General features: G+C 40.9%; 3 protein-coding genes and 1 long non-coding RNA gene across 26 annotated transcripts; 1 reads left to right on the top strand and 3 right to left on the bottom strand.

Moving 5' to 3' along the window:
* Positions 1–8,038: 8,038 nt before the first annotated feature.
* LOC119502769 (doublesex- and mab-3-related transcription factor B1-like) lies at positions 8,039–12,735 on the bottom strand. Its single transcript, XM_037793966.1, has 3 exons — positions 12,110–12,735; positions 8,579–8,826; positions 8,039–8,490 (listed from the first exon to the last, which is right to left on the bottom strand). The coding sequence occupies exons 1-3, from the start codon at positions 12,579–12,581 to the stop codon at positions 8,356–8,358; spliced, it is 855 nt and encodes a 284-aa protein (XP_037649894.1). The 5' UTR covers positions 12,582–12,735; the 3' UTR covers positions 8,039–8,355.
* A 1,596-nt stretch (positions 12,736–14,331) lies between these two features.
* Positions 14,332–167,882, bottom strand: pleca (plectin a). 21 transcript variants are annotated; one of them, XM_037794814.1, is made up of 38 exons: positions 167,868–167,882; positions 167,170–167,340; positions 157,424–157,637; positions 63,392–63,453; positions 60,931–60,945; positions 58,802–58,891; positions 58,257–58,292; positions 54,924–55,001; positions 54,190–54,282; positions 50,334–50,500; positions 47,540–47,655; positions 47,330–47,436; positions 45,623–45,742; positions 45,075–45,170; positions 43,602–43,729; positions 42,869–42,962; positions 42,626–42,780; positions 41,309–41,651; positions 40,869–40,946; positions 40,457–40,618; positions 40,257–40,361; positions 40,057–40,152; positions 39,336–39,461; positions 38,920–39,072; positions 37,379–37,533; positions 37,155–37,281; positions 33,927–34,110; positions 33,721–33,741; positions 32,974–33,131; positions 32,512–32,690; positions 32,282–32,420; positions 31,777–32,133; positions 31,451–31,534; positions 31,270–31,374; positions 30,181–30,279; positions 23,523–26,870; positions 15,392–22,425; positions 14,332–15,261 (listed from the first exon to the last, which is right to left on the bottom strand). In XM_037794814.1, exons 2-37 carry the CDS (start codon positions 167,200–167,202, stop codon positions 16,225–16,227), a joined length of 13,824 nt encoding a protein of 4,607 aa, XP_037650742.1. In that variant the 5' UTR covers positions 167,203–167,340; positions 167,868–167,882; the 3' UTR covers positions 14,332–15,261; positions 15,392–16,224. The 21 variants fall into 21 exon arrangements, with proteins under 21 accessions (XP_037650742.1, XP_037650743.1, XP_037650745.1 ...); XM_037794815.1 differs by lacking the exon at positions 167,868–167,882 and having other exon boundaries at positions 167,170–167,349; XM_037794817.1 differs by lacking the exons at positions 167,170–167,340; positions 167,868–167,882 and adding an exon at positions 162,932–163,328.
* Positions 162,043–164,231, top strand: LOC119503201. Of its 2 annotated transcripts, XR_005210276.1 has the most exons (3): positions 162,043–162,453; positions 162,583–162,748; positions 163,548–164,231. It is a non-coding gene; the product is annotated as an uncharacterized LOC119503201 (long non-coding RNA). The 2 variants fall into 2 exon arrangements; XR_005210275.1 differs by lacking the exon at positions 162,043–162,453 and having other exon boundaries at positions 162,471–162,748.
* A 10,715-nt stretch (positions 167,883–178,597) lies between the features above and the next one.
* Positions 178,598–191,843, bottom strand: eif3eb (eukaryotic translation initiation factor 3, subunit E, b). Of its 2 annotated transcripts, XM_037796100.1 has the most exons (13): positions 191,487–191,837; positions 190,740–190,857; positions 190,174–190,291; positions 189,978–190,020; positions 189,142–189,246; positions 188,045–188,170; positions 187,438–187,562; positions 185,766–185,892; positions 184,627–184,728; positions 181,407–181,516; positions 181,020–181,122; positions 180,649–180,783; positions 178,598–178,969 (listed from the first exon to the last, which is right to left on the bottom strand). In XM_037796100.1, exons 1-13 carry the CDS (start codon positions 191,574–191,576, stop codon positions 178,931–178,933), a joined length of 1,341 nt encoding a protein of 446 aa, XP_037652028.1. In that variant the 5' UTR covers positions 191,577–191,837; the 3' UTR covers positions 178,598–178,930. The 2 variants fall into 2 exon arrangements, with proteins under 2 accessions (XP_037652028.1, XP_037652029.1); XM_037796101.1 differs by lacking the exons at positions 178,598–178,969; positions 180,649–180,783 and having other exon boundaries at positions 181,075–181,210; positions 191,487–191,843.
* Positions 191,844–221,457: the final 29,614 nt, after the last annotated feature.

The raw sequence follows: 221,457 nt of genomic DNA, 5'->3' as shown, positions 1-221,457 counted from the left end.
TTCATTTAAAGCTGTTGTGTCTTTATTTAGAGATTGCGACTACACCTTACCATATTTAAAAAAGAAACTAAAGTTCTTGTTATACAGCCACAGTTGCTCAGATTATAATTGCTGTTGTTGATATAAATTTCTTGTCAATCGTTTCCTGCAACAGCATGTTTTCTTCAGGAGAAGCTGTGATTTGATTCTCACCTAAATCCCCTTTTCGATTCACCGAGAACAACTTTCACTTGATTTCCCACGAGCCTGTTGGTGGATGGTGGCTGGTCGGCACCATCTTAACTAACTAACCGACTTAACTAAACCCTAGGTGTATTATGGGAGCTGTAGTTCTATCCTTTATATACATTTTTCTTTTTTTCGTGGTCTTTTCTTTTTGGGAATATGTTTAAAACTGATCCACAGACACAAACGTTTGAATTTAAATCCCTGGAAGAAAAGTCTCAGAGCTTCTTACACATCCGTCCGTCAATGGAAGAAGAAAGCCATGTGTTTTGTGTTTTTTTTTTTATATCTGGGATTGTTGGATTTCTTCACAGACGTTTCAGAAACTTTTTGACAGTGCTATTTTTCTATGTAACTGTGTTGTTGAGCGTGTTAAAACTTTTTCCGTGCGACTCTTCGGCGGCAGTGACAGTTTTCAGCTGTACGATGAAACAGCATTGCGGGTAATAATGATAACAAAAATAATGATAATAATAATGTACACAGCTTTGTTAGTTCTCCTTCAATTTTGTGGATACTCAGCTAACTTCTCCATGTTGTGACTGACTGTTATGAACTACAAGTCCCATGAGCGCAGCACTGCACAGACTCCTCACCAGTATTGTGTGCTGTCCACACAGGGATGACGGCATTATGTGGTCTGGCTTTTTTCCCTCCAAACACCAATAAAGGCTTATCCTTACTCACCGACAGAGCTTTTCTGGTGTCTTGCTTTGTGATGGTTTTGGTCTTTTCATGGAATTTGTTGACAATAAGCAAAATATAGAGCCTTGATTGGCATCTCAGCCTATCACAGTCAGCCGACGTGGTCGCCGCCTGCTTTTCACTCCTTTGCTCCATCCAGGTTGCACACTGTTTTCAAAAACTGGATTTTCTGGCTCTAGACAGCTGTGATTATGGTGCAGGGTGGTGAATCCTAAATCCCTCAGAAACCAGAAAACAGGTAACAACACAAACTCCACATTCATGTTTATCCTACACCCTGAAATGTAAATAATGTAAACACTGGAGCCTTTACTGTTTGATCTTAGATAGATAGATAGATAGATAGATAGATAGTACCTTTATTGATCCCGAGGGAAATTCAAGTTTCAAGCATCACAGTTCCATAGTGCAAAACATATTAGTAAAAAAAAAGACACAAGTAGTACACATATTAGTAAAAAGACACAAGTAAGTAATACAGAGTATAAAAAAATATACCAGATATCAAAATAACAGGAGATGAAGAAATTGTTAAAAATGAATATAGTGCAGGGTAAAAACTGAGATACAGGACTATTAAAAATGTGAATATAGTGCAGAAAGTGATATAGTGCTGGATAATAAAAATATAGGAGAAATAGATATTAAAGGTCCCATATTGTAAAAAAGTAGATTTTCAGGTCTTTTACATTAAAGCAGGTTTAAGTGCTATATAAATACTGTTAAACTATCAAAACGCTCAATATACGGAGAAATACACACAGCTCGTATTCAGAAATTGTGGATTTGAAACAAGCCGTTAGGATTTCCGTCTATTTGTGATGTCACAAATATGCAATATTTAGACCATTACGCGGTTTTAAACGTAAACATTCTAAATGTGTCCCAGTTTATTTCCTGTTGCAGTGTATGTAAATAACATCAGCTTACAGGAAGTAAACATGGACCCAAACTGTTGCCTAGCAACTTAATTCCTTTGCAATTCCGTTGAAATGGGCTAAAACGGAGCGTTTCAGACAGAGAGTAAATACAAGTATATTAAGACAGACAGTATGAGGAAAATAATGTGTTTTTTGAACATTACAGCATGTAAACATGATCTATTAGAAACACAAAATACAAGTATGAACCTGAAAATGGGCATGATATGGGACCTTTAAGAAATATCAAATATGGAATATGATGTGGGATAACAACCGAGGTAGACTAAAAAATAGACTAAAGTGCAGAATAAAGCCGTACATTGTTTGTAGAATACAGTAAGACCAGTCTATAAAGGTGCAGGGTAGAGCTGTTTGTGGTGTGCAGAATTAAAAATGTAGCTCAGTCTATTAAAGTGCACTCTGTGTATTAAGTATCAGTCGCAATTTATTCACATTATATATAGTTCCTCACTTTAATAATTTCCCTCTTCTCTCTGCATGTGTGAGATATTGTATAATAAATTTAATCTTTTACACAGAAAGTGCAGCAGCAGACCATTGGGAGGCACTCGGACCCTTCTGACAGCTTTTCTGTTGACACATCAGATCACAAAGAGTGAGTGTGTGTGTGTGTGTGTGTGTTTGTATAACTCATCATGTCCATGTGCAGTTACATGTGTGTCGGCATGGATGCATGTCCTAATGTGTGTGTTTCCATGACTACTGCTATGAATTGTAGGCTCCCTGGACAGACAGAGAAGCCCCTCAACCTCAGTTACGTAACACACACCATCCCTTTGTGTGTGTGTGTGTGTGTATGTGGGAGTGGATCGTCTCACCACCTGTATCTGGTGGGTTGTTTCAGCTGTTCGGTGATGTTTGCGTCACCGGCTCCCCCTCGTCACGCCGCAGACCATCTGCCCAAGCTGGTGCCGATGGTCCGAGCCAAAGCGTGCTACGCAGGCCCGCTCTGAGCCACACTGTGCCGAGCGGCGCCAGGTGGTGCCAGGCCATGTAACCCGGCTGCTGAAGTTTACAGTCAGACTGGGGGAGTCCCAGACAACAAGCTTTGAAATCAACATGCAGATACATTTTTCAGCTGATTTGTTTCAAGGTAAATTCACACAAATCGCCGGACAAGACATTATAAACATCTATAAACTGATTTTATGATGCCTTTTGTGTCATTGTGTTGCTTTAAGGTTCTCTATACAGCATGCAGAGCATTATTATAACAGCAAAAAACTATTTGCTGTAAAGATATAGAGGAGAATGAGGTCACTGTCTGTGTGTTGTAATACGAGTTTCTCTGTGCTTTGTTTACATAGCCAGGCCAGCCACGTGTGCGTGTTTGTGCATGTGAGCGTGCTCCACTGGCTAGCTCACGACCGCCGCTCTGCACTACACTCATATGATGGCTAAAGCTTATAACGCCACCCCGACCCATGGCGTCATTGCGGAAGCGTAGCGCACACCCTCCGGCTCCCCCTATAGGTAAACATTATTAAAGCAGCAGTAGGCAGTATGTTTTTGACATCATTGGGCAAAAAATCCATTTTAACTTTTCAGTATATTGTAATTCAAGTGTTCTGAGAGGAAACTATACTTCTGCTCCTCCTCATGGCTCTGTTTTCAGGCTTTAGAAAATCTCTCCCGTGACGGGAGACTTTGACCAATCACAGGTCATTTCATTGAGAGAGCGTTCCTATTGGCTGTGCTCCGGTCATGTGACCGGAACTTGGCGTTCCTTCAACAGATTTCACAATGGCGGCGGCGTCACAAACTTTCTAATTTTACAGCTAAACCGTGCACTACAAGATGATTCTGAAAACATCTGAGGAGAGAAATAGACATTAACGTAATATAATATTGATTCATATTTGATCAGCGCTGCCTAGTTTGACCGTTTAGTCGGAGTTTGTGAGTGATTGACAGCCGGCTCTCATAGACAGCAGCTGGACAGCGGACCTCAGATCAGCTCTTACTGCTTGTTTTCCTCCGGTCTGTGAAATCTTGCAGATGCCGTTAGGAGCACCGGAGGACACAGAGGCACATGATTTTTTTCAGGTTACCTGTTTCATGTACTACTGTCACGATATAGCGACTGTTTTATAAAAATAAAATCATATTTGCTCCAATCTCGCCTACTTCAGCTTTAACTCTGTCAGCACCGTTGCTGTTGCCATGTTGAGAGCCATTGAGAGGCAATAGATATGCTCTCAATTTTGCGTTTAGCACCTTTAAAGTTAGACCTTCATTTTCTTTGTTCAGACATCGTTCATATCACTGCTCATGTTAACTCTCCAATCAATCAGAAATTCCATTGAATATTAAGGCTTTAATCACATCTTTATAGGCTAATTGAGAAGTAGCCATTACTGTGGTGGCATCTCAGTTGTAAACCCATGCAATAATGTTGCTGTGTATACCCTTCCCCCCCACCCATCATGTCTGATACTTAAACTTACTTTAAAAAAGTGGAATGAGAAATTCACAGGATATTAAAAAAACAAAAAAAATGCATCTACGTGAGATATGGCACTATTTATACAAAAGTTTGCAAGCTTTTCAAGGAAAGGTGTAGAAAACTTCTTGTCTAAGACCATGAGAGAATTCCACCTTCAGATTTCATGTTTTGATTAAATAAATAAATAAATAATAATTTCCCCACAATTTAATATTCACACATGTACAAGTCTGCCGGAGGATGAATTCAGACTCTGTGTATGTGCACGAGACAGAAAGGAAAGAAGAAATCCACCAAAAGAGAAGTGCATGTGAAGTAATGAGAGAAAAGTACAGAGTCAGTGTGAGTAAAGATTAGTATCACACTACAGATACATGTGGAGGATTCATGGTACCATGAAAGTTTGTCCACCAGGAGAATTGGGTGAAAGGTGAGTTAAATGTTCCACCTCGAGTCTCAATGGGAACCAGATGGCTGACCTCCACACACATGCGCTCACACACACATGCACTCACACACACATGCACTCAAACACACATGCACATGCCTTTCTTCCAATTTGCCTAGTTAGTTCAATTTAAGATTGACCTTTCACTAACAGGCTGTAACTCCATTACATTCACTTCACAAGTTCATTAGAATCATCAAATCAATTTAGGGAAAACAAACAAGTTTTAATTACAAATTTGGACGCACAAAATCTAAATAAAAGTCACTAATAAACTCATTAAAGTCAGTTAATTATTGATTGTAGCTGAGACTCTGCAATCACACACTTCCCTCCTCCTGCCTAAAGAAAGATCTTATCCTCTTTTTACACTCTGCTGTCATCCCTTTAGCCTCATTGGTTGCCTTGAGAACCACACACGTGTATGTGTGTCCCTGGAGTTCTAAGAAATGTCCCCCATTTTCCATGCACTAGCACCATATAGGAAAGTCTCATCAGTGTAGATGTGCATTGAAGTCATGCAGGGGGAAGCTGCAGCGCCTCCTGGTGGCCGGCTGTAAAGACAAAACACACAGTTCTGTATAATGATGAAATGAGATGACACTTCATCATCATAGTGGAGAAATTAAGAACATGACAGAGCTAACCATTATTAGGAAATTGCAGGAGATTAAAGGCCTAATCTGTATAAATTATAGATATTTTTCCACAACTGAGATATGGGACTATTAAAAATGTGAATATAGTGCAGAAAGTGATATAGTGCTGGATAATAAAATATAGGAGATATAGATATTAAAGTTCCCATATTGTAAAAAGTGAGATTTTCAGGTCTTTAACATCATAAAGCAGGTTTAAGTGCTATATAAATACTGTTAAACTATCAAAACGTTCAATATAAGGAGAAATACACACAGCCCGTATTCAGAAATTGTGCGTTTGAAACAAGCCGTTAGGATTTCTGTCCATTTGTGAACCTGACAGGTAGGGAGGTCATGTCTATAATGTTAAATCCAGCGGGACATGTCCACCAGGTCTGGTGAGGACCAGGGTTGCGTTCGAAAAGTCAAAACATTACGTCCTAACGTCGTTTCCTAACCACTTTTCCTTGACCTCGATGGAAAACGTCATGAGGTCAAGGAAAGGTGAGAAGGAGAATTCAGATGGATTTAGGAAAAGACAACCGTGGTGTTCAGAGAATCCGACTGCTCTTTCACTATAAGCTCCGTCATTATGATGCAACGGCGACGGATGTTGGTCCGCGGTGTGTGAAAGAGAGATACCACAGGCCTTCCTGCTGCTGGAACACTCTATCAACATATAATGAAGATCATCTGACCTAACGAGGACAACCGGTGAAAAATATCACTTCATTACCGAGGTTGGAACTGAAATAAACAAAGGAATATATGATAAATATTGAGTTAATTGTTGGAGTTATGGAGAAGGTGTAGGACCATATACTTCTTCCAACTTCTTTTGGGACATGTAATATTTATTTATGATTATTTGTTAATTTATTGCTTACTGTTCATTTTATTTGTTGTTCTTGTTTTATTTTTTACTTGTTACACGTTCCAAATAGTGGAAGTGAAACGAAATGGTTGTCACTGTCCACTCATATTAAACATGAATCCCAATTACTATATGAGCGTATGAAAATAATATGAAAGACAAGCATATCGTTTGTTATTATTAACGGCCGAATGGTGCGTCGCTTTAAATGCTGCGGCCGCAAGGAATTATGGGATGTCATTCTCTCCTTTCCTTTGGTAAAGGATGCTCCAGTGTATCCTCTGCTAAAGGAGATAATAAAGGAAGCATTGAAGCTCCTTTCCTTAACTTTTGGTGAATTCGAACAGCTCTTGTCACGGCTGCTACTCAGGTTCTTCCGGGTCATTTCACTCAGTTAGGAACCTTCCTAAGCAAAAAGGACTATTCGAACGCAGCCATGGTCCAGTGTATCCTCTACTAAAGGAGATAATAAAGGATGCATTGAAGCTCCTTTCCTTAGCATTTAGAGAATCCGAATAGCTCTTATCATGGCTGTATCTGAGGTACTTCCGGGTCATTTCACTCCGTTCGGTACCGCAGCCCAGGCTGCTCCACTCAACTGGCCGTTCAGGGATGCTCCTGATTGGTTCCTGGTTGGTTCTGATTGGTTCCTGGTTTTCTGCTCACTGTCTCAAACAGGAAACAACATGGCGGCCTGCTCGTAAACTTTCTGTTATTCCGTCTAAACAATCCACCTAAATCTACTTCTGGAAACATTTTAATCCAGAAATAGATAAATGTTAACTGTTAAATGTAGTTTAATTTAGAACTATCGCCTAATTTCACAGCTCGGTCCAAGTCTCGTGAGCTGGACGCATCACGCTGGACGGGCTCATTTGCATAAAGGACTGTTCCCTCTTTTTCATTTTGAGGATCAGCCAATGAGGAAACTCCAACACTGTGCCGACCAATCGTGTGACGTCATCACTCAGTCAGTGACTGAACTGACTTTATTACCACTGGAACCTGTTGTTACTGGTGTTGGATCTGTCTCCTCTAAAAAGAACAATAATAACTGTGATATACTGTACATGCTTTATTTCAAAAAGAAATGGTCTGGTTCCAAATGCTGTTTCCTACTAAAATAAGCTCACATCAGACCTGGATTGCAAGAAAATATGGTGCCTACCTTCTAAATATCTGATTTTTAAATAAGGTTAAGGAAGTGACTTCATCACTTTAATCCCTCAAAGGCATTCCTACAAAGATATAAAAAGGATATTGTTGTGGACTGCTCATTTTGTCAACTTGTTCCAAAAGATTTATGTCACCTATTTCGGTCTTGTCCCCACTTTTATATTTTTTGACAACACATTTGCACTTTGATTTCCCAATAGACTACAGTATATTGATTCTGAATGTTCCCTCTCCTATGAAAATGTATTGTTTGGCTTCTTTTCCTACCCTTCTACCAAAGCAAATCAATATTATATTATATATATTATTATTATCAAACAATACACGGCTTCAATCGTATATTCTAAAAATAGAAAGTCTATCAAAACCATAAATCTTTTTACCCTGTATAAAATTATTATTAATTGCTGTATGTTTTCTGTCAGTGCTCTGATGCCCTGGCATCATCTGTGTTTGTATTTGTTCTATTTTCACTTTGCTATTTGTTAATGAAAGGTTTATTAAAAATAAAAAAAGAAGAATAAATAGACCTTTGTGTTCGTAGTGCTGGCCTGTGGTCCAGCCAAAAAAAGATGGATATTAAAAGATAAACCCAACCAACTTTTATTTTTCTTAGTAAACAAGCATATTACAAATTATAAAACTAGAAATACAAAATAATTCTAATCTTCAGCTAGCTTCTTTTATCAACAATGCCACGCCGTTATCATATCAATATATTACAACCAACAGTGTGCAGAAATGCCAGCAATTTTAACAGAACTGTTGTCAATCCATGTGTGTTTTAATACAAAACAGGAGAAAATAAGCAGGTTTGCCGACAAACTGCAACAAAACCTAAAGGAAGTAGCTCAGTTCTTATAGTCTAGTTCCTCTGTTATCTGGCTCATGGTGCTTTAATCCAGCTCTTCAATGTCTCGCTCCGTGTGTTTGAACCGAGGAGGCTGTGGGAGCTGCCTGGACATCAGCTCCTCCTGGAAGGACTGTGGGAACAGGGGTGGTTGAAGGGTGAAGAAGACCCGTCTGCAATCCTGACGTGTTGAAACAAATGCATGTATTTTTATTAGGTCATAATAGCAGTTTATTTTCACTCTACAGCAAAGAGGAACAGCCACTTACAGCAGGAGGTCCAGGCTCAGGTGGAGGTGGGTGATGATGCGCAGCACCCAGCTGGAAGTGGGGGAACATCAGGGGTCCACGGAGGACGTCGTTGTAAAGCCCAACAGGCACGGGCGGGAACCACGGCACGTTGAGCAGGAGGTTCGGATACGGCACGTAACCGCTGGGGTGATGAGCTGACATCCTAAATGGGAAGTGAATAACGGGCAGAGGTGGAGCCTGGACAAATTCACCAGAGTGAGGGGTGTCTGAAAGGAAAGGTAAGACATTATGAGATACATTTTCCTTTCATTTTAGACTGGTGTTTCAGGGTGAGGGAGGAGGTTTCTCCATGTCCAACAACATACCAAAATTCAGTCTAAACTGGCAAGAATATAAACATGATAACATTACTAGGGCTGCAACTAATGACTTTAATCTATTAATTGATTGTTTTGTATATGAAATGAAAAAAAGTGAAAGAAAATACCATCAAAATGTCTCAGAGCTCATGGTGACATCTTCAAATTGTTTGTTTTGTCGATCAAATAGTCCAAAACCCATCTAAACTATCATACTCTATGTGGTGGAAGAAGTATTTACATCCTTTACTTAAAGGTCCCATATTGTAAAAAGTGACATTTTCATGGCTTATAAAGCAGGTTTAAGTTCTATATAAATACTGTGAAAGTATCGAAACGCTGAATCCACAGAGAAATACACACAGCCCTTATTCAGAAATTGTGTGTTTGAAACAAGCCGTCAGGATTTCTGTCCATTTGTGATGTCACAAATCTACAATATTTAGACTATTTCAAAGTTTTAAACGTAAACATTCTAAATGGGTCCCAGTTTATTTCCTGTTGCTGTGTATGTGAATGACAACAGCTAACAGGAAGTAAACATGCACCCAATCTGTTGCCTAGCAACTCAATTCTGTTGCAATTCCATTGAAATGTACTAAAACGGAGCGTTTCAGACAGAGGGTAAATACAGGTATATTCAAGCAGACGGCATGAGGAAAATAAAGTGTTTTTTAAACATTAAAGTATGTAAACATGTTCTAGTAGAAACCTAAAATACAAGTATGAACCTGAAAATGAACACGATATGGGACCTTTAAGTAAAAGTAGCAATAACACACAGGGGAAAATACTCCACCACAAGTAAAAGTGTGCAAGTATTATCAGCAAAAAGTACTTGTAAAGTAGACTACATGTAGGTATGAAAAGTGAAAGTAGTCATTATGCAGTAAAATGTTCCCTGTCAGTGTTTTACTATTATATCTGATGTTTCTGTATTAATATTCCTGCTGCATTCATGTGCATGTTGGATTTTACTGCTGTTGATGTTTATGGTTGTGCTGTTTTTAACTCTTTATATACTGTTGGGTAGTCTAATCTACAGTAATGCATCATATTCTATAAGATCATCATATGTTTGTAGCGTCGCTGTCCTATGAGAACCATGTATCTCTAAAAAGTCATAAAAACAGCCTGTTTCCAGCTTTGTGACAATGCGTTTACAGCTGATCCAAAGAGGCTTTGTAAATTGTCTATTTAAAAATCACCAAATTGAGATACATGGTTTTCACTGGACAGGAAGGGTATGAAAAAATGAAATCTGAAAAGTAACCTGTGACTAATGCTGTCACACAAATGTAGTGGAGAGTAGACATATATATGTTTTATAATGGAAATACTCAAGTACAAGTACTGTACTTTGTAATTAGTTACATTCGACCACTGTATAATATGAGCAAGAAAAGCAGCAGCACATCCTCACATGTCAGAAGTGGTAACCACAGAATGTTTGGCTTCTTTTGTTTGAAAAATGACTGAAACTATTTGATTTATCATAGCTGCTGATTCATTTTTGGTTTGATAATCTAATCGATTATTTGTCTTGAATTGTTTCAGCTCTAAACATTCAGTATTATTTTAATTAGATTACATATATTTTTTAAACATAATTTACTATTCTATTATCTTAATGATGATAATAATTAATTGAATCTGTTCTCCATTTGCATGACCTGTGCTATGTAAATATGAATTAGTATTACTATGAAGTCTCAAGAATAATAGTATCTCCATGTGATTTATAGGTCATTATTTTTATTAAAATACAAATGGAGTCAGGGAGTCCAAAGTCTAATCATTTTAAGTCCTTTCAGAGTAAAAATAAAACGTACAGTATTTCCGTTAAAATATTGAAAGTGAGCTGCAGGTGTTGATGGCATGATGTGGCTCAGAGGGTAGAGCAGGTCGTCCACCAATAGGAAGGTCGTGGTTCGATCCCTGGCTGCTCCGGGTCACATGTCGATGTGACTTGAGTAAGACACTTGACCCCAAATTCGGTGTGTGAATGAGTATTTAGATTAGATCCTGATGGGCCTTGCATGGTTTATAGATCAGTTCATACATCAGTGATGAGTGAATGTGTCATGTAGTGTAAAGCGCTTTGAGTTGTCGGAAGACTAGAAAGCTATAATATAATATATAAACTATATAAATACAAGTCCATTTACCATTAATGAACACTTGGCCGTTAGTGTTTTCTTTTAAATAAATTTCAATAAAACCCATCTTGTGCTATATAATGAAAGAACATGGTCTCTATAAAGTTTATAAATTACAAAACTGTTTATTTAGCGTTAGATAGAAAATCCCAAATTGTAAGGTTATAGTTTTAGTATGACTTTTTTAATGGCATATTATAACCTACTATGATGACATACTATACTATGACTTTTTATGACTATATACTATATACTGTGGCATTTTTATGACATTTTTATGACATACTATACTATGACTTTTCCATGACATAATATACTCTGACTTTTTGACGGTATTTTTTTGACATTTTAATGGCATACAATACCGACTTCTTATTATTTTTCTTTACTGACACACTATACTATGACTTTTTTTATGACATTTATGGCAACCAATATTGACTTTTTTAAATTTAAATTTTTAAATGACTTTTTATGACATTTTTGTGGCATACTGTACTATCACTTTTATGAGATAATATACTAGGACTGTTTTATGATATTTTTTATGACATAATAAACTGACATACATACTATGACATTTTTATGGCATACTATATTATGACTTTTTCATGACATCTTTTGACAATTTTATGGCATATTAGAGGCTACTATGACTTTTCCATTTTTTTTATGACATATCATACTATGACTTTTTATGGCCCAGTAGCACTCACTCATTCCCTGCCAGGCTCTCCATCTGATCCATGGACTGCTGATTCTCTGGATGTAACTTGTGAACTTCTCTTAATAACTTTTGTCAGCCAGTTTTGTTTTCACTTGTTTGTGATGCTCTAAAAGTGGATCATAATTCATTGTTTTGTTGTTATTTTAGAAAGTTGATCTATATCATAACAGCTCTGCTTATTGTAACCCAAGATCTATATTTATCTGTATAAACGTCCTCAATGTAACGATATAGCTAATGTGGAGTTGTTTCAATCTACACTTTAAACACATTATAAATAACGTTAACTGATCAAATAACTTACTGTAACGTGTAACGTTAGCTGGTCCTTCCTCTCTGGAAGTGAAGGGCAGCATCTTCCCGCTGTCCAGGCCGGCCTCAGTGTCTCCTCCCGCCGCAGGTCTCCTCCGCAGGTCGTGAGGGCTCCAGGTGGTGGTAGTGGCGGGTCGCTCCAGGGCCGCATCACGACGAGCGTCTCCATCCGCGGCCAACAAGACGCTACATGTACCCTCAGCCGGGGGTTTGTCCCCGCTGTCCCCGGTGTGGACAGTCGTTCTCTGCTCTTTATTTCTGTCTTTCTTCAGACTCCTCTGGAGGCTCGTGGTCCTCGTCCGCTCTGAGATCAGAAAGCACTTCCAGCAGTCACAGTGGAGGAAGGGACAGTACCTGATGTGGCCCTTCAGCGGGACGAGGATGCCGTGATGGCGGCACCGGGTGCATTTGGGCTGCTGGCGGGGCCGCTCGGCCACCAAGGACGGTTCTTTGGACAAGGACATTGTTTGATAACTAAATGATCAGGTTTGAATCAGGTTTGAACCGCCTGATGCCTTTTTAACACAGAAGCCCCCTCCTCTCACACCCGTTGGGACTTGTCACTACTACTACTACTCATTATGACCCAGGGGGAACTTTGTATAAAATGTATCATTTTCATGCGTCCATGCGTGGGAACATGACTTTAATAGCCCAGATACCCACAGAGACCAATCAGAGACCAATGAGTGACCAATAAGAGACCAATAGGAGACCACTCAGAGCCGATTGGTCTGACCCCAGGCTTTGCCAAGACACCTGGCCTTCACTAATACATCCATGGGCCCACACCATCTGCTAACAGCAGAGAGATGCTGCTGTGGGATGGGAGGATAGGCTGTATAAAATTTATATCAAATATAATAGGATGCACTACCAACAGGGTCAAGAACCATGGATGTATTAAGAGAACCAGAACTAAGTTTTCAGCTAGCTGCCTAAAAGTGAGCCATCAGCTGGGAGAATGGGGACACTGGGAGTATGTGTGCACCAAGCATTTTGGCATATTGTATATATATATATTGTATTATAACTTTTCGTGGCATTTATTGATGACGTTTTTATGACATGCTATGCCTTTTTTATGACACAATACTGACTTTTTAAGTAATTTATTATGAAATACTATACTATGACTGTTTATGACATTTTATAACATGCAATATTATAACTTTTTTTATGACATTTTTATGACTATTATTACTATAGCCTACTGTCACTTTTTAAGGCATTTTTTATGACATACTGTTGTATGGCTTTTTTCATATTTTTTCATGGCGTGCTATACCATGACATTTTATGCTATTATTATGACCTACTATCCTACGACTTTTTTTGATGGTATTCTTGGGACAGTACATGAAACCTGCCTTGGCGGAGGTCTGCGCTCTCCGAGTGCGCTTCGACATACAATGCTATGACTTTTTTTTCGATATACTATACTATGACTTTTATTTTTGCGACATACTATACTATGACTTTTTTCGACATACTATTCTATGACTCTTTAAAAAAATTTCGACATACTATAATATTACTTTTTTAATTTTTTCGACAAACAATACTATGACTTCTTTATTTTTGCAACATACTATACAATGACTTTAATTTTTTCAGATTACTGACTTTTTTTCGCCATACTATACTAGGACTTTTGTTATTTCTTCAAAATACTATACTATCACTTTTTTTCGACATACTATATTTGACTTTTTTCGACAAACTATACTATGACTTTTTTTTCTGTTTTTCGACATACTATGACTATTTTTTATTTTTTTTTAATTTTCACGACATACAATGCTATGACTTTTTTTCCGACATACTATACTATAACTTTCTTTTTTTTAATACTATACACAGTGGTTCAGTGGTTGGTTGGAGTTGAACTGTACAGCCACTAGATGTCAGTCTTCTATGGCCTTCCAAAACCATACTTCCCCCCCATTACCTGTAACATAACATCACTAAATTGGATACATTCATATTGGATTTTTGTGTGCTGTAATTTGTGGTGTAAAGTTATAGCTGTGCTAGGTAATTAAACATAGAAAATGTGTCTATAGTAATCCATGTTGATTCAAATCTGCTGCTATCTGATACAAATCATTTTGGCTTTAAATTTGATGAAAATTGGTCTTTAAAGACCTCATCAGATTTAAAGCCAACATTATTGTCAAAATTTAAAAATGAATAAACTTGAGAGAGAAAAAATTAATTTCCATGTTTATTTACATAGCGTAAGGTGTTACAATAAAATTCCTTGTCACCATTTTATTATAAATACACCCTTTTCAACAAGGCTTGACAACCCTCATTAAAATACATCCTTCAAACCTTTTGAAACATAATAAAACAAATGCTTTAATGGATACAACTATTTCGTTTTTGCACCTTTTTAAATGTTAGTAAATCATGCAAAGCAGAAATATAGAATATGAAAATAAAATGATATAGATCATATGTGTTGCTTTACAAAGGAGAATTCAAATCAAAACAAGTATATGTGTGGAAAATACAAATACTGGGTCTGGTGGCAAAGCTTAAAGATCTTCTCAAAGAAATGTTAATTCATGGCTTTTAGCAATAGTGCTCTACATATTCATCAATGTACAGTACATATATTACATTACTTGTGTAGGGGGACAAATTCAAATGTAAAATCTTAGCTATTAAATATTCAAACCATACATTTTTAGCCCGGTGTGGCTACCAGATCTATGACACTGAAATGAACTGTTAGACTGTGACATACTGTAGTTGGACTGTAAAAAGGCTTACCTGATAACACAGTAATCATACCATTATGGGTAGCATTGCTCTCTCAGTCATGCATCAGCCAGTTTACAGCGTAACCACTGCACCATGTTATACTGTAATACTCAACATCCCATTTAAGTGTTTGAGTATTTTGCAGGCACTTACAAAGCATGGTTTAGGCCTTTAAATGAGTTCAAGGTTAAATGCAAGTTTCAAAATGGTCCACAGTTAAAAGAATCTGATGAAACGTCGTATGAGCAAGTGTGTTTCTGTAGTGTTTGCATAAAGTTCTTGATTACAGTGAAGGCCACAGACCACATTAATGCCACAGGTCTCTGGAAGACATCTGAGCAAAGAGCTGGAGACGAACTGTGGAGAGAATATCTGAAACAGAAAAAAAATCCACATTGAACAACATTAGACTTTAGAAATTCAGAACCTAAATGACACAAACATAACCATGAAATTGCACTAAATTGAAGCATGATTAAATGCAAGTGTTCTCATAACGTACCTCTTTAAAGTGTTCAGAAAGGCAGGGACTTGTACAGTATGTGTTGGTCTTGAGGTTGGTTGTTTAAAGTCCAGAAGTGTCAGTTTGGTGCTGATGGTCATAATAGGCTACATAATCCTTCCATTTATGGGAGCTTGCTCTTTGAGGTTCACTTTACAAGGTTAGCATGTTGCTGTAACTCCAGGTTATAGGACAGACAACTGGGAATGGAGTAGATATTGGGAGAGTATATGCGGCAGTGTAGCCCAGGAGAAAAAAGATCTTGAAGCTTGGCATTCTTAAAGCAGACACTCTTAGTGTTTATTCCTCTTCAGGAGAGACTCCTTATTCTGCTCTGCAAAGTGGCATTTATCGTTCTTTAGCTAACTTTTCTTTTTTTTTCCAATATTCAGAAATATACACATATACAGAAAGTTTTGTTTGGTTCAATCAGGCTAATGGTAATGAACAGTTTCGGTTATAGTGTAACACGCACAATATTGCAACTAGAATCTTGTTTGTAGAACAGCAAGTTCTTATGATCTTAAACTTTAAAAAACAAAAAAATATCATGTACACTTGAAACTTTTGGGATAGATATTGGAAATAATAAACAGCTTTAGCGTATGCTGCAGTACGCTAATCAGAAAGTCTGATAAGATAGCAGAAACGTAACTAAAAGTAAATGTGACGCATACGATAATCAAAATTATTCAACTTGTATAAAATTAAATATTAAAAGTCCTGTAACGACCACATGCAGAGCAGAATAAAGGCAGTCCTTATTCCACTGAGAAGTAGGCATCTGGTGAGCACTGTGGCTTTATAGTGTATCCTTCCCTTAGAAAATCTCATCAGTATCGGCGGCCATAGCTTGGTGAACTGTAGGAAGTGGAAGAGAAGGTTGTTGTGAAACTTGATCCCGTGGCATCAATGCTGCCTCTTCTGGAGCCGGACCTGGAACCAGATCTTGAGCCGGAACGTGACCCAGAAGCGGAGCCTGAGCCGCTGACGCTGTAGGGGCTGTAGAGGCCTTTGCTTGATTGGGATGATGCTTCAAGTAGTCGCAGACCAGTCCCCTCCTCTATCATGCTTCTTTCCATCGCATCCTTGTAAGAGATCTTAAGCTTGGTTTTAGGGCATGTGAGGTATTTCGAGTATGCGCTAACATCTCGTAACTTCTGCGCAGTGCGTGCATCTAAAGTGCCCTTCTTCACAGCCTCGTCTATGGAGACTCTGCTAGTAGCATCTGGTTCAATTAATCCGCCAGTGAGATACTGGACCTCAAGGAACCGCTGCCCGGCCTCATAGTACAGCCAGCCTTTCTTTAGAGCTTGGGCCGCTGACATTTTGGTTTTGGTTCTGGGATCCTCAAATCCATTGCAAGCCTTCTGGGCTAGACTGATGCGGTCCACCATGATTTTATCCACGAGCCCTTTGTTCATGGCATCTGCAACAGCGAATTTCTCTCCAGTATTTGGGTCGAGAATACCTCCTGTGCAGGCCTGAGCTTCCAGCAACCTTTGACCTGTTATATTGTCCACAAGGTTTCTGTGTATGGCCTCTGTGATGGACACCTTCTCCAGTGTTTCTGTGTCCAAGATTCCAGCCACGGGGCCAGTTTCCTCAGTTGGGTCGTTCCATGTGGTTGCTGGTGTTTTTATAGAAGGTATTGGGCTCATGGTGTAAGAGGAAGAGGAGCCAAAGGAGGATGAGCGTGATCTGCTGCCGCTCATGTTTCCAGACAGCATGTCTGCAAACTCTGTGATGGACAGAGTTCCTGCACGGTACTGATCCAGAGCCGACTTGTCAATCAGGCCCTTTGAGATTGCATCATCGATGTCGTACTGCCGACCAGACCTTCTGTCAATGATCATGGATTTCACAACTCCATCAGAGGAAGTGATGGTGATTTCCTCCCATTCGCACTCCTGCTCTGCGAGCTCCTGATAGGTCTGGTGGTCAATGAGCCCCTTCTGGTACGCCTCATACACGGACATCTCTTTGCCTGTCTCTGGATCGACGATGACGACCCTACGTTTGCGAACGGAGGACTTGGATGACGTCTTCCTCTCGCGCTTCTTCTCTTTGAGCAGCAGAAGAGCGAGGCCCGTTTCTGGGTCTATCATACATCTCTCCATCAGCTGCAGGTAGGTGAGGTTTTCCTCAGTGTTGGGGTCAAAGAAGCCCTTTGTGTCATCAGATGGGTCAGTGAGGATTTCATTCATTTCCTCATCAAAGAGGCCACGTTCATATGCTCCTTCAACAGGCAAGCGATGGCTCTCCTGTGGGTCAATGATTCCACCAGTAGCAATTTGAGCCTCTAGCAGACGAATGCCGTGGTCTTTCAGGATGAGGCCCTTTTTCATAGCCTGGAACAGTGAGATAACCTTGCCAGAATAAGGGTCCTTGTAGCCTGTGACTGCCCGTTCAGCTGAGTGGAGTTTATCTTTAAACTCTGGGCCAACAACGCCCATCTGAACAGCTTCGGTGACGTTTAGTTTCAAGTTCTTAATAGGATCAATTACATACCCTGTGGCAGCTTGAGCCTCAAGGAGCTCAAAGGCAGTCCCTGGTCTGATCATGTTCTTCTTCATTGCTTGGTAAATAGACAGTCGGTCTTTGCTAGACTCCACATACACACCAGCAATACAGCTGGTACCCTCCAGGTATTTCTTCACGTCTCTGCTGACCTCCTCCACTGAAATGCTACCCTCAGTGAGTTCGTCGTACGTCTTTTGGCTGATAATCTGTGAACGGAGCAGCTGGTCCACGGTGATTTGCTTCCTGAGACCCTTGAAGAGAAGTCTTCTATCTGCCAGCGAAAGTAGCCGCAAACCACTTTCTTTATCAACTCTGCATCTTTTCAGTAGCTGGGCGTACGACTGTTTTTCATCCGTCGTTGGATCAGTGTAACCTCGCACATCCTCAGTAGGTTCAGATATTCTGTCAAGCGTCTCCTTGTTGATGTATCCGCGCTGCATGGTAACGTCTGTTGGGAGGCGGAAGTAGTACTCTGGATCAATTAATCCACCGGTGGCATTCTGGGCCTCCAAAAGCCTCAAGGCATAATCCTCAGGAACAAGGTCTTTTTTCATTGCTTGGAAGAGAGAGATCACTTTCCCGCTGTAGGGATCCTTGTACCCTGTAACTGCTCTTTCAGCAGAGAGAAGCTTGTCATGAAGTTCAGGGCCCACGAGTCCCTTGCGCACAGCTTCATCAACTGTTAGAAGTTCATCTTTTACTGGATCGATCATGAAACCTGTCGCCGCTTGGGCCTCGAGGAGATTCAGAGCAACTTCAGGCTTAATCTTTCCGGTCTTCATAGCCTGGTAAATGCTGATCTTTGGAGGGTTGTCTGACATGATTCCAGCAATGCAACCAGTACCAAAGAGGTACTGTTTGACTGACGGCATTTCCATTACCTCACGAATCGTCATCTTTTCTTGTTTCAAAAGGTTGTATGTGTGCAAGTCGATAATTCGTGCACTGTATAGCTCCTCAATAGTGATCCTTCTTCTGATAACATCACATGACATGCTCTGCTCTGACTTGAGAGTCTCCCTTTGTTCAACGATTTCAATGATGATGATTAGCATTCTTTCCTTTGTGATTTGCCCCGAGCGATACTGCTCCATGAGGCGCAGCCTCTCCTCCTCTGGAAGCATATTTGAGTTCATGATTTCCCAAATGGTCATAGTCTTTCCTGCGAAACTCTTATGAGGAATCTCAATCTGAGTGCTGGCTAGATCTGTTTGGGCTTGCTCCTCTGTGTACTGATAAGATTTCTCAACTGGAGCAGGAGCTTCAACCTTTGACAGAGGCAGGTAGCACAGGCCAGAGTTGGCATCTCTCACACATTTCTCCACCAACTCTTTGTAAGTGACACTTTCATTGGTGTTGGGATTGGTGAAGCCTTTAACGTCGCCTGAGGGTTCATTGAAGGACTTGGACATTTGTTTACTGCAAAAGCCGCGCTGAATGGCCACGTCATTGGGAACACGATGGCTGCTGACTGGATCAATGATCCCTCCTGTAGTAAACTGAGCCTCCAGGAGAGGAATCGCATGCTCCCTCAGGACGAGCTCTTTCTTCATGGCTTGGAATAGAGAAATCTTATTGCCTGTATACGGATCTTTGTATCCAGTCACTGCTTTTTCAGCAGAGAGAAGTTTCTCATGAAGTTCTGGACCAACAACTCCAACCTTCACAGCGTCATCCACGGAGTATTTCAGATTTTTGACCGGATCAATTATGAAACCAGTTCCAGCTTGGGCCTCGAGTAGGGCTAGCCCAGTGTTTTGCTGCAAAACATTCTTCTTCATTGCTTGGTATATGCTTAACTTCTCATTTGAATCTTCCATAGTGATGCCATCAATGCTGTCTGTGCCCTGCAAGTACTTCCGTACCTTATCAGTTTCACTAACTTCTTTCGCCGTCTTTTTGCCCTGTTGGATTTGGTCAAATGTAGCCTTATCGATGATGTTGGAATCAAGCAAAGAGCTGGCAGTGACTGGTGCTCTGAGGCCTTCAAAACAGGCCTCTTCCTTTGTTTTTTCCTCTCTTTCCTCAACCATCGTTATCACGATCGTTATCAGCTTTTCAATTGTCACCTGCCCCATTCTGTACTGGCGAATCAGCTCAATTCTTTGCACCTCAGTGATGTATTCAGAGTGTATGATCTCCCAAATTGTGACTTTTCTGCCTTTGAAAGGGCCATACTCCAGCTCCATAGTTGAATGGTTCAAAGCCTCTTTTGTCTTAGCTTCTGTAATCCGTTTGTCTTCTTTTGGCTTTGCAGCCTTCTTTGAAAGAGAAAGCAATGGGAGTCCAGTTTCTTTGTCCGTGACACATTTGTTCATGAGCTGAGCATAGGTTGAATCCTCTTGTGTGTTCGGATCATAAAACACCTTTGTGTCAGCAGTGTTTTTGTTCAAGGTCTTGCTGATTTCCTCATCAAAATATCCACGCTTGCAGGCAACTTCATGTGGGATGCGATAGCTGTTAACAGGGTCAATAATTCCACCTGTTGAGAGTTGTGCCTCAAGCAGGCGGATGCCATGGTCTTTCTTGATAAGGCCTTTGTTCATAGCTTCAAAGAGAGACACCTTCTTTCCTGTATATGGGTCTCTGTAGCCGCTGACAGCTCTCTCTGCTGACAGAAGTCGCTCATGGAGTTCTGGGCCCACAAGACCCGACTTAACAGCTTCATCAACGGGAACCCTCTCATTTTTGATGGGATCGATAACAAACCCAGTCGCTGCTTGAGCTTCAAGAAGGTTCATAGCAGTTTCTGGCGACAGCAATTCTTTCTTCATAGCTTGGTAGAAAGGCATTTTCTCCTTGGTTGGTTCATCCAACAATCCAGCAATGCTCGGCGTTCCTTGCAGTGCCTTCTTCACAGGCTCCATCTCAGAGATCTCTTTCACCGTTACCTTTCCGTTACTCAATTTGTTGAACAAGTCTTTGTTTATAATCTTAGACTCTAACAGTTCACTGGCAGACACCGGAGCCCTCAAACCACTAAACACATTTTCCTTATCCTTCTCCTTGTCTTCCACAACAGTGATGACAATCTTGATAATCTTCTCTACTGTGATCTTGCCAGTCTTGTACTGGCGAATCAGTTCTCTTCTTTGCACCTCGGTGAAATATTCTGAATTGATGACTTCCCAAATGGTGACAGTTTTGCCTTTGAACCTTCCAAAAGGCACGATGACGTTTGATGTGCTGAACACTTCTTTAGTCTCCATATCCGTGTATGTTCTCTCACTCTGAGCAGCTTTCTCTGTTACTGGTAATACCAGCAGTCCTGTTTCTGGATCTTTGGTGCATTTCTCCAGCAACTGTTTGTAGGTGAGTTGCTCCTGAGTGCTGGGCTCAATGAATAACTTGCAATCATCGCTGGGATCAGTGAGTTTCTTGTTCATGTCTGCATCAAACTGCCCTTGCTTGTAGGCGGTCTGAAGTGGCACTCTATGGCTATTGATGGGGTCAACGATGCCACCAGTTGCAAGCTGCACATCTAGGAATTTGGTGGCCTGCTCCTTTTCAATAAGTCCCTTCTTCATGGCCTCAAAGAGAGAGATTTTGGCTCCAGTGTAGGGATCCTTGAAGCCAGTGGCTGCTCGCTCTGCGGAGAGCATCCTGTCATGGAGCTCAGGGCCGATTATCTCCTCTTTAACAGCCTCATCTACAGAGAGGAGTTTATTTTTCACTGGATCAACGATGTAACCAGAAGCTGCTTGAGCTTCAAGGAGCATTGTGGCAGTGTTAGGAGTGATCTTGTTCTCTGTCATAGCCTGATAGACACTCATTGTCTTTTTGGATGGAGTCAACACACCTCCGACACAGCTCTGACCCTGAAGACATGCTTTAACTTTATCTGTCTTCCCGAGGTCTTGCAGAGAGACTTTGCCCTTTTTCAATTTGTCTAATTCCTTTTTGGTCAGGACACCAATGCTGTGAAGCCTTTCAGCAGGAACTTTCTCTCTGATTCCATCAAATGCAAACGGTGACATTGCATCTTTCTTCGCTCCGTCCACTTCCACAGAGCCATTGAAAACTTTCTTTGTTGTTTCCACCGTCGTCATGGTAACTACCTGCTCTTCAGGAACCTCATCAGTCTGGACATTAATGTCCTTCGTATTGGAGGCGGCCTGTTTGGAGGCGACCTCAAGACTCTGAAGTTTCTCTCTGAGCTTTTTGTTTTCCTCTCCCAGGAGCTTTTCTTGTTCAAGCCTTTTCTTTTCAAGCACTTCCATTTCTTTCTGCTTGTTTTTCATGTCTGCTTCAGCCCCCTTTTGCTTCTTTACAGCTTCATCCAAAACGGCCTGAAGTTTCTTCTTCTCCTCTTCCATTAGCTTCTGCTGACGTTCTTGTTCATCTTTGAGAGCTTTGGCCTTGTTCACTTCACCCTCAAACTGTTTCTCAAGCTTCTTCTTCTCATCTTCAACAGCCTTTTCTCTTTTCAACAACAGCTCCTTCTCTGTGAGGAAGGTCTGCTGAAGAATGGCCTTCTGTTGCTCAATTTGTTCTTGCTGTGCATTTGCCATCTATTTGGAAAAAAAGAACAAAATCAGTGAAATGTCAGTCATTGCATGTAAGTCATTAATATTCAGAGTAATAGTGAAACAATTTTTGAAATATTCTTTCTTGCTGAGAGTTGGATGAGAAAACTGACACCCCTCTGTATGCTGTAAGAATGAAAACATTAAATTCACTCCTGAGAAGTTTTGAGGCGAAAAATCAATGGTGTAGATTTCAAATATTGGCAGTTGTACGAAAACTTATGGACGTTTTTGGAGTTGAGAAGCTCCACAAACTGGTGCGGCAGCAAGCTCGAGCCTGCGGGGAATGTCAGTCAGCCATCCGAGCAGGCACGCTCACAGAACCCGCTGTAAGCTGGCCAGCTAGCTAGCCAACGTAGGTGCATCTACGAGACCGGTCTCTTGAGAGAGCTCCAGCCAGCTCAGCTCCCAGTGGGTTTTGTGAGCGTGCCTGGCCGCTTGGCCGCCTACCAGCAGCTCTAAAGGTCTTTATACACAGGCGTTGTTGTTTTCTTTGTGTGCGAAGATATATATTTTTTCAAACTGTTGTTTTTTCTCGTGAACACTTCCCACAGAACACAATTATTACGTGGCAAAAAAAGCATCACTTTTTTCCGGAACATGGCAGGTCTTTTGGAGCTTTTGCACCATGAATAAAGGCATCAACCAATTATATTGTTCGAAACGGGTTGAGTTGCGCCTTTATTTATGAAACATTGTTTGTTTAATCCGTACAAAAACTGAAGTGAACTTGACAGAGCTAGCCGTTTGCAGTCTTTATGCTAAGCTAACGTCTCCTCACAGTAGTTTCATATTCAGCTTACAGACACGAGGGCGATATCAATTTTTTTAATTTAACTCTCGGCAAGAAAGTAGTATTTCCTAATAAGTCGTTCAATGTCTTCCTAGTGACCATTTGGACTCTGCAGTATTATGTTTTGAATGACATTCATATAAATTGCTGGATGTTACTTGAAGTCTCTGCAATTTACATGAAATGTTACATGTCTTTCTACAAATACTGTAGTTAGTGTGTTTAACAGGACTATGTTAATTGGAGGGGTTGTGTAAATTGACTATTGGCGTTAATTATGTCAAAATACCTCTTTAGAGTTTTTCTGAAGATCGTCCGCCTGTTTTTTCAGTTTCTCCCTCTCTTTTTCGAGGTTAGCGATGGCTTCCTTCAGGTCACCAGCCTCTCTGGTGCTCTGCAGCCTCTGTGTCTCCAACTTCTGCACAACAGTTACTGTGGTTTGTTTTTCTGTCTCTTCAAGACGCACTTTGGCTTCATCTGCTTGTTGCTTGAATTTCTTAGCCTCCTTTTCAGCTTTGGACTGAGCGTCACTGAGCTCTTTCACCCTTAATTTCAGTTTCTCTGCTTCAGCTGAAACTTCAAGCTGCCTCTTTCGCTCAGCCTCTAATGATTTTTGGAAGCCCTCTGTCTCCTTATCAAGGCGCTGCTGGATCTGCTGTTTGTCCTCCAGTAATTTTTTAGCCTTTTCCTGTGCCTGGTTCTTCTGTTTCTGGAGCTCCTCTGCCTCAGCTTTTAATTTTGTAGCCTCCTGGATGGCCTGCATTTTCTCCTTTAGCATTTTCTCTGCAAGAGCCCTCTGCTCAGTCAAGTCCGACTCGGCGATCTGTCTCTGTCTGGCTGCCTCCTCAGCTTCCACACTAAGTCTGGCAGCATCCTCCGCCAGGCTCTTCATTTTCCCTGCTTCTTCCGCGAGTAATTTCTGTGTGTTATCTTTGTCTTTCTTCATGAGGCGCTTGTTTTCTCCCTCAATCTTAAGCTTGAGTTTCAGGAGCTCATCCATCTGGATCTTGACTTTGGACAGTTCATCCTCCACCTGCGCCTTTTGCTTGACGGCATCATTCACTTCACCTTTAACTCGCTGAAGCTCCTCATCCAACACAGCTTTCTGCTTATCAGTTTCATCCAGCCGCAGTTTGACCATTGTAAGCTCCTTCTCAACCTGAGACTTCTGCTTCAGTGCTTGCTCTGCTTCTTTTTTGTGCTTGGCCATCTCTGCATCAGCCTGCTTTTTCTGCTTTAGAGCCGTCGCTTCAGCCGCCGTTCGCTTTTCAGCCTCCTCCTCTGCCTCCTTCCGCAGCTTCTCTGCATCTTTTTGAGCTTTGGCCTGTTTCGCAGCTTCATCCTCTGCAGATTTTTTCTGCTTTTCAGCCTCCGCGGCTTTTTGTCGGAGCAGGGCAGCCTCTTTCTCCGCTTTCTCTTTGGCTTTCTCGGCCGCTTGTGCAAGTTTCTTAGCGTTTTCAAACTCAGCTTTCAGCTTTTCCTGAGCAAGGCCGTCCTCTTTGTTCTTGCTGAGAACGTCTTGGGCTTTCTGCTCTGCCGAACTGCATTTCTGTGCTGCCTCTTTGGCCAGAACCACCTGCTTCTCTGCATCTTTCTCGGCCTTGTCTTTCTGTTTGTTTGCCTCGGCAGCTTTCTTCTTGAGGCGTTCAACTTCCTCCTGAGCAGCTTTGCATTGTCGAGCTGCCTCTTCTTCCGCTGCAGTAATCCTCTTCACCTTCTCCTCTGATTCTTTCCTTTTCTTCTCTTCCTCTGCAGCAAGCTTTTTCAGTTTCTCAGCCTCTGCCTCGGCTTTGAGTTTGCTCTTCTGCGTCTCCTCTGCAATAACCTTCAACTTCTTTAACTCCACCTCCAAATCCGACTTGCCTTTTGATGCTTTCTCAAAGTTGATCTTAATGATGTGAATTTCTTCTTCAACCACCTTCTTTTGCCTCAGAGTTTCTTCAACGATTGTTTTTTGTCTCACTAACTCAGAATCAGATGAGCTCTTCAGGTGTGTGATCTTCTCTTGGATGTCTTGTTTATGCTGAGCGGCCTGATCCTCCAGCAGCTTCCTCTGATAAGCCTCGTCCTCGGCTTTTCTTTTCAGTCGTTCGTTTTCTGCTTCTTTAGCTTTCAGAGCGATCTCAGCTTCCGTCTTCAGACGAGTTGCCTCGTTGATGGCGGCCAGTTTTTCTTTGAGTATTTTCTCAGCCTCAGCTCTCTGCCGAGCTGCTTCTTCCTCTGCGGTCTGCCTCTGCTTCTTCGCCTCTTCAGCGACTGATCTCAGTCTAGTTGCTTCGTCGGCGAGTTGTTTCATTTTCAATGCTTCAGACTCGAGAAGCTGCTTGCTCTTTTCGGTGTTGGACTGCGTCTTTTTCTCAGCTTGTTTCTTCATCTGCAGAAGAGCGTCCATTTCACTTCTGACTTTGGCCAGCTCGTCCTCCAGTTGTTTCCTCTGCTTCTCTGCGGCATTCACCTCATTCTTTAGACGCTGGAGCTCGTTATCCAGCAGGCCCCTTTGTTGTTCAGCATGGTCAAAGTCAGCCTTCAGCCGTATGCATTCCTGCTCTGCAGACAGCTTTTGCTGAGCTACCTGTTCTGCAAAGTTCTTCTGTTTTTCTAACTCTTTCTCTGCATTCTCCTTCTGTTTAAGAGCAACGTCTTCAGCTTTAGCCCTTTTCTTGGCATCACGCTCTGCCTCAACTTTCTGCCTCTCTGCTTCCTCTTGAGTCAGACTCTTCTTTTGGGCCTCCTCTTCAGCTTGCAGCCTCAGGCGGAGCGCCTCGTTGGCCTTCTGTCTCCACATTTCAAGCTGTATCTCCGCTTGCTCCCTGGCTTTGTTAGCTTCCTCTTGTTGCTTCCTGAGTTTTTCAGCTTCCTCCTGCAACTGAAGAACAGTGCCCTGCTCCCTCTTCAGGGATGCCTCCAGTTTGGTTGCCTTCTCGTTGAATGACTGGGAATGGCTTTGCAGCTGTGTGGTGGCACTCTTTTGTGCCACCTCCTCTACCACCTTGATCTGCCTCAGTTTCTCCTCCTCCGCCTGTTTCATGCGCCTCTCTGCCTCCTCGGCTTGCATTTTGAATTTCTGCAGGTCATCCAGTGCTTTCTGCTTCTGCTTGGCAGCCTCTTTTTCTGCCTCGGATTTACGTTTCAGCTCATCTTCTGCATTTTTCTTTTTCTGAGTCTCTTCAGTCACCTGCTTGCGGAGCCTTTCTGCGTCCTCCTGTGCGGCTTTCCTGAGCTTCTCGGCCTCGGCGGCCGTGTCTCTGAGCTGCTGCAGCTCAACCTCAGCCGTGCGTTTCTGTGTTATTGTCGTCTCTAACTGGACTCTAATTATGTGGATCTCCTCCTCGATTCTGGTCCGACTGACTAGCGCCTCTTCCAGCTGGTGACTCTTGGACTTGATCTCCTGCTCGGACAGATTCTTGAGATGATGCAGCTCATGTTGTATGTTCTGCTTCTGTTTCTCAGCGTCCACCGCAACATCTTGCCTTTTGCTGGCTTCTTCTTTCATCTGCAGCTTCAGCTGCTGGGCTTCTTGTTCTGCTTTGGCCACAGATTTAGCATGAGCCTCAGCCAACTGTTTCTGTTTATCTAACTCAGCCTGTATCTCTGCCATCCTTCTCCTCTCCTCTTCTTTCAGTTTCTCAGAAGCTTTCTGTATTAGTAGAAGCAAAGAGGGAGCAAAGGGAAATGTTAGGTGTTAGACTACAAAGTAAAACTTCAATATGAAAGTAGTTCTAAACCATGTAGGTACATGAAAATGTAAATACATGACAATATGTTATAGTTAATTATCTACAACAGTTCTGTTAACTAGAGGGAAAATACTGTATTGGGAAATGCTTGTCATGTTCATTTAATGTGTGGCACACAGAATGACACCTTACTTCACAACACCACAGCACGAAACTACACTTTACTTTCATGCAGTTGAAGTATTTCATTTGATCGATGTTTTAAATAATCTGTATTAAAGCCTGATCGGTACTGTATATCATAGGCTTGTTACAAATATAAAAAATAACATGTATGTAGTAGTGATGATAGCAAACTCAGTGTAAGTATTGTCACGTTGTGATGAGTGTGATGTTGCTGCTATAAAAGGTAACACTTGATAATATCCATCATTTCCAAATGGTTTATAGATGCTTTACAGTGTATTTATAAACAGTTTAACAAGGTATTATAATCAAAAAACAATTATTAACCATTAACAAAGTGTTACAAACATCTGTCTATGTAATGTTTATAGATGTTTTACAAACTTAAAGGTTTACAAATAATATCTTAATCATTAACAAATATCTATATATATATAAAATGTTATGTGTGCAACAATAAACTGTTAAAATAACATCAATTATATAATTACTAATAATTAGTAAACATGAATTAATCATTTCATTGTCTGCAGTAAAATAACTATTAACTAAGTTTAATTAACAATAATTTTACCATTTAGAAGAAGAAGGCATATGTTATGCTGATGATGGTTATTATAAAGTGTTACCCGATAAAATACTTAATATTTTGGTTTCTAAAGGAACGTTTCTGCTTAATTGAATCACCATTCAATATTTAAATGTTAGAGTTGTTCTCTCCTCAATCTTTACATTCTTAAAATATAAACAGCTTTTTGTAAAATGTTTAAAGTCATTAATCCTTGTGCATCACTAGGGACATGTTGGCTTTATATTTTTTTAATAATTTTGACTGTGTTAATGCATATGTCATAAATCTTGGCAAGGGTGTGAGTTTTTATTTTATTTTGGAAGTTCATCTTCAGCTCCTATAATAAGTTTATAATAAACTGTAACCCATTACAACCACAATGTTTGATCCCACAGCCACTACAGCATAAAATCAAGCATTCTGTTATTTCAAGTTTTCAATCTAGAGCCCTGGCTTTAAAATAGTAGCTTATATTATGTTCCACCAGATTGAGACATTTTCTCATGTTTACCCTATGGGACAAAACCATGCTATTCTCCTGGTTTCCACTAGGGGCATCGCTGCTGTATTATGGAGCACTGCAGTGTTTGATGCAATGCATCCAAATCAATGTTGTTGCTAATCATTGATGTATCCCAGACTATGGAAAAAAAAATCCTCCTAGCATTTAAAATATATAATTTTTTCAAAAAAACAACAACAGTGGCATTATGTAAACAAACATTTGGCATTGGCTTTTGAAGGGTTAAAATTCTGAAAATGAATAAATATTTGGTAGTTATGATTTAACTCTGTGAAAGTGGAAAATAATACATGTTTAATTTTATGGCAGTTTTTTGACATAGGACATCAGAGCAATTATTTTAAAGGGATGCACAAGGGTTAAGAAGAAATAATCAGGGAATAAATAATTAGCAGCATGCAAAAAGTATGAAGCACAGTGGGAAAGATACCAAACACAGGAAGTCAGAATTCAATTAGAATAGCATAGTGATGCAGCAAACACAGCATGATCGGATGTAACGCAGAACACAAAGTCAGCTTGGATTGAAATGGAAGTGACAGGACGTAAATCCAAGATCGAGGCACACTTAACTCTGACCACAGATAGGCGAACATCAAGAGATGAGTTATATTCTGTAGTAACACGGGCGATTGCATTGTGTAATTGTACAGGTGATTTGACACCTAAAAGAGGAAGGTCCAACACTTTAGAAACCTGTCATTATTGAGCTCTAATTAAGCTCTGGTTTAGGACGGTTACATTTCTGGTACATTTGCATCAACCTTCTATATTTATTTGCTAGTGCAAATCAGAAAAAAAAAAAAAAGTATTAGAGCTGAAACAAGTAGTCAATTAGACAGAAAAATAACTTGCGACTATTTTGACAATCGAGAGCAGAAATCGGGTAAAATATTTAAGATTTTCTGAAATGAGAGGATCTGCTGCTTTTCTTTGTTATATATCTTTGGGTTTTGGGCTTTTGTTCGAACAAAACAAGACATTTAAAGAAAGCTCTGCAAAGTTGTGATGGGGATTTTTCAAAACTATATTTCATTTCATTCAGACTAAAAGATTAACTAAAAAAAAAGAAATAAATAGTTGCAACCCTAAACACTGCTGATACAAATCCCAATAAGTGTTTTATGTCACATTATTATATAAAGACAATATAAATAATAGCTTGCATTAAAAGTTGATATTTCCACTAGCAAAGCAAAACATGTTTACAGGAACCTGATGCCAATAGATCAGAGACACGAGACTTCTTAATGTACTGTGAACGGGTTCAATTATGAAAGGTCTCCAAAAAATGCTGAACCTTCCCTTCACTACAGACAAGGGTCTGATGTAGAGACGAATGACATGAGCTGAGAGGGTCTTTCTCTTTAAATACCTGGTGCTTTGGGGGTTAATTCATCTCTTAAGCGTGTGATTAATATTCATCATGCCAAAGCACTGGCGAGCAGGTTCAAAAGGATCAAACACAATAGAAAGTTAGAAAAGAAGAAAAAAGGGAGGGAAAGTAAAAAGGTAGATTGAAAAATAATAGATCTGAGAAGGCAGGTAGTGTGGGTGATTTCAAGAGGAAATAAAGAAGCAAATACTGAATCAAGCAGTTGGAAAATGCGATCTGAGGTCAGGGCTGATGCCTGCAGCCAAATCAGAGTCATATGTACAGACTATGTGACATGATTTGACTAAATACACAGTGTAGGGGAATGACAGACATATACCGTAGTGGGGATGTGATGTGCTGAAACCGTTTGCTTCACCACTGAACGCTGTTCTATCACTCTAAACAGACTGAGTAATCATATGTTTTGAGTGCCAACATTTTGGTAGCAATCGATGACAAATGATTCAATTTATAAAAATAAATTGAATTGAAATGATTTCCCATACATCAATCAGTTAACAAGGTAAGGGTGGCGTTGTTTGTGTTAGTGGGACTTTAGGGTTTTTGACAGAAGCCTGCTGCTGCATGTCTTCAGAATTTGTGTGTAATTACCTCTTCATCTCCTAGGCGGCGTTGCGTTTCCGTGATGAACCTAATGTACTGGCTGGTGAGAGTCATCAGCTCACTGTAGCGGGTTCTCAGAGTAACATACTGAAAGAAATGCAGTGGATGTACTTGACTTCAAAAAACATTCATTTTCTATCAATTTCTCTCACTCTTTATACTCACTCTTTATAATACAGTTAGTTCCCCAGGATTACGTATAGAATAGCTAAAGGGGATAGTTCGCATTTTTGAAGTGTGGTTGTATGAAGCCCCCAGCAGACAGGAATACCAGCACCGACTGCTGTGGATGGAGGCAGCATCAAAACGTATTTAAAAAAAAATCGATATCAGTTTACGTTATATTTAGAATGTTTTCACCGCTTCACCTTGCCGTCAGACAGCCCTTTCTGATGGGGAACTGAAGCTGTTGTCTTTGCTCTCTTCAAAGCCACCAGACTCCATTGACATAAACAGTAATTTTACCTCTCAGAACACAGGAGCTGCTGGTCTACCATAGCCTCAGTCAGTCAGTTAGTTTGTTTGTGTTATTGTGTGACTTTGGTGAATCCAAACTAACCCTTTAAAACACCAAAGTCACACAATAACACAAACAGATTTACCAATGGAGGCAAAACCATGTTCTACAAAGTAAAGTTAATGTTTTTCAAAGGACTATGGTGGCTTTGAAGAGAGCATAGATGGATACAACGGCTTCAGTTCCCCGTCAGAAAGGGCTGTCTGACGGCAAGGTAAAGCTATGAAAATATTCTAAATATAGCATAAACTGATATTTTTTTTTAGTTGTCTAAAATACGTCTTGCTGCTGCCCCCGTCCACAGCAGTACATGGATTTGCTCCCATTCTGGTACTCTTATCTGTTTCTCCAAACTGGGGGCGTGCTGACCGTCATCTACTGTAGGTAATACACTGACTATGGATAAATACCTCATACAACCCCACTTCAAAACACCCAAACTATCCATTTAAGGCCTTTTTTTTATCACAGTAATGATAAAACAGGTAACAGAAAGTCCTACTCAACCAAACCTGGATGTATGCACTCTGCTCTCCTCAGGTGACATGGGATAAACCTACCTCTTGAATGATATCATCAGATGCGCACTCGATCTTGAGTTTCTTTAAAGGAGATGCTATGGGATCCTGGAGGGCTTTGTAAGTCAAAATCTGGAGCTCGTAATCCTACAAAAAGAAGAAAATAATTTTAAATCAAGCCAGAAAAAAACTTGTTTGTTAAACTAAAAATATCAGTACGTACCTTGACTGAGTCGATGTAAGCCTTTGCATTATTCTGACAATTTTCAATCTTGTCCTTGTTTTTCTCAATCTCATCCAGGAGTTTCTATAAGTATAAATGAAAACATTAAAAACAGACATTTCACTATTCAAAATGCCTTTTTTTTTTTTAATAAAAAGGAACAGCCACAGTGACTACTCTTATTATCATTACTATAACAGCAGGTAAGTCATTCAAATCAGTAAAGTTCACTCTTACTAAATCTGTACCATCAGTGTGACCAGCAGAGGGCATAATGACTTTACTTCCTTTTGCCTCATACAGCTCATTCTTTTCTTTTACAATACCTTCTCCTCTGCCAGTTGCTCCTTGAGAGCCTCGCCGTCACCGATGGGCACGGCTTGAATTTTCTCCTGCCTCTTCCTCGCTTCTCCGAGCCAGTGGATGAGCCACTCGTAGCTTACGTTGTAGGAGTTCATGTGGCGCTCGAGGAGGTCGAGCTCCCGCTTCCTCAGGTCGACCTGAGCGAACACGGCCTGCCAGCGCTCCAGGAGGCTGTTGACCAGCTGACGGTAATGCTCCAGCTCAGCATCGCGCTCGCTGTGGAGCCTTGTCATCTTGTCGTTGATAGCCGTCGCCTTCTTCAACTCGTCCTGCAGGCGGTCGAACACCGCCTGGTCGGTCTCTGCTTCGGCACGCATCGACTGTCGGACGAAAAAAACAAAGACATTACCTTTAATATGAAAGAAAAGCAGTCCAGTTTGGGAATAAGCATGACGCAGGTTAAGAGTTTAATCACAGCAAAATATAAAACTAAATATGTACATTGATTGTAGATATCGGTGAATATACCTTCAGCTGACTACGCTGGTCCTCCACCTCCTTATCGTTTGCTGGCACTTTGTTAACATCACGCAGACGAGTCTCATAACTCTTCAGTGTGTCTTCTGCGTCTTTAGTGTTTCTGATCACGACATCGATGGTCTTCAGCCTGAAATCAAAAGAGGTTTACGCTTCATAAAAAAGCACAGTGCCAGCCGGAAATTTATCGAGAAGAGTTCAGAGAGTCACAAAAGCCTCACTTGTCCAGATAGACGGTGGAGAGGCCGTAGACATGGTCCATCTTCCTCAGCGTGACGTCCAGTTCGGAGCGCAGCATCGGGGCGGAGCTGGTCTGCTGAGGAGACGCCAGAACCTCCTCCGTCTTCTCAGTGATGGAGTTCAAATCTTTCTTTAAGCCCTCCAACTCAGTCTGGACTTTCTGTCATTGGAAAAAAGGGAAATTGGTTTAGGGCAGGGGTCAGCAACCTAAAATGGCTCTTTTGATTGTAAAGGTTGCTGACCCCTGGTTTAGGGGAATAATGGGATATGCAACAGGATACCTACTGGGTTTTAAACACAACATAACTAACTTTATGAAGCACTGCTAATCTAACAAACTGTGGCACGTTGGAAGGGACACTGTTTTAATTGAGGTAATTCCCTTTCCTTCCTGACTTTGTGTTCAGGTTTTGTATCTCAGTTTTTCGTTCTCATATCGTTACCATTTGCTCCGCCGTCTTCAGGGCGCAGGCTTTGAGTGGCTCCCTGTCCACGGGCTGGCGGAGGCGGGTTACTGTTCGATTCTCACAACCCTCCAGCCTCAGGCGAAGATCCTTGATATTCGTCAGGTACGTCTTGCACACCGTCTCGTCTTGCTCTCCTGGTTGGATTGAAATAAATAAAAAAAAAGAGCATAGATATTATTAGTTTGCAGAGAACACAATCTCTGGATAATAAGCCGGTTGTTAGTCCAAGACTAAGTCCGACTTTGCATCGTGTGTAAGATATAGGTTTTAATATCAAACAGTACAGTATTAGTTACAGGATCTTAAACTTATTTACTTCTACTACTTTAAATACTTTGGGGAAAAAATCATCTTAATAAACTACAGGGGTTTTAGTACAATTACTGTCTATGATTTGTGAATGTATTCATGTGCACAATAATTGACTTGTTCATGCTTGATTGGTTCCATGTTGATTATCCATTATAGCGGTTAATTTATCAGTTAATTGATTTAATCATTCAGTGGTAAAGGTTGGAAATCAGCTGTTGTTAAACCCATGCACTGAGACAAGAATGCAACGATGAGTGGAGTTAGGAGGGATTCCAGTATCAGTGAGGATCACGAAGCTGATTGAGTTAATGGATGGAATGAATCATGACAACACACACACACACACACAGTCCTGATCAGCCAATCACAAGCTACTACTGCACGTCTGCCACTGTAACTGAAGCACCTTACCTGCTCTGGGTGGCACATAGCCTGTAATGTGAATCCAACAGTCAACTTACACTCAAATGACCATGACTGAATTTCAACACAAATGTCTGAGGAATGATTCAATGAGAAAATGTTTTGTCCAACTGAAAAGTGAATACACGTCTTATAATCAATATCAGACCATGTTCGGGGGAATAAATGAAATATGACAACCAAACAGTTCACACCTTGCTCTGCAGAGCTGACCATTGTGTTGTAGTGCTGGTTGGCTCTGTTGTAGTTGGACTCGACCTGCATACGGTCCTCTGCCCCGAACGTCTGGGAGTCCTGGCTGTCTCTCAAGAAGTCCTGGTAGTGCAGCTCCAGGTTCCTCAGCGCTAGACGGTACTCCTCCACCCTCAGGGTCTTAAACTACAAGGGTGGGACAGGGATGATGGATATTAAACGGAAACGCTGTGCCTTTATTTAGATGAAGTCTTTACAGTACAACAAGTACAGTGTAATCTACGTATGTGTTAAGGAAAGTATTTTCTCCCTCTGTAGCGAGAGAAGATGACAAACCAAGTGAAGATAACATAACATTTATCCACCAGCATTGTTAATTTGAGGTCAGATTAATGTTTGCATAGCGATTATGAAAACTACATGTAACAAATACATGTTTCAAAAATGAGGTGAAACAACTAAACTAGGCTTCATTTGAATTTAAGTTAACTTACACGGAAGCCCTGAGAGGCAAGTGATAAAGAACAAATTCTGGTGATCCATTTTCTGAGTATAATTAGGGTTATAGCCCCAAAGGGGCATAACCCTATTGAGTTTGCGTGAATTTGATATTATTATTATTATTTGTTGTCTTATGCTGCGGCTCAATTTGCCGTGAGCTGGAATGAGCGAGAAAAATGAAACTTGGCACAATAACTGCAAATGATGTGCATGTGCTTCTCAAGAACTATGACCCCAATCGGCCACATGGTGGCGCTGTAATTAACGACCAAACACGCGACATTGGAAAGGCCACGCCCCGCACACCGTAAGTCCGATTGACTTGAAACTTGACAGACATGTCCAGCTCCGTGTGATCTACAATAAAGCCTCTGGGACCACTAAAGTCCGCCTAACTAGATTTTCCGCCATATTGGATTTTTTGAAAAACACATTTTTGACATCTCCTCCTAAACCGTTGGTCCGATTGCTACCAAATTTTCTGTGGATCATTATTGGGCTAATGTCATCTAAAGTTGCATAAAGCGTGTTGATACCTCATTGCGTTATGAATCTGTTGACCAACAAACTTTTCAATTGGAGGGGCTTAGCAGGAAATTGGCCATAATTCATAGACCATTAGTCAAATCATCATAAATCTTGGTAGATATCTTCAATACGTGTTTGGGAATAGGCGTACCAAAGCATTGTCCGCTTGACCCATAGGGGGCGCCACTAATATCAAAAACTTGTACCTCACGATCCGGTGGACAGAATTTTATCAAATTTGGTGCACATACTCTGGGGGCAAGTATTAACACAGATCTGAAGTGTGATATTGATCGGTGCATGTGGGCGTGGCCTATTCAGCATTTTATGCTAAATTATGCCTTTGCTCAATTTGCTGTGAGCTGGAACGACCTAGAGACATGAGACTTGGTACCATAACTGTACATGATGTCATAATGCTTCACATAAAATATGAAAACAATTGGCCACATGGTGGCGCTATAAAATTTTTCAAGGCCAGCCCCCTCACACCATAAGTCCTATCAATTTGAAATTTGACAGACATGTGCTGCTGAATGTGATCTACAAAAAAGTCTCTTGGACCACGAAAGTCCACCAACTAAATTTTCCGCCATGTTGAATTTTTTGAAAAACACATTTTTGACATCTCCTCCTAAACCGTAGGTCTGATTGCTGGCATATTTTCTGCGAATCATTATTGGACCAGGCTCATCAAAGTTTGCATAAAGCTTGTTGATATGTTATTGTGTTGTGAAGATATTGACCAATTCATTTTTAAGGGGCGGGCTCAGCACATCAATAGACCTAACTTCACAAGCCTTTGGCCCATCATCTCCAAACTAGCAGCATATGTTCACAAGAGTAGCTGAAACATCTGCTGAAAGTTTCATTCAAATCGGCCACATGGTGGCGCTGTAATTAACGCCCAAACATGCGATTTTGGAAAGGCCACGCCCCTCAAACTGTAAGTCCGATTGACTTGAAATGTTACACATATGTTCAACTCCGTGTGACCTACAATAAAGCCTCTTGGACCTCCAAAGTGCACCTGGAAATATTTTCCGCCATATTGGATTTTTTGAAAAACACATTTTTGACATCTCCTCATAAGCCGTTGGTCTGACTGCTACCAAATTTTCAATGGATCATTATTGGACTAATGTCATCTAAAGTTGCATAAAGCGTGTTGATACCTCATTGCGTTATGAATCTGTTGACCAATGAACTTTAAGAGGGCAGGGCTCAGCACATCAGTAGACCTAACTTCACAAGCCTTTGGCCCATCGTCTCCAAACTTGCAGCATATGTTCACAAGAGTAGCTGAAACATCCACTGGAAGTTTCATTTAAATCGGCCGCTAGGGGGGCGCTTTGAGCGATAAAGGCTATAACCCGCGAAATGCCGCTTGCGGCTTTAATCTAAATTGTTTTCTCTCCTGAATTTTTGACTTAAGAACAGGTGAAAAAAGAGTTTTTTTGCATTCATGTTTTCTTCCAGGTGAGTTTTAATTTCTCCATGCACTCTAAACACAACGTTCATATATTGTGTGTTAGCAAGTTATGTAAATAAAACTGAAAGAAAACATGAATGCTTTCAGTCCTGTTTAGAACATACAGTAGGGTGGTGGTGCACTTCAGCCTCTTGTGGCCATAATGAGTAATACAACAACAAACACTTAGAAAAAGGATCCTGACACAAATAATCACCTGCCCACCTGTTTTCACAGGTGAAAAATTGCCAACTTAGATCCTGGCAAAACTTTTTTTTTGCACCTGTTCATTAGTTATAAACACGGGAGAGAAAACAATTTAGATAATACAATATAGAAAATGGGTAACCAGAATTTTCTTTTTCTCACTTGCCTCTCCAGGCTTCCGTATTAACTTGAGAGTAACTGAAGGTGAACTAATCTGTTTCCACATAATGATTAAATGCTCCAGGTATTAATGCAGCAACTATAAAATGACCAGGTATACTGGCACAACTAATATCATGATTAGCAGACAATGTTAAACTACTCTTCAGCAAGTCTCTGGGTTTAATGACTATGTAGATATTAATGCTGAATATTTAAAAGTAAAAAGATATTGAGTTATATTTTCCTCCTGTCTTTGGTAACAAGTTCATGCTTAAACAAATCTGTCACTGTGCTTATAACAACTTACAGGCTCTGTTAGCGCATTAGCCTTTCTCTAATACAGTATATCCTGTGTTGTTACCATAGTGACGTTCCAGGTCTTGATGATGTGGATGTCTCTCATGAGGTACTGCCAGGACAGCATGCTCTTCATGTCCACAAACATTGTCTGCCACATCGCCTGCAGCCTCTGGAGGTTCCCATCCAGTCTGAGGAAGGTTAAGTGGACGTTAGCACTCGCGGACTGTGTGCATGTGAATTTGAGTTAATCTAAGACACTTTGGGGGGGGGAGACTTTTAGCTCACCCGGCAACACTGTTCACAGCGTCTTTATTGGTGGGTGGAACCAGGAAGCAGATAGACGGTACAAGCGCCTCGCTGCCTTTATCGTTGAGCACCCTCCACTTGAACGGCTGCGAGTTGTTCAACAGAGCGCACTCATCTCCTCTGTGAACTGTGATCTGGAGGAACAGAAACATAGATGCTTATGTCTGACTGACTCAATCTACTACTTGATATTCCTGTAACTTACTGGTGTTTATTAAGAAAACTATTTCACTTCATTAAAGGGATAGTTTGGGTGTTTTAAAATGGGGTTGTATGAGGTACTCATCCATAGTCTGTGTATAGACAAATCCAGCGATTGCTTTATGTGTTCCGCAAGCTTGCGGCGGCGCCATTACTGCGGTTGCAAGTCGTAGTGACTGTACTGTCTGCTAACCGTGTTAACTGGTGACTTTCAGCAGAAAGCTTCTGTGGTTGCTCGTAGTAACTTATGTAAATGGTCGCCGTAGATAATAAACGCAGATGAGTCTGTATCTAAAATGGATTAAAGTCAAATTGAAGGCTTTTACGAGTACACCCACATGTTGTCTTCGTGTTTTCAACAGCTGCTGTCACTACGAGCAACAACGACACATTTGGCTGAGAGTCACCAGTTACCACGGTTAGCAGACATTTTGCACGTGTTCTGTTTGTGATGCCGACCGATTAATGATGTTCGCTTTGTGCTCATTAGGTTACCCTAGTTACGAGCGTTATATTTTACAATAACACCACAGTTAGCTGATTGAGTTAATTTATTCTGTGGGACCACAGCAGCCCGTAGACAGTGCCTTTAACCCACTATCATTAGCTACGCTAGCTAAGCAGTGTTAAATTAGCAGACGCTTCACCATGTTAGGCTAACGTTCTTCTCAAACTACTAGACTTCGTTGTCAAAAGCAATGTTACATAAAAGTGAAAGTAAAAAATTGTACGCATCTTTAAGGATAGTTTTTTGTGTTATTGTGTGACTTTGGTTCAGATTCACCAAAGTCACACAATAACACAAACATCGAGGCAGCGGTCGACCAGCAGCAAGTTCTGCAAGGTAAAATTACTGTTTTTGTCAAAGGAGTCTGGTGGCTTTGAAGAGAGCATAGATAACGGCTTCAGTACCCTGACGGAAAGGGCTGTCTAACGGCAAGGTAAAGTGGTGAAAATATTCTGGTGTACACTTGGTGTGTCTAAAATCTGTTTTGCTGCTGCTATTTTGCCCCGTCCACAGCGGTACACTGCTTTGCGCCCGTTCTGGTATTCCTGTCTGTTTCTCCAAACTGGGGGCGTGCCGACCGCCATCTACTGTAGGTAATCCAAACTATCCCTTTTAATAGTGAACTGAAAGTTGGGCGCAGCTTTTGAACTCTTTGGTATTCCATTAAGAATTTGGCAACTATAACTATATTTATGAATATTTAAGAATTGAACGATTTCTGTGATTTTTATGCATGCAGCAGCAATTCTGGGTGTGTCCGAAAATATTTAAAATAATTAATGTGTTCAGAATAATAATAATAGAATCATACCTCCATCTGCTTGAAGTCGCAGACGGCCTGGACAGGCTGTTTGCCCTTTATTGCGGTAGCAGGGTTACGTGGTTTTAGCTGGACGATGGTCTTGGCCCTTCGCTTCAGGCCTTCCAGGTGAGTTTTGAACTCAGTCAGTTGCTCTTTCTCATCCTGTGAAAAACACAAGAAATTTATGTTTTATAGTGTTTCATGCACAATTATTACCGTTAAGCTTCACTAAGAAAGCATTTAGCAGGAGTACAAACTCGTATCTCTCCTCACCACAGTGCTGTAGTGCCTCGTGCAGCTTTAAATCAACAGGTATATATCGTATAATTCCACAGCACACAGAACAAGTTGTACCCTTCCACAGACTAATAACAGCGTCTTGATTGTGTTTGGTAAGTAAACAACAGAACGGTGAATAAACCCACAGCTGCGTCCTGCAGTAGGTCTTCCAGCCGTGTGACTGTGACGGAGCGGTCACAGGTGTACTTCCTCTTCATCGTGTCTTGCATCTTTTTGAACTTGTCCTCCGCCTCCTTCACGTCAGAGAAAAACTAGACGAGGAAAAAAGTGGATGAGAGAACTTAACTTACATAAAACAGGCATCAACAGTAGGACAAAGTTAACACTTTATTGATAAAATAAACAGGGCACAGATAGTTTTTAAGTAAGGAAGTCTTGTGATGTGAGCAGAGGGCAACTCCGGGGTCTGAAAAGTGAAGCCAATGCTGAAGTGCCTTAAACTTGCATTCTTTCTTATAGCCAGCAGGGGGCGACTCCTCTGGTTGCTAAAAGAAGTCTGATTGTTTGAGAAAATGAGCCTACTTCTCACTTGATTTATTACCTCAGTAAACATTGTAGACGTGAGTTTATGGTCTCAATCTCTAGTTTCAAGTCTTCTTCAATACAGCATGATGTTCATTTAGTAAATTATGGTCCCATTTAGAGTCAAATAGACCATAAATAAAGCAGGGGATGCTTTAGGGCGCTACCACTGTTGGTGTCCGGTCTGGTAATTGTGCGTGTGTTCTTCGTAGATTTTTAACCCTTTCACAGTGTGTTTTCAGTTCATGCAAACCAACGGGTGATGTCACGGTGACTATGTCCACTTCTTATATACAGTCTATGGATGTAAGTTAGTAAACATACCTGGTAGTAGGCAGTGTTTTCTTTCAGGTGGGTTTCGACGCAGCAGCACAGCTGGAGGATCCAACTCCACTGAGTCTGCAGAGCTGCAGTGAAGGCCTGAGCAGGGAGGGTAGTGAGGAAGAAAAGGTGTTTTGATGAGGAGGGTACGGTCTATAGACTGTAGTAGTCAAGTAAGTCCTTCTCCATCTTAATAATTTTACCTCTATAGTCTTCCTGGCTGGGTGTCCGTCCCTCAGCAGTTTGTCTCCTGTGGTCTGGACAACGTTCATCTTTTGCTCCCTGAGCTCCAGATCTCTCATCAAACCCTACTCACAAACAACGACAACGATCAGAATCACATCACGGTCATCATCACTAGAAAGCACTGTGGGTAAACCTCGTTAGAACATCGTCACTCTACCGAGTAGTTGTCTTTCTTGACCGTCATGTTGGTGTTCCGTTCGCTCCAGTCGTAGTTGACCTCCTCCTCCTCTTTGTCATTCAGCCACATCAGCTCTTTGGTGGCTGCAATGACGAAGGCGTGAAGCTGGTCCAGGTAGTGCAGACGGGCCTTAGAGGCGTTCTGCAAAGGGGTAGATGACAAAAATGTTATAATACATTATGAGGGACTGAAAGACTGGTTCAGAAGATACTGAAGGGGAACAGACGGCTAAAAAGTGACATCAAGGTATATTTTCAATGCTGAGATTGCTGGAAGATTACCATTCCAACAGCTCAGTCTCTACTTGTTGCTGAAGTTGGAAAATAAATTCTTTATCCAGGTTTTCTGCAGGTTTCTGAAATTTATTTTAGTGTCTTTTTTTGTAACTTACCAGGAGTTTGCCGTACTGCAGCTCCAGTTTTCCCAGATACTCGCGATAGGCAGCTTTACTGGCAGGTGAGACCTGACTCTGGAGCAGGAAGAGGCAATAAGAAACATTAGAAACTATCCGTGGTAACAAATAAAAAAAACAACACATTTTTTTCTGTTCTGAAGAGACTACTTTATTCTAATGTTGATATATTCTTTATTTTATTTGAGATTTATTTAACTAGGTTAATCTGTTCAAATCTAAACCTCTGTTTGGAGAAATAAATACCATTTTGTGTCACTTTACTCATTCATATATACAAATCACTGAACAAATGTGAGGTGTTAGCGGTGATTCTTGAACCATGTTGACCATGTTACACCCAATGATCCAGTTTTCCTTCCCAGATAAAATATCTCTCTGCTCTATCGGAAATATATCCTCATGTCAGCAGCTTGTACCTCATCGGCCTTCGCCCTCTCGATCTTGGAGCGGAACTCCTCCACAGACTGATGCAGGCCGCGGTGGCTGCCCAGCTGGGACTCCACGGTGGGCAGGTCGGAGCCCCACTCCCCGTCATCGACCCGCCGCTGGTTCTCGTCCACCCAGCCCAGCAGATCTTGGATGTAACGCATGGTGACTTCATCCAGCTCGGGCCGCACCCTCATGGGGGCCTGCTGCAGGGTGGTGACCTGGGCGGTGTGGATCTGAGTCATGGGGATCTGGGTGGTGGTCACACCGGACTTGAGGCGCAGGTTGTACTCGCTGCGGAGGTTCACCAGCCTCTCGTGGAGACGATAGACTCTAAAGCCAGAATAAGAAAACAGAATGTCAATTAACTAGGACTGTCAAATTTGTTTTAACCCCACTAATTTAATTAACGCATTAATGCAACTTGCAATTTTTAGGGTGTAGTGAGCTTAGTTTTAAAGTTAGAGTGATGATACCAGCATCACATAAAACTAGAAAACCTGAGGATCCATTGGTACCGACCATGTTGTACTAGCTTGGCATGGCCATGTTCAAAGCGGTCCCTTGACCTCTGACCTCAAGATATGTGAATGTAAATGGGTTCTATGGGTACCCACGAGTCTCCCCTTTACAGACATGCCCACTTTATGATAATCACATGCGGTTTGGGGCAAGTCATAGTCAAGTCAGCACACTGACAGCTGTTGTTGCCTGTTGGACTGTAGTTTGCCATGTTATGATTTGAATGCAGTAGCTGTGAGGGTTTCTGTTTTGTGTTGTTAATTGATTTCTAATAATAAATACTGTATATACATGCATTTGCATAAAGCAGCATATTTTCCGACTCCCATGTTGATAAGAGTATTGAATACTTGACAAATCTCCCTTTGAGGTACATTTTGAACAGATAAAAAATGTATGATTAATCGCGAATAACTATGGACAATCATAGGATTAATCAAGATTAAGTATTTTAATCGATTGACAAGTGTAAAATTAATTCTTTGAATCAACTGTATTTTATAATTGGTTAATTGTTTAAGTCAACAAGAACAACTGCCAATTATTCACTGACTCAAATTTGAGAATTTTCAAATTTTTTCTGCTTTACATTTTTGTAAATTATTAACTTTTGTGTTTTAGATTGTTGGTTCTACAAATTTCACTATAGTCACATTTGATCATATTAACAATTAATTGATTAATACAAAAAAAAGAGATTTGCAGGAAAATGAATAATGAAAATAATCCGTAGTTGCAGCCCTAATGTCAAAGTTTGTGTCATTTTAAGAGTTTGATCTTTGCACCTGCGGTACATCTGCTCAGCCTGAAGGTGGCGTCCATCTTTGAGCAGCTGAACATCATTGAAGAGGAAGCGGATCATTCCTTCTGCTTTCTCCAGATCTGCCTCCATCTCTGCAGTGTGCTGAGCAGGTCTCCCTGAGCTCAGCATCCTCACATCCTGCAGCGCAGAGACAGACAGACGAGTTACAGCGCTGCTGCATGTGGCGGCAATGATTTCTGGTGAAATAGTAAAGATTTGGTCTCACCGTCTGCAGCAGAGTTTCCACCTGGTTGAGCTGCTCCTCACACACCCCCGACTCCATCTGGACCTTACTGACGACCCTCTGAAGTCGCTCCAGCCTGCGGAGGGAGAGGACAAAGGTCAAAAAGCACTTTAGACAAAGTAAACTACCTTCTACTTTTTTTGTTTTGTCTGATGTGATTAACTAAAGTAAAAACAATCCGTTGACAAAGTGAAACTAAACGAGTGAAAAAAACTGAAAGCACTCACTCCATCTTCCGGCGGAACAAATACTTTAACTCGTATCCTTGATGCATGAAAGCCATGTTGGAGCCCTGCGTGCCCACTAAAGTACAGATGATGTTTTTAAAACTTTCCACAGCACTTTCTCAAGTCCTGGAAGATCCAAAACCAAAAGCTACGCCCTAACAACTTGTTATGAAAGAAAGTTTATGACTATCAGATGATCAGATTATATTTTTGCGAGATTGTTGTCGTGGCAATGCCATGGTTGTCATGAGTTTGCCCTAACACGATTTTTACTTCCCATCCCACAAAGCCAACTCAGTTGCATTTGACTGCCAGAGTGGACTTTATCATTAGGAAATGAGTCATCCTCGTGGTCACACAGTAACCAGCTGATGATTCATTTCTCATCTGTATTTCTTAATATCTTGTGGGTTTTTCTTTTTTTTTAAAACGTGGCGTTTGCTTTGGCAACAGAGCATGTGATGAGGTTTTAATCGTGGTCTACTCACCTCTCAAACTCTGTCCTGAGGAGGCGCTCTCTCTCCAGTATGGCGATGTGCAGACGACCCCATTCCTTCTCCACGTCGAAGGGATGGTAACTTGGCGGCACTTTGATATGACCTGCCTGGACCGCACCCTGCAGAATAAGAAGCAGGTTAGGGCTGTAGCTAATGATTATTATCAATGAATCTCCCAACTATTTTCTCGATTAATCGTTCTGTCTATAAAATGCCCCAAAAAAAATTAAATATCACAAAACCCAAGTTAACATATTCAAATGTGTTGTTTTATCCAAAGATGGCTATATATGACAAACAAAAGTGTCACATTTTAAAAGTTGTAACCAGTGACATTTTGAAACAATTAGTCAGTTATCAAAATTAATGCAGATTCATTATCTGTCAATGGATTAATCAAGTAATTGATTCATTGATTCAGGTCTAAAACAGATTAGGTAAACTGTAGTTAAACATATATGTTAGGATTCTCTCAAAGGATACACACCTCAGTTTTCAGGGATATTTTACATTATTGTAAAGTCAGAAAGAGGGTACAAAGACAAAATCATTTGAAGGTTTCAGTTGTATACCAAGTCATTTTTCAGTTGTAAATGACTAGGCTTTAAAGGAACAATATGTAGCACTGACAGCTCGCGTTTCAAATGGGTAACAGCAGTCCAAATTCAAAACATTGGAGCCGTGGCCCGTCCGCTCCTCCGGTGTGACTGATAGCAGCCCACATTTTTTCGCAATTTTAGGGTTACCTTCTAGACACGACTGCGTTAGACTCTGGCCAGCAGCAGTTGGAATCACTTCACCGGCTGTGTGTCTCAAATACTCGCCGCCTTGATAACCAGCTGCACACGGACCAGAGAGAGATGTGCCGAGGCTTTTCAGGTTGGGTAGAATCTAACGTTAATGTTATCACTGTTGATCTAGATGGTTTGCTTTCTTCCGTGGCTGCAGAAGGCTGTTTGAGTGCCGATTTGTTTCATATGTGACAACGGGGTGTTGAAATGGGCAGTGGATGGGATCACACCGGCCAAAACAAAAACAGACGTTCTGGACCGGAGAACATCCTGGCTGTAGCATTGTTGTCAGTGAAGCCAGTATTTCAATTCAGCATGTTTCCTTAATCTCTGATGGCATATCATGGTCATTTTATGATTTATTACAGTAAATATATTACATATTGTTCCTTTAATCTATTGATAAATATTACACACGTTCATGTCACTTGACTTTTCATAGTGCCAACAGTCCGTAAAGTGCTAGTTTCCCTCAGACATAACAGTGGGTGGCAAAAGGTTAACTATCAAATTTAAAACTGGAATATGTCTCGGTAATATTTGTACAAAGACATATTGATATTTAAGCATATTGCAAAGATGGCTGTACAGCATAAAAATACCCCTCAAAACATTCTGTGTGGAAAACTGACTTTAAAAACTGACAGAATGCAGGTTTATTGGAGACGCTCACCTCAAAAGACTTGAATATGTGTTTGGAGCGGTTCTTGTCTGCCTCTTTTGCAGGAAGCTCTGTTTCCTTAAACTTCAGAAACTGACGCCAAAGAACCTGCAGATCAGAAAGGGGAATAATAAATGTATCATCAGCTTCATCATCATTTGTTATTCTGCTGTTATGGTAGTCAAAACACTTTCATTCTTAAAGGAGACTTATCCTGCTCATTTCAAGGTTCATACTTGTATTTTTGGTTTCTACTAGAACATGTTTACATATTTTAATTTTCAGAAAACATTATTGTTCTCATACTGTCTGTCTGAATATACCTGTATTCACCCTCTCAGTTTTAGCGCCTGTCTCTTTAAGACCCCCTCCCAAAAAAGCCCAGTCTGCTCTGATTGGGTTGCAAAATATAGTGCACTTTGCAAAGGTAGTTCTCAAGCCGTGGGTGACATATTCTAATGAGCCTGCATGTGACATAGGAGGGGGAGCCAGATCTGAAAGGTGTTTTTCAAAGTGAGTGTATCATGATATGTCCTCTTTTAAGGCCCAGATCTACTCACCTCGATCTCCTCATAGCTGGTGGGGAACTTCCTCTCCTCAAAGACGAGGATGTGGTGTCTGATCCACTGCAGCAGCATGGTGACCAGCTCATAATACTCCTGCCAGCGAAGCTCCAGCTCCTGGAGCACAGACACAGACAAGAGGTTCAAGTTAACTGAAGACCTGACATTTTTTTTATTACACAGAATTTATTTTTTTACTATTTTTGGCAGGATAGAAATGGGGCGGGGGGGAGAGAGAGAGAGGGGAGTGACATGCAACAAAGGTTCAAGACAGGAATCGAACCCGGGACGTCGAGGTTATAATGTATGAACTGTAACAACTCGGCTACAAAGGCGCTCCTATTACACAGAATTTCTAAAGCTGCTGATGCTATGACTCATCCGTTCTACATGTTTTCTTTGAAAAGGGATTATAAATTGGCTTATAGGCTTACTTTCATTTTGTTCTGACTTCAATCCTGTTTTATAGTGATAATGCTGATAGCAATATATTAAAGTAAGTAAGACATTTGTACTCCTTATTGCTTTGATGAGGTTGGACCCTTGTTTTATTGTTGCAATCATTGTAAACTGCTCTAAATAAACTATAACGACTATATAAAATATTATGGTGATCATTTAGGACACATTTAAAATACAAATATTCGTAAGAATTAGGGCTGTCAATCAATTAAGATGTCTTATCGTAATTAATCGGACATTAGTTATCTGTTCAAAATGTACCTTAAAGGAAGATTTGTCAAGTATTTCATACTCTTATCAACATGGGAGTGGGCAAATATGCTGCTTTATGCAAATGTATGTAAATATTTATTACTGGAAATCATTTAACAACACAAAACAATGGCAGATATTGTCCAGAAACCCTCACAGGTACTGCATTTAGCATAAAACAATATGCTCAAATCATAACATGGCAAACTGCAGCCCAACAGGCCACAACAGCTGTCAGTGTGTCAGTGTGCTGACTTGACTATGACTTGCCCCAAACTGCATGTGATGATCATAAAGTGGGCATGTCTGTAAAGGGGAGACTCATGGGTACCCATACAACCCATTTTCATTCACATATCTTGAGGTCAGAGGTCAAGGGACCCCTTTGAAAATGGCCATGTCAGTTTTTCCTCACCAAAACTTAACGCAAGTCTGGAGCATCCTTCCTGACACGTTAGCACAACATGGTTGGTACCAATGGATTCATTAGGTTTCCTAGTTAGTCATATGATGCCAGTATCTTCGCTCTAGCTTTAAAACTGAGTCCGCTACAACCTAAAAATTGCAGGTTGCGTTAATGCGTTAAAGTGGCGTTAAAACGAATTTGCGTTGCTTTGACAGCCCTAGTAAGAACATATCTTGTAGGGCTCCCCCCTCTCAGTCGACTAAGATTTCTTTAGCCGATTAGTCGTTTTTTTAAGCTGAATGTCTTATTTCCAAGAAACTATATCTCTGGTAAACACCAGATTTAAAGTGGTGCTTTTGTATGATTCTATGTGGAGAAACTCAGTTTTACAGATCTGTTGATTAAATCAACTAATCGATCAGTCGACAAAATTGTATGAGTGTTAGTGGACTAAGAACTTCTTTGGTCGAGGACTGCCGTAATATCTTTTATTAGTTACCACCACATTTCTTGTCTCTGCTGCAAAATAACTTTATAGTTATCTAGAAGAAGATGAATTAATGATGAGGAAAAGAAGGACTCACATTGGCTTTGACACCGTCCTGAACGTCTGGTACCCGGGGCATCGCATCGTACAGAGAGGAGACGTATGTGATGATGGATTTCTCATCTGGGTGGGGCACATCCACATCTGTAGAGAGAGGAAAAAAGGATTTTATTTTTTTTAAATTGACGTTGCTTTATTAATTTGAATAGCAATGCTCAAATATTCCGTGAGTAAAGCGTTCTCTCACCCTCAGGGTCCAGCAGTCTGGTGACGCCCAGGTCTCTCTCTGCCACGCTGAAGGCCTGCTCCAGATTCTCCTGGTTGCTCTGTCGGTACACTTTACTCATGTCGATCAGAGTGGGCCTGCGGACAGCAAGAGAGAACAGAGAGTAGAAATGGGTTATTACTGTCAATCAACACCTAATAACCTTAAATCATGTGTCAAAGTTGAAAAAGTCAGCGAGAAAGACACTCAAGAGCCTACTCGACTAGCGCTGGTCTGATGTATAGACGGCTGCCAGCTAAAAAAAAAATGGTATGTTAAATATTTCATATTTGATGCTGCTGTAGGCAGTTTGATCAGGAGTAGTGGGCAAGCAAAAACAAGAGTCCTCACTGCCAGAGAAGCTGAACATTCCCCCATCACTTTATACACAAAGGAGACAGACACATTGAGTACCTTTGAGTACACTTTGCCAGGAAGATACATGCAGTCTAATAACATGTAGGCACAAGCTCAGAGCATAAAGGATAAAAGCGCATCTCATGCCTACAAATAGCAAAAAGATAGATAACTTTGAGGACACAGAATGTAGAATAGAGAAGACTTCAGAACATTTAAGATGAATTTTTAACAAGTATTCATACACTTGCACAACTCTCTGGATGTAGTATTGTTTGAGTGCCCGGGGTGGTTCTTGCTCCACATAGCAGGCCTGTCTGTAGGACAGTCTGTCCCTGCTCAGGTGGATGAGGTGAGGCTCTGATCCTGATTCGTGCTCCTCGGTCTGGGAAACTCGCCTGGAGCGAGCCCCGGGGCTGGTGGAGCCTCGGCCCGAGTCAAAGGAGTTCTCGGTGGGGATGTCCTCGCACATCATGACCACCCGTTCCTCCAGGTCACTGGCTGAGCCCGCCGTGCTGCTGGAAGCACTGTTCAGACGCCTCTTCGAGTGAAACTTCCTCTTTAATTTCAACATTGTAACAACGGCGAAGTTCACGGCACTTCCAAGTGAGTGAGGTCAAAATATTAGCTTTTATATAGCAAAAAAAACATAACCAAGTTATGAAAAAAGCATCACTGATTTCATTCTGGCTCAAGTCCACCGATTAAATCCAATTCTCTTCTCATTGGGAGCTTTTGATCAGACTTCTGTTTCAACGGATCATCGCTGAGATTCCTCGCTGCAGCCGTTGAATCTCTGCACGTCCTGCTCTTCCTCCATCAAGATAGAACCTACTAGCGTACCTGCGTTTTGCTGCAACCTGCCGAGCCTCCAGTGAGCACGCCTCCAGGGCAACCTTTTCTCCTATATGAGTGTGATACACCCACACAGTCACAGAAGACGCTCCCTTATTTCACACCGAACGATGCCAACTCAGGTTGTAAATGTTATTTTTGTGTCGTGTGGTGAGCCACCCCGCAGGGCTTGTTTGTCAGCTAGAATTCATGGACGTTACAATGGATCTTTATGACGAATGTTAAGTTTTCACAGCAGGAAAAAGTGTGAAAGCATCTAATGTATAAAAACTTCTTAAAACATTCCTGCTGCAAAATCACTGTCGATTTGTAGTCCTGAGTATGTTCAAAACGCTCATATTTTTGCCCAAATAAGGCTGAATAAACTGCTTCTGTCAGAACTGCAGTGCCAGAGTTAGCAGAGAGACTTATGTTCAGAAGCCATTGGAGTTAAAATGAATGAATGATGCTGTGGTATTTATCTTGATTTTTGATCTACAATAACCGATCCACTGTGCTGCTGAAATATGAATGTGTCATTCCTGCCTCTGAACCAACAGTGGCATAAAACATGAAAAAGTTCAGAGAGAAGATCTTCTATCGATGTGTAAATCTCATGTCCTACGGTGTTACAAGATCCCAAGTCCAGGCAAGCTTTTCTAACAAGAAAATGTTCCTGCATGATTTAAAAGAATGCTTCTAAAATGCACCAAGTCTCCATGGCATCCTTTCTACTGGTGCATTCACACCAGGAGTGAAGCAAACTTTGCTACCGTATTTTATGCCTAGATGACGTTATGTTGAGTGTTGATTGAGCAGCTACAATGTTAGCACAGCCTGACACTAATCGATCCGAACTCCATTCAGAAAACAAAAATTTTAAAAGTAGTTTGCTTGTCGTCTTGTGGAAAGACCTGACAAAGCATGAAGTCAGACTTTTTACAAATCTGCATTATTATGTAGTTATTTCAGCATCCTTTTAGTCTGTTTATTGCAATTAAATTACAGCACAGTCTGTTTGTTTTGGGTTCATACCGCAGTAGTGACGTGTGGCTTGCTAGATACAGTCAGTGCAATGTCGCTGTATGTGAATACAGCTCGCCTCTGGGTGATGTTAAGAACTCAGACACGACGGCGTTTGGTTTTCTGACATATCTGGGATTTCCGCAACATGTACAAAACAGCAACAGTGGTGATTTCTTCCATGGCTGATGGTGGAAAGAAAAGTTGTTGGTATCTATAGAGACAAGCTCCTTCTCCTCTCTGGTGCATCTAGCGTGAATGATCACAAATGATACCAGTGGTCACGTGAGTAAAGCGAGTTAACACAGCATGAGATAATCATACTGTTGTTAGACAGAGGTTTAATCCCTTTTTCAGATCTTTTTGCAATGTATTAGTGCTGTTTATTGCATCAGATCTATGTTAAATTGGTCTTGTATTCCCCTGAACTTACCTGTTTATCCAAAACACCTCATGGTAAAGTACATACGTTTTAATAGTATGTAGTTTGACTCAAACCCTTTAACCTGGTAAGTCTCAGGGCCGCGCTCTAACCTCCAACTACTGAGGATCAGTGTCTCACCTGTGTTTGTGTATGACGGCGTTGAAGAGCTTGCCGTCCCTCCAGCTGGTGGTGAAGTTGTCGCAGCGCAGGCCCTGGTATCCCTCCGACATCCTCTGGGACCAGAGCAACAGCTTCTCTTTGGCCGTCATGTCGTCCGACTGGCCGTTCACCTGAATGTCGGAGATCTGAAGGAGGAGAGGGTGCAACCAGTCAGCGATAGTAAACTTACTTTGATTTCATTTCTTAAAAAAAAAAAAAGAAGCCCTAAACACTTGCACTGTAGCTCTTTGTAGCTTCCTTTTGTGGAGAGTTCAGATGACGTCTAGCTCTTGATCCTTTTGAGTTTGAATGCACTCAATGAAAGTCACTTTGGACAAAAGCATCTTCCAAATGAGTGTAACGTTATGTAAAAAAACAACAACACTTGGATAGCTGTCAAATTAAACAACCCACAAACAAAGCAGAGTTTTTCCTAATCATTATATCTAAAGCTTAGACGAATAGTGTTATATTCATTGAAAGGTCTTCAGGGTAAAATTACTTTTCTCATCTTGGCATAGGACTTTCCTTTTCTTTGATATTCCTGTATTGAATGTGATTGAAGTGTTGGTTGAAGGGCAGGAAAAATGTTCTTTTTCCAGTTTGCCCTCTGATTTCTTCCTATAATTTCTTCCAGACTTGAGATGAGTCACATTTCAAACCTCAAACAACAACTACCACTTTTACTTGGTGGGCCAATGAAACATTAAACTCAGTGTTTTGGAGAGAAACACAAAGGCTTTGATTATGAGCCAGCCAAACAGAAATCATTAGAGTGTAAAGTCAGTTATACTGAATGTTCCAAACACAAATTCTCAATAAATACTCTAGCTGCTGTAAATGAGTGTTGGACTGTTTACCAGAACCTCCACAGGCAAATTACTCTTTTTTTTTTTTTTTTTTTTTTTAGGAGCTGCAAGGCTCAGCTATGAGTCACAAGAACATACTACTGAAAAACCATCAGCAATATATCTTCTTTTTTGCATGAAAGAAGACAGACTCCAAGATAAACCACAGGTTTAATCAATCCAGATGTCATTTAACGTAAATCGTTTGTTCAGACCGAGTACAAGTACAAGTACTTACATTTGGGTACTCGCTGATACCGAGTACCGACACGAGTACTTCTCTGTGCCAAAAGACCCTCGTTAACAGCCAGCCGGAGGGTGTGAGCAACACATGACAGGCTGGGGAGTCCCGCATACAAGGCAGTGCATGCGACCGGCTCTAGGTCGGCTTGGAAAGGTTCGGGGCGAAGGTGGCTCGCGGCCGCAGCTTTACAGCGCTCGCCGCACCGTGGACAAAGGGCTTGCTGCGCCCTGTCTCCGCGCCGGGGACGGCTCCCTGCTCCCGGTGCGACTGTCGACTGGGGCGGACTGTCCTTAGTGCGCCCCAACCGTGGCGTGCCACCAGATCGGGGCTTGGCCCACATAAAAGGCACCAGGGGTCTGCGGCGATGTCGGCTACCCACCTGATCCGTCTTGAAACACGGAGGGTGCAAGCAAAACCCCGTGGCGCAATGAAAGTGAGGGCAGGTGCGCGCCACCGTAAAGTGGTATTGGTGCCGTTGTATCGAAGCCGTTTTGCGAGTACGAGTACATGAGCACAGTATCGGACCCGATACCCGATCGGTGCATTCCTACTTAATTGTTGATAAAAGTGTTGTTGTGAAACTGACTAAACACTTTTAAGCCAACAATATCAGGGACCAATTGTTTATCTATATTATAATAAATACAGTTATTTATGAAAACTAAAATCTTATTTTTTTTTGTCTTAAAACCATTGTGATGTCTGTTGCACATCAGACATCACAATGGGGGGGGGTTTCCTGCCAAGGGCACCATAAGGGCTAGAGCCGGCCCTGGTGTCGACTCTGAGGGATTTGAATTTTACAATTTGATTTTGACAGCCGGTTGACTCGCTGTGTCTACTTTGCATGAATCCATCACCCAGTAGTTGCTGCCTGTGCCATATCTATGATCAGCAGTACAGACAGTACTTATGAAAAGTCCTTGATATTTGTTTTGGTCTGCTTGACGTACCAGACAGGCAGGGCTCTCTACAAAACTACGCACATGTCATAAAAAGTTGCAACAATCACAGGAAACCTTTTGAAAGTTAACTGTATGTTGTGTTTTTTTTAAACTTGACTATTCTTCTTGTCTTGATGTAGAAAGCTCCACTGACTCAGGGCTCCAATCAGTCCACAAGAAATATCTGCAACTTGTATTTGAGTATCTGGTGTCTATATCACTACTTTGAGATTTTCACTCATATATGAGATCAGAGAAACGTCCAGACGTGAGGTAAATCTGCTGTAGATGAGCTGCATATTATGCATGACGTTCCAGTCCAGTCTCTTACTGGAACAACTGCGGTTTTATTACCACTATATACTATTTTCAGTGTTTTTTGGTATGCTGATGAGTCATTGCAGAACTAGCAATTTCACTTACAGGCTCTTCTTTTTTTCACAGGAAAGGGTGGAGGAGGGAAAAAAGAAGGCATCTCTTCCTTCTGCTATTTTCCCCTCAGAAGGGAAACCCCGGCGCTACAGTGTGGACGTGGGCACAGCGTGACTCAGAAGCTGAATGGAAACTGGACCTCCGCCCTCGCAGTCCCTTTTTAAAAGTGTCGAGAGAATATCGACTGCCTCTTTGTCACGAAGCAGGTCCACTATTCATACCGTGTATTAGTAAACTGTGATCTGCACCTGGGGAGGAAATTCAGCTCTGATTGTGAGGACTAGAATGCACCAAAACAAAGAGATTATTATGGGTTTGTTTTGAAGAAATAATAGCTTCCTGATGACTAACTGCATCTACGTGGAAATGCCTTGTTTTATTACTCGAACATTGGATTTATGTTCGGTTAGAGAATAGTTTTATAACCTTGACGAACGGTGGGAGATCGTTTCTCTCGTTTCCACAGTAGTTTTTGAGTCGCGCCCACGTCTCCGTCCAGCTTTCTCATGGGAATCACTGAGTCACACGAGACGGGGAAAAGGATCCCACATCCACATCCCAACATAACCATCATACCCATTATAGCATCAAAGAAGCTCCATGTATTCCCACTGTTTTTCCCCCCCTAAAATCTACCAAACCATCTGCTAAATGAATATCCAAACACGCCTTCTTCTCAATCAGAAACACATCTGCCCGTTGACGAATGCTTTCCTCCAATGTGGCCTTCGCTGTCATAGGTGGTATTTGATACTGTTTATGTTTGGGATCCAGTTTGAATTAGACCCCTCACAGAGCCGCACAGTACAGGACCACAGAAAGGAGTAAAACAAAGTCTGAATGAATAGCTTTTTTTCAATGTTTAGTCTTTGTGCACTCGAGGACAGGAGAAGCGGCGGTAGTTGTGTATGAGAGCGTAAGTGCTGCCAAATGTGCAATAAAGCCCATTTGGAAATGATTGACTGTTGGCCTCCGCTGTACTGGAACTGCTGTGTCAACATCAGGAGAATTTGAGGCTGATGATTGAACCTCAAAGAGGGAACGGCACTCTGATTTTCCTTACCGTGCCACGGAAGTAAACTAATCACAATATAATGAAAGTAGACTGCATGAAATCCATGTCTCTCATAAAATGGAAGAATTTGATCCTATATAATTAATGTGCTAAACAGATAAACACCACATGTAGCTCAGGAAATGTGAGATTCCAGTCAGTTCAATTTGAATACATGCAAAATGCAAGTAAATGCTATTTAAATAATGACTGACTGAGCTTCTGTGTCCAATAATGTCTGTACTAGTTTAACGTCCCTGCCGTAAATACAGTAAATTAGAGCTAAATTAGCCCTTAAAAGTGTCCTACATACCTGGAAGTGAAGGATGATGGTCCATATCAGTCCCAGGGTCAGCTTGGGGTTTCCATCTGCAATGTCATCATTCCTGATGTTGACCAGTTTGACCTGAAAGGTGCATGGATACCAATAAAACACAATCAGTCAGTTTTAAGGTTTATTTGAACCATGAAGAGTTGAAACAAAGAAACAAAACTCAACAAGTAGGAAAACAGAAAAATCAAAATGCTCCTTTGATATAAATGCGCATTACAAGTGGCATTATTTAAAATGTGCTATTCTACAAGAGGGTTAAACATTTTATATGGTATATATACGGTATATATGGCAACCATTTTTAACCTTTATAGAAAAAATGGACGCTACTGATATTTTGACCCCATATTATATATGGTTTGCTTATTCATTTATTTATTTGTAACTTTTAAATCATTTATTAAGTTTGTCTTACCACTCATTTATTATTATTATTTTTTTATATATATATATATTTTTTTCGTTTACTGCATTTTTGAAATTCTATTTATTTTATTTTATTGTTAGTGCCTCTTGAATTTATTTTATATGCACATGTCCGTGTTTATGTAATTGATTATGTTTGATTACTACTTTACTAAATGGTACAATAATATTATAATAGGGATGTGGTATCTGTTGGAGCAGAAACGGGAGGGGAATTGTACTGTATCGGTGATTTTAAATACCAACAAAGAAAACCTTGACAAAAACAAATGTCATTGTTTACTGACCTGTCTGTGTTTGAGAAAGTCCAGGGCGATCTGTACATTCTGCAGCTTGTGGAAGCGCATCCGGCCTTTCTCCCGCGGCTGCAAGAGACGAGAGGACACCAAACATCAGGAGGAGGTGAACACAGGAGGGTTGTCTGATCAACACACAGCAAGGCCCCATGACTGAGGAACAGGTGTGTCGGTGTCCAGCAACACCTTTTGTGCTTAAAACAAAAAATCGATTCTACTGTAGAAAAATCATTACAGTCATGGTCTTAACTTAAAAGTCAAATACAGCAAATTTGAAGTGCGATTCAAATTCTGCGTGATTGTGATCAAAGCGTTTTGGTCAGACCGTCGACCAGATCTGACCACAAATGACCCGAAAATGCATTTCAACAAACCAGCCAGGATGTCTGCAGGTGAGAGCATGATAATGAATGATACGTGATCTCAGCGATTCCTCCGATCATCAGTCACGATCCTCATTTTTTCTCTGAGACCTACAGTCAATTAGTTTCCTGCCCCTTCTGAAACACCTTTTACATCTTATACTGAATTTAACTGAACAGAATCCATGAGCATCTATGATTTCTAAACCTGCACAGGACAGAGTTACCCCAGGAGTGATGGCCATGACATGCATTGGTGCTCCGCACTTTAAGCTCTAAGCCGGCAAGAAGCTTTGTTGCAGAATTAGTCAACATATCAGCTTGCAGTGATGGAACTTTGGCCTGTGTTTTCAATACAGTGAGGAAACTAGGGATGTCACGATACCAGAAATTCAGTAGTCGATACCTATACCAGTGAAATTCCACTATTCTCGATACCAATTCGATACCAAGGTAGGAAAGAAAAACAAAACAATAAATCTCATGTACTTCAACACACACTCATTTATCACAGTTTGCATACTGTTTTTTGTCAAATGTATTATTAATCCCTGGTTAATAATCCGCCCTCAAATTTCTCGCCAAAAACTAAATTTTACAAGATTACATTTGAACACATCATGATAACGTTATACTGTAATTTACCTTTGCCTCATTTTTACAGAATAAAGCTTGAACACGTCATAATGTCAATCAACCTCTGTACATTAGCCATTAGCTTCGTTATTTAGCCAAGCAGGACTGCGCTGCTTAACGGCAGCTAACAACTACCATTAACTAGCTCTGCTCCTGTCGATTTCAACACGGATTCGTTGTTCACAATGTAGCGTTAGCAGGGAAACTTTTTATCGTCCCATGGACGACGGGATGACGTTAGTCTCGAGACCTGACGGTAACTACGGTATCTGCGTTACTGTAGAAAAACAATGACGTCACGTTTTCAGAATTTTGCTATTGACTTGGTACCAAAGTATCGGTTCTTGTGACATCCCTAGAAGAAACCCAATACTTGACCTTGTATGTTTAAATTCAGAGCTAGGGATGTTAATAATTAACCGTTAAACCGTTAACCGACACAAGCATTTTAACCGATTAACGCTATTGGTTAAACGGTTAAAAGAAATATTAATAATTGATTAAAAAGCTGAGCAAAACTCAGAGGAGCGGCTCGTCACTTTAAGGAGAGTAGCTGGTCCACCTTAACAGCCACCTTAAGAGAGTCTGAGCCGAAGTTGCAGGATACAAGAAGTTGGCTCTGGTCTCTTGAGCTCCCTGGAGTGGAGCGGAGCTGAGGAGTTGTAGCCTCGTAGCATTTATTCACTGACAAATAAACTGTACATACACTGCTGGCTGCTACATAACTCTCCTGGCAGTGACCTGGAGACAGTGAATGCAGCATCGTGGCTGCATCTCCCCTGACGGTGAACTGGGGACTCAGTTGTCTGTTGTGCTCATACACTGCAGCTGGCGCACCGCTGTATGCGAGGCACAAATGTTTTCGGTTAACGGTTAATAATCGTTTAACAAGGGTCGGTTATCGGTTAAGAATGTTTTTCAAAATTAGCATCCCAATTCAGAGCATAAAATAACTAAAGATTGATTTCATACTTTCCTTGCACTGATCTGTGTCTATTCAATTAAGTTCAGTTTGATATTTAACTAACAGAGACAGGAAATGCAGAACATTGATTCAAGTTTATTTTTATTTTTAATTTTTTTTTATCAAAATGATATCCTCCTGTCCTGGTGATGCAGGTGCACGCAGGAACTGTTTTGTTAAAAAATCTCCTTGTTGGTGCGTTTAAGCACAATCCACTGATGTAAAGCTTTGGATTCATGAACCCGTCTGTCAGAAAATTAAACCCACAAGACAAATCATGAAAAGGATTAAATGTCTTGGATGAAAAAGATTTTGTTTTGCAACCAATTCTGAAATCTTGGATGTGGGGTATGGTCCTTTAAGTAGATATTTTCAAGGTTACACTCTTCACTTCTTAATGAAATTTGAATGTTAACTTGAAAGACGTGATTACTCGACTTCATATTCGAAAAATCATCATAAAATGTCTTCAAAATACCTGTAGAATGATCACACTAAAAGCTCTACTATGGAGGACGGAACCTGCCAGAATAAAAAATAAATAAATAAATTACTAGGAAAAATAAAGTCATTAAATATAGCAAATACAATATTAAAAATAATTGTAGCCATTATTAATTGATAAAATTGGACATAAATTGATATTTCTGCTTTAATTTTCTTATTTATTTATCTTTGTAATAATTCCCCTTATTTATTTACTCTTTTCCCTTTTATTTATTTATGTATTTATTTTTTATTAAATTTTGTATTTATTTATTTATTTTTGCATTATTTTGTAATCATTTATTTTTGCATTTATTTTCAATTTTTTTATGTATTTATTTATGTTTTTATGCATTTATTTTTGCAAAATCTTCCCTTTGTATTTCAACCCTTATTTATTTCATCAAAGTTATTAATTTTTGCTTGCTTTTTTTATACATCTCTTTACACATTTCTGCTTCATTATGCAAATGAGGGGGCTGTCATTCAACGTGTCATGTGGTCAGAGTGCATAGATCGAATATATGCTAAATAGATAAGCAATTCAAACAGAAATATCAATTTATGTCACATTTTATCAATTAAGTAGCATTTATTTTTAATATTATTTTTGCTACATTTTCATGACATATTTATTAATTCATCGAGTCATTTATCTTTTTATTTATTTATTTTTGATTTTGGCAGGTTCTGTCCTCCATACTCTACTTACACTTCGCCTGGCCCGACTCGCTCACTGATAAAAATGGAAGAGGACGATGTTGACACAGAAAGGGGACAATACAGGGAGTGTGACTGTCATCATGCACAACCCAGCAGCCACCTGGGGTGGTGACACATGCCACGCCCGACGCCCACAGTCCTGGCGCCACTCACCAACCGCACGTTCCTCACAACGTCACGTTCCCTCGGCTACCACAGCAAGAACATCGCAAGAGAGGAAGGCAGAGGCACAGGGGGAGAGGTCAGGGTAAAGGTCAGCAGGAATTAGATAAAGGAAAAAACCAGGGGTCAAACAAGTCAGTGCAGAAAGGTTACGAGATGGAAGCAAAGAATGAAAATTAGTGTTTTAAGGCTACATCACCAGAAGGTGTGTTCCCCAAAAACTAGTGCTAGAGGTAAGTAAAGTAAAAGAGTGCGCATAACCTCAGCATGTTCTGAAATGTCCAAAAAACCTTGACAGAAAGTCAACTCATGCAAGAGTGGAGACAAGAAACCCAGCAGAATAATATTTGACTCAGATAAACATTTAGAGCAGTTCATGTTACAACAAGTGGACGGGATAGTCGAACAAATATGACGACAAATTAAGTCAGTAGGACAGGAGAGCAAGGACAATAAGACAGGTTTGGACAGGACAGGGGGTTACAGCAGAAGCGGATGTCTCAATATCTAAATGGTCAAAGGTCACGGAAGCTCACCAGTGTCTCTCCGGAGAGCACCTCCAGCAGGGAGATGAGGTTGTGTCCATCTCTGAGGTCCTCATACAGGTCAGTGATGTGTCTCTGGGACTGTGGAGAGAAGAGAGGAGACAAATGTTGAAGTTTTTCAGTCATATAATATTGATCCATACATTCAGTCTCCCATCGTGTCAGCACCACTGCTTTTGCTTTCACACAGAATACAAACAGCCACTGGAACGGCTGACCACCTCAACACCAATAGTGGAAATAGATTTCACATTAGGCACAGACGCAGTCGACTGAATCTCGTAATGTTACCTAAAAATGAATAAAGCAACTTAAAGGGAAGGGCCGATGCACAACAACAACAACTGTCTGCCAACTGGGTCCACATTTGGGTTCTTTTAAGAACTTTTTTCATAGTTTGACTTTAGTTCATTCCTATTGGGACTCGACGGGACTCCCTACAAATTTGGTATTTCACCCGGATGCACATGGTTTTGCAGGACGTAGCAGTGCGCGCTTCGGCGAGCTCTGTGGCTGTTTCAGCACGTGCTCAGAGTGCACGTTCATGAGTTAGTTTTGTAGGGGTTTATTTCACAACAAAGACCCTGCTAGCTGTACATTATCCTGCTTATTACAGCTACTTGCTTGAGAAATCATTGATTTGACACAAAAACGGTCCGCCAGAGTCTGACATCAGAACTGCGGTCTGTTACACATAGCAATATGATGATGATTGACCAATCACAATCGAATATTCCACAAAGCTGTGTAGTAAACACTGGTATCGGATCGGTAATCTGTATCGGCCGATAACCAAAGCCCAGGTATCGCTATCAGTAGCATTACATTGGTTAACCTTAATGTTAAATTATATAACCCTAACATCACCAGTTGGTCAACAAATTAAAAGTGAATTTCAGGTCAGTCAATTTACAGTTGGCGAGTATGTCTGAGAGTTGAGTTAACGTTATGTGTGAGAGTGAGAGAGAATGAGCCAAGTAAATGTAACCAGACAGTAACGTTAATTTTTAAGTTAACGTTTTATAGACCTACCCTGGATGCCTTCATCTTCATTTTCCAGTATAATGTTATGATGGTCAATTTGAGAATTTATAAGCAGTCAGGTAAAAGTCATAAGTGTATCTTTGTAAATCGACGAGCAATAAAAAAAAAAAAATTATACAAAAATCATCCCTGTTTAAAGTTACAATTAGGCGTGAGGTTTCCTGTAAGTTTGATCTTGGGGGTTAGGTTAATAAACAACTTTAAGGTTACGGTTTTCCTATCTTATCCAAAAAGTGACGAGACGACCAAATGCGAGCCAACAATAGCGCACATCAGCCACAGGATGTAAGGCACTGCACCCCTCGGGTGAAAGTTTTTAGGGAGTCCCAAAGTTTGATACAATAGGTTCACTATGGCAAGGAACGTGAGCGGTTAGATAGATTACCAGTTGTAAACAAACACCTAGTTCAACCAGATTATCTTCTGTAAACCACGTAATTAGAGGTGAAAACCAAAGTGAGTATACTAAATTGCCGGTTATAATGCCTAATTGCATAGAAAAGGCGTGTACAGACAAGTATTGTAAGTAGGATGGGTCAAAGTTGAAGTATAAAGTTGGTCTGCGAAATCTAATGGACGTTTTCAATGTTTAGTAATTTCAAAGTTTGCCTTCATTTTCTCTCCCAAACCAGTTAAGAAAATCTTGGAGTTTGTTTGGAATCTCTCTGATCATCCTCTTGGATGTGGTGATGTTACTACACCTAATCACAGCAATAAAGTTATGAGAACTATGAAAATAAGTCCTAGGATGCAAAGAAAAAGGTATAAACTTAACACTGATAACACTTCTGAAACTAACTGTAGACGTACTGCATGTCCCCTTCTACTTCATGAACTGAAGTTGTCTTTTAGCTGTTGCAAACAGAGTTAGAGAACATGTAAAGACAAGTCGCAATGTAGAAAAAGGCTCTTAAAGCAGTTAGAAAAGAGTCCAAGAGTTAAAATGAAGTGGAAAAAGGTCAGAGGTTAGCAGCGTAACTTATGGGGTATGACAGAGGGTAAAAATGTGAACATGAGACATGCAGGCAGAAATGAATGTATGTCCACTCAGCACTCTGCTCACTGACAGCACCTACCTCTGCCTTCCAGTGCTGGTGGGGAAGGATGGGAGGACAGGATATAGGATGGAAAGAGGAGACAGTTCGATGAGAGAGGTTATAAAACTGCAGGGACCCGTGAGGGAAAAGAAGAACAAAAGACAAACACGCAGATGCTGTTTTGATTTGACAGACAAAGACAACTATTTACAACTGTTTTTCAGAATTTGCTTTTATGAATGTAAATCTGTTTCTGGTCTGGATTTTGCAGTGGGATTCATACAATTTAAATAAAACACAGAGTGATGTCTGGGTTTCATTCTCTGTAATATGAAGAGACTCGCTAGATGTAAGATGGCACTTTTGAGACAGCGGATGACCAAAATGGAGCGTTCCTTGCCTCATAGTTAAATCCCATGACTCTGTTCTGTTGTGACCACGAGTCCAAAACGCCTCGAGGGCAGCCAGATCGCCGACCCGCTCAAGTTCTTTTGGGCATGAATCTGAGGGATTTGTTTCCCAGACAAAGACACAACGACTGGCGACAAAAGCCTGTTGAGCCGTCTCGGACAGAGCTCTGCGTCACAGGACGCACCCGGAAGACAGCAGACATTCCTCACAGTTTAACACACTTCAGTTCCTGTGTGAAAACAAGGATTCATCAACCTGAACGTGTCGGTTGAATAGCAGTAAGAGAGCTGCAACACTTCAAGGTAGAGCCACGCTGGGCTTTAGTTTAATAGTTGCTAAAACAGTCCCTGGGAATGTGATTAGTAGCAGTAAACAAACTACTGCAGTTTTGGTGTTTGTATTCTATGTAATTTAACTAGTCTGTTATTACTGTAAACCTGAAAGATTCCTATTATACACATGTTGGTATGTTGGTAGTCATAACATAACAACACATGGGTTATTTTCAGGGTAGTTTTGAAGTACAGCGTCTTACAAATACGTCCTCCCTGACACTCTCCACTCCTCTTGTAGGTGCCAAAAGATAATTCATAATGTGACCAAACGCAAATGTTTTCTAACTTTCTGAAAGCTTTCCATTGATGTTCATGAGTATGATTCGGTCTTTTGCCTCTTGGTAATATTTAATCAAGACTAGAACTGCAAAGATTGGCCGATTAATCGATCGACAGAAAATGTATCTGCAACAAATTTGATAATTGATTCATTGTTTAAGTAATTTTTCAGGAAAGAAAAAGCCTTCAAGCCAAACATCCTCTGGTTCCAGCTTTGCAAATGTAAGGATTAGGATTATTATTTCACAGACAAAAGGATTAATTAATCAATCAAGAAAAGACTCTGGGAAAAATAATTCCTACTCACTGATGTGCTGAATGAGTCAGCAGAACATTACTTGATTATCCTGATAATTTTAGCCAATTATTAAGTAAGTAACATTGACCTTTGATCACCAAATTCTAATTGGCTCATCCTTGAGTCCAGGTGGTCGTTTGTGCCAAATTTGAAGAAATTCCCTCAAGGCGTTCTTGAGATATTGCATTCACAAGAATGGGACGGACAGACGGAATCACGCATGCATAACACCTCCGACCACATTGATTATTTTTGTTGTTGTGTAATGATATTTTAGTGGATTCTTCATTAATCATTTTGTCAATAAAATGACACAAAATGGTAAAAATAAAAAAAGCCCTTGAAATCACTTGTTTCTGTCTATTGGCTAATAGTTTCAGCACTAATTCATTGATAATAATCGTTACTGTAGCTGCACCTGACTGCTTAGATCAGGAGCTTGCATATTACACAGAGGAAGTGTTCCTTTTTTACGGGTCATGGGCCAGAATGCTTGACAAGTATTGCCTTACAGCATCATGGCTTTCAAACATATTTAGCTCCCCACACTCAGAGTAGGAGTTAAGTCCTGCCCCAGAGCTTCCTGTTCCCCTGCGGAGCCCTGAGAAGCCGCCCTGCCCTGACAGTCTGGAGCCCAGATGTGAAACCTGACCGAGCCCGGCCCGCGATGCTGCTGTTCCTAAAGCGAGGCCAGGTGTCCGTGACTCACTCCCTCACATGCATACAGTTAACACAAAGGAGGAGCCATTTGTTTAAGGTTTTTTCAACTTTTCCAAAGAGTTTCACTTTTCCATAGAGAGATATAGTGTCTCAAAATCTGATTTTGCTTTGTGTTCAGTTTCCAGTTTATCTGTTGTTGCTTCCAGCAGTGAGACTCGGTTAGATCAGACAGCCCATTATCTCCTAAGGGAACATTTCTGTGTAATTTAAGCAAGTGTAACCAGGTGGGACATGAAAGTAAACTGCTGGAATTTGACCCAAAGAAAAAAGCAACCTTAAGGGTTATTTAAGGACAGCTTAAGTCCTTGTGTTTACCATGATGAATTCTCATTGAGTTACAAGCTCCAAATGAGCTTTTTTCTTGTTTCATAATCTACATCATTTCACCATAAATGTAATGAACATTTATGTATAAAAAACAGTATGGTATTAATGAGTTGCTGAAGTGGGATCTTACCTTCATCAGGTGCTTGTTGACCCATTTTGTGAAGGTCTTTTTCTGAACTCGGTCCCGTTCATCTGTGGAGAGACGGATCAAACAGAAGCCAAGTTTAATCTAATGTGTCGAAGCAAGAGTTGTTGTTTTACCCTATTAAGTACAAATCATATATACTTAACATTTTTCCAAAACATACTGGCTTATAAACATCTAACCTTCCAGCAAAACCTATTGTTTCCATTAATGTCAGCATGCTATGAAAATCATTTTACAGAGACAGAAATCTTGATCTACCGATCTGGATCTGAAAAGTTTATTGGCTGGTGCATTTAATAATGACTTGAAATTGAAATATTTGATTGCCATGCAACAATAACACAACTTGGCCTGTCACAATAATTACGTTATCGACTAATCGTACGATATATGGACATGACCTCAATACTTTTATGATATATGGACATGACCTGGATCATTTTTACGTTATCGACTTATCGTACGATATATGGACATGACATCAATCGTTTTTAAGATATATGGGCATGACCTTGATCATTTTTACGTTTTTGACTTATTGTACGATATATGGACATGACCTGGATAATTTTTACATTATCAATTTATCGTACAATATATGTGCATGACCTCAATCATTTTTACAATATTTTGACATGACCTGGATCATTTTTACGTTATCTACTTATCGTACAATATATGGCCATGACCTGGATCATTTTTGCTGACCTGGATATTGCCCGTTGTGTTTAAATGCGTGTTTGTTTCCATAAGAATGTCACCAACATTTTAGCAACATGATGCCAGAATAAACAGAAGGGTTTTCCCTACCATTATAAGACTTGGTCATTGCACATTCTGATTAACAGAGCCTGAGTCCATTTTATTTATTGTTTTGGTTGTGTGGTTTTATTTGATTTATACTTTATTTATTTAGAATATTTACATTTTCTTTCACATTCCAATTCCAATGTCTGAATAATCTTAAGAATAAAAACTTCATTGCTCTTTTAAAGAGTCTAAACACAAATTATAATGCTCACAGAGGTTGATTACCAATCTACAAGACTCTGCTAATTGATTTTGTTTTCATGGTGAATGAATGGAAATCAGTGGCTGCCTGGAAGAATTCAAACTACAGAAAATATAGAAGAATGATTCCCAAACTTTTTGGTATATGACTTCTTCAAAGGGAGCATAGCCTACTTGTTTCTCATCATCACAGATTGTATATATCTACCAGTTGGGAACAGTTAGCCAAAGGGTAACTTCTACTTCTCAGATTGGTTGATTTAATGATTTTTAGAGGCCAGTCAAATTAGCGGAAATTGGAGCAAAAATCATTTAAAAACTGAACTTTTTTTTCTGCTTTCCCATCCTTGGTCATCCAAGAGTTAATTTGTGACCCCTCAGTCGGGTCCTGACCAATTAGTTGGGAACCAATGCTTCAGAAGATGTAAACATATTTTGTATCTAATGAGCTAAAAACATCCAAAAACCACAGTTATGGTTCCACATCTAATGAGACAATTCAGGGAAACATCACTTTTTCCATCTGATAAATATTTGTGCCATAAACCAGAACATGGAACATGTGATGTCAACAGAGACTGCAGAAGATGCTTCAGGTGACACAGAAAGTGACTGTACAGTTGAGTTCTCCCTCTCATGGTGGTACAAAATCGGTCCGTCAAAACAACAAAGGAAAAAACGGTGTCGTGCTTGTCAGGTGATACACCAGTAAACTACCTCTAACTTCCCCCAGATTAGCACCTCTACAGGAACATGTTTCACCTTGCAGAACTGGTGCTGTTTTGGTTTTGATTTCACTGTCTGATTATTACAAACAGAGCTCTCACATACCAGCAGGTACTGTACAGTAGACTGTACGTTGTGCAATGTTTTCCCTATTTTCTTTTTTTTTCAACCATGCAGCAACTCTGGAGGGATAAATACCACAGAAACACTTTCACCTCTTCACCTGGTGCTTCAATAAGTGATGAGAGTGGTTGTCAAAGGTCACAGAGGCCGGTGGGATGCAACTAAACAAGTCTGGATTCGACACAGTGTGACTGTTGCAGCTTTTTTTAAATCTGAGGGGACAGTGAAACATTATGTTTGTATTTTCAGCCACCCAGTGTGAGGAGCTTGATTACATTATCTGGATAAGAACTGTGATCAAAGCTCAGGCAACAGACGCAGCGATCAGATGAGGAGGGAACAGAGAAACCAAAGAGGTCGACATCCCGTGGTGCCAACGCCCGCGTCAGGGTGCCGTTATGTCGGTGACTCACAAACGCACTTGTGACTGTAAGCACAGAAGTGAAATAAACCTCAAAAGCATAGAAAGTATACGGTTTAATTTCATCATGAATGCATGACTGTTGAAAAATTTCAACTGTTATTCCAGCTGCTCAGGACACTGTTGTTTTCTTCACGCCATCACATACAATGTCAGGAATCAAGGTCAGACAGACACTTAAACATTCCGAAACTCAAACCAGTGAAACAAATGACAGAAAAATTTGCAAATCCCTCTTTACAAATAATCTGCTTGCTTGACTGACATTTGTAGCCTGGAGCAGCAAACAGAGCTGTGGATGTTTCCTTTCATCCGCTGAGTCAAAGAAACTTCTAAGATGGAGAAGAGAGATATCAAATCTCCTGAAAGATTACTGTTTGTTCATGGTGGTATGGCTGTGAGGTATCGGCAAATCATTCTGTCGCTCCGTTACTGAATAACGCGGCTGTATTGTGGAGTGTCACACTGGAGGAGACAACAAGTCTATCTTTTTATAATTTAGTTTTAAGCACAGGGAAAAAAAACAGGTTAATGCATCCGATAACTGCATCAGAAGACATTCATGGTGTTTTGAACTTCTTCAACTACAAAAAAAGAGATGCAACAGTTCGTCATTTTGCTTAAGTTATTTGGAAGTTCTTCTGTCTTTCTAACAGGCGGCCTTTCTTCTGAGCTGCAAAGATCAGTCCTCATCTCAAAATGGGTGTCAGCACAGCTGACCAATAAAAAGAGGAAAGCCGTGACACATGAAGGGGTGTGGCCCGTTTGATAAAAGAGAGGCAGAAGACCACAGCAGAGTCGCCAAAAGCAGATCAGACATTAAACTACATTTATAGCATTTCTTCACAGAATAACAAAGAATTTCAACCTGGTGATTCAACAATGAGCCCAGAAGAAAAGTCAAAACAGAGCTATACTTCTCAATCAAAGAATTACACTGCAGAGAAAATACAAAGATCTCTCCATGCCAGCACTACTGAATCAATGTAAAGATGACAAGCTCTACCTTTCCTGCTATCCATGGCCTTGAGCATCCCCTGGTAGTAGGACTCCTCTACAAAGACCCCGTCACTACCAACACTGTCAGAGGAGTAGTTCCTGAATCTCCGATCCATCGCCATGCTGGCCTTATCTCCGTGATCGACAACAAATCAGAAGCCCCTGCAGGTTGAGAGGTGATGTCGTCTACTTTATGAGACTTCTCTTTATGGCCTGGCCCTGCAATGCTGCTTCACAGTGTGGTATCCTGTAGTTAAGTGGGTGTGTTTCAAGCCACTGATTCAGTTCCTGAACACAAGTCTTACTCCCTTTTTTCCTCCCTTTGCTGTCTCTGACATTCTGTGCTCCAATTTTTTTTTTTTTTTTCACCAGCTCTTGCAAAATGCCTGCCTGCGGGCTACAATGTCAGAAGCTGTCATTCACCACACAGTGATCTGTGGAAAGAGAGGGAGGATTCTCCCCCCTGGCCCAGCCCTGTTAAGTACTGTACACCCTCCGACCCCACCCACCGAACCACACCTCACCAAAGACCCTCGCTGAGTGAGCATCCAACCAAAACGACCTCTGCACTGAGTTTATTTTACAGCTGTACAGGTTTTTAGTCACTTTGGATACGACAAGCGGCCAACTTAAACTTCAAAAACATAAACTTTATTGCGTTCGTCATATACATACAGGACAGGTACATACATAAAATGTAACATCTGTATTTGAGCCATCCTAAGCATTAGGAGCAGGAGGAGCAAAAGACCAAAAAGGGTTTCTTTTTCTATGTTGCAAATATCTTATATTACTGACAAACATTTTCCAATGCATCAATTTTAGATTAATTTCAAGGTTGTTCAAGGACAGTCTGACAGCCATGATTTCAGCTGACAAACCACAATCAACCAACCAAAAAAAACATCCTTTTTCACATTTTATTTTCTAGCAACGGAGCTTGTTGTGAGTGTAATGCTTTTTTAAAACTTCTCTCAAATCTGGTCCTTGAATGCAAGATAATATTTAAACGATTCCTGCTTTCTTGCTTTTTTACCAAAACATAAAAGCAAATGCATGTTCACAGCGATCTCAAGCAGGTTGCAAGTCTCCGAAAGCTGTTCAAATCGTAAAACAAATGCATGCAAATTAAATGTTGTCTGGAAGAAGGCAAATGTAAAGTATAAGCAAAATTAAGTCAATGATATTTTACTATACATGTAAAATCTTCTGTATGCTACTTCCAGTCACTTTTAACAAGAGCATCAGCAAAAACTGCCAACAATAACGATGCCAAGAGTTATGGGAGACTAATCTTCAGAGAAAAGTCAGAGGTCAGGCTCAGCTTTAACTCGGGTCAACTTAGGAGGGACGGTACAAAAAAAACGCTAACTAACTATGGTGTTAAACTTGTTTGTCAAAAAGTCTGCACAGACCACTAGTCTGGATAAAGGGGGGCATAAACGGTCTAGTGGAGCTTGTTAACCCCAGCTGAACCCCACATGCGCAGGCTAGCAGTCACCAGTGTGTGGTCGAAGGCACACAACACCACAGAGTCTCAATGAAAAGCCTGTTCCTCAACACAGAGAGGAGACCAGGCAGTGGAAACAGTCCTCAGCCATTTCTCGACATGGTACAATCACAAGAAGAAACCTCCTCCATCGGGACACAATTATGGGGAAACTGGCACCGAGTGGTTAGTTTCCGTACATGAGGGAGACAGCAGACGTTTGTTTTGGAGAGGGTGGGGGGGGGTTGGTCTACAGGAGAGAATCCAGCAGCAGGAAGAATAGAAGCATTTCAAACTCTCTAATGAGAACAACCTGTGAAACTACCATTTTATTTGAAGCATTTGGCTTGGACTTATTTTTCTTAGATGAATTTCCAATCTTGAATAAGTTGCTCTGTTGGGCCAGTAACCAGTTGGCTTTCACTCTTAACAGAGTAACCACACCGCTGCAGACAATTATCCCAGACACAAGGCAGCTATTGTGGCTTCATGTGGATTGAGTGGACAGTGTGTCTATGTGCATGAGTGGTGAAAGAAAAGGAGGATTGTTACATCTGCATCTTTTTTCATGCAATAAAACTTCCGTCTGTCTGTTTAGCTGCATAAATAGTCTCTGAACGAAACACTTCTTTTTGCAAGTGAGGCATTCAGGAGCTCTGAACTAGCACCTCCACTCAAACACATTCATGTCCCGTAGCACCTAAATACCTGGAACACCTTTCACCCTTGGGGATATCAATATTCCGTGCAGATACTGACATAAGACAGAGTGAAGGAGAGAGATTTTTTTGATTCCTACACAGGCAGGGGTGGCTTGTCGGGACATGAGAGGTGGAAGCTGCAGACCTCAACCTGACACTATAGGCTGTGTGCTGTAAATTAAACCCTAGGATGTACATTTTGACTGTCAGTAACCAAGGACAGAGAGCAGTCACGCATTCTTTAGTGGCTCTAGAATCAGCCAAGGATAATGTATGTTAAAACAATTGGGCTGTCAAAGTTAATGCGATAACTCATTAATGCAAAGTCTTTTTAACGCCACTAATTTCTTTAACACATTAACGGAACTTGTGATTTTTAGGTTGTAGTGGGCTCAGCTAAAGGCTAGACTGAAAATACTGACGTCGTAAGAAACAAAAAAAACCTAAGGAATCCATTGGTACCAACCAAGCTAAATAGCTGTGCTTTTGTAACCAACAGTTGAGAAAAATTACGTTATTTGTAGGGCTGTCAAAGTTAACGTGGTAATAACGCGTTAACGCAAATTTTCTTTAACGCCACTAATGTCTTTAATGCATTAACACAACTTAGGTTTATAGGTTGTAGCGGGCTCAGTTTTAAAGCTAGAGTTAAGATACTGGTATCATATGAAACTAAGGAATCCATTGGTACCAACCATGTCATACTAGCTTGTTGCGATTGAGATTAAATAACGCTCCAAACTTGTGCAAAATTTCGGCAAGGAAAAACTGGCATGGACATTTTCAAAGGTGTCCCTTGACCTTTGACCTCAAGATATGCGAATGAAAATGGGTTCTATGGGTACCAACGAGTTTCCCCTTTACAGACACTTTATGATAATCACATGCTGTTTGGGGCAAGTCATAGTCAAGTCAACACACTGACAGCTGTTATTGCCTGTTCTGATTTGATAATATTTGTTATGCTAAATGCAGTACCTGTGAGGGTTTCTGGACATTATCTGTCATTGTTTTGTGTTGTTAATTGATTTACAATAATAAATATATACATACATTTGCATAAAGCAGCATATTTGCCCACTCCCATGTTGATAAGAGTATTAAATACTTGACAAATCTTCCTTTAAGGTACATTTTGATCAGATACAAAATGTGTGATTCATTTGGGATTAATCCTGATTAACTATGGACAATCATGCGATTAATCGCGATTCAATATTTGAATCGCTTGACAGCCCTTAAAAAACACAACATTGTTGGTCAGAAAGTTTATATAACAAAAAGATTTGTCCAAAGGCTTATGAACTGCTAATTTCAAACATTTCACTTACAATTGGTGCTCTTTGCCTAACTGCATTTGAACTATTGCTGTCATGTTGTGCAGCTCCCAAAACACTGGATGCAAACTGTTAAATTTGTGCTGATTTCAGCTGATTGAAGTCCTGACACAGTCAGACATTGCAGTAAGATTAGTTTTGATTTATTGACTTAAACCCAATCTTGTACAATATTTAAAAAGGTAACAAAGAGGCACGAGCACTTTTAATGTGATGCAATTATGTGGCTTTAAAGAAAGTGGTCTTATCAACCACCTCCTGGTAGGTGCATACAGTGCAGTACTGTGTGGATATTTCTCCTTTCCCTGTTACTGATAACATGTGGAGATAAACCTGAGAGCTGATTTTTATGATGACAGTTCTGGCGTGAGAAGCATGCAAGTCGATGCATTCCTGAGGGGCGCGCTCCCACCCTCCTCACAGAGGGGGGGGAGCCGCCTCCCCGCGATAACACCACCCCCAGCCCGACAAACTGTCTGCCGGCTCATCTGTGCAAGTGACAGCATGCGATGTCAGTCACACTGAGGACAGGAATGTTACCTAACGCCGCGTATCATCTGGCTAGCAGGTCTGGATGGGAGTTTACGATGGAGGGATGATGGTATGAAAGTTGGACAGTGCAGAGGAGGAACTTTGCCAAGGTTGAGGAATGAAAGCCCCAGGGCATTATGGGGCAGATCCAACCTGGAGCTGGCAGTGAAGAAGACATGAAAGCATGCACCACTACAAAATAAGACAGAGCCCTGTCTGTTATTATAACCTTGAGGAATGCGTTCCTTTTCACAACACACACAGGTGCTGATGGGCGGAGAGGGGGGAAAAAAACCTCTGTGAGATGCAGATGGACAATGAACTCAGAGAACCCAAAAAGCAACAACACTGAGGAATTTAGTTGTCCTCTAAGTTGCCCACATGATGTTTTCTCTGCATAATTACACAGGGCTGATGACTCCAACTCACTTTTGCAATAGGAGCACCATTTTTAAGGGAGTATGCATTCAAAAACAACATCTAATTAGCCACACGTGGTGTTTACAATCTTGCGGTTATGGAAATATGAAGACTCCAGATTATTGCTGGATTTATGATCTTCAGATGTGACAATTAAAGAGAAGATGAGGTTATTGCTCAACACGGTTTGTCTCCCTCTTCTGTTGGAACAGCTGCACTACAACACATGACAAAAGTCTGAATATGCTATGATAATTTAACTAGTAGCTGACAACCCTCTTTGCTCCCTAATCACAGTTCAGACTACTGTTAAGAAAGTCTAAGGTCACTTGGTGCTCCGCGGTGTTGACTTATGCTCATGGACAGTCATTATGAATGTGGGAAGAGTGATTTGTGAGAGTGTTTGCCATGACAACACAGCAAAAACACACAGAGTCCGTCAGCGCACTGTTTACAGAAGAGCGGTTTTGGCCCCCAAACCTCTGGAGGACTCTTAGTTTAGGAGGAGCAAAAGCATTTCTCACAGCAGTTAAATGTCTGAGTCCACGCAAATACAGAAGATCTGATAAATTACAGATTATCTTTGTGACACGTTCAGAGGGTAGAATGAGTAGGTAAACAAACATTTAGGAACATTTCCATCAATGTCAACAATTACCTATTTATTATTCCTTTAAAAGATACATTTTTAAATGAATACAAAATAAATGCAAAAATAAATAAATACATTTAACTTGATAAAAATAAAGAAAAAAGGGAAAATTTAATAGATAAATATGGGGGATTAATACAAAGGTAAATAAATAAAGAAGAATTAAAACAGAAATATCAATTTATGCCACATTTGATCAATTAATTAATGGCTACATTCATTTTTTATTTTTGGTACATCTAATGGAATTTAATAATGAATTAAATTAATTAAAATAATTTAATAATTTATTTACCAAGTACATAGTTTTTTATTGTGGCAGATTCTGTCCCTACATAGCAACTAACATTTTTTTTTATTATTGATGAATTCGATGATTATTTTCTTGTTAAATCCATTAATCAATTGGTTTATTATCATTATCAGAAAATAGTTGCATTTGAGAAGCTGGAACCATTATAAAATTACTTGAACAATTTATTGATTATTGAAATTATTAATTCTTAATTTTCTGTTGTTAAATAATTGATCAGTTGTTTCAGCTCTTCATTACAGTATCTGCTCTGTAGGAGGGGAGGTAACCAGGTTATTGCCATCACTGATAAGGCTCATATACACAATGGTATCTTTATGTCAACTTCGATAAAAGTGCAATAAAAGTTAATAAAACGATAATACAAAAAAAGAACAACAATAACAAAGCGTTGCTGGGAGACGCCCACTCTTTTGACCCTCGGGGCTTGTTGTATTGTGGGTGGAGGCATGGAAAGGGTTAACAGCATCACCATCGATTCCCCCCCCCCCCGCAGCCCCTCCCAACCAGACCATCCTCCTGTTACAGTGTGCTGAGAGATGGACGCGGCGGCTGAGAGATGGACGCGGCGGCTGAACCTACCTGCGCAGCACATCTGGCTGTACAGATGAGAGCCTACTTGTCCGCAGCTCATTTCATGGATGTAATTAGTTCGTCGGTACATCATCCCGTGCTCCAGCCCGGCAGCGCGCATCATATCCTCCACTTCGGCCATCCCCGCTGTGTGTTTGTTGCTGCGCGTAAAAACCCAACACAACAACAGCGCGCCTGACTTTTCCCGTAAACGCCCCCCGACCCGCGTATTTCTCGTGAGTGGAACCAGCCCTCAAAACTTCCCTGAGAACACACTGGAAACACTGAGGGTCGTGTCAGGTTGCAGACACTTTGTCACAAGCCCGGCCCACTTTCTGTCCTGTCTGCTGAGATGAACCGGAGAGCTCTCCGCTGCTCCATCCTCCTCTGTTTGTCGCCACAGAGCGGAGCGCTCACAGAGCGATTAGTGCCATTGAAGCGCGGCTGGGAGGGACATCCCCGAAATGAAACGGACCGGAGGGCTGTTTGCTCTGCTGATGAGGACTACACGATACATCCCTATTTTAGTCTTTGCCTCTCCCCACATTACATAACCCCCGGACCCTAAATGCAAAACAGAAACTAGAATAACTTCTGGGAAGACTAGTTTGACTTGATCACAACCAGTGAGAGACGCTCCTCTCTATTGTCTCACCGGTGACTGTTAACAGAGGGCTTAGTGCACGTTTAACAGATCGCATATATGCATCGTGTGCCAGCGGGTAATAAATTATCAGTTCCCCCCCCCCCCCCCTCCACATGCACAACAGCTGAGGGTCATAAATAACTCCAACATAGGCGTCTTGTGTTCTCTATTTCTTTGCACAGCATTAAAGAACAGCCCACTTAAAAACATTCACAAGCTAGTTATTATATCGGCTTATTTTCAAGATAAGGCAGGATACAAACCACCATGACCAGTACTTTGAATCCATTTTATGTCCTGCAAAGTACAATCTGGCCATAGGACTGGAATTCAAACAACACAATAATAGTAACAAAGAGATTTTTCAGCAACTTACTTCACTCAATTTAAAAGGAACAGTCATCTGTACAAAGCACCCACAATATTGCAAATAAATGTTATTTTTCTCAACTGTTGGTTACAAAAGCACATATATATTTTTTTATTTTAAGAATAAATTAGCAGATCTAACACATACAGTAACTGTATAATAGTGTCCATCGGTGACCTTTAAATGCCTCTATTGTTTGATTTTTCGCCATTTTGTTTGCACAAAACATTTAAAAGTTCGGTATAAGGGAATCACTGAAATTCATTCAATTTGATGTAGCTGCAAATTTTAAACCCTGTGTTTAAGAGTAAGAGAACTGACTTCAATAAACACCAATACATAAATAGCTAGCTGTCAAAGTTAAAGTGATAATAATGTGTTAACGGAAAATTAGTTTTAACTCCACTAATTTCTTTAACGCATTAATGCAATTTGTGATTTTTAGGTGGTAGCATTTCAGTTTTAAAGCAAGAGTGAAGATACTGGCATATGAAACTAGTAAAACCGATGAATCCATTGGTAAAAAACATGTCATACTAGCTTGTCGTGAAGGAGGTTGAGTGACGCTCTAAACTTACACTCAATTTTGGCGAGGAAAAACTGGCATGGCCATTTTCAAAAGGGGTCCCTTGACCTCTGACCTCAAGATATGTGAATGAAAATGGGTTATTAAAGTCATAGTCAAGTCAGCACACTGACACACTGACAGCTGTTGTTGCCTGTGGATATTGAGTTTGCCATGTTATGATTTGAGCATATTTGTTATGCTAAATGCAGTACCTGTGAGGGTTTCTGGACAATATTTATCATCGTTTTGTGTTGTCGATTGATTTCCAATAATAAATATATACATACGTTTGCATAAAGCAGCATATTTGCCCACTCCCATGTTGATACGAATATTAAATACTAGACAAATCTCGCTTTAAGGGACATTTTGAACAGATAAAAAATGTGGGATTAATTTGCGATTAATCGCGATTAACTATTTTAATCGTTTGATAGCCCTAATTGCAAATAACAATTTTTATCAACTGTTGGTTACAAAAACACAGATATTTAGCTTTTTTATTTTAAGAATTATTTAGCGAGAGTAAAGATCACGGATCTAACAACTGCATGACAGTGTTCATCTGTGCACACATATAGCATGCTTTTCTTTAAATGCCTCTACTTTTGCACAAAACATTTCAAAGTTTGGTATCAGGTTTGTATCTCTGACAGTGATATTTAAAGTAGGAATGATAACTAAACTAATACATCCATCTGCTATTGAACAGTATTCAAATGTTGCAGCAGCAAACATAGCCTGTGTTTAAGAGTAAGAGAACTGACTTCACCAATTAATTAATTAATGAAATAATTGAATTAAAGCAATCTATCAAACTACAGTTGTGTCTTTAATGTTTAAAATGATTAAAACTTGGATTGAAGGAGGATGCACGTGTTCAGATATTTGCAGTAGTTAGTGCCAGAATTGTCCTAAAAGGAGTGATCCAGACGTTATCACCAAGCGTGTCGAGGAGACACGGCGGCGGGTCTTTCACCCTCTGAGACATAAACACAGATCAGAGCCGAGCTGCTGCCTCCTCAACATGGGCACACGGTGTTCTGTGTGTGTGACAAGCCTGACTTTACCACTAATGTGTTTTATCTTAGGTTGTGTATTGTGCAGGGCATGTAGGGACATTGTGGGCGTGTAGTGTTTTCAACACTTCCAATAACGGAATGTTTTTTGTCACTTTCCAGTAGAAGCAGAGCAAGCTGTCCTCCCCTCCTCAAGTCTGTTATTACCGCCACGGTGAAGGAGACAGGGGAAGTGAGTCACAGCTGCACGCCACCAGCCAAAATCTAAACCCAATCCTACTGTATGGCTGGTGGCATGTGGTTTAGCAGACACACACACAGCCGCCAGTCTATAGCGGCTCCTCCATGAACACTGGGTGCAGATTTGGGTGTGGCTTCCTAAACGGATTAGACATATTCAGTGTTGTGAAGTGAATCGAGCTTTCTAATCTTTTGAGTCTTTAGAGCGTACAAAATCGTTTACGGAAATCTCAAGTTAAAAGTCAAACGCAACAAGAGACGGCATTCATAGTTGCCAACCCTCCCAATTTTCCAGGGAGACTCCCATTTTTCATTGCTCCTCTCATGGTTTCCTCCCGGGTTCACACTTCTCCTGTATTTTTCCCAATTTATGGCAAATTTTCTCACTTTTTTTCCTTTTCATTAACCTGTTTGCACTGTACATCAAGTATACTCCCTACAGTTTCCATTCGAACGACAACAGAGCTACACCAAATATTGTTTCCCGGCGGAAGAGAGCAGTCTACGGTCGTGACACAGCGATGTCTGACCTCATGTTTGAGCTGCGCTCGCTGCTGGGTTCAGGGCACATCATAGCGTGCAGCGCCCGAAGTTAGGCTTTGCTCGACGTAGCGAAAAGCCGTCGTGGTGTGGCGCAAGCCGTTGGAAATAACGGGGTTCAGAGCGCAGTGGTGCCGTTATCGCGTAGTGACTGAAAGGACCTTCAGTGAGTGAGAGACGGAGAGAGCTAACTGAAAGAAATACTGAAGCAGGGGCAAAAAAATAATGAATAAAAACTGATGAATATTAGTTTATGTTAGAGATTCACACCAAGTTAACGCCAGAGGGGCCAATTATTAATTTTTCTTTCCTGAGAATAAAGGTAAAATAAAAAAAATTAACATAAAAATGTTGTTGCAGTGTACTTATTATTTTTTTATTTTCATTCTTTTTAAGTCAACAGAATGCAGGAAACAAGGTCTCTGAAACTCAAATTTTTCTGGGGGAGGACCACAAGACCCCCCACCTGGGTTTTGAAACCTTGCCTATTTTTAAAGACTCAAGGTTGGCAAGTATGACCCCATTACAGAGCGTTGAAGAGAAGGTCAAGATCAACAGAAGCCCTCTGGCAGAACTTGTAACGGTTTATGATTTATGAAACACATAATTACTTAGTGCAAATGACTTAATTATGTAAGCACCAACAGACAACTCAGATTCTCTTAAAGGTCCTGAGGATCGGCTCAAGGCCTCGTGAAGGAAAACCACAGACCTCCTCCTCCTTCACTTTGTTATGAGCGTATCCAGGATACACAGTCCGCCGTCCCCCAGTGTCGAGTTTACTACTGACGGCCGGCCTCCATGTGTGGCGCTCTGTGAGCTTTTTTTAAACCAGGCTCTGGGTGAAATCCCTTTTACCTACTTTCACCTTCCCACTGTGTCAAAGGCACCTTGTCGCTCCTGCAAACTAAAGTTCAAACTGGTGCGTGTGTGGACGAGCTCAGCACGTCCCGGCATGTGACACTGCAGATGGTTGGAAGTGTGGTCATTGTTTACATTACAGCTCCGGTACAAATCCAACAGAAATCGATCCCTCCTCTGATGAAAATGTGTCATTAAAGTACTGAGAAGCGCTGGGAAGAGGGAATGTGACCGTTGCTGATGTACAGGGTGTAGACTTATTGTCTGCACTGCGGCAATTACACAGCTGAAAGCAGATCTCTTCCAATGCAAATCGGCTGCATATTGACAGAAGGTAGAGATAGCACGCGGCCTAGTTTTGCAATGCAATGTTTGCCCGCAATTTACCAGTCAAACCGCTCCTCCAGGCAACCTTTATGCTTCAGCCCTGCACGGTTTACAGAGTATATATACACACTCATGCTGCACACACGAGGGAGGAGAGGAGGATCTGTTTCTAATTTGTTCTCACTTTTTTGCCTTTGTTCTATGACTTGTATAGTAAGCCTTCTCATGAGCATTTTAGGAGAACGTTTTTGGGGTCTTTTTCTGACACTGCTTAGTCATCCAGTCATAACAAACCAAGGCAAGTCACTGTTATGAAAACTATACTGTTATCTACTCGAGGTGTGTCCTCCTCGACTTCCTTAGAAAGAGGATTGTGCAGTTTATTACCCGACCTAGACCTGTGGGAGCGATAAGGGAAAAGTACAGAGCCTGGCTTCAGTTTTAGCAAAACAACCAACCATTTCAGGATGGTGTGCATCTTGTTACAAACAGCTGACAGCTGGATTCATTTCAAGTCAGTGTTAATTTCACTAACGAAAACTATGACGAAATATGTTTTATATATAAGTATGTCGAACTAACTGCAAAGCTGCATCATTCAACCTGTTTTTCATCAGATAATGAATTTTATTGAAATAAGTTTGACTTAAATGACAGAAATGTTCAATATAATCTGATGACTAACAGGACTAAGATTAAATACAAAAAATAGATGTCAAAACCAAGAGAGAAAACATTTAGACTAAAATCGATTGACTTTTCGGTGACTAAAATTGGACTAAAACGTTTTGAGTTGTCGTCAACTAAAACTATGAAGGATACGAATTACTAAAATGTGACTAAAACTAATAAGCCTTTTTTAATTTTAAGACTAAGCCTACATCTAAAATAGCTGTCAAAATTAACGCTGTTTTAATTGCGAGCTCCGTGCAGGTAGAGGAGTTAAAATGTGACTTGAGGCTACTTTTTATGTTTCAGGCTGCTTCATTGTCCAAGGTGAATCTGCGGAATTGTTTCAGAGTGTCTGTTGGCCAAACTGGTTTCTCATGATAGTTTCGGAGCGAGGGGAAAAACAAAACAATTGCCCTTTATCTACACCTGCAGTCTGCCAGACAGACATCCTTTAATTTGCCTCTGGGTGTGTCGCCTGCAGAGGTGTGTTTGACAGCCGCCATTGTGCCAAAGCTGTGTCAACATTGAAATAGGTGTGTCTGGTGACATTAAAAGCAACAGGTGCCTGCAAGTAACCTTCAGGCTGTTCAGTGGGTTGAATAGACAGTAATGCTTTTTTTTTCCCCCGTGGCAGCACATGTTTGGTATGTGAAGAGGATATGCTTAATGCCGAAGCCGTTCCAAGAAGAAACCGGCTGAACAAGTCTATTAACAATAAAGGAGTTACCACAATGAAGATAAGATACTCTGATCAGACTAAACTCACATCAAGTCCCTTTAAGGGAGCCACACAACTCGAGCTATAAAGACACAACTTGGACGAAATGATGGAGCATTTTTTTTTTTTTTTTTACAGTATTCAAGGAAAAAGCCCCAGCAGAGGAGAAAAGCTGATGCTGAGGTGTGCACACCGAAGCTCTGACGGAGCCAAAACTCCCCCCACTCAACCAGAATACTCCACCCCCGACGTCATCACATTACAGACGGCAATTACGGGGTTAACTGCGACATCTCCATACCACAGGAAACCCAGACGTGTGAGGGAAAAAGAGGGGGGAGTAAGGAATAGAGAGAGGAGTGTGTGCCACAAAAACGCACAGGACAGGAGAGAGCGGAGACGACGGACGAGAACAGCCGGCAAGAAACTATTTCAAAAAACCTACTTTCTTCTTTAGGCACCGTCATCTCTCAGTGAAGTAAGCCTTATAGCAATGAGAAGCTTTCTCTTACCTTGCTTCTTCCGTACTCTCCACTGCCAGGCAAAGATTAAGGTAACAATGTGGCCCACAACCACCAGGGCTGGGAACACACTTCCAGGGGGGCTTGCCGGCATCGGGCCTGGTACAAAGTGGACAGTCCCAGGCTCTGAAGACTAACAGACGGGAGGGCTGGGGGGGGTGAAAGGTGAGGGGGAGTGGAGGGGGGTGTGCGCCTAGGGGTGTGGTGCCATCCCGGACTTTAAAACAAGCCGCGCGGCCAAGTTGTCCGTGACTTTTACGACAGAGAGAGAGAGAGAGAGAAGAACGAAAGAGCACCCCTCCCGCTCCTCTCTTCCCTGTGACTCAGTCCTCTGGCAGAAGTGGCTGCTCTCCCTCCCTCCCTCCTTCCCTCCCTCTTTCCCCCTGTCCTTTACTCTAACAATTCCCCTCTTTCTCTTCTACACACTCTTCTTTGTTATTCTTCATTGTACTTATTTCAAAATTAGCTCTAATTCTCCCAGCCCAAGCAAACTTTGCAGCCTTGAAGTAGCTAAAAAGAAGTTCTGTCCTCCTCCACGGCTCAAGTGACTCCACTGGTTTTGCCCTACAGCAACTGGCTCGGTGCTTTCCTCGCTCGCTGCAGCCTATCTGCAGGAGTTAATAATATATGAGGCTGTTTTGTGTGACACACACGCGCACACACACACACACACACACACACTCCAGTCAGCCTTGATAAGCAGCAAAACGTAGCGCAAGTGAGATCCACCTTGAGCCAGTGTCAAAGTTTCCAACTCACTCCATAGGATATTTCTCTTCCTCTGAATCCCTTTCAGTTATTTTCCATCACGGTTTACGAGTCACAGATCGTCCAAGGCCAACCCCTTCCTCCTTTTCCAAATGTTTATACTGAAGCCATGCCTCCCCGGTACATTTTTCCCCTTCACATAATAACCCGCTCGCTATCAATTCATTCTCATTATGCAACTTCACTATGCTTCCCTCGCTGTTGCTGTAATTGCTTCCTTATGCTTGGTCAGCACAGCCAGTGGCTATATAGGCTTCCCAGAAACCTATTTAACTGCATTCTGTTTTTACCACCAACCGGTTCAAAATCTCCCTTAAAATTTAACCCTTAAATCAGAAAGTGATTGTCACTCTTCCTCTGGAGAGGTCCTGCTATTAAAAATACTGAAAAGCCTTGAGGGGAAAATGTCTGCTTAAACTAGAGTGAGCCCCATCTGACCCTAGCTATGTTTCCATTCAAATATTTGTATTCACATTTTGAGGTGAATTCGCATTAGAAAGCTGTATGGAAACTTAAAAGAAAATTTGATAAAACTTCCTGAATTGTGAAAAAAATATTGTACGCTCACAAGGTGATTTTTTGTCTTAATCGAAAAAGAGTTGACACGCTAAATAGATTATGGAAATGGCTTTGCATTTGAATAAATAGGCTACAGGAATGAGTCCTGCAGTAAAACACGGAAATGAGTTAGCATTTTAGCACTTAGGGTTCCCTCGTCTGGAAGTCAGTGGGTTTAAGTTAGATGCCTGGAATAAGGTCAGTGGTTAACACAAGCTCAAGAGATTTTAACGTTTTGTTCAACAATATAAAATACATCGATAAATACCCCACTCGTGAATTTTGAAGCCTTTATGCGTCTTAAAAAAGGCGGTTGCTAACAAGTGGCTAAATGGGACTACTAAACGTCATCACGCTGACTCGTCCTCCTTTACAGCCTCGTTGTGTATACTCGCGCTCATGCGACTGTGGTGTAATTCGTTTATAGCCTAACGTAAGCTTTTTACTTCTGGCGACTGCATTCACGCTTCAAAACAACAAAACATGTAAGTATCATAAATGTGTGTTTGCCACAGAGCTTATTTTCTGCAATAATCCAAAAAGCCAGTGGAAAAATCCCATTGGCTTTTTGTCGAGGGAACCAGGGCGAATGTAACTTCCTGGTTGGCCTACAAAAATACGTCATCCCTGCAGCTCTCTATTCTGACGTAGCGAATAGGGATGCACCGATACCGATACCGATACCGATACCGATACCGATACCAGTATCGCGTATTGGGTCCGATACTGTGCTCATGTACTCGTACTTTCAAAACGGCTCCGATACAACGGCACTGATACCACTTTACGTTAACCTCTCGTCACCATCTTTTGGGTCCTCATGCTCCACCTCCCCGACGGTGCGGGCGAGACGGGCCGGTGGTGCGCCCGACCGCGCTGGGCCGGGATCCCACCTCAGCCGGCACGCGCCGGCCCTGACTTTCATTGCGCCACGGGGTTTTGCTTGCACTCTCTGACGATACGTGTGTTAGATTCCTTGGTCCGTGTTTCAAGATTGCCGACAACGCCACAGACCCCTGGCGCTTTTATGTGGGCCGCGGCACGACGCGGTTGGAACGCACTGAGGACAGTCCACCCCGGTCGACAGTCGCACCTGGAGCATGGAGCCCCGTCACGGTGAGGCGAGGCCCGGGCGGGAAGCGCTGTAAAGCTGCCGCCGCGAGCAACCTTTGCCCCGAGCCAGTCCAAGCCGACCTAGAGCCGGTCGCGGCGCACCGCCTCGTATGCGGGACTCCCCAGCCTGCCGTGTGTCGCTCACACCCTCCAGCTGGCTGTTAACGAGGGTCTTTTGGCACAGAGAAGTACTCGTATCGGTACTCAGTATCGGCGAGTACCCAAATGTAAGTACTTGTACTCGTGGTCGGTATGAAAAAAAGTGGTATCAGTGCATCCCTAGTAGAGAATATTTAATTCACATGACCGATCAGCTGTTTCTGCTGTCAGCGTCCTATCAGACCCATAACGTGTGATTGCTCATCTTCATCTCCAGACAGCATGAAACATTTCCTAGGTCTTGAACAATTCCTGAAGACCTCTCTCCATTATTCTATCGTAGATGGTTAGATGGCCAAGCCAGTTCTACTGTGTCTACTGTCGGATTACAGGCATGCGTAGCCTATAGCGCAAACTGCTGACCAAACTACTACAGTAGAGCTATGCAAGGACTATGAGCCCCTAGACACTTGATGGGTCTTCTAATAAAACTAACTGTAACTGCAAAATTAAACAGACAACACCTGCTTGCATCACTGTTGAGACATCAAACCATCTTTCTGCGGGCAAAACGACATCTCTGCCAGACATTCTGTAGTCAGAACATCAAGCGGGGAACATTACATGTACTTAATTGGTGTGCACTAGAAACAGTGTCACGCAGAAACCTGACACCAAGACTGGTGTCACGATCGCACACTGATGGCGATGCAATGCCACACCGTGCTCCATAAAACAAGCAGAAATAGTCGGTATATATATATATATATATATATACACACACATATATATACTGTATACTGTATATACTACAATTTCAGTAGAGGTGGGAGGGGGGAGGGGGGAACAGGCACACACTGTGTTTGTTTACTAGAAAGTTCATGTGTTTTTTAAGGGTGACTACAGGAGAAGATGGGTTCTGCCAACCAGTGTATTGCAAGCCTAGCGGCACATAGCGTTAACGAGTGTCCGGTTGAGAGTGAGCAAAAGAGAGAGCAACCGTGTGATTGGCGGTGAGCATGAAGTTATCAGTAACGTTATAGCTGTAAACGTTGCAGTGCAGTGTGTGTACAGTTCAGACTGTCGGTGATGAAATGCTACAACTAGGGATGTTAATAATGAACTGTTAACAGACATTAAGAGTTTTGACCGATTAATGCTATTGGTTAAACGGTTAAAAGAAATATTAAAAATTAAATCAAAAGCTGAGCAAAACTCAGAGGAGTGTCTTCTCACTTAAAGGGGAATAGCTGGTCCACCTTAACAGCCCACCTTAAGTGAGTCTGAGCCGGTGTTGCTAGATACAGGAGCTTGGCTCGGGTCTTGAATAGTTGTAGCATTTATTCACCGACAAATAAACTGTACACACACTGCACTGCTACATTCACAGCTATAACGCCAACGACAATTCACCGCCGCCACACACACACAATCTGTCGGACAATCGCTAACATTATGCCGCGCTGACAGACCGTATGTGTGTGACAACTGCGAGCACAAATCAGCAGCACAAACACACACGGTGTGTCGGACATTCCCTAACGTTACGCCAGTCAGACACAAGCTGCAGGATACAGGAAGTCGGCTCCGGTCTCTGGCTGAGCTGGCTTGAGCGGAGCAAAAGAGTTGTAGTTTCGTAGCATTTATTCACCGACAAATAAACTGTACACACACTGCTACACCTACGTTCACAGCTATAACGCCACCAACAACCTCACACTCACAGCCAAAACTGAACTGGGGACTTCCGTCAGCGAATATCTGTTGTGCTCCTGCAGCTGGTACACCGCTGCATGCGAGGCACAAATCTTGTCGGTTAACGGTTAATAATCGGTTAACGGTTGAGAACATTTTTCAAAATGAGCATCCCTAATAGCAGCCTATACCCAGTGAAATATCAGGAAGGGTATTAAAAATGGATTCCACCCTATGCCTAGTATTCAGGATTGAATTGATAAACTGTCAATATATTTAGACTATTTTGCTCTGGCATCTTCTCTAAGTTTGTGTTCAACATAATGTTATTATTTCAATGAAATGTACTGAAACAAATGTATATGTGACACAAAATGGCAATCTTTTATTTTATATTTATTTATATCTCGGACACTGTTATGACAGAGTTGAATGAATACATTTAAAGCCGCCTCAAAAGTAGAGCAGTTGGGAACAGAAGCTTAAGTACACTCACAACAAAGAGTGATTGTAGGTGAGTGATTTTCATCTGTTTGCAATCATTCTGGCTGAGACCTTATATGATCCCAGTTTCAAAACGTCAAATCCCCAAAGCCTTAGAAACTGGCATCTCAAATTGGCAATTAGTCTCATTGGAGACTGAGCAAAGGGGAATAAAACCAAGGGAGCCGTATGGACGTCTGGAATAAATTCATTCCAGGACTCCTTCATGGGAGGAGTCGGCCCCCTCCCACTCTCTTCACATGGTATGCATTTGCACAATGATTCCCATACTCCCATATTGCTCTGCATACCCACACGAAGGCAATAAAGCCGAACTTCACATCAGTCTCTGTTAAGTGAGAAGTTCTTTGGATTTTAGTTTAAATGCATCAATCGCTAATGAGAAAGATTTCCCCAATGCCACAGGTAGGTGAGCAATGAGAGGAATGTCTGAGATGTTGTTAATCTGCAATCTTCTAAAAAGATACTGATGCTGGGAGTGGCATTGTCCTCAGATGACATGCATAATGAAAGAAATTCTACTTAGCTTATTCCTGTTGTAGCATCCCCCCAAATGCACCGATAACAGAGTTTCAAATGAAAAGTTCCTGTAGAAAGCAAACCTACCGCCTGATTGTCCTGGACAGAAACAGCAGCATAAGTCCATCTCTGCTCAGCGTCTTCACAACTTTTAGAGAAAATACTGAAGTGCCAGGGAGTCAAATCTGACCTCATGACATTGTGTTCCGATGAAAAGCAGGGGGGGGGGGCGTGCTGAAAAAGCACAGGAAAAAAAGAAAAAAGGAGAACCAGAGGCACGGCTGCGAAGCGAAAACTAGACAGCGTTGCGAGTTTAACTTAATTTGAGAGGCTTCCTCAGTGGAAACAGCATCTCATGCGCGGTGGTTTCTGACGAGCCACTGGCTCGAATCCACGTGCGGGGCTGCAGAAACTCCCAGGGACACATTTTCTTACAGGATTTAGACAAAGAGCGGAAAACATGATTTTTGCCAGCAAGCTACTAAAACAAAGGCTTCTCTGTGGGAGCACACGCACCACATGGACAGGACGTGGATCATACTGTATGAATACAGCAATAGATTTAAAGCTAAAACAGTAGCAGCTGGAACATCTTACTGATACCAGATAACTGAAATTAAAAAATGATATTAGAGGATATTTTCTATCAAACATATTGGCTATATTAGCAGACATCTATATAACAGTATCTTTGTATAAATGTATTGCTTCATTTTGGACCCTAATTCTTACTGTGGTTTAGTTAAACTGTGATTTGAGTACATTAACTGAGTACTATTCCTTGTACTACCCAGTTGCAGTAACGTTTATGACACACTTGGAGCTGAAAAAACGACTTCATTTGACAAAAAATTGTCAACAATTTGATTGATTGTTGAAGTCGTTCAGCAAAAATGCCAAACATTCCCTGTTTCCAGGGAAATATGAGGTATATTGTGTATTTTATAAAATTGCAACTTAAATATCTATTTTTGGACTGTTAGTCAAACCCTGTCTCGGGGTCTTGGGCTAAATTATCTTTTAAAGATTTATCAAAGAAAAAATCATTTGTGGCAGCCCAACAGATAAATGACAATACCAAGCAAAACTAAAACGCTGCGTCTGTTCAGGGCAACATACAGTCTGTGCATCTTAAAGGCATGTTATCTATGCAGCTGTGTCTTATTTCTGAGCCAACCCAGGTCTGGTACTTCACTGTGACGCCTTGTATTCACCCGTTACAATCTTATGCAAAGGGAGAGACATGGAGCAGCCAGTCAGGGGCCCCTCTGCTGCCCACACCCCCTGGATTTAACAGCAGGGAACATGATCCCAGACACTGTCAGGCAGCGTGGGTGGCGTCTAACTCAAGGTCTTCACTGTAAAGTTATGAACTCTAATCTGCTTCACTCTTATTCTCTAAATAAACACTTGCTGTACATCTGGGATCAGAATAAACCAGACACCGTGTGCACTTCTGGTACAGAAAAAACTATCCTAGGAACACTTAAAACAATGTGTTGTCACTTAATGACAAACACAAAGCCCTGTCGTGGACTGTTATCTGATACACTAGCAGTGAGAGACACACCCATACCTGCTTCATCCTCTTTGGTCCTCTACACAAGCGGAGACTCACCATAAAGTATTTCTGTGCTGACACCTTTTGGTAAGAAGACAGAACTGTTCCAACAAGGAAGACTTCCTACCTTGGCCGTGTTGAATCAAAACCTCCATGAAGTCTCTAGTATAATTCACTTCCATCGTAGCTCAAGTGGTTTCTTGTGGATTTCTCTATAATCACGTAATAAATGCAACACATGCTACTATGAGACAGCAGGTTGGTGACTGTGTGCTGCTGCGGTGGCTACTCCATTCAAATACAGTACGGTCTTTCTAAAATGTTGGAGTTTACGTTCATTGCAGGCTGGGCTAAAACACTGAAGGGGCAGATGAAAGGTGGCAACTGCCACATGTCCTCATCTGGACTGCTTCGCCTGTCTTGCGGAGGCACAGGCAGGAAAAGCTGAGTGTGGCTTAATGGGACTCACATTTCCCAGTTTCTCTCTCTCTCTGCTTAGTCATACATCAGCCCTGACAATGGAAAGTGCTGCAAGGTGGGCTGCATATTAATGTAAAGCCTGGAACATAAATATGTTGCTTATGCAAAAAAAGCACTGATCATCATCAAGCTGTGTGAGTCTTCATAAATATTTATATGGGAATGATGGGAAATGCTGCATGTTCTGCCAGATGAAGAGAAAATGACTAGACGGTCTGTGCACATAAATAATGTGCAATACAGTAGCAGGACAGTATTTAAAGCAGAACGCTTTTTCCCCAGCAGGGGGCAGAATGAACTCCATCAGAGCAAATACAACTCAATATCAAATATATCTATATGTACAGTAAAAAAAAATCTTCTAATTTGTTAATGGATTTAATTCTGCACACGCCATGAAAAAAGGCTTTAATACTTTATATTAGTAAAATACCTACAACATTTAATATAAACTAAGTTGCTCTAGTGTGCCCCAATTTCCTTGAACTAAACTGTATTTATATATGTATAGTATATATATGTATTTACATGCCTTGATGTAATTAATGCCAGTCCACAGCACGATAAAGCCAATTAGAATTATAGCTAAAATAGTTTCCCCATGAAGATACACTGTGTGTCTGCGGTCATGTGTCAGTATAGACTATAAATAAATACTCCAGGGAGACTGCCTATAGGTCTGTACTTGTATGGAACAAGCATGTATCAGCAGCAGTGTTGGGCAAGTTACTCAGGAAGTGTAAAGGGCTGTTCACATGCCACGTCTATAAACGCGTGGAAAACATCAGCCGTGCCGCTTTCATCCGTTTATCCAAAAGGTGCTTCCGAGGTTGCGCTACTGTCGCGCCTGCCGTTACTAAGCGTGCAAAAGACGTGGCATGTGTACGGCTCTTAATAAGTTACTTTTTGCTTATTACTCCTTTAAAAAGTCATGTTAAATTACTTGTTACCAAAAGTAATTAGTTACATTAGTCGTTATATCACTATATTACTTTTCATAACAATTACTAAGCTATGTGACCATGAACGAGGTGAGACTACATTAGAATCATAGCTAAAATAGTATCGGTCCAATATAATCTCATGAACGGTTTCACCAAATCAAAATTTATTGAAAAAAAAAAATAGATATAATCATTTCCAAAATTCACAAGTTTGCATTGCAATGCATTGTAGCATGCTTTTTCACCCTCGTAGAACCAGGCCTGTCTCTTCCTCTCTCTCAGGGCATGATCACACATACCGCCGGGGAAGATATTCACCTCAAAGTTCACCAGAGTTCAACTTCAACACGCGATGCAAAGCTGCATACTGACCACCTGCCACGCGTTCACATCATCGTAACATAAGCCTACCTGGCACAAAATACAAATCGCTCTCTTGTATTGCAGTAATGCAACGTAACTTGGATTGATAACTGTAATATAATTACACCCGTACATTACTTGTTACTGGGGAAAATACTAATATTAGCATCAGCATTACTAAACTGATAATCTGCTACCTCTGCCTAACATACGTCACAGCTTTCTGTCCGATTTCGCCCCTAAATGTCTCTCACGAAGCATTTATAAATATTTGCAGAGTAGATAAAACAGAGCAGACGTACAGCATCACAGGCCACTCTAAATGCAGGGAAAGACACTGAAGTCTAACTGTGCAGAACAACTCAGATTCCTTAAGAGTACAGACAGTGGCACCAAAGTGAACACTAAATATGCAAATGGTTATGTATATTGTTTTAAAACTCTTGCTAGCACAGATGTCCCCTTTTTTTAACACAAAATTAACACTGAGATGTGTGCAAACATCTACATTAAAGCAATTATGGGATTCTTCTGTGAGATTGAAATTTATATATAAAATTTACACTTAATATCTGGTCATGCAAGCGAGCCAAAAAGGTTGGCTCAATTTTTCATGCATCTAGTAAAATGACACCTAATTGGCAGTCTGGTTGCTATTTAGCTGTATGGAAAATGACAAGAGCATTACTTGTATTGTTAGGAGATCAAATTATCCCTCTCTCAACCTGGCGAACACAAGCAGTGCCCATAGCAACGCCCAGACAGCCTTTACTGCAGACAAGAGGAAAGAGGAGGAGGAAGAACTAAGACAAACTCAAACCTTCCAGGAAGTCAGGCCAGACCCTACGAACATGCTGCTCCCTCTCAGGGTCCTTTGAGAGGAAGTCCTGGTCTCCTTGAAGCAGAGCGTTCTTCAGGGCAACAACTGGACACTCTGAAGAGACTATGGTGCCGAAGACTGCCCTAGTGGAGGTCTCCAAGGTGACATGAAACCCAGAGAAGGCTCTCATATCTTCTCCATGACTTTCAGGGGATCCTCTATATCAGCAATGTCATAATCCACCACTTTTTCTCTGGCTGTTGATAAAGGGGTTGCTGAGTCCCGGTCAGGATCAGACTTAGGGTCTGTGGTCACAGGGCCGAAGACCTCAACATTCAGCTGTTTCATCATCTCAACATCATATGACAACTTCTCAACAGTTTCTTCAGTCGCCACATCAGCTTCCTCAAGAACACCTTCATCTCTAACGTCCTGCTGTTCTTTCTTTTCAATAAGCTCTGCCAACAAAGGGATTGTTTGCCGGTCCACCACCGCATGTTCACCAGGTTCAACCTCCGCTACTACCTCTCCAGGCACCTCCAAGACTAGATTTGAGGTTTCTCCTCTCGTTAGGCCTGCGATCAATTCTTCTGGGGACTCGTTAATCGTACAGTCCTGCATGTTCATACATTCAGACTCTTCAAAAGCTGCAGGTGGGTGAGCAGCAGTCATCTTAACAAACTTCTGCAGGACTTCCTTCACTGGGGCACAAGGAGTCATGTGAACAATTGGCATTTCTTTTGAGAACTTTGGTACACTAGAAGAAGAGGGGACTAAAGAAACGGGTAGCTTGGCCTCCTTGGCTGAGTCAGGACATCTGGTGACTCTGTCCTCAGTGGGGAGACGAGAAGCTCCAAAACTTTCCTCGTTACCCTCCTTGGCCCAACGTTCCTCTCCTCTGCAGACACCCATGTCTCTCTTAAAAAAAGTCTTGGTCTGAACACCAGGCTGGACTGTGGGCGCTTGTCCTTCTTGGCCACAATGACACCATCTCGAAAGAGAAGCTCATAGATTGCCCTTAGGTCGGCTAAGGGCATTACCATTCCTGCCACCATTTTGACATTGATTTTTCTTTTAGCTCTTTCTTTGCTAAATATCTGACTGCTACCACTTCAATATACAGTGTTCGCAAGCAGTAACATCAATCAAACAAAGACAGAAACTTTCCTTTTGCATCACTTGTTTCACTGTGATAAAGGATCTATCTACTAAATTGTCATCGTGAGTCAGCATGGAGAAACAGTGATGCCCACCCCTCCTACCTTTCTCAGTCCTCAGTTGAAAGAGAAACTGTGTTGACGAGAGGGAAGAAAGGAGGAGAATGCAAGTGGGTGTGTACATAGGATGAAAACAGAAACCAACAGGATCAGAGGCAGCTGAGTAGAGAAGGTTTGTATCCTGTGTGGCTGATGGGCACTACTGTTACAAACCCATCACTGTCTCATTAGCCCGTTTTAAACATAATATGCAACAATTAGGGATGCACCGATACCGATATCGGTGCATCCCTAGTAACAATCAAACATATTAACAAGCAAACCAATCCTCAGGTAAGATTATCTCACACTTGCTCACACACATTTAGCCTAGATTGCTCTCTGGCAAATATAAATTTCAAAGTAATTGGTAAGGATTAGGGAAATTAATAATATAGTTTTAGTCCTCACACTTCAATAGTTCCCCATTTCTAGGGTTGTCACGATTCGATTTGACTTTTGATTTAAACATGCCATTGTTAGACTATGAAGTCTTGATTTGTAAAGATCAACAGATCATTGGTTTTATGCCCTATTAACTGCCATTTACACTTTCAAATTCTTCTTTTAGAGAGTGCTGAGAGACGGCACTCAGTAGTCCGCTAGCTTGTTGCTCTCACTACCAATAGCAGCTGCGCTTATTCAACAACGTTGAACTGAAAAGACGTGCATGTAGGCTGAAATTCAACCATGGTGTTGTTGTGTCGGGAGATGCAGTGACTAAATGTAGAAGAGTAGAAGAGCTATGGGTAAGGAAAAGTAACTAACTAAAGTCTGCTAGCTGCTAGGCTAATTCATGCAGTATGAAATGCCACAGGTATATGCAGGAAGTGCCCTGAGTATTGTAGCGACAATTTTTGTGCTGGTTTATTTTAACTAGGGATGCACCGATACCGATACCAGTATCAGGTATCGGGTATCGGGTCCGATACTCTGCTCATGTACTCGTACTTGCAAAACGGCTCCGATACAATGGCACTGATACCACTTTATGGCAGCTTGTCGTTAACCTCTCTTCATCATCTTTCGGGTTCCTATCGCACGTGCTCACGCTCCTCCTCCCCGAGGGTGCGGGCGAGACAGGCCGGTGGTGCGCCCGACCCCGTGGGGCCGGGATCCCACCTCAGCTGGTGTGCGCCGGCCCTCACTTTCATTGCGCCACTGGGTTTTGCTTGCACCCAGGGACCCTCTGACACCCGAGTCAGAGGGTCCCTGAGGGCACGACGCGGCTGGGGCGCACTAAGGACAGTCCGCCCCGGTGACACTTTGGCCACGGTCTCGGGAAGCACCTTTGCCCCGAGCATTTCCAAGCCGAACTAGAGCCGGTCGTGGCGCACCGCCTCATATGCGTGACTCCCCAGCCTGCCGTGTGTCGCTCACACCCCCTCAGCTGGCTGTTAACGAGGGTTTTTTGGTACAGAGAAGTACTTGTACTCGGTCTGAAAGAAGTGGTATCGGTGAATCCCTAATTTCAACCATGAGTGAGGTGGACAGTTACATTTCTTTAGTCCAGCTGTATTTTCCTTCGGACGTACACAAGTAGGCGGGTGAGGAGAGAAAAAAAAAAAAATTTTCAGATCCTGCTTTTGATTTGATGGTCGAATTCGGAAGCTTATTTCAATCGTTTTCCAATTTAGATCAAAATTGTAACACACCTACCCATTTCTTATACAAATCAATAATCTCAATATATTTTTATAAATAAAATGTCATCAGTGTCTTAATCTATGATATTTTGTTTTAGATATTGACACTATATATTTTTTTTAAAGTCTCTATCCAATGACAGATTTGTGCTGGTTTTCTATTTTTAATAAAGGGTTTTAATGCTGTTAATCACTTGGTGAAATGGATAGTTTTTGCAGATTGAACAATATTTTTTCCAAGATAATGTATGACAGTAAGAAATAATTTCATTATAAAATATGCAGGTCTCTGTTTCAGGCCTGACATTAGTCATGAGGCTTTGCTCCTCTCTCTTTTCATTTAGTCATGTTGGAGAGCCCTCTAACACATTACATCCTTTGTCTGGTGTAAAGATTTATAAAAGATGACTTTGAATCACAGCGTTAACTGAGAAAGTCGATGTACAACCAATGCTCTGTTTGTAAAATCGGGTCGAGTGTATCCAGAGGAGGAAGATAAAAAAGGTTCATCTGATAAGAGGCAGAGATGACACACAACCCGCTATCAACAGGCTGAGGGGAAAACCACCATCCACACAAAACACAACACACCGCTGTAGCAAGGCTACAACTTTTATAAGCACGAGATTGATGGTATTGAACATGTCACTTAAGCAAGGGTACCGAATGAATAGCACTCTTTGAATGTTAAACAGCTGAAAGTGTCCAATATAATACTGTCAAAGCTACTATTCCTTTCCAAAGGTTGGGAGTTGTGTCAGAGTTCTTCTATTTGTTTTGGAACGAAATAAGGTCAACCACTGAGAGAATCCATGATCTCTGGTCTTTCCCTCAGCAGTCAGTCATAGCCCACATCTCCAACCAGCCAACTATGCAAACCTAAATGGAAAAGCCATCAAGTCATTTCTTTCCCCTAAGAGAAGACAACTGTGCCTGTGTTTAATTCTCTGTTACTCAGGCTCCTCTGAGAGGGATCGACACTGGAAAGCCATATGGAGTCCAGGTTAACCACGGTTGGCAGCAAAATACAAGGAGGAGGTTTGGAAAAAGTTTGCAGGGGATGGTGATTTTTCCTATTTGCCTTTGCATAATGTGTTAGAACTGTGCCCTCCCTCTGACAGCTGCACTTCTTCAATGCCATCCTATAATAAATATCAGAATAAAGCACATGCTACAGTGACCTCTGCAGATCACATTAAAGAGGACCTATTATACTTTTGTGCTTTTTCCCTTTCCTTTAGTCTGTTATATAGTTTTTTATGCATGTTAAAGGTCTGCAAAGCTACAAAGTCCAAAGTCTACACCAAAGGGAGTTACTCTCCCCACAGAAACGCTGCTTCTTAACTGCCTGAAATGCCTTGCTTGAAGTCCCGCCTTTTCTTCCGTAACGTGATGATGTCACCAAGTAACACATTTGCATAATACCTGCCTAGCAGACTGGATCAGCTGACCAATCAGAGCAGACTAGGCTTTTCGAGATGGGTATGAGAAAAATAAAGCGTTTTTTGAACTTTATGTGATACCCATCGGCCAATATGGAGTACGGATCCGATACCAGTGTTTAATTAATAAGCTGTATGCCTCACTGTGTGGAAGTGACTGTGATCATTCTTTTATGTGTAAGGCAACATTAGGCTTGACTTAAACATTGCTTTACTAACTTTGTACAGCCTAAAGTGACAAATAAATACATAGATATCAATTTATTTAATTGTTCTTTATTATTAAAATGATAAATCGTGCACCAGTGACTTGGTGGAAAATCTTTAAAATGAACAGGAATCACAATTCAGGTGTGGGCCTTATTAAAGCAACCTAAACAGGAATTAAAATCCCAGTCAATAATGTATATAGTATATAAACATAAAACTGAGTTGAATTGATCGGCCCCATTGTCGCCGATATCCGATCCGGCTATTTGATTCAGTATCGGCCCGATATCCAATCCAATATCGGTATCGGTGCATCCCTATTGAGTAGAAACCCAAAACACAAGTATGCACCAGAAAATGATCATAATAGGTCCTCTTTAAAGGTCCCAGACTGTGAATGGCACCTTGTACAGAGAAAAGTAATGAGTTAACTGCAACTATTGGAGAACATCTGTTAGCACTGTTTGGTTTCGGGGAGTTGCTGTCTTAATAATTCATCCCTTGCAACCATTTTGTAATCCCCTAAATGAAAATCACCTTTGGCCTGTTTGTTTGTCAAAATAAATGATGTGAAACAGATTTTTGCTCTCCTGGGAGCACGGTTTCGTAACTAATTGCTGAGAGGAACATCATGCAGAAGAGGCGATAACATTAGGACTCCAGCAGGTCTGGGTTAAACTGTATTAGTCAATAGCCTACACAGTAAATTATAATAGGATGTATTTGAAAGTCCTTTTAGTTACACTGTGAACTCTGCAGAGGGAGATAACCCCACCCTTATGGGACATGGCAACGTTACTGCTAATACTGCGCCAGACAAGATCATACCAGGCAAATGATGTGCTGCCAGTTCTCTGGTATTTAGATAGCTAGGGATGATATACTGCAGTGGCAAGTGAAGATATCTAGAAGAACGAATCACAAATCATAAACTTGACTGAATTGCTGCTTTGCTAGCATGGGCAAAGTCTTGATATATGGCACAACGGATAAAAATCACTCATGGTAGAACAAAACAGATTATCTCTCAGAGTGCAAGAATTCAGTGCTGTTTTGATTCATCTAAAACCTTGAGGCCTGGGTTTTGTTGGTTCATTGGATGCAGAGACTTTATCTTCATGTGCTCTTCATTACCTGTCCTTTGGCTCTAAATCAAACAGATTTTTCTTTGGTTACTATACCACCAAATCACAGATGGAGAGAAATGAAACAGTCTGTACCTGCGTCAACTCTCAACTAAAGCCTTTCTTATAACACACAGGACACAAAGCCTTGGCTATAACACAATTACAAATGTATAAAATATTGCCGCAAGCGGCGATTCCGGGATTCAAGCCAACACAGACCGTTAGAGGTTGAAAGCTAGGGAGAGATCTAAACCTTTGACACTTTCCGATACCTGCATTAAAGATAACTAACAGGTTTTACGACGATTGGACATATGCTCATTCATTTACGACTAAATCTGTGGCCTTTGTAGCGCCCTCTAGGGGTCGATTTGAATGAAACTTTCAGGGTATGTCTCAGGTACTTTTGTGGACATACACTGCAAGTTCCGTGAGGATTGGCCCAATGGTTGTGGAGTTACGTCTATTGATGTGCTGAGCCACGCCCCTTTTGAAGTGCAATTTCTGGTCAATATCTTCAAAACACAATGAGATAAACAAGATTGTGATAACTTTTGATAAGCTTAGTCCAATAATGAATGAATGAATGATGAATTATAAGGATATGTCAATTTTTTTTAAAAATGGCGAAAAATCTAGTCAGACAGACATTTGTGGTTCTCGAGGCTTTTTTGGGTAGTGGCTAGAAGGGTACCAGCAAACTGAGGAAACTCGCTAGATTGTTAAGGTTAGGCATTGACCTCAAATGGTTAAGGTTAGGTATTGACCTTGAATAGTTAAGGTCAGGAATTGATCTTAAGGTTGTCGGGCAGTGAGTCTCGTGAGAGTTTTTACACGTTTTTGCAGATCTGAGATCAGATTTCACAATTTGCGGGCTCCCTTCTAGACACAACCACTTTTTTGTAGAGTGAATGGAGATGGATGTCCGTAGCAAGTTTCGTGTAAATCGGAGTTACGACGTAGGAATTTTCAAAGTACAAAATTAAAGTCTTGAATCACAGCGCCCCTCTCAGGTCCTTCCAGGGCTTGAACCCCTAATAAACACTACTGAGTCACAAATTCATTATCAACCAAGAGGGAATTAATATACTAAGTACAAACTTCTTAAAATGAAGCCTGGGAAAATCTCCAAAATTCTGAGCAGCTACCCCATGTGAATATGTGTAACCCAGCATGCTTAACCTTTGCCTGGATATAAATAAAGACGTTGGTTTATTGTGTCCCTCTTTCAGCCGTGATGAAAGCTCATTGCCATGGTGGAAGTGGCAGGCGACTAGAGAATGGAGACAACTCAAGGTGACAGTGGCTGCTTTAAAAACAAACTCATTAAACTCTTCTGGCAGATGAAGTGCCTTCTGCATTCCAGTACAGACTTTATAGCGTAGAGTCATTTAAGCTACATGTTTGTCTTCCAAGTCGTTAAATGCAACTCTGCATTTTGACATTTGGAAACGGAGCAGAGGGGAAAAGTGGTGGGAGGAGTATTGCTTCAACAATATAAACATTCACACACATCTGGTGATAAACTCTCCGACTATGCTGTAACGATCACAATCCAGCATGCCAATCAACTCACACCTAAGGCCATTCTGCTTCGTAAACCGTCTACACATGAAGCCAATTCCCCCTGCATATCTAGTATCAGAGACATCATCTGTCTTCTTCTTATGTTCCATCTGTTTTCTCTGTTCTGGAGTTGGATCTGACATCTGTCCGCCTCATGTTCACTGAACTTAAAAATCCTTTGCTGATTCAAGTAAGGCTAAACACCGATTTAAAGTGGAGATAGACAAGTTTTTGCTTTAACTTATCATTATTAAGTAAATACTGATTGCGCAGTGTAAATGGCTATAGATTAATGACACCATCTGTGTTTAAAATTGGTTCCCTATAAGCCTCGCTATCACTATGCAACTCTGTCTGCCACCGGGTACGATCTACCAAGAATAAGAAGGCTCAATATAGGGCACGAAGGAAGTGCATCAACAATTGTGCAACCAAAACAGGAAGAGGCTAGTGGTTTTGTTTTCACCGGTAGCTATCGATAGTCTATCTCCCGGTTACCAATAAGTATGTTGTCATGTATCAATGTAAGTTCTTGTAAGTTTCTATCCCCAGTAGCGGAAATGGCGGACAGTGGAACAGCCAAGTAACTGTGGAAAACAAAATGCAGCGTGTCCTGTGTTGTTGGTAGTTGCTCGGCTCTGAGGAAAGCGGCGTTCAGGGTCTCGCTTCTTGTATTGCTCTTCAACACACAAATAAGCCTTACTATGTAGTTTAAAAATGACCAAAAGAAAGAGAGGACAGAAAAAGAGAGTATACGAGAGAGAATGGGTGAGCATAAAATTAAACTTAACAGAAACAGAATCTAAACATTATTTGGTCTGGAGGTTATCACCAGATGTGTGTGAATGTGTATATTGTTAAAGCAATACTTCTCCAACCACTTTCCCCTCTGCTTCCGTTTCCAAATGTCAAAATGCAATCATGGTTATTTAACTTAAAACCAAAATATAATATCTTGTGTGTATTAGCACAAGATAATAACCAGGTAGCAGCCTCACACAAAAACAACATGCAGAGCCGGCCTGTTTTCACATCTAACTCCGTGAAATAAGGGTTGATTCTGACCAAACTAGAGTTGGTGATTGTTGGAACGACTAACCAAGAAAGACGGTTTTGGTGAGTTTTATTTCTTGTCAGTCGAGTTTGAATGAAGTGTGTTTTACAATGCTCCGCCGCTAGAACAACTGATCACTCAGCTGAAACTACGCAGCGTGGGAGGGGGTGCGCACGCACACACACACACACACACGCCTCTGCACGAATATGTCGCCGATCGCTGGTTGGAGAATTTTAACATATCGCCCAACCCTAGTTCAGTACATTGCTCAAGGGTATCTCGGCAGTGCCCAGGAGGCAAACTGGCACCTCTCCAGCTGTGAGTCCACACTCCGTACTCGGTCCGTACGGGGACCTGAACCGGCGACCCCTCCGGTTCCCAAGCAAGTCCCCCATGGACTGAGCTACTGCTCAATTTGGCTATGAGGAAAGTCATGAAAATTCAATCTTCAACAGGATGATGGACATGACGAAGCAAAAGTTTCAGCTGGTATTGCACAGACCACTCAGGCTGTAAACGTTGCTCAGTAATAAAAGCATTGGAAACATGAGCTGTCTGGAGGGCAATTGAGGTAAAATGGCTGTCAGCATGAGCAGCTAATGGATGCTCACAGCACTGTGCGCCATGACTTTGGCTGAGACCACTGAGACTTTACGAGAAAAAACCCCGTGAGGGATCTCAGGGAGGCATGAAGCAACTGCGGTGTCGACAGAACGACAGAAAGCATTTAAAGTGGAAATGCTGCTCAGTGCAAAGGTGACAGGACTTAGTCCGTCTCAAAGATCGCTGAGCTAAAATGGCCGACTTGGAAAGCGGCTAATGGATGACTGCACTTTGCCAAATCGGATCATAAGAGCACCGTGTGATTAAGATGCCATAGCAACAGAAGAGGAGGAAATATGAGAGTTGCTGTGTGTGTGTGTGTGTGTGTGTGTGTGTGTGTGTGTGTGTGTGTGGTGTGTGTGACTGGCCACTGCAGTGAGTCATCAAAAACTCATGGTAGGGTGTGGTTCGCAAGGAATGCCTGTAACCATAGAAACATGACGCACAATAGAAATATGAGTAAATGCACGAGGCCAGAACAGTGGTCAGAGAAGATAACATCGCTACTAGCAACACACAAAACACTCACACTCTTCCTGGAAGTGAGGAGTCGCTCAGAAGGCTCATTACCCCGCAACCAGACCTGACCATCCAAAACGTTTCAGATGACTGGCAAACTGGCAGCGAGGATACAGGATGAGGTGGGTGCAGACTGGTTCTGACATTGTTTTGGAGAGGCTTTTCCATGTTACCATGCACACACACACACACACACACACACACACACACACATTCATCTATTAAAATCTGAACCCAAAATATAAACCTGACCGCAGGAACGAGAAGTTGAAATATTAAAGGAATACTTGTGTTTTGAGTATCTCTGCTGTTTTTGTATGTTACAAACACTCATAGCTTCTCCACAGCGTAGCTATTTACACCACATCGTTCTATTGCTTCTCCTCACAGCTCAGACGTTCTGCTGGAAGCAGCATTTTGAGTATTTACTGGCAAAGGGAGGATTGTTTACAACATACTGAACATACCAATCAACAGAAGAAGAGTTAATCATGCTGTGGGAGAAAAATATCTATGAACATTTTTGACTCTTTGACATGCTTTTTTTGCTGTGACTCTGGGTCACTACTTGGAACCATTGTAATTGCTGTGATACAAGCCAGCTGATACTAGGAAACTACAATATAGGAGTTTTCTTTTAAAGGGCCAGTGTGTAACATTTCAGGTGATCTATTAGCAGAAATGGAATATAAGATTCATAACTATGTTTTCATTAGTGTGTAATCACCTGAAACTGAGAATCGTTGTGTTTCCGTTAGCTTAGAATGAACCCCTCATATCTACATAGGGAACGGAGTCTGCCATGTTGCTCTGCCATGTTTCTACAGTAGCCCAGAGCAGACAAACCAAACACTGGCTCTAGTGAAAGCCCTTCCCATTTTTACGTTACCTGAAGGTCACCGTAGTTCTCTGACACGCTTGTGAAACTGCGGTAACGTGAGCCGCATTGTGCAAAACCGTGGTACCGCCAGCCACCGTCTGACTTCCGGTGCTCCTAAAAGTAGTGTTCGCGAGGACAAAGGCGTTGCCATGATATTGCACTCGGCGGCTCACGTTACAGCAGTCTTGGGAAGGGAGGAGTGAGCGGAGGGGTACTCAGTTGGTTGCAATCTGCAACCACATCACTAGATGCTGCCAAATCCTACACACTGGACCTTTAAGATTCAGATTCAAAACCAAACTGATATCTAGTGATTGACTGAATTTCACAACAGAACATGAACGTTTCAACCACATGGACAATTTCTAGCAAGTAGATTATCTCTATATGTTGAAAAGAGAGGGTATACATGTTGGTTTGTTCATGGCTGAAGGATGCTCATGGAGAAGGGGGCTGTTCTCTCCAAAACAAAAAAAATACACATCAGCACTGAAAAACTTGATTGAAACATGTCTAGTATAATCCATGGTGTACTGTGTGTAGCTGAAAAAGCACACATGGTTACACTTCAGCAACTTTTTCTCTATAGAGGCTTCAAGGCCTCAAGCAGCCAGCTCCACGGCTCACTAAAGTACCCTAATTGTCAGACTTGGAACACTGTCTTCTTAGAAGCTAACTAACTACCGGATAAAGAAGAAACTTCATTGGGAGGATATCACCCGAAGGGAATTTAAGGCACTGGGTAATATATCCACCGTGGTGCAACAATGGTGTTTTTGACTGCCAGATAAGCAAGAACAAAAGTTAGAAGGCAAAGCCCTGGATGACACTCCCGCAATAACAACCCTCTTTGGTCCGGGGAAAGACTCGGAGGCCACTTTGTCAGCATGATATGTGTGGGGTGCCATTATGGAGTCCTATATATCAGCTTTGCCCTCCTCATAAACTCAACCCATGGCAGTGTGAAAGGGGCTACTTTAAAATAAACCCTTTCAGTGATGCTTCACCTCCCCTCACCTCCAGCTACATTCCCCCTCTTCTCCCTCTTTTCCAGATCACTCCCAGACTTTGCACCACCATGACAAGAATGCATGACAGCAACTACGATTTGCCTGGAGGGGAGTGGCAAAGGAGAGGTGTTGTGAGGAGGGAGCAGATATTTTCACATGGCGGGGCGTCTTGCTGGCTGTTGTCGGTTGTTTTGCCTGCGGTGAGGGCTGGCAAACTAACAGTCCCTGCAGCTTTTAGAACTTTGTCTCATGCCAGGCGAGTTCTGGAAACAGCACAAGGACGACGGCTTTATAACTTACAATTACTGACTTAAATGTCAGTGTAAGTGGGAGGGATGTTTGAATATAGCCCACTCTGGATAGTTGGCTACATAAGCAAAATATAGTGTATGTATATATACATATATGTATATGTATATATATCTAATGTGTAGGAAACTCAAGGTACTTTGAGCTTCAAGCAGACTTTGTTTGTAAGATAGAAACATTTCTCATAACGTCTACACACAAAGTTGATCCACAAGTCAATAACTATCAATTAATGCTGAAACAACTACCCGACTATTAATTAGTCTACTGACATAAAATGTATCAACAACAACTGCTATTTATACAAGTATGAATTGAATAAATTAAAGTTTTGGAGTGTCAGAACGAAACCAGTAACCTGAAGACGTCAGCTTGGGCTCTGAGAAGTTATGATGATCATTTGTCAACACTTAGAGGAACAGTTTGAAGCATTTTGGGGGATCTATTGACAGAAATGGAATATAATATTAATACGTATGTTTTCTTTAGGGTATGATTACCTGATCAGGTGATTACCTGAAAATATGGCTGCATGATTATAGCCAAAATGCTAATCATGATTATTTTTATCAATATTAAGATCATGATTATTTATTACAATTATTCATACATTTTAGGGAAACAAAATATTTGTATTACAATTTCATGTTGTGCTATAACTGTCAAACATTCTGAATGTTATCCTTTTACTCTGTTATTGTCATCTTAGTGGTTAAAAGATACAACACACAATACAAATGATTAGGAAACAAGTGATAGTGTTTTTATTTAAATATTTACTTTGATTAAAACAAATCTTGGCATTAATAGTTTCTAATATATATTATAAGCTGCTTCGAGCTAATGTTAGGAAGATAAACAGTTCATATTCTCTCTATATTATCTATTTTATATTGCTGTGAAAACATCTCCTTCAAACAACTGGATTTATTCAAGTTTCTCACCAAAATTACATTTTACAAGATGTTATTATTTACCATCGCCAAATACTTATTTTACTGAGTAAAGCTTGAAACACATCACAATGTAACCGCCGTTAAAAGAACTGATTAGCTCTGTGCTGTCAGCAGACGAGGCGGTCAAGGTGGTTACTCTGAGCAGCATCATGGGAATTAATTACAATATAATAAGAGTCCTGATTTAAGTTAGTTGCTCCAAATGATTTTAAAACGTTGTTACTCCATGGCTTATTTTGGACTTGCAGTTTTGACAAATTGCAGCTTTATGTCTTTATCACGCACACTGAAGAACTTCCACACCGACGTCATGTTGTGTGTGTGTGTGACTGTGCTGCTGTGGGTCGACATAAAACCATCATGGTGGCGGCTGCATACTGTGTGACTGGCGAAAAATCGGAATTATGAGGCTGGCTGAAAACCGTCCGGCTTCGATGGGCTGCTGATTGAGTTTTCTATGAGCAGAGCATTTTAAACGTCAATATAGCAGTCAATCATGTTCATTGAACAGTGGGAAGACAAAATCGTGATTGCGATTAATACTCTATTAATTGTGCAGCCCTATGTGAAGTCTTCTAATGAAGTGGTTTATATCTACATACAGAGCGGGTCCTCTTCACGAAGCCGGCCACCATGTTTTCTGCAGTAGCCCAGAACGGGCAAACCAAACACTGGCTCTAGACAGAGCCATTCGTGTTTTTGCGTCAGCAACCGTAGCTCTCCTACACGCTTGGCACACGGGAGAAGTTTCAGGTCGGTTGCAATCTGCAACCTCACCGCTAGATGCCGCCATTTATGACTGATTGTAAAAAAAAATAATCAACAGAATAAATCAAATGGAAATATAATTTGTTTCAGCTCTAATATCAGCAAAAGCATGTGATTTCATCCTCTCACCAAGGGGTTAAAGATTTCATTTTAGATATACAAGTACAGAAAGAAAAGACAGGGACAAGGACAGGGACAGAGACACAGCCATCGAGCTGCAGATCAGATGCAGTTGATTCACTTGGCATCAGAGCAAAGAGTTGTTCAGACGTGATGACGAACATCCTGCAGCCTCTAACGCCATCAACAACCACGGCACAGGCTGCCCAGTCACTATCAGTATAATGTCAAATGAAAAGCTGTATTCATCTAAAAGCCACGCCACATAAGAGTACAAAGCTGGTGTGTAACAAGAGGGAAATTAATTTGGATGAATAGTATGGGAGTACATTGTGACAAAGACCTCAAGTTTATAAAACTCCTGTCTGAGAAGACCATAGCATTAGCAGCTCACCCTTTCTGTGCCAGCCGACAGCATCGATTGGCCCACACCATCACCAGGAGCCACAACTCAAACCCACAAACAGTTTTAAAGGCAGGAACAGCCACTTACCTAGAGAAAAAAAAACACAAGAGAAAGAAGCAAACAAAGTTAGCCAAAATACAGCTTGTTTCAAAAGTGAAATATCCACTATTTAAAAAACATACTCTTTAAAAATGTAATTGCCTGTAAAAATGGAAATAAAGCTTTATTTTAAAACAGGAGAAGTGACAGACACAAGTGTACTGCAGATGTTAATGGATTGGGCAGCGCCAGCCCCATTGGAGAAAATGCTTTTAATGGCATAAGATGCAGATTAATGTGTAGCCCACAGGACCATTTAGGCAGGATTAAAGGAAGGGAATAAAAATCATGGTAATAGCTGTAAAAATAGAGGCTGTCTTTATAGCACTTAACTCTGTGAATGCATTATCATTAAGGCCTCCACCAATTCTGGTAATTAGCATCTGCCTGCAGTAGCTTCACTAACGGTGCCACCTTCTGGCCACTTCAGGGAAAGCTCAACACTCAGCAGCACAGCAGTGTTGGTTTTTAAAACTCGTCTTACAAGTGCTTTAAGAGCCACCTGGTTTCAATCCCACAGCTGATTCCCCTTCACCCTGACAAAACAAAGCATACAGATGAGAGCGTAATCACACCCCACCAGAGACAAGGATTAGAGGAAGAGGTGGATGATTAGAGAGGATGTGTCAATTTTACAGAGGCAGTCGCCCTTCTGAATTACAGGAAACCTGGGGTTAATGACATTATGTAATCACATCAGCTAAATTAGGAGGCCACGTGGCGAGACGTATCTACCAGCCTGACTGACAGACTCACTGACAGCTCTAACGGGATTACACTATTACTGAGGAATACAGACCCCTAAACCGACCACGACAGTCACTACCCACAGGCTGACTTATACACCTAGAATACAAACTCTTCATCATACAAGGGACTCACTTTTATTGGACCTTGTTGTAATCCATGTTTCTGGTACAGGTTACATTTTTTTCATCTCGTCAATTGCTGAAATTACTTCACTGCTTTTACACAATCGCTGAACAAATCGGAGATGTGGGTTTCCTCAAAACTCTTTTTCTACATCACTTAGTCTTAGCTCTGAATCCTGGTTTGACAGTTCTATGCTGTAAAAATGTGTATTTCTAAATTGTTGTTGTGGAGAAGTACATTTTTAGGCCACTTGAGGGGGGTAGCAGACACAGGCTGTAACATAATACCAACATATTACCACCCGTTAAAGGTGCTAATTGTGCGATTGGAAGCGTTTCTATTGCCTCCGCACGGCTCTCAACATGGCGACGGCTGAGCCAGTGGCTAGCAGCTACGGTGGCTAACAGTGAAAACAACGGCAACAGTGCTGAAAGAGCTAACAGTGTTAACCTGGACGGGGAACCAGAGGGTGGGTGCTACGTTTCCATAATGGTGCCGTCGGGACAGCGTTATCAGCTATAACGCCCGGGACACACAGGGAACGTCAGGAGTGCGTGGCGGCTGCCGTGGCGTGGTGGCTGCATGGCGTGGTGGCTGCGTGATTCACGCGTCGGGTGTTCAGCTGCATGTCAGCTGCGTTTCTGCTGCTGCAGATGCTGCCGTCAGCCCTTTCTTTCTAACATAGATTTTAGGTGGGGAACCAGAGGCTGGGTGCTACGCTTCCATAATGGAGCCGTCGGTTTAAAATCTAATTTTTGGAAACTTTCATAGTATGGAATGGAAGTCGCTGTAACATCCAACATCATAGCACTACTGTAGTTTTTGTGCAATCTGAGCCACTGTCTGTCACCAATCTTTTCCTATAAGCTATTAATAAAAAAAAAGTTAGTGTTTTTTGAGATTCAATACAGTATCACAAGATATTATATTGCGATAATCAAGTATATCAATATTTTCTTACATCACTATAAATGTTAGTTGCCAACTTTGTCTGATGTTTGGTGCTGAGCAGATAGTACAGTGGTTTATCAGAGCTGTTTTGCTGAAAAATGGCTGCCCCCTGCAGCTGAAAACATTGTAAATGAGACTGAACCAAAACAATTAAGTTGCGACTGTAAAACCAAAACAAGCTGAAAGACAACTAAAACGTTCAGTAGAGCGAGAGAGAGGGGAAGAGCAGAGTCGGGCGATAGTTACCTCCTTTGTTGGTTGTTTGTTGTTGTCAGCAGGATTATGGAAAAACTACTGGCCCAATTTACAAGAAACTTGATGGAAGGGTGTGCAAAAAGAAGAATCCACATACATTTTGATGCGAATCCGAAACACAGGGCAGATACACAAATTATTTTTCAGTTCCATTAACATTGTGAGATGTTGCGGGGGCATTTGGCCTTGGCGGAGGTCTGCGCTCTCCAAGTGCCTTTCTAGTTCTCTGTGTGTTTGTCACTACAAGCGACAAGCTTCACATAAAGTAGTCATGTGATCTATTGTTCATGTAAAAATATTGATGAAAATGTATTCAGGGTGTGGCAAGCTCTTTGATGTCTTTTTATTCCTCGCATGCAGTTTACGTTGCTCCGGTTTCCCATCTGGAGTGAATCATATACCACCGGCTAGACAGAAACAGGTGAGGAATCTGAAACGTGGCCGTCCACCGATTCGTGCAGCTCAAATAGCAGCTGAAGCATCTGAGAGCTACTGAACACTGCTGCGACTGAAACTGGGAGGCTGACATATGAGCCCTCCATTTCTGACCATGAAATACAGGCAGGATGTACGGCATCAGCAACATTCACAGACACGCCTAATGAATGAAGACACTCGACACTTTCAGGAATTACAACTGTACAGAAATGTGACGATAAACATCTAGATTTCACACACACATATTTGGTGCATTCATGAGAGTCAAATCTTGTAAACTATGAGCCCCTCCGCTCCATCCCTGCTCTGTATTGATCCCCTGCATTGTCCTCATAGATCATTTTATACTGGAACATTCTTGGCAAGCAGAAAGTGCAGCAAGTGGAGGAAAAAGAAAACGCTGATCTAATGCTGAACTTGGACTGTTATCTACAGATCGAACAGAGCGCGACTGCAGATACACATGTACAGGATATTGTGGGAAAATAAGGAAGCAAATCATAGAGGGATACTTAGTCATCCCCAGATTGCAGATTACAATCCAAACCATGTACTTATAGGTCATCAGGGAACCACATAAACAACCTGTAATGATGTGAACTATGTTGTTATTTTACTTTACAAATTCGGTTAAGGAGAGTCCACATATTGTTTATATATGGAAGCTGCAATCATGCCTGTGAATCAATGCATCATAAGAAAATGGGGTTTCACTTTCACATCATGATCATAAAAAGTCTTGCTCGATTAATCACCATGATTGTCCATAGTTAATTGTGATTAATCGCAAATTAATCGCACATTTTTTATCTGTTCAAATGTACCCTAAAGGGAGATTTGTCAAGTATTTAAAACTCTTATCAACATGGGAGTGGGCCAATATGCTGCTTAATGCAAATGTATGTATATATTTATTATTGGAAATCAATTAACAACACAAAACAAATGACAGATATTGTCCAGAAACCCTCACAGGTACTGCATTTAGCATAAAACAATATTCTCAAATCATAACATGGCAAACTGCAGCCCAACAGGCAACAACAGCTGTCAGTGTGTCAGTGTGCCTGACTTGACTTTGACTTGCCCCAAACTGCATGTGATTATCATAAAGTGGGCATGTCTGTAAATGGGAGACTTGTGGGTACACAGTAGATATAGATATAGATATAAAACCTATTTAACATTCACATATCTTGAGGTCAGAGGTCAAGTGACCCCTTTGAAAATGGCCATGCCAGTTTTTTTCTTGTCAAAATTTAGCTAACGTTTGGAGCGTTATTTAACCTCGCAACAAGCTACTATGACATGGTTGGTACCAATAGATGCCTTAGGTTTCTAGTTTGAGGTATCTTCGCTCTAGCTTTAAAACTGATTCCACTACAACCTAAAAAATCGCAAGTTGCGATAATGCGTTCAAAAAAATTTGTGGCTTTAAAACTAATTTGCGTTAACTTTGACAATCATAGTTTTTGGACAATTATATCTTAAGTTAATAAATACGATATAAAATATTTTCACAAATACATGGATTTATTACAGCTTTGTTGAAAAGTGTGCACCTGTCTCGCTGATACTGCAATCACAAGCATGTCACAACAATAGTCTCATGTATCGCGCATTATTAGAAAGCACTTCCTTTCTGCCTCTGTTCATATTAGACACAATGATTGCACCCTCGGGGCTGCAAGCGTGGAAAAGACAGCTGATGGCCCAGGATCACCTGCAGGGCTTATTGGCAAAAAAAGGCTGTCAGCTGCTGCCTGTTCAGCACTCTGTATATACAGTACATAACTCTTAATACAGTAAAAAACAATGGCTGAAGCCTGCCTAAGCACCAGTCACTGTTACTGTGACAAAGGGAATGAACTGAAAGAGTCCAAGGAGGACTGGTGCCATCATTAACACACCTGGACATGCCAAACACAGGTCATATTTATTATATATTTATTATTATGTGTGTATTGTATGTTTGCTCTCCTCCTGAACACAAATGTGCATATCACGTGTAGAACACCTGTCACCATTTTAAATGGACAATTTCTCACTTTAACTTTAAACTATAGGGCTGTCAATCGATTAAAATATTTAATCACGATTAATCGCATGATTGTCCATAATTAATCACGATTACTCGCAAATTAATCGCACATTTTTTTATCTGTCAAAATGTATCTTAATGGGAGATTTTTCGAATATTTAATACTCCTATCAACATGGGAGTGGACAAATATGCTGCTTTATGCAAATGTATGTATATATTTGTTATTGGAAATCAATTAACAACACAAAACAATGACAGATATTGTCAGAAACCCTCACAGGTACTGCATTTAGCATAAAAAAATATGCTCAAACATTACAATGGCAAACTGCAGCCCAACAGGCAACAAACCAGCTGTCAGTGTGTCAGTGTGCTGACTTGACTATGACTTGCCCACAACTGCATGTGATTATCATAAAGTGGGCATGTCCTGTAAAGGGGAGACTCGTGGGTACCCATAAAACCCCATTTTCATTCACATATCTTGTGGTCAGAGGTCAAGGAACCCCTTTGAAAATGGTCATGACAGTTGTTCATAGCCAAAAATTTTAGCACAAGTTTCTAGTTTCATATGATGTCAGTATCTTCACTCTAGCTTAAAACTGAGCCAGCTACAGCCTAAAAATCGCAAGTATTGCGTTAGAAATTAGTGGCGTTAAAACAAATTTGCCTTAACTTAATTTCTCTACAATGTTTGTGACATTAAATCACAGTTTAAATCACACAATCAAATACAGTTGCTTCTTTTATGTGAAAATATAGTAATGTTAATCTGTTACTATCTAAATCTGGGGTCAATATTGAAGTAGCTCTAGGGAACTGAAGAGTGAACCTGCCGAATGTCAGGAAGCCACTTTGCCACGTCCATCTGAAACACTAAACCGCTCAGAGGTCAAGAGCACTGACCCCTGCCTTGAACTTCCTTTTAACTGGATAGCCCTGGTTTGAACCTGCATCTGCTTAAAAGCCTCGTCATCTTCCTTTCACCGGCACCTAACCTTCAGAAAGCATCATTCACAACAGTGCACTGTTTGTGAAAACATGCTGACAAGGGCTAAACAGAAACCCTGGAGTAGAGGGGGTGTTGAAACTCAAAGAGCCACAGACATAACTAACGGTGGAGGCCAAAAGGTTAGAACAGGTTAAGAGTGTCTTGTGTTCACTTTGTTCATGTTATTGTGTTATGGTTTCTTCTCTTGTTTGTAAAAAAGACTTGGATGAAAAGGATGAGAATAAATTGTGTAATGTTGCATTCACACCAAGAGCGAAGCCAATTTTTGTATCTAGCAAGCCACACGTCGCTACTGCAGTATGAACCCAAAATAAACAGATTGTGCTGTGATTTAATTGTAATAACGGATCAAAACGATGCCGAAATAACTACATAATAATGCCAATTTGTAAAAAGTATAAATTCATGCTTTGTCAGGTCTGTCCGCAAGACGACAAGCAAACAACTTTCAAAATGTTTGTTTTATGAATGGAGTTTGGATCAATCAGTGCCAGGCTATGCTAACATTGTAGCTGCTCAATCAACACAACGTCATCTAGGCATAAAATACGGCAGCAACGTTGTTGTAAACTAATCAAAAAGATGCCGAAATAATGACATAATGATGCCGATTTGTGAAAAAGTCTGACTTCATGCTTTGTCGGGTCTGTCCACAAGATGACGAGCAAACAACTTTTAAAATGCTTGTTTTCTGAATGGAGTTTGGATCGATCAGTGCCAGGCTTTGCAGCTGCTCCATCAACACTCAAGGTAAAGTCATCTAGGCATAAATACGACAACAAAGTGGTTGTTTATACCCTAGACAGTTTGGTGGTTTATACATAAACATTTACACACAGAGTTTCGTCCGGTCTCTGTACAATGGTAGGTCTGGGTGCCCATAAACAGCTATAATAATATTTTCCCCCATTTCTGATTCAACAACGTCAGGACGTCGGTGATGACAGGAAGAGAATCTCAACGTTGATCGGCTTTCGCAACATCACGCAGTTTTCTCACTCTAGTTGAAATATTTCAACTCATGCAAATGACGCGAATTTCACGTGTTTGCATCACGTCCGTCGCCCCATTCGGGTTGCCCAGCTCAAATTTGCGTCCATGCGCCTCTTTGCGTTGACTTTGTATATAATCGCGCCACATGGAAAATTTGCTTTGCTCTTGCTGTGAATGAGCCATAACACTTATTTGTAAGCCCCTTTGAAGTTGGAAACCACTTTTGCAAGGAAGACTTGCCCAAGATTGCAGCATAAAAAGTTGCAGACAAAACAACACAAAATCAGGCAACAGACAAAAAGAATATTACAGAATAAGATAACAGAAGATAGAAAGAAAAAGAGTCAAGTAAGAGAAGAAAGATTGGCTTCAAGATCTTCCATATAAATGGGGTGTCATTCAGCAAATGCAGCTAAATGCCAATTTTTTTCAGTCCTCGTTCAGAGATCTGCATAAGCCTGAAATGAGCTGAAAATATCTGGGTCAAGACCCACAGCTGGCTGGTACAATGAGAGGAATATCATGGTGTTTTAACAGGTGAACCCTACTGTCAGTGATAAGTCACCAAGGCCTGTGATCACAGTGGCCTTGCATGTCTCAACACATACAGGAGAGCATCAACAGGCTCTTGTGTTAAAAAGCTGATTCTGTACCAAGTGCCTGTAAATAGCTGACAAGAATGCATTATGGGAGCACTGGTCTTGAGGTGACGACATGCTTACAAATGAACTGAGCTGCTCTGAGTAAGCAGCGGTGTTTAACATATTAAGTAACTCCATTGGGAGTGCTCAGTGAAGCGAGGGAGCTTTTGTCCCCGGAGCCCTGGGGAAAACATTCTCAGCCTGTCCCAGTGGGTAGAACTCCTTCAGATCCCTCTCCAGGATCATTTAAATGCCCCTGCCGGCCCGGAAAAGCTATGCCAAAGTGTTGCCACATTCTGCCAGAATACTTCAGACAAACCTCAACTCCACACAGAAGGAACAGCTTTTAAAAAGAGTCTTCTTTGGGTCGAGCCAGTTTCAACAGTCTGGTTGGGTTCTATCTTCTCAAATAGGAGGTCTTCTGTCCCTATAAATGTCAGTCAGTCTGCTGTTAATCCTTCTCTTAGTGAAATGTAGATGGTGCACACTGATTCAAAGATTGGTATTAAAGTAGCACACTCTCCATGGCCTAAATACCTGATGAACTATGTCTGGAAATGCAGACAGTGGTACCTACAGCGTATGAGAGGCAAATGGGAGGAAAGAAGTAGTATTATGAATATATTAAGATGCCTTGGGGACACAAATTGCTCAGAATATCCATACAGTTGAGAGCATGTCAATTAAAAGACAGCACTATACTAAGAGTTATTTTTTTGTTGTTGTTGTTTTATTGTTTTTTTGTTTTAAAGAATACTGAAACACATAATGGTGAAAAGGCCTTTGCTTTACTTTAGTTAGCATTTTAGGACTCTCCGGTTCTCTTGTCTGGAAGACAATGGGTTTTTACTTAGATGCTTGAAATAAGGTCTGTGGTTAACACAAGCTGAAGAGATTTTAATATTTTGTTCTATCACATAAAATACGTCAGTAAATATCCCACTCATGAATTTGTAAGCTTTTATATGTCTTTGAAAAGGTGGTTGCTAACAAGTGACTAAATGAGACTACTAAACGTCATCACGCCGACTCGTCCACCTTTACAGCCTCGTTGTGTATACTCGCGCTCATGCGACCGTTGTGTAGTTGGTCTATAGCTTAACGTTAGCTTGTTACTTCTGTCGATTGCATTCGCACTTCAAAAATCATAAAAGTAGTGTTCATTTGTGAAGATTATCTTGCTGAACAAAATGTGTAAGTATCATTAACATTTGTTTGCCACAGAGCTCATTTTCTGCAATAATCCAAAACCCAATTAAAAACATCCCGTTGGCTTTTTGTCGAGGGAACAGTAACAGTGCTGACAGAGATAACAGTGTTAACCTGGGGGGAGAACTGGAGGGTGGATGCTACGCTCCCGCAACGACGCCGTCGGTCGGGACAGTGTCATCAGCTGTAACCGCCATGAGAGCAGTGCAGAGCGGCAGCCACGAGCTAGCCAGTGGGGGAGCTAACATGCATTAAAATCACACGCAACCGTCTCGGCTATGTCAACAAAGCACAGAGAAGCTCTGATTACAACACATACAGAGGGAGAGAGACTTCATTCTCTGCTCAGGTAGACATCACTTCTCTATATCTTTACATAGACAATAGTGTGCAATGCTCTGGATATCGTATAGGGCACATTTAACAAATAAGCCAAAAGTCACAAATATTAAATAGCACACATACAAGAACTTTCCTTAAATAAATGAAAACATTTGACTAAAATCAGGAGATATCTGATCCAGAGCAGAAATTATTAGTGGATCAACCAGAAAATTGCTGCTTTTCTCTGTTTTATATCATAGTAAACTGAATATCTGTGGATTCTGGACTATTGGTCAGATAAAACAGACACCTGAAGAAACCTGTCACATTGGACTCTGAGATGTTGTGATGGGGAGTCTTTCACTTTTTTTACTGAGGTTTGATAACAACAATCCCGTGTTGAAATCTGCAGGAGGAGAGTTAGTAACGTTACCTGTTAGCAGCAGGTGGGCAGCACAGTCCTGCTTGGCTATATAACGGAGCTACTAATGTTAACGAAGGTAACACTGAGTTACATTATGGTGCATTCAAGATCTATTCAGTAAAGTATTGGCTGAAGGTAAATTCTAACTTTATAATGATGTGTTCAAATATAATCTTGTAAAATGTAGTTCTTTGTGAGAAACTTCAATAAATCCAGTTGTTTGAAGGAGATGTATTCACAGCAATATAAAATAGATAATAGGGAATTATGAGCTGTTTAACTTCCTAACACTAGTATTTTTTAATCAAAGCAAATATTTAAGTAAAAGTACAATTATTTATTTCCTAATCATTTGAATTGTGTTTTTTATGCCAATAACCACTATAGATGGCTATAACACAGTACATTACAGTACTGTGTACAGTAACCTCATACCCCCGAAAAATAGGGCTCCCCAAAAAGCTACTAATTTACCATGCATATAATGTTTTTTGTGTTAAATATAAAAAAAATGTAATGACATCAACTGGTCGAGAGAGATGGCCCCACCCCCCACCCAGAGCCTGGTTCTGCCCAAGGTTTCTACCAGCTAAAGGGGAGTTTTTCCTTTGCCCCTGTCGCATAACAATGCATGTTCTTGTTGGGTCTCTTAATTATAGAGTACGGTCTAGACCTGCTCTATAGGAAAAGTGTCTCGAGATAACTTCTGTTATGATTTGATGCTAAATAAAAAATAAATAAACTGAAATTGATTCTAAAATGTTATTCCCTCATTGGCAGACCAAAAATAATACTTACCTGCCACAGTGGCAGGCAGTGAAAAAAGTTCATTTCAGACCCTGGGGACACCTGTAAGTGAGAGAGATGGGAGGAGCACGCTCTGCTGATGTAAACGTAAGAAACATCTCACCATGCTGCAACCTGACAAGCAGCAGACAAGAATGGAGAAATACTTCCTTCACAACTACAGATGTTCACCCTCTGACCAGGCTGAACAGTCCCATCGCTGACTGAGGGGCAGGGCAACACTAAGCCGTATCTCTGCTGTTACTGCGGCGATGCAGCAGAAGCAGCCGCTCTGCAGCAGCCACTGTGCTCTGCATCTCCCGGCGCAGACGCATTCAACGTGCCGCATGCAGCAGCAGCAGCAGCCTCGTAACGGTTCGCAAAACACACCATCTCAGCAAAATCATTACCCCTGACCCCTGCTCCAACTGCCTTGGTCACGGCTGAACACAAAGGGGAACAAAAGCTTTTAAATTCCTTTCATCCACAAAAACATGCAGCAAGCGAGGGAGAGCAGAGGATTGGAATTCCTCCATTTACCTCAACAACCTTAATACATTCAAAACTGACGTTTTTGATCAGCCAGCATCTATACGATGAGGAAGTCCTCACCAGAGAGGGATTGTGGGAAAATGAGGCGGTCCTGTAAGCATATGACGGTGATGACAGCAGTCTGAGGATGCTAAATGTTAAAAAAAAAAGCGAGAGGAGTACCTTTAAGAGAGCTGATCTCATGCTGGATAGACCTTCCAGGATCCATGCTTGCGACTGCCTGAGGCTCCAAACTGTCGAGTCTGAGCTCTGCAAGGTTAGCTCAGCACTGGAACACCAGGCTGGAGGATGTCTCTCTCTGCTAACTGCAGGCAGTTTCTATCCCTCTCCCTCCCTCTCTCTCTTCTTTACTGCCGCCACAGAAGTTGGCAGCCTAGTGTTTTTGTGCACTCCCTTTCTCTCTTTCTCTCTCTCCTGCCGGCTCGCACACAATCCCTGTCAGCAGAGGAATTGTGAAAGAAAGGAGCACATCACCCTGCTTTCCACCTCTCACCCCTCCCTGATGCTGTCCCGTCTCATCCTCGTGGTGTTCAGGGAGGTGCCTCGACCAGTAACTGGCATGCTCCACCGTCACATCACAGCGGTGCGTAGAGCTTACCTAAAGCTGCCAATGCAGAGAGTGTGAAGTGATGACTGTTTTGACTGAGAGGTAGGAGGGGATGGAAAAAATACCTCTGATCCAGATACAGCTCAAGGAAAGATTTAAATGCCTTGATAACATATTACTCTAGTTGTCTAGGCGATAAAATAAACCACTTACTTTGAATCGTGGTGTTATAAAGCTAATAGGTCTGTTAAAATCTAAATATAAAATGCCAGTAAACCTGACAAATAGTCACTGGGTGGTTTATTTCTCCTCCATCACGACACCAGCGTCAGTGACTCAGCATTATATCCCCCTAAAATACTCTGGTCTGAAGGAGCCACTCTATTTTTCATGAAAAGTGCTGCAGAGGGGACCATGGACCTCGGAGGGGGGGGGTCAGATGACAGAGCACTTTTTAGGAAACTAAACTTTGCAATCTGAACGAAATTAAATTACTGCAATAATTTAGTTTCCAATATATATTCCCTCAACAGCTGAAAATACTCATTGGAGCTGAAAAACAAATTCCTACAAATTCCACTAAATTAAATCCAGGTTTCAGTACTGCGAGTTGTGATTTTGCAAGTTGCTATGTGTACAATTGAAATCCATCTATAATAATGAAATGATACTAGCGCTGTCATTCGATTCAAATTTTTAATCTCAATTAATCGCATGATTATCTATAGTTAATAGCAATGAATCGCTAATTAATCACACATTTTTTACTTGTTCAAAATGTACCTTAAAAGGGAGATTTGTCAAGTATTTAATACTCTTATCAACATGGAAGTGGGCAAATATGCTTGCTTTATACAAATGTATGTATATATTTATTATGGATCTCGATTAACAACAAAACAATGACAGATATTGTCCAGAAACCCTCACAGGTACTGCATTTAGCATGAAAAAATATGCTCAAATCATAACATGGCAAACTGCAGTCCGACAGGCAACAACAGCTGTCAGTGTGTCAGTGTGCTGACTTGACTATGACTTGCCCCAAACTGCATGTGATTATCATAAAGTGGGCATGCCTGTAAAGGGGAGACTCGTAGATACCCAAGGGACCCCTTTGAAAATGGCCAAAACTTTTTCTTGCCAAAATTTGGCGTAAGTTTGCTAATTGTGTTAAAGAAATTAGTGGCGTTAAAACAAATTTGCGTGAACATGTTATTATCGCATTAACTTTGACAGCCCTAAATAATACATTTTTAAAAGATATTAAAAAAAACAAACAATCCAATCAATTAACTATAGTCAATGTACACTAAGGGCCCTATCTTACACCCGGCGTTAAGCGGCGTATACAGCGCACCTATCATTGCTAGTTTCAGACCAACGCAGTTGTCATTTTCATGCCCAGCTCCCACCTTGTATAAGTAGCAGCAGCAGCAGAAAGTGACCAACAAAACCTGGTCTAAAGTCTGCAGCAGTATTTTCCTGCTATTTAAGGGGCATATTATTTAGATAGTAAGATGCGTCTATATAGGCGGGTTGTTACACAGACAGGGACGTAGCAGCGCTCCTCTTCCTAAGTTTAATACAGTGTCGGCACTAGAATAAGGTTTTTATTTATATTAAGGAAAACACAATTTCGGCTGCAGGTGAAAATTCAGAATGTAATAGACTATAACAAAGTAAGGCTCTCAGGGATAATGTATGCTCAACCTGCAGCGTGCTCTCAGCGCTCCTCCAGTCACTGGCGTGGCCGACGTGACCAGAAAGATCACGGTGCTAACACATCCCTCTGTGTGTGCGAGTGTAGACCCTGTGTCTACTTCAATGTTTATGGACCCTCTCCCCCTGAATGGCAGCCTTTTGAGGCTGATGGATCTGCACGTTACGCACCGCTTCTCCAGCAGCACCCGGCTGCAAGCCCATGTATAATGGAGCTCTGGAGGATTCCACTCAGCCGGCCCGAGCCACCCGTGGGTTGCATCGAAAAGCAATGCAGTTTTCATTATTTATCAATACATGTTTATGATATTTAGCCTATAGTGCTTATTATCATATCATGAATTTAACCTGCACCTGTTAAATAGGTTATCGGTGCATTTGCTCACATTCACAGTCAAATGGAGTTGTCGATGGGACAGAGGATTGGGAGACGGTGGAGGCAGAGGGTCCACTGGCCAAGCACCACATACATCTGCTCGCACAATTTCACTTCACGCACGAGCAGATCCGTTTCCTCAGCAGAAAACCGCTCGCTTCTCCAATTTGCCAAATCCGCCTTTTAAATAACAATGCGCGCGTTACAGGCGCACCTGGCTTTTGGGAGTTGACACTCGGTTTATTGGTTTAATTCCTGTTACGTCCAAAACACACCTATGAGAGACCTATTAAGAGACTAAATACAACCCATGTGCCCCTTGCGCCTTACTTTGCGTCCAGATTATGCGCCGGTTAACTAGCAAAAGTGGAGTTGGACACGCCTTAAATGTACTTGCGCCATGCACTTTATATGACTTTTAGGGCCCCTCTTTAAACCATCTAAAGGTTTACATTGTTAGATGCTTGACAGTGTTATTTCAGAAGATGACAGCGAAGGTCATGCTGACTTTGACTCAGCAGTCTCCTCAAGTCTCCAATGACTGGCTGGCGTTCTGCTGTGTCGTGCCTGAAGTCAGCAATAATAAAATTGCTAGTCTGCTTCAGTATGAATAGACAGACAGAGGACAAGACTTTGACCAGAAGAGCTCCAAATGACAAGTGGAGTTAAACATTTTAACTAAGAGCAATAATTGTGTTCTGGGAGTATAAAAAGTAGCAAAGGTTGTTAAATCTGTGTACAAATCCATTAATGCATGCCAACTGATTTAAATTTGTCCATTACTGCACAATAGCTCTTTTGTGGTAAAATGAGATTAGTGGATATGTACACACTGTGTAGTGTATTAAGAGGGGACCCCTACTAACTGTTACACTGCTGAACGACAGGCTGGGTACAGCTCGCTTTCCGTCGATGTTCGTGTGAGCTTTTGCATTCAAATGACACATTTACTCTAGCATTGCTAGGGATGCAACTATGGCATGGCAGGTGTATAGAGTGCTCCAAGGTTGACATATTTTTGTAGGCCAACAAGAATCACACTGGTTCCCAAAAGGATTTTATCGTCGGAAGTAAAAAGCTAACGTTAGGCTATAAACGTACTGTAAAGGAGGACGAGTCAGCGTGATGACGTTTAGTAGTCTCATTTAGCCACTTGTTAGCGCCTTTTGTAAGACACATAAAAGCTTCAAAATTTACGAGTGAGGGTATTTATCGATGTATTTTATATCGTAGAACAAAACGTTAAAATCTCCTCAGCTTGTGTTAACCACAGACCTTATTTCAGGCATCTGACTAAAAAGTAATTAAAAAAAAGCCATAGACTTCGAGACGAGGGAACCAGAAGTGCTAAAATGCTAACTCATTTCCAGGTTTAAGGACTCATTCCTGCAGCACTATTATTCGGGACCCGAGGAAGCGCAGTGTCAAGTGTGAAGTTGTTTGGATGAGCGGTTCTTGAGATAACTTGCTGCAATAACGGAGGCCAAGCAATCAGCCCATTCCTAACAGGCACGTTTTCACTGCACTAGTGAAAAGAAAATAAGATTCTTTATTTATTTATTTTCCTGAATTAAAGCTCTACTTTTGGAAACTGACGTGTCAAAACAGGATGACAACAACAGACTGGTAAAGATTATGAGGAAAAACAGCTCAACCAGAGGTGAAATATATGAGTCACTGAAACACACAATCAAGAGTGTTGTCTAAAGCCCAGATCATCCACCTCACAATGTACTGAGTCAGCACAGACGCATTTTGGAAATAGGCTTTTACTTTGTTGTGTTAGGAGTTGTTTGGTTTGTATATGACCTATTCGCGTTTAAGTCTTCTTGAGTTGTTTATGGGATAAAGAAGAATTCCAAAATACCTCCTACTGCTACTACTTCTATCAATATCATGTCCTCTGATTAATTACACAGCTCTATAGGACAGATGGTGATGCGGCCCCGTCCATCAGGGCAGCAGCACCACGCTGGTTCAAGTTTCAGAGTCAATGCCATTTCCTGCTCAACGTTTGACTCCCTCCTAATGAAATGTTCAGCAGCCAGACTATTTAAATGCAAAGCATCTATTACAATTCAATGAACCTGGTTATAAGGCTCTCAGTACTGCAATGCCATGATCCAATGAGCTGCTTTTTATTATAAAGTATAAAGAGCTGAAATATTTCACACTGCCTACAAACCCACCACACACTAAATCATGCTAACAGCATTCAGTAATAAAACAAAGCTCCCTTTGTGAGGTAAATCAAAAACATGAAACATGCATTACACTAAATGACTGGGGACAGATGAGGTTATCTACCTTAAAATCCTTCAGAGGCTAATTGGAAGTCATTTGGCCCATATGAGGATAGATAGGTAAACTCAGCTCTTGTTTATTCAACTTTACGTGAGCCACCTGGTTGTCTTCTAACAGAGTGCTGCTGAATTCAACAGCCTGCCTCTGACCTCGCACTCTCTCACACACTGATCCTTCGTCCTGTACTTGTGCCCAACTACTTGAGCTGCCAAATGAATACAAGTGTGAGGTAGGACAACTTACATCAATGTAAAACACCTGTATAGCAAATTGTATTACGCTGCTACTGATATATTTTCAGCCATGGGTTTGCTACAGCCTTGTGCTGTAGTCGAGAAATTATTCAGGAGGGCCGTAATGACCCCTATTCTAATCAATATGCAATCAATGAATGCTCGTTGGCACGGATCCGGTTTCAGACGGCTACAGCAGCAGTGAGGAGATAAACATACTGTAGAGGTACAGTATCTGTGGGTGGGAGATGGGGGGGGTAAACTAACAGAGATTAACCCTTCAAATGATGACAACACACCCTCAGTTTGGGATGAATTCACTTAGTGTAACAGAGAACAAATTATCCTAATGCTCCTTTTTACTGCCTACTAAAAAGGACAAGGACAACAACACAATTATACAACAAAACATGCAGTCGCTTCCGTGTTACAGAATTAAAGAGTTCCATCCTGTTTAATCAAATGCTTCACTTTGTTGTGACTCAGAGGACTTTTATTCCCAAAATTGAGGCTCTCAAGCAGAACACTCTCAAATCCTTACTCCTGAGTCTGGCAGTCCCTGTCCAATAATAGCCCTAACACCAAACTAAAGCCATCTTGAGCTTAATGCACCTTGTTGGGGGCGGTAAACAACCTGGGAGAAAGCAATCCCTGCAGACACGACTGAGAAGTCCTTGAACTTTTTTGGCTTGTAAATGTACATAGCATATTGTTTTAGCAAAACAGCGAAATAAAAAAAATAAATACTGGGATGTAATTAGGGATGCGCCGACACCGATACCAGTATCGGGTATTGGGTCCGATACTGTGCTCATGTACTCGTACTTGTACTCGCAAAACAGCTCCGATACAACGGCACCGATACCACTTTACAGCAGCGCGACGTTAACCTCTCGTCACCATCTTTCGGGTCCTCACGCTCCACCTCCCTGATGGTGTGGGCGAGACGGGCCAGTGGAGCGCCCGACCCCACTGGGCCGGGATACCACCTCAGCCGGCACACGCCGGGCCTCGCTTTCATTGTGCCACAGGGTTTTGCTTGCACCCTCTGACTCGCGCGTGCGTTAGACTCCTTGGTCCGTGTTTCAAGACGGGTCGGGTGGGTTGCCAACTTCGCCACAGACCCCTGGTGCCTTTTACTTGGGCTGCGGCATGACGCGGTTGGGGCGCACTGAGGACAGTCCGCCCCGGTCGACAGTCGCACCGGGAGCAGCGAGCCCTTTGTCCACAGTGCGGTGAGGTCCGGGCGGGGAGCGCTGTAAATGTGCAGCCGCGAGCCACCTTTGCCCGAGCCTTTCCAAGCCGACCTAGAGCCAGTCGCAGCGTACCGCCTCGTATGCGAGACTCCCCAGCCTGCCGTGTGCCGCTCACACCCTCCAGCTGGCTGTTAACGAGGGTCTTTTGGTACAGAGAAGTACTCGTATCGTTACTCGGTATCGGCGAGTATCCAAATGTAAGTACTTGTACTCATACTCGGTCTGAAAAAGAGTGTTGTCGGTGCATCCCTAGATGTAATAATGGGGTGTACTGTAGGGATGTCATAAGAACCAATACTTCAGTACCAAGTCAATGCCAAAATTCTGAAATCATGATGGTACTTGTTTTTCTACAGTACCACAGGTACAGTAGGTACCAACTAGGATCGAGACTAACAGCGTACCGCCGTCCCGGGAATAATAGAAAATGTGTTTAGGACACAGTTAAACTCACTATCGAGGTGTCTCAGAGCGGACATTTTGACTCTTCATAGCAGGGACGGCACGGGTGTAACCGATACTCAGTACTCATGGATCTGCTGCTTTCAAGTGTGGCCATAAGCCATGCCAGTGAGCCCTGGAACTGGCATGGCGAAATGGGTTGCAGCCATGTCATGACGAGTCAAAATGTCTGCTCTAAGAGGGTCTATTTCTCCTCATTTTGCCAAAAATTGATCAGTGATACCCGGTTAACCCGGCACACCAGTTGAACAAACTAAGGAAAAAGTGAAGCATTTATGAGTAAGATGAATGAAGTGAATTGGTAACATTAACATGATAACATTATATTTCATATACCAAACTGTAGTTTAGTGGTGAGATATATCTTGAGTCGTATTAGTTAAGTTGCCAGATAAATGCATGAGAAAATTATAAAATAGCCATATTGTAATGAGAAAGAAAGTAGCCTACCTCACAGACCTCCTTATTGTTCCACACAACCAATATTTTATTACAAAGCTGGAGCACTCCTCCTCTTACATCAGTGTGCTTTGTGAAGGTACATACAGAAAACACAGCTTGCAAAGACATAGCAGCCTCAGTGCTGGAGGAGGGTGTAGAGCAAAGGGCTTCACAACAAAGAAGTGAAATCTCAGGTGATGACAGGCAGTAAACATTACGCACCAGTTGGCAGGCCACACCTGAAACATCATCTTAATGAAGATATCAAACTCTAAAATGAGAAATAACCCTACACCGCAGGTCCATTTCTCTACTGAGCATCTACCTTTTTAACAACGGTGTCCTCAAAAATACATTAGTTTAAAACATACATTATCATTAAGGTGCAATGTGTAAGATCCGGCCAGTATTTTAGTTTAAAATATAAAAAAACAAGGCAAAAGTGAGCATGGTTCACTTTTGCCTACTGAAGTAGGGCCAAAGGTTTTGCCCTTTAGGAACTAATGGAATTAGTCTATTGAGCACAATGTAGCTTGTTATTAGCTCACCTTCCTCAAGTCCAGGGTGCCCAAAATCTTTGAAATTTTGGGCACCCTGGATTTCTAACCCCCAAAAGGCACAACTAGACCACACTGTCAACCATCATACCAAATTTGTTGTTACCAAATCATCTCAGCCGATTAGACTGTCAGTGACTATCAGTCGCTATAAGCACCATGGATGTGGGTCAATAGGGGCCTACTACAACCACTAGTAGGTTTTATCATCTATCACGTTAGGGATGCTAATTAAAAAAAAAAATTCCAACCCATAGCTGACCCTCGTTAACCGATTATTCACCGTTGACCAACAAGATTAGGTGCTGTGGTTTTAGTGCTTAACGAGCCGCCCAGCTGCAACGATGAGCCGATGCACAAACAGGTTAAATCCATCATTTATCATCAGCTGCAGTGTATGTGCAAAACAGACAACTGAGTCCCCGGTTCACCTGTCCGGGAGAGTCACTGTAGCAGCTACTAAATCCAAAGTGGCAGAAACGACTTGTATGTTCGCTTTGTCCTTCCCGCCATCAGGAGATTACTTCGCGGGGAGGAGAGCGGCCGGAGACGGACCTTCAGTTAGCAACTGTGTGATCTGAACTCAGGTTAGACCTAGCACTGCCGCTGGCCACCAGCCCGCTGTGACTCCCGGTGCTGAGGTTTGCGCTGGCTGAATTTGAGTTGCTACAGCTCCGCTAACTGAAGGTCTGTCTCCCGGACCTGCCGCATGCTCTACTCTTGGCAAAGTAGCCTTCTGGCGGCGGGGAAGACGAATAATAAATCGATCAATACACGAACAGTAAAGCCCCCGCTTAGTGGCATAGTAAACATAAAGATGGCTGGCGTTAACTATAGGCCGACGACACACGTGAAGATTATAAGATAGCAGTGTTATTTTGACCAGCTCTCTGAGTTTCAGCAGAATTTTGTGTATTCTTGCCCTTCTGTTAGATAGTAGTTGGCTACTTTTTTTTTATAACTGATGACTGTAAAGTATGGACCCAGTAGTAGAGGTGAAATGCTGCCCTCTATTTAACAGATAAATGTTTACCTCAGTCTTTACATTTTTAAAAAGAGAAGAGATTGAGGCAATATATTTATGTCTTGATAGGTTCAGAATACAAATATCGATGCCAATAATCAGAGAGGAAGTGTGAGATATATGATACATCTGCAAATAATTACTTTTTATACCATTGTCTCATCCTTATTAGATACTGCTAAATTAAATTTGTGCTGACATTGTTCTTATAATTGGTTTAAAAAATTAAAGTTTCCAAAACACCACATGATAAATGCCATTATACATACATAATGCAATTGAAGTGTTTCAGAAGACAGATCAAATTAAGTTTCCTAGCTAAATGTCATCGCGTGGCATGGTAAGCCACCTGACTCCACACACCCCGGTGAGTGGATGTGTCTGTTTCCATGCAGCTGTTCAGTACTACGGTGTCAAAACTCAGTCTGATACACAGCCAGAAGTCTCAAGTCCCTTTTAATCAGAGGTGGAAGACCTGATACACCCCCCTCCACCTCTCTCTGGGATGTGGTACTTGCCACCATGGAGTTGAGCCATTAGAAGCTGGAGCTGGACCAGTACACTCTGTGGTGAGGGTGTGTACTGGCTCAGCTAAAGAGCCAAACCAATCTCAGACATGACACACACCATGAGAGGTGCCTGGGGAGGAGGAGATACCATGGGGTGCCATCCCGATTCATTAAAGTGATATCAAACTCCAAGTGCAGTTGTTGCAGCCCATCTGCACACACATACAGACAGACAACAAACCAGCCAGCGAGTCAACTGTCAGCAGCTAAAAATAATCTGTTCACTATTGCCACTCCTTACTGCGTCTCTCACACATTACAAATTCAACAGTTTATGTAAGCAATAATACACTACAAGTATTCTGATATACAAAAATAACAGAAAGAGTAAGGTCTCTTTTTTAATTAATTTAAGTGGGTCAGTAGTGAACCAGTCCTTCGTCACTTCCTTTCAGCATTTGCCAGTACATGAAATCTGTGTTTCTAAGAGGAGGACTGTCTGTATTTTCAGTAAGTAGTCACACTAATGAACTGAGCAAATTAAGTTGCTCGCCCAGTCTCGCACTTTTGTACTCTCTTTTCTTCGGGTGTCCAGTAGGGATGCTAATTTTTAAACATTTTCTTAACCGATAACCGACCTTCGTTAACCGATTATTAACTGTTAACCGACAAGATTTTTGCGTGCATGCAACTGCAGTGTATGAGCACAACAGACAGTCCCCAGTTCACCCGTCCGGGAGCGATAACTTAGCAGCCATGGTGCTTCATGTAGTGTCGCGGACATGCAGCCACTTTCCCAGTAAAAGTCTCCACCGCACATTTAGTTTAGTTTAGCAGGTTGTCAGCTGTGTGTCTGCCCGGCGTAACGATACTCTGTCTGCCCGGATTAACAATAGCGCATCTGTAGCTCTGCTGTTAGCTTTGTGCTCCCCGTAGTCACACACACACGGTCTGTCAGCGCAGCGTAACTTCAGCGAGTTTCCGAGAGACCGTGTGTGTTGTCAGTGGCGTGATAGCTGTGAACGTAAGTGTAGCAGACAGTGTGTGTACAGTTTATTTGTCGGTGAATAAATGCTACGAGGCTACATCTCCTCCGCTCAAGTGAGCTATAGACGGGAGCCAACTTCCTGTATCTGTAACGCTGGATCAGACTTTCTTAAGGTGGACCAGCTTTTCTCCTTTAAGTGATGAGTTTTTCTCAGCTTTTTAATTAATTATTAACATTTCTTTTAACCGTTTTAACTGATAGCGTTAATCGGTTAAAATGGTTATTGTCGGTTAACAGTTAAACAGTTAATTATGAATATCTGAAGTATCCAGCAAAAGTTCAGAGTTGAATTTTTTTCGATTCGAAACGTTATGTGCGCTCCTGATAAAAACTCGAAGCGCATAGAGTGGAAAAACGTGAGGAAAAGCAGCGCACAAAACATTTCAGTCGCATTGAAAATGGCTACAAAAAGCCGCTCCAGGCTGCTAAAACGTGCTTCATCTGATCAGGGCCTAATAGCTACTCTTGCTGTGTAATGTATTTGTTAGCAGCTCGTAAACAAGTAAAACCAGAAAGAACAAACTAGCTCCTTTTAAATTAGCAAAATTTACTGTATAAGTGATTTTATTTACATGCAACTGCCAGCGATGGTGACTTTGCAGCCATCTTGTCACAGGTTTGTTGACACTTCTGTAGTCCTTTCACTAATTCGGAGATGTCGTCACTGTCAAGTTCCTGATACTCGGAGGCCGATATTAACTACATGGCATGAACGCAGCACAAAAGATACAGCAGGTGTGAGCATGGAGAGCAACTATAGAGTAACATGGTTTGTGTGTGTTCTCTGAGGCTCTTTGAGACAGAAGAAAGAGAGCACTTAACAGGAAGACACCAACACAGGAGGAATTCATAGAGTGTGTCAAGATGAAAAATGTATTCTGAGGCCCGCTATCCTTCAGATCTACAACTGTGAAAGAGGCACATTCAGGCTGTCTTTATGCCTTTTGTGTAGCACTGACAGAGATCCACTAGAGGCTGTTCTAGGGCCAGCCGGAGGAACAGTTCATTACCAAGTTACTAATAACTGACCTTCAAAAGACGTGAATGAAGATGAAGCTGATTAAAACATTTTTGGAATACTTAACTGAGCTCTCGCAACAACAAGCGCCAGCAAATTCACGTGTGCAGTCACTGCTTTGTGTATGACAACATTGATACTGTCGCTGTGGAGTGGAAACTTTGTATTTCTGTCAACTTGTCAGCCTTGTTTTTTATGGAGGAGAGAACCTGCCAAAATCAAGAATAAATGAATAACTTGATACATGAATAATTATGCCATTAAAAGTAGCTCAAAAATAATATCAAAAATAAATATAGTTTATTATAGACTATAATAAAATATAATCATTAATTAATTGATAAAATGTGACATAAATTGATATTTCTCTTTTAACTTGCTTTTTTATTTATTTACCTTTGTATTAATTCACTTATTTATTTACTCTTCTGTTTTATTTAATGAAGACAAAAGCAAATTAAAACAGAAATATCAATTAGTCACATTTTATCAATTAATTAATGACTACATGCATTTTTAATATTATGTTTGTTATTTTTAATGGCATATTTATTTTTTAATTTTTTTATTTATTTATCAAGTAATTTATTTATAGATCATTTATCTTTTATTTTGACAGGTTCCGTCCTCCACAGTTTGTTTTTTTTGACCACTATGAACTTGGGATTTATTGAACTTTCAGACAGGAGAAGTTTTCAAATGACAAGACAATATTTTGAATAGCTTACAAGAAAGAGTACACGTATTTTGATTATAATTGTATCTCTATAAGTCCATGACATGTTTCACACCTATGAACTCATTCTTTCTCAGCTTTGAGAAAGAATTAGATCAAAAGGGTGAGACAAGAATCAATGTAAATGCTGTTACTGTTGAATCACTGGTCATAGCTACTGCTAAAGCCCTCTCACGGTTTAGCAGTAGCTGGGCGTGGAATGGATTCGTGGAAAAGGCAGCACCAGTGCTTCTCAAACTCAGGCCCCCTGCTGAAAAATAGAGTACATGCCAGGCAGCTCACTACTGACATTCCTGGCATTAGTCCGGCTTACTGTAGCATGCCAGAACCAGGGTGTTAGCACCATTGTTCCACACCCCAGGACCACCGTGAGGCCAGGATCTCTGTGTACCCTCATACGTGTGCACGCAGGTTAGGCTGTGGGATGACAGTCAACACATGGTGACACTCAAACAGTGATGTGTATTCTACTTTGTAAGACACTGATGTTTCATATTGCCTGGTTGTATTGCAGTAATGAATCAATATGGACATATGTGGGGATACAGAATTCCCAAACACGATGCTACAGAGGGCAAATCACTATTTGGAACGATGTTTTAGTCTATTTTTGTATCCACTCGCAATCTTTTATAGCTCGACCGCACAGAGCACTCAGGCAGGATAAAATGACAGTTTGTATTTGACTGTTTCCAGGAAACAGAAATCTCCCTGCGACCAGACAGATTTCTCTGCCGGTGACATCATCCCTCACAGGCAGATTAGAAAGACATCCTTTCATAGTGTCACTGCCATCAGTCAATACCTCACCAGATGCACCGGAGACTCCGTTTGGCATCTGTCTCTCTAAACACTGTGGGGAAAGTAAACACTGACTTCATACTGCTAGTTCACCTGAGGTTAATTGTTAAACACCCCATTGATTCTTTTCTTTTTTTACTTTTGCCAATGAGAGTAACAGATACAGCATCAGTTAAAGCAGATGTGCAGTAAGCAGGAAAAAAAAAATAATGAATCCCATCACCTTTTATGAGGTTAGTGTTTGTTGTTGTCAATTAATCACGTGATTTGATCAAACATCTAAACATTTGCAGGGCGTCCAAATACCGACGCTTGTGCGGTTTTAAGCCAAACCACTTATTTTTCTAACCCTAAACAAGTAGTTTTATTGCCTAAACCTAACCACCACTGTTTTACCATCATCAACAACAACATTTTACCATGCGTTACATTAACCGCGTGTGGATGGCTTCTGACCAAGCGTCAAAATATGACGAGTAGGGATGAAATCATGTTGGTCAGTCACAGGTTACAGAAGTCAAACATGTCTTCAAAGGTTGCTAGTTTAGACCATTAACAAAAAAAGGCTCAAGACGAAAGACAAAATGAAGACATTTTTAGCTGTATTTGCATAGATATATGTTCTTGACAAATGACAAACAATTTACTATTTTTAAATTAATCATCTTAACATTTCTGCAACAGACCTCATTTTTGGTTTCAAATTTTAAAAACTGTCAAAAGCTGTGACATTTTCGAAAAAATATGTTATTGGGAATAAAAATTTGTTCTCAACATTCTTGGTATTTCTGGACCTTTCAACCACGGGGGATGAAGAAGACCATGAGATGTGGTTGAAAGCTTTTTCTGATTCACTTGTTGGAATTAATATTTTGCAGTCCGGTTCCATAATTACCGTCAGCTGTTATTGACTCTCTGGTTTTGGGAAGCAACTAATCCTCTGCTCTAACACAAATCCCATCTCAATTACAGCAGCTCTACCCCGAACCTCTCCAGGCTGAGTTCACTCTACGGTGGGTCATGGTTGGGACTTCTCTAGTATTTCTCTGCAGACTTCAAGTTGTTCCACAGAAGAAACCAGAGACACAGTAAAGAAACCAATTACATCTTGATGTCATTTATCATCAAAGGGGATTCAGACTCAGTGAAAGAATGTGAACTCATTCAATACTACCAGATAAAGTGGCATGACCAATGGAGACTGTGCTGACAAACTGGTCTTACTGCAGGAACAGTGCTGTATGAGACCCAGTGGCATCGAAACTTACAGCTGTCATGGTCATTACGTCTACTCTGATATAAAAGCAAACTGAATTTTTTTAAATTTTTGGTGGCTTCAGTATGATGTTTAATATGTCTATTGGACCTCTTACTAATTAGAATCAAGTATTCACTGTTTATTTAAGATTATTTCATGTATTATCATGGTTTTTAGCTTATTAGATTAGTTTTTTTGTCTAAGTCTTTGTGTGGTAATCTAGCCTGTTCCTCTAGTTGAGGACTAAGAAATTAGTGTTTATCTGTTCCACAATTTCCAGAAGGGGGCCCTTCCAGGAGAAAAAAATCATGTGAGTACCAAAACAATGAGTTAATAATATAATTATAATTAAGTTGACTGATGGAGAATGAACAGATGACGCATTCATTGTTTGTCAGTTAACAAGTAACAAGTTGCAAACATTTACTGGTCACAATACCTCCAATGTGAGGATCTGATATGTTAATGCTTTAACAAAATGAGTGGCGTTAAAACGAATTTGCGTTTACGCGTTATTATTGCGTTAACTTTGACAGCCCTACCATTTATCTAAAAAGCAATTCATTGGTTAATTGATAGTAAAACTCATTTGAAAACAAAGCTGTTTTTCTTTGTTCGAGGAAAGCTAAATTTGTGGAAATGCACGCGTGCACACAAACACACACACACACACACACACACACACACACACACACACACACACACACACACACACACACACACACACACACACACACACACACACACACACACACACACACACACACACACACACACACACACACACACACACACCATGTACTCACTCAGCACACAATATGTTTCAGCTGCACATGTGAACAAACTGAGACCAAACAGGTCATCTCTTACAAACTCCTGTGAAGTAGCAGACAGGTGTGAAGATTCTGCTGCAGCAGAGAGTTCTGGGTAATCTACAGTACAGTACGCTGAGCCATCCTGTTGGCATGCCATAGAGGGATTGAGTGCAGGTGTGAACATATGTGGAGATAATATATGAGTATGTCCTCTGTCAGTGGAGGTCATCATCACACTGAGACGCCCCAAAACAGGGGTCCGAAATTAACACCTGCCGAGCCTCAAATGTGGGTAGATTTTCCGTTTGGCGAGTGAATCTCGGAAGGCTATCTGCCATACTGGCGAGTAAACGTTTGTACCATAATACTCATGTAATAACAAACTATGCTCGGTTTCAATGAGAGTCTCTACCGCGCTTTGATGTCATTTAGGGGCGCGCTCCTCTGCTTTCTGTGTCGGAGTCTGACACACACAGTAGGGATGTTACAAGAACTGGTAACGTTACTTTGTTACCAAAATTCCGAAAGTTAGTTAGTGTCACTAAAAGCCAGTCAGTCCAACGAGAGTACGTTACAGTGGGAACATCCTCCCTGCTGTGCAGCCTGTGCAGTGGACCGTTGCCCATACCGGGATCCAGTCCCGGTTGAGCGGAATACAGCAGCACGTAGGGCAACTGCACAGTAGCCCCGCCATGGGTCCAGCTCGAACAGCTGAGGCCCGAGACATTCCCTGATAACGCCACATTGCAAACAACAAATCTGTGTTAAAATCGTAAAGACTAACAGCTAACGTTAACTAGCTCTCATCCTGCTGATTTGATTACATGATTACATGATTACATTATGGTTCGTTCAGGCTCTATTCAGTAAAAACTAGTATTGGGCGAAGGTAAATTCTAATGTTATCATGGTGTGTTCAAATGTAATCTTGTAAAAAAATTTTTTTTTTGTGAAAAAATTACATATATAAATCCAGTTGTTTGAAGGAGATGTTTTCACAGCAATATAAAATAGATAATAGAGAGGGAATTATGACCTGTTTAACTTCCTAACAAAAAACAGTATGCTATGGTAATAAAGGAGTGTATATTGAAGTACCCGGATTTATTGTTTTAGTAGCCTATATGTGAAATGTCAAGAAGGTATGAAAAAATAGATACAGCGCCAGCCTAGTATTCAGGCTTGAATTGATTGAAATTATTTTGCTTCAAATTTTGCTCTGGCCTCTTCTCTAAGAATATACTTACTTACTCACAAATGTATATGTGACACAAAAAGGCAATTTATTATTTTGGCTGGTAAAAAATATCCTTGGCCGGTGGATTTTTTCATCTACCGGTGAGTCAAAAAGTTAATTTCGGACACTGCCCTAAAACAATACATAAGTGACCTATACATTTGAGTCATTTTCATGTTTTCATTCAAAGAATTGCCTGCTTATCTGTATCTGAGAAACTCTACAAACTCCCCCAGACATGACTTAAAGATACATTGTGGTCAAGCTAAAACATGCTGTTTTTCTTCGTCATTATCTGAAGGTTTTCCTCCAACAGAGATGATAATCTTGGCAGTCAGAAGAAGACACAGAGACACCCTCAGGCAACGAGCTTTCTCTCTAAAACAACACTCAGTTCAGGTCATGGTTCGTGCATGCAGACTAAATCATATTCCATGACAGAAACTTTCCTCTGGACCAACCATACACACAGCCTGCCTTCCAATTGCAGGGCAGAGGGACTGAAGAATTGATAGATGAAAGAAAGAATCCCATGTCTACAATTTCCACAAATACGTCCAACAGCAACAGTCGGACTTATTTGTCTGATTGGTTTTAAACTGCCATGATCTGTGGATTAATCTGTCATCATTGCTGTTTCCTGTTGTGCGTGTTGATACTAAATCGATTAAGTCAGCAGATGATTGACAGCTCACAACAAGCCAACAGCAGACGTAGGAGGCCTTTTAATTCAAATTAGGAGTCAGGAGGAGTTCACACAGTGAACCAGACTGCACAAACAAACTGATTACTGAGATTAACTGGACACGTGCAGACACATACACTAATTTTAAACAAATAGTAAGTGACTGCAGTGAAGACACAAAATTACACCAATCCATCAAACTTTTTTACAGTATAGAAAGGTAACAAGCTTGTTGATAAAACTTTCACAGAGCAGATTCTTCATTGTAAATATTCTATATTATTTGACGGAATAGTTCAACATTTTTGTGAAAAAACGCCGAACAATAAGAATGACAATTTGTTACCTGGCGACCAGTGATGACAAGACTCCAATAAATGGTTGGCATGGTGACGGAAAGTTGTTGTATTAACACTTCGGCTTTTAAAGGGCGGGTCCATTATTTTTGAGGTCTTTATATCACTCTGTAGCTTCCCAGTGGTGTTCCTTATGTATTCAAATCCGAACATTTGAATTTTGGTCAAAGTACATACAGTATGTTTTAGTGTCAAAATGTTATTTTCCCTTCAAGCCCTTCTAAAAACATTTTCCTACATGACCTGATGAAGGTTTCTGCATTATGACGCTGCTACAGTATGTACAGTATATATACAGCCTTGAAGTCAGTGTATATTATTGTATTGTGTCAGTTACATACTGTAACTTAGATGGTGGTCGCTTCAAGTTTGGTGAAGCAGACAGGAGTACCGATACGGACACTAAGCAATGTCCTGTTGTGGATGCCACATTAGTTTAAATTCGAAAGTCATACAATAACACAACCAACCGATCGATCCAGCTGTAGACCAGCAACTCCAATTACTGTTTTTGTGAATGGATTCTGGTCTGGTCGCGATATAACGGCTTCAGTCAGAGGCCTACCGCCGGCCTACGCTCGCTAACCAGTCAGCATCTGACGTTTGCATTTACACTGAGTGAGCTTCCTGTGGGTATATACCTTATCGTGGTAGGAAGGTTTGCGTGCCACAATGACCCTGAAGGCTATGCCGTCTGGAGAATTGAACTCCAGGTAGGTGCAACCTTGGCGGACAGGCGGATGGGTAGTGGCCAGATGAAAAGATACCCAACCTTACCCCAGCTATGGGTCAAATAGTCTGCAAGATGAGAGTCGTAGCCTAGTAAGGCAACTCATCTAAGAGACGTTTCACTCTGAAATCAAAATCACGGGCAGAACGGGCTCGTTAGCTGTGGCAGGCAACCCATCTATTGGAAGGAAACCACAAATAAATTACCCCGGTCCACCAGGATGGAGGTTGAGCAAGAGGGTAATCTCCTCTTCTTGTAAAAAATAATCTGATTACAGAAACAGGGACTAATAATATTTTTACTCCTCTTGGAACCTCAGAGTACCAGCAGAGTTTTGCTAGCATGAATGTCGTCAGTGAAAGCCAAATGGAAGCTGACAACAAGAAGAGTATTCTGGGCAAAAGATCATTGATGAAAGTAGGTTGTTGGAATGTTCGTACAATGTATGAGACCGGAAAGCAAGCACAGATGTTGAGGGAAATGAAGAACTACAAGCTCCGCATCCTTGGCATCAGTGAGTGTAGATGGACAGGGTTTGGAAAGAAATAACCTTGTGATAGGTGGAACTTTATTCCCACACAAAGATATCCACAAACTGACATGGGTGTCACCTGGAGGAAGAGACAAGAACCAAATTGATCATCTAATGATCAATGGCAAATGGAGAAGGTCTTTGCAAGATGTAAGAGTGAGACGAGGAGCTGATGTAGGAAGTGACCATCATCTTGTTACTGCTAACTTCAGGCTTAAATTGATGAAATCTGTGTCACCACCCAGCAGTAAAAGAAGATTTGACATTGGAAAATTACAGGATGCAAAGGGAAAACAGGACTTCAAGTTGGAACTAAGAAACAGATTTCAAGCTTTAGATAGTTTAAATAGAGAGGATGACAATATAGAAACAGTAAATGATCAGTGGCAACAAGTGCAAGATGTGTACAGAAAGACAAGCGAGAGTCTTGGGTTACAAACGACAGGTGCACAAAGAATGGATAACACCTGGAACTTGGAAATTGATAGACAACAGAAAAGACCTGAAAAAGAAAATATGCCAGACACATTCAGAGAGAGTGAAAGAAAGACTCAGAGAACAATATTCTGCATGTAACAGAGAAGTCAAAAAAGCTTTAAGAAAGGATAGACGAGAGTTTACAGATGGATTAGCTAGAGAGGCTGAGAAGGCAGTTACAGAACAGAAGATGGGGCAGGTCTACCAAATAACGAAGAAACTGTGTGGAAAGAAAAACAACAGGAGTATGCCAGTGAGAGACAAAGCCGGTGCAATGTTAACATCAGAAAAGGAACAACTTAGATGGACGGAACACTTCAAAGAGGTACTCAACAGAGCAGAGCCAGAAACAACAGCAGATATATCCGAAGCCGACGAAGATCTAGAAATCAGCACCGAGGCACCCTCAAGAGTTGAAATCGAATTATGCATCAAAAGCTTAAAGAACAACAAAGCTCCAGGAAATGACCAATTATCAACAGAACTATTTAAAACCGACCCAACCCTTGCGGTTAACATTCTACATCCATTGTTTGAGAAGATATGGCAAAATGACACCATCCCAAATACTTGGCAAGAAGGAACCATCATCAAGCTACCCAAGAAAGGAGACCTAACCAATTGTAACAACTGGAGGGGAATTACGTTACTTTCCATCCCAAGCAAAATATTCTGCAAAATATGATGAACAGAATGAAAACAGCAGTGGACAACATACTGAGGAAAGAACAGGCAGGATTTAGGAAAGGAAAAAGCTGCAATGACCATATTTTTGTATTAAGAAATATCATGAGCAATGTACAGAGTGGCAGAGACAACTCATCATCAATTTTCATTGATTTCGAGAAGGCATTTAATAGCCTCCACAGGGACCAGTCTTTGGAAAATTCTCTGACATTAGGAATACCAGCAAAGATAGTATCACTTGTGAAAGTGTTCTACACTGACTTAGATGCATAGTAGGATGCATAAATGACACCAGCTTCCTTGTTTAAATCAGGAGTGAGACAGGGGTGTTGTGATGTCGTCCTGTGTTCATTGTAGTTGTGGGCTGGGTAATGCGAAAAACCCTAAACAACTCAAACACTGGCATCAGATGGACCCTCTTTTTCCAATCTTAGAGGACTTAGACTATGCTGACGACCTTGCTCTCCTATCACATCTACCAAGTCACATGCAAGACAAAAACATCTAGGCTACAGAAGAACGCAAGCATGCTGGGATTACGATCAACATCAAGAAAACAGAAGTCATGCCCCCTCAACATGAAAGAACACCTGTCATAAACTAAATGGACAACAACTGACATGTACGTCATCTTTCACATACCTCGGAAGTCGGAGGTAACATCAGATGGTGGAGCTGACCAAGACATTTATGGCCAGATAGGAAAAGCAAGGACAGCATTCTAAGACTTTGGAAACATCTGGAAATCAACACACATAACTAGAAACACAAGTTAAAGTTATACAACAGCTGTGTACTATCTGTACTTCTATATGGTGCTGAGTGCTGGAGAATGACTGAAAGAGACACAGGCAAGCTTTCCAGCTTTCACAATACCCGCCTTTAGAAAGATCATGAGGATATATCGGCCTAGAAAGATCACAAACCATGAACTACACCAAACGACAGGGTGCTTGGACATGGAAACAATATTGATAAGAAGAAGAGGAGATGGCTTGGACATGTATTAAGGAAACCATCTGATGACATGCGAAAGTGGCATTGCGTTGGACACCGGAGGGAAAACGCAAACGAGGGAGGCCCAAAACAACCTGGAGGCGAATCATCGAAGGAGAAATGAAGATGAGGATACAGCTGGAACAGCATTGAGAAAGAAAGCAAACAACAGAGATTGAGGGAAATCCTTAGTCCTTGCCCTATGTGCCACTAGGCGCAACAAGGACTAAGTAAGTAAGTAAGAGCTGACGAAAACATTGCTTTAACTATGAGGAGTCAAACTCCACAAAAGCTCAAATCATGTTACTAATGTTAACCTACTTACTCCTCTCTTCATCCCTTATGGGTAATAAGGCTGCCAATGAGATCTCTCCATCACATTTGTCTGTGGCAACATGCCGAGTCTCTCCCCCATGACAGGAGCATCTGTCAGAAGCTCCTCCAACTTTAGTACCACCAGCTAGCAGGGCCGGTTCTAGCTTTTTGGGGGCCCCTATGCAAAATCTTGTTTTTTGACAAAATGCAAACTTTTTACATTTTTTAAAAAATTTAAATGGCTGCATTGTTAACATCAAAATAAAAAAAACATGCAAAATTATACATAACAAACCAATAAAATTACTTTTTAAAATAAAAAAACAATGTTTTGAATAAAGAAATCACTTTTGATGTTTTAGTTATGTTTTAAAGTAACAAAGTCACTGTTAAGCAATAAAAGCAAAAACTGGTACGAATTTATGTCGTCCCGTCTTTCCACCAAATAATAGAAAAGTATCGATAGTGGTATCGATAAAGACTCTGATCGTTAAGCAGTCTCACAAAATCAATAAAAATGAACAATCCCCCATCCCTAGTCCATGGCTGTAATATCTCATTACTATTGGACATTAAAAAAAAAAAAAGAAAAACTTCACCTGCACCCTGATTTTGTTACAGCATCAAATGGTGCAACCCAAATCCCAAAACTTCCTCCAGCCTTAATGTGGATGTTTTTAAACTAAAATGTGAACTTTTACATGTGAAAATATTATTGCACTTATTGGCTAAAGTTCAGTGTTTTGATTATGCATCTGTGCGTATGAAGGAATTTTCTATGTGCACAACATGCGTGACACTTGAGGACTATGCTATTTTTGAATATGAGATCAGGTTGCATGAAAGCGATCTGAGGCAAGTACTGGAAGTGAACGTGAGGAGGGGGGGCTTCTCTGTGGACGCTCCGGCTCAACAGTGATTCACAAGACTAAACTTGTCGCAGACCCTTTTAGAAGTGAACCCTGTGGTATTTACACAGACACACACACACAGACACCCACACACACACAGACACAACACACACACCACACACAGACACACAGAACACACACTGCAGAGTCTAAAGCAGAAACAGGGTGTGTTGTATCTGCAGGTTTTCCCAGTGCGTTGGCTTATCTAAGAGTGTTTGAGAAGGGGGAGAGGGACACAAGTGCATTTTAAAATGGGCTGGATTTAATTACACACACTTTACAGAGCAAACACAACGATGAGATCAGCAAAGACAAAGACTATTGTCATTGTCTTTTGTAACCCTGTCGCAGATTACCTGTAAACTCAAATGAGCAACGGGAAAAATAAAACGTAAAATTGTTTTATATCTAAAGTGGCAAACTTGAAGATTTTAATTCATATAAATGTCTGTTAAGTCACTATCTATCAATGAATGAGGTAACAAAATGGTGGATTGAGCCTATGGCCCACTGATGAAAGTATTGCAATATTTATGTATTTGCAGTATACTACTCCTGGAATAATGCTATATAATTTGCTGCTAATGCAAACCAAACATTTTGGACTGCTGCAGCTTTACATTAAAAGCATTTTAACTGGCAAAACACAAGTTGACTTTTATTATAAGTATCCACAGGAAATGCCAATGTGTTTGTCAGGGAGCTTGACACTAACCGCTATTGTTCATCAAAAATGCTTCCCCAAAACAAGATAACGGTCATTTTGGTCAATTTTGACAGCGGATCAGTTTGAAATATGTCAGGCAGTAATGGAAAGTCAGCAGCAGCCACAGTGCGATGTTAGATTGCATAAATGCATAAAAAAATGTTTTTTAAAAAGAAATGTTGTAAAGAAATATATAAAGAAAAGAATACAGCAATAAATAAGTTTGGGGAAATAAATAAAGGGTGAAATGCAAAGGGAAAATCGTTGCATAAATAAATCAATTTAAAAAAAATGTATATTGAATAAATGCAAAATAAATAAATAATAAATTCATAATAAATAAATAAATAAGGGAATTAATACAAAGATAAATAAATAAAGGCGCAAACTAAACACAGAAATTAATTAATCAATGGCTACATTTATTTTTAAGATTATTTTTGCTACAGTTAATGACATTTTTTATTTACATTTATTTATTCATTCATTTATTTTTTTATTTTGGCAGGTTCCCTCCTCCATAAGCTGAGAACGTGCTGCAGAGTGACCTCTGCTTTAAATAAATTCCCTCAACTGCACTGTTGTCTCATTTTTATACCCATTTCAGCTTATTGTAAAAGAGCTTTAGTCACCTAGTTTTCTTTTTCGTTTTAGTTTAAAATGTAGAACTTTATTCATCGGAAAAACAAAAAGTTTGAGGGAAAAGTCTGTGTTTTTATTTTGAATAACAATTCTTGGGATGTTTGGCAGCGGAACCACCAAGTAACCTCAAAGGAATGCGTCCTTGAGGCTAAGAGAACACCTTAGTCTGAGGCGAGGTCAGTGGAGTCATTAAGTGTAGGTAGTTAAACTGTATTTGAGGGAGTCAGTACCAACATTCCAACATGAATAAAATGTGACTTGTATTCAAAAGACATTGATTGCACAAAAATGTGTTTTGATGTTGCAAGACTAATAACATTTGTAGAAGGAAAGACCAGTTATTGCAACCTTCCAAAGCAACATCTCTCTGAGCTAAATGTCAGAAGTCGTTTAGTTTGTCTTTCAACCAGAATAATTGAGGACTGACAGAGTAAACTCGTGGGATGTATTTGTGGTGAGTATTTAAAGCAGAGCTGCGTGTTTACATTAATAGATCTGTTCAGTTACTATTATAACACAGAGGTCCACTCAAGCACACTTTATCATTCACAAGGGAATTTCACCTGTTGCAATAACTTAAACAAACGGGCCTCACGAGACAAGAACAACAACTTGATTAATGGGAGATTAAGCCATTTCATTTAGGAAAAACATTCACATTCAACCTCCCAGTGGTAAATACAAGTTGTTCATGAGGCATACTTTTTTTTAGGATCTGATATCTCTCACCAGTGTTATGAATTTTGAACCGGCATCAAACACCAGTGGTAAAAATAGAAGAGAATCCATCACTCAGCAGAGCAAGGTAATAAGAATTTAAATTATCCAGTAATACTAATAATTACATCTGCTTACTGGGGGTGGGAAAACAATCGATTCACCTATGTATCGCGATTTTTTGTATGTTTGTTTTTTAAGATTTTGAAATAATTTTTTTAATGCCAGAATATTTGCTTCAGTTGAATCTATGTGGAGGTAGAAGGAAATTACCGCTTTTATTGTTGTAGCCTGAGTAACGAGACTTTAAATCCGTTCCATATTTTTCAAAAACCAAAACCAAAACAAAGCCGCAGCAAACCGAACGAGGAAGTAGAGGGTCTGCGTGGATATGACCTGCACCCTCACATTTTAAATCCAAAGTGGTAAACACTACACATACAGTATGGAGCACATACACATTGCAGGAAAAGCAGGGCTAGCCATCACGGCTAAAGCCGCATTCCATCTCTGTCATGGACAGGAAATGTTATCGTATTGCGGTAACGTGCGGTCAAGCCGGCCGTCACTCGCATCTCCATGGTCAAATCAGCCGACGCTACGACTGTAGAGCACCCATACACTGACATTTATGTTAAATGCTTTCAAACGGCCCCGATGGAGCCGACCATGGATGTATAAAGAGGAAGGAGCTGATGGGAGAGCTAGAGACGGACTTGGAGAAGTTAGCGAAAGTATACACGTGGGACCACGTCAGGTTTTCAAAATAAGGTGTTAACAAAGGGAACTGTATACACAAAATACATATATGGAAATAAGATTGATTGGATTATATTCATCAGAAGTATAAAACATTACATGTCCCTTTTGATTTACAAAGAAAATACCATTAATTTGTGAGGGATATGTCTTTATTCTTTGATTTTTACGGTTGCTGGAAAAATTTCATAATTAATGCTTGACGACTGGTGTATTTGACATCAGGACATGAAATATTTTAATGTATTAATTTAGATATTTTCCAAATTAAAAGTCCCTAAAAGTGTATAATTCAACTTTTCCCCTGATCTAGAGTTTAAAAAGTGAACAAAAATCCTAATAAATCATAATATCGAACCGCAATACTTGTAGGATCGCAATACATATTGAATCGGCACCCAAGTATTATGATAGTATCGAATCAGGAGATAGGTGTATCTTCCCAGCCCTACTGCTTACAATAAATGAGGAATATCAGCTGCAGGTTATTAATCCCTGATTTTAAACTCATGAATGAAACTCCATTTGGAAGTGTGTCTTTCAACTAATTATAAAACGGTTCTCTGCTTCTTCCGATGACATGATAAAGCATTAAGTACTTGAGTTCTTCAGTTCACCCAGACAGACGTCTACACAGACTCAAGCAATGGCTGGGGAGAAAAGGCTGACATCTCATGACAAACTTCTAAACAACAAACCCACTTTTAGTTCAAAAACCAGATCAGCTCCACACCACAATGAACAGTTGATGAAGCAACTTTCACTCTCTTTAAACTCCACCTCCCTTTTTCACCCAGATATAGTGTCCAGAATTTTCCATTCGCTCTGGATGTACAATTATCTAGAACAAATAGCACCAAGTCAAAAACCAACAATGAGAAAGAGCAACAGGAAGTGAGATCTTGGCAGAGGGACTATAGGCCATGACAGGGGCGTGGGGCACCAGACTGGTGCCAGAACTACACAGCAGGAACGCTGCCCACAGAGACATGCACAGTAGGCAACCGCATGGGAAGAAAATGACTAGACTGTTGTGACTGGATGAAATGATACTGTTCCCAACATAGAGACCAAGCCTAGGCCCAGTTGTCCTTATTGATAGTCTGTTGTAAGTGGGTGGAATTTGTGCCCACAGTTATAATTTCTGCTTATATTTCTAACCTATTTTTAACCAGAGATTTAGCTGAACATCCATGCTGCCTCTCAGCAACAATGCCTTGCTTTGATAGTTACACACAGAGACACTATAAGGCCTACACACAGTACAAACTACTCGGGGCTCCACAGAAAGAGAGCTGCTTATTCACTTATGTCCTACTGTATATGGATGACAAGTGCAATAAGAGAGCACAGCTGGTCCTGTCAGCCTGTGTCCTAGGCCAAAACACCTCCAGATGTTGCTGTAATTCATCTGCCTTTACTTGCACATTGAGCCTGAGAGTGACCCATACAGGCAAGTTGTTGTTGTTTTTTACCGCAGTATCGAATTGGGTTTCGAGAATCATGGAAATTCACTGGTATTGGTATCGACTACTAGATTTCTGGTATCGTGACATCCCTAATTCGGTATTATAGCAACCAGACACAACCGAAGCGTCTCAGCTGGAAAAAAAAAACGCTGCGCCTCATTGCCTTTCAGTATTCTTCAAGTTTCTTAATCAATAACCGACCCTCGTTAACTGATTCTTAACTGTTTACCAACTAGATTTGTGCCTCGCATGCTGCGGTGCGCCAGCTGCAGTGTATGAGCACAACAGACAACTGAGTCCCCAGTTTACCTGTCCAGGAGCGTCAACTTAGCAGCCACGATGCTGCGTGTAGCGTCGCAGACATGCAGACATTTTCCCAGGAAAAGCTGAGAGACTGGTACCAACTTCCTGTATCCTGCAACTCAGGCTCCGCCTCTTAAGGTGGGCTGTTAAGGTGGACCAGCTTTTCTCCTTAAAGTAATGAGCCGCTCAGCGTTTTAATTAATTATTAGTATTTCTTTTAACCGTTTTAACCGGTAGCCTTAATCGGTTAAAATGGTTAATTTCGGTTAACAGTTAAACGGTTAATTATTAACATCCCTAACAAGTATTTATTTTTCTTTGTCATTTAAAAAGCATCAATATACCTAATAATAGCCTAACAATGAAGCTTATTTATAGGGTGCTCCAGGGATGACATATTTTTGTAGGCCAACCAGGAATTGAGGAATCCCTCAATAAAAAGCCAATGGGATTGTTCCATTGGGTTTTGGATTATTGCAGAAAATCAGCTCTGTGGCAAACAAAAATGATGATACTTACACGTTTTGTTCCATAAGATAATCTTCACAAATGAACACCACTTTTATGATATTTGAAGCGTGAATGCAATCGCCAGAAATAAAACTCTAACGTTAGGCTATAAACGAACTACACAACGGTCACGAGTGTGAATATACACAACGAGGCTGTAAAGGATGACGAGTCGGCATGATGATGTTTAGTAGTCTCATTTAGCCACTTGTTAGCAACCGCCTTTGTAAAGACACGTAAAGGCTTCAAAATTCACGAGTGGGATATTTACTGACGTATTTTATATCATAAAACAAAATGTTAAAATCTCTTTAACTTGTGTTAACCACACACCTTATTTCAGGTATCTAACTAAAAACCCATTAAAAACAGACGAGGGAACCGGAAGTGCTAAAATGCTAACTTATTTCCAGGTTTTAGGACACCTGTAGCACTCTATATAGCTCTAAAATCAAGATAAATGAAGAACAGGAAAAAAGAAAAAAAAAATGGCAATAATAACACATATCGTGCTGTTGAGCCAATTATTGTCACCGTAGGGGAAATTCCTTCACCGCCACAGCCCTAGTGCTAAAAGCAACTTAGTCTGGATTAGAAAGCAACAATGTCTGGATGTGCAAACACAGTTTTTCATTTCAACTTCTTAAACACGAGTGACACACAGACTCGCTCAAACATGCATACACCATAATACCATAATGGTGCATCATTTAAGGCTCTTATTTAAGTTTGGTCTTTGAGTGCTACAAGGTCATGAAGGTCAGTGTTTGAGCATCGGTTAAGTAGTAGACTTGGACATTGAATGACAGATTTTGATCAGGGCTGTAACAGTAGAATTTTAACAGTTTAACTAGTCTATTTTTCTTTTGTAAAATTTTAAATTAATCTATTTTGTACTAGAGCTGTCAAAGTTAACGTGATGACGCAAATTTGTTTTAGCGCCACTAATGTCTTTAATGCATTTAACGCAAGTTGCAGTTTTTAGGTTGTAGCGGGCTCAGTTTTAAAGCTAGAGTGAAGATACTGGTATCTGAAAAAAAGATAACCTAAGGAACACATTGGTACCAACCATGTGATACTAGCTTGTCGAAAAAGGCTAAATAACGCTCCAAATTTGCGCCAAACTTTGGCGATGAAAAACTGGCATGGCCATTTTCAAAGGGGTCTCTTGACCTCTGACCTCAAGATATGTGAATGTAAATGGGTTCTATGGGTACCCACGAGTCTCCCCTTTACAGACATGCCCACTTTATGATAGTCACATGCAGTTTGGGGCAAGTCATAGTCAAGTCAGCACACTGACACACTGACAGCTGTTGTTGCCTGTTGGGCTGCAGTTTACCATGGTATGATTTGAGCATATTTTTTATGCTAAATGCAGTACCTATGAGGGTTTCTGGACAATATTTGTCATTGTTTTGTGTCGTTAATTAATTTCTAATAATAAATATATACATACATTTGCATAAAGCAGCATATTTGCCCACTCCCATGTTGATAAGAGTATTAAATACTTTACAAATCTCCCTTTAAGGTACATTCTGAAGCGATAAAAAATGTGCGATTAATTGTGATTAACTATGCATAATCATCAATTTTAATCGACCGACAGCTCCATTTTGTACATAAGTAAACCAGTAGAATAGTGTATAAAATCTGTTTCAACCTATGGCTTCCTGCAGCACAGAGCTCATGATTCCCTGCCAGGTTTTGCATTGGTCAAATTCAGACTCATGAATCTAGCAAGCAAATGAGCTGCAGGAACATCTCGAGGTTGATCCGGCTTCCTGTGTCTGCTTTCTGAAATGAAAAACACTATCCAGTCAAGGCCGTGTTTACCCAGACATAATCAGTTGAATGTCCTTCTGATGTGCCGCCTTGTTGGCTGGTAGTTCTTACTGTATCGCTCATGCTGCGCTGTTGGACCTTTGCCATTCAACCAAGGGCCAAATGTCTCACCCCTGTGTGCTCAGTCCACACTGCCCAGTGATTCCCCTGTATGCAAAGGAGGCTGCCAGGTCAGAGAAGAGGACAAAGACGAGGACTCCTTTGTGTTTTATTGGTATTTAATTGCTTAGCCTGAAGGACACGGGTCAGCCTCCTGCATCTCAGAGAGACATCCTTTAAACGCTCAAAAATCACCACAGAGGAACCCATAGTGTTACATTTGAAGTGACGCTGTTGTGAATCATATCAACCGGCCTTCAAATATAATAATAATAAAGATTTGACAATGAACTTTATAACGTTTCTCCAGCAGCTCTGTGCAAAGGTGTCAGACCACATGTCAATGTCATTTTCTACAAAAGAAATATTATACTTCCTGTTTCATCCCACACAGAGCCCCTTGAACCAAAGTGCATCTGTGCACATCAATATGAAACCAAGTAAAGCTGGTAAGTAAGTCACCATACTGGAGCATGCACTCACTCACACCAAACTTCCCATTCAAACATATTGTCGACATCATTTGAGTTATATACAGTGAAAGCCACTACAGAAGAGAAGAGGGGGGTGTTGTTACCTTTATACTTTTCTCTGACGTTCTCATAGGCTTGCACATAGTCCTGCTCCTCTGACAGCCGCTGACCTGGGTCAAACATGGGCATGGACATGGCCTTGCTGATACTGAGTCGGAGTTAGGGCAACCTTCCTCTATCTTCAAACTTTCTTTTTAACTTCCCACTGGCACTGTTTCGCCCCTCTTTGACTCTCTGTACCCTCAGTGCTGATAAAAGCCCTCCTGGTTGCCTGTCCACCTATCTGTCTGTCCCCACCTTCTTCCTCACCCACACTCAGTCACAGTACTCCCTCTAAAGCTGTAGGTTTCATTCCAGACCACCACCACTCCCCTCCTGAGCTTGAGAAATACCCACACACGCATGCATATCAGACCCTCCTCTTAAAGGCACAGAGGCGAACACACACCACAAGGATAGATACCAGTTGAGGCAGACCGGCAGATCCCTCAAACACACACACACCGCACAGGCCAACTCCACCCCAGATAGAGAGACACACATGGCTACCTCGATGAAAAAAACAAATGACGGAGCTGCGTGGGTTATTCAAGTTCCTGCTGCTGGAGAAACTGGGGCAAGGCACGCCAAGTAGATCCTGAACTATTCACAGCTTTAAAAAAAAAAAACTCCCAGAGCACTTACATGGTTCTCTTAAAAGTCACGTCATATTCCCAAAACTGAATGACGGCACATTTCTATGGACCACACCTCTTCAGTACAGGACTGAACACTGGATCAGTGCTGGATCACACAGCTCAAAGATAAACAACTCTGAATATGTGTGAAAATTACAACCACAGCAAACGGAGACTAAAGCTGAAGACGGAACTAATTCCTTCAGAAAAAATATCCATGCGACCAACACTTGTGCCAAAGTAAACTGAAATGTCACTTCACATAATGATGTCTTCATAATACTTGCTTCTTGTATGCAATGCTGCGCATTAGGGCTGAGACGATATGCTTATCTCCAGAGTCGATACTATCACAATACTTGGGTGCCGATTCAATATGTATTGCGATTTTTAAGTATTGAGATTCTACAAGTATTGCGATTCGATATTACCATTTACTGCAGGGCTGTACAGTGCAACATATAGAGGGAATTATTACCCGTTTAACTTCCCTAATAAAAAACAGTATGCAAACGGTAAAGGAGTGGATGTTGAAGTACATGGGATTTATTGTTTTACTTTTGTTTTTTACTGTATTTTTTTACCAATGTTTTCATGCGCGATATCCTATTTCCCACCACAAATACTTGTGTACTACACATGTATCCTGTATCCCAGTAAGAAAGGGGAAACACTATAGTTTTAACATGAAGTTTAAACTTGTTTTATCAATTGATAGTTTTTTCAATACCTGGTTTTAGGAGGTGCTGCAGCCCTCTCAGCACCTCTACTTTCTGGATCCATGCTGTATTCATAAATTATAATAATAAATAAATACATAGGCCTATATTTAAAACAATGTCAATTTATTCAGTGATATTCCTTTAAAAGGTCATGGAAAATTACTTTTTAAACTGTATTTGTGTATGCTCCACGCCCCCCCCAACACAGAATTTGAGTGTGGACAGTGGACTTACTTGATACTTATTCCTGCTGCAATTTTGTGCCTAGTGCTAAAAAACTTCCAACCTCTGTAGCACCAGTGCTGTGTAAAAAAAGGTAACGTACAGCCCTGTATTGTGATTTTTGTGTACTTGACTGCACGTTACTGCAATACGATAACGTTTCCTGTCCATGACAGAGTTAGCATGCAGCTTTAGCCGTGATGTCTAGCTCTGCTTTTCCTGTCAATGTGTGAAACCCAAAGTGTTTCCATCCGTTACTGGATGTGTAGTGTTTACCACGCTGGATTTAAAATGTGAGGGTGCAGGTCGTATCTACGCTGACCCTCCGCCGTTTTCTGCTTCCTCGCTTTGGCTTTGTTTTTCTTGAAACGGATATGAAGTCATGTTTCTCAGATTACAACAATAAAAGTGGTAACTTCCTTCTACATCCCCATAGACTCATATGAAGCAATCATATCAATTCAGGTTTTCAAAAATGTATTACAAAATTACGATACATAGGTGAATCGATTTTCTTTCCCCATCCCTACTGCTCATAAGCCAAAACATAATGAACTTCTGATCCTTTTAACTCTGACAATATCAACCAACTTTGACTGCCACGCCCTGATACAACTGTGGGAAACTCAAATTAATCAGATTCCGGCCATTTACAGTGCAAGACACAGTATGAGCAGAGTCTAATTCTTAGGCCACGTACTTCAAGGAGTGTGAAAATTCCTTCCTCACAGCTGTCCTGATGTATCATTTGGTGTTTCCTGCATGTCTCCGGAAGTTAGAGCAAATAGAGTGGGTAAAGGCAAAGGACGTATATTGTTAAGAAGTGAAAGCCAATTGGTGGTTCCATTGCAACATTAGCGCCCAGCGGCAGAGCTACGGTTACGCCATTTTGTACTGAAAGCAACTACCATAATGATGCCAGTAGAACGTCTGCCTACAAAGTGCAGTACAAAAGTAAAATAAAATGATTTCTGTTCTATTGTCATCATTTTAATGTCTCTACCGAAATGGCCTGTGTTGAACAACAAAATATTATAAATATGCATACCATTACAACTATTTACTTTTTACTAGCACAACAGATATTGGTTGACGGGAGTCCCCAGTTCACCCATCTGGGAGCATTAACTTAGCAGCCACGATGCTGCGAGTAGTGTCGCGGACATGCAGCCACTTTCCCAGTAAAAGTCTCCACCGCACATTTAGTTTAGTTTAGCAGGTTGTCAGTTGTGTGTCTGCCCGGCGGAACGATACTTTATTTGCCCACATAACTTTAGTGAGTGTCCAACAGTGTGTGTATTTGTGCTACGTTAGCAGCTCTAGCATTACCGGAGGCTTCGTGCTCGCCGCCCCCACACACGTAGTCTGCGTAACTTAAGCGAGTTTCCAACAGACCGTGTGTGTGTGTGTGTGTGTGTGTGTGTGTGTGTGTGTTGGCGGTGAGTGTGAGGTTGTTGGTGGCGTTCTAGTTGTGAACGTAAGTGTAGCAGTGTGTGTACTTTTTATTTGTCGGTGAATAAATGCTATGAAACTACAACTCCTCCGCTCCACTCATGCGAGCTGGAGAGACATCCATGGAGAGACAACTTCCTGTATCCTGCACCTCCGGCTCCGCCTCTTAAGGTGGGCTGTTAAGGTAGACCAGCTTTTCTCCTTAAAGTGAAGAGCAGCTCCTCTGAGCCGCTCAGCTTTTGAATCCATTATTAACATTTATTTTAACCGTTTTAACCGATAGCATTAATCGGTTAAAATGCTTAATGTCGGTTAACGGTTAAAAGGTTCATTATTAACATACCTAGTGTATGTCCGTATGGCATGCCACACAACTGGAGTACCATCTCAAAAACACAAATTCTATTAACAATGTTTGACATTTTGCACCATTAAAGTCAGATCAGTCGGAAAAGTAATGCATCTACACTCTCACTGTTAAAAGCAACAAAATACTGCAGATATGATCCTTGCAGCCTGAGCACATGTGTGTGTTATCACTTTCTCATACAGCTGGGAGTTTTTGTTTACTCAGCTATCAGAAAGAATTTTCATCAGCAAGCATGAAACTGCAAATTGCAAAATTTACATTAATAAATCCTTCACATCAGGAATGTGAAAAAATATTTCAACACCCTGAGACACTTAAATAATCAAGTACAGCGTTGCAACTTTGAGCCACCCAACTCAGTGCAGCGTTTCTCAACCAGTGAGTTATGACCTAAAAGTGAATTGCAAAGTTCTGACAATGATGATGTTCATCTGTAATGACTTCCAGCACCTACAGCACTTTCACTGGAGGTTTTTAAAACTCCATCAATCTCAATCCACATTAATAGCAGGGATACAGTGGGAATACATGAATATGGCTAAAATGATGATAATGTTGATTTTGTTGAATATAATCATGATTTATAAGGATTATTCATACATCTTTGGGAACAAACACCTGTTATCGGACTTTTCAAACTGACTTTTATAGACACATAAAACATGAAACGGATAGCCAGCATGAAAAGGTCAGAGAGAAGAGAGACACCTACAAGACAAACTGCATCAACAGAAAATCAAGAAAAATGTACAGTAAAAACTGTTTGAAAGGTCACCTGTGGGAAGTGCAATGCAAACTACCACATCAACGACAACTCAGCTCTAAAGATATCACCAAAGTAAAACACAGATTACCGATTTAAAACTGAGGGCCCATTGATTTATTCCATGATTTGTTTTCTACAGCAGACAGAACAAGTTGGCTCTGACATTAATATTTGATGTGCACAATATATGGTTCACTCTATGCCACACTCTATGCCACAATATGGGTGTAAAAAAACACCCCGCTGTTTTCTCTTCACTGGCCAGCGGATGGTGTCTCTCAGAGAGACAGAGTCTCACTTTTGTCTCTCTGTTTGCTTGTCTGACTTTGGTTGAAGTGACTGACTGCAGTGCCAACCAGCCCTCCCACACATCACCCAACTAAAAGACTCCATGCCCCGGCTGTGCCACTAATTTATGTTCTCGCTAAAATAAAAGAAAACAACAACACATCTAAGCAAGGATACGACCGCCCCCTCACTATTCATTGACTGTTTGGAAGCCCTCGCCTGGTTACTAGCGTACAGGTCGGCAGCCTGAATACTAATCACAGGTTGAAATGTAGTCAGTGTAGCACTAATGTGTTTCTATGTTATATATTACTTTTACCCCACCCCCACCTCCCTTTTTTTAAACAGAGCAATGTACTGGGGTCCTGGAGGACCCTAGTCAAAAGCACCTAATTCCAGCCTATGCAGTTAAAATAGAATAGATGGATAAACTGTTTGGCATGGGTCCGAATTTAAAGTATCACACACTATCAGGGGGTAGGGGCACTCTGTCAAGCATTGTGAAAGAGACACAGACATGTGCTTGAGTCTATTTTCGTTTTACACAATATGCAAATTAACTGTAACTTTGCTAAAATAATAATCTGTAGTTTTTCTTCAGATGACATTAAATATATAACTAATAATGTTTTGAGAAGAAATAAGTTCACATTTTGCTGTGAAGGTTGTTTCTTATCGTTTATTCAGTCAATATTTCTATCATGTTAAATAGGTTGGTAGGATGAGGGTTAAACTTTATCAAACCACTTTTTGTGATTGAGATGTAATGTTTCTAAATGTCTTCTTAATTGGTAGGGTATCAGCTGCCAGAGTTTTCAGACATAAAATACACACCGCTGTCTGCTCATCTCCCACCGGCTTCATTATTATTTATATTTACATAAATGGGCTTTATGGTGCTGTTGGATTTCTGCTTTTGAACTGAGGCAGTTACGGAGAGGGGCGGAGCGCCGTGTCACTCCCTCCGTGTGTGTTTGAGAGAGTGGAGGGCAGAGAAGGTGGAAGGTAGGCTAATGTTTCTGTAGGTTTAATAATAATTACGATGTCAACGTTGTGAATGAAGCTTCGAACTTCTCGGTGCAGCCCTACTTCGTCATATTTTCTTTTGATTACCGTCAGATGAGAACATTGTCTTGTTCGTCTCCAAAGCATCAAATGTTTTAATTTTTGTCTCTATATCTGCCCAATCTGTAAACCTACAGACTACCTGTCTGAATTAACACCATTGCTACCATGGATGTATTAAAGGGACTGTTTGTAAGAATCAGAAATTGCTTGTTAACAGCGACACCTGTGGCCATTAAGTCAACGAAAGTCAGCGTCCTGTTGCTCGTGCTCGCTCTACATAGACATGAACAATCATCGCTCAAATTAGTGAGGCGACACACGTCAGCTAAAACCACAATATCACTCTATATTTCAGCTGCTTGGCAGTAATGTTAGCTGACCAGACGAAGGTCTCTCCATGAATCAATGCTGATCATAGTGTTGGCTTTTCCTGCTTCAGCCTCCCGACCGCGGCCGGAGGGAACAGGGGAGACGTCGGAGTTTTGGTCGGAGACGATAACGTTTCTCTCTGCGGAGCCCCGTCACTTCACAAGACACGGGAAACCTCTGTTGGTCTGGAGGAGCTGCAGCATTTATTTCCGCACAAACGTCCACTGTACATTCACTAGATATTCTCAGAGCTACGAAGTCTTCTGCAGTGTGGAGTGTGCGCGCATGCACATGAAGCGAGAGAGCAAGCGAGAGAGCAAGCGAGAGAGCAAGCGAGAGAGCAAGCGAGAACGCGCGCGGTGTGTGAGTGAAGGCAGGCAGGTCAAGGAGCAGAGTACAGCAGAGACTCCGGTCCTGGAGACCAAAGCTACGACCGCGGCCAACACTGTTTAACAGACGGGCTTCACTAGATAGACCATTGCGGTTTTGGTGCTTCTGTGTAGTTTGTGTTGGAGTCTGGTCTGAACAGCGTAGCCATACGCGAGCGCGCATGGGACACTGACCCGCAATGATTTATACGTGTAAGAAGTTACAAACAGTACCTTTTAAGAGCCAACTTGTTTACTGTTGAGCCGTGAAAAAGATTCCGACGTCAAAACATTAATTGCGCATCACATTTTCCCCCCGGTCCGCGCGCCCCACCTGTCATGCCTCTGCGCCACACAGTTTGAGAATCACTGTTATAATCCATGAGAGCATTTATTTTGGTTTATGCTGCAGATGTTTTGGGTAACACTTTACTAAAAAACTATAAAAAAATAAATAACTCAAGATAAAACGAGGGCTGTACCGAATTCATTCATAAAGTTGACATTCTAATTCTAAATCAACATTCGAATGCTTGCTGCTTTTTTTGCATGTCTATTCATTCTGTTTAAACCCGGTAGAGTTGCATATAAAGATTAGCGATTACACGAATAAGAGACCAGCGGTGGCTATGTAGGATTGTTTCCAAACATTTCCAATAACTCCAGAGTCATCTAAATTACAAGTAAAGCATACACGAACAAGTAAACAAAGTCATATTATAAAACCCAGACAGACAGACAGACTGTATCTTTATTAAAAACCTACTTAGCTCTGAGTTATCTGAATACATTTACTGACTGAGTTAACACAAACAGCCTTCTAAAACAGTCTGAGGACATTAAGTAATAAGAGGTCAAAACTTGTAGTATATAGAACAACTTTGTACGACCAATGTGTTTTGGCTTGTGGCCTTCATCCCATCCTCCCTGATGATGTTGATCTATACTGCTGGTGTTGCTTCACCATGCAGCTTGGAAGTAAGGGAAGTTGTGCCAGAAACCCCCACTCTGCTAGGACATAAAGTCATTTAAGTAATAAATTACTTTCCTTGTGTAGTTTAAATGTCAATGCTTTTACAACCTTGTTTGGCCAATGACCCTGACATCATTTTCTGTTGCTTTTTTTCTGCAGTCTGAACATTGGCTCTGTCTGCTGATCTCACCTCAACATTTTACTACTGTACACACACGTAGTTCTATAAGACTTTCCACAATCTGGAATCAAATGGTTCACAGAAGAAGATGTACACTGTGAGCAGGAAGGAACACAGTGCAGTTAGTGAAGGGAGCCAGAAACATGCAGACAGACTCCACTGCACTTCATCTTTGGATACTGTCCTCTAGTGTCCAGCATGTATACTGCACAGACAAACCCCTATGTCCTGGTTCATGAGCTCTGATCATAGTACTCTAAACTAAAGCATGCAACTGTAAGATACTTTTCAAATCACTTTAAAACGGGTATGCACACACTGGAAGTACAAAGGCTTCATTATTTGGAAACAGCTTAGGTAAAGTGACAGGATCAGCCTGAGTAAAGAACCGTGGTAAGTGAGGAAACACAGTAGTATGACAGACAGAGGAAACAAACGTTTGCACTTGTGAGCCACACAAGAGTCCCAAAGAGATCCTTACAAACTGCTGACACAAGCAGCCATGCTGAAGACCGTAAAATCAATAATGTATCATCAATTCAATATTCTCACAAAAACCACATAAAACCCCACATTGAAAGCAGTTCTGAATAATTCATCTCAATCTTTTACGAGTAGACCCCTACGACGTTTTCTCGACTCAGTGTTCCTTAAAAACAGAACTAAGAAGTAAAAATCTACTGCATGACATTTTAAAAATTGAGCATTAGGTGTAACCTTTAGATCATTTTAGAGAATAAAGTACGTAAGGATAGCTAATACTAGTACTTTTACATCAAACAAAAGAGAAAAGCTGATGTGCTGTTCCCTCCCCATTCTGTATTACAACCTTGTTCTGTGTTAAAGTTAAACACCCTCCAGCAATGTTCCCGGATGAAATTCTGGAACGATTCACTGGTACTGCAATAATACTGCACTCCTCTCCCACACTGTGGGGCATGAAACAGCATGAGTCATGGTGGATCTCTCACTGAGAAACAGGAGTATTAGTTCAGAACCTTAAAAAAAGAACTATAAAAAACTTGATTTTGTGTTGTGTATTCAGGAACTGACCATGGACCAAAAAACAGCCAATCTTTCTGGACACTACTGTGTTTATATACCATTACTAGGGGGGTGTGAGGAAATACCGTGCCACGAAATATCGCGATATAAAAACGTGACAATATGCATCGTTGAGACGAAAAACTGAATCGCGATAACAGGGCATAATAGGTACTACGTACAAACGTACATACGGGGCCTGGGTCTAAAGCTGCAGCCTCTTCCTGCTGCTCTGCAAAGCCCATGGAAGGAGGCTGAGTAAAATCTGGTCTGCCCTCGCCGAAATTGAACCAATCGCAACGCACGGCTGCAGCTTCAGTTACATTGTGCATGTGTCATACCCCAAGAGCCATGTGCGCCCATGACCCAGCCTACTTCAATAGGCCTTGTCGGAGCTCCACACACATCAACACACACAGCGCAGTCAGTGAACAGCTGATCAGAGAGGCCGCGGTGGAGACGAGTTGACGCTACGCTCGCTGCTGTTAGTAAGTTCAATAAAACTTTGCAAGTGTGAAGCCAAGATACGTTATTACACCTGTTCAACAAGCATAAACACGATGAAACGGTTAAACATTTAGGAAAGCAACGTTTAAAATCTGCTCTGTCCGCAGTCTCTCATCCACCGCTGCTGTTCGCACAAGCAGAGTGCGTTAGCTTGACGGCTAACAGGTAACTGTAACATTACCTGCAGCAGTGAGTGACATCAGCAGAGGACAGGAAGAAGGACTGTTACTGACTGATGGAGGACAGGAGGAAGGACTGATACCATACAAAATGGAACTATAGGACAAACAACAGCATTGTTTTGCATTTTGTGTCTTTTGAATAAAAGGCTACTTTTTCAGTCATATATTTTTATCATTCAAGTTTTGTTAAAGTTATTGTTATAATATCGTATCGTATCGAGATCGTGAACCCAATATCGTGTATCGTATCGTGAGCTGAGTGAATCGTCACACCCCTAACTATCACCGTACCAGAACTTTGTCAATAAACATTTACTGCTTCTAACAATGTAAAGCAGAGGATAACCTGCACCTTCAAAAAAATTCCAAGACCAATTGACAGGCTGACATAGTCATGATGTTAGCTGTGAGGTACTTATCCATAGTCAGTGTATTACCTACAGTAGATGACGCCCCCAGTTTGGAAAAACAGACAGAAGTACCAGAATGGGAGAAAAGCAATGTACTGCTGTGGACGGGGCAGCAGCAAAACAGATTTTAGACACCTAAAAAAGGCCCACCTAAAAATCAATATCAGTTTAATTGTACGCTATTAGGGATGTCCATAATTAACCGTCTAACTGTTAACTGACATTAAGCATTTTAACCGATTAACGCTATTGGTTAATACGGTTAAAAGAAATATTTATAATAAATTAAAGAGCTGAGCGGCTCACCACTTTAAGGAGAAAAGCTGGTCCACCTTAACAGCCCACCTTAAGAGGCGGAACCGGAGTTGTAGGCTACAGGAAGTCGGCCCAAGGAGTTGTAGTTTCGTAGCATTTATTCACCGACAAATAAACTGTACACACACAGCTACACCTATGTTCACAGCTATAACGCCACCAATAACCCCACGCTCACCGCCAACACACACACACGGACACTCGTTAAAGTTACGTTTCGCTGACAGACTGTATGTGTGTGTGTGGCGGCGAGCAACAAGCCTCCGGCAATGCTAGAGCTGCTAACGTAGGACAAATACACACACTCTTTATCGGACAATCGCTATGTTATTCCGGGCAGACAGAGTATCGTTACGCCGGCAGACACACAGCTGACAATCTGCTAAACTAAACTAAATGTGCGTTGGAGACTTACTGGGGAAGTGGCTGCATGTCCGCGACACTACACGCAGCATCGTGGCTGCTAAGTTAACGCTCACGGACGGGTGAACTGGGTTCTCAGTTGTCTGTTGTGCTCACACACTGCAGCTGGCGCGAGGCACAAATCTTGTCGGTTAACGGTTAATAATCAGTTAACGAGGGTCGGTTATTGGTTAAGAATTAAAATGAGCATCCCTATACGCTATATTTAGAATATTTTCACCCCTCTATCTTGCAGTCAGACAGCCCTTTCTGACAGGGGACTGAAGCCGTTATCTGTATGCTTTTTCAAAGCCACCAGACTCCTTTGAGAAAAAACGGTAATTTTACCTCGCAGAACGAAGGAGTTGCTGGTCTACCGCTGCCTCGATCGGTTAGTTTGTTTGTGTTATTGTGTGACTTTAGTCTTTCACCAAAGTCGCACAATAACACAAACATTACATAGTACAGTACATGGCTTGGCTTCATTGCTGGTACTCCTGTCTGCTACTCCAAAAAATCAGAACTATCCATTTAACCTCAATCAGATTTTAACCCAGCTACTGTTACCCAGTAAGGTAAACAAAAATATGAATTCAATTATACTACTTATTTATACTTGTGGGTGATAATCATGTTGCATTTGTGCAACACATTTCCCCTGGGGCATTGGAGTGGTTTTTCCAGTTGATTTCAGTTTGTCCAGTCATTTGTAATAAGAGATTAGTGTTTTTATGTTTGTCTAGATGAAAAGCACCTCATGGGTCCAGTAAAGAACTCAATTACACATTCATTCAGCTGGGTTACATGATCAAAATTGAATCGCCAACCAGTTGTATTGTCTGTAATTTGGCGTTTGCAATAAAAAAATAAATGATAAACGTACACATTCATTCAATCAGTTCAGGCCTACCAGCCCCTGGTGGTCGTTATGAGCCACTACTACAACAACACGGGACATGCTAAACCAGGATCATTCACTCTCCTCCTCTCTACAATTCTGCTGACCTGTCTATTTCTATGACAGTGTTTTCATTTCTTTCGCCAGTACAGTACTTTATTGTGTTTTTTTTTATCACTATCACTCTATACGGACAACAGCAGAGCAACTTTATAGTTATCTGATCAATAAACTTGCATGTTAGAAAGCGACAAAAACCTTGATTCAGTCTTACTGACATCTTATTTAGTATCAGCCAACACCGCCTGCCTCTCAAACTGTCTGCAGCTCGATAACAAATGGTCCCGTCTCCATTTGTTGTGAGATAAAGCTGCAGCTCCGGCCTCGCATACATGTGTCTCACAAGGCTAATGAATCGGGCCCGGGCCATTATGGCAGCAATCCAATGAGACAACATTGATATAGTCGCCTTTATCTAACATATTTCATTGGTCCCTTGCATCCTGCTAGAGGCCCAACGGTTACTACAGAAAGTAACAAGATGGACATTATAGTGAAAATTTCAAACTGCAGAAATAAATCAAGCAGACACCTCACTATCTCTTGAAACTCTAGCTCATCAAGCAGCTCTGCAGAAGTACTCGGAGTCATACAATCCTGCTGCTGCTATTGTGTGCGCAGAGACAATAACAACCAGTCACACAACACTGCTGCAGTACCCCACCCCACCAAATCAATACCAGGGAGACAACCAGGGAGAGGGGGTGGATGGGGGGGGCGAGTTGGTGTTGCTGTTTCTGGTCCAAAGAGACGGACCAATTCCCATCACAGGAAGTGCTGAGGCAGCGAGTCCCATCTTCTGAGCCTTGCCTCAGTGTTCAGACAGTTAACAGAGGTGGAGGAGCTGCAGAACTTCCCTATCAGTCTGAAAGTAACCCCACCCATGGGAACTAAATGAGCATAATGAGAGATGGTGATAACGTTGTAATGCAATATATCTCTTCAACTGCCTACAATAGTCTCTAAGGTAGTGTACAGTATGTATGCGACATTGAAGAGTAGATCTTGACATTTCAGGTAATACAATGTCTAGTGAATTCAGATGGATGGATCTAAACCCAACAATCTACCTGATAAGCAGCTGCAGCATAATACACATAAGCTATGCAGCAGAAAGTTATCAACATATGCATAATTTAAATTCCTAATACTATACTATGACTTTTTGTATGGCATACTGTACTATGACATTTTTTATGACATACTATATTATTATTTTCATGGCAAACTACACTATTATTTTTATGACATACTATACCACATCAGCCTTTCCTGGTACTTTGTAATGTGCTCATTATGAATGTATTAATTTATCTTACATTGCTATTGTTGTTGTTTGTTATTTAATTCAATTTATTCATTTATTTATGGACATTTTCTTCCCACAGTCATTTGTTATTATGCATTGACTGTCTTATCTGTAAAGTGTCCTTGGGTGACTTGAAATGCGCTTATAAATAAAATGTATTATTATAATTATGACATTTTTTATGACATACAATATTATGACATTTTGTATGACTTTTTATGACATAATATACAATGACATTTTTATGACATACTATACTAGGATATTTGTTATGACATACTATACTGTGACTTTTTTTATAACATACAATGCATGGTTTGAAGCAGACAACATCTTCTTCTTAAATCTTTTTATGCTGTTAAGCAACAGATGATCATCAGTAAAAAATGAGAGTGGCTCAGTGGGACAGCCGTGTAAACTGCAGAACAAGACCATTTAGGTGTACTGTAATTATGACATGAAGAATAGTAAACAAGCTCACATAAACCCCTACATTTTGAGTAAATATTCCTCTAATGCTTGGCTCAATACAAAGTGTATGGAGAAAATGTGAATGAAACTACCCGTCTTGTGTGTGGCACAAGCCATGAAGCCAAGATTACAGGGAAATAATTACATGTATGAGCTGTGCACAAGGCGACAGTCATGTTTACTAGGGCTGTGCAATTAATCGAATTTCAATTACACTGGCTTCCAACGATTATGAAAACAAAATAATCTACATGAAACGATTATTTTGCCACATTCCGTTTCACAATAACGCTCTCATTCTGTTTTGTGTTTAAACCCCTTTGCAGCGGTGCCCTTCTGCCCCGCTCGGCGGGTCAGGGATGGCCGCTCCATGTGGGAGGATCCCCTTGGGAACACTACCCGAGGCTGGCTGGCACCCGACTGGCTTATTGGTGGTGCACCACGACCAGCTTTAGGCCGGCTTGGAAAGGCCTGGGGTGAAGGTGGCGCATTATAGCATGTCTCGCCCAAACCTCGACACTTATTGCTCGCTGTGGCCGCTCTCCCTGTGGGGAGGGACGAGGCTCCCTGCTCCCGGCGCGACTGTCAACCAGGACGGACTGTCCTCAGTGCGGCGATGAGGTTTTTTTTTTTGCTGTGTCATTACTTTTCTTATCTCTACAACCAATGTGTTTATGATGGTTTAAAAGAGGACAAATTTCGTCATATATCTAGCCTATTAATTATGCACTCCAGTGCATCAGTTAGATGCATTTAACTTTAAAATGTAGGCTACAAAATGTTCTTTCTAAATGCATGGTATATTTCCAAAGTCAATGAGTAATTATGTTAAAGAATCATGATCTCAATATTGACCAAAATAATCGTGATTATGATTTTGGCCATTATCAAGCAGCCCTAATGTTTACATCCCTAAACCAAATGAGCCCATCAATGTGTCCACAGGCAAACCCCCAAAACAACAGCAACAACCAATTCAGCCCATAACCCTCATCATAATATTCAATAATACCCAAGTCAACAGCAGGAAAGCATCAGAAATCAATTCATAAATGTCAATGCAAATACTGCACATAGGTAAATAGATATAGCATAAAAACATATGAGCAAAAACTACTCGCCATGCAAACGCCAAGATATCACCAGCACACAGGTTTACAGGATGGTAATAAAACAGCCAGCCGCATCCAAGCTTATTATTTTACTGGTTAGGGTTAGACACACAGAATGAATGTGTGCACATATGCAACAGATCCTCAGCTCGGTGAAGTAAAGCTGTGAGTCAATAGCCAACAGCACTGACAGAAAACCCCAGCTTCCAACTTGAAGTGCACATTTTAGAAGACAGCTGGTAGGCCGAGCGTATGACAAATACAGTCACAGCATGCCAGCACCCGCAGTGAGGACCACAGGACAAACACAATTATCACAAAGCCATCCCAAAGTGATATGATCAACTGTTGAGAAGAGAGCTTCCACTTGAAATACTACATGAGTAGCAACATTAAGCACCGGTTTTAGCAGCAGTGTTACAGCAGAGTTTGCAGATGAGCACTACAGCAGGAACATAAAAGAAAATGAGTGGGCAGAACTTAAGAAGCTTTGACTCATACATCCCCCTCACAGACACTTCTACCTCCATTTTCTTGTGTGAGCACTGTACCTGCGATGCGGATGACAGCCCTTTCTGCTGGGTCCAGCACATCTCCTGAGGCTGACTTGGAGCGCTTCATGCGATGGTGTTTGGGCAGGTTCCAGGGCAGCGTGTCTCCAGGGGATGGAGAGTAGCTTATTGAACTCAGATCACTGGAGCTCTCCTCTGACGCAGCCCTGACCAGAGGCCTCCTCTTGGGCTTGTCCTTCACCTCCTCCATGGTCTGGATGGATATAATGAGAAGAAAGGGATAAACATGGAGTTTGAAAACCTCTCAAAGCAGAACAGAGAAAGTCTTAATTATTAATGAATAATTTCGGTAATCTATTCTGTATTATTGTGAATGTTGTAACAGGCTACCACGGCAAGGCTTACTTTTCTAGAAATCACAACAGCAGGTGTTTTTCCTGTTTAGCACATTTTCAAGCAAACCAGAGGAGCTACTGAGAAATTGTCTGTTAGGTGTTTACAGGAATAAAATCATTTTACCATCATGACACATACCTGAGAACAAACCTCTACAAAATATCACATGGTAGCCCAAATTATAAGACAAACCTGCTCTTGCGACACTTGTTTTTGGATGAGGACTTTCTGAAGGTAAGAAAAACTTTGAACAAATAAGTTACGTTAACTCTTTTAAACAGTTACTACATTACATCCTTCACAAAATGTATCGTCACATTTAGATAAAACTACAGTAAACCAATTCTAAGGGTATATAAATTAGTTAGCTAATTACAGGAAAAATAAACCAAAGACAAACTACTGGTCTCTCTCATTAACTAGTTAGCTAGCGTTAGCTATAGTTACCATCTTGGAGAGAGTCAACATGCTAACGGTTGAATTCAGCCATTTGGCTTTCTGTTAAATACGGCTCGAGTAACTTTTAACAGACTTCCCTTCATTCTGTTTCTCAGTCATGTTTATTAAAAGGGACTGATTGTAACTTCTTACACGTATAAATCGCGCGCTCGCATATGCATGTGTGGCTATGCTGTTCAAACTCAGACTCCAACACAAACTACACGGAAGCACCAAAACTGCAAAGTTCTATCTAGTGAAGCCCGTCTGTTAAACAGTAGCTTTGGTCTCCAGGGCCGGAGTCTCTGCTCCTCTGCTTGCCTTCACTCACACACCGCGTTCGTTCTCACTCCACTCTCACGTGCATGCGCGCACACTACACACTGCAGAAGAGTTAGTTTAGCTCTGAGAATATCTAGTGAATGTACAGTGGACGTTTGTGCAGAAATAAATGCTGCAGCTCCTCCAGACCAACAGAGGTTTCCCGTGTCTTGTGAAGTGACGGGGCTCCGCAGAGAGAAACGTTATCGTCTCCGACCAAAACTCCGGTGTCTCCCCTGTTCCCTCCGGCCGCGGTCAGGAGGCTGAGGCAGGAAAAGCCAACACTAGGATCAGCAGTGATTCATGGAGAGACCTTCGTCTGGTCAGCTAACATTACTGCCAAGCAGCTGAAATATAGAGTGATATTGTGCTTTTAGCTGACGTGTGTCGCCTCACTGTTTTGAGCGATGCTCGTTCATGTCTATGTAGAGCGAGCGCAAGCGCGAGCGACAGGACGTTGACTTTAGTTGACTTAACGGCCACAGGTGTCGCTGTTAAGAAGCATTTCTGATTTTTACAAACAATCCCTTTAAACAATCTCCCGTCAAACTTTTGGAAGGAAGGACTGAGTTTTAGGACCACTGAAATGTTTCCTCTGACTGTTGGTTAGCTAACTTTACAGCTCACTAGCTGGGAGGACTCACCGTCCTCCAGCTGGACTCTCACTGACATATTCTTGTTTCTTGTCCACCCGACAGACAACTCTGTAAAGTCCATTTCGCGGTTGAGAAGTTGGGACTCGGCTCGGTTTAGAAGTAAAAGTCCTCTGTGGCAGCAAAAATTATAACGTTAACATTAAACGGGACTAGTTAAATTAACCTAGAAACTTTTGAGTCTGACTATTTAGCTAATCATAGAAACACCTGTTGACGGTCGGGTATGGTCAAGGCCTATAGAGGAAGGCTAGGTCACTGGTCTTGAGATAAGGGGAATAACGCATGCGCAGTGTAACTGAAGCTGCGGTCGTGCGTTGCGATTGGCTCAAATTCGGCGAGTATAGACCAGATTTTACTGCGCATGTGCAGAACCCCAGAGATGACGCGTTGAGGACGCATGACGCAGCCTTCTTTCCATGGGCCTTGGGTGACGGTCTTCTTCTTCGGCGGACTAGACGCTGTAATGGCGTTTTGCTGCCCTCTACTGATTATTAAATTATCCTCTTAACAGTTATTTGTTTTTTATATATACATATAGTCCAATACTGTGCAGATATTCCACCAGTTTCTTAATTTTCGTCCAGTTATCCAGGTTGAGTAAAGTGCGCAGAGTTAAATCAGTTTCTCCAACCGCTAGCTTAACATCAGGCTAAATACAACCCATAATGCAACGCTCTCTTAAAGCAACAGGCTAACTTTAAGCAAGCTCAGGTGAACACAGGTGTCCTCATCTCATCCATTCATACAAATATCAGCAGTTGTGAATAAAAATGTCTACTCCTCAAATACAATACGACACCCAGTTTTTCCTCAATAATTCCCAGAATAAAATAACATCTCATATTCAGGCTGGAGACAAAAATATCTTAAAATAACCACTTAAAGGTATTATTTTAAGTCAGTGATTGAAACAATATTCTGGAGCAGGACTGGGCGGTATGGCTGATATCCATGTCGTGATGTTAATAAGAATAATTTTCTGATGTCTCTATATCACAGTATGGCTAATGTATCACACATATAAAGTAATCAAATTGGTGATCAAGGCAGGTAAAGGTGATCCACTGTTATGCAGATAAAACTGTTCACATAACAAAACAACAACTTCAACAACTTATTTAGTTTTCAATTACAGTTATCTGACCATGATTAATATTAGCAACACCATACAATCATACCATCATAACATGATTCCACAAAAGGTTAATAAACAATGATATCGAATGATTGCCGTGCCATAATTTGTAGCATCTATATTTAGACCTAATGTGCAGTAAATAGGACACAGCTCAGTGGTGCAGCCCGGTGCTCAGACTGCTCTCTGAAGTAGGAGAGTTTTTCACCAAAATCCTTGAGCCCTGGCTCCTTCAGAGAGCTGCTGTGAGGAGCAGAGCAGGTGCTGCTGATGCACTGTACAACGTCACCAGCACACTCCCAGCTTCCTTTTTTAGCTGAGTCACCGTCCAGCACTCAGGATGCACCCCACAGGGGCGCTGGCTGCACTGCCACAGCCTCTCTGATTGGACAGGACCAAAGTCAAGGGAGTAATGTCTACAGTGCAGCAGATTCGGTTCACATTCAGATTATGATTTAGCCAATTTTGGCTACTTACTGTTTGTTGTTAGAACTGCAGTACCACAACACTATTCATTCTTGTGTTGTCATTATATCTTTATTTCATTCAGAGCACAGCAAAAGGCTGTTTTAGAAATGAAGAAAGAGTGACATTGAACTTCTGCACATGACATATTATTACTAGGGCTGTCAAACGATTAAAACATTTAATCCTAATTAATTGCATGATTGTCCATAGTTAATCGTGATTAATCACAAACTAATCACACATTTTTTATCTGTTCAAAATGTATCTTAAAGGGAGATTTGTCAGGTATTTGATACTGTTATCAACATGGTAGTGGGTAAATTGGCTTGCTTTATGGAAATGTATGTATATATTTATTATTGGATATCAATTAACAACACAAAACAATGACAGATATTGTCCAGAAACCCTCACAAGTACTGCATCTAGCATAAGAAAATATGCTCAAATCATAACATGGCAAACTGCAGCCCAACAGGCAACAACAGCTGTCAGTGTGTCAGTTTGCTGACTTGACTATGACTTGCCCCAAACTGCATGTGATTATCATAAAGTGGGCATGTCTGTAAAGGGGAGACTCGTGGGTACCCATAGAACATATTCACATTAACATATCTGGAGGTCAGAGGTCAAGGGACCCCTTTGAAAATGGCCATGTCAGTTTTTCCTCGTCAAAATTTAGCACAGCATGTGTTTTGCCAGTCATCTTATCGTGCCGTACATCAATATTTCACATACAAACTAATAACAGCATTTGCCTCTGAAAGCAGAGCAGTAACACATAATACCTTTCATCGGCAGTTCATTGACTCATCTTAATGGACAGATGGGCATTTATTGACTGGTCAGCTAATACTGGTGTTTGGGTTCAGCTTGGCTTTCATGTACAATACAAGATACTGTATGAATACTACAGTAGAATGCGGACTGGGTTGTTTGGAAGGCTAGAGCTACATACAGTGAGGGAGCCATGTTAAAAAATTCATAGCTTCTAAAAAAAGCCCTTACACACAGCAGAGATGGCCTCAAGGAACCACTGAAAGTTATCACATATGCATATGAATAGCCTCAATATACAGAATCCTTTAGTCAGTCAGGCGGCAAAGTGTGAGCCTTTTTCATGTTTAAGGTAATCTGTGAATTCATTATCACTGTACTGCAGAGCACTGATCTATTCAGCTGAAATCATCCACTGCTTTGACTTTGAGACAATTAAAGGAACAGTGTGTAACTTTTTAAATATAATATTCAGAACTATGTTTTCATTAGTGTATAATCACCTGAAACTAAGAATCGTTGTGTTTCCGTTAGCTTAGAATGAGCCTTTCATATCTACATAGGGAGCCGATCCTCTTCAAGGAATCCACCATGTTGGTGTACTCAGTTGGTTGCAATCTGCAACCACACCATTAGATGCCGCCAAATCCTACACACTGTCCCTTTAAATACACCTAATAAACACCTCTAATGACCAATCACTTCTCTCAGGTCCTGCCTCTAAACCCATTACTATTCAGACTGACATTCTTGTATGGCCTTCACCCAAGCGAGCTGAAAAGCATCAGGGTGATCCGTAGTTACCAGGCAACCGTGAGTAGCTGTAGAGAGCATGCTGCTGAAAGTCTCAGGACTTGGAAATGGAAGAAAGTTAAGTGGTGTGTGGTGGTATGAACAGTGTCTGAATCACACTGACAGCTGACTGAGGCTCCTCTCTCTCTCACACTCACACTCTGTCTCTCTGTCTTCCCCCCTCTAAACTGTGAACAACTGATGGACTTCATTAGGACTGGATCTGTTGATCATCACTTGACAGATAAGGCTGTCACATCTGGATCCATCCCAGAAAAGCAACCCATTCAGGCTTTGAGCTGCACCGCATCGCCACACCTGAATCTGACCTGAGCCGCAGTGATGATGACAGACCTGAGAGGTGCACCTGCTGTCTGACAGGTTAGGAAGATGTGCAAAAAAAAAAGAAAAAAGAAAACACTATAGCATTTCCTCACAGTGGTGACAGGTCGGATAATTTCTAATCTGCAGTTTCTTTCAATGACACTAAATCATGTGATTAACAGCGTCAACGATGCGGCAAAACATGAATTATGAATTATCTGTATTCCTGCTTTTACTCACGCCGAAAATATCCAGGATGACGTGCTGATTTGGTCCCAGATGAACAATCGCAAAATCTGTTTATCGCAGTGTGGTGGATACCGTCGGTGGATTAATTGGTCCCAGTTAGATCCGCTCAAACTTAGAGAAGCATCCTCGTCTCAGCCGCAGCAGCGGGAGTCGCGCCTGCGTCCTGCGGTATCCTCCTGGAGGTGGGATGTCCAGCCTCCAGCCAAAAGCCTCCAGCCGCTCAGACCTGCACTGATCCGGGCTGCTGCGGGTCGAGCATCAGATAGGTAGAGTCTGCTGCTGCTGCTGCTGCTGCTCCCTCAGCCTGCATGCCTCCCCTGCTATAGTAGGCTATACAACTGCAGCGGAGTTGTCGCTATATAAACAGCAGCAGGCCCGCATTAGGATGGATGAAGATGAGAGGAGAGATGTGATCGCGTGCTCGGTGCGCGCATCATGTGAAAACTGAGCTCAGATCAGGTTGATAGCAGATTGCGGAGGGAGCTGCTTCTCCACACGTTACACCCAACTAGAGTGGTTCCATTTCAAGCTTGTGGGAGAAATATATGAACTATTGTTTCTTATTTGGAGTGAATAAATCATAAATCCATTATATTTCCATACACAGGGGGATTCTACTGTTCCCTTGAACTTCACACCTTCAGGATGATGTTACAGGAGAGGCAATATGCCAGCACACTTCTGCTGAGCTCAGCATCTGTCCTGTATGTGGAAACAGATGGCTGCTGGCATACAAAACATGCTGTGATGACATTGATTTTATATACACTTACTGTACATATGGGATCTGTCATTTTGAACCCCTATGTGTGTGTGCTCTGGACAAAACTGGAGTTAGTTTTCCACTTGAGCTTCAAGTCAACAGTATAATTAAAAATGTTTTTTTGGGGTTAAATGAAAAAAAAAAAGTTAATAATTCTGCCAGCTGGTTTTGGACAAATGCCTTCAACTTCGAGGTTAATTTTATTGCTTTTATGCCGCTATGTCGAGGAGCCAAAACAAAAGAATGTTTCTCTCTTGTACCTGTATGAGATATAACAATAAAGGAGTCTTGAATCTTGGTCGTGTTGAAGGGGAACTATACCCAGTTTCAAAATGCATAACTGTTATTCCTTATGGAGGACGGAAACTGCCAAAATAAAAAAATAAGTAAATATGAGCAACTGCAGTCGAACGTTTATGAAAGCAGTACTGTAGACTGTATGTGTTTAGTGTCTGCCAGCTGGACCTACGTCTGCACTTTGATGCCTTAAAAATGCTATTATTTAATAAATCTGTTCCATTTAGTTTCCTTTTGCCTCGCAAGTTGTTTATTCTGTTTTTCAAGTTTCTTCTTCGCTCTAAACGCGGCCAAGTTGTGCTGAGTCAAATTAAAAACTGTCATGCTGAGCCATTACGTAATCACAAAACCATGAATGATAGATTGCTTGTTTGTGTGGCCCTACTACATTATTAGTTCTCCCGCTTGTAGAATGAATCAATGGGCATGGAGGGGTCGGGGGCTGAGGGGGAGGGGAGGGGGAGGGGGGGTGACGTGCTGGCTCGATCCCACCCTCGGCCCATTCTTGTATTCACAAACGATGCGTATGACATGCAGTTCTGTATGCCAACGTCCGGGCCAGCTTTGTACCCATTGTGCTGAAAGGGTCAACCATGTGCTTCGTGAGAGCCAGAGAGCGGCGGAGCTCAGAGGAAGGTGAACGATGCCGTGGTAAATCATTCAGTCATGAACAAGTACTGTGACCAATAAAAGCTTTTTATCAGAACTCTAAATACTCCTGCTCCTCCAAGTGTGAAGTTTGCACTTTTAAAGGGACTGTTTGTAACTTCTTACACGGATAAATCATTGCGGGTCGGTGTCCCATAGCGTGTGGCTACGCTATTCAGACTCAGACTCCAACACAAACTACACGGAAGCACCAAAACCGCAAAGTTGTATCTAGTGAAGCCCGTCTGTTAAACAGTGTTGGCCGCGGTCGGAGGACGCGGGGGAGACCGTAGCTTTGGTATCCAGGGCCGGTGTCTCTGCTGTACTCTGCTCCTCTGCCTGCCTGCCTTCCCTCACACACCGCGCTCGTTCTCGCTCTTTCGCTCCGCTCTCACGTGCATGCGCGCATACTCCACACTGCAGAAGAGTTAGTTTAGCTCTGAGAATATCTAGTGGACGTTTGTGCAGAAATAACTGCTGCAGCTCCTCCAGACCAACAGAGGTTTCCCGTGTCTTGAAGTGACGGGACTCGGCAGAGAGAAACGTTATCGTCTCCGACCAAAACTCCGGTGCCTTCCCTGTTCTCTCCGGCCGCGGTCGGGAAGCTGAGGCAGGAAAAGCCAACACTAGGATCAGCATTGATTGATGGAGAGACCTTCGTCTGGTCAGCTAACATTACTGCCAAGCAGCTGAAATATAGAGTGATATTGTGGTTTTAGCTGACGTGTGTCGCCTCACTGTTTTGAGCGATGCTCGTTCATGTCTATGTAGAGCGAGCATGCAAGCGCAAGCGCGGGCAACAGGACACTGACTTTCGGTGACTTAACGGCCCCAGGTATCGCTGTTAACAAGCAATTTCTGATTCTTACAAACAGTCCCTTTAACTACTACATAAAACATATTTTAAATTCAATTTAAAGGTGCAGTGTGTAGGATTTGGCCACATCTAGCAGTGAGGTTGCAGATTTTCAACCACATGAAAATTCTCCCGTGTGCCAAGTGTGTAGGAGAACTACAGTGGGCGACGCGAAAATGTGAAAACGTGAATGGCCTTATCTAGAGCAAGTGTTTGGTTTGTCCGTTCTGGGCTACTGTAGAAACATGGCGGCCGGCTCCATGAAGAGGACCTGACCTGTATGTAGATATGATATATATATATATATATATATATAATATCATATATATCATTCTAAGGTAAAGAAAACATTCCTATTTTCAGGTAATTATACACTAAAGAAAACACTTATTAACCCTCTGAGACCCACAATTGACCACAATTTTTAGGGGGGTTCAGGGGGTCTTTAGGGGGAGATAGCAGGTCAGCAGTAGATGTTACATAGAAGTGGTGTACATCATCTGAAAGCTGGGAACCTGAAGATTAATTTGAGATGCAGCTCAGCGCTGGTGTAAAATTGCTCTAGTCATAAATCAGAAATAAATAGGAATAAATGAATGAATTAATTAAAATAAATTGGAAAGCGTATCAACCCACCCAGGAAAGCCATCCGTCCTCTGAATGCTCTATGTCTCTAGTTTGTGGCTGTAAAGTTTCATGAGGCTGTGATTATCCTAGAGGTCACCACAGGTCATTTTATACAGAGAAGTCAAGTCTCAAGAAATGGTCTCACTACAATGTCTCCTATGGGGACTAACATCATCACACATGAATACAGTTGGGCCTATTGGATCCACAACAATCTCACCTTTACATTGATACCCAATTTATTTAATTCAAGACAGTTTACGGACCCCAGTATGCAGAAATATTAAAATACACCGTTTTAGAATATGCAAAGATAACACATTTATATGGTATGAAAAAAACGGCATGGTTTTTGCCCCAAACTACATGTGATTATCATAAAGTGGGCATGTCTGTAAAGGGGAGACTCGTGGGTACCCATAGAACCCATTTATATATATCTTGAGGTCAGAGGTCAAGGGACACCTTTGAAAATGGCCATGAAAGTTTTTCCTCATCAAAATGTGGCCTAACTTAGGAGCATTATTTAGCCTCCTTTCCTTCGGGTCTCACTACTTATTAATATTATATTCCATTTCTGCCAATAGATCCACATAGACGCTACACACTGTTCCTTTAAAGGTAAAAAATTAACACAAATAAGTACACTATATTGTGATCAGCTTTAATCTGCACTCAGTATAGTATAATTCATATGTGCTAAGTACATTAAGAAAAAAACACACCTTAAGTATATTTCCTGTCAATCACTATTATGAATATACTGCCTTCATAGCCACAGTAAAATACAATATTTGGCTAAAGAAGCAGTCCTTCCGTTTCCTCAGACACCCCAATGCCAAGCAAAATCATCACAGTGAAGTGAACTGAAAGACTGAAAGATCAACATGCATTAGTTATTTCTGCTTCTAGTTTAGGACAGTTGAGTTAAAAACGTCCAAAAAACGGCCTCATTAAACCAAATACAGTGGAGAAAGTGATCCTAAAACGCCGGGAAACGAGGCCTTTGATGACACACAGTGGAGAAACATTCCTCACCTTCTGTGATCTCACTGCAGTCACAGTTTCCATGCCGACTTTGAGAGGTCGTCTCTTCCTTTTCCTGACTGCCGGACGCGGTGGCTCCTGTCCAAGGGCCACGGATTCCTTCACCACAGCTTCCTCTGACTGGACACAAGCAACTGGCTTCTCTTTAGGCTTTTTCTTCCTCTGAAATTACAGGATGCATTCACATTATTGTTAACCTGATCATCAGAGCAGAGTTGTCCCTACTGTATCAGCTGCCTCTCTGACATTTATTTAAAGGCTTCAGTTAGAGCTTCAGCTACAACGAGATGTTCCCCATTCTGCCGAAAACACAGTTCCCTGTTACATAGCATCCACCATCCCACATGGAACCAAGCTCAGTTTTTTATTTCCACATTAAGGCTCATTTTTAATGTTTGCTTTGAGGAAAAATCCACTTTGCAATTACAGATCTCAGCACTGGAAAACAGCAGCTCTCGATATCTGGCATGCACTGACTGAGCCGGACAAAAGCCTCCTTATTCAGAGGCCATTGATTGTGATTAGTGCTGTCAGGTAAACAAATGGGGTTTTGTTTTTCCTGCTGCTGAAATTCCCTGAAGGCGAATATAACTACATCCAATGAGGTTTTTGCACCCAAGTGAAAAATCGTATTTAATTGAATGGAAACTTTGGAACTTTTAAGTAAGTTACCTAAGCTACGTTCTGACTTGGCATCGTGATTATAGCTTTTACGGAACGGATCTGCTATATTTTAAAGGTCCCATATTATAAAAAAGTGAGATTTTCATGTTTTTTTTTTTTTTTTATCATAAAGCAGGTTTAAGTCCGATATAAATACTGTGAAAGTATTGAAACGCTCAATCCACAAGGAAATACACACAGCCCATATTCAGAAACTCTGCATTTGAAACAAGCTGTCAGGATTTTTGTCCATTTGTGATGTCACAAATATACAATATTTAGACCCTTTACACAGATTTAAACATAAACATTCTAAATGTGTCCCAGTTTATTCCTGGTTGCAGTGTATGTGAATGTCATCAGCTGACAGGAAGTACACATGGACCCAAGCTGTTGCCTAGCATACTTAATTCTGTTGCAATTTCGTCGAAATGCACTAAAACGGAGCGTTTTAGACAGAGGATAAATACAGGCATATTCAGGCAGACAGTATGAGGAAAATGAAGTTTTTTTTTAACATTGCAGCATTTAAACATGTTCTGGTAGAAACACTAAATACAAGTATGAACCTGAAAATGAGCACGATATGGGACCTTTAAGATTATAAATCAGACAGTAGAGTCTATTATATGTCAAATGACAGTTATTTTTATATCATTTGGTCACCGCTCAGCAGACTTTGGGAGGAGTCATGAACTGTCAATCATTTCTTTCAGGATGAATAACGTTCTGTTTTATCTTATCATGCACTAAACAGCAGTTGAGAGTTTTTAGGAATGCAATATTTTAAAAGGAGTGATTGTCTTAGTCCTTTCTATATTGGCCTCGAAAGTACAATGCCCTGCAGCAAACAACTTCATTAATTTGTTTTTTTAAAGGGGACTTATCATGAAAAACTCACTTCCAGTGCTTATACACATACATTTGGGTATCTGGAGTGAAATAAAACAACCCAGTCCGTTTTTTGTGGGCTGCCTAGATCAGAAAACATGTGATTCAACAAGCCATTCAGATTTGGTTCCCCTTCCTATGTTACATGCAGGCTCATCAGAATATATCAACCCCAATTTTTCTCGCTAGCCAATCAGGGCAGACTGAGCTTTTTCAAGACAGGGTCTTAAAGAGACAGGTGCTATAACGAAGCATTTCAGACAGAGGGTGAATACAGGTACAGTATATTCAGACAGACAGGATGAGAAAAATAATGTGTTTTTTGAACATTAAAGCATGTAAACATGTTCTAGTAGAAACCCAAAATACAAGTATGAACCTGAAAATGAGCGTGATATGTCCCCTTTAAGTTGCAGTGTGTTGAGCTCTCAGGGCCACCGTAACTTTCTTTACTATGATTTAAAACCCAAAGAATGTGTGAGTGACATTTCCATTGTACAAAAAAAATGAACACGCCTTTCTTTCATACAGCTGTTGAACGTCACATAATGAAATCATTCACATATCTTACAGTGTGACAGATTGAAATGTAAGGTAACCTCTGAACCGGCAGTAGATCATGATCTACGGACCCTCCCACAGCCTCCTACTGTCCTTTTAAGACATTTTTGCATTAAATCGATCGTAGTGTGACCACTCTTCCAAGACATGGAAGTGCATGCATGCTTATACAGTATTTAGCTTTCACCACAATGAGATCCATGTGTTCTCCATAGTCACATACTTTGATATTTGGGTACAAATACTTTGTGGGCATTTTCTTCAATGTGATCGGATTCATAACAGACTGACAGCCTAATAACTTATGGTCACAGCATTCCGTTGGTTGCTGTGTGTGGCTCTGTTCTTCAGACAGAGACCTCACATGTCTCTTTGTCCATATTCTCTGGCTGCTACAGGAAGAAATGGACCTCTGTTGGCATGTTAGTGCCAAACAGACAAAGGGCTTCACTCATGGAGGCATTTCAGAGAGCCTCTCAAACTTATCACACACAGTGACAGCACAGTGTTTCTCCACTGTGTAACAACACTCATAATGACGGTGCCAAAACACACTGAGCGAGGCCAGTACAGTGACAGATCTCTCAGTATAACATGAGCCCACTTGCACTATACTTTGCAGTGGAACTGCAGGGTGATAAAGCTGCAGCTGCGGAGAGGTTATATTACAGTACTATATAGAAATTATGTATGCAACAAGATGGGACAAGACGGGGCTAAAGCTGAAGGCATATTGCATTTATATTGCATGACTTGTATTCTACACACACTGTAGTAGATGTTGCATGTCATGGTCAGATGACTGGGACTGAGTAAGAACAATGTACTTTGTTTTCAGCGAATGCCAGTTCCTCTTGTATTTATAAAGAAAACACTGTTGCTCATGCTGGAAACATTAAATGCATCACTTCCTCTTATTACTGAAAGAGAGCATCACATTTAAAAACAGGAAACGCTGCAGGTTGAATCACTGCAGTGCTACACACGTCAGCAACATTAAAGGTCCAGTGTGCAGGATTTGATGACATCTAGTGGTGTGGTTACAGATTGCAACCGACTGAGTATACCCCTCCGCTCACTCCTCCCTTTCCAAGACTGCGGTAACGCGAGCCGCCGAGTGCAAAGCCTTGCCTCGTTCAGAGGCCATCCATACCGTCATAAAACTACTTTAGGAGCAACGGAAGTCACTCTGCGGCTCACGTACCGCAGTTTCACAAGCGTGTCGGAGAACTATGGTGGCCTTCCAGTGGCGGCTGGTGGATTTTTTTTTGGGTAGGGCCAATCAATTTCAACAAACATCCTAGTACGATTCAATGCAAAAAAAGGTATCAAAAAGCGCTACTAGTGCTTGGCTGTTCCATTGTCATGCCGTTAAAATGGGCTGTGAGAGAAGAGAAGTGGAGAGAAGCGAGAGACGAGAAGACAAGATCACGCGAGAACTGACATGAGCCCTGACGAGAACAGAGAGAGACACACGTGAACGTGCGCGCGCACACCATGGGCCAAATCAGTTTGGCCCTCCCGGAAGTCTTTTTTACGGCGCTGATTAGATGAATTGTATGTCATTCATGCTTGTAATCATATATCTTTAATCAGTGATTGGCTGTACTGCTTATTAGACCCGCCTTCCTTGGGCCAAATCCATTTGGCCCCAGAAAGTGCACGTGCAGCAGAGCAGCTGAGAGGTGCACTAGCAGAGAGTTCAAGGAGGAAAGCAGATATTTGGCGCAGTTATCCTATTTTACAAATATTACAGGTATATTCCATAGGTCAAAAACACACATATTGACAATTTTTAGAATTTTTAGAATTTTTATAATTAATAATTTTATAATTTTTTTTTTTTTTTGGTGGCTCAAGGTGGGTGGGGCCAGGCCCCGTGGCCCTCTATTGGCCGGCCGCCACTGTGGCCTTCAGTTAACATAAAAGCGCAAAAGTCTCTCTCTACAGCCAGTGTTTGGTTTGTCCGTTCTGGGCTACCGTAGAAACTTGGTAGAGCAACATGGCGGACTCCGTGAAGAGGACCCGCTCCATATGAAGGACTCATTCTAAGCTAACGGAAAGAAAAAAAAAGATTGCTCACTGCTACACCTACGTTCACAGCTAGAACGCCACCAACAACCTCACACTCACCGCCAACACACACACACGGTCTGTTGGAAACGCAGACTACGTGTGCAGTGGCGAGCACAGGCAATGCTAGAGCTGCTAACGTAGCACAAATACACACACTATTGGACACTCACTAAAGTTATGCCGGGCAGACAAAGTATCGTTACGCCGGGCAGACTTACAACTGATAACCTGCTAAACTAAACTAAATGTGCGGTGGAGACTTTTACTGGGAAATGTCCACGACACTATACGCAGCATCGTAGCTGCTAAGTTAACGCTCCCGGACGGTGAACTGGGGACTCCCGTCAACGAATATCTGTTGTGTTCCTGCAGCTGGTACGAGCACAAATCTTGTCGGTTAACGGTTAATAATCGTTTAACGAGGGTCGGTTATCGGTTAAGACATTTTTTCAAAATGAGCTTCCTTAGTCCAGACTGAAATATCTCAGCACTACTGAATGGATTGACACAAAATGTGATACGGACATTGATATTCATTGTTCCCAGTGATCCCCTGATTGTTCCCCTCAAATGCCACCACGAGGTTCACTTGTGGTTTTCAGTGAAATGCCTCAACAACTGTTGGATTGTTATGAAATTTGGTTTCAGATATTTGCGTTCCCCTCAGGATGAATTGTTTGGTTATTCCTTAACTTCTCATCTAACGCCATCATCAGGTCAACGTTTTTATTGACTTTACCTCCAAAACTGACATTCCCAGCAGCCTCAGCTGTACCTTGCTAATTAGCAAATGTTAGCATGCTATTACTAACTAAATAAGATGGTGAACATGGTAAACTTTACACCTGCTAAACATCAAAATGATAGCGCTGTCATTGTGAGCATGTTAAAGAGGAACTAGGCCCAATTTCAAAATGTATACATGTTATTCCTATGGTCGAAGACAGTCCAAAAAATATTAGTAAATATTACTATAAATATAAAGTACAACAACTCTCTCCCAAATCCGAAAACTAGAGTGTTAAAACTCAAACTCGTGATGCTATAGGGTATAAAGTGTGGAACTGCTCCGTAGATGATGAATTGGGAAAGATAACGACGGCACTGAGAGCACCCAGGGGAATGTTCTGAGTATATGGGTATGTTTTTTGTTTCACAACTGAGAACATTTCAGTACAATAAAGCTCATTTGGGTATAAAAAAAGAAAACAAACATTCTGTGGGTCTCCCATTCATTGTCTATTGAGCAACTCCAGACTTTATACTTGATGACATCACCAGTTTGAGACTTACTTCTGTGGTTTCTGGCTTTGAGAGAGAGGAGCTCCTGTTCACAAATATTGATTGAACTTTACTAGGCCACGGAAACAACATATAGGAATTCTTAATTTAGGTGGTGTTCCCCTTTAACGTCAGCATTTAGCTCATAGCACTGGGGTGCCTGGAAGTACAACAGAGTATAACCTCACAGAGACTCTTAGTCATGTTTAACAAATATGATTATTTCCATTTCATAGTGTGTTGAACAAATAGCTCCACACCTTCTCAATGCTTGACAATGATGTGCAGGCATTGACTCTATATAAATATATATAGAGAGAGACGATAGAGGTGTCTATGTTTACCAATTTAAATGCTGCTGACCTGCTTTAAGAACTCATTCCAAGCTGTGTGTTCATTTCAAAGCATCAAACCTAGTTAAAGGGAGGCGCTCCTGAAAGCAAGGCAGCTTTATTGAAAACTGAAGAATGTGGCACTTGTTTCCAAAGAGGTACCAATCAAGGCCTAATCCACCAGAGCTTTGTTGGTCTTTATTTATTTATTTATTCTCAAAAGATGTTCAATTTAGGTTTAGATACGCAAATTCACATTCACTGACAGTCACTATATTAAGAGCTGTGATGAAACTGTGGTAAAATCCTCCAATATGGTCTCTTCAAGGCATTATGGCATGCAAGCATGACTTCAAAAAATTACATTTTGTGGCGCCTCTTCTTCTTATTTTTTGAGAAACCTACTACAGTAATCTTAGTTGCTTTTTTATTTTTATTATTTTATTTTTATTAATTAATCTAATTGATATATATATACTGTTTATATTCCTATCCTATTTATTCATTTTCTATTTCCATTATGTCTTGACTTTTTCTGTTATTATTAAAGGGACCATATTGTAAAAAGGGAGATTTTCAGGTCTTTTACATTATAAAGCAGGTTTAAGTGCTATATAAATACTGTTAAACTATCAAAAAGCTCAATATACGGAGAAACACACACAGCCCGTATTCAGAAATTGTGCGTTTGAAACAAGCCGTGAGGATTTCTGTCCATTTGTGATGTCACAAATCTACAATATTTAGACCATTGCGCGATTTTAAACGTAAACATTTTAAATGTGTCCCAGTTTATTTCTTTGCAGTGTATGTAAATAACATCAGCTAACAGGAAGTAAACATGGACCTAAACTGTTGCCTAGCAACACAACTCCGTTGAAATGCACTAAAACAGAGCGTTTCAGACAGAGGGTGAATACAGGTATATTCAGACAGACAGTATGAGGAAAATAATGTGTTTTTTAACATTACAGCATGTAAACATGTTCTAGTAGAAACACAAAATACAAGTATGAACCTGAAAATGAGCACGATATGGGACCTTTAAGGTATATTATAGATATTCTCTCTATATTGTTATTATAATTTCAACTTTATTCATCCATAATTTCGAATATATCATCCGTTATCAGCTGTGGTTGCCTGTGCATTTGTTTTTTGTTTTAGCAGATGGATGTGTTGTAACCCAGGTGAGTGTTGTTCAGAAAAATTGAAATTCCTGTACAGTTACTGTTTAACTCCTTATTGACAATCAAGTAAAAGACCTTTGAAAGAAAGAAAAATTATATTTAAACAACTAACACTCTGCATAATGTTGTAATGACAATATCAAGGTTTAAATGTGTGTCACATGGTAGAGGAAAGGTTCAACCATGTCATACCACTGAATAATAATGGTTCAGTATAATGAACGTGTCAAGCTTGCTGGTCTTGTGTGCTCCTCTCGTCCTCAGGCTGGTGGTATGAAAACTGAGCAAAGTGCAAGTGAACGAGGACCTCTGATGTCTGAAGTAGGCATTACAAGCTGACGTGCTACTGTGTGGTAATAAAAGCACACTGCACTTTGAGGAGTACATCACGGTTATACAGGAATGTAAGGTATGAGGTGTTCACATTTTGTAGTAGTTCATTAAACAGACTGAATAAAGTCACTCTTAGGAGATAGATTTACTCACCTGAGTTGGAGCTTTAGATTTGGAGTGCTTAGCCATCACTGTATGGAGAAAATAAAATCATTATTACCTCAGACAGAACAAAAAATGTGGGTTAATAATCTTTATTTCTACTACTATCATGATAAAAGCAAGTGCTTTAAAATGTGCATTATGCAGCAGAGATGACACAGAGCCATGTTTCTTGCAGTGTACATGCATGTTACCATGACTCTGCAAGTAACTTGTAGGCTTGTGCATGCATGTAGACCCACGATGTTACATCATGTCAAAGTTATAACATATCATTAAGCTCACATTCTGGAGTGTGGTGCAACGCTCAAGTGTACTTTCCCATTCCTAGCTGAACAGAAAAGCGTGACAGTGTACTAAAAATAAACTTGTTTTATTGTACTAAAAAGTATGAAAGCCCCATTGTATCCTCTCACGTGGGTAAAAGCACATTTAAACAGGAATCAGAACCACAAAACGGATGCATAGCCAACACGAGCTGGCAGTTTCTGGAAAATGTGTATACTGCAGTCCTTAGAAAGGAAACACTAACAATTTAGAATTACTGGACTTTGGGGGGAAAAAAAAAAAGCATTTCCACTGAGTGTTCCTCCTCATAAAACTGAGCCTGAATTGAAGTTAAAACTTCACAGTAAGCAGCAGAGTGTTGTTGTAAGCCTGTCAGAGGCCTCCACACACACCCCCACAAGAGGGGGAGGTGAGGGGATGAGGGCCCACCTACCTGCCAGGTACCTCTCCATGGAGGGCGAGGATCTCTGGTTCCAGCTGTAGCAGCAGAAGAAGAAGAGCCAGACCAGGAGGGTGGCCAGCACCAGAACCAGGACCCAGAGGAGCCGGGCCACAGCCGGGTTTGTGATGGCCCAGGCTGTCAGGATATCCATGCTGAGGGCCGGTGTGCTTGTCATCAGTCAGAGCCTCACTATCTATCTACTCAGTGTGATTCCCAGAGTGTGACTGCTGCAGCAGAGCTCATGAATGGGTTGCAGAGGGCCGGTCTCTGTGTCCTCTCAGGGCGGCCACGGTGCCTACAGCAGCAGGAAGAAGAAATCAGCAGCAGCAGCCAGAGCAACGGCAACCACAGATGGATACCAGCTGTTCCAGAAGGAGCCGTGCACAGAACTCAGCCCACGTCAGCTATGAGTGTGTGGAAGCATGTGTGTGTGTTTGCTCGAGTATGTGTCTGTTGTGTTTTACTGAGTCCTGGAAAAGTGTGTGTGTGTGTGTGTGCACAAGGAAAACAGTTTGGAGGAGTGGCTAGGAGTTGTACAGCGGCAGGCTGAACTGTCAGCCACTCCCAGGCTGAACATCAGAAGGAGTCCTCACATGGACCAAGAGGCTGTAATGCTGCTGAGGGCCGACTCCCCTCTTTACCTGAACACCTGACAGTAGGATGTTTGACAGAGGTGTGTTTGTCTCCTAACACAACATTAACATGACAAAAACACCAACTGCACATTCAGGTCCAGATTACATCTTTTAGACAGACACAGACAGTTGTGAGACAAAGGTAACAAAGAGAGTACACTTTAATTGACTAAAACTATTCACCCAACAGGTTTTAAAGAAGCCCTGTTCAGTCATTATGGTCCTACTGTCTGGAATGCTCCACCACATGAACTATAAGGTCTACTACAACACTGTCTTCTTCTAAAAGCACACTAAGAACACATATGGCATAAGCTTTTAGTCATGTGTGTGGTTAACGGGTACAACTTTTTATTTTACAATCAGTATTATTTCCTTTTAATAATACATTCTTTATCTTGTGTTTTTATACATGTAATACCTTCTTATCTTATATGTTCTTATATAAGTAATACCTTCTTATATGATTTTCTTATGTTTTTATATATGTAATACCTTCTTATCTTATGTTTTTATATATGTAATACCTTCTTATCTTATGTTCTTATCTTATATTTTATAAAAGTAATACCTTCTTATCTTATATGTTCTAAACTTTTATGTTTTTATGTTATACCTTCTTATCTTATATGATTTAATCCCGGGGAACCAGCGACAGGGTCAGACCCGAGGCTCATTGATGCACGTGTGGAGCTGAAGGCTGGCCCGTGTTGTCCGATCCAATAGAAGAGCTGCTGGAGCTAAAACTGCTGAAAAAGTTTTGCCTTTTATTTTGAAGCACATTGAGTTTACACCCGTTGTATGAAATGTGCTATATAAATAAACTTGACTCTCGATCAAACCCTGGCTGCATGCTACGGTTTTAATATGTACTGAAGACTGGTGCTACAGCATATTAACACAAGTCAAATATTTGCAGAGGACATACTGAAACGGAGTACGCTTTGCAGACCCATTCAATATTCAGAAATAAGGTGTGGTTAAACATTTACTACACGAGCAGAAACAACCAACTCTAACTGACATTTAACCTCTCCCACTCCTTGAGGGTGCCGGTGCCCTCGGCTGAGTTTACCTTTCTCCAGAAGCTGTAGCAGGCTCAGTTTTAAAGCTAGGTAAACAGGTAGAAAGGTACACGTAGGTATTATGCCAGCATGTCGGGAAGAGTGCTAAATAACACTACGAAGCTAGGCTTACATTTTGGTGAGGAAAAACTGGCATGGTGATTTTCAAAGGGGTCCCTTGACCTCTGACCTCCAGATATGTGAATGAAAATGGGTTCTATGGGTACCCACTTTATGATAATCACATGCAGTTTGGGGCAAAAACCAGGCTGTTTTGGCAAACATTTGTTATTTTCGCCAATCCCAAAACATACTGGGGTCCCTAAACAGTCTTGAATTACATCAATTGGGTACCACTGTAAAGCTGAGACTCTTGTGGATCCAATGAGCCCAACTGTATTCATGTGTGATGATGTTAGTCCCCATAGGAGACATTTCATTGTAATGAGACCATTTTTTGAAACTTGACCTCACTGTATAAAATGACCTGTGGTGACCTCTAGGATAATCACAGCCTCATGAAACTTTACAGCCACAAACTAGAGACCTAGAGCATTCAGAGGATGGATTGATTGAACTTCAGACCTAGAGCATTCAGAGGACGGATGGATCAAACTAGAGACCTAGAGCATTCAGAGGATGGATGGTTTTCCAGAACAGAAGTGCTCGCCATCCTATCACCGAAAAATGCAATTCTTGCAGAAATGTCAAACTTTTTGGTACCAAATCACAGCATGACTTCTTCTATGGTGTTCCTCGAGGTCTTGGTGTCTTAATGTGGTATTTTGGAGGGATTATTGATCATTTTTATCAATTCTCGAGGGGTAAAAAATGGTTAAATTTAGCACAAAATCTGTGTAACAAATGGTATCAACCCCAAAATTGCTGCAACAATTTATGTGACATAAGTGAGCATGGGAATGACCATCATATACTTCCATCATAATGTTCTAAGCCCGTATACACTTTGACAAATTATTTTTAATTAATTAATTAATTAATTTGTGTTTATTTCTGATTTATGACTAGAACAACTTAACACACAGTGCTGAGCTGCATCTCTAATTAATCTTCAGGTTCCCAGCTTTCAGATGATGTACACCACTTCTATGTGACATCTACTGTTGACCTGCTATCTCCCCTAAAGACCCCCTCTATCCCCCTAGAAAAAACTAAAACAGGTCTATGAAAAGAGATCTGTCATGTAAGTTGCTGTTGCAGTGCTTTCCATCTAATTTAATCTCCATACCAACAGGATTTCCCAAGTTCTCAGTGTTCATTTTCAGTTCAAAAATGTTTTTTTGGTTTCATCTAAATGTCAATTTTGCATCTGTTGTTCTGTCTGTTCTTACTTTAACAACAAATCATGCAAATATTAAATTCTGACACCGTAGTAGGAACTACAGTCCGGCATAGATGACGAAACTGTCTGCAGACGCCAGGAAACAAATATGAACCAACTGCGCCATCTAGTGGTCAAATATTAATAGAAACAAATCTCTACGGAGGCAAAAAACATGTTTAATGTTAATTTATGATATTTCTGGTTGGATTGTTACTTCCAAAGTTTGGGTGAATAATTGTGAAATAAAGACTTTGTACCAGATTACAAATAAATTATGATGAAGAGAATGTCCACTAAATAAATAATACCTTAATCAAGCCATGCTGCCTCGTCTTGGACATTTTTTACTGCAGAAAGTTAAGCTGCCAGTTAAATAACAATAGTTGCTAACATGATAAATAAATAAATAAATAAATAAATAAATTCGATAAAAAGTCTAAATAATATCCGTTAGAAGCCATCTGCATCCTCTTGAAGCTGATTTCCATTTTAATAGAAGCCGGAGTCTTGAGCAGCCCAGTTTGGTGTCTGAGAAATGAACACAAAAACAAAACAAACATGAGAAGAAACGCTGAAATTACTTTATAAGAAAACAACAACAAGAGATTTGTTCCAAAATTAGAAATCCACCAACTGAAAACACCTGCCAGCTTCTCTCTCATAATGATTGACAGGACAAAAACAATGCTCTGATGAAATCATGACAGATTGTACAGACTACTAAATGACTCTAATTAAAATCTTGATTCTTTTTTTTCGTACCCAAAATGAAATGTTGCGCTGTACAATCAACAATCTGAGAATGTTTTCACATAGATTCATCAGAGGGCAGTAGGACAGAGGAACGAGGTCTGCACATACTGACATGACAGGTGAGCAATAAGAATGGGAGTGATCTAACATTAAGTGCCTCACTTTTCTACACTTATATGCTAAATGCTAACATGAAAAATGGCCAGTTTACACTGGATCCAGTGTTAAGTATAAACTAGGGCTGTCAATCCATTCAAATATTTAATCCTGATTAATCACACATTTTTTATTTGTTCAAAATGTACCTTAAAGGGAGATTAGTTTAAGTATTTAATACTATAATCAACATGGGAGTGGGCAAATATGCTGCTTTATGCAAATATATGTATATATTTATTATTGGAAATCAATTAAGAACACAAAACAATGACAGATATTGTCCAGAAACCCTCACAGGTACTGTATTTAGCATAAAAAATATGCTGAAATCATAACATGGCAAACTGCAGCCCAACAGACAACAACAGCTGTCAGTGTGTCAGTGTGCTGACTTGACTATGACTTAGGGATGCACCGATACCGGATCGGATATCGTGCCGATATTGAGCCAAACAGCTGGGTCGGGTATAGGTGACTTTGGGGCCGATCTATTCAATTCAGTTCTATTTTTATATACTGTAACATTATATACTGGAAATTAATTTCTGTTTAAGTTTTGACTAATTTGTTGCTGCATTCAAAATATTTACACTTTGGTAATTCCTATTAATTTGAAAGATTATTTGTTATTGGATTCATTATTTTAATAATAAATTGAGTAAATTCATATCTATGTATTTATTGGTCACATTTTGTCTTACAACATTAGGAAAGCAATGTTTAAGTCAAGCCTGATGTTTGCTTACACATATAAGAATGATCCTAGTCACTTCCACACAGTGAGGCATACAGCTCATTAATTAAACACTGGTATCAGATCGGTATTCGGTATCGGCCGATACCCAAAGCCCAGTGCATATTGGTATCGGTATCGGGACTGAAAAAGTTGAATCGGTGCATCCCTACTATGACTTGCCCCAAACTGCATGTGATTATCATAAAGTGTGCATGTCTGTAAAGGGGAGACTCGTGGGTACCCATAGAACCCATTTATATTCACATATCTAGAGGTCAGAGGTCAAGGGACCCCTTTGAATATCCTTCGCTACAAGCCAGTATGACATGGTTAGTACCAATGGATTCTTTAGGTTTTATAGTTTCATATGATGTCAGTATCTTCACTCTAGCTTTAAAACGGAGCCTACCTAAGTTGCGTTAATATGTTAAAGAAATTAGTGGCGCTTTATTATCATGTTAACTTTGACAGCCCTAGTACAAACTGATGAAAAAATGGCTCTAATTTTTAGTGCATCTGGCACTAAACATCCCGACACAATGCTTAGTGCTTTGTTTACCTCGTTCCTGTTGCTATGGGCCACTTTCTTCTCTATGTTCATTGCCAACATCTGGCTACGGAAGGACAGGCTCTTGGTCTTCTCGATCACCTGCTGGTACGGCGACACTGCGTTGTTGCCCATCACCACATGACCCTGAGGAACAAATTCACACAAGTTAACATACCTCTAGGACTGCCTTTTAAAGTACCGCAAACGTGGTAAGTGCTCGGATGCTGCTTTCAGTCTTACACAAGAGCAAAATAAATACATTGCCATAACTACAGTATATTACCAGCTAAATGAGTAGTCTAGACAGGGCTGTTTATGCTAGGCTCTGTGATTTCAAAGCTCATCTGGCTGGAGGTGGATCAGCAAACGCAGAGCCTCACCAGTTTGGAGTCGATCTTGGCATCGAGTCTGGCGTTACGGATGAGGTTGACGATCCACCTCTCCGCCTCCTCCGGCGTCATGTTGAGCTTGTCTGCCAGCATGCTGAGTGGAGACAGCGAAGGAGGAGGAGGAGGAGGGGGCATTTCAGTTAAGTAATCCAAAGTCTTCAAAACTCCCTTTTTACAGTTTACTGTTGAGTATAGTTGGAAAAACTAGCAGGACATAAATGAATAACATCTACAATTTGGCAGCAATGAGAACATCAATGATCTGGGTAAACAAGTTGAAAAGAGCCTTTCATCCTTTTTCTCTCCTGTTAACTGTGCCTCCACAAATAAAAGGCACGGCCGTTTATGACAAGTACGCCTATTACAAAGACGGTGTACCTGATGCTGATGCACTGATGAATCCGACAAAATGTCTCAAAGATGAAGAGACGGGCATTCTCGATGAAATCCTCGAGGCAAGCGACCAGGAAGAAGTCATTCACAAGAACCTGACGGAGAAAAGAGCACACGGCTGTAAGTATCCATCACTTACATCACGTACAAAGCATTCATGTATAGAGAGTGTATGAAATAAATCTGGAAAAGACAAAGTGTTCTTTGAGTTAGTAGTTCTCTGCCAGCACATTTTCCAATATATACATACAGTATATGCAGACATATTCAAAACATGTGTGTGCAGCTATAATTTCACACCATAATCCATCTTTGACTGGAATGATAAGTATACTTGAGTACATAATAGCATCACCAGACAACCACATATGATGTGCTGGAAACTATGTCCTCTGGTTTGGCTGTTTTGTCAGAATTTCCAGCTATTGGTTTATGCACCCATACATTAAAATGTCCTAACTATCCTCCCTCACAATGTAGAGCATTTAGAAGACAGTTCTGTATTGGGTATCTGGTTTGGATAGGGTTTTTTTTTTTGTCCAAACTTCTAATTCCCCATATATGTACAGAAGATATGGTCATAATGTACATGTAATGTATATAGTATCACACAAATAAAAAAAAATGGAAAACCAAATTTTCCTCATTAAATGCACATTTATGCATCGATGTGCTTCCAAATCTCTTCGAGTTGTCTGCAGTGTAGGAGCTTATAGGAGCTTCCTGTGGTGTGAGAGTGAAGGCTAAATCATGTACCGACGTTGAGAGAAAATCACAAGGTAATGGGCCTCACGCAAGAACAACGTCTTAAAGGGACTGTTTGTAACTTCTTAGGGGTGTAAGAAAATATTGAAAATATCAAATATTGCGATATTGTGTTTTGTGATATTGTATCGATTCTCAAAAAAAAAGATTTTTAATTAATAGTTTACATGCAAAGATTAAAAGGGACTGTTTGTAACTTCTTACACGTATAAATCATTGCGGGTCGGTGTCCCATGCGCGCTCGCGTGTGGCTACGCTGTTCAGACTCAGGCTCCAACACAAACTACACGGAAGCACCAAAACCACAAAGTTGTATCTAGTGAAGCCCGTCTGTTAAACAGTGTTGGCCGCGGTCGGAGGACGCGGGGGAGACCGTAGCTTTGGTCTCCAGGACCGGAGTCTCTGCTGTACTCTGCTCCTCCGCCTGCCTTCACTCACACACCGCGCTCGTTCTCACTCTTTCGCTCCACTCTCACGTGCATGCGCGCACACTCCACACTGCAGAAGAGTTAGTTTAGCTCTGAGAATATCTAGTGAATGTACAGTGGACGTTTGTGCAGAAATAACTGCTGCAGCTCCTCCAGACCAACAGAGGTTTCCCGTGTCTTGTGAAGTGACGGGGCTCCGCAGCGAGAAACATTATCGTCTCCGACCAAAACTCCGGTGTCTCCCCTGTTCCCTCCAGCCGCGGTCGGGAGGCTGAGGCAGGAAAAGCCAACACTAGGATCAGCATTGATTCATGGAGAGACCTTCGTCTGATCAGCTAACATTACTGCCAAGCAGCTGAAATATAGAGTGATATTGTGCTTTTAGCTGACGTGTGTCGCCTCACTATTTTGAGCGATGCTCGTTCATGTCTATGTAGAGCGAGCACAAGCGCGAGCAACAGGACGCTGACTTTCGTTGTCTTAACGGCCACAGGTGTCGCTGTTAACAAGACATTTCTGATTCTTACAAATACTCCTTTTAATTTGCATACAATAATATTATCTGTCAGAACTTAACCCATTTAGTGCATTTAAGTGTTATATTACATTCTGGGTTTTAAATAAAGCATTTTCTGAAATGCAAACATATAAATCCAAAAAATAATTTAAAGGTTCACATCTTGTGGGAAAACTCCTGTAAAGGTTCTTTAACTTTAACTGATCGAACTGTGATGATGTGTTTGAATTCAAAATTGATTAAACAAATCTTCCATGCAAAGACTCGAAGATCGATTCACTGACTCCAGGAAACGTTTCAGCCCTCATTCTTATTTCAGGTGATTTATACACCATTGAAAACATAGTTATGAATATTATATTACATTTCTGGTAATAGATGCCCCAAAATGCGACACACTGGCCCTTTTATGTATTCACAAAGCAGGCTTTTGAGATAAATATGTTAAGATGTACTATTACACAACAAGATGTTAAAATATTTCTCCATCACTGTCTCCGAGCTCGTGCTAAAGTAAACATGGAACCTGCCCGTCACGCAACATGACTCATAAAGCGATCACCAGACATAAGTGTAGAAGATTATGTCGTGACGTCTCCATCTGTGGTTTTAAAGCAACGATCACAGAAATATCAAATGGGGATGTTTGACCACCTCAAATCTCCAGAGGAGCTTAAATGTATGAATATATTAGTGTCTCAAAGGAGATGTGGCACCGTTATTTCACAAGGAGCTGTTTGTGTAAAACAAAATCCAATTATTCAGTGCTTTGCTGTGGTAAACACACAAACTAAGGTGCCACCATAAATATTCCATTAGTTTACCAATTCAATCATTCTTATCATGTGATTGAAACAAACCGGGTCCACTGCTGACTTTAATATTTTTACATCAATCAAAAAGTTCTCTTTAAACCATAGAAGACATTATTCTAAAACAAAAACATCATGTGAGGTTTATACAGTAACTAAGACAAGTTGATGACCTCTAGAGGGCAAATAAACAAAAAACATGGTAATTTGAATTCCCCTGACAATTAAAAGTCAGCAGAAATCACGAGTGCTCACACTCCGTACCTGACAGGATAGTTGAGGCCTTCGCAATTACTGCATATCTTATACAAGAGGGGGTTAAAGCCAATTGATGAGGGTGCTCGGCGAATGCGCAAAGTGGTCCCCCAACACGACTAACAAAAACTGCAGGGTTTCTAAAGAGAAGGCAACCGAGCCCCAAATCTGACAGCTGTTCCGCTTTGAAAATCAAACTGAATAAAAGTAAGAGCCAGCAAATCAGGCCAGACATGGATTTGCAGAGGCTGAATAGCTGCGAAGTCAAATGCCTGGGACTCAGGAGATCAGAGCACCATAGTTAAGGGAAGCTTCATATTACCCCTCAGTCCCAGGAGACAGCTAACTTCTATGGGGCGATTTAGGCCTGTGCGCCGTGACAAACGCACACTGTCAAAGCAGGAGAAACTTTAGGAAGTGATCCTTACCGACTCGCACTCTCTCAGCTTCTTCTGGGCGCTGTCAAAGTCAAAGTTCACGTAGAGACACTCCACAAACTCTGTGATTGGGTCCTTGTATGTGTACGACTCCTGCGGGAGCAAGAGAGAGAGAAACCATCGTTCATCAGGGCTCTACAGTGCACCCATTTTGCATATGCGAACCGGTGCGTGTGTGTCAAACCGCGCCATGTACTCCTCCTCGAGAAACATCTTTACCATAAAACATACCGGTAATTTAAAATGAAGAGAACTAGTGTTTAGGGGTGTAAGGAAATATTGAAAATATCAAATATTGCGATATAATGTTTTGTGATATTGTATAGAATCCCAAAAAACACGATTTTTAATTAATGGTTTACATGCAAAGATTAACTCAGTCAATACTTAATTTCATTTGCGCCGGATTCATTTCACAAGTGGGGGGAGCAAAAAGTGAGAATGTGTGTTTGTGAGACACTACTGTACATTTAATAACAGGAGGCAACTTTACCGCTAATTTGTCCTCTGCTCCGATGATCTCCGATGCTACATTGTGAACAACAAATCTATGTTGAAATCTGCAGGACGATCTGCAGCTTGCAAAGATACTCTATGTCTCTGGAGCTAGTTAACGGGAGGTGCCCCTGATTTACATTATGATACGTTCAGGCTCTATTCAGTATGGGTTTTGGGCTATGGTAAATTCTAATGTTATCATGTGTTCAAATGTAATCTTCTAAAATGTAGTTTTTGGTGAAGAACTTGAATAAATCCAGTTTTTTGATGTTTTCACAGCGATATAAAATATATAACAGAGAGGGAATTATGACCTGTTTAACTTTCTAACAAAAACAATAAGCAAATGGTAATAAAGGAGTGGATGTTGAAGTATATGGTGTCGTGATTCATGTAATTTCACTGGTAATCGGTACTGACTACTAAATTTCTGGTATGGTGATATCCCTAGTGTGGGCTTATGGGAACTGACAAACACTTTAAATGTATTATTGCGGTGCCAAATTACACTAAAGTCAGGCGTACCAGTGCAACCAAGGTAGAAAAGTTCTTCTGGAGCCCTGTTCATATGTTGACTGAATCCTTGAACCACTTTAGATAAAAATGATTCTGCTAATATTTATCTACCTTACCTGTTGAATGACTTTCACCAAGTCCTTGAGCACTTGTCTGCGCTTTCGTACGTCTTTGTTGGTGATGACTGCGGTTGTAAGGTATCTCAGGATGTGTGGGCACATTGTCTGGATGGCATTCAGGTACCTGAAAAACACAAAGGCAGCACACCGTGGCAGCGTAATGAGTTGCCATCACAACCAAATTGTCATTTAACTCCAAAAGAAAAAAACACTTATTTTTTTGCACGCAGAAGCTTTGATTCATGCAGTAAGTACAGTACAAAGTACAATTTGAAACAAAACCTGTACACTTATGTAGCTACAACATATGTTGAATCAAAAATACATTTACAAAATAAACTGACAACACAACAGCAGGGTGGCCTTCAAACTAAAAAGGCCTTTTCAATAAAAGTCTCAGGTTTAAGATGTGAAAAAGCCTGTGTGTCTTTCAGCCATATGTTCTGGAGCAAGATAAAGAATTCAGTATGTTAGGATCTGGATGACAGCACCATCAAGCCTGTTTATTAGTTGTAAAATCTATTCACCTACGTATCGCGTTTTGTACAATTTTGAAATAGATTTTTTAATGTCAGAATCAATATATTTGCTTCATTTGAGTCTATGCAGAGGTAGAAGGAAGTTACCGCTTTTATTGTTATAGTGTGAGTAACGTGACGTTATATCCGTTACGTATCTGTCAAAAACCAAAACAAACCGCAACGAGCCAAAACAACAAAGTAGAGAACAGCAGAGGGTCCACGGGGATACGACCTGCACCCTCACATATTAAATCCAGCGTGGTAAACACTACACAACCAGTGAAATATGGAAACACTTTGGGTTTCACACATTGCAGGAAGAGCAGAGCTAGACATCACGGCTAAAGCTGCATGCTAACTGTCGTGGACAGGAAACGTTATCGTATCGCGGTAACATGCGGTCGAGCCGGCCGTCACTCTCATCTCCGTGGTCAAATGGGCCGACGCCACAACTGTAGAGCACCCATATACTGACATTTATGTTAAATGCATTCAAACGGCCCCGATGGAGCTGACCATGGATGTATAAAGAGGACGGAGCTGACGGGAGAGCTAGAGACCACCTTGGAGAAGTTAGCGGAAGTATACACGTGGGACCACGTCCGTTTTTCAAAATAAGGTGATAACAAAGGGAACTGTGTATACAAAATACATATATGGAAATAAGACCGATTGGATTATATTCATCAGAAGTATAAAACATTACATGTCCCTTATAAATTAATAAGAAAATATCACTCAGTTGTGAGGTAAAATTTAGCTATTTGATTTTTGGGTTTCTGGAAAAAATGGACTAAATAATACCTGAATGACTGATATGATATTTGACTTCAGGACATCTCTGACTACATACATGCTGAAAATCAAACATTTTTACTGGATCAATTTAGAGATTTTCCAGAGTAAAAGTCCCTAGAAGTGTATGACACAACTTTTTCCCATGGTCTAGTATTAAAAGAATTCCAGTAAATCATAATATCGTATCGCAATACTTGTAGAATCGCAATACATATCGAACCGGCACCCAAGTATCGTGATGATATTGAATCAGGAGATAGGTGTATCGTCCCAGCCCTACTGTGTATGTGCTTTGTATTGTTTCTAAAAAGATGGCTGTTCTCTGCTATATTAACAGCACAGCGACTCACTGGGGCTGATAGAGGAAGAGCTCGATGATGTTGTCCCTGCCTTTAGGATGGTTGAAGAACACAAAGAGGGACCAGTGGATGAGCCAGGTCCTCTGCTGGAGTGACTGGAGAGGAGAACTCACAGACTGAAAGGAGAGGTGGGACACAAATGGTAGATGTTCTGCAATGTTGCATCAGGAAATGTTTTTTAGAGCAAGAATACCTATAAATACAATTCAGACCCATGTTCAATAATGACTTTCTTGCCAAATTGCAGAGAAACGGTCCAGAAGCAGGTTCACATAGCAACTATTGAGGTAAATGACCTATAAATAGCAGTAGATCGTTCATTAGACCTTCGTCTGGGTATTTGATTTCAGTCAGGATACATTGGTATTGATTCGGACATTTCAGAAAAAGAGCTCCACTCTCACAATACTGCAATGTTCTACTTCAGAGTTTACTTTACTACAAACTGCAAATATCATCCCATGTTGCAATATGCTGCTTGGTCCATCATGGTCTTATTTTAATTCTATATTGCTAATGTAATCGCTAGTAAAACTAGCTACTCTCGAGAACACCTGTAAGCTTCTTATTGAGGATTTAGTAAGTATTATTCACTTACATTGTTATCAATAGTCTCCCTTAGTCGAGTCAGATCCTCCATGGCTGCTTCCCAGTTCTGCATCAGGATCTCAGAGGCCAGTTTCCCCCACAGAGAGCTCAAGGCATTCCTGTCTGTTGAGGGAACCTGAGCAGAGAGCAACCAATTCAGTGTATCATTATCAAAACAGAATGAGCAGCATTTTGGAAATACTACTACTACTACTACTTCTACTACTACTACTACTAATAATAATAATAATAAATAGATGAGAATTTTTTATATATATTGTGGCTTGTAATTTATGGGAAAAAAATACAAGATAAATAAATAAATCATTAAATGTAGCAAAAATAATATTAAACATAAATGTATCCATTAATTAACTGATAAAATTTGACACAACTTGATATTTCTGTTTTAATTATTTGCTTCTTTATATATTTGTCTTTGTAATGATTCCCTTATTTATTTACTCTTGTTTAATTTTCCCTTTCATGTATTTATGTTTACTTGTATTAATTTTTATATTTATTTTGTATTTATTCATTTGTTTTTGCATTTACTTTTAATTAATTCATTTGTTTTTACTCTTATTCTTTATTTATTTTGTATTTATTTCTTTATTTCTGCACAATTTTCCATTTGCATTTCACCCCTCATTTATTTCCCTAAACTTATTTATTTATGTATTCTTTTCTTTATTAATTTCTTTATGCATTTCTGACTCATTATGCAAATGAGGGGGCTGTCACTCAACATGTGTCACCATGGGGTCAGGGTGCATGACTATATGCTAGCTAGCTAACTGTGTCTGCTTCTGCTTATCAACTCCAGTCTTCAAAAAATAAATGCGTAAATAAATTAAAAAATGTATTAAAATAAATACATAAATAAATAAAAGAGAAAATTAAACCGAAGGGTAACTAAATAAGGGAATTAATACAAAGATAAATAAATAAAGAAACAGATTAAAACAGAAATATCAATTAATGTCACATTTTATCAATTAATTAATGGCTACATTTATTTTGAATATTATTTTTGGCATATTTTAGCAGGTTCTCTCCTCCATAGTAATTCACTTTTTCTATTCTGATGTGTTTAATATTTCTTACCAGGACACGGAAGAAGTAGAGGTATTCTGCAGCCCCAGAGTAGTTACCGCACTCGTACTGGAATTTGGCGTACCTGTACAGTGTGTCCAGGTATTCTTGTCGGAACTAAGAAATAAAAAATACAAGGGACATATAAATGAAAGCACACTGAACAAGGTTGAAAACTGACAAGCAAAAAATTACATGGAGGAAAAGTCTGGCTTTTACTGAAAGGTTTGTCATTTCATTGTCATTATAAAGAAGAAGAAGGAAGAAGAATTACTTTATTGGGGAAATTCAATTTTAAAAAGGTGTGGCACGATATAAAGGCTGTAATGAATGTGGCTTTAAACAGTCTATAGTTGTGGAGTGCAGTAACACTAATCCACTGTTTTTCAAACTGGTAACACCTTTGCTTTTTTTTCCTCTTAAAGAAAGCGAACTGTGAGAGGCTGCAAGGCTGACAGACTGGGGCTGATTGGGGAATGTGGCAGCATCTTCATCTTTTTAGGCAACAAAAGCCTGTTCTTTCTCACACTGACAACAAGTCCTCTTTTCAGGGTAGTGTACGTGATGTGGACAATATTTCTATGCAAGCGTAATTTATCTGTTGAATATATTAAAAAAAAGGTAAAAAAAAAAAAACGTGGGCAGAAAAGTTGAAAGTAGTTATTCTAATTATTGAGTGAATAATGAGCACATTTGTGGGTGTTGTTGGATGTTTTAAGATTCTGAGACTTGGATAACAGTCCTGCTGGCTCACACGGCAGCTGGTTGTTATGGAAACAAAAAACACACTCTGCACTCTTTATACAACAAGAGGTGTGTGAATACACCATTTAACATTCAAACCTTACATTGTGTTTCTCTGAAAGATAGTCGAAGAGCATCCTCCCATCTCTGATGAAGAATAAAACAAATAGATTAATAGATGTCAGATGAACCATTAACAGTCCACAGACACACTTTCACAAGTATCATAATACTGTCAGTACTATAGAATGACCGAACTGTATTTAAGAGAGATGCATTTCTTTGACAAGTTGATCTGACCTCGTGGACTGCATCTGTCGAGTCGTCTCCGGGTCTTCAAACATCTTCACAATTGGCTCCGTCTCTGACTGGAGCTGCTTCAGCTGGGCCACCACTGTACTCCTCTTCTCTCTCAGAGCTGAAACAGAAGCAGTTCTCACATTATCACAATGTTGTTACATCAGTGGCAATGACTTCTGACATCTATTCATCTGGTTGGGAAATTAACAGCATCAAACAGCAAAATATAGGCAAGATGTTTTCTACCAAACATTTCCTGACCAGTAACCAAGCACACTCCGGATAATGGTACTATTATACAATACAGTGGCTGGTAAATCACAGGCAAAGAGGCTACATAACAAGACGTCTAGTTTATTCTTCCCTTTGACAATGTGGTTTATTACATGACTAATAATCTGCTTCTAATTGCACATTAGGTTAACACAATGTAAATCATTAATTCTCATTCTTACCACCAAAAGTGCCCAAGATGCATCATGAACTGAACAGTTTGAAAGCTAGATGTTATGACACAATGAAATGCTGTTAAACCAGAACTAAACTATTGAACTGCTGTTTCTTACAGTGTGGGATTTCCTTGTCCGGGTACAGGTTTTTGTACACATCCATGGCGAAATCCACCATGTTGGTCTCACTGAGGAGGTCCAGCTTCCCCTGGAGGAGTTCCTTTTCATTGTAGATCTGTGAAAAACAATAAATATGTCGTTTTCTTTGGGGCACACACTCAGTTTTACATACAACTTTACGACAAAGAAAAGGGAAACAACGTCAGGACGCTGTAAAACAGTCCTGAATGAAGCCTCTCATCACATGGAGCCTCTCATCACATGGAGCCTCTCATCACATGGAGCCTCTCATCACATGGAGCCTCTCATCACATGGAGCCTCTCATCACATGGAGCCTCTCATCACATGAAGCCTCTCATCACATGAAGCCTCTCATCACATGGAGCCTCTCATCACATGGAGCCTCTCATCACATGGAGCCGGCTGTAGCGTCAACCCGCTCTGGTAGCTAAGGTAACGGTTATACAGGCTAACACGCTAGTAACGACAATAACAAGCTTGTTAGCCGAAGCCCTGAAAACATCAGCAGTTTCGCAGTAATTAACCGCTAATATACTGGACATGACAGCAACACTTTAGTTATAAAAGACGTGAATAAATGAGTAGTTTAGCTTTAGACAGCATATAACGGGACTACTAGCCAGCTAGCCGGAGGGCATCAAGCGCTGCTCCTACTACATGTCGTGTTGTCATGACTCGCTAATAAACAGACACGTTATATTTGACGTTATGCGATGTTGTACCTCTTTCACAGAAAGGAACTCCAGAAGAGGAAACACCAGGTGCCGGTCCAGAAAATGAGCTATTCTGGTTGTCAGGTCGTAGTCCGCCATGTTGGCTGGCTTCAAGACAAACTTTATTGACAAACAAGAGCAGACGGAACCTGGCAAAGCGAAAGCATCTCATTTACCCCATTTTCATCTCTCTGGTTCATCTCTGGTTCATCTCCTCCACAAAAATGAAATACAACAGACATGACAATACATATTCTAACTTTTTAACTGAACAGAAAATGAAAAGATGTGATGAATGGTAAGATAAAAAGGGAAAGAAAAGAAAATTACAAATGAGCAAAATGCATTAGACCACAAACTTTGCCTTTCTGTCAATATATCCTAACTGACATCACTGACAATTAGTTATCAAAAGACACATAAATTGGTCTGCTCTTCTTTTTTCATAAATATGAACATTAGGCCTATATTTACACCCCAAATCTGTTTATTGTCAATACTGTATATACTGCTCCTATTTTTATACTTCCTTCTATTTAAATTATTCATATTTTGTTACACTTTGTTTAGGTCTTTTTTTACTGTGTTAGCTGATGCTTCTTGTTTTTGCACCATCCCTTTTGCTGCTGTACATGGCACATTTCCCCACTGCAGGACTAATAAAGGAATATCTGATCTTAATGTGATTAACCCCTTATTATTCCACCCTCTTTTTTAGAGGGGTGTAAAAGGCTTTATCTACCCCTGAACATCCCCTCACATACCCCTAATGTGAGGGGATGTTCAGGGGTAGATAAAGCCGTTTACGCTGAGGACATAGGCGGGGCTTAATGTAGCCAGGACGCATTCACGTACACACTGCTAAAAGAATGTGGTCATATGTGGCCCAGACCACCTCTGAATGTGGTCTGAAAGATCTGATCTCAATGCGTCCTCAATGCGTCTTGAGTGCGTTCACACCTGTACTTAGAGCTGTCCACTTGTGATCTGATCACTGAGGACGCATGTTAATACCAGGTCTGAACAGGGCCAAAAAGTCAACAGTAGATGTCACATAAAGAAGTGGTCATCTGAAAGCTGGGAACCTGAAGATTGATTTGAGATGCAGCTCACCATGTGCCAAGTTGTTATAGTCATTAATAAGAAATACAAATTGATTACTAAATTAATTAATTAAAATAAATTGTGAAAGTGTATAAGAGCGTAGAACATGATGATATAAGTTTGTTATATACAGTTGGGCTCATTGGATCCACAAGAGTCTCAGCTTTACAGTGAGACCCAATTTATGCAATTCCAAGACTGTTTAAGGACCCCAGTATGCAGAAATATTCAAATAAACCATTTTAGAATAGGCGAAAATAACACATATATACTGCATTCAAAAAACGGCATGATTTTTGCCCCAAACTCGTGGGTAACCATAGAACCCATTTTCATTCACATATCTTCAGGTCAGAGGTCAAGGGACCCCTTTGAAGATCACCATGCCAGTTTTTCCTCAGCAAAATTTAGCGAACTTTGTAGCGTTATCTAGCGTTCTGCCGACAAGCTAGCATGACATGGTACCAATGGATTCCTTGGGTTTCTAGTTTCATATGATGCCAGTATCTTCACTCTAGCTTTACTGTTAAACTCAGCCCGCAACAACCTCTGAAAGACAGAATAGCGGCTGGGCCCTTCAGAGTGTTAAGGGGTTAACATCAGATAGATAGATAGATAGATAGATAGATAGATAGATAGATAGATAGATAGAAGTAGTGTATGTGTTTTATATTGAATGAAAGTTATTGCTGACCCTGTCTAGTCAGTGGAGTTTTTTTATTCTTGGATTGGATAATGTTTTTGGGAACCAGTAACATCAAAGAATGAAACTCCAAAAGCTCTGAGAATATCACCATAAGTGCATTAGCCCCATGAATGTAACAGTTGGTTTTAGAGCTCAAGCTGTGGATTGGTCCACATTAGTACAGATTTAGAGCTTTATTCCCTGTAGCTATTTCAAGCAGCCAGGAATATGGTGGACAAAATACTTCTGTCCTGGCACTAAAGCATACAAATAAGTAGAAATACATATATATCAGGAAACATAAACATATTAATGGCTGAATTGTTATCACTTTAGTCTTGCAAGTTGTTAGAAAGGCATCTCACATCCAAGAAAAAGCTTCTGAAACTACCACAAGAAGGTACTAATCTCTCAAAAATATTTTAGGTCAACCATATGGCTAGAAGGAGACTTTGGACTCTGTGTGGTCAACCTAAAGGAGACTATATTGACCTCTTTGAGGTCAGAAGAGGGACAGGTCAGACAGGTAGCAGCTGTCACCACAGCAGGGACTGTGATCAGAGATGTGAGACACTCATCAGTCAATGAGGAGGGGAAAAAAAACTCCTCAGCCTGCTGGGGATGTTATCAGCTCGAACTAGTCCATAGTCACGGAGAAAGATCCATTCTGTTTAAGGAGGCAGTCTTGGTTTGTTTCCTGAGTCTAATTTCTTATTGGCGCGAGGAGGAATGATCAAACACCTCAAAGCCACTGTGGCTGCCAGAAAGTCAATGGCAAGGGAAAGATACAGTGGTTCAACATGAAGTCAACTGAAATCTAAAAGACTTAACAGAGAGAGAATCTACCATCTAACTACGTAATAACTGATCAAAAAACAAAACAATGCAATATAGTATGCTACAAAATAGACATAACAGGTCTAGCTAAGCTAACACCCATTCTTGACTACTCACCACCAAACTCTCAGAAAAGACTCCCAAGAAAAGCTTACGAGAAAAAAAGAACTTGCCATGCTAGCAGCTCAGTAAGGCTGTACTCAAGGACAACAATGCTTTGAGGTAAATGCTAACGTGAGCCTGCGATAATATTCTCACAGTGACAATGCTAGCATGCTGACGTTTAGAAGGTATGATGTTTACCGTGTTCACCATCTTGGTTTAGCATGTTAAACTAAGATGTTGTAAACACAATGTACACAAGGATAATGGGTAGATATTTGGTCGTAAACCAAAGTAATTGCACAAATTAAAATGTTGACCCTCTGGAGGCATTAGAGCAAAAGTCAGAGGATTACCATAGTAGGAAGAAGTCCCCTCATGGGGACCATGAATGTCTGTGGGAAAGATCCGGTTCTGAAAAGTGAAGCCAATGCGGAAGTTCCTCAAACTTGCATTCTTTCTAACAGCCAGCAGGGGGCGACTCCTTTGGTTGCAAAAAGAAGTCTGATTGTATAGAAGTCTATGAGAAAATGAGCCTACTTCTCACTTGATTTATTACCTCAGTAAACATTGTAAACATGAGTTTATGATCTCAATCGCTAGTTTCAAGTCTTCTTCAATACAGCATGATGTTCATTTAGTAAATTACGGTCCCATTTAGAGTCTAATAGACCATAAAAACAGGTATGCTTAAGGGCGTGGCTACCTTGACAGGTCCCTACCACGGTGTTGTCCCAGTCTAGGAGTTATCCGTACTTTCGTCATACGACTTTAACCACTTCGCAGTGTGTATTCGGTTCATGGAAGTTAATTGCAACATTTTGGTCGCCTAAAAATGGCTTATTCAATGTTCGGTTGTATCTCCACCCTCTCGTGTCACTTCTGGTTGCAAAAAACCAAGATGGTGACAACCAAAATGTCGAACTCAAGGCTTCAAATTGGCAGTCAACAAGCCAATGGGTGACGTCACAGTGACTATGTCCACTTCTCATATACAGTCTATGCTTAATGCCACAAATGCAAACCTTATAGTGGTGCTAGAGGAAAAGCTCAAGTAATCACCAAATCCAAAGTCATTAGGATTCTCATTCTGTGCAAAACCTCAATTCATCAAACAGTTAGTCGAGATATGTCAGTGGTGGACTGACCGATAGATGACACTGTCATCCCTATAGAGTTGCAGCTAAATGCATATGAAGTACAAGGGTGCATCACAAACCAGTGCAATACAAGATTTGAGTTACCAGAGTTAGTACTCAAGGAAAAAGCTCCAACTGCCTTCTTCCATGGGCCCCAGGGGGCAGAGTGAGCAGCAGAGCATGTTTTTCATGTACCTCTTAACGTTTCTGAACCTCAGCGGCAACCAGAGTGCCAAATTGCTCAGGAGCAAGGTCAGCTTTGATCCCATATGTGAGAAGCTGGTTCATTGAAACCTCCAAACAAAATGAGGCTCATTTTCCCCTCACACAGGAAGCATTGTGCTGCTCAAAGACCTGCAGTACTAGATTGTCGTTGAGCCATATAATGTCTCAGTGTGTGTGTGCAGATCCATTTAAGAGTTAAATAGAGGCAATGACTCATAAAAAGAAATAAAATTGCTCCCTCATCACTTTTGCAGTTTTCTCAAAGGCTGCAGTCGAGCGCAGACATTTTCATCAGTTTCTGAAAAGCTATAGGCGATGAGTTCTCACATGAAGTCTCTTACTCATGCCTTACTATCACACAAAGGAAACCTCGACTTGAATAAATGTAATGTCGCTCTTACTGGCACACATCCCCCATCCCTCTCTCTCTCTTCTTGTCCATCCTCGAGGCCTGCACATATCCTGGGCTCAATCTCAGCGGCTGGCTGCCTTCCACTTCCACTTCTTTTTATGAGAACAAGAGCCAGCTGGATGTGAAGCGCTTTGGAGAAGGAGCCAAGGATTTAATAAAGACACAAGCGCAAGAGACACTAATGAAACTGATTAATTACCGACAAAGAGCATTCTATGAACAAAAAAATGTAATATCCTCCCTTGGATGATAATACAAACTCAGTGCTTTCTTGTGCGATTGCTCTGCTTGCTACCAGGTGGTTTACTGTACCGCTGCTCTCTGGAACCACCAAGGATCACGAGTGTCAAAGCGAATGAATTTCCACGCTCTGACAGTGAAGCGAAGGAAATAAAACAGCAGGAACAACAGCCTGTCCTGGGGGACTCCTACCCCCACCCTGAACATCAACTTCCAATGCTGTTTCCCCGCTAACGCAGTCTGCTGGGTGATGTTTACTGGTGCATTGGTAGAAAACGAGACCAGTGACGGTTTATGGCTCAGCAACAGTGGTGAGACGTTTTCTCACACTGTCCAGCCCTGTGAATAAAACTGACATTAAAGATAAAATGGTGAGCGTTGCTATCATTGAAGACAGTGCTAGTCTAACCTTTTCCACTCTCCCCCTCTTTTTCATATACCCATTTTGTCTTTTTTTATGGGATTACAGGGGGTCTTTAGGGGGAGATAGCAGGTCAACAGTCGATGTCACATAGAAGTGGTAAATAAAAAAATAATTGATTAATTAATTAATTAAAGTAAATGTTTAAAGCATATATGGGCTTAGAACATTATGATTGGAGTATATGGTGGTCAGCCCCATGCTCTATTATGTCTCATGAGTTATTGCAGCAATTTTGGGGTTGATACCATTTGTTACACAGATTTGGTGTTAAATTTATAAACATTTTTACCACTCGTCAAATGATAAAAATTATCAATAATTCCTCCAAAATACCACATTAAGACACCAAGACCTTGAGGAACACCATAGGAGAAGCCATGCTGAGATCTGGTATCAAAAACTTTTGACATTTGGAGATTTCTGCAAGAAAGCCATCCATCCTCTGAATGCTCTAGGTCTCTAGTTTGTGGTTGTAAAGTTTCATGATACTGTGATTATTCTAGAGGTAATTTTATTCAGCGAAGCCAAATTTAAAAAAACAGTCTCACTATATGAAATGTCTCCTATGGGGACTAACATCATCACACATGAATACAGTCGGGCTCATTTGATCCACAAGAGTCTCAACTTTACAGTGATACCCAATTTATGTAATTCAAGACTGTTTAAGGACCCCAGTATGCAGAAATATTCAAAAGCACAATTTTAAAATAGGAGACAATAACACATTTATAATGCATTCAAAGAACTGCATGTTTTTTTCCTAGTTTTATATGATACCAATAGCTTCACTCTAGCTCTGCCAGTTAGCTCTACAAACTGAGGCTGCAACAGCCTCTGAATAAAGTAAAGTCGGCTGAGGGCGCCAACGCCCTCTAGGAATGGAAGAGGTTTGCAATTTTACCAGGACACACCAGGTAATATACTGCTAGTGTCCCTCCCTATGGTTTCTTTTGTCCCTTACTATTTGCTGCAGAAAGGCTGAGCTGGATGGAATAAAATGAGCAGTTACACTTCTATCACTGAAAAATGTCCTGAGAGACAATAATCTACAGATGATTTAAATAAAGAATCGAGCTGTCTATCATCTAATTCAAACGTGCACTTGAGGTTGAGCTTTGAACCTTGCGAAGCATCCGTCTGTTCTGCTGCTACGCACGACACTTATGATTTGTGTCTGAGGGAGGCTGTAGTCACAAGCCTGTAAACGTGAATAAAAACTATATATATTGAGTGTCACCACACCCAGGGCTTTGAGCTACTCCAAGGAATTTAGACCATCTTCTCCCTGTCAACATTTTCCCTCCAAATCATGACTGAGGGCGGAACAAAGAGACTATTTATGTACATTCAAATTAGGATGTTACACAGGCATAATTAGGACTTCACTCTTATCTATTTGGTTCATGTTAGAGTGTTGGATTGAGTGTATTAAAAAAATAAAGCTATTGGTGTTGAAGTCAAAGTTGCATCCTTTTTTCATTTTGCAAGTCAAGTCATCAGATTGACAAGGCCTTCTATATATTGTATTGTAACATACACACTATGCAATAGCCAGCGATGGAAGAAGTACTCAAATCTTGTACTTAAGTAAAAGTAGTAATAGCACAGCGAAGAAATACTCTACTACAAGTAAAAGCCATGCATTCACAATTTTGCTTAAAGTACCAAAAATAAAAGTACTCATTATGCAGAATGGCACATTTCAGAATCGTATAAATTATATTATTGAAATATGATTATTGATGCATTATGTGTAAATTACTTTAAAGGTCCCATATTGTTAAAAGTAAGATTTTGATGTCTTTTATAATATGAAGCAGGTTTAAGTGATATATAAATACTGTGAAAGTATCAAAACGCTCAATATACGGAGAAATACACACAGCCCGTATTCAGAAACTGAACATTTGAAACAAGCCGTTAGGATTTCTGTCCTTTTTTGATGTCACAAATATACAATATTTCGACCATTACACAGTTTTAAACGTAAACATACTAAATGTGTCCCAGTTTATTTTCTGTTGCAGTGTATGTAAATAACATCAGCTGACAGGAAGTAAACATGGACCCAAACTGTTGCCTAGCAACGCAATTCCGTTGCCATTCCGTTGAAATGCACTAAAACGGAGCGTTTCAGACAGAGCGTGAATACAGGTATACTCAGACAGACTATAAGAGGAAAATAATGTGTTTTTTTTAACATTAAAGCATGTCAACATTTTCTAGTAGAAACCCAAAACACAAATATGAACCTGAAAATGATCACGATATGTACCCTTTAAGTATAGTATTTGAGTAAATGTTCTTAGTTACTTTCCAGCACTGACAATAGCATGTATATACTTTTATTATCATATATAGATTGAGGCAAACTGCAGTACAGTATATACTGTAACTCTTCCATCAATCTATGCACATTAAACCCTTTCTGTATATAGAGTAATTTATTATCTTTATTATATTATATTTATTTCCAGCATTCTTTGCATTGCCATCAACAACCCTGCAGCAATCTGACCTGTTATACACTGTTTGTCGGCCAGATCTTGCATGTATACAGCGTGTTATCTTTGTTTAGCTGTCTCTATTTGTGTCCTGCAAATTTCTTGACTGCACTATGGATAAGATACTCTGCCAATAAAGCTGATTATTCTAATGTATGTATTAGGTAAAGACTGTACAGTATGTGGGGTTATACAGTACATTGTCATAGCAATTGTGTTACGGATTAGACCATTGCTGAGGAAGCTGGTTGCAGCAAAGTGCAAGCATTTCACAAAATTAAGACCCATTTCCCATAAAACCCTTTTTTCTCCCGTCTGCCACAAAAACAATGTTGCTAGTTGTTGTCGCTACGAGTTGGCCCCGACAAAAAGCTGCTGTTTTAAAGTAGTTTTTCTCTTTTTCTTTTACTCTTTAAGAAGAAAAACACTTTGGAAGTGCATCTTCCTCTGAGAACCTTGTGAACTCTGAAAGCTTTGACTCCATTTGTGTTGGAAGATGTGTTTTATCTCCCAGATTTCCTGTAAAGTCTGACCCAGATGCAGTTAAAGTAGACTGCAGTGCAGAGGCCATAAAAGGCTGCCAATCTTCTCAATAATGGTTTGTTAATTACACTGATATGTAAAATCAATACGTAATGCTAATGTACTGTATGTAGGAGTTACTGCATCTCCATATTGTATGTATGAATATTGCATGTATATATATATATATATACATATACATGTATATATATATATATACACACATGGAATGAATGACATTAAACCTAAGATGGGTGGTGCACTCTTTATCACCAGCAGAGCAAAGGAGACAGGAAAGGCACACTGAGGATATAGTCTGTGGTGTGAAAGAAAACAGTGTGAGAGAAAGAGAAATGAAAGAGAAAACATAAATAACAAAAGACAGAAGAAGGCAAACAAACCTACATTTGTAACTTATCATTCATAACTGGCACATTTCCACATAAAATGAAAACTGCTAAAGTTATTCCACTATATAAAACTGGGGACAAACATAATTTCACTAATTACAGGCCTGTATCTTTACTTTGCCAGTTCTCTAAAATATTGGAGAAACTGTTCATTGGAAGATTAGATAACTTCATTGACAAGCACCATTTACTGACAGACAGTCAATACGGGTTCAGAGCAAACAGATCAACAGCAATGGCATTAATGGAGCTAACAGAAGAAATAACCAGTTGTATTGATAACAAGAAGTATGTGGTAGGAGTATTTATAGATTTAAAAAAAGCATTTGACACCATTGATCATGATATATTATTCAATAAAATGGAAAGGTATGGTATAAGAGGGGTAGTGCTGAACTGGTTGAGAAGTTATATAGGAAACAGGCAGCAGTACGTGCAAATAGGGGACTACAAATCAACATGCTCAGGTATTACTTGTGGGGTCCCGCAGGGATCAGTATTGGGTCCAAAATTGTTTATTATGTATATAAATGACATAGGTAGGGTATCAAGGACACTGAATTTAGTTTTATTTGCAGATGACACAAATATTTTTTGTTCTGGGGAAAATCTGCAGCAGCTTTTGGAGGTGGCCACATCAGAAATCAGAAAATTGCAACGGTGGTTTGACAGAAATAAATTGTCATTAAATTTGGACAAAACTAAATTTATGTTATTTGGAAACCAAAAAATAGACATACCAGTACAAATGATAATAGATGATGTGACTATTGAAAGAGTATATGTAAATAAATTTCTGGGTGTAATACTGGACCACAAAATCTGCTGGAAACCTCAGATAAATTATGTAAGAACAAAGCTGGCAAAGAGCATAGCAGTCTTAGGGAAAACAAGACACACACTGGATCATAAATCACTGCACATTCTGTATTCTTCACTTGTATCACCATATCTGAATTACTGTGTAGAAGTTTGGGGTAACACTTATAAAAGCAACTTACAACCATTATGCATACTACAGAAGAGAGCAATCAGGATAGTAAATAATGTGGGATATAGGGAACACACGAACACACTGTTTTTGAAGTCACATGCATTGAAATTTATGGATTTGGTCAAATTTAAAACCGCAATAATTATGTTTAAAGCAAGACATAATTCACTTCCGGGCAATATTCAAAAAATGTTTTGTGACAGGGAGGGGGGTTATAATTTTAGAGGAAAATTTAATTTTAAAAAGCATTGTGTTCGTACAACAAAGAAGAGTATGTGTATTTCAGTCTGTGGGGTGGATTTGTGGAATGGGTTAGGTGATGGGTTGAAGGGGAGCACAAATATAAATCAATTTAAAAAGCTATACAAGAAAGATATTTTTGGGAGGTATATGGTTGAAGAAGAGTTGTGTTAAAGGTTGGTTATATACTTTTTAACTCCGGATGTATTTGTGGGTTGTAAATAAACTTGGGATGCTGTTCATATATTCAACTTAGGATGTAAATAAATCTGGGATAGTTTTTATATTATATTATATTATTTTATATTATCATTCCATGATATATGAGTTAATAGAGGAGAAGTGAGAAAGGGGTAGGGTAATATAAGTTTTTCTTCTACCTACTCCTTTTCGGACACTATAACTCTTGTTTTGTTTGTTATTATTTTGTATCTGTTTTTATTTATTATATGTTCGAAATAAAGTCTTTCATTCATTCATTCATTCAAAAGTCTCACTCTATGAATCCGTCTCGCTGTGTCTAAGTTTGTCACAGTTAGAGATTTAGGGCAAAACAAGGACATTCAAATTAATCTGCAAGTTTATTTATAAGACTAAACTCAACAGAGATACACGACAATTCAACAAAATATGTGTTTGCGCATTTCCATGTGAGTATGGATGAACGTGTGGAAAAACCAAGCTGTTTTCACTCCCAACTTGTCCGATACTGCCATTTGTTAAGTGCCCCTCGGCATCGGAAACCGACGCACAGAGACACCCTTTAGCTACAGTATGTGACGAACCCGGGTTTTCAACTAACTCCCCTGTAAACCCACCCGTGGTGTTAGCATGAGAGTCCATTCAGGGTGGGCGGAAAGAGCGGTGGTTGGGTCAAACAAACAGATTTTCAACCAGGAGCCCGGTGTTCGTGTCCCGTGTGAAATTAAAAGTAATGTTAGGCTCGTTCGAGAAGAGCCAGGCCTCCGCAGAATTGATCACTGCCGATCGCCGCGCAATGCGTGCCGGTTAGATTTGTGTCCGACTTGATGCTGACTTGCTCTGACGTCATGCACACGTGGGCGACAATAACCTCACGAGATCGAGGCGGCCGCAGCTTTTAGAGCCAGGCGCCGCAGTTGCTCTCCACCGACTGCAAGACCCAGGGCATTATGGGAAACGCCTGGCTCGCGCCTGAACAAAGAGCTGATTAGCTCTTAGATTTGACAGCAAACACCACGTGTTGTAGAAAGTCTGAATTTTCTGTGTATTTGTAATATTTAATGTTCGATTGTAGGATATTAATCTCATGTTGTGAAATGAAGATTTCATCTGTTAACAAACATATATTGTGTGGTTGATAATAACAATTACTAAAATAATTAAGATTATCTATATATAACGCTTATCAAAACGAGTGCTCATTACAAAGTGCTTTACAAGGCGGACATAAAAATATTAAAGAATAAAATCCAGTGCCAGATACACGCACATTTCCACTTATATTTACAAACAAATATAGATAAATCCCAACGTGGTCTGAAAACTACAAGTGACCTACAGATCGGATCTAACAGGAAGTAACTTTTTCTGTGACTTCCTGTAAATTCTTTGAGGGCTGCTCGAAACCGCTAGAAGCTGTCCGACTTGACCGCAGCGTTTTGTCTCCGCCCCCTGCTGCTGCCTGATCTCGTCCACTTTACAGGCGAGGCGCAGTTCATCTCGAACGAGCCTATTAAGAGAACTGTATCCAGCGTTGGAGGCGGGGCCCCGATGATTCCTATGAAAGTTGCTCAGTGGTGCATGATGCCAAAATGGCTTGACTTCCAAGTAGAAAAGTACCCGGATCTTCCGGCAATCTTCCGCATCCATTGGGCCCATGGAGCAGGCGCAGTGGCGTCCGCTCGGTCACAACCGTCATGGTGTCGTCACGGCTCGCTAACTCCGCCTCCCAGCCCTCGCTCCAGCCTCGGTCTGGGTCTCATTCACATGAACGGAGGAAGGAAAATAACTCTGGATTCAGCTATTAGTTAATTTTACAACTTTTAGGACCTAATGATTTAAATAAGGGATGTTCAAGTGTTCGTACTGGGAAGTTGATTTAACTAAAAAAAAAAATTATCCGCTGAATTACAGACGTCTCTTTCCCAATGTAAGTCTATGGGAAAATTTCTTTTTGGGCCCAATGGCATCACGTGACGGACACAGAAGTTGTAATACCGCCGTTTGGCCACTATGAAAATTGGCATCAACGACAGGCGCTCTTCCTGGGGGCTTGGTCCCTGGTCCGTCCAAAAGTAATGCAAGAGGGGTACCCTGTGCGTTGGTTTCCGATGCCGAGGGGCACTGACCACGTGGTGGCATTTGACGAGTTGGGAGTGAGAATGTGTGCACAAAGCTGAACAGAACAAAAAGTGAATATAATATCTCTAATGGCTTCAAAGGACTTGACTGAGATCACATCATTGGTTTGAATCACAGAGTTATGTATAGACTTGAAAATAAGCTTTTAGCTTTTCTAAGGAAGGCTGACTGGCCGTATTCAGCACACGGGAGCAGAAAAGGTAATAAAACTTCAAGCTGACGTGTTGTTTTTTTGCCCTCTGCCAAGATATTTTGCCCTCACATATCCTGATCTGAATGAGATGAACTAAGCTGATTGAGTTGTGTGCACACACTCACAGTGAGAAGTGAGGCTGGAGTTCAGGCACTTTGCCATCGTCTTAGTAATTTGTCTGTAAGGTGGAGTGTTTCAATGATTTTATCCCAAACACTCCACCACCCTGATGACTTTGCCCCGCCATCAAACACGCTCACGCCAATAAATTACGTGTTGTCTATTCAAAACTAGACTAGGTGGAGACCTATTATATGGCTGAACCGTGTACTCCCAAAGCACTTGGCAGGGCTCACCTGACTGTGATCTGGTCGCACCGCTGGTTCACAAAAACAGAGCCCGCGATTTCCTCTTGTGCACACAGAGCAGCAACTAACCATCGACTTTTGGAGGCAAATGGTGAATGGACTTGCATTTATATGGTGCCTCTCTTGTCTTCAGACCACTCAAAGCGCTTTACACTATATTTCATATTCACCCATTCGCACACACATTCATACACTGATGGCAACCATGCAAAGTGCCAACCTGCCCATCAGGATCTAATCTAAATACTCATTCACACACCAATGGCACAGAGGAGCCGGGGATCAAGCCACTGACCTTCCGATTGGAGGGTGACCTGCTCTACCTAAGAGCCACGGATAGATAAAAGCAAACGCTCCGTGCAGAGAAAGTACTGACAGCTGCTGATTCTGAGGACAGACAGGATGAACATCTGAAACATGATGTATCAACAACATGTTGAACTAGAGACCATCTTACAATATGATCACCCCAGGCCCTTGCTCAGATACTTGCTCGGATCATGCCCATCTTCAAACTCGACCTATATTTTGATGTCAACTACATACCTGTAAAGTTTCATGACTGTGTCTTGCACGGTTGTGACGCTATCATGGTGACAATATCTGCCCACAGACATATGAACATCTGGCAAAGTACTCAAACCTCCTCTGTGGTAGTTTTTCTGCTATGCAGTAGTTGTCTCCAGGACCACATTTTGCCATGATGACTCACACACAGACTCACAAGGTGAAAACAATACCAGCATCACTGTCGCGGCTGGTAATGGAAATTGCGTTAGTGCATGAAAGTCGTCAGCCCTGGTGACAGACACGTTGCGCAGCACAACAATCAAGTATGTATTGAGGAAGTGGATCATGACCGAGGCAATGACGTTACCAGCGGAAGCACAGTCGCACCAGTTCATTTTGAAAGAGCAACAATGGCCAATAGGGAAACTCGACCACTAAATAGGGAATGGGTGTAACTTCATCACTGACCCCCTTTTAGGGTGACCAGATCCCAACAAACCAAATGCGGGACAAAGAGTATGTTTGTGTGGGACAATGTGGGACACGTTACCAAGGCAGAGAGGTAGTCTACAATTTTGATATAATGTCTATTTAACTTTCTATTCTGCCCCCTTTATTTTGTAACATCTCTATGCTTTGCCCGAATGCATCCATAGATCAGCAACCTGCAGCTCGCTCCCAGCACTTCTCCGTCGTGACCAGAGAGATCACCGCGGCCGCCACTGCTCTGTCTGCAATCAGCATCTCCTGTCCTCATCTGTTTGTGTGTGCGAGTGTAGACGTAGGCTATACCTAAAAGTCACGTTTGCGGGCCCTCTCCCCCTAAATGACAGCGTTTTTCATTACGCACCGCCTCTCCGGCAGTGCTCGGCTGCAAGCCTGTGCGTAGCGCAGCCTACGCTGAAGGCTTCCTCTTAGCCCTTTCCAACAGAGCGATGGGATCTCAAGGTGGCCTCTGGAGACACATTTTAATACCAGATATAAATGTAATCAGGTTAAATCATATCTCGATACAATCTGGATACGAGACATTAATGCCAGGTGAAAAAGGGGGTCTCACTCAGGGACTCAGTGACTGACTTGGCGTTTATTTGGCTGGCCCCGCTTTGCTGCAGTGTGGAAGGCAGGGTTGCGTTGACCTGAGGGGATGACTTTATGTATATAGGCAAAAAAAAAAAATAATAAATCAATGTAAGATGAAGAAGGGAAAAAGGAATATTAACTTGTGGCCTTGAGTGTGAATGAACCACAGTCACCGAGTGGCAGCTTCACAATATACTCTACTGTACTATAAAACGGGCGTACAATCTATAAAAATGATTTGTAAGATAGTAGTTACACACTTTAGGGTTGAGAAAAACTTTGCTCATATTTATTTCTTCTTACTATTGTGCTGTCAGTCTCACGACAGTTTTCTGTAAGACGTGAACATGGTACAGTAGATGATGCCGCGGTAGCCTGGGGGGCAGAGCATTCTGAGCTCAACAGGAGAATTAAAATTGTTGCTACAGATTTGGTCTTGGATTGTCAACAGAATACTCAGCTCATGCAGAATAATCACACTTTAATCTTATTAAAGACTACAGCTACGCGTTTAAATTACTATTTGGCTTTATTGACTTTAAAGCACAACACTACCTTGTAAAGTTGATGCATGCTAGCAATCAGTGTAGGCTACACATTCAGCCGACACGGCGCAACATTAGCATTCAACTGAAGTCATGTTTCTGGCCACCCTACGAATATAAGTTCAGTAAGTCTCTTTTAGCTCAGTTTTGGTCTCCACCAACTCCTGGAGGAAATATCTGGCTCTTTAGCTGCTAAATGCTCTACTATGTTCACCAGCTAGATGCTCTTTGGTGCTGGACCAACGCGTTCTCATCCCAACTCGTTATATAGCCTACTGACGCTTTGTCAGAACCCTCAGCATCACTCTTTTCGGTCGCAGTAAACACATGCTTAATGTTGTGAAATAAACAAAAACATGTTCTTAAGTTCAGGCAATAAAATCACTACAGTTAGGTTTAGGAGAAAACAACATGGTTGGGCTTAAAAACTATGTTTGTACAGTGAAAATTACACTAAAGTTGTGAACAGGGGACACGAACAAACAGCTGATTGTAACGTGACTCACAGTCACATAGTCACATTATAGGCTACCTACTCATTTAAAGTGGCAGTAGGCAGTATATTTTTGGCATCATTGGGCAAAATTTCCATAATAACCTTTCAGCATATTGTAATTCAAATGTTCTGAAAGATAACTAGACTTCTGCAACTCCTCATGGCTCTGATTTCAGGCGTTAAAAAATCATCTAGCCCGTGACGGGAGACTTTGACCAATCACAGGTCATTTCATTGAGAGAGCGTTCTTATTGGCTGTGCTTTGGTCATGTGACCAGAACTTGGCGTTCCTTCAACAGATTTCACAATGGCGGCGGCGTCACAAACTTTCTCACTTTACAGCTAAACCATGCACTACAAGCTGATTCTGAAAAATTTGAGGAGAGAAATAGGCAGATGGACAGCAGACCTCAGATCAGCTCTTACTGCTTGTTTTCCTCCGGTCTGTGAAATCTTGCATATGCCGTTAAGAGCACCGGAGGACACAGAGGCACATGGTTTTTTTCAGGTTACCTGTTTCATATACTACTGTCACGATATAACGACTGTTTTATAAAAATAACTTTTTTTAATCATATTTGCACCAATCTCGCCTACTTCAGCTTTAAAGGTCCAGTGTGTAGGATCTGGCAGTACTTAGCGGTGAGTTGAGGAGATTGTAACCAACTGACAGCCTCTCCCGTGTGCCAAGCGTGTTGGAGAGCTACGGTGGCCGGCGCGAAAACGCGAATGGCGCTCTCTAGAACCATTTGTTGTAAGAGTAGTGTAGGTCATCTGGAGAAGAGTCAGTGCCTACAGTGTGTGTGTGTATGTGGGAAGTGAATGGGGACACAAGAGAGAGAAGGCGGCGGCGGCAGCGAGTAACGTTGTCAAACGGCTCGCTCTAAGGTAACGAAAACACAACGATTCATATTATCAGATGATTATACACTAAAGAAAACATACTTATTAATATTATATTCCATTTCTGCCAAAAGATCCCCCTACACACTGGTACTTTAATCCATTGTTAAAGGTCTTATATTGTAAAAATTGAGATTTTCATGTCTTTTGTATTATAAATCAGGTTTAAGTGATATATAAATACTGTTAAACTATCAAAACGCTCAATATACGGAGAAATACACAGCAACCTGTATTCAGAAACTGTGCGTTTGAAACAAGCTGTAAGGATCTCTGTTCATTTGTGATGTCACAAATCTACAACATTTAGAACATTTTACAGTTTTAAACGTAAACATACTAAATGTGTCTCAGTTTATTTCCTATTGCAGTGTATGTGAATGACATCAGCTTACAGGATGTAAACATGGACCCAAGCTGTTGCCTAGCAACGCAAATCCGTTGCCATTCCGTTGAAATGCGCTAAAACGGAGCGTTTCAGACAGAGCATGAATACAGGTATATTCAGACAGACAGTATGAGAAAAACATTTTGTTTTTTGAACATTAAAGCATGTAAACACGTTCTAGTAGAAACCCAAAATACAAACATGAATCTGAAAATGAGCTTGATAGGTCCTCTTTAATATAAAACATTTATTATTGGGCATTTAAAGTAGATTTCACTATTTCTGCCACATACAGATTAGTTTGAAAAGATCTCTTTCTAAAGTCTGCCTTCTGCTATAAAGTTGTGGCATCAAAGCTGCAATGTGCAGACGTGTTTAAAACCGAATGAAAGCACAAGAGCTTAATGAAGGTGTGAATGGTGCTACTAATGAATTTGGGCTTGAGTCTTAAAACGTAATGGTTTACTCATCACATTTTAAAACCTCATTCTCTCTGTGTGAAACGAGCCTTTCACCCAGATTTTCTAAAGTCTCACACCCCCACTGAGATCTCTACAGTTATCTTCCAAAAAAAATTATCTAAACCACACAAACACTTTTGGACTCATTATTAATGAGTGTGTCTTGTTAGGTGTGTGTGTCTTTTTCCGAGAGCCTTCAGTTTTATGGATTTCACGGAAGGGTGTTTTTCTGACTCACATGACATGTGTCACCATTTACAGGGCAGGGTGATTGTGTCAATGACTGGGACAATATAACAACCTCAAATTAACCCTTCAGTGAGAGTTTTAATTTGTATGTCAGTACACAAAGGAGGCAAAAGATATGAAAATATAGCTTGTTGACACCTCTAATTAGCAAATAGCTAATTACCCCGATACACTTGACAGAAATCGTAATAGAGAATACTTAATATATGCAGAAGAGAAATGAATACTGAAATAAAATATATATTTTTCGCAACTCTGCTGCTGGAGGATGCACATCAGAGTGAAGAGGAAGCACGATGTTGTCATCTGCATTACAAGGGATTTAAAGGCAGGAACCTTCGACTGAGTGAGGTCTGTGAAGTTCCCCGCTCGGTGCGCAGGCTCATTATTTTTTCCGTGTAAAAGGGGGAGAAACAAAGTGTAACGTTTGTGAGCACGTGTATTTTTTGCATCGTGGTACAGATGTGAATCACCTCAGTTTGATGTGGTTTGAATGACAGGCGGCATAATTCACCCTGGAGAACAGACGAGGTGGGGTGTACACGCAGGGCAAGAACAAAGAACCGTTGTTCTGGATCTTCAACCTGAAACATTTCATCGGGAGTCTACTCAAAGTCACGAGTCTTCATTAAAGGAGACTGCCATCCCTGACTGCATGCAGCCACATTAAATATATAAATATATAGAGATGAGTAGTGTTTGAAATGTGTACATCTTTAGCTTGTGTACTTAATAATGTGTATTTGTAATTGTAAAGATTACCAAAGAGATTTCTATCAAATAAAACCGATCCCGCATCGTGTGTTTTATTTGGTCTCCAGCATCCAGTGATGATGGATATGTTGTCACGACGAGTCGCAGACAATTTTGTGAGTCAGTTGACACATCCTGAACTCCACAGAGCTGCACTGCTCAGCAAACATCTGCCAGTCTGTGAAGAAAAATAATTAAAATATGAAGTAATATTTCGAGTACTGCTTGTTAAAGATTGGTTCACCTGAATAACAAAAAAAAAGGGTTTTATTTGACATTTCTGCCTCCTCCCCAATACTCTGGAGATGAAAGGAATTTCATTGAAAAACATCACATAAAATTCAACAGCACACTTATCCACAAAAACATGCTGCCAACAGTTTTTCACAGGGACTATTTCTTCAGTAGAAAGTGGTTCCTGTGAAAACTGTTCTCAGTGCATTGGAGGAAATATTCAGATCCTTTACTGAAGTTAAAGGTGTAATACGTAATAAGTAAAAGCCCTGCATTGAAAATGTTACTTACTGTAAAGCAGCAGTAAGCAGATTGATTTTTAAAAAAGTTATTTTTATAAAACGGTCACTATATCCTGACAGTAGTGCATGAGACAGATAATCTGAAAAAAATCATGTGCCTCTGTGTCCTCCGGTGCATCTGCACAATTTCACAGACCGGAGGAAAACAAGCAGTCAGAGCTGATCTGGAGCCTTGCCGTCTCTGAGCAGCTGTCAATCATTCGCAAACTCCGATCAAACGGTCAAACTAGGCAGTAAATTAGAAATACGTCGACTGCACTACATGTGTCCCGAAGCCACCAATACACACGGGGCTACGCCTTTTAACAGTAATATCCAACACTGTGCAGCTCTGCCTCTGTTGGTTTGAACAGACGAGGGAATGAGATTCAATTAATGCTGCTTTCATGTGACACTTAATAACAAACATTATCATTATCATAATTTGTTGATGTTGGAAAAAAAATCACAATGATGCACATTTTGACGATATATATCAGGCTATAAGTATAGTATAGTATAGTATAGTATAGTGTAGTACAGTACAGTATAGTATAGTATAGTATAGTATGGTATAATATAGTAGTCAAATATGTGGCAGCCCCTAGTTAGCATAATGAGGCAGAAATGCATAAAGAAAAGAATACAGAAATAAATGAATTTGGAGAAATCAATAAGGGGTGAATTGCAAAGTGGAAATCATGCATAAATACATAAATAACTGAATAAATAAACACATAATGAAATAAATAAACACACACATTTAAATATAAAATAAAATAAAAAGGAAAATGGAATTATAAATAATGCATAACGCACAATTTATTTTTGATTAGAGTGAAATAATTCTTTAAAATTAAGTGGGAATAATTTTAGAAGATTATTTTTGCACATTTCTGTAACAAATGACCTCTTGCAGGCATGAATCTAAACCACGAAGCCAGCAATTACAAACACTTTTCGGTAATTTATTTTCTTTTTAGTTTTAGAAACATGTGTAGCTTCCCAGCAGGGCACTTTTACAAGCAGACATCAAAGCACAAGAGAGAAAGCACACTTTTAAACTTCCAGGTAATTGTACGTAGTCGCATCAGATGACAGGAAAAGCCACAGCTGAGACAATGTAGCCTCAGAAATATACAAATATTGATTCTGATAGAGCAGCACAAAAAGAATAGACACAATCAATGTTAGAAAAAAAGAACACTTGTAGTGTTTGATACTGAAAGATTGCACTCAATTGATTCATTCCAAATAAAGCCATTCAAGGCTTTTATCTGAGAAAACCTCCTCTGAGTCAGTCGGTATCCAGGAGAGTGATGTCAACGCCCTCTGAAGATCTAGACTCAGCATTAAGGAACATTTTAAAAATGGAATTAGTATTCTGTAGAAACCTTTTATGTTCTCGCTCGCGTACGATCTGCACAGATATGAAAACCTGGCACACAGGGATAAATGGCAGCATAAATCAGAGACGAGGTGAGCAAAACTGTCCTGCTGCGAGATTAATTTACCCTCCTCCCTTCACTTCACCCCCCAATGTGTTGAAATATCTACTCAGTGGAATTACAGAGAGGCTACATCATGTTTTTTTCTCCGAGAGATGCTTGTAAATGCTCACATGTCATCTTGATGCATCTGTATCTGACAGACCTGTGTTTTTATAAGACCAACTTGTCCATCTTAAACTGTGGAACTTGTGAATAACACTTCAAACATTAACAACCGACTTCCTCAATCATTTTGATTCACAGTTTAATCAGTTATATTCAACAGCATTTTAACCATTTTATATCACCCATTCCTCTACATCGGCCGCATGTCAGCAGTGCTCCCGAGGGTCTGAGGGCATTTTATACTTCTGAGCTTTTTATGATTCTCCTCTCAGACTCTGCCTCATACATGCAATTTTAATATTAGAACGAGCCATCATCTAGCAAAATTAGTCATGGTTTGCATTTTTGTATATACTGTAGAGCAGTGGTTCCTAACCTGGGGTCTGGGCCCCCCTAAAGCTGTGCATACACTTTACGATTTTAGAAATGTTGTTGTGTAACTCCTACTCCTATACTAGAGTAGATCATTTGCGATGTAAAGCCAAAGCTCACGATTTATGTGCTCAAACTTTACGGTCCGATCGTCAGCCACGACCTGAGTGCTCACACTGTATGTGTAAAATAGAAAGAAAAACATGCCCATTGCCTCCTGCGGGTCGTTCTGGCTGTTGACAGTTGTCAATAAAGATTTGTTTGAAAGCTCTGAGGCAGGTAAAGTTTTTTTTTCTAGCAGAGGTCTGTATGGATCACAATGCTAACAAGGCAGAAACGTGCTGCCTTGATCATCTGTGCCATCCTGTTTGCTGAAACGTCTTTAAAAAAGAGGTGCCGGCGTATATAGACTCGCAGGTGGCGAGGAAGATGTGGACAGTATGGCTTGTCCATTTTTCCAGTATGCTCTACTTAGGGATGCTCATTTTCGATGATCCTCGTTGACCGATTATTAACCGTTAACCGACAAGATTTGTGCCTTGTACCAGCTGCAGGAGCACAACAGATATTGGTTGACAATTCACCGTCCAGGAGCGTTAACTTAGCAGCCACGTTGCTGCGTGTAGCGTCGTGAGCCACTTTTCCAGTGAAAGTCTCCACCGCACATTTAGTTTAGTTTAGCAGGTTGTCAGCTGTGTGTCTGCTCGGCGTAAAGATACTTTGTCTGCCCGGCATAACTGTAGCGAGTGTCAAACAGTGTGTGTATTTGTGCTACGTTAGCAGCTCACACGTAGTCTGCGTAACTTTAGCAAGTTTCCAACAGACCGTGTGTGCTCACAAAGTGAGTTTTCGCACATGTATTAACCATAAACCAGCATAAATAACATTCATTTAACCACAATAACAAAAAAATATTTTGGCTCTAACACTATTATATAAAAGAAAGATCATATTATTATATTATGTATCTGCATTCACTTGGCAAATCCATCAAGACGTCATCACTTTATTTATGTTGACGAAACTGACGAGTTCTATTCCTTAAAAAAGTTGATTTAATAAAAAAGACTAACTAATTCAATACACTGAATCGCTTTATCCAAATTGAGGATTTTGTTCAAGGATTTGTAATTTTTTTTAGGGTGAGGGTGTCCGGGCGGGGCTCAGTTTTTCTTAAAGCCATACAAGTAGGGGAAGCTTCAAGGAAAATAGGTTGGGAACCACTGCTGTAATTCTATACAATGGATGGCCTTTCTAAAATCACCTCTGAGTGTTAAAATTCAGTCTTGACCATAAAAACTGTAGTCTTTCCTCAGAGTTTGCTCAGTTGTCATGGAAATAAGTCACTTTTCATCAAGTTGTCATCATGCTCCATAATTAGGTCACATGGCAACGTGACAACTGACCTTTACACTCACCCTGAGAGGTTTTTCTAAATCACTGATGTATGAGCAGTAGTGTGAAATCCAATTGATTCTAATAATATTCCAATATCCATTAAAAAAAACTAAAAACTTTCCTTTTATATATATGTATGTTAGGGCTTAAAATATTTAATCATGATTAATCGCAAATTAATTGTTTATTTTTTATCTGTTCAAATTGTACCTTAAAGGGAGATTTGTCAAGTATTTAATACTCAAATATGCAAATATGCTTGCTTTATGCAAATATATGTATATAATTATTATATTTGTCTCATTATTTGAAATCAATTAGCAACACACAACAATGACAAATATTGTCCGAAACCCTCACAGGTACTGCATTTAGCATAAAAAATATGCTCAAATCATAACATGTCAAACTGCAGCCCAAGAGGCAACAAAAGCTGTCAGTGTGTCAGTGTGCTGACTTGTGCTGATACTTTAGTGTAAGTTTAGAGCTCGCTCTAGTTTTAAAACTGAACCCACTACAACCTAAAAATCGGCAGTTGCGTTAATGTGTTAAAGAAATGAATGGCGTTAAAACGAATTAGCGTTAACGTAAAAAAATTTGTTTGACAGTTTGATCGGAGTTCACAAGCTTCACGAGCAGTGATTGACAGCTGCTGAAGAGACTCCTTCGTTCGGGCGCTGTGGAACCTTGCAAATGCCATTAGGAGCACTAGGAGGTACCAGAGGAACTGGATTATTTCACACATTATCTGTCTCATGCACTACTGTCAGGATATAGTGACAGTCTGAGCAAATATGACCAAAAAGTTATTTTTATTAAAGTTACCAACTGCAACTTTAAATGGATTCTGCTTTGCATTTTTTTTTTCTATAGTCTTCACGCAGTTGGCATGTAATGTAATTATGACATTTGTCTGCATGTACTGATTGTGTATTTCCATGTATGTTTTGAACAAACTTTGAAGGAGGACACTTTTTAGGGAGGATGCATCACTGTATGTATTGTACCGGACCGAAAGGAGACATTCTGTTTTGTTTAGGGGAGATTCTGCTTTATTTCATTAAATAGAGAAGACCTTGGCTGATTGGGTGACTCCGCCGTTTTGCAGACAAACATGTCAAAAGCTTTTCTTTGAGAGCAAGCTCAAATTAGATACTAGGGAGCTGCAAATTAATGTGAAATTATTCGGAGGGCTGTTGGTGTCTTCATTTCCTTTTTTAAAAAAAGGTTTGTTTTCAATGCAAACAACAACAATGAGGCTCTACTTCTTCCCAACACCACCCGATTCGACTGTTGTCAGGCTATTAAATAGGCGTTATCAGTCGCTATAAGCACAATAGATGTGGGTCATTAAGGGCCTACTACGCCTCCTACGTTGTAAAAGTGAAAGTGAAACACGTGAAAGCAACACCTTCTAACACACGAACAAAAAGGTTCTTTAGGTCTAGGCAAAAAAACTACGACTTCTTTAGGTTCAGGCAAAAGAACTACAACTTCTTTAGGTTTAGGCAACAAAACTACAACTTCTTTAGGTTTAGGCAACAAAACTGCAACTTATTTAGGTTTAGGCAACAAAACCCACTTAGTTAAGTTTAGAGGAAAACATTGTCTTTTGGGTTAAAACAACAACAAACACAAAGTCAACTACACATTGTTGGTTTCAGACGGGATGTAAGCTCCGGTCTCCTGGGTGAACACCCTGTTTTGTGTCTCATCCATCGTCCCCGACCTCCACCCATTATGGAGTTTTGTGCTATCTGTACTACAGTGCCAAACTTACACTTCTGCTCCTGCCATAATTACTATGGTCGCTAGAGGTCGCTGTCGTGTTCTTTTTCACCTTCTTTCGGTGATCTTACATGTGAATAGATGATAAAACCTACAAGTGGGTGTAGCAGGCCCCTATTGACCCACATCTATGGGGCTTATAGCGACTGATAATGCCTATTTAATAGTCTACGAGACTGGCACACAACCAAGCAAATAAAATACAAAAAGCACAATAAAAAAATGAAGGATAAGAAGCGACTCTGTGCAGTTTTATCTTCTCAAGTGTCCTGACCCAGGTCGAGGATGTCTGTCTGCATTAACAAACCTATAGCTGAAAATGCTGTGCTACAGTGAAACACCACCGCGAGTAGTCTACTCAGCAACTCCAGCTCCATGTTTGATCTAAACACAGTGCAGGTCTGCAGAGGAAGTGTCTTCTCTTACATTTCTGAAGATGTCTGACAGGAGACAAATGGTGACAGCACCTGACATGTCTATACTCAAATGAGGTGTGTAGTTCAAAAAAAGCCTCATCATACCGCGTATAATAGAGGGAATGTGTCAGCCTCCACCACACACCGCCTGCCACGGCTGCCATTAGTGTGGCAAATCAAGAGAAGAGCATCTTTAACTCCCTTACACTGAGCCGCCGTGGCACGCAGGCATTTCTCCGTAGCAACAGGCTGACCCCGTTTCTATGGTTATAGTGTCCCTTCTGCATTTCTTCCAGGACAACGATGGCAAAAGGAAAGAAAAAAAAAAAAAAAAGGCACATGAGTATGTGGGCGCAGCTCAACCTACAGCAGGCGGTTCACTTAATCACCACAAACAAAGGAAAGGAAGATACTAGCAGTTAATAAATGGGAGTTTGGAGTCGGATTCCTGCACCTACAGCACGGTTCACATCTCCGCTCCTCACTGTGATACACTGAGTTAAAGCTGGAGTAGAAAGGTTGGAGCAGGGATGATTAGAAAAAGTTATTTTTACAAAACGGTCACTATATCCTGACAGCGGTGCATGAATCTGAAAGAAATCATGTTCCTCTGTGTCCTCCGGTGCTCCTAACGGTATCTGCAAGATTTCACAGACCGGAGGAAAACAACCAATCAGAGCTGAGCTGGATCCTTGCCGTCTCTGAGCAGCTGTGAATCACTCACAAACTCCGATCGAACGGTCAAACTAGGCAGCGCTGATCAAATATGAATTATTATTCTGTTTCTGTAATGCCTATTTCTCGTAGAAAATGTTTTTAGAAACATATTTTAGTGTACCGTTTAGCTGTAAAATGAGGAAGTTTGTGACCCGGCAGCCATCCTTTACCAAAAAGAAGTTTATTCAAGTGTGCTATGAGTATACATCTTTTAAACTTAAAATAAGAGAGTATACTTTCAGTTTACTTTTTATGTACTTATCAGAGATATACTTAACAAAAGTATACATAAGTATAGCTTATACTGACAAGTATACAGAAAAGTCAAAGTATACTTGGCTTATAGGCCTACTTGTATTTAATATTTTAATTTAAAGTTATTTTTTTTTGGGGGGCATTTTCCATTTTTATGACAGGACAGAGTCTTGAAAGGGGGGAGAGAGAGAGTGGATGCGGAAAGGGCCACAGGCCGGATTCGAACCCTGGCCGCCGCGGTCAGGACCAAGCCTTAATACATGGACGCCCGCTCTACCAACTGAGCTAACCCAGGCCCCCAATATTTTAATTTAGATATACTTAAGAAAAGTATAATTAAGTATTCCTACCTTATAGGCCTACATAAAGATATACTTGGCTTGTGGTTCGGCCCACTTTTTGGCAGAGTAGTCTATTAAAGTGTTGAGATCAGTTGAGGAAATACCAAGCACCGCCCACCAGCCAGAGAAAACGTTCTCCTTTTACAGCTAAACAGAACACTACATGATGTTTCTGACAACATTTGAGGTGAGAAATAGGCATTACAGTAACAGAATATTGATTCACATTCGATCAGCGCTGCCTAGTTTGACCGTTTGGAGTTTGCGAGTGATTTACAGCTGCCTCCGTTGAATGAACAGCCAATAGGAACGCTCTCTCTCTCTCTGAAATGACCTGTGATTGGCCATAGTCTCCCGTCACGGGCTAGATTTTTTCAGAAGTCTAGTTTTCTCTCAGAACACTTGAATTACAATATGCTGAAAGGTTATTATGGAATTTTTGCCCAATGATGCCAAAATTATTCTGCCTACTACAGGTTTAAGGGGTTGTAGCAAGTTCAACACAGAAGATTGAGCTTTTAAACTGAAACCAATCGGTGAATACCTCCAGGTTGACTTTTCTTTCTCCCCCACCCAAGAGTGCCAAGTTAAGATGCAGCCTGCAGGTATATCCGCCTCCACGGCTTTCAGCTCTGAAAACCTCCTGAAAGACAGCTTGAAAGAGGGGATGTCAGTCTGTGCAGGATTTGGGGGGTTTTAAACCCTCTGAGCTGAATGAATAAAGCTGATAAATGATGTGGATGGTGATTTTATTTCCAACTTGTTCCTCTATATACCTTCTTAGCCGAAGCTCTGCTCAGTCCCTTCTGTCTCGGAGCTGTGACTGCCTGCTGTTGCTATGCAACAATCGGAGTAACGGGAATCATTATTGAATAAGTCATTAACTTAAGGCAATAGTTCAATAGGGGCATTGCAGGCCTGGAGGCATGATCTTACTCCTAATTCATCAAGCCAGCAGAACAGAAGTATGTGAGATTATGTGATAGAGGTTTTCCTGTGCAGTGCGGTTCACTCTGTCGCTCATCGTGATGAGTGGTTATGACAGCTGATTAAGGCTGCCAGACGCTGATGTAAAGCGCCGCTGCAAAGGCTTTTCTTCTTCCTGGTCCCCGGTGTCCACAGCCACACCCAAGCTCCTGACCCCCAGTGACCCCTTCAGCAATCCAATCCCATTTCCTGCTGCCAGCTGCCCTGAATGATTACTCTGACTAACTCCATTCACAGAGGGGGGTGGGGGGGTGCGGCTATGAGTGTGTGTGTGTGTATGTGTGTGTGTGTGTGTGTGTTTCAGCTGTGAGTGGAGTGTTTTGTGTCTCTGTCCGTCTGTCGGGGGTGCGTTTTTGCAAGAGACAACACATTTTGTGCACAAGCCCGAGCGATTTGCGGTGTGCTTGAGTGCGTGGGATTCTGTTCGGTGTGTGTGTGTAGGTGTGTGTGTCGTTTTTTATTACAAGTTTGATTTTGTGTCTGGGAGAGTCCCCTGGCAAAACAAACACAGACAGCAATTAAAGCTGCTGCAGTGTCCCAGCCCCTTTACATCACTAATAATGTGCCTGTAGAAGAAGAAAGGAGCCGCTCTAACCTTCTCATCCTCACCTCAGCTTCTCCTCCTAACTCAGCTACAAGCAGCGAGGCCATATACATGAGCACACCATCATCTGCTAAAGTCAGACCCAGACATGAGAGAGGTCTGTATTTGACCTTTGAATTTAACAATATAAGAACGAATCACAATCTGATAATAGCTGTTGGATTGTTTGGTTAGGTTACCATGGAAACACCACTGTCAATCAAACCTTGAACAAACCACAGAAACACAATGCTACCAGCTCTTCACCTAATTAAAGTTACTGTGATGAACTTCTAATTGGTTATGAATACAGTCTCAGTGTAATACTGATATTACACGAGATAATAACTGAGACCATCAATGAGAAGATTGTCATCGGCCCCTGCACCGGGTCCGATTCCGTGTAAAATCAAACAAAATCTTGCAGGTTCACCAGAAACTCCTTCAGTTCAGACTCCAGCGGGGGCCTCCGGCAGGGACCAGCCCACTGCGGACACACCCAGATCCAGCTTCAAGCTGCCGCCTTTGACCTGTAGTCGGAGCTCCGGCTCCTCCTCCGGCTCCTCCTCCGGCCAGGAGCAGAGCTTGGCTTGCCGCTCCCCGCTGAGAGCCAACACCGATACCACGCTGCTGGAGGCCCTAGCCGTATTGCTGGGCCCGCTGGAGGGAAGGGAGGCACGGGAGAACCAGAACCAGGACTGCGCGGGGCAGACCCCCCTGCTGCAGTAAATGAGAGGTTTTCTAAAGGAAATCTGGTGCTCTGAAACACTATCGCTTTTGTCCACAGGGGTTGCCAAAATCAACACAAAATTAAAGTTCCTCATATTAGCTTTAAAAATGTAAGAGTTACGCAGAAATTTACACACCACTAAATTAAAACAAGTTGCACCACACAAACTAGTTCTTACCTAATTGTGACTAAATATTTAGACCTACTAACTGCCAGGTGTAACTGAGGCATAACTAAAATGAAGCATTAGTTTGTTAATATATTATTTATTATATATATAATATATTACCCATTTCAATTGGAGAGAAAAGGGGAATATGGTTGACAAATCTGATTTACACTTGATCAAAATGCTGTAACGTAAACACACTACCCCCCGCCCCCCTCAAAAAAAAAGTAAAACACAATACACCTTGAATTATTAATACTAATTACAATAACCTGAAACAGTCATATTTCACCATGTATGCTGATATAAATAACACTTTTACAACAGGTTTGCTGTTAAGTTAATATATCTTTTTTCTTTCGGACTCCTAAAACTGTTCTTCTTTGAAGTAATGTCAGCCGCAGCTCAGTGACTTCCTGCTCACACTGTTTCCTGGCAACAGAATATACATTACTAAAGTCTTTACTGGCTGAGACATTTTTTTTTTTTAGTTTTAATGGTGCAACTGATGTGGTAAATCACTAGTTTGAAGTTGGGAGTATGCTGAGGACTTAGAAGGGACTTTACACACATTTTGTGATGGATTTAAGAATAGCTGGTCGGACAAGGCAGATTAGCTGAGTTTTTAAATTTTAAACTAGCCCACCATAATTTTATAACTAGGCAGTTTTTTCTCGTTTTAACATTGTCTGTAGCTTATTGAGGGGCTACACGGTGGTGCAGAGGTTAGAGTTTGTATGTTCTCCCCCTGTCAGCGTGGGTTTTCTCCGCGTTCTCCGGTTTCCTCCCAAAGTCCAAAGACATGCAGGTTAATTGTTGACTCTGAATGTCCTGTAGGTGTGAATGTGAGTGTGAATGGTTGTCTGTCTCTATGTGTCAGCCCTGTGATAGTCTGGAGACCTGTCCAGGGTCCCCCTGTACCCCACCTTCACTCTATGTCATCGGCTCCAGCCAGGGATAAGCGGTTACAGATGATGGATGGATGGATGTAGCTTATTGAGTCACAAATATTTAATAACTTCGATTTGAAAATTAGTTTTTAGGTTAACATTAACAATTAATTCTTGAACTTGGAAACAATAGTTGGCAAATATAATCTGAGCACAATATTAAAGGGATTGTTGGTAGGGCTGTTCAAATAATTTTTTTTGTTGAAATTCTCATTATATACCGACAGCAATCAATAAATGAAATGCTCTGACAAAAGGAAACAAATTGTGGTATCTGTGGCTGTCGCAGGCCTGTAATAATACCTGTCTACCTGCATGCACTCTGTTTGTGCACTCTGCTCGTTGCTAGCTTGCCAGCTGTGAGTACTAGCAATAGCCATGTTCGTTGTTTATGTTCATAATGATAATGTTGGGGGAGTGTCTTTGGAGGGAGGTCTGAAGGGACAGACTGTCAGTGTTGCCGACTTGGAGGCTTTCTCTCTAGATTTAGTGACATTTGGAGCTAGTGCTGCTAGCTGCTTTCATTGGAAAAGAGTAAGCAAAACTGGGCTGGGTTTTTTGGTTGGAAATTGTTTTTTTTAATCTGGTGTACTCTTGCTCGTTTCTCAGCATTACCACTTTTAGCTTTAAACGTCTACCACTAAATGGTCAGCCTAGGCACACAGCATATATTTTCTCACAGTATGAGAAATAGTCACAAAATTGAATGTATTGATTTGAGTACAGACACAAATTTCACATATTTTTCGGGATGGTCAGCACAAAGTCAATTTGTATGTAATCCACGTACTTGTGAACCAGGAAGTATAGAGAGCAGAGAATGCCGTGTAAGGAGGTGGTCTAGGTGGACGGGTGGGTCAAAAAACAGACACACTTTCGCCCAGGAGACCGTTGTTCATGTCTTGTGTGAAACCAGAAGTCAATGTTGATTTATTTGTACAATTACAGCACTTCCGGTGTTATTTTAACCAAAACCGCGATCTTTTCCTAAACTTAACTAAGTAGTTTGC

This window comes from Sebastes umbrosus, chromosome 15 (assembly GCF_015220745.1).
Source record: "Sebastes umbrosus isolate fSebUmb1 chromosome 15, fSebUmb1.pri, whole genome shotgun sequence".
Classification (NCBI taxonomy): Eukaryota; Metazoa; Chordata; class Actinopteri; order Perciformes; family Sebastidae; genus Sebastes; species Sebastes umbrosus.
Note: the sequence above shows the minus strand (reverse complement) of the source record. Positions and strands in the feature narration are given on the sequence as shown.

Coding starts and splice junctions, on each gene's coding strand:
- LOC119502769 (XM_037793966.1), bottom strand. CDS start 12,581: ATGTCCTTGTCCAAAGAACCGTCCTTGGTGGCCGAGCGGCCCCGCCAG. Junction 8,827..12,109: donor AGCTAACGTTACACGTTACA/GTAAGTTATTTG, acceptor CTTTCCTTTCAG/ACACCCCTCACTCTGGTGAA. Junction 8,491..8,578: donor CTGAGCCTGGACCTCCTGCT/GTAAGTGGCTGT, acceptor TCAACACGTCAG/GATTGCAGACGGGTCTTCTT.
- pleca (XM_037794814.1), bottom strand. CDS start 167,202: ATGGAAACTGTGACTGCAGTGAGATCACAGAAG. Junction 32,421..32,511: donor TCCACCGTCTATCTGGACAA/GTGAGGCTTTTG, acceptor TTTTGATTTCAG/GCTGAAGACCATCGATGTCG. Junction 30,280..31,269: donor CTGATGATATCATTCAAGAG/GTAGGTTTATCC, acceptor CATTTCTTTCAG/TATGTTACTCTGAGAACCCG.
- eif3eb (XM_037796100.1), bottom strand. CDS start 191,576: ATGGCGGACTACGACCTGACAACCAGAATAGCTCATTTTCTGGACCGG. Junction 187,563..188,044: donor GGGAGACTATTGATAACAAT/GTAAGTGAATAA, acceptor CTCTCCTTTCAG/TCTGTGAGTTCTCCTCTCCA. Junction 180,784..181,019: donor CCAAGATCGACTCCAAACTG/GTGAGGCTCTGC, acceptor TTTGTTCCTCAG/GGTCATGTGGTGATGGGCAA.